General features: G+C 39.7%; 8 protein-coding genes across 16 annotated transcripts; 3 read left to right on the top strand and 5 right to left on the bottom strand.

The window, feature by feature from the left end:
* Positions 1 to 49,236: 49,236 nt before the first annotated feature.
* Positions 49,237 to 53,460, bottom strand: LOC121176190 (zinc finger protein 79-like). 2 transcript variants are annotated; one of them, XM_041030195.1, is made up of 8 exons: positions 53,304 to 53,460; positions 52,385 to 52,587; positions 52,133 to 52,237; positions 51,846 to 51,941; positions 51,584 to 51,694; positions 51,207 to 51,324; positions 50,756 to 51,091; positions 49,237 to 50,658 (listed from the first exon to the last, which is right to left on the bottom strand). In XM_041030195.1, exons 1-8 carry the CDS (start codon positions 53,317 to 53,319, stop codon positions 49,715 to 49,717), a joined length of 1,929 nt encoding a protein of 642 aa, XP_040886129.1. In that variant the 5' UTR covers positions 53,320 to 53,460; the 3' UTR covers positions 49,237 to 49,714. The 2 variants fall into 2 exon arrangements, with proteins under 2 accessions (XP_040886129.1, XP_040886130.1); XM_041030196.1 differs by having other exon boundaries at positions 49,237 to 50,652.
* On the top strand, positions 49,935 to 67,279 carry zgc:113263 (uncharacterized protein LOC503753 homolog). 4 transcript variants are annotated; one of them, XM_041030193.1, is made up of 24 exons: positions 49,935 to 50,044; positions 56,905 to 57,107; positions 57,286 to 57,390; positions 57,695 to 57,820; positions 58,885 to 58,995; positions 60,024 to 60,147; positions 60,314 to 60,779; positions 61,179 to 61,246; positions 61,335 to 61,581; positions 61,735 to 61,907; positions 62,070 to 62,292; positions 62,387 to 62,535; positions 62,728 to 62,819; positions 63,056 to 63,213; positions 63,302 to 63,447; positions 63,994 to 64,246; positions 64,347 to 64,462; positions 64,561 to 64,795; positions 64,891 to 65,030; positions 65,169 to 65,418; positions 65,549 to 65,679; positions 65,760 to 66,012; positions 66,192 to 66,298; positions 66,762 to 67,279. In XM_041030193.1, exons 1-24 carry the CDS (start codon positions 50,032 to 50,034, stop codon positions 66,767 to 66,769), a joined length of 3,897 nt encoding a protein of 1,298 aa, XP_040886127.1. In that variant the 5' UTR covers positions 49,935 to 50,031; the 3' UTR covers positions 66,770 to 67,279. The 4 variants fall into 4 exon arrangements, with proteins under 4 accessions (XP_040886127.1, XP_040886128.1, XP_040886125.1 ...); XM_041030194.1 differs by lacking the exon at positions 49,935 to 50,044 and adding an exon at positions 55,751 to 56,017 and having other exon boundaries at positions 57,695 to 57,790; XM_041030191.1 differs by lacking the exon at positions 49,935 to 50,044 and adding an exon at positions 55,751 to 56,017.
* A 124-nt stretch (positions 67,280 to 67,403) lies between these two features.
* On the bottom strand, positions 67,404 to 71,495 carry LOC121176191. Of its 2 annotated transcripts, XM_041030197.1 has the most exons (10): positions 71,235 to 71,495; positions 70,984 to 71,067; positions 70,496 to 70,612; positions 70,317 to 70,391; positions 69,982 to 70,110; positions 69,781 to 69,873; positions 69,579 to 69,611; positions 69,380 to 69,451; positions 69,100 to 69,174; positions 67,404 to 68,997 (listed from the first exon to the last, which is right to left on the bottom strand). In XM_041030197.1, exons 1-10 carry the CDS (start codon positions 71,325 to 71,327, stop codon positions 68,464 to 68,466), a joined length of 1,305 nt encoding a protein of 434 aa, XP_040886131.1. In that variant the 5' UTR covers positions 71,328 to 71,495; the 3' UTR covers positions 67,404 to 68,463. The 2 variants fall into 2 exon arrangements, with proteins under 2 accessions (XP_040886131.1, XP_040886132.1); XM_041030198.1 differs by lacking the exon at positions 70,496 to 70,612.
* A 6,545-nt stretch (positions 71,496 to 78,040) lies between these two features.
* LOC121176417 lies at positions 78,041 to 153,793 on the top strand. Of its 2 annotated transcripts, XM_041030472.1 has the most exons (25): positions 78,041 to 78,599; positions 93,417 to 93,525; positions 94,220 to 94,296; positions 94,514 to 94,609; positions 95,600 to 95,638; positions 96,211 to 96,282; positions 96,446 to 96,505; positions 96,651 to 96,793; positions 97,966 to 98,032; positions 98,177 to 98,254; positions 99,622 to 99,720; positions 101,969 to 102,054; positions 107,028 to 107,217; positions 107,791 to 108,736; positions 113,291 to 113,362; positions 114,467 to 114,520; positions 115,159 to 115,242; positions 129,478 to 129,630; positions 133,715 to 134,301; positions 134,430 to 134,588; positions 142,253 to 142,390; positions 143,593 to 143,735; positions 148,178 to 148,348; positions 148,462 to 148,570; positions 149,029 to 153,793. In XM_041030472.1, exons 1-25 carry the CDS (start codon positions 78,498 to 78,500, stop codon positions 151,024 to 151,026), a joined length of 5,832 nt encoding a protein of 1,943 aa, XP_040886406.1. In that variant the 5' UTR covers positions 78,041 to 78,497; the 3' UTR covers positions 151,027 to 153,793. The 2 variants fall into 2 exon arrangements, with proteins under 2 accessions (XP_040886406.1, XP_040886407.1); XM_041030473.1 differs by lacking the exon at positions 113,291 to 113,362.
* Positions 153,794 to 156,574: 2,781 nt separating this feature from the next.
* LOC121176228 (transmembrane protein 60-like) lies at positions 156,575 to 157,950 on the bottom strand. Its single transcript, XM_041030252.1, has 3 exons — positions 157,788 to 157,950; positions 157,395 to 157,526; positions 156,575 to 157,268 (listed from the first exon to the last, which is right to left on the bottom strand). The coding sequence occupies exons 2-3, from the start codon at positions 157,476 to 157,478 to the stop codon at positions 156,951 to 156,953; spliced, it is 402 nt and encodes a 133-aa protein (XP_040886186.1). The 5' UTR covers positions 157,479 to 157,526; positions 157,788 to 157,950; the 3' UTR covers positions 156,575 to 156,950.
* A 341-nt stretch (positions 157,951 to 158,291) lies between these two features.
* LOC121176035 (protein PHTF2-like) lies at positions 158,292 to 196,195 on the top strand. 3 transcript variants are annotated; one of them, XM_041029967.1, is made up of 22 exons: positions 158,292 to 158,518; positions 162,580 to 162,639; positions 171,114 to 171,194; positions 179,653 to 179,709; positions 180,040 to 180,051; positions 184,418 to 184,487; positions 185,037 to 185,195; positions 186,635 to 186,800; positions 188,602 to 188,763; positions 189,993 to 190,221; positions 190,357 to 190,503; positions 190,615 to 190,771; positions 190,888 to 190,958; positions 191,214 to 191,342; positions 191,449 to 191,534; positions 191,641 to 191,833; positions 191,988 to 192,119; positions 192,221 to 192,307; positions 192,943 to 193,098; positions 193,187 to 193,282; positions 193,377 to 193,502; positions 194,182 to 196,195. In XM_041029967.1, exons 3-22 carry the CDS (start codon positions 171,150 to 171,152, stop codon positions 194,200 to 194,202), a joined length of 2,301 nt encoding a protein of 766 aa, XP_040885901.1. In that variant the 5' UTR covers positions 158,292 to 158,518; positions 162,580 to 162,639; positions 171,114 to 171,149; the 3' UTR covers positions 194,203 to 196,195. The 3 variants fall into 3 exon arrangements, with proteins under 3 accessions (XP_040885901.1, XP_040885902.1, XP_040885903.1); XM_041029968.1 differs by lacking the exon at positions 180,040 to 180,051; XM_041029969.1 differs by lacking the exon at positions 188,602 to 188,763 and having other exon boundaries at positions 158,295 to 158,518.
* A 46,792-nt stretch (positions 196,196 to 242,987) lies between these two features.
* adipor2 (adiponectin receptor 2) lies at positions 242,988 to 268,591 on the bottom strand. Its single transcript, XM_041030008.1, has 9 exons — positions 268,464 to 268,591; positions 256,186 to 256,241; positions 255,803 to 256,090; positions 248,053 to 248,232; positions 246,846 to 247,017; positions 246,166 to 246,352; positions 245,843 to 246,030; positions 245,548 to 245,741; positions 242,988 to 245,393 (listed from the first exon to the last, which is right to left on the bottom strand). Exons 3-9 carry the CDS (start codon positions 255,887 to 255,889, stop codon positions 245,265 to 245,267), a joined length of 1,137 nt encoding a protein of 378 aa, XP_040885942.1. The 5' UTR covers positions 255,890 to 256,090; positions 256,186 to 256,241; positions 268,464 to 268,591; the 3' UTR covers positions 242,988 to 245,264.
* Positions 268,592 to 274,554: 5,963 nt separating this feature from the next.
* On the bottom strand, positions 274,555 to 288,072 carry wnt5b (wingless-type MMTV integration site family, member 5b). Its single transcript, XM_041029983.1, has 6 exons — positions 287,897 to 288,072; positions 286,541 to 286,628; positions 286,137 to 286,296; positions 282,609 to 282,901; positions 277,812 to 277,970; positions 274,555 to 277,697 (listed from the first exon to the last, which is right to left on the bottom strand). The coding sequence occupies exons 1-6, from the start codon at positions 288,070 to 288,072 to the stop codon at positions 277,398 to 277,400; spliced, it is 1,176 nt and encodes a 391-aa protein (XP_040885917.1). The 3' UTR covers positions 274,555 to 277,397.
* Positions 288,073 to 288,358: the final 286 nt, after the last annotated feature.

Below are 288,358 nucleotides of genomic sequence, written 5' to 3'. Positions count from 1 at the left end.
AGAAGATGGAACAAAATAGGGTTTGATTTCTCAAAATGTCAGCAGCGATTCTGCTGAGATGTAGTTTCTTTGACATTTGAAGACTGATAACATTCCCTGCAATCAGACTCATTGACAGCACAGAGCGTCCTGATGTTACAAAGGACACTGAAAAGAGTTGACTGCATCTTAAAAAAGGCTCGGATGTTGTGTCTGTTCTTTTCATCCTTTCACTCACAGTTATACAATTGGTGTGCAGAACAGAATACATCACTGAGAGCTGTGAAAATGAGCTTCTATTCTATTTCTCACTCGCATGTGCACAGCTAAAGCTTGTTGCAACTCTCGTCTTTTGTCAGGTGTTAAATTCACAGCAGAATTATTGGTTTAAAATTGTCACATTCTTTTGCACAAATGCTGTTTTCTCCACGTTCGCTCAAATGCCATTCTTTAAGTGTTAAGAAATAATGAATCAATACAGTTTTCAACACAACAGTGGTCATTAAAATAAACATTAAAGTGTGACAACGATCTAAAAGCAGATTCTGTGTAAACCAGCTCTGCAGCTAACAGACTGTTTCTCCGACCTAAGTCTCCTAAGTATGTGTCAGCCGCTCTCTTCATTAGTGCCATTAAGAATGGTCTAATGTTATCAGGCACATTGGCGGTATTGATCTGCTAACCTGTTCTCAGGGGGGCAATAGCCCAGACAAGCCCCTGGTCTTAATTTTTAACCATGCTCTTTATACAGCACATACCAGTGGAGAATTATTGAGTGGACTAGCGCAGGGACTGTCTTTGTGCATGCAGGTGTCATGATGTCATACTAGCTGGACCCTCTCCATCGTGGCTGCACAGTGGAAAACATCTTAACATTAGAGAGAGGAAGTGAACTGTATTAACAAAGAACAGGATTAAAGTAAGGTGGTGGCTTGGCGATTTAGTGTGATAATTCCAGTCTTTTCAGAGGCACTTTGGTTTGTGAGTCTGATATGAGTCTGATGTGTGCTTCGTACGGAGCATTTCATGTAAAATTCAAGAAGTGAGGAAAGCCTGTGTTTTTCAGTGGCATCGTGGCGGAGCAGGAGCTGTGCTGTGGCTGCATAACACATGATGTCATGTCGTTTTGGCTGCTTCAACTGATTTAAAAGCAAATTACTCTTGATAATTTTACAAAGAGAAGGTGGATTATACTGTAAAATTACATTTTAAAAAGATTTTAAAAAACAGAATACGCTTGACTCTGCTGACTATTTGTGGGACTGACCAAAATATTCCTGATAGCAGCAAGTATTTCTGTAATTTCCATTATATTTTTTAACAGCCTCGTGGTAGCAAGTGCCTTTTACAAGCTTTTCACCGCTTTGCTCCAACCTGCATAATAATTTGGTGGCTTAGCCGTCCTGTTTTTGTCAGAGAAAGTACCTCATTATTAATTTTCATTACCTTTTCTCTGTGTAATCGCAGCTCAAACAGTGTTAATTTACTTATTTCCTCTGTGAAAAATTCAGGGATGATGTGTTTTGCATAATACCTGTTGATAATACCTGACATATAAGACTATCCTCATGTACTGAGTGAGATGACATAATATTTAGCCTGTCATTTTACAAATTTGACTTATTATATTTTTAATTATTAAGCGCATGATTGCGGATTAACAAGTACCAATGACTCTGCCAATTATTTTCTTGATTAATCGATGAATCTTTGAATCTATAAAATTCAGAAAATAATGAAAAATGTCCATTACAAGTTTCCATTGCTCAAAGTGATGCACTGACCCACTGTCCAGAACCCAAAGACATTCAGTTCACAATCACAGGAGACTAATAGAAAACAGCAATATTGACAACTGAGAGGCTGCAATGGCTGAATTGTGGGCATTTCTGCTTAGAAACCTGAAGGCCTAAATGATTAATTGCTTATCAAAATGGCTGCTGATTAACTAATCAATTAATCAACGTCTTGTTTCAGCTCTATATATTAAATTACATACTATGAGGCAGTTCTAAGCATGGCATGCTTGCAGTTGTGGCAGTGTTGTGGTCAGACTGTGCAAAGTGTAGTCCTACAGTAGATGCATGTATTCATGTGCCTGTGGGCAGCATCTGTGTATCTGTGGACGTGCATGTGGATGGCAAAGAAAGTATATGGAGATCAATGCAAGCAGCTGTTCTCTCTACACTTCAAACGCTGCTCTGTTGTTGGCGCGGCAACGCTCCGACAAGGCTCGCGCAAGGGGATCAAAGGCTAATGAGACAGCCATCGCACAAACGCACCCGGCAGACCCATGAATATTGATACGGCTCAGGAGAGAGATGGAGGCAGGGTGTCTTCACTCGCTCAACAGCAGCCTGCGATGAATTAAAAAGTGGGGGGGTTGTTCTTTGGGGTTTAAAACATCACCAGAATATTTGGTCAAGTGCTGAACAGGCTGATGATAGACCTCACTTAAATTTCTTAAAGGTGGCTATATTTCACTTTTAAGATGCTTTAAGTGCTGTAGCTGCCACTTTGCTGACATCAGCTTACATTATAGTGAGTGTCTCATTACAGCACTGTGTCCAACAACTCCCACACTGCCATCAACCCCGCCCAAAAACTGATAAGTGCATTCAAGTTTCTTAAAGGCCCTGATGGAGCGTTTTAGTCAAGCATAACTAAAACGATTAGTCCATTAATCGATGACTTAACTGACAGAAAACTACTTGGCAACTATTTCGATCATTTCTTATTCACTGCTTTTCTTTCTTTCATGTCATAGGAAATTCAATATCTTTGGGATCTTTGTGGACTAATGGACCACAACTTTTTGACTTTTTATAGTTCAAGCAAATAATCAATTAATCTACAAAAATAATTCGCAGGTTAACTTATAATGAATTTGCAGCCCTAATAGTCAAATAATACATGTGTGAAGTGTGTGAAGGAATGCGCAAGCCTGCAAATCTAAAACTGACACACAAAAACATATTTTATAGCTGGGCCATGCAATATTTCTCCTTTTACCTGACCACATCTGAACAACCTCCTTACACACTCTACAATCACTGCTGCAGCTGATAACCACAGCGTGCAGATTCAATCAGAATGAAGCTGATGCATTATTTGTCTTCTTCCCGGTCTAATGTCTGCTACGACAGATACCACTGAGGGTACAATCGCCTGAAGGTGATATGTCCCCCCAAAGTAATGTGTTGTGTTTCTTACCTCGGGGTGGTTGTATTGTCTAGCAGCACAGTTAACCTCCTGAGTGGCACCAGTTTGTTTCTCCCAGCGGTAGACAGCTACATGCCATGTTAAAATTAGCCCCCTCTCTTGCATTATCTATCTAAACATCGACACGAATCTTCCCCCTCTGGCTAAGTGTGTAAAAAATAACTAAAACAAGCTAAAGGTGACATTTAGCATTTCACCATCTGACACATCCAAGTGAAGGTGAAGAACACAATGAAATGTTTTTTTTTTCTTTTCTGGGTGATATGTCATTTCAGCCCATTCCTGCTGTCAACAGGCAGGCAAATAGACACTGGAGGGAGGACGAGCAAAGCGGCAGGCAGGCAGGCAGGCAGGCACGGAGAGGGAGAATGATGTGGCAGGAAGGCCGCCGTCTACAGTACGTGGGCGACTGTGCCTCCATCTTGACTCAGGCTCGTAAATCAAGCCTCCCCTCCAGGGCCTATCTTCCATTCTCAGACCTTCACAACAGCTTGTTCTCCAGCCTGTGACGAGAAGGGCTGTTGTCACAGCAGCTATCGATCGTGTGGGATGAGTTTGTCGCACCGGGGGATTTCACCCATCTGAGCGTGGTCACTGAAGTGTTCCGTCTTGTCTCCGTGTCTGTCTGTGGGCTACATGTTCTGTCGAGTACCAAGTCACTACTGGCTACTGTCAGCTGCATATCACAGTTTCATAGTTTCATATGGGATTCCAAATAAGTGATTCACACACTTAAAAGAAGTTTTGTGGGCAGTTTGAGTGGTAGCATTTTACAGACCGGATCCTTTAAATTTTTTTTTTTGTTTTTGTTTTTGTTTTTTTTTGTCATGTTTGTCTTGATTAAACAAACAAGATATAATATTTTGATCAGTGAGGTTTATGGGTGTCAGTGGGTGGATAGCTGTTTTCCTCTGTTTTCCAGTCTTTATGCTAAGCTACGCTAACTGCTGCTGACTCCAGCTTCATATTTACAGATGTGAGATTGGTATCAATCTTATGATATAGCTCTTAGCAAGAATGCAAATAAACCTAATTCCTAAAATTTCCAACTATTTATTTAACGTTTATTATTTATATTCCTTTTAATTAGGATCTCTAAGTGGAACACAGAGTTGTCAGAGAAAACATTTCAGCCAATTCAAACACAGTGAAGTTTATTAAACAAACAAAACAAAACCAGCAAAATGACAAAAAAAAAATGACAAAAGAACAAACACACCTACAGTAGGAAATAGACTCATTAATCACATAAAATTGTTCACTGAGAAAACTATTTGTCGTTTAATCTCTGTGGGTTCAGTGTTTACTGTGCTACAGTGCATATGCTAATGCATTTCAGATGATGTTCAGATACAGTGAACATGTTTGTTTATGTGCTAAACCAGTGTGAATCAAAGTAAACTCAATGCAGAGAGGTGAAACCCTGAATAATCTTCATTATTTGCAGATTCTTTGATCCATTTGACCTGTAAAGCAAATAAACAAAGATGAATATGCTTTTTTAAAAAAACAAAAAAAAAAAACCTTAAAGGCAATGATATGGTAAAATTAACTCACAGAGTTCACTGTTTCCAATCAGTTTGTCTTTTGGAGCTGCTAAAATATTATGAAAGCTACAGCTGTATGTACGAATCTCTCTGGTGTTGCTCCTGTTGTTGCTGGGTTCATACATGACTAGACTTACAATAAGTTTTAATGAGCACAAGGATGAGAAAGTAAATGTAAATCCAATCGAATGCAAATTCAATTTCTGGATAGTGGTTCCAAAATAAAAAAAAAAAATTTTTAACCCTGCACTGTAATGGATTTCCAATAGAATTCCCACCCAAGTCAGACTACTTTAAAACCAAGTAGTTAAATTATTCACCAGCTCTCATTCTTCCCTTTAAAAGCCAATTAGGTGAACGTTTCATGGAAATCGGGGACAGTATTTGATCTCCTGATGTCATTTTGAATTCAAGAGGGAATAAATTACACAAATTTGACAGTTCCAAAATTAAAGACCCCATCTGTCTGCTACTCCTGTCAGGTGAATACTTAACAACCTAAAATCCACAATTATGTGATTTTATTTCTTTTATTTATTCTTCACCCCTTTGGGTTATTTGACCCATGCACGCACACACACACACACACACACACACACACACACACACACACACACACACACACACACACACACACACACACACACACACACACACAGAGTCTTTCTTCTGTTTCGATTTCATTCAGTTACACATTCTAAATGCTAATATCTGATTTATGGCACGAAAAGGTGCAATTTAGTTATAAAAGATAACAATTTTAAAGTGAGAGTTAAATGTCAAAAAAAAAAAAAATCTTACATAGCAACCTAAACTCATTTCATCACACGGAGGAATTGAACAAGAATAATTTTTGAGACCAAAATAAATTTCATCTCACCAGTCTCAGAAATGGCATGTAAATGAAAATGTATTGAAAATGATAATAGCGGTAATATTACGCCACCATGTCACCAGTGCCTCCACATTCTTTGTCCTCAGGCAGTTTCAAAGCATTTCTTCATCTTGTTTCCTCATCCTGAAAGCCTAGTTTGTGAAACTCCACCAGCGCAGCACACAAGAGCACTCCCACTCAACCTCCCAGCCTGCTGAGAGCACTTGAAAGCAATTTTCTTTTAATCAAGTTCACTATAAAGGCCCCTCTGATGCCAACCTCAGCAACACTACCATTTTGTTTTTTCAACTCATCTCTCTCTACATTATATTGATTTCTTCATGAGCGCTATGAAATACTGTTTACTGACATAATGAGAATTCTCTTTGAGTTTATTGGACTTTCAGGACAGACACAAATACAGTTGCACTCTTAAGCGAAGGCCTCATTTTTCAAGTATCTGCATCTTCTTTCGAGCAACAGTTTTGTTACTTCACAACAGTATTCTGCTCTTTACTTAAAAAGATAAAATATATATATATATATACTCCTTTATGAGTAAAAGCATTAAAAATCTTCTGTGTGTTTTATAAGCTAATCATTTGTTTTATTAGTATTAGTGCCTCAAAACTGGACTCAATTACAGCGCGAGTAAATGTACTTTGTCACATTCCACCACAGCTTGAACATTGTCCTTCTGAAGACAGATGGGATTTGTAGTTTTTCCAGACTCAGTATGAGTTCGCCCCCTGTGCTGCCATCTCTTCCCGTCTGTCCTCAGGCAGAGAAGTTTCTGCTGTATCATATTAGTGAAGAACATATTTATAGACCAACCACTTAATAGTCAGCGACCTTGAGTGTGTTGCTCCGAAGTGCATATGAATGTTACCCTGCTGCACAGTTAATTCAGAGACTGTTTAACCACACATTGTGACTGCAGTCATAAACTGCCGGACACTTGCTAGTAAATATTTGATTAATTTTTGAGTTAAATCAACAGGATATGTTGATTATCATATGGACCAAACCACATATTATAAAAGCTATAATAACACTTTTAGGTCAGGTGTCACAATCGGCCCCTAAGGCGGCTGTTTGCTGAACTCTTCATGGACTCTGTCAGACTCTTCTTTAGTTTCTTTCTGTTTTAGTATGTTCTTGTTTGAGTTTGAAGTATGTTACTCTCATTTGACTTCTTCAGTGTTGTTGAGTATATCCTGTTTTATTTTGAAGTGTTATCCCTTGTGTATCTGTTCTTAGTCTACTTCCTATCTTTGTGTGGTTTCCCTCCTTTTTTGATTGTTTGCCCCGCCCTCATTGGTTTCACCTGTTGCTCATTACCCCTGTGTATATAAGTCTCCTTGTTCCCCTGTCAGATCGTCTGTGTTCCTACCAGTATTTGCATCTGCTGTTTGTGTTGTGGAGTCTCTGTTTTCCCTGGTTCCCTGCGTTACCTCCTGGATTTGCCTCCTGTTTCCTTATAGTAATAATTATTTTTTATCTATTTTATATCTATGTTTTCCCATTTTTATTGAAATTTAAGTAGCAGTAAGAAGCAGTAAACTGCCAAAGCTAAAAAAGAAATTGGTTAACTCACAGCTTTCCAAAACAATTCCCACAAGTGCCCCAACTTTTGTTGATGACTTACAAACCCTCAGTCTGTGCAAAGGCAGTGTTGGAATGAACTGTTTTACTATGCCTTTTGATGCACTATTGGAACAATACAGTACAGCAGAAAGTGGGATTGTGTATTACTATCACAATGAAGAGAAAAAGACCAGTAACAAAGGACGACAGACTGGTTGGTCCAGGCTTCGTCCTCTACAACAAGATAACCAAGATAATGAACCAGATTGTGGCTTCAAATGATGAAGACCAGCACAGTCTCCAGACCTAAATCCCAAGGAGCTGGTTTGGGATGAACTGAACAAAAGGTGAAAGCACTACAAGTACTACAGAGCCCTGGCACTGCAAACTAGTGTAACACATTTATGGGAATTTCTGCAGCAGTGTAGGGACACTGAACAATGTCTCATTTCTATTGTAGAAAGAACATTGTGAATGAGTCAAAAATTTTGATTAAACGGATTAAATTCCTTGATTTCTTTTTTGTTTTTTTTAATCAGTGCAGTTCAAGTTAAATGAGCTTTTGTTTGGATGCTTCAATGCAGAAGTGATTCTCTAATACACTGGGTGTACTCTATTTTGTATGTATGTATTGTGTGATTTGCCTACAACAGAGGCAAAAAATACCAACTGAAATATTGCATGTAACAGAAGCCTCACTCAAGGTTTGCCCAGATATTTCATTGCATGAGGCACAAATGTTTGTTCAGACTCTGAAGATCATTTTTCTAAAATGACTGAACTGAAACTTCTGTCTCCAGGCTTTACAAAAAACATGGTATTATTTAGTTTTACTGGAATGAGACTTATGTTGTCACAGCTCTGAATTTCATACATCTTGTCTGCAGGTCAAGAGGACATGATGTGCCGCGAAGAGTGTTCTCTGTGACTGAACCTGAAAACCTGTCAGAGGACCGAGTGTGCCAGACACATGGGTGAGCCTGACTGTTTTTGCTGTCTCCTTTCAGAGATTAAAAGCAAAGATCCTTGAAATGATGGATGGTAACCCAAAGTTTAGATCAGACTTTATGAAGTGTGAGCAGTATTTGATGTGTCAGGACAAGACAAGTGATCCCTCAGTGTATTTACAGTGTTTTATAACAGGAGTGCTCTGGTCGTGTATTCATTAGATCATGGTTTCAGCACTCACCTGTACATCTATTGGAGCAAATACTCAATGAAACATCAATATTAATGATGCATTTGCTATTCTAACTTTATCTGTAAATCGGGTAATAGTGTGGAGTCGAGGGCAAAAGTGAATCAACCAAGTGAGAAAGGTTAGAAACTCAGAGCTTGACGATCAATATCCCAGAATTGTAATCCTCACCCAGGATTTAGCTGGACTGTGCTTTCTATGAATTTTAAAGTGGTCCACACGCAACTATCAGAGAAGCTGCACATTTCACTTCCTTCTTTCACTCCCCTGCTGCTGCAGTGATCCCCAAGAGGAAACTCAGTAGTGCCTATACAGGGCTGAGGCCATGTAGAGAGATTACAGCATTCAGAAAAGTAGAAGCATCGTGACTTCAGCCTGCAGAGCCTCACAGACCACAACCATAATGACTATTTCCTACAGTGTGTAGCCTTCACAAACAAAATGAAGTACACACGTCCATGGAATACATAATACTAAATTAGCATTGTTATTTACACAAAATCAATCAAAGAATATTGTGTTTTAAAGTAAACTGTTAAACACAAAAAGTAACTTGATCAAAGGTGCAAAAACACATTCAAGCAAATTACACAACTTCACAACTACCTCACATAAATATTACTTTTTTTAATATATTAAAAGAAATGGAAAGGATTATACAGAAAATGGTTAAAACTGCTGAAGTCATTGCCAAGTAATATATACTTGACTAATCAGGAGGTAATAGTTTAAGCAGAACTACTGTCACGTAGATCGAGTATGGAAATTACACCTTCCCCGGCTGCCTACTTGTATTATAACTCCAAAAAGAACTGTCAGCACAAAAGGTACTTTAATCAATAAAAAGGAGAAATGAATAAGGCCCTAAAATATCTTTATATTGCATATGAAAGTGCATTCCCTGTGCAGCAGAGCTTTGTGCAAATGTGATTATAAGTAAAAACAGACTAAAGCTTAGATGTTAATAGGCACATTTCCTTGACTTTTCCTATTTTCTGCTCCTATCTTCTATTTCAACTTTCTGTGGCCCAGTTTGTTTTCAGGGGAAAAACTGCAGTGCTGCAAAAACCCTAGGTGATTATTTTTGCCATATCTGTTTGTATCTACCTGTTGTAATGATGATGATATCCTGAGTTCAAGTAGTGCAACAGTGATGCAGAATTGTGCACGTTCCCATCTGTGTTAATGAGAAGACTCCTGTGTCCACGTGTTGCCGGCTTAATTTACAGACACCTGCATACCTACTGTGTGAAAGACTATAAATGCAATCACAGTGTGCATTCAGGCAGCATTTTATCTGCAGCTATAGAGGCACAGTATGGAGGTCTAGTAATTGTCCAGCAGTGCACTGGGCTATCCACCCTGAGGTAGTTATACTGGAAAAGATGATGTGAGTGGAATAAGTTATTTGCAGTTCTGAGCATGATCTTAAATCCTACATTTTGTCACAGTTTTAATGATGGTACCCTCAGTAAGCTCAGGTTGCATCCTATCAGTGCTGACCCTCATGGGCTGAGCTCTGGTGACACTTTCCAATCTGTGTTAATGAGATGACTCCACTCTGTCTACGGGTCACGGTGATATTTACAGAAACCGCTGTAGCGGCAGAGATCCACGCCTCCCCGTGGCGCTCCCTCGCCTCATTTGCATAGCTTTCAGACTTCCCTTTCTTGCTCTCTCTCTTTCACCGCTCTCGCTGTGCTCCTCCATGATCGACAGGCTCCTTCGCACTTCTCTTCAGTTTGTGTCGCACATGTTAATTAAAGCCTCTAATTAGCTTTCCCCACTAAAAGGCTGCATTAAATCAGAGTTGGAATGGCAAATGATTCCTGGCATTAGCATAATTGTGTTTTTGAAGTGTAAAGATTCGGGCATTAGGGATGCTAGTACGCGTTTTTGTTTCAGTGATTTGTTGTGTTTGGGGCTCGGAGCCCAAGGGGCCACTGGAGGTTGGCTGGGTGGGTTGTGGGGCCCCAGGACCCTACAGGGGCCAAACACTAATGAGGCCTGCTACTCTCTGATGGAGCAGATACAGGAAAAACAAACCTGTGATGTGGTACCCTCAGGTGGTCCTGAGAGCCTGACAGAGCGGAACAGGACCTGGTGTATGTCTGTGTGTGCCTGTGTGTGTGTGTGTGTGTGATAGACAGAGGACACAAAAAGGAGATAATATTATTATATGTCACTGTATGTTATAATTTTTATTATTACTAGTCATTGGCATGTATCCACCCATTTGCCTAATGCATGATGGGATTGGCAACCCAAACCCAAGGTATGGAATACATAAATGTATGGAAAAGATGACTAATGATCAATCCTTGGACATTCTGAAAAGGATATAATCAACCATGCTATTATTAACTTTAAAAAAGAATACACAGAGGGTTCATAGAAAAAAAAACATGATTAAGAACAATAGAGGAGTTTCCCTATAATTCCAGTCTAATGTGAGATCATATTGTCTTCATTGGTTTCTTATATGTCTCCATCAGGTAGAGTGATGATTTCAGAATTGACTTCCTTGTTAGTGTTGGTGAATACACAGAGGCTGTCATGCCCCGGGTCTTGTCCTCTATTACAGTACGATATACCTGGATTTACTTTCTGATTAGTGCTGTGCACATCCTCAGCTATCAAACATGACTGAGGCTGTCACCATCCCATGAATCGTACCTCCGGGCAGACATGTTGTACTTTTCAGGAACTTCCTCTGGGCGAACTTGCTCACTGACAACTGTGGCTAAATTATTCAGGGTGAACTTGTCTACTCAAAGGCACAGTGGGGGAACAGTGACAGTTTGGGGGTTGTGTGATAGCTGAGAGTCTTGTCATATGAGTTATTATTGAACCAGCCAGATATACCACAATGCAGCAGATTCCCGCTCTGGCCTTGAATCTGCTCCAGGCATGAAAACCCATTAAGATGCATGCAAGGAAAGCAGCGAGAAAGTTGAAGAAATGATGTAAGGAGGAAGAGGCTGCAGACTGAATTATCACATTCTACATGGGGTTGCTTTTAATTTGATTAATTCTAATTAAAAGATTTTTGTGTCAGCAGTCAAATCATTTCCGTTTCTTTAAAAGACCCCAGTTGATTACATAAGGACGTACGCCCATGTTCTTGAGGTGACAGATGAAATTATGTGGAATGATTTTTTGTAATGGCCCGTGCAGTAATCTGATCTGTTTTTAACGTGTGAAATTTAGACAGAAAAAAGGAGCAAGACAGACAAAGAAAATACAGAAAGCAAGAGAGGGCGAGGAAGGAAGGAAGGAGAGAAACGGACGACAGATAGAAAGTGGGAGAAATATGGAGACTGCAAGCAGCGCCAGACACTGTTTGGAAGTCTAACATTCATTATGTCTGTTTCAGTGGTGCTGGTAGTTAGAACGCAGTAGGAGATCTCAGACAGCCATCAGAGAAACCAAGGGCACTGCCAGAGGCTTGATTTACACAACAAAAAGACAGTTAACCCTGTGAGACCTGGACAGGACTTTTTTTTTTTTTTCATTTCACAAAGTTTTGCCAAGTTTACGTAGCTGCAGCTGCCAAAAGAAAGTATTCCTGTAGTATGAGCTGTGATTGTTGGCATCTATGGTTCCTCCTCATCGGTCTGTGCCTTGAGCATCTTTGCCACTCACAGATCCATTTTGTGTTGTCAACAGGTGTAAAGTTATAAGCTTTACTTTAAACTGCAGTAAGAGTAAGTAGTCTACAATATTCTCAAAGCAGGTTGTGAAAGTTTTTTTTCAAATAAAGACAACTAGTATGCACAATACCACAAAGTATAATAATAATATAAAATATTTCCAGTAGGTGAGAACACGTCTGACTCGGACACATCTGACACGGACAGTCTCTGTGTTGTGTGCTACACGTGTGAAAAGGCAACTTCGTCTGAGAAAACAGCTTTACACAGCCACAGGTCTGTGTTTCTATATTAGATCATTAAACTTTAAATGAACCATAATGTGCTTACAGGTGTGCATTTATTAGCCATTTCACAGTCGCTTGGAAAGTGACTCAGCTGAACAGAACCGAGGACCAAAGCAATCTGTTGAGCCACTAGAGAACAAAATAAAGAACAGAAGTCAGAACTTTGAAAATCATAGGTTTGAGCAAATTTTCTTCGTTTTGTGAGAGATTTAATCTGTACAAAAAAACTCATTACCTAAAGTTCACTGTAGGTTGTTTCTGTTTAAAAGTGATCATTTTATTAATCAAAGACTACTGGCCTTTAAAGGTGCTCTCATCTATTTTTTGCTGCTAGTCTTACATTAAAAAAAGAGACGTGTTTTCCATTTAGCCGAAGTATTGATTGTGCATTCATAGATTATGGAAAAATGCAAATGAAACATGCAAATATGTGAAAATGAAGTGTGTGTGTGTGTGTGTGTGTGTGTGTGTGTGTGTGTGTGTGTGTGTGTGTGTGTGTGTGTGTGTGTGTGTGTGTGTGTGTGTGTGTGTGTGTGTGTGTGTGTGTGTTCGTGTGTTCAACTCGGACAAGCTAGATGGAAGCGAACCAATGGCAAGTTGACAGGAGCAAGAATAAACTGATATTTTCATTAAGAAATCCCAAGGCCTCATTTAAAATAGGGAGCAGGGGAAGGGGGCTGCAAATATCATGACACAAATATGACAGGTAAACACTCACACACACACGCTCTGCAGCCCTGATTGAGTGTAAGTGTCTGTGTTGGCGGTCAAGGTCAGCTGATAATGGGAGAGATTGAGGACAGGGTGAGGCGGCGGGGGGGTTCGGCAGCAGTCTCAGGTAATAAGATTTACGACCCTGAGCTCTCACTGCCCCCCCCCAATCCCCCTGCAACCCTTTCTCACCCCCATCCACTGGCTAACATGATTGATAGATCTAATAGACGTCAGTGCTCCTGCCTAAGATAGAGGCTTCACATTATCACTGAGGGAGAGTCATCCAAAAGGGCGAGACTACAGAGACATTTCTACCAAGATGTCCCCGTGTGTATGCGTGTGTGTGTATGGCATACTGATGCATCATTGCATGCCACAAAGGCATCAGAGTGTGTATGTGTTGGCATTAAACACCCTGGTTATTCAGATTCTTTGCACTGTTTTTGTTGGGAAAAGTCAATTTTTCTGGAATAATTAATACCTAAAGAGTCAGATTTTCCCCTAAGGAGTTGGTGGGGACCAAAAGCAGAGCTAAAAGGAGAGGACATATCGGACATGTGCAAAAGATACAACATTTTAAAAGTAATAAGTTGTAGTCTCGTGCTGCTCACTGTGCAGAACCATAACATCTTGCTAAATGTAACTAATGTAAAGAGAGCTCAGGCCATAACTGGCAAGTTAAGTAAAGTCCAGTATTAAAATCTAACTAAAAACAGGTTATAGGAATTAAAAAGCAAACATAGAAGGCAATCAGCTGCCACACACAAGTAATGGGATTACTCCTACATGCCACCCTCCATGCTCTTGTGCTCTAACTCTAAACAAAATGACACTCAACTGAAACAGCACACAAACAATGCTATTGTTCCAGTGCACTGCACAAGCCAGCCGAGGCACAGCGACAGTAAGGATGGAAGCCATTGAACTTACTGCTCATTACCACTGCAACCTCTCCTAGAGCAGCAAAACAACAGAGGCAACATTCAATGTCTGTTCAGCTCTGTTTACTGAAGCTTCTGCACAAAAAAAAAAAATAACAACAATATGGTGACAGCCAGATTGCTTCCCAATAGATGCAGTGCTAATATTTGCACTAGGCCTGCTGTACGTGTTGAAAAAGATGGTAGATTGAATTTCGAGCACACGCTTACACACATAAACACGTACAAACACCCGCTTCAGTTGTTTGTTCTTATGCAGTCTCCCATCTCAGTGTATTTTCAGAATTAAACCAATAAGCCCCCCTGCTAAGCCCAGCCTAGCAGTTATTGATGTGCTGCCTTTGTTTTGTCTGGAGTTTATTCAGTTCATATTCACTGTGTCTGTCTTTTGTGCCAAGAAGCAGTTACTTTAAACAGACTGACACTGAAGGGCTCCGCGACGCACAAGCAGCTGTGATATTTGAGGCAAAAATATGTTGTAGAAATCATATTAACGCTCTGATATCTGTTTAGAGCGCAAGCGTTTTCTTGACTCCTTCAATTGCTTGTAAAGGTCTGCACATTATTTTTTCATTTTGTTTGGAATGATAAACAAAGACACCGGACTAATCGGTATTTAGAGACTGAAAAACTTGCAACCAGTCACCTATGAGAAATTCAACCAAAAGTGATTCAAAACCAGACTAAAGGACATTTATGCAATCATATTTCAACTGTATCCAACCCCAGTACACAACTTGTTTCTCTTCTACAGCTCACAGTAGTTAGATGTGAGCATTTGACACATACATTTTCTTAGCTCATTTGGATTCAAAGAGAAATGCCAAATTGCACCACCAGTGCAGGAAATACAATTTAAAGCTTTCTTCCATTTTATTATCTAATTTTAAATCATTCACTGTATATTGCTTGCAGCCTGAAAATGAGTCATATTTTTAAAAAGACCAGATTATCACTAATGTGATTCTCAAACGCCTCTTCATTTTCAGCAGCCACATGCAGTTTCATTTGTGGTTCATTATAGAAAAAAAGAGTTGAGAACTGACTTTTAGTGGTTCCACAGTGTAACTTATGAACAACGCTGAGGTTTGGTCACTACAAGCAAACATTCTGTGTGAACAATAACTTTAATATTGTATTAGTGTTATATTCAGTGCTGTCTTTCTGTACATGCAGATATTTAGAATTTATTATATAACATTGCAGCCTGCGGTGTATTTATATAGTTAGTGAGGAATCAGAGAAACAAGCAAAAAAATATCCCCTAAAGGAAACACGAAGCCCCAGAAGCGCCTGGTATCTCTGTGAACCAGCCCTTTCAAGGATTATTTTGATGATACATGTACCTTATTACATCGATCACAGTGAAGAGAGACGGGGCTAAAGCCCAGGCAAGTTTGTCACCTTTATAACAAGTGGGATAAGATGTGCAATCGGGCAAAAATGCAAAACTAGTTTTGTTTAAAAAGTTGTAGATGCTGCTAAGCTGCAAAACAAGGGGAAAAAAAGCACTCCTTCATTTCTTCTACGATTTCAATAAAAATGTTATTTAAAACAGGCACACACACAGAGAGGCTTCGGATGCTCTTATTAATTTTGTTTATTTGTCGACTACTCAGCTCTTTTCACCTGAGGTAATGTTCTTGGCTGCGAGGACAATAAATAGCGCTGTTCAAGTGCCTCGACAATTTTCAGCTCAATAGAGAAAATGCACTGTTGATTTCTCTGTGGTGTCTCGCCTGCTTTATTAGCACAGAACTAAAGGAACATTTTTTTCCCCGTGTTTATACCTCTGTTGGTAAAAAAGTCTCTTGAGCTCTAAGAAAAGTATGAATATCTGGAGGTTAGAGAAGTAATCAAAATGCAATCCATGAGGGAGGAAAATAATGAAACTTTAAGGTGATGCTGAGAACAGCTTTCTGTTGTGGTTGGACAATAGAGTATGATACTAAAGCCTGACTTTTCTAATCTAATTTATCATTTCCTTCAATGCTACATCAGCCAATCTCAAAATATACACTTCTTTGAGGCTAAATCTTTTGTAAGTGTGACACTCTTTCCTCTATTAGATGCCAGACTTTCAATTTTGATGCACCAACTAAAAACGCATTAATAGGCACATACTCAATGAAAACCACAGCCGGCCACTTTGAACACATGCATTCAAACAAGTACAGTAGCAGCCCTTCAATGCTGAAACACTACAGCTTTGTTTCAACACAGTGGAGGGCGAGTGTTGCCAGAGAGAGCTTAAAATGGCTGCTGAAAGTCAGAATACTGGAGCTGAACCAAGCCCAGCAGACGGTGGACAGGCTTGTGGTTGGATGGCTGGGTTCGAAGGCAGCAGCTTGTTAGGGTGGAAATGGATTAGCGAGAGGCACAATGGGAGTCTTAGGCGTGTCTGCGGTGTTGTGTTAAAGCCCTGCCTACGTTGCCCGGGCTGCTAGACTCATTTATGCCCAGCGGTGCATGCAGCAGCCAACTCTCACACACAGGGCTTTTCTAATTGCCATGGTTTCTTGTGTGCTTGCAGCGACAGCCTTGATTCAGCATCCATCAAAGCCGTGAATTAACCTGCGGCGCTGCACAATTGTTATGTTTGTCACATGCAGCTGGTAGTGGAATTATTTCTCTAACACTGTTGTGTTACATTGTGGGAGACGCTGTAGAGAGTTTTATGGTGGGATGGTGAATTTCTGAACAATGAGCAGGTTTCCTTTGCCAGCAGATCCAAACATGACACAAAAATACTTAAAGGTTGGTTCAAAAATGCCAAAATTCTCATTCATAACATGTATTTTTCCTTCCTTTGAAATGTTTATTATAATAACATATTTAAAAATTCACTGTCCCTTGCTAGTCATAAAGTAAAGGCGGTTTCTATGCGTTTAGCCATACTAGAAGCAGCAGGGATCTCAGGATGAAACGGTTGCTTGGTCAGTCCACCACATTGGTCCAGACTGACGTATTAGCATGCTAAGATGCTAAACTGAGTTGTGTTTGTGTTTCGGTGTCCTCAGAAATTCTCACAAGGAAAAAAAAAAATAATAATAAAAATTCTTAGAAATCCCACATTTGATGGATTTGTAAATATTATTATGTAACACTGTACTCGTCAGTGATGCTGCAAAAGGCACTTAATGATTCTCAAGTGTCTGAAACCTCTGTTTATAGCTCACTTCTGAGTGAACTATTGAGTGTTTATTATGGTGAAAACAGTGAATGAGTGAACTAGTAAGTGATCTACTATGTCACCGATTGATTTTGCTGTGAAAAAAGCCTTTTCACACTCATATTCACACATACAGGCAATTTAGAGCCTCCAATTAGCCGAACCTGCATGCCTTCGGACTGTGAGAGAAACCACAGCACCTGGAGGGAACTCACGCAGGCAGACTGCACACAGAAATTTTATCAAAGGAAAATCCGAAAAGAAAAACAGCAGATGTGGAGGCACTGTGTGACTGACAGGTGATCCCTGGGAAGTGAAATGTGAAAAGATACCACAATAAAGAAGTTGCAGCAAAGAAAATTCTGGATGTTGCTAACCTAATGGTCTAAAAAAAAAAAAAAAAAAAAAAAAAAAAAGCTGTTTGGTGACAAGTATTTCCTGTGTATGCTAAGCCTAATGTAGATTATTTCTCTTTGCTATCGAGCTTTATTGTTGTCTGCTTTCAAGGCTGAAAGTAGTTCCAGATGCACTGTTTACTCTTATTTGAGTAATATATGGTAAAAAAAATACAGAGCCCAGCTGTTTTTGGAAAGCCTTTTTAAAATGTATATAGTGTTTTTTTGTTTTTTGTTTTTTGTTTTGAGGTTTAAGTCTTCAGTAGGAACCAGTGGGCTTGGGGATGAAATGTATTCAGAGATGGACTGACACATTGTTAGATCTGTACTTTTCATGGGATTTGTTGACCATCAGAAAAATATAGAACATCAGCCTTATCCCTTAAATTTTTCAATCAAATGGTGAAACACGTCACAACGAGGAAAAGGACAGGAAAATCTAAGTAGTTTTAGTTTAAGAAATCACAAACCTATGATTTTTTATTTTTTTAAAGTCTCATTAGTTTTGTGCTAAAAGTAGCCAACGCTAGGTGTGTGTGTGTGTGTGTGGCCACGGCTTTAGTTTTGTGCAAGCGCAGTTTGGGTAAATGAGGATTGACAGGCCACTAATGTCCTCTGCAGCGAATAAATGGATAATCGAGAATCCTGTTGTGACGCCCCCCCATCCTGTGACTGAGATGAGACACATAGCCATCTGAGCACTCGGATGACACAGACAGAGATTGATTTTGTGTGTGTTTATGAAAGAATGACAGAAAGTTGAATTTATTCTCAGACTTTCGTAGTATCAGTAACACTATCCACATATTCATTTCTCATATTATAAAGATGTGACAGTGATGTTTTTCTGTCGCTGCCTCAATAGTGTCAGTTTTTTGCATTTGTGCTTTTGCAGGCAGGGACACACGTCATGTATGAGATTGGAATTCAACTCCCATCCCTCAGATTTTGTAATCTTTATTCTCTTACCCACTCAGAAATAAATGTACATGATGAGAAGAACAGACTTCAATAGAGACACAGCTTATGATTTATCGTTTAATATTTTTTTAAAATTACAGTTGTTTCTAAAGATCCAGACTCAGACTTCTCAGTGCCCGTGAAGTTCAAGTGCAGGTTCCAGATTTTATACACAAAGACATTTGTGTCTAATATATTTGTTTTGCCTATAGATTACAAGAAACGGTTAAATTACCTTAAACACTTTTATGTTAACACCCAGGCACTAAGAACGATGCTCAAAGCCACAACACCCAGAGAACAGATTCAACAATTTGCACTCACTGGTTGAAAAACAGATATTTGCAATAGAAACGTCTTTTTCAAAATCAAGAAAAGGATGTTTACTTTCCTAGGCCTGTGATCGAGGACGACAGAGAAGTGTAATGAAATAAAAGCCAGGCAGAGGAGATAGACTTCGGGGCGAGTCACGTCCGTCTGCAATGCACTTATCAGGTGGGGATTTTCTGGAAGTGTCAGTCGGCATAGGAAGCCTTCAAGGCTCTCGGGGAAAGGGGATGCTGCTGTAGTGACAGGGCTATCTGCCTCTGACAGCCCAAAGACCTAAAACCGGATGGCTGAGAGAGATAAGGCTCTGTCGGCACTGGACACACACAGACAGGACACACACACACACACTCAATGCAGGCGTACTTGCCCGCACACACGCTCAAACACATGAGCACGCAAACACACAGCCAAACACTGGCATTCACTTTGCATTAACAAATTCCCTATTGCCTGACCACTCGCTCATTCATTCACTCATGTGCACTGACACACACTCTGTCTCACACACACACACATGCTGGCTCCCTGTCTGCCAGCCAGCGAGGCTTCCCATTAGCTGTGGTGCAGTGTGCTGGGTGAGGAGCGCTGGGGCGAGAGACATCAATTTGCTTCCTCTAATGCGCTCGCTGCCCCCACAAGACATATTGATTATTTCTTCCCCGCAAAGCGACAAATAGCAATTTCGGGGGCATAATGGAGATAGATGGTTGGTTTATAAGAAGCCCCCAAAGAAAAGTTGTAAGGGGGGTGGAGGGCTGAGGTGGTGAGGAGGCAGGGGGGGTTGGGGGACGCTCTTCCTCCTCCCACTCCTGATTCCCTCGTCTCTTTTTCCCTCCGTCTCTGTCTCCTGAGTTTTGACTTTCTAACACCTCCACGTCTTCCACGTCGCCCCTGCTTTTACACACAGTGTAAAACCAACCGAATAAAAGTGAGGGTTGAAGAAATAAAAGAATCAGGGTGTGGTTACAAAAAAACATTTAAAAAGAAATGTGTTGAGGGATGGGTGTATGTAGGAAACAGTGAAGGTATGGCGGGGCTTTGGGGGTGCGCAGATGTTGAGGAACGCCACCAATGCACATTCATTACGCACCTCCTCCTAGGAGTGTTGCCTCCTCCCGTCTTAATGGTTGTACTGCAGAGAGCAGCTGCTGCCGCAGTGTTTGCTCTGCCTCAGCCTCTGTCTGTTACATCTACTTTATATCCCCCTTGTTAGCATCAGTGCGACTGATCCATAGGTTGCTCTCATGGTGAGATAATGAATATTTGATTCTCAGTGTGTTGCAGGTTGACTCTGCAAAGGTCTGAAGTTCATGTTTTAAGTTTTAAGATTTTTGAGTTTCTTTGTTAAGGAATGATATCTGGATTGTTGTTGATATTTATAGTTAAAGATGTTGCTGTATTATCTTTTTCTGGCCTACAAAGTTACTACATCACTCGAAGTAAAATGAGCTCCTCAGGAGTCACAGACTTTTTGGCAGCAGATCTCAAACCTTAAAGATCTTCAGATTTTGAAAAAGCAGCCATCAGTGTCATCCTGCAGTCTGTTTGATTTGAGAAAAATGGTTAACAAGAGGTTACAAATAAACCATAAGATGAGTTGTGAACATCCAAGCTGAGCTTTGAGTTTGTGCATTCAGATTCGGTTTGTGCTTTCTGCCTTTATCGATTTTCAGAACTGTTCCTAAACTTAATCGGATTTTGTTTGTCTTTACAGACTCCCACAGGAAACTCAAATGTTTCTTCTCCTCCAGACAGCTATAGTGTTCACGTTGTTATATAACGTGCTGGAAGATTTTAGGTAGCTGATAGCTGCCAGCTCTAGAAGTCAGTGTTGTTGCAGACTCCAAGCGGTAAATGAGGTAATACATGTGTGTGGCTCATCACATGATGGACTAATGGGAAATGTTGCTCAATACTTTCAGCTGCAGACAACTTTTTCTCTCTGAAGAGATGATGTCTGCTCGTGATAAAAATCCATGATCCAGTCCTGGCTGTGGAAAACGAACAGACTTTTCAGACTGCTACAAACACATTGCTTATCTGACCTGCAGTAGCTGCTACGGAAACACTTGTACATGGCTTGGCTTGTGATAGTGTCGCCCAAAATTGGCTACAGCACATAGAGACCCAGTGAGTGATATCATGAGCTGCATGCAGTGTGAACAGATGGTTTAAGTTCAGGCACACACAGCCTGAGGGAGTAAGTAAGTAAATATTTGAGTGTTGGCACTCAAAATTCCAACTTCTTCAGCTCTGGGAAACATTCATGTGGGTATAATGATGGTAAACTAAGTGTCACATTATTCCTGATATAAGTTTAATCAGCCAGTCACTTACAGAAGAAAATAGGACTCTGCAGTCCTGCTAGCAGCTCTGTCAGACCGTACAAAGAGCTGTGCCAAACATCACGGCGACAATCTGATTTTTATGCTGTGTTGACGTCATATTGTTCAAACCATAACTGAGAGCAGCTAAGTTGCCCAAAACGCTAACATCAGAGTCCTTGTTGTAATTCAGAGTCAGAATTTCTGGAATTTGAGTGTGTGTGTATGTGCCTTTTTCACACAAGACATTTCTACATGTCACACCCAGGAAAAGCGCAGGTGAAAAAAATAAAATTAATGATGGTTGAATTTCATTTAGCTACTTCAGTTTCAGGGTCCTGGTGTTGTTCATGCTGCCTCACTGTCAGTGTGACAGTCGTGACTTATTGGGACATTTGAATAGAGCGGGGCCATTGTTAATGTTACACCTGTGCTTTTTCTACAGTGACATCTTAAAATGTCTGCTGTGAAACAACAGACATCGAGTGTGTATCGAATAGCAGAACAAAGGAGAGAAATGCGACGAGCACAAAGTGAACAAGTCATTTTCTTCATCTTCAGTCTCACTAAAAAATAATATTTTGCATTGATAAAATATTATGTTCAGTTTCAACACCAACTGGAAAAATAATAACTCATTAATAACTCAAAACTGACATTTAGGTTCCGGTTTTCAGACATTCGCCAACTCTTCACATTTTTCAGTTGGGTGATCTTTTCTCTATTGTGTGTAGCAAGTACACCAAGACCAATTTCTGCCAACGTATCACACTTTGTGAGCAGTGATTCTGATTCAGTCCACAGGAATGTTTTGCATCCTAAATGTGTGAAATATTGCAGGGGAGGTTCGGGGTCTTTGATCTCCGATTTTTCTCTGAGAGCTGTCTTCTTCCTATTTCTTCAGCCCCACTTTATCACAGTTCCTCTGAATATTTCATGCATTTTTTTTTTCCTTTCAAACCACTGTCATTGTTTAGTCAATGGGAAATCTTGCAAATCAGTAATCAAGTCCTTGTTTTCAATATTTCAATCAATATTTCTGAGTACTCAGTTTGACTGACAGGGAAAAGTAAAGCTGTTTCCTGCCTGCTGCAAACTACAGATGTGAGGTACCACTTTTATATTTAGTAATACTTTAAAATGCATAAATAATACTGCTCTAACATAAAAAAACAACCACTTTTTGGGGCTTAATGCTTACAATTTGAGTTTACATGGCCCTTAAAGGTAACACCATTGCACATGGGCCATTTAAACATCTTGCTAAGTTGCAAAATATGTGTACAAATACCAAAACAACTAAACAGAAGTTAAGATAACATTAATTTCTTCCCCACTGAGTACTTACATTTTAGAGATTATAGTCCAACAACAGCGATAAGCGTGTTCAGTTCAAATTTTTCTTGACCTCTTGAAATAAAGCGAGCACGACAGGCCATTTTGTTGTTTTTTAGCAATAATGGATCACAGCTTTAATTGTATGCAACAAGCCTGCAGTGGGCCATTAACCACAATAAATTATTTCCCATCTAGTTTGAAGAACTGCGAAAACTTTGACCGTTCCGGCGGCTTTCATACCCCTCCGCTGGCGGCCATTATCAATTTAGTTTGTTAAATGAAGGTAATGCAGCCATTACAAAGTGTAACAGCAGCAAGTTCTCTGCTTGCATGTAAACCGACACCCTTAACGAAATGGAATTTTTAAACACCCTGGCCAATCCTCAACAGACTAATAACACCTCCTCAGAGATGCAGCAGACCTAAATTATAGGAAGCAGCCCAGACAGACAGAAGTGACACGAAACCGCATGCAAAATGAGCTTATTATCCCTGTTACTGTCATTGCAGCACGGCCAAGCTGTCAGTGATCACAACAGACATGTTATATACGACGGCGGTATTACAGCCCTGCGTCTGATAAGAGGAATGATCCACAGCAGTCATGAAAACAGACAGGCGAGATGGAGAGGAGAGAGGGGTTGTATGAAGGGGTAAGACAGGTAGAACGGTTGTTAGTGCGAGGTGATGTGAGGATATCGGGCTGGACGGAGAGAGCAAAGGTTGGAGAAAGGAGAGAAGAGAAGGGAGTAAAAGAGGAGAATGAGTGGATGTAGAAACAGCAATGGATGGATGGCGGTAAGGCGGGGAGGACAGGGTGGGTGGATGGAGGAGGGGGAGATGGAGTGATGGAGGGGTGAGGGCGCTGGCTATTATCCTGCATCGATTTACTCCAGTCAGGGATGGCTGGACGTGTAATGAAGTGTGGGATCTAGGGGTTGCCACGTGCGCTTGTCTGCGCCTTATAGCTTTCTGGATGTATTGTGGGATGATGTGTCACCTGTGTGTGTGTGTCTGTGTCTGTGTGAGCGTGTGTGTGTGTGTATTACATGCAGATAGTAAGGTCTAATACACTGTGGTTAAACACAAAATTAGGTCTTTGTCTCCAGGATGCTTTGCTTGAGTGAGCTATTGATTGACTATGAGAAACATCCTGATCTCCTGAAATTACAAAACCCACCTAAAGATAGGAAAGAAGAGATGGAAGTAACAGAGGAGAATGAGTGGATGTAGAAGCAGTAAAGGACAGGGTGGATGGATGGAGGGATTGTGGGATGGAATAATGTTCGATGCATGCATAATGTTAAATTTTTTAACTTGGTCTTGTATTTAAACTTCAAAGGACATTTTTAAATTCCATTTGAATGGTGCACATTCAAAAGCAAAAACCCAAAAGTCCGATTTTAAATTTAGAATGAACACTCTAACACTAAGCTCACTAATTTAAATTTAGAGGATCAGGTTCAACATTAAAAGGAAATCCTGAATAACCAGTGAGGGAGTTGAATAAGCTCGGGCTCATGAATTTGCACCATGGCTACAATTAGAAAAGGCTGAAATGATTAATCGATTAGTTGATCAGTTAATTAACTAGGCAACTATTTTGATAATCAAGTCATTCTTTAAGCAAAAATGCCAAAAAATTCATTCGCTTCAACTTCTGTTATGGTTCAGTTTGTGAGTATTTGCTGATTTTCTAATAATTAACTGAATATATTTGTGGTCGGGCAAAAATATGAAAAATAAGAACCAAGCAGATGTTTTACTTGAGACAGGAAGTAAACAGTGGATTTAAAAAGGCAAAAGTTGCCCATATGAGCACATCAGATTGTTTTCCTGCCTTCTTCTCTTGTCATTCTTTCACGCCTCCTTCTGTAGCTCATCTTCTTAGTTTTCCTTTGCATAATGTCAGCCGTCCTCTTGTGGTGCACAAATCAAAACCAGCAGCGCGCACTGCAGACAGCAGAATTAAAAGAAAAATACTACTTTTCCTCATGGGCTTTTGTGTGTGACATGTAAATGTTTAGAAAAGAAAAACAAATGAGATTTTGCAAACGCAAAGCTGCAGTTTCATCAGGTACAAGTGAAGAAAGAAAAGTGGAAGGGGGAAATCAACATCATAGCTGTGAAAGAAAAGTTGTCCCTCTCTCTTCCTCCTTTCTTTCCCTTCAGTCCCCTGTTCAGTTCTTACATCCCTCATGTTTCCTCTCCACATGCTTCCCCTTTTTTTCAGTGATTTCCCTCCCCCAAAGCTCCACACTTCTTCTCCCAGTCTAATCCGCTGCTCGACATGCTCCCTCTTTGTTCTGCGACCCTGACAAGTCGTCTCGTTCCCCTGCTCCGAGGACAGCCCCGGTGTGCTCGGGATAATGGAATGAAATGCTGGAGTGATAAACCCCCGAGGATGCTGGGAGAAAACACAGGAGTGTGTCAACCGGGGTGATAACACTCTATTCTCCTGCACGTCTGTCGAAGGAGTAGGGATTAGGGTTTTACAGGCAGGCTTTGCCAATTTGCAGCCCCTTTCTGCAGGCTGGGATGTTTACACTGGAAGGTATCATGGGTGTCAGGGGGCACCAGAGGAATATTCTCACATCTGCCTCGCACCAAGGTCTTCATTAGTTTTGAGCCGTGCTTCACATTGTGCAATCATGTCTTAGTGGACAGGTAAAGTCACCCTATCAAAGTTTACAGCTTCCGCTCCTAGTGGAAAAGCCGGCGTACTCAAGGATGTAGTTAGAATTTGTTTTGTCCGGTTGCACGGAAGCGTCACACCGCTGCATCACAGCCAAAGTTAGAATCACTATAATCGGCAAATGCAACATTTGGAGCTGTGACATTTTAAGGATAAGACTCTAGTTATTCTATGTTTTTCTTATTAAGCACAAATCCCACGAAAAGACCAAAATCAACAATGAACTGATCCACCGATTCACTGCCTGTGTAGTCAAAGCCTAAAATAACTCTACATAGCTCTGTAGCTGTTTAGATCTCCACTGTTTTTCAAAAAGTATTCAGAACACATCAGTGAGCCATGCTGCTTCTGTAAATACAGATGGAGCACCAAATGTGTATCAGTCCACAGATGAAAATAGTCCCCAACAAATTCTTCACTTACTCCTGTTTAAGAAATGTTTTTTTTTTTTTAACTACAATGCCCAGATGTTTTAGGACATTACGGTACTCAGCTTCTCTTTTTAAAAATGAAAGTAGAGCTCAATTAAAATCCTAAAAAAACTGTGCGAAGCTAAAATGACTAAAGACGACTAGACTTTAGTGGACTTCAGAATCAAAGTAGAGACTACTAGCTCCGGTTGACTTTCAGCTTTTAAGTTGTGGTGTCACACTTTCATAGTTAAACATTTTCGTGCCTGACATCTGTCCAGTGCAGCCACCTCTGTTGGCCTCTGGGCAGCTCCTCTGCCTCTCTCTTGATTTCCTTGACAGTACCTGGGAGCACAGCAGTTGAAATACTTACTCTCCATGCCACAGAATCTGATTGGAATGAAGTACATCTTAGATGTTAGACCTCAGCCACTGCAGAGAGAATATACTAAACTATTTTCTTTGGTCCGATCAACTTGGACATTATCAGACATGAAATAGCATCCTGAGGATTCTGAAGATGTCCAGGCTTTGAGTTAGGATTTTTGGTTCAGTGAGGCAGTGAGGAATCAATAAAAAGCTGATTGGTAAGCCTAGTTTGTTGCTGCAAAACAGTTATCAGAGTTTGAGGTTCTTGGTTCGAGAGACGAAACTTAGCCATTTCTAGCAAACATTCTGTCTTGTGCTATTACACTGCAGTCCACCTACTCTTGACCCCAATCTCCCACATTTCCACACAGGCAGGGGAAGTGGACATGTTTCCCCTCCACAGTCTAACCCGCTACATACCTCTTTGACTTAACCTCAGCTCATCTGACAATCGAACATTCTTTAAACTGACCTTGACCACGAAAGAGAAAAAAATAAATAAATAAATCAAAGGAGTGGGGGAGGGAGCCTCATAAGAAAACCTCCCTCCCTAAAAATAGAAAAGGTGGCAATTAAGTGCCAATCTAATCATCCCTCTGGTAAACGAGCCCTGAAGATTCCGCCCTCATATCCCCAAGGCTTTTTTTCACACCACTTCCTCATCATCGCTGGCTATCGGCTTAATTACGCCCCCGCCATCCCCAGATAAGAGAGTGATAGCCTTATCACCACGGCTCATTTCCAAATCCATGAAATTAATAAAGTCTACCTCCCGTCTCAGTTCTGGGGCCAAACTTATATTAGCTGTCACGTACAAGAACTCGGTGAAGTAGTACTTTGCCTGTTCTTACAGTTGGCAAAGAAAAGCTACAGGAAATCATCCTCAAGGAGATTAACGACAACGAGGGAAAGGCGTTTTTGTGTTTTGGGAAAATTATATGCAGGCTGTAGTTTTTCACCCTGATGAGGGTTATGTCTGTGTTAGTTTTATGATTCCTGTGGTTTCATTTATCACTCACACAGTAGCTGGATTGTCCATTTGGTTCAGTTAACTACTTAATTTTCCTTAATCTCTACCTTGGGAAAACTGCTAAATTGCACAGCTTTGTTTCCTTCTGAAGTGGACTTTGCACACATTACTTTACATGTGTGTGAAATATTATCTTATAATAAGAAAGAATATGTTGGAATACAAGTGCTGCCTGCAGACAGTCCATAAAACTCCCAGCCTTTTATAACTGATAGTGCCTTTATCTCTAGATCATCAATAAACCTCTAATCAAATGAAAGTGGAGCTGCTTTCCAGTCTGATCCACCTCAAGTCTATGAGTCCTCCAGCTCTCCATGTTGGCTGCTGTAATCAGTGGGGAGACAGCTGGTTTCACCACGCTGTTCCACCTGCCCGCTCCCCTGAGTAAGGGGCTGTGCTTCACCGACCAAATCCACTCCAAGTCTCTCTGCGAGGCACTCTCCAGCTTGACTGGCAGGGGTCTCACACATTGATTTCAGGGAAAAGGGAAGGTTGGGCGGACCCGTCACCGCACCGATGCTGGCAGTGGAATGAGACGGGCTCCCACTAGGTTTGGGCCTGTCATTTATTTCTAAACGACGGCAGATGGTGGGTTTGGCGCTTGCACCATCCTCTCAGGCTCCCAAGGTGCACTTCTGTGATGGATGTGGCGAATGGGAGCGCTGCAGAGAAGGCAGAGGCACATCTGCGCGGGCCGATAACGGGGGGCAAAGTATGTCTGGGCTTTCTAGCCGTCGACTCACATCTTTCTGAGTTTATTTGCCTCTCACTTTCATAGCTTTGCCTTTTGCGTTTCTTATCAGCAGGACACCTTTCTGTTTGCCGTTCAGGTGGACTTTCAAGTTTGACACTGCTACCTGGCTGGGAAACCTATATGTACCTTCCTTCCAGTATGAGATATACCCCATTTTAAAAATGATTGTTCGTTTGATAGTTAATCATCATAGAATTATATTAACTGTAGCTATCTTCAGGTCTTAAAGCCATTTACAAAGTATTTACTTATACAGAAACGTTTAGAGGAAGTTATACTAAACTGGCCATAACGTTTTTAAACAAAATGGCATTTGATGCAGGACTGTAATCTTTCTTAATTGACTTTAATTATTTTTGTTATTCTCAAGAGCTGTCTGTCTTAATGGGTGTCAGTCTATGGATAAGTCATCAAAAATATTATACTGTTCTGATTAAGTCAGCCAATATTGGATAATGTGGTTTATAACATCACATCCTCTCGCATCCAGTCCCTGATAAAATTGAGTGGCCAACAGAAAACAGAAAATGCGGAGCAAATTAGCAGTTGCCAAAGTCAGGAAGAAGCACACACTTAGCTAGAACTTCCAAAAAAGTAGGTAAAAAGGAGGTAATTATTTAAATCAAAACTAAATGAATAAATCTGCTTATCTGACAGTGTTTTGAGCCTTGAATGTTTCGAGAGAACTCGGCAATACTTCCTTGTTATTGTTGCTAGGTAACACACATACCCTGATTGTTTCGATTGTTCTCCCAAATTAAAAACTTTGACAAGTTAAACCTTTAACACTGCAGCACTATCATTCACATGAGCTTTACAAATATAAAGGAATGGAATATAATGTCAGTAGAGTCGGGCTCCAGCTAGTGATTACTTTCATCACTAATTAATCTGTTTATCTGTTTCTTCATTGATTGGTTAAAATGTGGGTCTGTAAAATGAAAATAGTAGTAGTATGAAAATAGTAAAAACTCCCAGAACTCACAGTAATGTCTTCTGATTATCTGTTTTGTCCAACAAACAGTTCAAACCTCAAAAATATTCAGTTTCCTATAATTTAGGACAAAGAAAAGCAGAGAATCCTCAGACTGCAGTGGCTTAAACCAGAAAATGTTCAGCATCTATAATATTTGCTGATTTATTTTCTGTCAATGCATAACCATAACAATACTTTTACTTGAGATTTAAAAAAAAAAAAAAAATCATCTTTCTACCGCTGTTTTTTTTTTTTCAAAGATCCACTGAGTCTTGCTTTTGTCGAAGTGGTTCAGAAATACACACCCTCTGCCCACACACCATCTGACACAGTAGATCCAAAGACACATTAAAGTGAGCAATCACTGCCTAACAACACCCTTGCAAAGGTCACGTCAGCTTCATCATCCTCATCATCGAACACCATCACTTTCCATGATTTAGGGTTGTAGTAAAAGCATCATAACCCGCCCAGCCACATCCCTGCCCATAAATGTATCCATGGCAACAGAGACGTTGGGCTGCCCTCCGACGATGCATCTTTGGGATTCTCTGTGCGTCGCTGCAGGGTGACAAGTCAGGCGTAAAGAGTCGATTTAGCTGCGGCATTGGGGAGGCTCGCACATTAGCAGAAAGGAAATAGGAGCCAGCAAATACTTAGTGGGTGATTGGCTCCGCAATAACAGAACACCCCCTTTGGCAGCTCGTCAAGCGGTGCTATACGGATGCCATTACAAACAGGGGGCCATTAGCAGCCATCGAGGCTTTGTGAGGCATGTCGCTGCTTCACGCCTTTGACCCCCAGGGCTGTTTTAAGATGTGTATGATCAGCTGTATACAACTCATCCTGTGTGTTTGTCTTTTTTTTTTTTTTTAGATAGATAGATAGATAGATAGATAGATCAAACTGTATTTTCATCAAACAAACCGAGGAGTGTTGGCATTTGGGAAACATCAGTTTTTATCCAACCATAACAAAATCCGGCACTTTAAGGAAATTTCATGTAACAAGGTAAAACATCTAGCACACATCTCTCCAAAGGCCTAGTTACATCAATCCCCTTTGCAAAAAGAAGCAATTTGGGTCAAAACATGGCACAGTGTGTGTGTATACAACGCCTCAGAGGATCAGACCCAGATCCGAGCCAGAAACAAAATCGTTCTGTTTGCCTTTATGAACTGAGACCTTCAGATTGGTCTTTCAGTTCTAAAGGTAGATTAATGTTGTTCATATTAGGGTTAAATAGCACCTAATAGCTGCCATTTAGTGTATTTTTGCTGCAGGATTAAGTTTTTAAACAGATGCACACACATCTTAAAAGCTTCCCTTTTGCTTTAGGCAGCACCAGAGACTAGAGCTGCATTATAATGGCAAAAATCCTCACTGTAGGAAAATGCGCTTTGTGATTTTTATGCCTCATGCAGCGTTGAGGAACGGTACATGCTGTATGTAAGTAGCACGAGCTGCACAGAAGTACTATTAATATTCAGTAAAAAGGCTAACTTAACCAGTGGTGGGATGAATATTTTATCACCATGGGGTGCACTGATGTTTTCTCTATTTCTTTTTATTATGGGGTGGAAAGGCCTGCCAAATACCATTTAAATGTTAGAATTTTGAAGCTTTGCACAGAAACCATGTGTTTCTAACCCTGTAGTCACAGTACAGGTCACATTGGTCACAAGTGGTCGGAGAAGCCTGTTGATGCTGGACTAGTTTTACATTTCATCCCCACTGTATTTGTATTGAATTGAGAAAACTGTTCTGCACCCCAGGGAGCACAGAAACCCCACAAACCCCCAGGGCTAAGAGGAGGAATTTATTAACTAAATTTCATAAGTTTGACAATTGTGTAAGCCCCTTTGTCAAGTAACCACCACAGAGGACACCCACAGTAGGAATCCCATTCATTTCTTCCTATAGTCAGTGTTACATGACGTCACGGTTGTAGCGCTTCTAACGGCTTGGATTATAGTTAAACTCTGACCCCCTTAAACTATCAAAATAAAAAAATCAATTACTAGGTTTGAAAATATTTGGTTCTTTGAAAAAGAAAATCAAAGGAACAAGCCTGTGTACATAAACATGTAGAAGTTAACCATGAATTATTCGGTTACCAAGCTTAAAAATTCTACTATGTGCACATGCTAACAGAAGTAAATGTTAAACTGCTGGAAACTGATTTCATTATATGCTGATTAAATCAATTAACTTTCCAGTTTGGCGTCAATTGTGGATTCAGTTCCATAGACTCAGTACCTGAAGCACATGGGTATTGTAGCATTCAGAGCTGTCCAGCATGACAAACTGACTGAACACGATTTCTCAGAGATATGAGATAATGAAAACAGATAGCCATAGCATGAACCTATAACACTGTGACATTATCCAGGAGACTCCTGTATCTCCACGTCATGGGAATTCAGAGTGGGGAAAACACTTCTGTAGCCATCAGCTCTGTTTGCTCTTCTCTGTCCTTACAGCTGCTGCATTCACTATATATTTTGACCATTCAGGGAAAGTCTGCTTCCCCCTCTAGTGAGGTGCTGTGTAGCTGAACCTCTGGCAAAGCAAAGCCTAGGGCAACAAAACCTTCTGGGTCTACCCATGCTAAAAATGCATGCATTCATGCTGGAGTACCACGATTTAGATGAAAGCACCCGCCAAATAGTGTGTGTTATGTAAAATTAGTTGCCTGCCCTGCCCGGGCCATCTGTATGCACTTCAGTAGTCTCCTCTGCCACCCATGAGATGGTGCACAAACACCCCAGAAGGTTTTTTTCTTTTTCTTTTTCTTTTTTTTTTACTTTCACAGTCCCGCAGGCACCCTCACTGACTGGCATCTCATTAGGAGAGCAGAGCGGCGAGCTCGTGTGTTCACCGCCAGACAGGCCACGCCACAGGCTGCATGCTAATTGCGGAGGCGTAGCCAGCATGAGACGACCTTGTATGGTAAAAGAGGAAGGGGGCAGAGAAGTGGTTTTGTTTAGCGTCTGGTGGGCAGGGGGCTCTCCTCCTCAAACCGTTTTCGTCCTGACCTTGGGCAGCAAAGTCAGCCAAGTCTGACCACTCACTGGACTAAGATCATAAAGTGGAAGCTTCATTAAAAAAATATGAAGCAACACAGTGTTTCATATACATAGTAAGCACTTTACTTCTCACACTGTTATATAACAGTTTGTAATGAGTAAAGCATCTTAGTGAGTGACATTATTCTGACATTAATTTGCTGCTTATTATAACTTCACTACAGTTTCAAAGTACTGACTTCTTCTTCTTCTTGACAACTCATTAGGTTCAAGGCTTCAAGTGAAAGTCCCAGTCAAAATACATTCTGACAATAATTTAGCACATCTTGGCAGTAGTATACACTGTATACGTTCACCTTTTGTGACATTAATTTACAACATGTCTCAGCTGTATTAGACTGCGGTTTTGAGGTTTGGGTCATCTTTACAAAGGGCGTTTAATTTCCACTGAACATGAAGCGGCAGCTTTATAAACCCTGAATATTGATGCATATGATACAGAAGTCTTTTTTCTCCCTTTTTTTTTTTTTTTTTTTTTTTGGCCAGGACACGTGGACTTCTCATGCCTTGTGTATTTCAAACACTGAACCCTGTCTGGCTCTATCTGTAATTTCATCATAACCTCTCCAGTCCAATAACACGACCTTTTGGTAGCGCACTCAATCTCAGCTCTCACATCTGACAGGATTTCTCAAGCAGCTAAACTGTTAAGTCCTAAGATTAAATTCCAATCGATGACAAATCACGTAAACACTCGGATGGAGAGCGAGATGGAGAAAGGACAGAGAGAAGAGACTCTGGAGTGTGTGTGTGTGTTTGTGGTTGTAACTGTCCGAAAAGGTCAAATATGGTTTCGTATGCATCCCCAATAAAGTAATAAGCAGCCTGCAGGAGGAAACAATGGTTTTGCATCGTTCTAATACTTGAGTCCTGGCAAAATTTAATTTAGTTCCCGCAAATAAAGAATATAAAGTATGTGATGTGTGAGAGAGAGAGACATAGATACAGTGAAAGAGAGAGAGACACTAGGCAGCCTGTCTGTTTTAGTGCTATTAGTTCTTCCCTGCCACTCATTGATAAAGAGGCGCTGCCATCAGCCAAACCAGCCATCTCCTTCAGTCCTCATTAAAATGTCGTCATATTAAAAAATCATTTCAGGCCTTTGCTGATGAGCGTTTTATTGCCTTCATGAAAATGTTCTCACTTTGGAGTCGACGGGAGAGAGAAAACCTTCAATGAGTAATGAAAACAGGGAGGGTGAGGGAGAGAGGAAGAGAAAGGACGGAGCAGATAAGGGTGATTTGTTGCATACTTGGGAGGATGGTTTTGATTTTTAGACTCTTAATAATTTCTTCATTTAGCTGCCCTACATAAACATCCTTTCTGTACTTTAAAGTACAGAGCAATGGCAAGAAAAAAAGTGAGACTATTCTTTGCAGTGACCTGAACATGAGCTTAAACTATACTACCATACTGTTTACAATTATCCAATAAGGATGCTGCTGCTAACAAACGCTGCTAACACTGCTAGTGCAGCAAATGAAAACCAAATATCCAGTGTGGTTAACAACACCTTTCACCTTTGCTGGTCAGTCAGATGTTGCACTTGAACAGGGAGTCAGGAGTTAATCTTCTACTCGCTTACAAAATGCTTCCACAAGCACTTTCTATCGTAGAGACACATGAAATGGAAAAAGCAATCTTCTAAAACCCCTGCAGTGGGAAAACAGCAGCAGCAGGAACTTAGAGGCGTATCAGTCCGACTATAAAGGTTACTGCAGAGGGAATTTCACACATGCTCACTTTAACAATAAGCTAATGAAAATCCTGTGGTTTTTTAATGACATCAGGACCTGTAGCTGCTATATGTTGTACATATAAAGCTCAATACAGCCTTCAAAGCCTGGTTGTTAGTGAAAGTCCTTGAAACATCAAAGGCACAATAAAGGATTAGGTTTAAATGGACACAGTCTTACACCTATTCATCCCCGTGGACTTATTATCAGAGGCAGCACCTGCTCTCATTGTTTGGACTCATTTCCAGTCTTATTCTCAGCTTTTCACCATTCCCATTTTGCTGATTTGTTGCCCAGATAATGAAAAGCCCATGCAGCAGCAGCAGCACACGTACACATCCTGTGAAGGCTGAAGGGAAAAATGATGGGTTAAAGTATAGACGCTCCTGCTGCACATCACTCCCATGATGTAAATTTATTGCTACCATATGCTGGTGCTGAGGCACCAGCGTTGATTAAATGATTTGGTTTTATCTGATGAAGAAGTAAAAGTTTTGCACCATTTGTCATGTTGCAGCCTGCTATCTGTCTCTTCCTGATAATCGAATCTCTATTCAAAGTGGAGCAAAAATAACCACATTAGCAGAGTGTAGATACTGTACTCTTTCCCTGAGCTGTGTGTTTTGTTTATGAGATATTTTAATTGTAAATAGAGGCAAGAGTGCACCAGCATCAATCTATTAATGCAGGAAACCATGAATTATGAGAGGAAATTAAACTACTTTCACACACACACACACAGACATGGAGAACCAACAAACAGTGAGCACACAAACACATGGTTCATAGGAGTACATTAATGTCCCAGCAGAATATACACATAACTACTTGATTGGCCTCAAGGGATGTAATATCTACGCTTTAATTTCAGATAGCAAGTAAGCATATCCTGTTACAAGCCATTACAAGAGTTTAATGCCAGGCGCTGTGTAGGGGATGGTGTTTGTTATGCTCTCATTTCATATCCTCACTTCTTAGGATTGAGCCGTGTTTGAGATGAGATGAAAAGATTTCCGCTATTTGGGTTACAGCTCTTGTCTTGCAAAATGTATTCATGTAATTAAAAATATGCAGTTGAAAATAACTTCACCGCTTATTTCTCTTCTGTTGAGGCTGATTCAGAAGTTAGAGAGACACAGAGTGGATGTAACTAATTGCTTCTCCCCTCTGGGTCTATGGTGTAATACACTGTGGCTGCTGGACAGAAACATTAGTTTCTCGCCCTGGCTCAGGGCTCATGTTCGTTCACTCGCCAGTCAAAAAGTTGCTCGCGGCTTGGGATTTTTTTTTTTTATTTTTTTTTTTGGGAGGGGGGGGCGGGGTAATACAGACAGAAGATGCCAAAAACAATGTTAGGCCATTATTCATCCCACAGCGTGCTGAGTTCTGGGCAGAAATAACAAGTGAGCTGAAATCTGCCAGTCAAGAGAAGCCAGAGGTGGTGGAAGTGCTTAGATCCTTTATTAAAGTAGAGGTACCAATAGCAAACTGTAAAAACACTCAATTATATGTTGAAGTTCTGCATTTAAAACTCTGCTTTTGCACAGAAGTGTTATCAGGTTAAAGATAAAAATGGACCCTTTGACTGATGCATAATTTTTCATGACATTATTAGATTGTCAATACGTAGACAGCATTTTATCATTGTAGATGCTGGAGTTGGAGCTAGTTGTAACTATTTTATATACAGTTATGTAGTGTAGACCAGTGGTTCTCAGCCTTGTGTTTGAGTCCCCTCCTCAGGGTCACAAGATTTTTTTTGTTAAAGTTCTTTAATTAAATGAAAGCTATAAAGGGCAGAGACAAATATCATCCTGCTGATAGAGACATTAGATCAGAAGACACTTCTATGTGTTATTCTAGAGGTCATGGACAGACAGTCTATTTTAAATAAATCACTAAAATCGCGATATTCAAGTAAAGTGCCTCAAAATTGCACTTGAACAAAGTACTTGTGTGAATGTACGTAGTTTCTTTTCTCCAGTGAGAGCTCGACTGCTTCAGATAAATGTGCCTCAAGCCACTGGAAAAACTTTAAAATGTGAAAACGGCCTATAGCCTGCTAAAACCATGTTTTTGGGTGTAGTATAGGCTGATAAATACTGCGTTGGGGAGGGGGTGATGCTCATTTGTGACATCCTCATTTCATATTCTCGCCAGTTGGGCATGCCTCAGTTTTGAGGTGTAATATAGGCCTGCCAAATCAGCAGTAGCCCCATTACTCATCCCCCTCTGTGCTGTCTCCTGGCTTGTGCTCCGGCGCTAATGCAGATTACAGGGATATATGAGGGCTATTTTGTTCGCTGCAGGGTGGAAACGATCACAGGCAACCCCATCCCTCTCTGATGCACGACTCTACATCTGTTCCCCCCACGAAAGCCTATCTGGAGATCCATCAGAGCCAAGCCGTTATCAGATCTGTGGCTGCCACATCTATCGCACATCAATTATAGATGCTATGTGTAAAAAATTGGGTCACTCTATCAACACGCGCTCTCGATCCTCAGAGACATTATTTGGTTAAGTGATTAGTGGGTTGACTTTAGATACAGTTTGTGCACATTATAAGTGTTACATGGTTCATTTGCGATACATGAGTATAGACACAGGGGCCTCCGGTGAAGGAGAAAAATTCCTAACTAATAATGGTTTTGCTGTAATGATAATGTAGCTCAAACTTTCTCTGTGAACGAAAGAGATGAGTTAAAAGGAGACTGAATTAATCACGAATGTTTCTGTGATCTTTCAGGCCCTCTGTTTGTGGGATTTGTGCAGGTGGATATCCACACCGGTGTTAAGCACATTCCTCCTAATCAATAAACCCATTTTTTTTGTCCTGCTACAAGACAATCCAAGGTGATAAATGAGCCAAGCTGCATTATTTGTAGCCGAAAATCACTGGGCAACTTAAATTCATTTCCAACTTGTTCCCTGACAGAGAACACAAACATATTATTAAAATTTCTATCTGTTCTGTGACCAGGACACGTCCAAAACCACACGTTTAATCTTTATGCAAGTCTCTCCTCATCTGTTGAGTAAATAGACCATTCATCATATTACTGGGCTTTTACAGCTTGACTGTTTGAGTGATCTGTCTCTCAAACAGCCTCTCTCCCTGGCAGCCCAATCAATCATTTTTCAATGAAGATGTCACAGCTCATTGTGTGCAGTGTTATCCCAAACAATTTTCAGACCCTTTTAGATGATAAATTAAAAGCTAAACTTTTTTTTTGTGTGTGTGTGTTTGTGTACATGTGGACAGTTGGTTGTCTCTCCAAAATGTGTAGGTACAGTATTCTTAGACACACTATACAGAGTATATTACCCGTATTCATCATGGTTTTAATGCTGAATTTACCTGCTGTCAACAATTTCCACCTCAGTGGAGATATTAGCAGGTGCAGGAATGTCTGAGTGTGCTCACAATTAACTTTTTGTAAACCACACAAGTCATCAAGAAGTAGCTGCTGCTCAACAAGGGTCTGTGGTTAATGGCTGTTTGAAGCCGCAAGTTGTGGGCGTGTCTGTAAAAACCACAGTATGAGCTCTTTAAGAAGGAAAAATCTTTTTTTGAAGATTGACAGCTGAATCTACACACGCCACTCAGAAATTTCTTGCAGGATGAGCTTGTTATTGGACCTCCTCAGCAAACAAAAGATAATGACCCTTAATTCAGTAATAAAGCCAGAAGATTGACTCATTAAATACAGCAAACAGCTGCAGTGGAGTAATAAGGATTCCACTCTTCAGGTTGAACTCTTATTCTTACATCTCACGTCTTCTCTCTGCTCTGTTCTGTGTTTGTCGCAGGATCCTTGAGGAGTTGATGCGGAGACCTGCGACACTGTGAGCCTGAACGCTGGAACGCCGGATGTGTTTAAGATAACACAGAGAAGGCATGAACATGTCTACTCATACATCACACTCATGAACATAAATCCTTGCTCATCAGACTTCCTTCCTTATTTAACTAAAATCTTCTCTGACTTTTTTCTCTTTAACAAGACTCATAGTGTCACCAGGTACACAAAAAATGCTTTGCAGCAGTTTGCAGTTTAGAATACTAATAAAACAAGTATTAACATTATACTGCGGTAATGAAAGAAGTATTCACACCCTTTACTCACGTAGAATTAGCTATACTAAATCATAGAAGTACTCTAGACTGAAAGTCCAGCTTTCAAAATCTTACTCAAGTAAAAATACATTAGTATTATCAGCAAACTTTATTTGAAGTGTCACAAGTTAAAGTAACCTTTATCCAGGGTGGCTCATTTCAGATTGTGATGCATTAACTGCTGGTCAAGGCTAATTTAAACGACTTCATATACTGGGCAGTGAAATCTATAATAAGGCCTCATGATTTATAATATGACAGTGGGGGAGAAAGTTCCTTTACTGAAGTAAAAGTAATATCAACTCCAGAAATACTCCCTTAAAGTCCTTCACTGAGAATGTTTCTCAAGTAAAAGTATACAGTATACGTTCAGCAAAGTGTACTTAAGTATCAAAACTAACAGTACTCGTCTGTGACGTCTGTGGTATATTATTAGATTACTATACATAGAATATAAATCATTTAATTACACAGAATCCTTATTAACAGGTTAATACTTGAACAGCACCAGAATAGACATTCAGCTATTGTTTTCTGTGTCTACCTCTTGTTGAATACATAACATAATGGCCAGCTTTATCAGACTGCAACCTTTGCACTCATGAAACTGAGTGTGTGGAAATCCATCCTTTTTTTCAGCCTAATTAGTGAGATTAAATGTAATCTGTTACCTCACTGCTCATGCCTCATCTTGTGAGACCTAACAGAGGATTTGTGAGGATCTGCAGGTCTGTTCTTCGGTGTGTCAGCCCCCACCCCGCCTTCCTCCTCCTCCTCCTCCTCCTCCTCCTTCTCCTCCTCCTCCACCTCCACCTCCCCACCCTCAGTGCACCACAGTTGCATTATTAAACTTGTATAAGATCATTAGCATACAAAGCAGGAAACCTACCGCGGTGGAGTCATACATATTTATCTGGACGTGCCTGACTTGTGCGTGCATGCACTCGTACTGTAACCCCTTTTACACACAGGCACGACTGGCTTTCTACTGCGGGAGAGCTGCAAACAGAGACTATGAAGTGGATATTAGTAGGAGCACGTCTAGTTTTAAGGGATAGATATTTATTTGTGTAACATCTGAAGAAACACGAGCTTTCATTTGCTTTAAACTACACATTAAAACGTGTAGCTGCCTGTTAGTCTAAGAAAATGTGCGTATTTGGAAACAGAGCAGATGGAGTTTGGTTAGGTTCATCAGAGCAGTTTGCTTCAAGCATAAATATAGTTTCCACACAGAGGAATTTCAGATCTCTGCAATACATATTCATCTACTGCACAGAAGCTCATAATCAAACAGAGAGTTTGTCAAACAGGGAGCATGGTTTTGTAAATACTTGTATCACCTGTGGGTTACCTCTGCCTTTTGAATGACTGTGAAATCAGCTCCTTTTCTCTTCCCTAGCCTTGCTCCTTTTCTCTCTGAAATCCATTTTTTCTCCTCATCTGTGCCATCCCTGTTTCCCCTGCCCTCATAGGGCTCACTCGCTACGCTTTCCTTCTTTTCCTCCTCAACCTTCTGGCCGAGAGCAAAACCCCTCCTTTTTTGGCGACGTGGAGTCCTCTGTTAATATTCCTTCCTCCTTCCTCCTTCTTTTTCCTCCCTCCTGTGAGATTGCTGTTGTGTCTTATGGCTTTTTATTCCTACGTGATGTTAGATGGGTTCATGTAGGAGTAGAAGCCACTAAACACGCGGTGAGTGCTCAACGCGCTGGCCAACACACGCAGTGAGCTTCCTGTGGATATGACAGCTGCCATGTTCACATCAATGTCCTGCCCATTATCAAGAATATGCACACAGTAAAAATAAAATAGTACAGGGTAATCACTGCAGAGTGGTTACCATTCCATGTTATCTTTTTAGAACACATTTTATAATGTGAGAACTCTTTTAAAATGGCTTCATTAATACTATACTTAATTAAACCATTGGTTGTAAGACAACTGAGCAGAATGTACAGGAAGTCTGAACAAATCAATCAGACCAAATTGTTCGGTTGCGAACAGACCTACTTTTCTCACCTGCATGCTGGCTGCATGTGCCCTGAATTTCAAGCTCATTCCTGTATCCCTCTGCCCCGGGGTTGTTGTACAAAACTGGAGCTGGAAAGTTCTCAAAATAGAGATCAGGAGGAAAGGATGCCACAAATGAAGCGAAACAACTTGGAGAGGTAGGTCATCAATGCTGTTTAATAATGTACAGAATCTGTTCTCCTGTGAAGCTAAGGTGAGGACAAACTGTACGTGGAAACCCCTTAAAAGATACTGTACCACATTTGTCTTTTTCATTGATCAGATCTCTTGTAGGGTTGTCAAAATAAAGCCTCTAATACCAAAATGGAAACACAATTCACACATTGGACAGATAATATGGAAAATGTTGTGGTAAAAAAATTATTTATTACCTCCACCAAAGAGGTTATGTTTTCACCTGTGTCTGTTTGTTGGTTTGTTTCTTTATTTATCGGCAGGGTTACGCAAAATTACTTAACCAATTTGCACCAAACTTGGTGGAGGGATGGGGCAGGGGTCAGGGAAGAACCATTACAGTTTGAATCACTTTCCTCAGCACTGCAAGCATTTTTTTTTGCTGTTGTTTGAATTTCATGAGCTAAGAAAAGTTACCCTCTTTTCAGCTTTTGGACAAAGCATTTTTCAAAAAAAAGCAGGGCAATTTTCTCAACCCATGAAGGAATACTCAGTCCTTATTTCAACAACACTTTGAGTCTACAGTCATTCTAGCAGCTCTGTGAGGCTGCAGACCTAGACCTGCCCAGACCTATCGATGCGTCAATTGACAACGAGATAGACCAAGCAGTTTGTGTAAGCCTCGCTTAAACAGTGAGCGGGACTGAGCCTGTAGTGGGAGTGGGAAGGGTTTTTCTCACAAAAGAATGCATCATCTCAGAACCATGAATGTCTGCACCAAATTTCACGGCAACCCATCCAATAGTTGTGATATTTTAGTCTGGACCACAGGTACATGGTTTTCACTGGACAGTGATAAATTGCAATTTTTCCTTCATTCAGTATTTTACATGTGAAAAATTCACATATACGCTTGATTTCTGGACAATTTTGCATATGCTCTTTTAAAGGCTTCTCTTCCTGTTGAGTTACTCTGCCCTTTTTAAATCTTTTAGCACTCGCCTGAAAACTGTATCTCAGCTCAGTGCATACCTCTTAAATTCCTGTCCACTCACAAATGAGATCCAAGACATTTTGGCCAGCTGAAAATGGCTAATAATGGTATTTTTCAGCAGTAACTCTGCCTGAGCTGAACTTAGTGTCAACCAATTAAGCAAGAAATTCAAATTATCCTGTTCCTGTTGGGTCCAGTTGGGTGCTGTGGGGTTTGGGTTTAAATGTCAACCTTCTGTTTGTATTTCCTATAAAGTAAGCCGCTCGCTCTCTCCTCCAGAACAGAATCTGAATACAGCCTAAATAGGTTGTTGTCGGAAACCAAAACCTGAATTAGTAATCCCTGGATATTACAAGAATTTGACACAAGCTTTAAATTGTGTGACATTACTTCTCCGTGCCAAAATTAGGTGGATAATTATTCAAGATGAAATTGCAATAGATATGGTCTGCTGAGGTTTAATGATTTATTCAAGACTGTAAGTTGTTATGATCTAATATTCAGTGGGTGGGATGGAAAGTTTCTTTTGCTTGCATTATCAGTTTAATTTATTTTTCAGGTTCCCACTCCTACATAGGAGGTCTGAGAGAATAGTAGAGCAGTGGAGACACCTTAGCGGAGGCTGAGAGAGGATTCGATCCTGGACCAGCGGGGGTCCATGGGAATTTGAAGGTGGGAATCAACCATCATGACATCTGTGGGAAAGAACATGCATTATTTAAAGCAGCACTAGCATATGAAGGGGAAGTTGTTTTTGAATAGATTGCCCTCCATCCTCTGTTTAGCCTGAGGGTGTGTACGCGTTTCCCTGCGTTCCCCCGTTATGATCCGACTGCGCTGTAAACCTCACATTTCCAAAATGTCAACATGTTCGGAGAAATAAGACGACACAGCCTCATTCTCACTTTGACAGCAATGCATTTTTTTTTAAATATATAATGGCTTTCATGAGTTCTTCACTTATGATTGAGTTATACAAGGTCACACAATCCTCAGGTTCAGGTAGAAACATGAAAATCATCAGAAATGGAGTAATGGGATTTTCATCTGACAGCTGCAATAATGTGGTGTGTTTGTGTACAGTAGGTTTAATGTATGAGTGTCGTGCTACTGTATCCACCCCCCTCAGGCCACACTTTGATTTTCCTGTAATAAATAATGCTCTTTTGTGTTCTGTGCTTCATTTGTTCCCTGTTGTAATGTCAGTGCAGCTCAATAAATTATGAATCATGCCTGTTCAACCTGCTGCATATCTCCTGTTTCATTTGTCTGTCAAACTCTTTTTTTGTTGTTGTTTTTCAAGTGGCACACAAAAGCACAGCCCAAATGTACGCACAAAAACACAAGCATACACACACACAAGGTCTCCAGTTTCCAGTTTTACAAGAGGTCTTTTCTTGTAAGTCGGGTTGTTTAACTCAGATCTCTTACTGGATTTGATACAAGCTCAGGGTGAAGTTGACATAAGAGGCAGGATGGTTTATGTGCACCGAATGTAGCTTAATAAGCAGCACAAACAGTGAGTGAACAGTAAAAACATGTTAAATGATTAGCAACAGTAAATGTTAACTGTAAATAGGCTTCAGTGGATAGTAAATGGTTCATAAATAAGTCAGTGACAGACACAAGGTGCTGAAACAGCTACTAAGAATCCTGTCAGTGCAATTTAAACTGCCTGTCATCGTCATGATTGCTCATACTGTTCAGTGTATAAGCCATTTAAATTGCCATACATAACAACACAATTGCATACTGAGTCATTAAGTATAAAGATGTCGTTCTTGCTGCACCGTGTTATCCCACAAAGTTGTCGAACAGCAGGTGAGCAGAAGGATTGTTTAGGGGTAACTCTGATGCAGAAGATGAATTGCAGAGGCACAGCGTGAGTCTTTCACTTTCTTTTCTCTGAGATTTTGGGCAGCAAAGCTCGCCTACACACACCAGCTGGCTGTTGTCTGGGGGGATCGCCTCAGCCATCTTTTTTTTTTCTGATGAAATCAGAGGAAATCCACAAGCAGCCCAAGGCAGACCACACATCCTTTTTTTTTCTTACTTCTTCTCTATTCAATAATTCTCAGTGATAGGCCTCTCCTTTGAGCACTGGCACCACTCCTCATTCCAATTAGTGAAAGGCAAAGAGGCCCCCTTGTTTGTCGGCACGCAAGCAGTAATTGGATAATCCCTGAAATTTGGGCGAGCGCACAAAAGGGAATCTGTAATTAAACCAGAAAGTCTGTCAAATATTGACACAGATGAGTCCTGCAAAGTATAGATACAGAGGATGAGTCAACGTTACTGAGCAGGTTTTTTAAATTTCACAAAGTTTTATGTACAAGGGCAAAATATGACAAATTTGTCATAAAGTTTAGCCTCCAGAATAAAAGAGATGGAAAATCCAATCCGTCCTAGTATTATTATTAGTAACATGAATATTGTTTTGCATAAATCCTTTGTTTAATTAGCTTTAAATCCACGTTTAACTTGTCTCCTCATGTTCATTTACATCTCCCTCCGTGAGCTCAGCTGGATTTAGCAGGTGACCTCGGTGAGGGAGGCTTAATGTAGCTCTCAGACACCGGGTTGTTGTGTTTCATAAAAAGAGCAAGTGTTGCAGTGTGTCTGCAATATCTGCAGATAAACAGTTTTATTTCAAAATGAAATTGCCACCATGGCGAAATGTGACCGTGGTAGAAAATTGTTTTCTGACTTTGCAGCCATGCTAGCAGCTCCATGAGGCTGTACGTTTCCAACTGGAACAACCGACTGACCGACACTGCGATCTGTGGAGCCGTGCTGCTAACATGGCGAAAAGCTTAAGGTAGCATGCAGCTTGAGTCCTTGTTTTGCAGCCTCTAAATGATGAAAGTTCAGGTGCTTTCCAGAAGCCTACCTGGCATTTTGGAAATGATCTCTGCTCACAGTGTGACCTGTGGACATCCCATTGTGACAACAGTGTGCTGAGTTACACACATTTCTCTCAACATCTCACTAAAACCCATCACAACAAGACGTCTCCTCTCAGAGTCCACTTAATGAGAGTGTAGCGTCAGCGTTCTGGCTGCAATTATAGTGCTTAGGACTCTTTAATGATATGTTAATGGCTTGGCTGTATTACCTCTCAGCTGCCCAAACAACATTAAATACCCTGCGGCTGATTAATCCGGCATCCACAAAAACACCCAATTAGAGAGAAAATGTTTGAATCGAGTTCTGCCAACAACTTTAAAGCAAAATATACGCGTACTAAGAGAAATGCTACAAGACATTTTCTCAAAACTACAGTAAATAGAGATGAGAGCTGGGGCTTTGAGATCATGTTATTTCTGTTCCACACTGAAAACAGATGACTGTTTATTTCAAATATTAGGATGGTGATCTAATGCAGAATGACTTCAGAATAGTTAGGGTTACTTTGCTCAAGGGCACGTAGCCAAAACACACAGCTGTTGTGGAACACTGGGTGTCATGAGGGTCAAACCTGTGACCTCTCAGTTACATAACACTCTGTCTAACCAGCAGGCCGCCCTGCCTACTCACTGCTGCTGCTGCTGTGTCTGCATCAAAGTCAGAGATCCAGAGCGAGGCCGTTAAAACATCTAACATGACTTGCACTAATTAAGCGCGTGTCATTTTTTGTTCTCCTTAAAACCGTGAAAAGGATCTCGGCATAATTGTGAGTTATAGCCAAATTAGCAAGATGACTCCTGACAAGAGGTGCTGAAGAAAGCTTAAAAGAAAAATATCATCAAAGCAAACACATCCTCCTCAGTTTCTAAAAGCTAACGCTCCGAATCTCGAAGAAAGTATTTACTTTAATAACAACACGCTTTTCGCTCCTCAGCATCACCATTGTGTCAAACACGATTAATCTGTGACACGTTTCCAGCAATCCCCAGCACAACTTCCCTCTTGTCAGCACATGATTGCTGCCGGTGTAGAAACTCACAGGGCAGTAGTGATTATTAATGTGCAACATCTGAAGACAAACTCATAAGGGGGGAATTAATTTTCCAGGAGTTCCTTTTGTAACGTACACGGAGCGGTGACAAAGCACCGCAGAGTCCGTAGAGAAGAGGTGATCCCATCCCATCTACAAAACAAGTACACTAAGTGTAGGAGGAGGAGGAACACTAGTCAGGTGGTGTATTGTGTATTTTGTCTTGTACCATGCTTAATCAAAGAGGAATAATCCAAGAGGAATAAAACACAATTCTTCCAAAACATATTGGACATATTGTGGACTGTGGGTCCAAAATCTCCCATAGGTGTTCATTTAGGTTGAGATGTGGTGACTATGAAGGCCATGATTCACATGCAGGGATCACAGTGTATATTCTCAGAGTGCTTCCTTGCCTTTGTGGAGTAGGTTTATTCACACACTACTGATGCACCAGAGGTTAGTAGGTGTGTTTATACTACTACTAGTTAACTAGAATTTTCTTTTTTTTTTTTCCCTCATCAAATCACTGAGTGATCCCTCATGTCCTGTGGATGGCGTCATGATCACCCGAGAGGACAGTCTCTCCATCAGGATTTTTTTTCTGTCATTCGTCATCTGTCTGGTTCCAAAGTACAAACTCCTTAATGTTAGGATGAAATAGTCAAACTGCCTACAGTATTACATTGTAAGTCTAAAGGTAGCAGTAGTATATTATTGGTAGTTGTAGCAGAAGTACCAGTGGTAATAGTAGTAGCACTGATAAAAGTGACAACTTAAAATGTCTTTGACTAATAATTACAACCTTTATGGCTGTTGCTTGTAATAGTGCTAACAATCATCATTTTCTCCACCATGAAAGCCTCTTTCAGAGTGTCAGGAAGGTCTGTGCTTTTAGCTCCATCTCGTCTGTCTCTTATCACCTCTCATCAGTAGGGGAGGTGAAAGAGGTTGGAGGAGGGGGGGCTGGGGTTGAGGGTGGGGTGGGGCGGGCGCTGCTCATCCAAGGCGAAGTGGAGAGCCAAAAAGGAGGCAGCATCCTTATCAAAGGCCTGGGTGCTGAGCCTCAGTTAAAAATAGAAACCGAGGGAGATTGGCATCGATTTCTGCAGGCGTTGACGGCCCGATTGACAGCAGCACCGCCGCGTCGGGCTGTTGAGCCATCGAGGGAATCCACCAGACTGCCTATGATGAGATGAGATGGGAAGATAACTTCTGACAAGCCCTCCACCCGCCACCCATCTCTAATCACCCTGTCTCCACACACACACACACACACAAACACTGAGAGAAAAAGTAATTACCACATGCATGCACCCACACACACACACACACACATAGGCACACACTTGCTGCCCCCTGAGCAAGTAATGGGACTTTGGCTGGCTGAGCATCCACCTGTCCGGTGTCTGCTGCCAAGCCAAAGCTCATGTGCTCACACACATACAAAATACCTCTGGATGTCCCTCCACAGCCACCAGCCACCGTCCTTAAGGGTTATCGCACTAAATTATCCTCCATCAGTAAATAGTGCCTAATATCCATGAGAGATCTCGATTGGGGATGCCAGTGACCTTTGTGTTGCTGCTGTAAATGAACTCCACTAAGTGATTGTTGTTATTACACTGTCTGCTTTACTGCAGTAGAAGTTATTCATCTCCCTGCAGTATTAGCAGCAAATGAGTCAAGCAAATGTATTCAGCAGCCCATTATTGATATTTTTGGGATTTCCACATTAATATTAATAACACGCTTTTACTTCATCACAGTTTATCTTCTGCCTCTCTTCTTTTAAAGCAATGGTTAGACATTTTTGGGAATACGATTTCTGGTTTGATAGTTAAATGAGAAGTCTGAAGCTGGTTAGCTTAGCTTAGCATGAAGTTATCAAAATCAGTCTACACTGTCAAACACATTAGATCTCATTTCTTTATTAACTACAAACAGCTAAGTGTGAAAGCTTGTACAGCTCCATCTACAGCTTAGCATTAACAGGCTCCGAATGGAAAAAAACATTTCAAAGTCCTAAGAAATCTTTCTACACACTGATGTTTATTTCACAAGTGCAAAACACATTCATTTTACTTAATGTATTACTTAACGCTTTTTGGGGCATTGCAGTTTTCCTGCAAATATTCTTGACTTTCATTTTTTCTGAACAAAAAGGCCTGAATATCAACATTCACTTCAAATGAAAATCAAGGGAAAAGATCAAGTGAAGATGAAGATGTAATTTTGGTGTGGGACATTTGCCACACACTCTCTCCGACCCTTCCTGTCTCTGTCAATTGTAAAATGATCCAATAAAGAAAAAAAAAATCATCATTAAAAGCTGAAAGTTTGACTTCTACTTATAATTAGGTGATTTGCAGCAATCTGCCACAAGGACTATGTCAATCTGTCAGCATGATCCTCCTCCTGTTAAAACCACCTCAGAGACAATTACTCTGGGCTCCTCCTAATTAGAAACTCATTGAAATTTATGAGTGCCTGTTATGAATTATTGAGTACTGTTTCCTGGGAGGGATGCCATTAGGGAACTTTAAGCAAGTGAATTTCTTACCAGCCCCTTTGTCAGTATGTTTGGCCATGTTTAGCTGGAATGTAACCAACACGGTATGTGTCTCCCTCTGGTGGTGAATGTTATACATTTGAAGTTGAAATGGTCCCAATAGAGTCACAGCTGACAGCTGACATAAAACTAAAAAAAAATGAGATCAGCTGTTTTATAGTGTGTTGTGAAATGTAGATGCACAATGTAGATGTGCAATATGGACGAGTACCACTTCTTCTTCAGTGCTGTCAGTGTTGTCACAGGCTGCTTCAGGTTTTGAAGTTGAGGAGAATGAACATGGCGATGTCCTTCTAAGAGGTCCAGGGATTTGAAAGTCTTTGCACATTCCCAGCAGGTGTTTTCATTGATGCGCACACACGAGAGGTGCTTTGGTTTCCTGCTGACAGAGACATAGGCTCTGTCCCCTGTAGAGCACTGGATCACATCTTCTTTCAATGGCTTGTTTCTACTCACATCCAGATGTTCCTTCATTTGTGCCACTGTGCTTTCTGAACATCTGGGTTGCTGGGAGGTTGTTTTTCAAGCTGTTTCTGCCAACAGGAAATCAGATATTTAGGGGGGAAATTATTCAGCTGGATCTACACTCAAAATGAAGATTTAGTACCGTACACAATCTGAAGACTGAGGTACGTAATGTAAGGAGACCCAACACCCACTTACTCAAGCTCTCAAACCCAGGATCAGCTGACTCGTCTGTTTGTAGCTCATGAGCTCTGGGACCACCACTGTCACCAGTCTGATGAACTCAGCCAGTTTGTCATACTGGTCTACATTGTGCTCCAGGGCCACCGGCCACATACAGGCTGACATCAGCGTCAGTGGAGGAACCAGGAGGTGTAGGAAGGACAAGGGGGAGATGAAGAGCTGACAATGGATACAAGCAGAGAAAATCTAAAAAAAAACTCATTCAGTGTTTATCTTATGTCCGCTATACACACTCAGTAGCAGCTTTGACAGCTACACCCAACCAACAGGGGACGCTGTTTGGTTGGGAACAGTCTGCTACGATGCGAGCCATGTAAACATCCGGCCCAGAGAGTCTAACTGCAGAGGGGGAGAAATACAAGCTGTTCACCGCTTACAGCAGAGGTGTCCAAACTGTTCCACAAAGGGCCGTGTGGCTGCAGGTGTTTGTTCCAACCAATGAAGAGCACACAGTTTGACCAATCAGCTGTCTGAAGACTGAGATCAGCTGATTAAATGAGTCAAGTCTGGTGTGCTGGTGGTTGGTTGGAAGAAAGACCTGCAGCCACACCGGCCCTTTGTGGAACAGTTTGGACACCTCTGCTATTGCTCTCACAGGTAAAACATACAAAGTAAACTACAGACCACGCTATCTAGCCATGCACGGAGCTCTCGACGCTGTTAGCGTGGCTTTGCTAACTATTGCAGCTATGTTAAACTGTACGCCGCAGAGTTGAGCAGTAACCTGTAGTCATTAAATTTATGTTTTACATGTTTGTCGATGCAAACACCGTTTGGGCGAGCAAAAGTGGTACCTCCACAAAATTTAAATCAGGCACAAAGACTGCCTGCCTTATTCGTTAAAATTCCTCATTCTGGGCTGTACTTGATCTCCTTACTGTATGGTGATTTGTGTTTTCATTTAGTGGGTACAGGCCAAATTATAGTGCGCTAAGAAAAAGTTATTAAAGTGAATGAAATTCTCCGCTTTTAATCTGAAGGCAGATGACGCGTAACGGAAGTGCTGCGGTTGCTGGGGTAACGCAGATGACCGGTTTTCAAAATAAGATTTAGGCTCAAAAATCTCATATGGAAATGTTAAAATTTAATTTTGACTGCCTTTTGAACCGCTGTGATCTGCAAACCCATTCAGTTGATGAGAGTTAATAGAAAGCAGTGTTTATAATCTTTGGCACAGACATTTATTAGTGTCATAGACAAACGTTATGGACAGAAGTAATATAAGGCACAAATTATGGGAGTTACTTTCCATATATTGTCACACACATTTGCACACAAGTCTGTTACTATCTCACACACGTATAACCACTATTGTTGGTAAATTTTGTCAACACATTTTATTGCTTTACATCCTCTACCCAGAGGATTTTCTTAACCTCAGCTATAAGCATAATACTAAAATCAAGTGTCAAACCTATAGGCGAACCCTAAACGTTCTCTTTACTAATGGTTTCCTAAAACATTAAGTGCATTTACATTCACCCCAACATGTAACATTTGAGTATCCCAAGTTCATATTTACATACAGACATTAATGATTCACTGATATGTAGATGCAACAAAACAACATTTCTGGACATAGAAATGAACCAGGCTTTTGACTTAAGATACAACTCACATGATAACAATCTGTCTCCAAAAGCTCCCTCAACAGTATGCTAGATGTTCTTGTGAACTTTGAGGTGTATTTTCATGTTTGATTTTTGGGAAAATGTCTTGTGACATGTTAAACATTGGTGAGGTTTCTCTCCTGTGTGTGTCCTCATGTGTTTCTTCAGGCCTGAACTACTGTGGAAGGATTTGTCGCATTGTGAGCAAGCATACGGCCTCTCTCCTGTGTGGGACCTCCGATGTAGTGTCAGCTGTACAGCTGTGGCGAAACCTTTTCCGCAGGAATCACACTGATAAGGCCGCTCCCCTGTGTGACTGCGTGAATGCACCAGCAAGGCCCCAGAGCTACAGAAAGACATACCACATGTGCTGCACAGGTATGGCTTCTCTTTCATATGCATCCTAAGGTGCACAGTGCGTGGGTACAACTGTGTAAATTTCTTGTCACATAAAGTACAGGCATATGGGCGCTCACCGGTGTGTATGCGCACGTGGGACTTCAGGACTGAATTTGTCAGGAATCTCTTGTCACAGTAAGAACAGGCAAACGGCCTTTCTCCAGTGTGATGTCGCAGGTGAACTGTGAGCAGACCCTGAGAACTAAATCTCTTCTCACAGAAACTGCAAGCGAAGGACAGGACTTTAGGTTTAGAGTGAATAAGGACATGTTGATTCAGGTCTTTGCGGCTTTTATAGGTCTTGTCGCACTGAGTGCACTTGAATGGCCGTGCCGAAGTGTGAACAAAGCGATGGTTTTTCAGGGCAGAACAAGATGAAAAAGTCTTTCCACACTCCAGGCAGCTATTTTTATTGGCTCTTGTGGACTCTTTGCTGAATGGACAGGAGACTGTGGCTCTGCTTCGTGTTAAGGACTGGACCGTGCTCTCTTCTGATGGCTCTGTGTTTCTGCTCAGATCCAGATGTTGCTTCACTCCTTCTGCTGAGTTTTCTGAACATCTGGGTGGCTGGAAGACAGCTTCACCTTCTGCTTCTGCCAACAGGAAACAGAAGAATTAACGATGAATTCTCTAGTAAGAATATTTTGTCAGATTAACCAGAAAATCCTGTACAATGCAAGAGAGGTTCACCTCTGTCATCTGCAGTATCTTGTCCTTCAGAACATGGTGAGGAAGTGAGTGGTGACAGTCCATGCTCCTGCGGCTGAGAGGTCGGATTAGTTTCGATGGAACTGTCGTCAGTCTCTTCGTCATCCTCACACATATCTTCTAAACTACAGCTGTTTGCTTGCAGCTGCGTCTCCTCTTCTAACTTTACTTGATGTCTTCCCTGTGGTTTCTCAGTGTCTTGCTTGCTGTCCTCACCCCCCCAAGGTATCTTTTGATCAATGTGATCCTTGGGTGCCACTGAAGTCTGTTTAGATGCAAGTGTGGAGAGGATTGTGTCTGACTTGAAGGTGAATTCACCTGAGAAACAGAGATAATGTTAGAGGTTAAATTCCATGTAAACAGTACTAGACTGGCGCTAGTTGTCAGGCTTTGACTGCAGGAAACTGAATTTTAAATGTTGACAGATTCTTACTCTTAGTCAATTTTTGCCGCTCCTGTTGATGCTGCAAAATTTTCTTAAGATCTTCATGATCAGAAACAAACTGCTCAAGCTGGTCATCTGTGGAAGAAAGGTCAAACATGGAGAATACCTGGAAAGAAAAAGGCATAGATTTTAAACACAAGTCTCAATTTTTCCACTCCTTCCTCCAACATTGGTCTCTGCACTGTGGATGTACATTTTAAATGTGTGTTGGCATTGATGGTTTGTTGGAGAACTGTCAGTCTTTTCTCACTATCGATTTACACATCCCAACTTTTACTTTAGGATTGCAGCTAAAATTTAACAGAATTTGGTGATTGAGTAGCTAGAAGGTCAGGTGGATGATTTTTTTTCACCCTGCTGTCTACCTGTGAAAAACTTGGTACTGGGAGAAACTCTTCCAGTCGGTAGAAGAACTCCCAGATCAGGATCTGCAGTGCTGTATCAAAACAAACTCCATACTGTAGGGGGAAGACTTCCTTTGAAGGGAAGGAAAAAACACCATAAGCATTATCATGAATCAAATATACATAAGATTTTTGACGTTTTGCAGATAGACACATAATATAGATGGATAAACTAATGCCTTACCACTGAAAAACCAGGAAAAAAAATTAGGGCAAAACTCACCTTGAAAAAACTTTCTTTTTGAGATTGGTCTCTAAGCAATGTCTGAACCAGCTCCACAAATGCTGACTGTGAAATCCCCACCTCTCCATCTTGGTCCTGTCATGATGTTTATTAAAATGCATGAATTATGAATTTCTGTACTGATATCTGATAATAAAAAATGAATATTAGTGTTAGAAATGCAGGTTAGGTGATTGTTTGTATTCCAGTATCAAAAAAGGACTATCAGATAGTCCTGTCTGGCATGTAAAGATACTTAGATATCTGAGACACTGTATCCTGCCCACCTCTTCTTTGATGCAGTTTGTGATCCACTGTTGGAAATGGTTAAGATGGCCCAGGATAACTTTACAGTCAACATTATCCATACTCTTTAACAATTCAAGGATAAGCTGGAAAACACAAAGCAAAACCTTTATGCTTAATTGTCAAAATAAAACTAATGATACATTTTGACAAATTAGAAAAGAGAAGCATTATTCTTGTGTTTGTTTTGTTTTTATTCAAGACAAATAGTCTTAATATCCACACCCACTCACCCGAGCTCTTAGTCCCAGGATCATCTGAGTCCTCTGTTTGTAGTTCAGAAGCTCTGGGACCATCTCTGTTACCAATGTCATGAAATCAGCCAGTTTGTCATACTGGTCTACATTTCTCTCCTGGGCCACCTGCCACATACAGGCTGACATCAACCTCAGTGGAGGAACCAGCAGGTGCAGGGAGGACAGAGGAAGATGAGCATCTGACAATAGATACAGGCAGTGGTCACATTATCAACATGTACAGTCTTGAAGCTTAAATTTTATAGATGTACAATAAATTAATAATATCATGTGTACCACTCAATATTATCTTTTACAGTTACATTAAATCCTTCAATAGACATTCAGATTGCTCTGGATAAAGGAACATCCATTAGAATAGCTACAGTAACTATATGTTGTAGGACTGAACTTAATTATTATTGTCATTATTGATTAGTCTGACCATAATTTTTTAATTATATATAATTGCAGGTTCATTTTTTTGTCCACATACATGAACTTCCATGTAGATGTGCTATTCCTTTAAGCTGTGATTTAAATATGATGGACAGCTGGATTTTAATATAACGACAAAAAATATAATAATATAAAGATAATAAACTTTTCTCATGCACAGAATTCGCTTTGATTTTATTAGACAGATATAATAACAGGTAGCATTATTTTCTGGTCTCGTCTCCGAAGCAGAAGGTGGCGCTAATACACCACAAAGTGGGCAGGCAGCTGTGGAGGGCGCCGTTTGTTTTCAGTTTAGGACAACAACCTGAACTCCTCATTAAAACTTAACGGTGCACTTGGGCTAAATTGAGCTCTACTGCCGCCAAGCATAGCTGCTAAGAACTGTTTATCACCACTAAGTGTATAACCCTCTCTCAAAATAGTACGCACTATCACACATGGTAAAGATACAGACCTGTAGTTTTAGCCATTTTAGGAGCGCGTTACTTAGCTTAGCTTTGCCAGCCGTTGCAGCCAGTGGTTTAGCTAGTTGCAGAGTTGACAGACTGTCAGTCAACTTGTAAGTTATGTTTCAGGAGACTACATCTACATCCCTGTCAACGCATACACAGTGCTTTGATGATAGTGTAGTCTAGGTAATATTTAAGGCAAAATAAATAAATAAATAAATTCGCTAGCTAGTGCTTCCGGTTTCTCCTTTTCAAAATAAGAGGCTGTCTTGATGAGCTCATTAAAAGTTAAGTTCTCACTTTGCTGCCTTGAAGAGAAAGAAGAGCAAAGGATTTTCATAAGTAGATACTATATATAGTATATACTATACTATTATATATAATACTTATATAATTATATATAAACACACTGTAAAAGTTTTATCCTCCAGAAGTAAAGTGAGGATGCTTTCAAAAATGAATGAATATGAATAGCCATTTTCACCCAAGAGAACTTGCCATAGTTCTTGTGTTTTAGTTGTTTCATGTAATAACATACTTCATGATGCTGACATCTCACTGTGAGGACCATACCCTTTTGCAGGGCTCCTTGTCCTTCTTGCTTCAGATCAGAAACCTCCCTGACTGTACTTCGTGATAGATAAGAATCTAAAGATCTGAAAAGCATGAAACTGTTGCCCAGTACTGTGAACATATACACATATACATCTATGAATGCACAAACAAATGGGTGACAAATGTGTGTAAAATGTCAAATTAGGAAAATGACTCCAGCTGTGTCTCTGTTCAAACTCAAAGCCACCCTGGACATATTTTAAATGGAAGGACTGTTTTGGAGATTGTTCCCTCAGTTTTATGACAAAAGTCTGAAGACAGGAATGCTTTGATGGACCTCACTAATGGAAAGGGGATTCTTCTCACAGAGTCCAAGTTGATCCTCCAGATGTGTATTATCAGATTTTGGTCCACTCTCTTACTCCCGCATCCTGCCCCAGATACTCTCAGTGCATTAGTGAGAGGTGAAAAGGGCAGACTTGTGGCTCTGGCATCACAACAAATCAATCATTTTCATGCTTAAAACATACATAAAACTGCATCATTTCTGCAGATTTGTCAGCTGCATATTCAGGGTGCTAGTTTCCTGCTCTACCACATCCCAAAGGTGTTCTACTGGATTCAGATCTGGTGACTGAGGAGGGCACTGAAGTTCACTGAACTCATTGTCATGTTCATGAAATCAATAATTTCTTTGTGACCTGGTGCATTATCATGTTGGAAATGTCCATTAGAATATGGGTAAATAAAGGGCCATAGAGAGATGCACATGGTCAGCACCAATGCTCAGATAGGCTGTGGCTTTCAGATGGTGATTGATTGGTATTAAGCAGCTCAAAGTGTGCCAAAAAAACATCCCCCACACCATTACACCACCACCGCCAGCCTGGACTGTTGACACAAGGCAGTTTGGGTTCATGGATTCATGCTGTTGACGCCAAATTCTGACTCTACCATCTGCGTGCCTCAGCAGAAAACCAGATTTATCAGGCCAGACTAAATTTTTCCAGTCTTCAACTGTCCAGTTTTGGTGAATCTGTTCCCACTGCAGCCTCGGATTTCTGTTCTTGGCTGACAGGAGTGGAACCCAGTGTGGTCTTCTGCTGTTGTGCCCCATCTGCCTCAAAGTTGGATGTGTTGTGCTTTCTGAGATGTTTTTTCTGCTCACCACAGTTAGAAAGAGTGGTTTCCCTGAGTTACTGTAGGCTTTCTGTCAGCACGAACATGTCTGACCATTCTCCTCTGATCTCTCACATCAACAAGGTGTATCCGTCCAAAAAGCTGCTGCTCGCTTGTTGTTTTTTTGCTTGAGATCACGTTTTTCTCCATTCTCATGTTTAGTGTGAACATTAACTGAAGCTCCTGACTTGTACCTGAAAGATATTAAGCATTTCACTGCTTCCACTTGATTGGCTGGTTGGATAATTGCATAAATAAGCAGGTGTACAGGAGATAAATTAACAAAACTGTAAAATATTTAAATAGTATATAAAGTATTTATGGTTCTACCTCAACCAGTTACAACATAAAAATGCTACTTGTGCATGAATGCATCAGTAATAATAATCCAATAATACAACACAAATAACATGGAAATATGTACTTTTACTGATGTTAATAATATTAACTGTTCTTTTAATTTTAATTCTGAATGCAGGACTTTAACTTGCAACAGAGTATTTTTAAATTATCATATTGCTGCTTTTAGTTTAATTGCGCACACAAGCTTGATTTGGTTCAAATAAAACATGTCACCTGGTCGGACCTGAGGTCAGTGAAGAGCCAATAACGCCATCTAGTGCCGCACAGTCTGAATTGCTTGGTTGATCCGGTCTTCGTCAGCCAACCAGGAAAGAGGGCTTGCCGTGATCTGGACTGAGGCGGATGAGACCAGAAACCTTTGTTCTGTCTCTCCTCCCAACGCGAGAATAAAAACAAGAGCTTGTAAATGATTCCGGAAAATCTGCGCTCGCATTTTTTGTTTTGGATCGGCGATCTCTGATGGACGCGTTGTTACACAGAAATTAGCAGAATTTAATTAGGAGGCGTTATAATTTTTTTTTTCCTGATCGCAACAACCGCAGGGGGACATCTGTACGGTTTGTTTTTCCTGTCAGCTGCTAAATGGAAATAAAACGCGGAACTGAATGTGGAAGCAGCCGAGGTGCGTGTACCCTCATGAAAAATCAAATATGAGGCTTATAATGATCCCTGATCTGTGTGTTGGCATCAGTGAGTTTGCAGTGACCTTAATACTGATAACGGGAATGAACAGCCTACATTCACTATTCATCATCTTCCTGCAGTGTTTCTGTAAGGACTAACTAACACTGTTGTGCAGGATGTTTTCTATCACTCCATCAGGCAGTCAGTGATCTGGTGAAATATCTGTATACTATCATTTTATCATTGATCATTGCATTATTCTAGTCATTATTTTTCACCTAGAATACTTGTTAGAAATCCAGCAGCTTGTACAGCCTACAGTGTAAGTCAGCATTGGGCTCATGCTGTGAGTTGTTTGTGAGTTTGATGGATGTTGTTGTTAGCCCGCCTGAGAGCAGCAGCACTGTCATGTCATTATTTCAGCCAGCACCTTGCCACTATAAATGAAGTTCTCTTATTCACCGTGAGCTCATGGCCAGCATGTGAAGTATCAGGTGGATGTTGCTGACACACCGTTCTTGTTCTTGTGTTGAACTGCTGATACTTTATATGTACTGTAGTTTAAATGAACTGCCACTGCTGGTTTGTACTTTTTGAAGTTAGTTTATGTTCATTTTTCTTTGTCAAAACAATAAACAGCAGTTTGTGCAGGTGTTATATGTAGCCTGGTTATTTCAAGGTAAAACAAATACTTGTCTTGATTTGTTTATTCCTGCTCCTGTTTTCTGTCAGGTTGTGGATAATTATGGGACTTTGAAATATCCACTGTTGCCTGTTGATGCACACTAATGCTCTCTTACATAAAAGTCTGGATCAAAGTAGTTTTAATCAGTCATACATTTTTGCTGTTGACCACCTCAGTTTTTCTTCTCTCCTCCATTTCAGGTAATGATCTTCCTGTCCGCTATCTACGCCTCCTTGCCCCGCCCTTGCAGCTTCTGTCAGCTGCAATGTGGCAAGTTGTGCAGCAGGGACTTGTAGATCACTACGGGATGCTGGAGGAGTTTGTTACCATGGTGACGGAGCTTGTCCCAGAGCTGATGAGCTACAGTCAGAGGGCTCAGCTCATCCTGGGACTCAGGGCCAGGGTCTGTAATATTCATTGTTCACTTACACTGAGTTGAAACTTATTTTACCAAGTGGTCTCATATAAACAATACCTGTAGTAATTTTTAAATGAGCAAAATTATTTTTTTTACTGAGCAGAAAGTTTATAAATCAGGGCTATTTAAATGTGATGTATTTGTTTTGTTTGTGTAAAACCAGCTGGTTCTGGAGATGTGTCGAGGTGAGGACCCAGCGGACATGCAGACCATTCAGCCACATCTGGACAGAATTAAAGCTCCTGTCAGCACTGCCAAGGATCACCACGTAAGCAAAACATGGCTGGAAAACACACAACTGTTTCTCTCTGGTTTGAGAGTTTACTGGATCATAAATGATAGATTGATTCTCATGAATAACAGATGATTCAAAGCTGTTTAAAAGAAACGTGTATTTAATGTCAAGGAAACTGAGTTGTTTTGTTGAATTATTTGTATCCTTCTCCAGTGGAAGACATGATAAAAATGCAGACCACATTACTGTGTGGAATGATCAAATGATGTTTGTTCTCCATTCCCTTGATGTGAGTAGTTTTGTGTTCTTATTGTCTGTGTGTCTGTGTGTGGATCAGGTAACCATCAACCAGGTGGAAGAGTCTGAGGTTAACTTTGTGGAGCTGGTGCATTCATTACTGGAGGATCCCTCTGAAAGAAAATATTTTTTCCAGGTGAGAATCAGCACTCACTTCCTTTTCACGGTAAGGAAAATAAATACACTCACCAAACGCTTTATTAGAAACACCTGTACACCTGTTTTTTTCATTCACTTTTTTAATCAGCCAATCATGTGGCAGCAGTGCAATGAATAAAACAATTCAGATACAGATCAGGAGCTTCGGTTAATGTTCACATCAAACATAACAATGGAGAAAAAAATGTGATGTCAGTGTCTTTGACTGTGGCACAATTGTTGATGCCAGATGGTCTGGTTTCAGTTTTTCTGAAACTGCTGATCTCCTGGGATTTTCACACACAACAGTCTCTAGAGTTTAACTCAGAGTGGTGCAGAAAAAAACATCCAGTGAGCAGCAGCTCTGTGGACAGAAACGCCTTGTTGATGAGAGAGGTCGGAGGAGAGCGGTCAGACATGTTCGAGCTGACAGAAAGGCAACGGTAACTCAAACCACTCTTTACAACTGTGGTGGGCAGAAAAACTTCTCAGAATGCACAACACGTCCAACCTTGAGGCAGATGGGCTACAACAGCAGAAGACCACATCGGGTTCCACTCCTGTCAGCCAAGAACAGAAATCTGAGGCTGCAGTGGGCACAGACTCACCAGAACTGGACAGTTGAAGACTGGAAAAACATAGCCTGGTCTGATGAATCTGGTTTTCTGCTGAGGTACGCAGATGGTAGGGTCAGAATTTGGCTGCAACAGCATGAATCCACGGACCCAACCTGTCAGTGGCTCAGTATAATATTTCATAATACAATAAAAATAAGCTGTTCAGGAACTTCCCTCCAAATTTTCCTGTACACATTAATGTTACAAAATAGTCTGAGTGTAAGTGTGACAGAATAACCACTAGACAAAAATCATCAGGCAGTTGCACCATTTCAGAAGTTCGAGGTTTTTAGACATTTGTGCCAAAGACAGTATTCTTATGTTTTGAAACCTGGCAACAGGTTGAGACACACACTGGTACAGCAAAACATCAGAGGAGCTACACCTGCAGTGAGGGAGACTGTGCTGTAAGGAAATCAAACAATCCTAAATGAATCTCTCTCTTAATCTGCCTGTCTCTCCTTTGTATTTGTAGGAAGTCTTTCCTGTATATTTTGGGCCAAAGTATGATGTAGCACTTGAGATGCTGGTGTGGGAGTTTATATCAAGGCTGGACGAGCTGCTGCCAGTTCCAGACTTCACACAGGTATCAAGTTTCTTTTATCTCCAGTTTGGCACACATCAGCCAATTACATTATACTACTACTAATAATAATACGTACCCCATCGTAATAATTTGTATTACACTTTCCTTAAACCAGCTTGTGATAATTTAGATGACTTAATTGGTCTGAACTGTCTATTTATTTGTTTGAATGTCACCAACATATCTAATAAACTAACGGCTGAAATTTGGCGTGTACATTTACACTCGCCTGATCCTGTGATCAAATGAGCGTCTGTCTTTTTATAGCCACACTGCAGCTTTTTGCTACTGACAAAATGTAACAAGTCACATTTTGGCAGCAGTTATATCCCCGTTTTGTTACCTGCCTACTGCAGTGTTGATGTGAAGGGCTACCTGGGGAGTTCATCGGGCCGTGTGGGAGGTCTGCACCGCTTGTTGTGCTTCTGCATTTTATTTCACCATCAAAATAAACCAAATGCAACACAGACAGTTCATCACCAGAAAATAGCTCTGGCATTATTCCAAGCTGAACAGCCCTTTCAGGCCAACTGTGGCACATAGGCTCAGAGCAGAGGCTCGTCTGTGTGCACCACTGACCCAGAGACAGAGAGGAGGGTTAACTGGACGCAGGTGCACCACAGTGTCCCAGTAGACTGCTTCCTCCCTCCCTTTTTTGTACCAAGCAGTTGGAGAAAAACACAACAACAAAGCTGGATCATAAGAAATGTCTATGGACACTATAGTAAAGTATGGGTGAGAAAGAAATACATTAAACAACGAAGAAATAATACCCACAAAGCCACATTTACATTAATTATTTCTCATGTGGACTGCATGAGGTTCTAATGTGGTTCTGATCAAATTTCTAGTACTAACAGAAATTTCTAGAAAAAGCAATGTAGTTTATCCATGTCAAAGAAAACAATGATTGTAGTAAATTAACTATTTCATAATATTGCGTCAGTGCAAGTCATCTGGCAGCAAATTACCAGTATAACAAATGAATGCAGTGTTACTAAAACTAGTAACTTGATCTCTCTTCTCAGTTGGCAGCTTTGGCCGGAGACGCTCCGTCATTCCTAGAGGACTGTTTACAATCCTTTTTCCCACCAGAGGACATGAAGGTTGTACTTGAACACCACAGAAACCTCGGTCACTTTGAAGAGAAAGGTACTGCAGGCTCATGGTGGTGAGAGATATGTGTAGTGCACAAAATGAAGAGTCAACACTGAAACATGCTCAGGCAATTATTGAACCAGCAACAGAACTGTTTGTGATCTGCAGCATTTTACTCATTGGACAGGGCCTGATTAACCATCCATACTCTCAATTATAGATCCAAGATTATTACCAATGGATGACTGCATCCTCTCCTCCCTGTCGCTACCTCCTGGGACCAAATCTGTCATGAACACCACCTCCTGCTCACCTGCTCTCAAAGACTCAGCCTCTCCAGAGCACAAAGGACCTCTCGATGCTCCCATCGACGCAAGCGACCTGGAGAGGGCAGGCAGCTCTGAAACAATCAGACAAAGACTCAAGGAGACAAGGGACTCTGGCAGTTGGCAGCTGCAGGTTAGGGGCGGGAACATTTCTCAGGAGAGGAAAGTGCAAAACTCAAGTAGTACACCATCATGTGATGAAACCATAGACCTCACTACAGCTAATGAGACTGCGGACACAGACTCAGCAGCCAGTGGGGACAGCCAAAGCTTGAGAGGAGTGAGGGTTCTCAGGAAGAGGAAGCTGAGCGGAGGTGTAGACATTCCCACTAAGCAGCCTGCAGAGGCGTCAGCTTTCTTGTAAGATTCCCAGAAATGTTTTGTTCATTTGTTACACACAAAGATATAAAAGCAGGGTTTCCTATTGGTTCATTTGCCAAGAATGACTTTTCTCTCTTTTATTTTTATTAATTTTTTTTTCTTTCTTAATCATCTCAGAACACACATTTGTCTCCCCTGGCTTTAAATCTGTTTAACACCCAATCTTTCCATCTCTCTCACCCTTCATATTTCATATTATTGCTGAATTACATCCAAATTATGTTCCTTTCCAACCATTATACAAATACTACAAACCCAAACACCTCCAAGCTATTTTTTGTGAACCACAAAGGGAGAGAAATTACGTTGATCTGATTAGGAAATGGTGTGTAAGCCAAAACTTCAGATTTATCTTTGGAGTGTTTTCCATCTTTGCAGGGATTCCTCAGTGGATGATGAGAATTCAGGTGAATCTCCTCTAATCTCGATATGGGGAGAATATACAGGTTTGTACTGTTTATCTGTGGATCAGTGGATACTTGTTTCTATTTGTCTGAGCTCAGGCCTTTAACTAATACTTTTGGTTTATCTTAGACTCTCAGGAAAGTTCTTTCCCTGTTGTAACGGACACAAAAGTTCCCTGGTCCGACGAGGAGACACTCAATCTGCTCGACATTTGGGGGAAGGACTCGGTGCAGCGGGCTTTAAAGGGCTGCTTAAAAAACCGTCACATATTCACGCAAATCGCACAGAAGATGGCAGAGAGGGGCTACATGAGGACAGTGGAGCAGTGCCAGACAAGGATCAAACGACTAAAGAAATGCTTCCGCCAGAACAACAAGTGAGTATTAAATGACACAATTCAGTATCTGTCTTCATTTCTTTGTGTCCAATCAATGAAATTTGTCAGAGGACAATATTTCCCTCAAAATTCAGCTGTAATTTGTGAAACAACAGAGAAATAGTGCCAATACTCTCCCTGATCTACCACCAGAGGACACTCCAGGCTTGAGTGTAAATTTTACGAGCAGCTCGAGTGCGTCCTCAGCTCCTCAGCTCCTTCGGCTGTTCCTGAGGTCACCTACGATGTTGAGGAGGTTGTAGATGAAGATGATGAAGGTGATGAGGACTTGCAGTTTCTCGGCCAAACAAGCAATCTGGAAATTGGTACGGTATTATATTTTTGTAATTAGTGAGTTCATAAAACCACTACTGTTTGATAATTAACATTAACTGCAATATATGGTTTTATTAAAATGACACGTTCTAGTACAATTATTATACTTTTATTATTCCACTATACCAAGTAGTGCTACATATGTTTTTAAGGAACTAGAAGCGTTCCATGGACAGACATGGAGACACTGGCCCTCATCAAAACGTGGGGTGAAGACAAGATGCAACAGGAGCTGAGAGGGATGCACAGAACCGGACACATTTTTTCCATCATATCCAAAAAGATGGCCGCCCAGGGCTTCTCCCGAACACCAGAGCAGTGCCAGACGAGGCTGAAAAGGCTGAAAGCAAGCTTCAGGCAGTGCTACCAAAACAAGTATGTGTGTTTGCAATAGAGAGAATAAAATAAAAGGTTTGACCTGTTTTTTTTAAATCTAGATATCTTCTCTCTTTTTATCCCCGAACTGTAGCTTGAAAGGACAAGGGCAAGTTGAGTGCAAGTTTTACAATGAACTGGGAAGAATTTTAGTGAAGGACTTCCCTTCAGTGCCACAGCTGGATGAAATACCTGGAGAGTCTGAAGACAACGACTTTCCTGCCTACTCCCATCATGAGACTGGTAAATATAGATCTTCTTTACTGACTGCAGGGGGCATGGGAGAACAGCCCAGATATCCAGCTGTGGTGCTTGACATCTGACATCTGGTGACAGGTCGTTCATTCAGAGATTTATTCTACAGCTTCTAAAATTAGTTACCGGTACTATTTAGTCAGATTTCTATTTTCTTTTTTTTTCTTTGTTAATCTTCAGAGTCTACTGTGGGCATTCAAGAAGACAGGAAGAAAGTCCCCTGGTCCGACAAAGAGACAATCATCCTTCTGGAGATCTGGGGAAACCCACAGGTAGAGGACAACATCACAGTTACAATTATACCTTTAATTTACATAACCAGGCTTATGTAAACTGTATAACTTCTTTAGATGTGTTTTAAGGCTTTGATCGTGTAGGATGCTTTGTCCTCCTGTTGAGCGTCTCTGTCACCAGAGGGCTCACAGAGCACCAGGTCCATTTAAACCAAGTACATAGTAATAGCTCACAAGAGGATGTTACCTTTAATATGAATTTCACTTACATTTAGGTCCAGCAGAGCCTGAGACGCTACCCACACAACGGTCACATTTTCACTGAAATATCAGAGAAACTCAGCGCCAGTGGCTACTCCCGCACTGCAGATCAATGTCACACCAGGATCAAACGGCTCAAAGCTAACTATCGCCAGTGTCAAGAAAACATGAGGTAAAATCTGCAAAGGAATATCTCTTTTGTATTCTGCGCTGTTGGCTCCACATGAATGTGTTGATACACCTGCCTTTGTTCTCTGCAGCTCATCTGGGACTGATAAAATCGATTTTAAATTCTACGATCTGCTGGAACAAATCCTGGACAAGCAGCCGTCAACATCTTCCACTGTGGTAACTGACTCCATTGAAATATCAGAAGACTCCAATGCTGAATCACTGACTGAAACAGGTAAAATATCCCCTCATCAACTCAGTGCAGCGCATCTGCAGCAGACATCCATACTCAGTATTGCACTCTTTATTGATTGTGGGTACAGTCATACAGTTTTACACCAATATAATGTGCAGTGTTTGAAATGATTTCGTTTATGCAGTATAAATGCAAAATAACAAAAACTAGAAAAGCTGAGGCTTCAGGTGTCATAAATTGTATAACTCTTTTATGGCGTATTCAGTATAGTAACATTTAAATAAAATTTGCACAGTGCAGTAATGAATAAGTTGCAATCTCAATGGGAGTGAAGAGATGTGAACTGCAACTGCTTTCAGGAATTACACAACGCAAATATCAAATACACTTACCTCTATCATAATGAGCTTGTTAGGTTAGTTAGGTGCAAAAAACCTATCACCTATCATTTTAAAATTTGTGTTGTACTGTATGTAATGGCTGAGATATAAATACTGTCAAAGAATACTAGTCTTAAATCATCAAGAAGTCCACTCTTACCAAAACTAGTGAGAGCAGTGACAAGCACTGTGTTTCTGTTGAAAGATGGAGAGATCAGCTTGTCAACAGAAAAACCAGCACCCAGCTCGTGGTCAGATGAAGAGACCCTAGCGCTCATTGATATTTGGGGCGAAGAAGATGTTCAGAGGGCGCTGAGGGGTTTTATCCATAACGGACACGTTTATGCCGACATTTCGGAGAGAATGCAGGACCTCGGCTACTCCAAAACCTCTGAGCAGTGCCGCTGGAAAGTCAAGTCCCTGAGGAACAACTTTCGACAGTGCTACGACAGAAAGAAGTGAGAAGAATCTTTCTATCTGTTTACCTGTTTATATGCTTGCAAATGTAATCCACTGTCTTGGTAATGGTTCATATTAATTTCTTTTCACACCTTTTAGATGCGGAAGAAGAGTAGATTATAAATTCTACGACCAGCTGGAGCAAATACTGGGACAGGAAGCAGTTTCTATTGATGAGTATGATGAAAGAGATGAACAAGCAGACCAGGATGCAGGTAGAGACGTTTTTATCCATTTGCACAACAGCAGAAGAAATGCTCCGTTGGATAAACATTTAATCACAGGTCCAACGTCTTTTTATTTCCACCTGCAGTAGGTATAGATGGTGTGAACACAGTGTGGACGGAGCAGGAGACTGTCGCTCTCATTGAGGTGTGGGCTTCAGATGACGTGCAGCACAGCCTGAAAACCTGCGTCCGCAACGGCCACATATTCGCTGACATATCGGAGAAAATGGCCGCGATGGGATACCTGAGGACAGCGGAGCAGTGCCACTCCCGGATCAAAAGGTTGAAAAAGACTTACAGGCGTTACTGCAACAGCCAGAGGTAAATAAAAATAAACAAATGATTGATTTGTCGAGTGGGTGTTTGGCTTCATAATTTCAGCCGTTTCCAGCTTACCTTTGATCCATGTTCTGTAGAAGTGGAGGACGACCCGCAATGTTTCGATACTTCCATCGCCTGGCTCCAGTGCTTGGTGACAACTCTTTGTTTGCTGATGTGGACAGTACTGCTGCTGACGCCACCTCACAACCCTTTATGGACAAGGATCCTGACTTGTGTAAAGATTAAATATCTTCAAATCCATTTGTGCAATTTTTCTTATCACACATTTGGGGAACTCTGCAGTGTTCTTGTGCAGATATTGTGTGAATTTAAGATTAATAGACATTTATAAGGCTGTTGTTTCATGTGTTAGATGAGCGGCCCTCGACCAGCCACCTCTTAGCCGACCTGAGCAGAAAGATGCCCTGGTCAGACCAGGAGACTCGCACCCTGCTGGAGATCTGGGGTGAAGACAGTGTCCAGCTCACCCTGAAGGGCTGCCTGAAGAACCGACACGTGTTTGAGTACATCTCCGAGAAGATGAACGACCAAGGATTTATAAGGACCTCGGAGCAGTGCTACACCCGCATCAAGCGCCTCAAACATGGCTTCCTCCATGAAAAGTCAGTGAAGACAAAGCAGTAATTTCTTCTAAAAACTTTTATCATTTATATTATTGTGATGGTTGTTAATAGCATTAGTTTTGGTTGATTAAATCTCTTACTAATGTTTTTTTTTTTTTTTTACATTCAGGGAGGACTTTAAGTTCTTCGCTGAGATGGAGAACATCTTCAGGAAGGAGTTGAAAGTAGACGGCTCAGTCGCTGACACACCAGTCACAGATGAGCCGGACGACTGTGTACCTGAACTGAGCCAAAAGAAAGGTGAAACAAAAAGAAAATTCACAATGGCTTTGTTTAATCATTTTATGTGTGTTCTTAATCTGTGAACTCTTCTCTGTTAGCTGCCTCAAGTAACCAGTGGGTGGCTGACAGCACAAAGCTGCCCTGGAGCGACGGGGAGACAGAGGCCCTCCTGGACATTTGGGGGAGCGAGGAGATCCAGGAGAACTTGAAGGGCTGCACCAAAAACAAACACATCTTTATCCAAATCTCTCAGGTCATGTCCAGCCAAGGCTACCTGCGCACTCCGGAACAGTGTCAGACCAGGATAAAGAGGCTGAGGGCCAATTTCAGACACTTCCTAGAAGGCAGAAAGTGAGTCAAGTTGTTCGTTGCCTGCATCATAATGTGGTTCTGTGCTGTAGGTCTAAACGTCCATTCTAAATACAGTTTTATCCTCTTAACATGTTTTAAACTTCATAGCAGAATTTTGTTATTTGAATAATTTTCAGCCTCCGTTAAACAAACTCTAAAATTCTGTCTCATGTTTCCAGAGGGGAGAAGCAGGAGTGCAAGTTCTTTGAACAACTGGTGCACATATTTGGCAGCAAGTACATAATGAACTCTGATCCACTGACTGACGATACACCCGATGTTGTAGGTAAGTAGTCACAATGCTTCACCTGTGAGCTCTTTCATCATTTTGCATTATGCAGCTGCTTTAACACCTGGAAAGTGCCTTTGCTAAGCAGGGAGCTGTGACAGTTTGATTTTGTTATGCTTGATTTCTGCCATTTTTTTGCAATGTAAGGGAACAGGGAAGAGGGAAGTGATCCCTGGTCGACTTCCTGTTTCAAAGCTGTGTTACAGCTGTGAGGATATAACTGTTTTTGTAGGTTTATGAAGTGAAATGCACAAATGTTGTTTCCCGCTACTGGATAAGCCACCTTTATAGGACAACTTCAAAATTTTGGGAAATGCGCTTAGTCACTTTCTTGCAGATAGCTGTAAATATAACCCATAACATGTAAATTAGTGAGTTTTCAGGGCGCTGGCATACAGGTTTTGTTACCTTGGCACAGAGCCAGGTATTGATATTTAAAATCTTTTCCTGTCTGTGCCAGAGTCATGAAACCATCCATCGCCGAGACGACACAGCAGAAGCAGATGGACAAAGAGAAACAATTAGAGGAAAAATAACAAGGACATTAATGCAGAAACTGTGATATTTAATGCTGTGGTGTGCAGCTGTTTACAGAAGAGAGCCTGTCTGGGCTCACTGGAATTTACATCTGCCTCTGTATATACTTCAAATACTTTTACATTCTTCAGACACAAAGACCTACTTTAGGCTGTAATGTACTGTGTGTGTGCGTGTGTGTTTGTTTCCCTCAACTAGAGTGTCTATGTGATTATTAACATTGGAGCCATGCCACTAAAACCAGGATGCTCAGGGCTTGAGGGACAAAAATGACATTTCTGATCTTGACCTGGTGAAAGTCACAGAAAATGCTGTGCTCTCGCAGAAAACATTTTTTCTAATATTTAAATATTTTGTACTTAAACATAAAACAAGTGAATCAAAGCACATGCAAAAAGAGATATACACACAAGGCCTCTGTCGCTGTAACCACAGCCTACATTCGCTTTTTGGTCTTATTTCAGGTATCACTTGTTAAATCTTCTGTCTTTGCACTTATTTGTAATGTTTGGTGAAAGGTTTAAGTTAAATTCTTTAAGTTAAGTCTCATTTTTTTCTCAGTATGTACTGATTTTGTGCACAATTTTATTTATTTAAATAACTGTTTACATATGTATTCCAAAGTTTTACAATTTACTTTGAATGTGTTACACTTCAAACATTATTGAGGTTCATTTTTCCACAATCTTGTAGAGGTTTCATCACATTCATTAAAAGAAACTTGAAACATGTAACTGAGGATGTATTTCCGTAATATGTCTATCTGTGGAGCAGGTAGTGCACAATGGACCCTTAGACCTTTGCCTGCTGTGGCTGTAAACGCCATCACCAAGTGAACCAGAACAGTAAAGTTTTGGCCCAGACAGATAAACAATGAGCTGAAACTCACTACAAAGCTGCATAAATCCAGGACAAGCTGCAGATTCAGGTGATAATTATCTGTCAGTTCATCACTGAAAGCGACCTCTTTCACACTGAGTGTAAAAATTTTGATTAAAGCCGCTTCCACTAAAGGATCAGAGTACGTGAAACTTTTTAAACACAACTAATGTGTAGAAAAATAACCATTAAAAAAAGTCTTTTCTCAGGAAAAATCTTGAGTAGCCCGCAGAGACCACACTCTCACCCGCACATACATAGATGATTTTGTGCTGTTTACAATAACTGCAGTCAGCCAGAAGTTCCTGCTCTGCTTGTATTAGATTAGCTGAAGTGGAATGAGGGGAGACCAGAGGGGAAATGCTAGGCAACAACTTATAAACACGCCACCGTTTCCCGTCACAAGGCCATAACTTTGACATAATGCTATTTTGTTGACCCGCGATCAAAAACAAGAGACTCTTCTGGTGAACAACTATTGGATGGATTGGGAGAAAGAGGAAAAACTCAGAGGATCACCAAAGTCAGTAGGATTCATCCTCTGACTTGGGACCATGAATGTCTGTATAAAATTTCATGGCAGTCTGATCCAATATTTGTTTGGTACTGAGTGAGACACTCATACTGTGCCACAGCTCTGTTTCTAATCCACAGTTCTTTGGATATGACATTTTGCAGTGCGTGAAATGCAGTGTGAAAACACGTAGCACAGTGTTGTATCGACAGCAGCAGCACAAACTCACAGTTTAACACCACGACGGTGGAGTACCTTGTGGTGTTATGTCTTTCGGCCAAACAGTATCCTCAACGAAGAAACTGTGGTGTCCCTCTGCCCAATAACATGTAGAGGGTTTGTCGGGATCAGCCAACACGGCATTACTGGGTAGCAGCGGTGAACCCTCCTCTATCAAGATTAGGTAGAAACTCTTGGGTGTACAAGGAAGTACACACAGACCTTGAATATGATGTTGTATAGGAGGCGGGTCCAGCTCTTCCTGCAGCCTCCTCAGCTCTGACAGAGGGATCATGCTCATTACGTTGTCATCCCATTGCCGTTCCTTTGCTTCTCGTACCTCTCCTTCCACAGTTGTTCCGTGCGCTGTGTCCAGGACTACGCTCTCGTTCACGCCACTTTCTTTTACTTCCCCATCTTTTCCGTTTTCCTCCTGTTTTTGGTTATTATTGTTCTTTCTAATGAATACCACTGGAACCATTACCTCTCGTCCGCTCAATGTGTATATCCAGTCCCTCAGTGCATAGCAGCATGGTTGCCAGTAGAGCTAAGAACAAGGAAATCATATTGTCTTATGTTCATTTTTGGATTGTTTTGATTATAATTGATATTATTTCTGTAAAAAAAATCATCATGTCATCATGCTTACCCAATAACTACACACACAACAAAAGACCGCAACAAGCAACACCAAGGTGAAAATTAAAGCTCCAGTGATGGTCATCTAAACAAACAAGCAAACACAACGTTCAGTGAAAACATAAAAAAAGTCAAGTCTCAAATCACTTTGAGACAATGGGCTGTAGAGAGAAATAATTAGGGCTGTCTCCCACCATTTTTTCTTGTGATGCTAAGACGATTTCACTGTGTCTTTAATGAATATTCAAACAAGTAGAAAGATCAGCTAATTATAGTGTAATAATTCTTACCCAAACTATCATGGCGGGCCAAAACATGGAGCTGCCTTCTTGTTCAAGGGATAAGACTGTAGGGAGACAAGGCTGCACACACACACACACACACAATGAATGTTTGATTGAGATAAAAATGTTTTAAGGGCCTTTAATAAAGCAGAACTCGAGCAAGACTGGGACAAAGCAGTTTGTTAAAACTATAGCTGAATTTTACCTTCTCATAAATGAGGATGTCTCCAACTCCAACCTAAAACAGGAAGGTAAACATTGTCTGTTCCAAACACTGTAAAATATTCAGTACATTGTGTTATGGAAATAACACAATACACAATACATTAAACTCTACACTACAGTTGTTTTAAATCTGTCACCTTAAATTAATGTTTGTAGTGTAGTTTAAAAGGTGAATGACTCACACATCCGGAGCGGTCGTCCTCTCCCTCACATAAGCATGAGTCTGGGATTGCGGACCCCCAGTCTTGGTAGCCTTCAAGTCCACAACACTTAAACTGGACCAAGCACACACACACGCACAAACCAGAGGTGATTTAGAGCTACTTACAAAGAGAAAGTAAGTTTAAGTATGTTTAAATGAGAACACGTGCACAGTGGCATACCTCAGCCTGCCAGCGGTGCACATTGTTGAGTGCAGGACAGTTTGTGTCATTCAAATGAGTTTGTGTGTTTCCTGGTAAATCTCTCAGAGGTTTCAGGGCCAGGTAATGCTTCTTAAACATTTCTTTTTCCTAGAGGCAAAAGAAAAAGAAAGATGAACACCTGCCAATTATTTTCCCACTGCAAAGTCCATCCACTGAACAATCCACAGATGATATGGATGAAAGCCCCCTTTTTTCTGTGTCAATCTGCAGTTTCCAGTGTTATTACTGAACTTTCACTCTGTTAGTTCATGTATACAGCACTGAACTCCAAAAGCAAGCTGGGAGTTTCTCACCTGAGTCTCTTTTTCCCAAGTCTTTGTAAAAGAAATAACCATAATGACAAACAGGATACAGATTGAGCCAAATAACTATGGAGAGGCAACAAGAGACAGGAAAGACAGCTTAATTATCATGTTTTTTTCCCTTGGTGAACAATACACATATATATCGCTTCTCGCACACAGGTACATACCACCAAATAAAAGCTCTTCCTTATCCAAATTTTCACCAGCAGCAAGATACAGATGGGCAGACTGAGGCCTGACCACAAATACACCAGTAAGGCTTTCCTTTTCAGCCTGGAATCACCCTAAAAGAACAAAATCCTATCAACATGGACAACGCTACTGGCTAGGTCTGGGTATTAAATGTCAATCAGTACTACAAGCTGGAATCAAATGTCTTGATCAGATCTGTAGTCTTGTTAATGTATTCATTGATCATTTAGTTTTTGATTATAGCAAAAATATTCAGTTTTTCCAAAAATTTGTACCAAAACTCAGGTATTGTATAATATTAGTAGTAGTAGTAGTAGTAACATTTGCTTTATTCTAAGTACTATTTATTCTGTATAAGTATTTCTGTAATAATGATTAAATATGCACACAACAATGTATTAATTGTTGCTACTGTGATGAAGGAGCAACCCTAACAAATGTAAACGAGCTTGTATAGTTTTACCTCATCACTGTTCCCACATTCAAAGCTCTGGCTGTTCAGAAGGTGTCCCGATGCTGTCAAGATGGGCAGCACTACACACCAGACCTGGAAAGCAACATCAGCTTTACTGTACACAAGAGTAATGTATAACTTTTTGTAAAGGTAAGAAGAGCTACTTTATACTCCACTGCATTCTATCTATCTATCTATCTATCTATCTATCTATCCATCTATCCATCTATCCAATCATAAAGTGAAAGTAAAATACCTACCGCATATGTGAGAACCAACAGTGTCGCAGTCCACAGTTTGGGACTGGGCTTCCTGTAACATGTTTCCCTGTTGTCATCTTTCTCAGCAGCCATAGCTTCACACCTTAACTCCCTAACTCTCCAGCTGCTTCGGGAGAGAAACAACCACAGAATCAACCCAGACAGATGTTTCGCCGGGAGAAGGGAAATGGATGTTCCTGCCCGTAAAGACCCCACCTCTTCATGAGTCCCGAGCTCTGCCAGGAAAAGGCCCAGCGTACGTGTCCACCCTCCTGTCCAGAGGACTGAGTCCTCACTCGCTTCTGACAGGTTTTCGCCGCGAGGGGTCGACAGGAGACCTGAGGTGCTTCAGTGGACGTGAACTGAAGTTTCCCTCTAGTTAAATAAAAGGTATTTTACACTTTTAACACTTCTTAACGATATTAATATTGGAAACTCATGCAGTAGAACACGACATTATATCAACATTAAACCATCGACGGAGGATCCTCACACCATTCATGGATAAAAACCATTATTTTCGCGATTTTATTATTTTATAACGATACTATAACTATTTCTTCAGCCTGTTCACATCCTGTGGCCAAAGTCTCTGTCCCACTTTGTGATAATGCGTTTATTCATAAAAATACAAAAACAAAAAGTAGGTCGACAAGACTCAGATCGCGCTCAGAACTAATATAAGGGACTAGTATTATACAGTATATCCCATGATACTATAATTTTGTACATTGGATAACAGTGAACTAATTGATGTTTTTCTGTGCCCCCACCTTTTCTTCACCAATTCATAAGCTGTAAGTGAAGTTTGCACTGCAGTTTCCAAATGTTGGCCACTTGGTGGCGCCAGTGGATAATAAAAGTGACTGGAATCACATTAAAACCGTAGTTTCCAGCCATGGTGGCCATACATCAAGTCCTGAATTTGAAAAGACACTCAGAAGCTCACCGAAAATGATGTCCCATGTGTTATTTGTCAATTTAATAATCAACACACAGACATATATTTGCCTGTGTGGTCCTCAGTCTTCTCTCACTGGAATTTGTCAAACTGTTTCTTTGAACAGTAGGTTAGGTTGTGTTGTCCATTTACAGTGATGTGTCATAATGCAAGCAGGGAGACTCTATACCAGTGTCACTGCTGTAAACCCCTTCCATGTAAAACACATACAGTGTGCTTAAATAGACTGGTTCACACACACACACACACACACACACATTTACACACACATACACGGCTCTCAAATGCTAGGACAGTAATTACATGTCTAAATCTGACAGAGCGTCCAACCGCCAATGTCTGCCTGTGTGTGTGTGTGTGTGTGTGTGTACACCCATGTGTGTGACATTGGTAAAGACAGAGACAGGCTGGCTGGAATCTGTTGAGGGAAGGGTTATACTGAGGGTGTTGCTGCTCTCAAACACACACACATAAGAAGGGTGCAGTGCCACATCACCCACCCTCACCACTCCGTCCACTTTGCACACTTACTCACCCTCACACACTGTTTTCTTCACTCAGGTCACACCTAGATTCATCGATTCTGAGCAATACAGTTGAGTTATTCCATTTAACTCCAGTTATGGTGACTTTTTGTCAACATTTACATACGCACATTTTTACTTTTTGCAGATTTAAAAAAAACCTTTGAAGTAAAATTACTGAGAAAAAAAATATTGGAGAGAAATCAATTTTAAGTCAACTTGTCAGATGAGCCGGGACACCACAGTGCCCAGAGTAATTTGCCTTTAATTAACATTTACTTTGGTTGAGTCTCCAGCCGATGATGCTAGTGTGTTGCAAAGTACATTTACACAAGTACATTACAGTTTTGAGGTATCTGTGCTTGAGTATTTCAATTTTAGGATACTGTATACTTTATATTTCAGAGGGAATATTGTTCTTTTTTTTATTCAATACATTTCTTACAATTAAAAAGGGATCTCAGTTTTGCTCAATGTGATATTAGAGATGACATCTTCACTTTTCCGGGCCTCCAGACTGGAATATTTCCCAGTTTCCTCTTCTCCCTTCTTTCTGTATGTTTCCATTAGCCACTTCCAGAAACAGAGAAAAGACAAATTGAGAGGAAAAACCAACACAAAGTGTCATAACAAGTCCACCATCACATAAATTCCCCAGGTATTTAGTGCTCTACTGGAGGAATGAACACCATTAATCCAAAATATTCATCATTAGGTGTTTTGGTCATGGTGGTTGAAAGTGTTGTGTAACACATTGCTCTCATAGGTGTTCAACTGGGCTGTTGACAGCAAAGGGCTTAGCACAGGGTTTTCATCAAACCATTTAGAGAACCCTCATGTGGGATGATAGGATGTTAAAGGGGGCAATATGTAGGTATTTTAGTTGAAAACATTCAACTATTAACTAAGATTATCAACAGAATGAGAAGAAATATCCGTTTTGCCTTTCAGTCAAAGATGTCTGTACTGCGTTGCAGAGATTAGAAGTTAGCGTTCTAACCAGCTAGCCCCGGCCTGTCCTGTCTCATTATACCATTTAGTAACTAAAGAGGCAATAGTGAATCACTGTCAGCCCTCAATCCAACATGAGAGCAGCATGTCAACAACTGCTCTACTCTGAGGTTAGATTTATTCAAGCTAACGTGAGCTCAGCGTGAGGGTGAGGGTTGAAACTTAGTTGTTATTGGCCAGTGAGCCCAGTCCTGGAGCATGCACTTTGCATGCTCTCATTCACACCCTGAATGACAGGTACAGAGAGAGGCCCGTTAAAACCGTTAATGTGGTGGCCCACGAGGATTTGTCCTCAAATGCCCAGTGGACAGTCCAACTATGGCACAGGGGAAGGGGAGAAAGGAGGAGGGACCAAAGGGTTCATTTCCTTGTTTCTTCAGATAGGGGCGGACACCCCAACTTTCTGGTGATATGCTGGCCCTTATTTGTTTAGAGTATGAATTCGACAGTTGGACAGTTCTTACATTGCCCCTTTCATGTCACTTATTATTTTTCTTATCTCATATGTTTTTTCTTTTAAACTGTAACCCTCTCTTTATCACTGGTTTTTGAGGCCTATAGCAGACAGGGGCACGGCAGGGTTGTGCAACATGCCACTGAGTCAGTCCTCTACCCTGAGGGCAGACATTTTCACCCAGCTTCATTACTGCAACAGGCAGACTCACGTTCTCTCTTTCTCTCTCTCTCTCTCTCTCTCTCTCTTTTTCTGTGTGTGTGTCCAGACCAGACACAGTAAACTCGTCCTGCTATGTTCTAAACATGCAACTTCATGCTCTGCTCTCTACCACAGGTACACGTGTGTAAAGACAGAACTAGAAGGAGAGGGAAGAGTTTATCCTTTAGCAGCGAGGAAGAAAGTCAAAGAACACAAACATCGCTAAGAAAAGGATAGTGTGTATGCATCCATGTATGTGTGCATGTGTATGTATCTGCATGTGTGTGTGTGTGCGGACATCTGTATGTGCGTCTGTGTGTGTGTGCAGGGAGCCTCCCTCCCTAGGGGTTGTGTATGGGCTTGTTACAGCAACATTCCTCCTCTCAGCTGCTTCTGAACAGCACATTCCAGAAAGAGAGAGAGCTAGAAAGAGAAAAGAGGGTGAGTAAAAGGGGGATAAAAGTAGGGAGAGAAGGAGAGGGGGAGATAAAATGGGGGAGTAAGATAAAAGATTTAAGAAGGGAGAAATGAGACAGGGAAAAGTAAAACATATTGTCTATAAGATGGAGGAGAGTAAAGAAGAAGTGGACAGAGGAAAATGTTTAAGGAAGGAAAAAGTAATAATAATAATGATAATGTTAATAGGATATGTAATTGATCCCTGCTGTGTTATTAATGTTCAGCTGACTCCCCTTTTTCTCCAGAGAGGTCAGAGGTCAGGGTCAGATACAGTACAGAGCAACCAGAGCTAGTGCTGAGAAAAGGAAGTGACACAGAGGAGGCCACAAGGTCTCTCTTAAAATATTATTCCCCATACAACCATAATACACACACACACACACACACACACACACACACACACACACACACACACACACACACACACACACACACACAATATACCAGAGTACTCTTTGGTGTGTTCATCTCTTTAGTCTGCTTGACCTGTTTCCAGTGAACTGTGGAAGGAAGATACGAATCTCACCACAAACACGGACACACATAATGATTCAGCCACACAACTGCACTTCTCCTTATAGACACAGAAGGAAAAAAATGCAAATGACATAAATGCAGGGCTCTTTGTCATAATAATGAAATTTGTTTATGCAGCATTTTTCTCAGCAAAAAAAGACAAAAGACTTTTTGCTGAGAATCGATTTTTAAAAAATGAAAACATTCAGTCCAGGTAGTACTCAATATACCTTTCTGCACATAAATATTATTATTAAACATCAATTTTCAACCTTTTCAGACAACTAGGCAACATGACTAAGAGGTCATTTCCTGTCCCATGCACAGACTTTGTAGAAGTTGCGTATGACTTTGTCTTCCTCTTAGCAACCCGTGGGATGCCCGGCAATTTTCAATACTATGAATGCTACTACTGTGAATGAACAGTTAATTCAAGGTTTGGATCACACTGATACAGACACACAAAAATAATGTGCAGTAGACCTGAAGCGATTAGTCGATAAATCAGTTTAGTGGATCAGTAGAAAATTAATCAGCTGATTAATGGATGTTGAAAGCAATTGTTATTTGCAGCCCTTGTATATACAAAGAATTGTTCATCCTATTCAATACACAGCTCGGGGCTTGTTGACAGATTGTCTATGTATTTGTGTCAGAACAAGGGCTCAAAGGAGAACACACAAACCTGTTTGTGTTAAAGTGAATGGAGTTAGTGGACAGAGTTTTAAATGGACTAGTTCAGAGATTTAAAGACAACAGATCTGTGCTTATTGTGTTTTCTCCTCCCTGTTGTTTGTCTTTATCTTTTTGATTCAAATTTGGCATTGTTTCAGTTAAGAGAGGAGAGGAGAAATAAAATGTCAACAGAGGGAGAAGATTCTGTCATCAGACATGAAAGTCATCTGTGTCCCTCATGTCTGGGTACTGAAGACAGAACAGAAACACAGAAAGATGGTGGAAAAGAACACAAAGAAAACATAAAATATTTACTGGGATAACAAGCAAATACGCTTCAAGACAAGAGCAACAAAAAGCAGTTTGTGTATGTAAAAAAAAAAAGAAGCTCATTGGCTCAGTGACAGCGTCCCCTCTCTTTCTCCCTCTTACTGGGCCTGAATAGATGGGTTTGTTTGTCGTCCTTGGCAGAACTAAAGGAAAATAAAGAAGTGTTTCGATTCCCCTTCTGTCTGTGTGTGAAATCCAACATACCGCTTGATTTCTCTCTTCTTCTTTACATCATTGTCACCCTTTCTTTCTCTTCAGTTTGTCACTTACATTACATTTAAATGAACTGGATGCTTAAAATTAGCATCCTTACACACAATTATGTAACACTTACATAATTTTAATCTGCTTCTGCTACTACTAGCCCACTGGTGTTGCTGTTAGTATAAATGTAGAACTACTTCTTTTTCTGCTACTGAATACTACTGTTACTTTTTATACCACAGAGGCCTCTCTTCTGCTCTTTTTTTCTCTCAATCTCTTCTCTAAGAGTTTAACAGCAAATATTTTATTTGCATTGCCATTGCAAAAGCAAGCACATGGCACAGCATGTTACCTGAACACACACATGCACACACAGGAGAATTGCACACCTTTCCCCAGTGACCACTAGTGGGGATGTTACATGATACATTTGTTTGTTTCTATTTCTGGTAATATCTTAATCCAGATTATATTCATGACCCATAAATCTGGTGGCTGTTAGTTGATTTTTCACTCCAGGCTATCTAATCTTATGTATCTATTCTGTGTATATTGTGTATATTGTGCATATGTGTGTGTGTGTGTGTGTGCGTGTGTGTGTGTGTGTGTGTGTGTGTGTGTGTGTGTGTGTGTGTGTGTGTGTGTGTGTGTGTGTGTGTGTTTGTGTATGAGATCAAGATTAAAAATCTCTTAGATTAAAATCTCTTAACGGCTGTATGGCTGCATGACAGGATTATCAGAGTTAACCTGTTTTCTCCTGCCTGTTGCTTCTGTATGTATGTATGTATGTGTATATATATATACTCATATATACATGTATGTATATATACATATGTATATACATACATATACATATATACTGTGTGTGTGTATACACAAACTCGCATATATACAGAGATATATGTATATGTTCATTGCAACTTTTACTTAAGTAAACAATTTGAATATTGTGTTTGTCCCCCTCTGGTCTTATGTAAGCATCTATTTTGGACAAACTGTTGTGAGGTTAGATATAAGCATAAGAATTTAGCGAGGGATGGGTCTGGATTTAAAGCGATGAAAGGTGGAGTGTATTCACTCCTTCTCGACAACATATCATATCAAGAGGATGGCAAGTTTATTTAAGCAGAGCTCCCACCCAACAATGGACAGGGAAACAAAGACGTTGTCAAAGTTGTGCAGCTTTAATGTTTGTGTACACAGACGTTCAGAATAAGTAGAATCACAGAATATAATTCTAAGTACTGTAATTTATGATAACAATGACCAACACGAACCGCGTCAAAACGACAGACACACATTCTAGCCAATCAGATCTGGCTGTAGTTTAGAGCTACGTCCACGCTAGCCAATGAAATCCTAATTCCAGGTGTCAGCTGTCCAATCACAGACATGGTCTGGAAGGGGAGGGCTGTGTTTTCCGTTGGCTTTGCCCAGTCCGGATGTTCCTCAGTAGCAAATAACGAGCAGTAGTGTGTGAATGTGGCAACCGAGGTAGACAGGGAGGGGTAGATAGCCTGACCAGAGCTGGGGTTTTTTGTCTTTTTGTCTTTATTTTTCTTTAGTTGCAGAACACATTGTTCACAGTGTATGTTACGCCACGGCTGTGAACTTGTTTGCGGAGCAGAAAACCGGGCCGCCGCTGCTTTTCTTTGGGACCAACCGCTGTCGCTGTGAAAACAGCCCAGAAGAAAGAAGGAAAGGGAGAAACAACATGGGGCGATAATAAAACAAGGTGTTGTGTTGTGAACCGACGATGACTCCCTGGGGGGATCCGTGAAGCTTATTTATTTTTATTTATTCCCCCTTTTCCTTTTCCCTTGTCTTTTTTTATTTTTACGTTTACCCTCCCTTGCTACTTTGAGGGGGTTGGGTTTTTTTTTTTTTTAAGAAAAAGGCAACGGGATACGTTACAAGAGGACTGAAGGATGGACCAAGCCGGCATCCTGAGAAAGTTTATCCAGGGGGTGAAGGCCATGAGCGAGGGGGACGAGGAGAGGGGAGAGGACAACTTCGGCAACGACTTTATGGTGGGTCAGAATTTACAGGAGCATGCCTAGCCTCCTTTACTTCATATCTATCTCTGCCAGATCTCTCTCCCTTCATAATTTCCACCATAGTGACCCTCCATATCCTACCTCCCCTCCCCGTCTCCTGGTTCCCTGTATCCCCCAGGAGGTGAGGCAGGGGCGGCCACACTGCCCTCTTCCTTTTCCTCCCATTACCAGGCTTTATATGGCGGCCTAGCATTGTCTCCCAAGCCGCAGACACACCACCCGCTCCTTTTTCTTTAAAATAAAGAGACATACAAGAAATCAAGGCACATTCACGTCCCTTTCCAGCCCTGAGCTATTTTTTTTAACATGGCGTTGTTGGAATAGCATAGCTTGTAGGTAAATGCTGGGTTAAAGTGTAGTGTTATGGTGGCTATTTGCTTACTGTCTGTAAGCCATGCCTGTTAGGACAGTGCAATGATTCATTGTCTTCTCTGATACTTGGCTTAATTGTATGCATCATCTCAGTGTTTTACCTGTATTATTCCTTTACATATTTTTGCTATAGTCTGTTGCTTGGAATCTCTATGAAACATAGAATGACTGTAGTTACTGATTTAGTAAATGTTTTGAGAAGATATGTACTTTGGTGGGGGATAAATCCACATAAAGAAAGTCAAACCATTACCCTTATTTACTAAATATGGTATACCGAGCTTCCATTATTAGACTGCATTTGTTTTTGTTTTTTTTGGTTTACAGAATATAGCACTCTTTATAGTGTCTGGTGGAAAGGGTCTTTTTAGATGTACAAGAGCATTTGTTGTTAAAGAAACATATTCTGATAACATTTTGTGTGCCTTATGATGACCCCTGACCCACAGTCGTAAGTCTGCCTTCACTACATCACTGGATGTTATTGTGTTGCAACTCTGGACTCAAAATAGGACCTCTCCCAGGCTTGTGAAATAGCTGAAATAACCACAACAGGGATGGCACTTCTCTGATATCATTTGTGTCATTATGTGATCATCTTACTTTAATGGTTTTGATTGGGACATGTTAAGAAATGTTGCGCTGAGTGAGAAATACACATTTATAATCTGCATGTGCAATAATGTAAGTTTAAATGAATGTTACTATTAGTAACGCCTGTGAAGCCTTCATATAAAAGAGTCCCCAGTTACAGTTTAACTGGTTGTAACAGCAGGTTTGGATTGGGTTTACTTCACATAAACATACATTATGTTTCAGGGAAGTTTATTGATTTATTTTATTGTATCATGCTGTGATTGTTTGGGCAAGAGGTTAATCAGCTTCAGAACAGTTAACTTTTTCTCCTTCTGCCCACAGTTGCAAACATACACACACACACACACACACACACACACACACACACTCCCTTCCTTACTTCCTACTTCATGCAAGCTGCTTGCTGGAGCTTGCAACATTCTTTCTTGGCCCATTTCATAACATTTTGTCCTGGCTTTAAAAGTGGAGCTTTATCAGCTATTGGGCCCATTTTGAATAAAAGCTGCACAATTTGAGAGGCCATTCGCTCTGAAATGAGGTACATTACAAACTCTGCAATATGCAGAACTTTATGTATGTGTCTAATAGTGTTGCTGATGACCTGGCCTTCAAGCGTGTTTCAGAAAACAGGGAGGTAGCGGATGTTGCGCAAAGACCAGACTACCAGGGGCGTTCGGGTGTGTGAGACGCTCTGAGGAAGTGCTTTATGGATGAGGGAGACACCAAAAGGAGCTGGGACTAGTCTGCCGCTGGCTTATTTAAAGGCCAATGCATGTGATCGGAAATGAACATTTTCTTGAGCTTTTACACTATGGCCATTTACTGAGACTAATTATCTTGTATAACCTTTACTGGCCGCTGCTTCCTTTTAACCTTAAATTCTCCATGTAAAGTTGACTGGGTAAATGTAGCTTCTCGTTTTAGCACCACCGTACTTCTCATTCATAACACACATCCACGCCTTGACAAACTGCCTGCTACAGCCGCAGCCCTCTGCTTCTGGGAGGAACCATATGCGAAGCAGTGTGATCTTAAAACTTGTTGTGAGGTTGAAAAGATTGTTCCTTTATCAGTTTTCCAAACAAAACATCCTCTGAGCCTTTGTAGCAACTGAAAATGGCATCTTTTTAATCAGAAGCACCCTTTTCAAACACTGCTGACTGCTTGATTCTTCATGTGATATCTGTTCAGTTTCCTCTCCAGTGACCTTTATTGGTATGAAGTACAATTTTTTTTTTTACTTGACTATCAAACAGCTCACATAGATTTCATCTTTAGTTCATTTAAGTGCTTTAATTTGAAATATTTCTGTTATCAAGTTATTTTATGGCGTACATGTATATGGGACTTTGAGCTAAATTTTCTCACGGCTGTCAACGTCAGCATGTGGATGTAGAGTTTTGCCTAAATTATTCAGCAGTCACACCAGCTTGTAGGCAAGGAATCTTGTTGGGATTGAGTACAGGTGGGCCGTGTGCCAGTGTAACGAGCACAATTAAGCAGCATCAGCCAACATATAAGTAAGTGCCTTAGCTGGTTGCTGCTGGTCTGTCGTACCAATTTCAAGCTTTGTGTGAAGCTTTCAATTGCTGGAGTCAAACTCACAATACCACAAGCGCATGGGGTGTGCTCCTCTGCGTACTGAGTCACCAGAACACACTGACATAACACCCACTTTAACTGCCTATTGTTGTTTATATATAGAAAGTGTTTTATAGACATAATTATAGTGCTCTGGTGGGGCAACGAGTCAGAGATTATACACTTTGTTCAGTACTTCTGTTTGATAGAACGGGAATGCTCGAGAGAATTTTTCTGCCTGGCAACCAAACGTGATAAGTGTCGTTTCTAGTATTCAGTCGTGATCTTGTCGTGGTTGAATCCATTTTTGTGACCCCTTTTCAGAATTCTGATTGATTATGATTATTTTAACCAAACTGGTCTGATGATGATGATGATGGCGGCTTAATTCAAAGAGAAATGTGGAGTGAACGGCAAAATGTGTACTGTCGAATCCTGGAGTCGGCCTCATGACGCAGGTTCCACAAAACTGGGGCATCTGTGCAGTAGCTGGTTCCACAAAACCAAACAATGGCAATCTTACTTGTTTCACAAGGGTTGTTATCAACTGGCTCTGTCAACCCACGACTTTCCAAACCAGCTATTAGTGCGCTTATGTAAGAGAGCCTGAGTTTTTTTTTTTTTTTTTTAACAAATAGACAGTTACGAAGGCTGAACTATGGACACATCCGGAGACGATTTAAAAGGTGTAACATTTGCCCAACATGTAAAATAAGAAGATTTATAGAAATGTGACCTGATGTAAGCAAATAGATTTAGTCTTCTTTCATGTATTTTCTTTTTTCGAGATGTTAAAACTGTCATAAGGCAGAAATGTGACACGAGTATCACATCAAGTTCATCCTGGTGGCACCAGATTTAAAAGCACTGCATGGGGCATTACTTTACTGAAAGAAACGTGCTGTTACAGAAGACACGAGCAAATTCTCTGATTGTGACACTTCCTTTTAAATGAAATAATTTTTTGGTGAAATGTTGCTATCTCCCTCTGATGTGACCAAGCTCGTCCCGGGTTATAATGCTGACTCACAAATCTGGCTTTGTGAAACAAGCTTCACCGTTGCATGGGCAGAGCTTTCCCTGCCTGCTGTCTTGAAGACATTTATTTTTGATGTGTTACTTCCTGTGGGCAGAGAAAGTGTCTGTATTTGACACAGGCTTTCATTTGGGCAAAGAGAGAGAGGAGTACATGGTTTATCTGGTCTGGCAGTTTAGAGGCACTGTTTTTTTATGCAACCCCCTTTTTTTAAAGGAATATTATATATGTTATAAATATCTAGGTGACAGTCGTGCTTTCAGGATGGTGTGTGAGGTGGAAGGAGTATTGAATTTAGCTCAGGGCCAGGTTGACTGAATGCACAGCTGTTCATAGACATACAAGCTGCAGGGATTGAGCTTGTGACCTCTGTGTTATGGGAAACTTTCTGTAACTAGTAGGCCACCAGGCAGCATGAAAGAAACATGCTATTACAGAAAACATTCATCCAAAATGCCTCACATTGTTGTACACATGCGTTTTTTGTTTTTTTTTTTGCTGGGTTGTCCATAGTGGATCTCCAAACCTTGGCAGTGAGATAGTAGCTTTACTGAAGGCAGGAAGTTTAACTTATTCAGAATGAGGTTCAGACCAAATTTCTTTTAAAAACAGTGCGATATGGTGTCTTTTCAAATGCCAGTTGCCCCCGTGTGGGCCACGAACAGACGTTTGCATATGAGCAGATGTCGGGATATCGCAGGCTTACATATGAGATAGGAGGAGGCATTTAAAGTGTCTTTATGGAGGTATAAAAAGCTTTTCACAGGTTCAGCAAATGCTGCTAAAAAGTGGCTCAAGTTGGAAATGAGAAGATGTTTTAAGGAGCGTGATGTAAAGACAGGAAATAAACCACACGCCCAGGAACAAAAAGAAGCACCTATCTGTGTGATCTTGTACCTCTGATAAGTTTTCTATGTCATTGCATCAGCTTTGATATAGTTTCCAAATACACTGGCATAAATACACATTTACCTGATTTTGGGAACACAGGGCTCAACACTGTGGTCTAGACAGGGTTTACACATAGGAGGTCAACCTGTGTGTGTGTGTGTGTGTGTGTGTGTGTGTGTGTGTGTGTGTGTGCACGTTCCTGCCCCACCTTTGCAAGGTGATCCAGACTCTCAATCAGGACATCAAAGAAAGCCGAAAAGATGCATCATGCGTCCTTTCGGGCAGACGTAAAACTCTCAGAGTGGAGACAGGAAAGGGGGATGTGACAGTACCAGATATGCTACCGTGTATGTGTTCTTGTGGGTTTGTGCTTGTGTAAAAAAAAAAAAAAAAACTGGTTTGAGTGTCACCGGGGGGCTTCCCCTTCTCCTTTCTGAGCTGTGTGTGTGTGCACAATTAATACCTGCACACACATCTGAGCTCTGAGCTAGCACATGATCTGGAAACCTTTTTGCCCTTATATTACACAAGCCCCCCCACCCACTCCCCACACCCCCCTAAACACACACCTCACTGGTTATAGATGCAAAGCTGCTATTTGTGTGTAAAAGCATGGCAGGCTAGTGCAGCACAGTGTGTGCGTTTTCAAGAGAAAGGTGGACTTGTGTGTTTGGGGAGCTTAGTTCAGAAATTGTTGAGAGTGGTCCAGGACTAAGGCTGCATTCAGACAGCGCTAAAACAACATAAGGGACCGCACTGGCGGGGGTGTGATGTTTCATATACCGGTGAGACAGTGAAATACGATCTGGATGGTCCAGTTGGTGGAACTGGCTTACACACTTGCGTTTATGTGAAAAAGTTGAACCAGGTTAAATGTTATTGATGTCATTTTGGACGACCCCCCCCCCCCCCCCCCCGGATGCCTTTGATTTTTATGGATAAAAAAAAAAAACAGGTTATTTCCCTTTGAGATAATCAGTGTGGAAGTGAGCGCACCATGTGACCCGATGGGAAGTAATGCACCACTCCTAGTATGTATGGTATGCTGGGCTCTCATTTTCAAACTCATCAGTCAGTCATTGTGTTGAAAATGAGCTGGAGGCGGCAGAACACAGGCCTTTTTAATGGCTGACTGAAGTTCAGAGCTTTAGGTTTCTGTAAATTTATCTTAACACTGATGAATGACATATAGTGAAAAGAATGCATGCATTCATTTGAGCAACAACTGAAGGGAATGAGTTTGTCCTGTGTTGTGTTCTCATCGGATGAAACTGCTGACATGAACTGGCCATTTGATCAGTCACATGCTGGGATCCTGTGCTGTTGTTTCTGGTGTGTTTGTTGTCCTGTTTGCCTGCTTTTAATCTAAACTACGCAAATTTCATCTTCGTTGACTTGGCAATTAAGTATTGAACGCTAATATTTTTTGGAGGGGGAGGGGGGGTTGTCTTCACTCGTCACCACCCATCAATGCTAAAAAATAAAAGAAAAAGAGAGAGAAGCCTGGTGTGTGTGTTTTTGTATTTCTGCGTACTTTTATCAATTTGTGTGTGTGTGGGTGCACGGGCAGGTACACTACAGGGGTCGGCTGCTGTTTTGCTTGTGTGTGTGTATGTTGCAATCTCTGTAAGCCCGCCTTATGTTACTGTAACAAGACTTCCCAATTTCTTTTGGTGTCACAAGCCTCCTACTTTCTCACCCTCCCCTCCCACGGCTTAACCCAGAAACCAGCCTTTTGCCCCATAAGCCGAGTGTTTCTCAGAAGAGGCGCAACCCAATATTTCTGCTCTAGAGTTAGTGTGTGTGTGAGGTTTTACATGATGAAAACTAGCTGACCCACCAACAAGGCAGAAGTGCTGTATTGATGAACATGAGGAGGAGACCATATACTCATCAGTAACCCCCCGTTTGTGTAATGAGTGACCTGGGTGAGAGGTAATCACGACGTGGAGGTGTTACCTCGGGCATGACAACTCAGACACATTAGCGTACACACACTTGCCATCAGCATCTGCTCTGCTGAGGCGTTTGAGGTGACAGGATACCACACGGGAGAAAAAAAAAATCTCTTTCGGGCACCGGGAGGGTGTCAGGTCCTTGTGATATCAGCAAAGACAAAATATTAGATGAACACACTGAACCACACATGAAACAACAAACAGTTGTTAAGTCAGACCACTATCTAAAGATGTATAAAATCACATAGGCACAGTAAAGGTATAAGATCAGGCTTGTGAGGACAAGGGATGTGATTAATACACACACACACAAACACTCAGCACACACCAAACACACAATGAGCTCCTGTCCCAGATGATTGGGATTATATGCGGTTTGTCCACATCTGCTTCCTGCTACAGGCTGAGATCCAGGGTTGGAAATCACCACCAGTCAGATACCAGTAAATGTGAACTGTGTTTGCTAAGTATGATGGTGAAGTAAAAACAGTTTTAACTAAAACTCCAAACATGTCAAACTTCTTTGGTTGTGTGTTTGTGCTGCAGAAATGCACCTGGTTCTTGGTGCTGTCAGTAATGGTTTCCTTGTTGATAAGTATATATTTCTGAATTTCTGCAGTGGGTCTTAGAGGTTGATTTTGGTTTCAAACTTATTTTAGTGAAACACATAATAGTGACAAGAGAGAGGAGGTCATGCTGTGAAAATTTGCAAAAAAAGTCACATGGCGGTCAGCTGCACAACTGAAACTGTTGGGAGTCAGTGTCTTACCAGAGCAGTTTTCACACCCCGAGTAAAAGTTACATAATACAATTGTGTAATGTATGCATGCAGTGTGACTTATAGTTTTGCTTTCTCTATGTGCAATGGAAAATATTTATTTATTTAGATTTGAATTTTTAGTTATGTGTGCAGTCACCCTAATTTCCCAAAAATCAGCTAAAGCAAATGTGAGTTAACGTGTGTTTCCATTTACAGATGGAGTTGGGTGCATTGAGATAAACAGTTAATTCTCAAGTCTGGTGCTTTTAAAGAAGCCTTTTATTGCCTTTCAAAGTTTTGATGCGCTGAAAGAGAAAGTGCACATGAACAGGTGGATGCAAATTAACTTCATGCCACAGATGAATTTCCACACCTCAACAGATATTTTGATACTTTTGAAATGTGGTTGTCTGGTTATCACTTCTCCTGGTTCTGCTTAGCCGTCACCTGTTTCTCTGACTGCCACTCCATCTATTTCCCCTCTGCATCCTTCCTTCTCATTTTTTTCTCCTCTGTCCACTTTGTCTTGTCTTCTAATGTTATAAAGACACACTCACTCATTAGTCAAAGGAAGCAGTATGTGTAGATTTTTTGTTTTTCTCTCTTTCCAAAGTCTGCTTTAGACTGTAAAGGCATAGCTGACACTTGAGGTCCCAAAGGAAGTGGGCTCAATGAAATGACGGGGGTTTTGAATGGCTGGTTGAACTGGGTGCTTTCAGTTCAGCACAGGTGCTTCCTGCGGTCGGTGTGACAGTAATGCTGACCACATACGCACAAGATGGCATTCGCAGCAGCAGACACAGGTTTGAGATAGTTCTTAACATTACGTTCTGCTTTTTGTGTTGTCATGAGTTGCTTGATCTTTGAATTGCATAACAAAGGAGACATGCAGTGATTCAGTCACATGATTTAAAACTGAAAATGAAAGAGTCACATACGGAGAGAACGGGAGGCCCGATGGCCTGTGCCAGGGAATGATGGGTTGTTATACCCCTAGGTAGGTGTGTGTGTGTGTGTTCATGTCCATTCATGCTGTCAGTGCTCCACTGACCTATATCGGCCAGTAGCCATAAAGTGGAAATGGCTGCACAATACATGCGTGTTTGCATGTGTGTGGACAGCTTGGAAACTGATGCCAGTTGTCCGACATAATCTTTTGTTAGGATCTTTAGCTAATGAGGATGTCTAACTCACACACTTACACAAAGTCCGGACCCCTGACTCACACTCGTGGTCAGGGTGTGGTTTGCTGTTATTTCCTTAGTGATGGAGCTTGATTAGTAATCGCTGCTCTGCTGTTTAACTGACAGTAGGACACCTGGCATGGTGACCTCTTCTCTTTCTTTTCATCGTCAACAAAACATTTGAAGGAATAGTTCAACATTTTGGGATCATCTTATTCACGTTAGATGAGAAGATCCATACTACTGTCTGTAACATAGAATATAGCTAAAGCTGATTAGCTTAGCTTAGCACAAGACTGGAAATAGGGGGAAACGAATTGCTTGACTCTGTCCAACGTAACGAAATCCACCTATCAACACCGCTAAAGCTCACTAATCAGCATTTTATATCTCAGTTTTATATCCTTAAGTGGCCATTTTTGTCAGACTATTTCTGGGCTGGGATTGAACCTTCAGTGTAACCCTGACCCTGGTTTCCAGTCACTATGCTGAGCTGAGCTCACTGGCTGTTTGTGCCACCTGCCTATGAAGCTCACAGATGTGAGAATGGTATCAATCTTCTCATCTAACTCTCAACAAGAAGGCGAATAAGTGGGTTTTTCAAAATGTCAGACTTTGTCTTCAATGCAGCCGCTGTTTGTATCATAACCCCCTCCTTTCACAACGCCACATTTCTTCCTTCCATTGATTAATCTATAATGCGTTCAAAACATTTGATGCAACCACGGTTTTCTTTAGAACTGCATATGACTTTGCACTTATGCCCTTTTTTCCTAATGCGGCATTAATGCCACATAGAGAGGCGGAAGGGCGTAGAGAACGTGAGTGAAGCTTATTGAATTGTCAGAGGGAGAGAAGCAGAGCGACGGACTCATCGAGAGCCACACAGACCCTTTTAGTCTCTGTGCTGTAGCAGTGCATCTTTCCCCCCCACATGCTCGCAGCGCTTGAGATGGATTTTTCTGAGAGCATTGTAAGGGGTGACCTATTTTAACTTGTGTGTGTGTATGTGTGTGTCTGCATGGAAGGTGACCGTCAGTACAGCCTCTCTTCCACTAGCGCTCGACACCCCCACTTCCTGGCCACACACACACATACATGCAAAAACCTTTTTTTCCTACTGCTTCTGCAGGAAAAGCATATTTTCTGCCAATCAGTGCTTACTGCTGAGTTCAGAAAGAGAATGCATTTCTCTCTGTATGTGTGTGTGTGAATTATTCAGTGTGCCGGGGAAGTATAGTGATGCTGACTTATTCAGCCAGGAGACAGAAAGTAGGTTAGACCCACTAACAATTACATCTTTCTCTCTTTACCTTTCTTTACCTCTGTAGCATTTTCTTTCTTTCTCTGTCGCCATTTTTTAAATCTCTTCTAATCTCCCCTTTTCTCTCTGTCTCTCTCTCTCCCTCTTTTTCTCTGCCCGGTAACTGCCCTGGCATCCTTGAGTCATTTTAGAGTCAAGTCATTGTGAAGAAATGTGTCTGTGAGCACACATGACTCAGTCACACCCTGAAGGGGGTCTGTGAAGTGGGCTTTTTGGGGCAACGCCCTGTGTGTGTGTACGTGTGTGTGTGTGTGTGTGTGTGTGTGTGTGTGTGTGTGTGTGGGGCAGTAGAAGTCAAGCGTTCACAGGAAGCTGTCCAACTCAGTCATGCTATTTTACACTTCTGACTGATAGGAAGTAAGAAAGTAATAGAAACAGCGGGGAGCAGAAGCAGAGTGTGGAAGGAACAGGACCAAGGTCAGAAAGATTTTCTATTATTTAGATCTTTTGTGCTTTTAATTATGAGGTAAAAAGAGAGATAAACCACTTTAAAATGCAGAAAATAAATTTCCCCAGCTTGAGGGACCAATAAAGAATTAAACTTAAACTTATACCAAAAACACATAATATTCATGAGACCGATGGAGCACGGCACATAAAAATACTGCAGCCAGCCATTTTGTCAAGGAGGCAGATGAACACCATCTACTATCTGATGTCCATCAGCATTTTAAATTTGGATTATCTGCTTCACACATATTTCGCTGACACAGCCACAACAATGCCGTGTAGGTGTTTTCAGTGCAGTCTTTGAACGTGTGAAAACCAACCATAGAGAACTCTCAGAGTTTCCCTTTCCCGTCAAGATGGGCTCTTCCTGTGATGTTTTGTACATACTGTGCTTATAAAGGTTCAAATGATAGAGGTGAAAAATGTGAACTGCGTTTGTATATATGACGCAGGGAAGCAGAGGACATGTGATTTTAAGAGGGTCCAAAGAATGCCTTGCTCATCATCATTCTTTCCCTCCATCGCCTCTTTCTTTTCTCTCCTTCTTGTTATTTTTTCCTGTCAGAGTTGCCCCATCACTTGTTGTCGTTCTGGAGAAACTGATACGCCACTAACTGTTGTGTAGAACACAAGAATTAAAGAGAGTAAGTGCACTTGAGCAGCGACAGAAGCAGGGATATTTACTTTTCTGGTTTTCTTTGCCCCCCTTCTCCGCACCCAACCCCTACTCCTCCATTCAGAACAGAAGCTAGTGCGAAGCGACATAGTGTGTAAAGGGAGCGTGTGAATGAACGACAGAAACAAGGAATAAAAGAACCTATTAGCTTAGTTACCAAGAGCCTCTTAAAAGGCTTGGCTCTCCCTCTTTCCTATGTTCCCTCTTCTCTTTCCCCTTTTCTCTTTTTTCTTTTCTCCCCAACTCACTCCTCTTCTCCTTCATCTAAAATACCCATGTTCTCCCCTCCTCTGCTTTTTTCCTCTCTTTTTCTCCTCTCATCTGTCGTTGGTTTGTTTAGTAAATGCACAGAGCAGCAGGCGAGGACTCCCCCTCTGCTTTATTTCTTTATCATCCTCCAGGCTTCCCCGTTATTAGGGGCATTTTTCTGTGTGTCTTTCTGTACGCGTGACAGTGCGTGTTTTACGTAACGAGGAAGTAAGAGTAATTAGAAACAGGGTCTGTCTGTAGTACAGTGCAAAGAAGAGAGGAAGAAGGGCGAGACAGACTAGCTGTGTCTCCATCCATGTGTTTTGTGTAAGGTTGAATCACATTGCACAAACTGAACGCGAAATACAGCATAGCTTTTTGTATGTGTCGTGTATATGTAATTAAATTGTGTGACAGTGTATGTGTCAGATTAACAATGTAGATTTGTTTATGTGGGTTATCAGCCTGATGAATTTGAAACTTTTTTTAAACATCATATTGTGTATCTGTCCCTAACTTGACAGTTGTTGGAGGTGACATACTCCAAAAACACACATGCGAAATGCCTCTTCCTCGGTCAGGTGTCAGCACGGGTGAAAAAATTATTTAAACTTGATATCAATCAATAAGCAAACAGTATGCAGTGTGGTACCACTGTCATCTCATACACACAGTTAATACCATAGGGTAGAGATCTTTACAAATTGTCTTTGACAGTTAGATGGAAGAAACTACCTGCTGTCTACCTGAAATCAGTTGAGAAAGTTCACCTGGTCAGAGAAACCGACCTTAACTCTATAGTTTGCTGGTTAGAGCTGAATTGAAAGAAGTAAAGTGTAAAACTGGAACTGCACCTGCTGAAATGGCTTTGAGAAAAGCACTGAAGTTGCTATTTTCTAGGTGTTGTCTGTGACCAATAATCTGTGCCTATCTGACCTCAGGTGACACAGTCTGTGTTCTGTAGAGAGCAAAAGAACTAATGCAGGACCAAACCAAACCACTGATGAGGTGCTGCAAAATGTCCGAATTTATGGGCTTTAATGGGAGAATCAACTAGTTTTTCCCAGTGTGCTGTAAATGAAGTGAAATGGGCTGCAAAGAGAAAATGCTTATCATCATTACAGTGTTAGAGGGCACAGTTCTGTGCATGTTTGTCTCTGCATAATGTGTTTTGTGGGTTGGGGGAATCGCAAACCATCACAAATCACTACTGCCTGCCTTTCCTGCTCATTGTGTGTGTGTGTGTGTGTGTGTGTGTGTGTGTGTGTGTGTGTGTGTGTGTGTGTGTGTGTGTGTGTGTGTGTTGTGTGTGTGTGTATATGTGTGTGTGTGTCTCTTCCCGGGCTCTGGCCCAGCACAGAAGCAGACCTCTGTTGGAAATGTAATTCACATGAGGCCAGAGGAGCTCTAATGCTATTACCACACACACACACAAATGAACACACACATACAGCTGTTGCCGCCCACAGACTGTGTGTGTGTGTGTGTGTGTGTGCATCTCTTTCTCTCAGACTCCTGTTCTCTCCCTTCCTTCCTCTTCCTATCTGGTAGTCTGTCGTTGTGGTTTACAAAGATGAGTGTTGCAAAAAGAAAGGCGAACAACTCGTTTTGTCTCTAGGGTGTCTCTATGCTGATAGGCTAAACTGTTTTTGTGTCCCCGAGCACAGCAGTCAGCTTTTCAGTTTAGGAAGCTGCTGTATCAAAAACACAACTTTTACAAAGAAAAAATAACAGAGATAGGAGCTGAAAGTCGGGGTGGGAGAGAGATTTGCCCGTCAGTTGCAGTTTCCTTTAGTGTTAGATCATATTTAAGATTTGTAGGATTATTTGTCTGTAATATCAAATAGCTGGCGTTTGTGCGTACTGTTGGAAGTGATTTTCTGGCAAGAGTGAAAAATGAAACATGGACTGAAAGAAAAGGCAAAGGTTTGGGACTCTCTGGAAGTCAGGATGTACGTGTCCGTGCTACAGTAACAGGAGGAAAGCCTGCAGCCGCTGCCAGAGAGACGAGAGACACGAGAGGTGGGACCATTTTTCACACGAGGCTCCAGCAGCCTGAACGCCCACGCGGACTTTCTCAGACTCAGAGACGGGGGGGGGGGGGGGTGAGAGAGAAGAGTGATGCCTGATTTCCTCACTGTCTCAGAAAGAGAGAGGAGAGTGATTGAACCATCTGAGAGAATCAAAAAAGGCCCTTGAAAGGATTATCATGTGAATGCCGCCAGAGTCAGCTAGCAGAAGTGTTTATGCTAAAAAAAACTTTTGCTTTTTTTTTTTTTTTACTTTTTAAAGTTTCTTTAAAGTTTCACTGTGATGCCTCGAGGACAAAGAGAAGTTGTGAATGGAAAAATTCAGTGGAAGTTTTAGAAGGTCTCAAAATCTGTGCTTGAACCCCTGCTCTCTTAGCTTTCACAGATCTAATTCCTTTATTAAAAATAAGGAGGAGACAAGAATCTTGGTGCCAAGTCAAAACACATTTACCACTCCAGAGGTCATCAGCAGGTCTTCCTTCTCAAAAATGATGATTGTAAGTTGCACATTAATTTTTAGCGAGTAATATGAATTCAGCTGAAAACAATTGAAGTATGAAGTTGAAGGATTCCCAGAAAATGAAAATTGGTTGAAAGCTTCAGAAGAAACAAGCAAGTGGAAATAAAACAACACATGGCAATGTGCATGGCATTTTTTTAGCAGGGGTTGAAATGATAAAATCATCCTTCCTGTTACAACACCGCTATTATTTTTTCCCCCTCTGGTATTTGTGGTTTTTGTATCACACTGGCGGTTACATTCTTGCACTTCTTCTGTGAATTTGAGAAGACCTTTCTTGATGAAATGCCCTGATAGAAATGTCCTTCTGTAGTTAATGCAGTTTTTAAAAAAAAAAAAAAAAAAACCTTACAAATCAATGTTCTTCATCACATACATGCAAAAATCCTGTTAATCAAACACTGCCATGAAGCAGTTCTGTTCATTTGCATCAGTGCCATAGACACTGGTATTAAATGGAGAGCTACCAACTCAGATGTTTTAACGCTCAGGTTTAATGGCTTTCTCATTTGTGGACACAAGCTGTAAAGAAATTAGATTGAGGGACGCAGTGTCAGAGGACAGCTAGCTAAGCTTTGGCCTGCCGTCAGACAGGAGATGTTGTAATTTCTTCTCTTCCCATTAACCGAATGTGTCTTCATCAGTGTCAGCCCCGGTTAAATTGGTCCACATTTAACTTCATCCTCTGTCGCACAAAGAGGAACAGGAGTGTGTGTGTGTGTCTTAGTAGCAAACTGTGGTGTTTTAGCGGCAGAGTGAATGTGAACGTTGAAGGATGTAGTGTGAGCGTGAGCGTGTGAGAAGAGTTTAACCACTGTAACCTCTTTGTTTGGTAGCTTAAAAACCAAACCGCCTCTTAGTAAATCAAAGATGAAAAATAGAAAACTTGACTGTAACTCAGTCAAATGAATAGTTCTCTGTTTGTAGAGACGCTGCAGAGCTTATATTTCTTATTTCCAACACTGTCATACACTTTAATCACAATCTATGATTAGTAGTTTATCTAATCTAAGTCACACCCTGCTTTTCCTGTGTTTGAACATTCATTTATACCAACAATCAAATGATGTGTATCCTCTGCAGGTGAGAATGAAGGACAGGAATATAATTTGATACCATCTGCTAAATATTTCGTTCTCCATGTTTGTCTTCTTTATTCCAGCGGTTGCGGCGGCTATCTACCAAATACCGGACGGAGAAGATCTACCCCACCGATGTAGGCGAGAGGGAGGAGAATGTCAAGAAGAACAGATATAAAGATATACTGCCATGTAAGTACTGGCACACCCACAAATGCTCACAGCGGAGGTTCTGACTTATCATACACAAATATATCTAATAATATACATAATGGCTGCATTATGTTTAGATGTGTAAGCTTGCTGAGTTGTTTGGTTTGCAGGTAAGCCTAAATTTAATGGAGCCATTAATGATATTACAATAGAATAAAGGAGTTGGAGGAAAGGAGGAGAGTTGGAGATTGGATGTTGTATACCAGTCTGTCTCACATACACTCAGAGCTCTCACTGTACTTAATGACCTCAGGGGAAGCTTCCACGACCCAACATCTGTCCTACTTTTTTTTTTTTTATACCTTTATCCTCTTTTCCTCCTCTGTCCATCCATCCATTTATTCAGTCATTAAGGCTTTTAGTAAATGAGTTGCTGATAAGGCAAAGGAAGAACTGGTTCACCCGTAACAGATGTGTATTCACACACACACACAGAGTACATAAGAATGAGGATGTTGTTGTATGTCCCGTAACCTCTTTACATGATTCCCCTTCTCTCTTGTTTTTATGTGTCCTTGTTTCCCCTCTGTCTCATTCTTTCTAATTTTCTTTCTTACCCTTGTCTCTTCCTCTTCCTCCTTGTCTTATGCTGCCTTATTCTGACCTTCACTTTAGTATTAATAAAGCAAAATAATTGTGGTAATTATCTCACTCTAATTTTTTTTCTTCTCAGTTGATCACAGTAGGGTGAAAGTGACATTAAAAACAACCAATCAGGACACGGATTACATCAATGCTAACTTCATCAAGGTAAAACTCAAGCTGCTTTGCTTTGTTCCTTGACTGGTTTGACATAATGGGGTTTAATTATAGCACCAGGAAGACTTTGTATAAAGTGGTAAATGAATCACACTAACATGCTTTGTGGAGACCTGTAAAGTACCTGTGCACAAAATATTTCTGCATTGTTTCCTGTGCAGATGTGTGATCATGCTTTTTGTCTTTTTCTCTCCATCGCTCCCCTCAGGGTTTTGATGGCCCAGAGGCCTACATTGCAACTCAGGGCCCACTGCCGAACACTGTCATCGACTTCTGGAGGATGAACTGGGAATACAATGTAGCTGTGAGTATGGCTCATTGGACTGAGGAAAAGCAGAAGTGACGTGTAAAAAAGATTCTACTGTAGATAATGTGGGAGGTTGCCGAGATGGCAAAGACCTTCTGTGTCAACTTGCTTGGGCAATGGAAAGTTTTTATGAAAGTGGATGCTGTACAAACTTGATATGGCTGCAGAATTCAATTTTTTTCCTCTTTTTGATGCCTATTTACATCACAGAATTTGGTTTTATTTGTGCAGTTATGCATAGGTATGCTGAAAGTGACATTCACATATCTGTTAAATCATATGTTTTGCCAATAAGGGGGGTTTTAGCAGCACTTCTCCCTGTTTTCCCGCTAGAATGAGGTATTGTGTATGTGAGATAGAAACATATGTCCAGTTGCCTTCGATTCAATTTTCAAAGAGAGAACTATGACCTGGATGAATGAGAACATTCACAGACATAATGTGAGATAGCAACTAATATCACTATAGCGTGGCTGAATAAAGTTTTGGTCCTGCTGTAGCTTTGCACAGTGAATAATTGTAAAAAGAAATACTGTTACAATTAAAGTCATTACAGTAAATATTTAATGTGGTTGTCAGAAATTAAGAGGCGGAAGGGGGAGTCCTTATGCTTGAACCAGATGGACAGATAGTGAGAGGGAGGGAGGGAGGGAGGGAGCTGCGATTAGCACTCTGAAATACTTCAGGTTGCAGCTGTGATAATTAATGCTGTATGATCAAAGGGAACGATGTGAGATATAGATGTGAGAGTGAAACGTATGATCAAAAATGATCTGAAGTCTGTACTAATCCTGTAGGAAGGGAAAAGCCTGAGCCATTCTCAGTTCAAGTTTTTCTTATTCTGAAGGCGACTCCACTGAGTGCCTGGCACTCATTTTGGTAACTGCAGCCTTACGTAAATAGAACATGTAGGATTGAACAGAAGTGTAGAGTGAAAATGCAAAATTTGAATATTGACACTAATCCTTCCTGTTTGTGTCTCTGCAGGTTATTGTAATGGCTTGTCGAGAGTTTGAAATGGGAAGGGTAAGGCATCTATTCTTAATCCCTTCATGTGTGTAAGCATGTCGGTGCATGCATGCAAGTGTATGCCAGTATTTTATTATCTCCACCAAGGTTACAGTGTATGTTTAAGGTCCCATCTTCAACTTCAAACTGTTGAAGAAGTAAAATTATTTTACCCTTGGTTCTTTACTCCAGCTCATAAAATAACAAATGTGGAGGATTATCTAGCCTTGGTGGAGGAATTTCTAGTATTTTATGTTTTGATTTTTTTTTTGTCTGCCTGAGTGTACCAATGTTTTTGTATTTGTTAAAAGAGAAACTGAGAGGTCGCTCAAGGCAGTTACCGAGGCCTTGAGTAAATTTAAATTGATCCTAGCTTCTATTCATTTTAGGTCAAGATGTTCTCTGAAATAAAGTGTGACTGAAAGCTCAAATAACTTGCATATGCTTCTCTAAATGTGTTTTTTGCACATGTAATATACTAAAGTATGTATTTATTTCAAAGTAGAAGTTGTGTTTGTGCACAGGAAGCTGTGGTATCTGTCTGGTATTTTGTTGTCAGCCAAAGCTAACTCTTGTTCTTTTCTGGTTAGAAAAAGTGTGAACGATATTTCCCGCTGCTGGGGGAGGAGCCCATGAGCTTTGGTCCCTTCAGAATCTCCTGTGTAAGTAGACAAATCTCTAATATTACAGCTGTGTGTCTCATGAGTGTCTAAAAAGAAAAGTGTGTGTGTCGGGGGGGTTGGACTTCTGCATTTCTCACATTTTGCTCTAATGACTGTTGAAGTGAAGGATTGTCTAAGTGTGGCCCCCGTCTTTGTTTTCTAGGAATCGGAGCAGGCCAGAACAGACTACTTTATCAGAACTTTGATGGTGGAGTATGAAAATGTATGTTCTCTATCTTATTGCATTTCTTCGATTTTGAGTAAAATTTGCTTGAAAACATCCATTTGGGCAACATCATCACATACACACACTGAAACATCGCCCTCCTTTAAAAATATTCCTCCCCTGCCCGTGTGTGTCCCCGCAGGAAACTCGGAGGATAACACAGTTCCATTATATGAACTGGCCGGATCATGACGTCCCTTCATCGTTTGACTCCATACTGGACATGATCGGACTAATGAGAGAATACCAAGAGAATGATGATGTCCCTATATGTGTGCACTGCAGGTAGCTATTTACTGTACCTCACGCTGGTATCGATGATTCTGGATTAAGACTCTTGAATCTTTTTTTTTTCTTACTTGATAACATGAGATTGTCGGTGTTTTTCTGTGCGGAGGCTTTAAGAATGTGAAACAGGTGGGCAGCACGGGTCTGTGTGTTCTGAAATCAAGTTTCAACACAGCAGCGAGATGTTGGTGGCTAAACTGCATACAAATACAGATCTACTCCTGGCGAAAGCTAGATTTTAATTTTAAAACTCAGCCCGATACATACCGGAAATTTTGAGCGACTTGTTTTGGTTGGCATTTCATGTTTCAGTTGACTAATCTTTTAATTAGATTTGATTAATTAAAGGATAAATAGCTTCTTAGCTGCCTTTTAGGATTCAGCCAGATGAGCCCAGCCTGACTCTTGCATCAATAATTTTCCTCTGATTGCTGCTGTTGAAAATGGCACCATGTACCCTTCTTACTGCAGCTGCAGTGATTGGTTAGAGCATGAGAATTTACATGTCATTGGTTTAGGCAATGATAAACGTATGACAAAGCGGTCTCGTTTGAAGGACTTCAAATGGTGACAGAGTTAACAAGAATGAAAACAAAGCACACTTATTCATAAGGCTGTAGATTCAGGTTTTGTGCTGCACACAGGCGTGGGCATACACACAGCACGCACACTGTCTCCATGTGTGTGTAATCAGCTATAATGAGCAGCCTGAGGACATTTCCTGGTTCCTCTGTTACACAGCAGGACTTAAAGCTGTGTCTCTGCGTCTCTAAAGATGTTTTGTGTGGGTGGAAGCGTACTGTATGTGTGTGCTCGTTATGGAGTAGCAGAGGGGCTCTCTGACAGCATGAGACAAGGTTTTATGATTTTATGTGTCAGACTTGATGTCACATAATCTCAGCTTCTGTGCGGCTCCTGTCTCCATCCTGTCTGGACGAAGTGCTCTTACATACACACAAACAAATGCGACCGAGTGTTTTTCTGAACTCATTCTCATTTTTGTGGCCAGGTGCCCGCTCAGGAACAGAAATCCAGAGTTCATACTTGTGAGGAGTGTGTTTTTAGTGCATTCATGTTTGAGATAAGAAGGCAGACGCTCTAGTGTGTGTGTTTGTCTCTCTGCACATGTGCTTTTGTTAAATCTAATCTGTATGACTGTGACTGTACAGTGCCGGCTGTGGGAGGACGGGTGCAATCTGTGCTATCGACTACACATGGAACCTCCTGAAAGCGGGGGTATGTGAACACACACACAGACACACACTCTTACACATACTAGAAACACACATACCTGTACAAAAACACACTTCCTACACACTAAATGTTTTGTTATGATTGAAGACAAAATTAACACTTTTGTTGTGTTTTGTACTTTTAAAGAAAATACCAGAAGATTTTAATGTTTTTCGGCTGATCCAAGAAATGAGGACGCAGCGACACTCTGCTGTTCAAACCAAGGTTTGTTTTTGTGCATTCAAGCCAACTGATAGTAAGATTTAACACAAAGTGGTTTTGAGTAACATGGAGAAAATACAGAAATGCCGATTAGTGTTTGGGTGCTAACTGCTAACCAAAAGTGTTACTGCACCAAGTTTTTTCACCCCCACACACATGAAACCAGCTATCTGAGGTCAAAATTATACATTCGTCACATTTTAATGCATTTCCACAAGCAGTATCAGTTTCTTTGTAAAAAAAAAAACCACTATCTTCACATCACTATGTTTCTTCCCCCAGAGGTGTGAAAACATTTTTCATAACTATCATAATACCTTTATTTTGATTTGATTTTAAACCTACAACGACACTGATGTGTGAACATATATCAAAGCATTTCACAATCACCCACATTTTAGGAAAAAATGCAGTTCTGAACTTATTCAAATCTGTTGGGTGCCTTATTGTCACATTGCATTCAGTGACAAACTATATTTCTTTATTTGGTACAGTACTCGTGACTAACATGCTGCTCTTTTTAATGTCATCCCCTTATATCAGTCACTATTTGTCTAGGTGACACTGATTCTGTTGTAAAGTTTTGCAGCATGTCCTCCTTCATATAATCTCTTAACTCTTCATTCATTCATGTGCTTCCTGCTGAACACCTGTTTGGAAATGGATCCTCCCAGCTTTCACATTCCCGCCATTATTTGTAACTGGTTTAGGTTGTTTTGCCAGAATTGTGACATGGGTGTGTTTGAATGTGTTTAATGGTGTTTGCCGCAAGGGACAGGTGACATTCAGCAGGCCATAGCTTGCATTTTGCAGGCATATATTTATCTTTAAGTGGCTCACGTCATGAATAATAAAGCACCTCTGCCTCTGTCCTTTTGTACCGTATTTATGGTGTTCCCTCCCACACATAAACCCTAAACACTGAGAGGGAAAATTAGTCCTGTTAGATAAATTGTAGAGCTGCCTTGATAGACATTGACACGGGTTTGAAGTCAATGTCTCGGACCAGATTTCTGCTGCACATCAGTAACTGTAATGTAATTGCTCAAAATGTAGTGCAATACTTCTGCTGTCTTACCAGGGAAAGTAATGAGATTATGTCAGTGTGCATCCATTCCATTGTTTTCACACAGGTTGTATTTCATAGCCTCGTAAATGGATTTTTTTGAGTACTGACATGAAGAATGTTTTGCTTTTGTATTGATTTGCTGAAACTCTCCTCTGCCTCTCCTTCACCTCACCTCTCCTCCATTAAACGCCTCTGTTTGGCTTTTTGCAACCTTTATTTCTCTCTTTCCACCTCTAATGTCTTTGTCTTTCTATGCCTCTTTTTCTTCACCTCTTCTTTTTTTTTGTCTTTCTCTTTCCAGGAGCAGTATGAGTTAGTTCATAGAGCGATCGCTCAGCTCTTTCAGAAACAACTGCAGCTACTTGAGAGTCCCACCAACACGCAGATACACGATGGCATGGTATGACACACACACACACATGTTGTTCTTACTGTCTGGTGTTAAAGAAAGACAGGATGTCACTGAGTAACACACTCAGAGTTGGAAAAAAACACAAATAATTAGTCACAAGGGAAGGAGAGGGTAAGAGGAATAGAGGAGAGGAATAGGGGCCTTCAGAAAACTTTGCTCTTCACACAGACAGAAAAAGAGAAGTTACAGAGTTACTATTTAACAGGGCTAGACAAAAGCTGTGCTCTGTCAGTCACCATGCCCTCATTTTAATTTGCTTCACACCATATCCTTCATTACCCCGCAAACACATTCACAAACACATGCACTGTATATGAAGCATCCTGAATTGTCCCTGTTCCTCCTCCCATTGCCCTACAATTAGAGCCGAAATAAAGATTGTACTCATTTGACAAAAATAAGATATTAATTAAATTAAAAGGAGCAGTAAAACATGGGGTCCTTATCCTAACTTTAAATGCAGTACTCCCCTTAAGTCCACTTGATTGATTCTCTCTTCAAACTTGAAATGGAGCTGGTTTAATTTCTGTTTCTGAGCTTTTTAATCTTAAAGAAAACACAGAACGGTGAACTGTAGCATTTGGTTGCAATTCCCCCTCTCGTTAGTGGAAAGAAAATAGCTACTCTACCAGACTGCTGCTGGAAAACGTAGTTAAACTAGTTGTGTCAAAATTCCCCAGCACTGTTCTGTAGCTGTGTGACGATATACGACAGAAAGCCAGAGGACAGAGAGATCAGTGAGGCACTGCGGAAGACTGACAATTCTAAAGACAGAGGACACATTAGGACTATGAAAGAATGCACTGGCGGCAATCCAGGAGCTGACTTCCTGCTTAGGAAGCTCTGATGACATCACCCCTCTCCCATAATGCACTTTTAAGTCTTAGAATAGACACACATCCATTGGGAAAGGGGGACCCTTGCAAGAGACAGTCACATGAACACACACAATCATGTTTACACTAGAAAAGACCCAGTTGACACACTTTCGAAACTGTTGCTGAAAATCCTAAAATATCTTTCAGTGTTTCTAAAATGGGACAAACTGAATTACACTTCTAGAAACTATAAAACCTGTTTAAAAGCTTATGCTATTAATTATTTGTAAAGACTAGGTGTGGCGTATATTGAGGAAGACAGCAAGTCCAGTACAAGTTTGTTGCTACTGATTACAACCTTGTCATTATCGTACAAAGTTGCAAGTCCAACACACACTCACACACACTTGGTTTGCAAAATATTATCAGTGTGCTGGACTGACTCAGTCTATACACAAATTGACTCATGTCCAGTCAGCCACTGTCAGCGACTAAAACACCCACAAAGGTGCTTTCAATGGCAGCACGAACAATAAGCCTACACACAGACACGTCCCACACATGCTTTGCTCACACGCAGCCGCCATTGTTTGCAGGAAGTGCTCCTACCAAATTGATTCCGACAACGCACACTGCCCTATGTATACATCTAAACCTTTAGTCTTTAGCTGAATGTGCTCGGGTCAGTTCCTTAGCCGATTTTAGGGCTTTTACAGACTGACAGAGCTGCAGTGGTCTGCTTTGCCCCTCGGTCATGAGTTTATGACGACTGTAGTCTTCCTGTCATCCTCTCATTATCAGAGTGGAGAGAGAGTCAAATACATGAGTCACGGGAGGAGGAAGAGTCACATCATTGTTCAGCAGGGGGAGGCCTTCTTTCAGAAAGTACTTCTGATCCTTCAGGCCATTTAATAGCTACTCCTTACTTCTGTTCCACAGCATCTAGGAGAGTGGAAGATGTAGTAGACATGAGTTAGAGGCACTTTACAGGTATTATAAAAACTACAGTGAGCACTGAAATTGACTCATGGGCTCTCTGGAAAGCGTAGAAAAGTCAAGCTGTTTTGAGATTTACAAAACTAATAATGCCTACAGGGAAGTCATATAACTGATTTGGCAGTTATCAACTTAACTTCCGCAGTGCAAAACAAAGCGCCCCATTATATGTCCACACACACACACAAACAAACACAAACAGGCTCTTTGACTGGCAGTACATGCAAAACAACATCACATCTGGAATGCTGTCAGACTGAAAATGTACAGTACACTTACTGCACCTCAGGTGTTTTCCTTTAAGATGTCAAGTACAGCATTAAGTATAGCAATAATATATATATAAAATATATATCAGATTATATTTTAATTTTATTTTTGTGTCTGCATACTTTTGATAATTTTTTCTTTTCACATGTCAGGATGAAAGCAGTCCAGACAAAGCGAGCCACCAGTCAGAAGATGAGAGATGGGACACACCACCTCCTAAACCTCCCCGCATACGCAGGTAAGACGTGTTTTGTGTTTGGACCTGTCATGTCACCTGTCATTTGCAACACGGCTGTAGCTGAAGAATAAACTGACCAGCACTCATCCTCCACACGGATGAATGAACAGGCTTACAGAGAAGTGAGCAGTAGGTGTGAAGCGGCCCGTCACTGAACACAGTGGGTGTTGTGTTTTGTAGGAGGAACACTCACAGAAAAAAAAAAGCCCAAATTACAGCACAGAACAGTTTGTGTGGGGCGCACAATGAAAACATATTACACTGACCAAACAGAAACAGCAGGCATTGTTTCCACCTCAAACGAACCAAAGCTTTCTGACACATTAGTTGCCCATCAGCCCACAGATGCTCCCGGCCTCCACTTCACTGAAGTTAACTTGTGTTTGGCTGCTACCAACTGTTGTGGCCTGAGGATGAGCTGTATTTATAGACCATTTTGCAACACTTTGCAATACTGTGCAACACTACATGGTGCTGAACGCGCCACAACCCTAGGCTAGTTGAAGTAAAACTGCTACATCTTTGATCTCCTCCTCTTTGGGAACAAATACGCTCTTTACCCGCACATAGGCGTATTATTTAGAAAAGATATACACTCTGGATCTGTAATGCATAAACACATATAGATGCCCTCTCTCCTTTCCTCTATAAGCCTTTCTTTCCCAAATGTTCCCCCTCCTCGTTCCTTTCTCAGCCCGTCTTCTTGTTGCTCTTCTTCTCTCTGCCTCCTTTCCTCCCTATCCTCTCATTTTTAATTTTGCTATATGTGCCCAGCAGGGGTTGTGCTCCACTTTCTCTCATCCAGCTCATGTTCAGTCTCCACTTCCCTCCTCTTATGATTTATCCAGAGAAGGTTCAGCCTCTCTCCCCTGTTAATGCAGGAACACATACTCTTTGCAACCTTTTAAATGAGCCTGATGGATGCCATTGCTCAGAGAGTTGTCTCAGTGTTGCTGCTTTAGTGTCACAGAGGACATCTTGTTGCCAGGAGACGCTGTTTCACTTAATTACCTGTTGCTAGAAGCATTGTCTAAAACTTTAGAGTTTGACAGCATTTTGTGTGTTAATGTGTGAATCATGTTCTCTGACTTTATCCATGTGCTTTACTTTATATATTTAATTCCTTGCTCTGAATCAGTCTTCATTTTAACGGGTATATAAATTGGTTACCAGCAGAATCATTTATTTGAGCTAACGTGACCTTTGTTTCATTCTCTTGCCGCACTAAAATTATCATGCTCTTGGTTTCCTGAATTTGTCTACTGTAGCAGCCGGTTGGATGGGAAAGCAAACATTTTCAGAGGTCCTAATTTTGGGATGTAGCTGCAAGCGATCTGCTTACTGAGAAGTTTCTTTCCTGTTCTAAGTAAAACATACAAATTCGAGCTTGGAAATGCTGCCAAAATAGGAAGCATTCCTGGAAGTGGGACAGAGCCTGACGGTCAGGAATATATGGCTGTCTCTCTCTGTTTTTCTCACTCTTTGGTGCAGTATGTGTCTTTTTCTGTCTATATCATCCCTTTGTTTCATAAAGAAAGAGTCATGTCCTCCACTTCTACTATTAGGACTGGGCATCCAGCTTCCATACCACATTGTGTCTGGAGCATATCAAATATTGAAAACTTTAAAGTACAAATAGATGGCATTTAATATTTTGACATATTCTTAGTTACTGTCCCTATGTAGTTGGTGTCCTTCAACCTCTATAATCCTACAGAGTATCTTAGATCTAAACCTAAACCTAAGGTACTATTACTGATGAATGGTTATTAAGGAAAATAAGGCTTGTTATTCAGAAATTAATATATTCTAGAGGTGTTTTTAAGGGCTGCTAATCAGCCCAGTGTGAGTCTGGGCTGTAGAGATGCAGCTCTTTAACTGAGGCACCTGAGGCCTTGCTGTTGCAATTGGTACATGTCTCTTGATGCAGCTTGGCAGTGCTTGTTAGCGTTGCCAAGTTGTTCATTCTTGTCATTTGTAGACAGTTAAACAGATAAGAATCGAATCCAGCAGGCAGAAACACATATTGGTTTAAGCTGTGTGGTGCAGTTTGCTTCGTTTATTGGTTGTTTGTGTGAATGGATCCTCAGCAGAACCTGAAACCAGGACCAAGTCTGACTCCTGACTCCTCCATCCCCTTCTAGCTCACCCTACCTCGTATGAATGCATGCAGGTCCCAGTGTGAACCTGTGCTCTGATTAAAATTGCAGCATCTTCCCTCTGGAGTACATATGTGGAGGGCACAGTGCACTTGTCGTGTGTGTGTGTGTTTGAGTTTGTGCATTTATTTATGAGTGTGGGTGGTTTCATTACATAAATTTCAAGTTCTTGTGAAGGCGTGAATCTGTGTGCACACGTGTGTTTATGTGTAGGAGTTTAGCTTGCATGTGTGTGCATGTGTGCATAATGTGTGTGTGTGTGTGTGTGTGTGTGTGTGTGTGTGTGTGTGTGTGTGTGTGTGTGTTCATGGTTAGCTCTTAAGTGTGTCACCAGCATGCCAGAGCACCATGGCTGGTTGTAGTATTTTTATGCTTTAGGGCAAAAGTAGAAGAGCAGGAGCGTATGGTTAGTTTTGTAGTTTTCAGTTCTTTGAAGTGATTTAAAATAGTCACAGATTCTTAGAGATCTTGTCTTTTACACACGTAATCTTTTTACAGCTTTAAGGGAAAAATTCATGATTCATTAAAAAAAAGAAAAAAGCATAAATCTGTGGCAGAAGTTTGAGAAATCTGAATGTAAATGTTATTTATAAGTTATGGTCACTGATGAATTGATGTTTCAGATTATCTGCACAACATGTATTGCCCATTTTCTGCACAGTGTTTTGAAGGTGTTAGTTAGTAAAAGCTAATCACTTCCCCCTTCAGGGAAAATACTACTACCACTTTATTCACTTCATGTAAACCCTCATAAAAATTCTAATACATATTTCTACATTTCTTCATGCGTGTCTTAATGCTGCAGTTGCCTGATGTGTTTTATGCCTGTAACCTCCATTTCCTGTATGCTAGTTGATACTGCTTATTTGTTTTGCTGTGGCTTATTAGTGTTAGCTCCTGTAACAGCTCAGCTTCCCCTTAGGAATCATTAAAGTTTCATCTTATCTTATCTTAGAGGGATGTAGGGCCTCAATAAACTCTGGGGCATCTGAATGATTCATATTCCCATGGAAACAATCAGTGCACCAGTGGGAATCATCTGTGTTATTTTTAAATATGTCTTTTGCTTACTCAGACGTTGTAGACAATATAGACAAAGTAATTCTCACGAGTAATGTGCGTTTTCATTAAAGAAAACTCTAAAGGAATAATCGTTTTCTCTGTTGAGGCTGTTACTCCAAATCCCTGCATGTTTTCCTTTTGTTAGTTTATTTTCTCTCCCCCACATTTCCTTAAAATTATTGTCAAAAATTAAGAATACAGAAATGTAAATAAGTGAATATACACGTGGCATTTAGTAAGCCCCGTCACAAAAGAGTAGCAGCCAATGGCAGCAGCACTGCAGGGCTGAAGCTCTGTGAGGAAGCCTCATATAGTATAGCTGCAAGAAAAGGAAATCCCCCGTTCTTCTATCTTACAGCTTCTCTCTGTGTCTGACTTTCTGTCTGTCTGTCTTTGATTGGCTCACATACACACGTGTAGCATCATGTGCAGTCAGTCCTATGTTGGCTCTTGCTTCAGTCATGTGCCCTTGATTTAGCACATCACCACATCCTTTCACTGTTTTTCTCAGTGTATATATTTGCATGCATATGTAAATGTAGAACAGTGTCTTAATGTATATTTTTCCATCGCTGTGTGGCTAGCTTTGACACTACCTCAACTTCCTGTATGTAATGCACCCACCTACACTGTGTGTAGCTATAGGTAGATTGTAAGTTACCAAAATGCGCCGTACGGGTTATGTTAAAGGTGTTTGTTGAACAGTGTTAAGTACAATACAGAATACTCTTCATGCATTACTACACACTTTAGTGACTGAAGAGAGAATTAATTGTTTCTTTTTTTTAACACTACCCCTTTGGCATGGACTAGAAATGCCTCAGTAGGTTTCTGCATAGAAAATAATGGAATACAATAGAACAGGAAAAAATACAGTACTTGAATATCCCCTCGGGAAATTTATCTTAGACTCTGCACCACAGTTCCAGATATATCAAAATGAATGTAGAGGGATAAACTTTGTAGAGCTGATTCAGAGTCTGTTTTCAGTTCGCTTCACATCAACACGTCATGTCAACCATGAATTCACAAAATATGGGCAAGAGCGGACTGACACCTAACATCTGAGGACATGGAGTCTGTCTCCAGTATGTCTCCTGTTTTGACATACTATGAGGATGTTGTTACAAATTCTGCCATCTAGTGGTTTAAAACTCAGCTTCACAACATGGACAGACACTGTGTCTTTTAGTTTCATTCATGTGTGAAATGAATTTAATATGAGTTAATTTCATCACCTCAGTTTCATCATTCCTTTTTTTAGATGGAGAATAATTTAAATGTTTTGAAGATGTCTGACCAGCATGATGAAATTCTTGCCTTTTCATCATTTTACTTATTTTATTATTTTTTTTTAATGCTGTTTTCAAACTTTTTGCTTAATGCACCTTCAGGCTTATTTTGTTTTATCAAAAGCAAACAATCTCGCTCTGTACTTCAACATTAAAACAGCTTGTACTATAAGAAAAAGCAAAAGCAGTTGACATAAAAATAAATGCCTGTGTCTTTGTAATGTGCAGCTTCGGCTATGAGTTTAGTGTTTTAATTATAGCACCTCTGCTGCATTGTGGGTTCTGTGGAATTGAGATGTTAGAAAACATGAAAGCCCGTCTCGCTCTCTCTCTGAGTGTGTAATATTCATTCAGTGAAAACCCTGTCTGGGTTTAGCTCTGTTGTTCTGTTAACTGAGCTCGCTTTTTCTTGTGTTTTCTCTCTCTCTCTCTCTCTCTCTCTCTCTCTCTCTCTGTCTAGTTCCCAGGCAGAAGGTGACGTTAAGGAGGAGATTCTCCAGCCCCCGGAGCCTCACCCTGTACCCCCTATTCTGACCCCGTCTCCCCCCTCAGCCTTCCCTACCGTCACCAACGTACGGCAGGACAACGACCGCTACCACCCCAAACCTCTCATACACGTCCTGGCTACTACACAGCACAATGTGACACAGGTGAGGTGGTGAATACAGCAGAAATACACAGCTTGTCTAAATACACAATGGGTATTTTTGTACCTGTTTATACCATGTACCACATCTGTGTTACTTTGGGCTTTTTATGTTTTTTTGTGCATGTAAAGTTTTTCCATGCATGTATGTATGTTTGTATGGTATTTTGACCTGTAAAAGCTGTTGCATGTTTCGCATTTCACAGACGTCCTTATCCAGAGTAACCTACAGTGTTGCTCAGTATTCAAATGAGAGGTTGACAAGTGTCACATCAGGAGTCTTCTCCAAAGACTTTATTGGACATGTCCTGTGGTTAGATCGCAGTTTGTCGACTGATAGTGAAATATTCAATATCTCAACAGGGTGATAAAATATAGTGGGAAAATAACTTCTCCATATCTATGTATGACTATGTGACTGTTTATAGGACATAAATGTAATGTGATTGTACCTTTGGGCTGTTGTAACATTTTATGTTTTTAACTTTGAAATGCCATGTTTTTTGGAGTGGTTTTAGGTGATTTCTGGGTGAAAATGCATTTTCAAAAGGGTCTCTTCGCTTCCTTTTTCTTTCAGAATAAAGACGGGGACCAGCAGCAGAACCAGTCAGAACCCAGTCAGAACCCAGAACAGAGAGACCAAGATCTACAAAGTCAAAAACAGCAGACCAAGGTCTCAAATCTGGATCTCAATGACAACTACAGCAACAAATTGTCTTCAGCATCATCAAAATCAGAATCAGGCCAAAGCCAGACTCAGACTCCCTCCTCGCCCCTCTCCCCTGTCGTTGAATGTTCTGGTGCTCCTCGCATCGAGAGGAAGCTCAGCATTGAGATTAAAAAGGTGCCACTGCAGGAAGGACCTCGTAGCTTTGACACTTCCTCCTCGATGGGAGTAGCAGGTGGGGTCGGTAGTGGTTCAGCCAACAGTGTGAATATGCTGCAAAGAAGCCATGCCTTCAAATCCCGTTCTGGCCAATCCCTGCTGACGTCCAGCTCCTCGCTGTCGGAAGACTCAGGCACGGAGGGAGGAGCAGGTGGGGACAGTCATGCAGACGGAGACGCCCCAGCCAGACCAAACCACCTCCCTGTGAAGAGTGGAGAGAAGGGGGAGGCGCAGGGAGGGGAGAAAGTGGAGGTGAAAGCTGGCCATGCAGCATGGGCTAAGCCCGGCAACAGCCCCGAAAAACAGTTCCCAAAGACCTCCTCTTCTTCTTCCTCCTCAGACCGTGTCGCCCCATCTTCATCCTCCTCCTCTCACCTCTCCTCCTCCTCTTCCTCCTCCTCCTCTACTCCTGTTCGGACTGCCCTGAGTTTCACCAACCCCCTGCACTCCGATAACTCGGATGAGGAGGGGGATGGAGAGCTGTCCGGAGGAAAGGAGGGTTATCGTACTAATCTATCCATGGCAACAGCCACGGTAACTGCATCCCTTCACCATGGAGACCAGCAGCCAGTCAGGAAGGTGCTGCCAATGTCGATCGCAGGGCATAGCTCTCCATCACCCCCTGCAACCACAGCAAGTATGTCAATCAGCTTCTGTAATTGAATGAGTGGATCTAATTCCTTCAGCTAACTGGCTGCTTTCCTAACAGAATCGATTAACAAAGAAGCCAACAAATTAACTATAAAGTTAGTCAGATAAATGGAAGTCTGGACTCCATTGTTTTGTCAGATTGAGACAGCAGTTTGGATAAATGAACACCAGCTTGCTAAATAAGTTGAACTGACTCAGAAATGATCCAAACAACATTTAATTAACTCAGCTGAACACCAAAGTTAGGTTCAGCTCATCTATAAGGAGTATGGTCAAGTTCTTCTCCTTTAAACGCTGAGAGTTAGTCTGACAACCTGTCTTCATTATCCAGGCTCACATATGCTCAGGGAAACCACACCGTAGAGTCATTGTCTGGGTCAGTAAGAAGACAGAGGTCTCAGACAGACCACATGCCAATGACAAGTTATATCTGTCAACACACATGCACACTGTTATACTGTTCTTACTGCTGGGGAAAGTCAGAGTCACGGAGTAAGAAAAAACAGGAGACATGGAAGAAAGGAATAAGCAACAAAAACAGAGTCAGATAGTTTCCAGTGAGTCTCATTAAAGCATGACTGTATAACTAATTGGTTTGGTTTGTGAGGAATGCTGCAAATGTTAACAGGCAAACATCTGTCAAAACAACTCTTCTCTTCTGCTTTCAGCTCGTGTGCGTTTGTCTAAGTGAGCGAATTTGCAAACAGGAGAAAGAATGAAAGGAATCCTGTTTTTGTGTGTTTTCGTTTCAGTGCAGTTGTGAGTGAGAGCTGTGTGTGCATGTTGGATGGTGAAGGATCAACACTGCATGATACTGACAAACACGTTTCAAATACACACTTTGATGCACGTTGGGTTGAGCAGAGCTGTGTCACACTTTGCTGCGTACTCGTCGGTATGGCTGCACTGTCACGACTGCAGTGATGAGGTTTTGATCTTCTGGGGCGCAGGGAACGAAATCCCTTCTCCTCCTCTTGATTTCAAAATCAGGAGATTCTGAAATCTGATTCTTGCTGTGATACTTGCAGCTGATGTGAAATGGAGCGGATTGAACTGGATTTTGCCTGGACTGGAACGGTTTTGATCTTGAATGGGCTCTGGATGAAATAACTTAACTGCATTTTTAGATATTTGGATGAGACTCTGAGGAGGCATGATGTGAAGCAGTCGGCCAGCAGTGCACTTACTTCACATAAAAACTACTGTAAGTTTTACAAAGAGAATCTCTTGGAATAAGGAGAAACGCCACACTTTTAAGTTTAAGTAATCTAGGCTGTATTCAAAGTTAGTTTTTGTTCAAACTGAAATAGTTTTCAGTAAAACAACTAGTTTATGGATGTATTACAGTAAAAATGTTAGTGATTAGTTTTACTTTTTAGTGGTCCTTAACAACAGCGTACTTTACTTTTATGTGAAATGTCTTTTTAACACAGATCTTTTACTCCAGATTAGAATCCAACAAGTATGTTTGAAAGGGAATTAATCTCTTTAAACTCTCCACAAAAAAGTAGCCTGTTTTGAGGCTGTTAAAAATTGGAACAGCAGAGAAAGAAGGAAATAATCACAAACTCTTAGAACTTACATGTGCATGGTGCTGTTATTGTTTTCCTCATTTATACCAAGGAACACCAACAGCCACAATTAAAAACATATGAGTTGTTTTAGGAAACACACTGACAAACTGTCCCAACAAAGTGACCTGTTTCTCTGATACAATAAAAATGAAATTTAAATCTTGTGGTCGGCATTTAAATGTCTGGCATCACACATTATGCTCTCCTCAGGTCGTTCCAGTATTTAAAACCAAATGCAGAATTGTTTGCCTCACAATCCTGAAGTGGTCTGTTTTTGGTTTGCTTGGCTTTCTGGCTCATTATTTGTTCGGGCTGCGGCAGCGCTTTGTAATCGGTCATGAAAAGCTAATGGCTGCTGTTTGATTGGTTGCAAGAATCTAATGACTGCTTGTTGATGAGTTGCATTGAGCAAATTGCTGCTTTGTGGTTGGTCAAGGGAAAGCTGGTGGTTGCTTGTTTTTTTTTCCTGGTTGCACTATCAATCAATCAGTTTAAAATGCGTATTTCATACAGTTGGGTACATTTTACATTGCTTCATTGCTGCAATGAGACAGAAGCATTTTAAACTCAAAAGCATGGAAACACATTATGCAAATTATGAGGCAGCATTTGGAATCAATTATGTAAAACATTATAAATAAACAGAGATATAAGATTAAAATCTAATAAAATGTATGAGAAAGACAATAATTATAGATGCCAAGTAAAAGCTATGATTTGCTATCAATGTAATTGACCTTTTAATAATCAATATTAAATTATTACCAGTTACTGAATATTACCCACTCATTATTTTGCTTGTAATTCACAGCCGTCACATAAAGCAGGTTTATTTTATTTTTACCAAGTCGCCTGTGTCTGTAACAACACTGACCACAAGTGATTAACAGCCTTAATTATTCTGTTAAGTCTCTCTCTGAAGCTGGAGTCTGTAATTGCATCGTTAACAGCACCGGGCTATTTCAGTAACAGCAATATCATGTTGTCTCTGCTGACTCTTCCCCTCGTCACTCATGGTGACATTAACCTGCTGTACAGTCACCTAATGTTTTCCTGTAAACGGTGCAAAGCTAGATTAACTAGCACCGAACTCTGACCATCATGAAGACTGATGTTACACTAATCAAGGCTGGTTTATGTTCTTTCGATGGGCAGTGTGTAAACCCAGTAGGAAAACTCCCAGCTTCAAATGAGTAGCACACAATGCTTAAAACCTCTTCAGACCCAAAATTAACAGGGGAAGCATTGGAGGAAGAAAAGTGTACACAGATTGTTAGGATTTCTAACTATGTGAGTCAGTATGCTTCAGTTAAAATGATGCCAAAGGTAGGAGAAACATAGATTGTGAGGAAATTACGCAGGAAATTACGCTCATCCTTTATAAAGGCGGCATTATACTCCTCTGAGTAAATTTCCCCCTAGATGAATTGGACAAAATATAATTCAGGGGTCAAGAGCAAAAGAGACGATAATTAGGCTATTAATACAAAATGTCTTCTTGGATATTGGCCTTGCATTAAAAGGAGCCATATTTTTTCTTGCTTTCTATCAAAGAGAAACACTAGCAAGTTATTATTGTTAGGCCCTATAAATAAATCAGAGTTGTGTCAAGCTGAGATAATTGAGTTTATACGGTAAACAGAGGTGGAACTGCGTCACAGTAACGGACTGTATTTCACATCGGCACATTTTTCAGTTTGGATGAACCAGTAGCAGAAGTGAACCAGCTGGGACTCAAAACAAAGATCATTTTTTCCTTATTACATGTCCTCTTGCATTGCTTCCCTCTTACGACATGCTGCAGCAGGAGCTAATCATAATGGTAATGACCTGTGGGTAATTTTCCAAAGCAGCATAGAAAGGCAGCATTGCCCTCAGAGATGGAGATTGTCAGACAATACTCAATTTGAAGAGGATAAGATTAGGAGAATGTAATGTAATCATGGCAGTCTGGAGCATGTCAGTGATTTTTAGAGGCAAATCAATCTGTCATACCAGGAACTTAAAAAGACAGACTGTACGTTTATTAACCAGTAAAAAAAAAAAACCCAGTAAAAGAATGACAAATTTATATTAACAGTGTCTGAGCAGTGTGTTAAGCAATGCTTGTGATTTATTATTTATCCTTACATGTCTGCTACAGAGACCATGAGTGACACTTTTAATTGTATGTTTAGTGGTTATAAAAAACAATTGTTAAAATTAATCTGGGTGGAATCTTAGAGAAAAAGATGATTAAAAATATCAAACCATAGCTTATCATAGCGTATGTGTGCGTGTTTTTTTTGTACACACTGTTTATTAGTTTTCCTTTATCAGGGCAAATTATAATGACAAACCCCACTTCCCCAGACCCTTCTGAAAAACACAACAAAATATTACTCTAATAATAATGCAGAGCTAACAAAAGTCAAATGTGTGACAAAAACAAATCGCACAAAAACAGCAACCACACAGCATAACCAAAATAAATATTCAAACAGGAACTAAATGTGGAAATTCACATTCAGAGAGCACAGCCATATTCTGACAACATGATTACTTATTACATTAACTTATGACATATTCATAACATTGTTAATGAATAAAATAAATAAATATAAAATAAAATAAAATAAAAAACAGTACAGGCATGTCATATTCAACAAATCAAAAAACTGAAAAAAGTGCTTTTAAACCTCAGCTACACCAGCATATTTAATATTATTAGAATTGATTTTTGTTTGATTTAATACCATCAAAGCTTCTTTTTGTGATAAAGCAGCTTTGTGTTTGTGTAGTTTTGTGTACCTGAACTCCTGCTAATCCTCACAAGAAGAAATCAAGGGATCAACACTTGTCATGTGTTTCAGCAACTGAGCTTTTCTTTGTCTCTCTCTCTGTCATTTCACTGCCGATCTCTTGTCTTTCCTCTCCGGTCAGTAATTAACGTTGCTTCTCATCTGACCTCTGACCTTTTAACCCAGACTGCTGGGACAGCGACGACTCCCCTCCCCCCCTCCCTGCGAGAACCCCTGAGTCCTTCATACTGGCCACAGGTGCGTTTGCATTGGTCAAGATTCACAGGTGTGTTTCCAGTGCTGTGAATTCACTGGCTCACCTCCTGGGTCCATCCTACAAAAAACAAAAAAGGTGGATTGATCAGTGATTATGAACTTGAAGGAAAAGAAGAGAGTATTTGTATGAAAAACAAAAAGGTAAAGCGCTAAGTAGGCTGTTGCTTTGTTAGGTGGTAGGTGCTGCATTGTATTGCTGTAAGTGCCATGTTTGCAAGGGAAAACCTAGTACTAAAACCATGAGCAGTGGTTGTTTGATTGGTCAGTAGCTTCTGATATTAGCTATAACAGGAGGAAAATTATTTTCTTTTTCTATTTGATCTGGTCCTTTACAATGTGTGAACAGGTAGGGGCTCAGCCGCTCTCATCCTCACTTCAAACGCACAGATGGACGCACACATTGCAGGTTTCAGGCCTGCAACCTCTCTTTCACAGCATAGTCTTTTTTAAATAACTTGGCCACCCTGTTGCCGTTTGCTGTTTTCTTTTTTTTTAATTCCTGTGCGGCGCTCTGATGTTTTTAGGAGGAGAGCCTTAAAATATTCGACCACATTCAAGCACACAGTGGAGAGGAGATCAAACGTTTGTGTTGAAAGTGAACGTCGCTTTTGTGAGAGGCTCTTTCAGTGTTACAACACTGGAGGGCAGCATTAGCTTTTTCAGACCTGCAGCAGAGGTGTTTGTGTGAAGATCTTCTTTGAAATAGACAACACTCAGTCACAGATTACTGCTTTTGGAGTGATTTCTGAAAGATCATAGCTGTCACCTGCCTTTGCCGCCTCATAACGTTTCAGAGAAATATCACTTATTCTAAATATGTTACACTGTTGAACATAAAGCTTTGAGGCACCTTTGAGGCCCAAAGTGGAGGTTGTTCTTTCTGCTCTGTGACTGAAAGATTGGATTAAAGGCTGAGTGGTGAGGAAAAATGGAAAGATGCTGTGAGGCCATTGTGAGTTTGAAAGGAAACGTGTGACTGCATATGTGGGTGTGTGTCTGTTTGTGCTTAATGTGCGTGTGTCTTAACCTTTGGTCATCAGTTGTTCTTTCTTCGTCTGATTCACTCTTTCTCCCGCTCTCTGCCAGACCCTCTGGAAGTGAGAACGTCAGCCTCAGCTGAATGGAGCAGTTCACTCAAAGGTACGAACACGCACATCATTTATCTGTGTGCTGGCGTGTGCAGAGGCGCTCATCCGCTCGCGAGACCCTGTGTGTTTGTCCTTGTTTGTGTTGCGTTTATGTGTTCATAGTAGTTAGTCAACAGAGCAGGGGAGGAGATGGGCCTTCAGTGTTTTACAAATTAGCCTGCGCACGATAAGCCTGACAGCATTTGTCAAAAGGGCAGCTGTAAGAGCGAGAGAGTGAGTAACGGAAGAGAAACAAAGATACAGAGAGAGAGAGAGAGAGAATGGGGGGGAAACAGATAAAACATGTCTGTGGAGAGGTGAAGTGAAAAATGTGTGTATATGCTTATCCGTGGTACGAAGACTATTTTATGACGGTTACTTCCAATTTATTGCTTCAGTAGTTTCAGTGTGTGAGAGACAGAGAGAGAATAATCAAAAGGGACAGGAACTGTTTGACTTGAATTCTGCAGTGATTTTTTTTTGCTATGAATATAACTCAGTAGCAGCATTTATAGATCTTTATAATTTATAGATCTAGGTCTTGCATCACTAAAACTGTTACAGAAAACCTCCTGAGCACATACATCACTGATATTCCCTCAATATTTTCTCTCCATTAATGTGTGTGTGTGTGTTTTTGCCTGTATGTAGATGTGCCAGACTGTGTTAAGAAGACATCTCCAGCTGACCCTGCATCTCCTGGCACCACAGCAACAGACAGCAAAGCAGACTTGGGTGGGTAAGTCTGCTGTCTTACCTCTTTTAGATGTCCTGACATCTGTGATTTTACCTTTTAGTTTTTTTATTTCTGTGACTGCACGCTGCTGTTGGCCAGGTTTCCACTGCTCAACCCTCTGAGGAACTTTTTTTTCAGTCTGTGCAAAAACCTTTGCTGACAAACACAGTTTCTATTAATGTCATCTGTTTTTTTATGTGTGGCATTGCTCTTGCTGATTGGAAGCGTAGCTCTAGGCTGCATGTGCAGAAAATGTTTGATGGTTTTGAGACCAGGCAAGAACTCAAGGCGCGTTTTCCTCCTGGGCGGAAAGTTCTGGCTATATTTTATTTAATTCAACCCCAGCTGAGAGCCTCCTCTCCTTTCAGGGTTCGGTAACCGCTGCATCCAGCCCAAAGGTCCTCGAGAACCCCCCCTGGAGTGGACATGATGGAACGATCCGTCTGCCCGTCCACCAGCAGTGTCCTCGCCTGTCAGGAGACGGACTCTGCCGATCTCACATGGCTGGTCCACAAACCAAGTTGATAGATGCCACACAGACAGACGGCACATTGTTACACAGAGTTACACCTTCTGTGTAACTCTGTGCCAACAGCTTGTTAAGGCTGGGCTCCTCCTCCTCCTCCTCAGTCCTTCCTTCAAAGTGCCACTGTGCAAAGCAGAAGAACACTTACCGGTCAAGTGGCTTGTCCATTTTAGAACAAAGCCCACGTTTTCCTGCTCAGCTTGCTGATGTTAGAGGTTTTGACTTCTCTAGATGCTGACCTGGGATCAGTCTGGTTATTTCCCTGTTAATGGTTAAAGGATAGTTCCTGTCATTTTTGTTTTTTGGTTTTTTTTTTGGTGACTTGAGAGTAGAAATGGTCTTGTTTATATCTCTGAGCTGTAGACAATGAAGATTTGTCCATTTAGGCTAAATGAAGAGGAATGTAGGTGTAACCTATATGTTAAATTAAAAAAGTGTTCTCCTTAAATTAACAGGAAGAACATTTTGTTTCATACCAAATGAGAAAAGTTACTTCTGTTGTCATAAATCAGGAATTATCTTTAATCAGAAAAGCTACTGTGGGAAGCTGATTCCTGAGGTTTAACTGAACTCCCAGACGGTGTCTGCTTCCTCCTACTGAATGAACAACAATCTTCAAAGCGAACCTAGATAATCTGTTACCCATGATGCAACCTTTTCTGTTGGGTATGTACAGGTTGCCAGGGTGCTCTCTCTCTCTCTCTCTCTCTCTCTCTCTCTCTCTCTCTCTCTCTCTCTCTCTCTCTCTCTCTCACTCTCCCTCTCTCTCTCTCTCTGTGTGCTGGTGCTACATTACAAAGGATCAGCATAGAATCAGAAAGACTAGAGCTGACTGTTACCAACATTCACCTGCCTCTGACCTCTGTCCTGTGGGATTTGTTTCCTGTGCTAGCTGCAGTAATGTCAGCTCTAGTCCCATACATTTCTACACTGATCTCCCTGTTTACCAGAGGAATAAGGCTGACAGGGTTTGGCCATTGCAGTCGTCAGTCGTTGGCATATTTGGCTCCAGAATCCTGCTCTGTGGCTGTTGAAGGATTAGCTCAGTATTTTAGGAAATATGAAATATGCTTATTCGCATTTTTGCCAGGAGTTAGATGAGAAGATTGATACCATTTGTGTCTGTATGTTAAATATGGAGCTAGCTTAGTTTAGTATTGATTCTGTGGCTTTGGACATTAATAACCATGCAGACGTGGCGTTAGAATGCAAAAGCTCAAAGCAGAGACAGAAAATTAAAACTGAACAGTTCAGTGAAAGTGGTTGAAACAGTGTTTCCCAGCTTTTTTTTTTTTTTTTGATCCTTTTTATGATCCTTCAAAACAAACCGATCTCGACCTGTTGCCCCTTGTCACAGGTTTTATTTTGTCTTTGAGTTGCTTGCAGCTCAACCAAAGAGTGATGTTTTCTTCTCATGTTGATTCATTTGAATAGTTTTTAGAGACCTGAAGAGGTAAAACGATCCAGTATTTCACAATAAAAAGCAAAGATGAAAGAAAAAAAAAACATCATACGTAGTTTTCTTAATCCCTCTCATTTTTTATTATCACCTTCAGAGCCCTAAGATTGATCCTTTTGTGGAAGCACTGGCTTAAGAAGCTGTGTACCTAGAAAACCCGAGGGCCCCATTTTCCAGTCACAGCAGAGTTTAATAACCTTAAAACACACCGGTAATGGCCAAACTCATCGTCAGCCCTGCGACTCTGGCTTTCACTGCTGGGACCATGAGCCTGCCTTAGTCCGCCCCTCAGAGAAGACAGCCAATGACAGTCCTTCTTAATTTGGCTTTTCTCTTCAGTTCCTTTCTGTCTCTGTGTTTTTGGCTTCCCCTGGCCTGTACTCGGGACTCATGTTTACTGTTTTATTTCATTTTCTTCCCATTTTCTCTTCCGTTCTCCTCCTCCTCCTCCTGTTGGTGAGGTCCTCAGATGAACGACCATGCATGTTTCTATTTTAGCAGCCAGTTTACTCACAACAAACCTCAGTGTTTGGAAGTATGAATGTCACACATCAAGTGAAACTCTTATGGATCTTGACAGATGGATATTAAACTTTAACTTGTTTGGTTTCTCATCTGACGGCTAAAGTCGTACTTCACATGCTGCTGTACATGTCTGAGACAATGATCCAATAAGGCTACAGCAGCTTGGGACCCAGGACTACTGTTTTCTCCTGATTTTTATTGTTCTCTGCTAACTTCTCCTTCATTAGCTACAGTAACTATACAGTATATGCATTTTTTATAAAGATAAAGAAGTGTACAGGGCAGGTTAGGTATATAATATTTCAGATTTTTTTTGCTATCTCTTAAATATTCTTATTAACAGAAGATGTAAGAAAGTCAGTGCATGATGATGATGATGACGATTCCTCCCCCTACACAATGTCTCCCCGTCAAACTGTAAATTATTCTGCTGCCCTTTTGTTTTCGTTTTTTTGCTTCTGGCAAATATTTCAGGGTTGTTTTATTTTTTATTTTTACGTTCGAATTATATGCTTAAAAAGATTGAAAAAAAAATTGTTTTAATTGGTTGGCAGAGGAAACACATAGACTGCGAGCTGGCCCCCTTTCAGATAGTTACAACGGGCTCCTAATAAGATTGTAATAATAATATTAATGATGATGATGATAATAATAATAATAATGGTCGTTTTTTGTAAATGGTATTTTAAAGTTATTTTTGTATACGCGGTTGTTTATTGCGTCACAAGTCCACTGCTCCCCATCCAAACCCCCACTTCTCTCTTCTCTTCTCACATATTCCCCCCGTCTTTTTACTTTTCACACTTTTTGATTTTATTTTTCTTGTCTCTCATCTTGCTCTTTTAAAGTGAAACATGCCACAGAGATGGCTCTCCTGCTCTGGACAAGGAGCATCTCATTATTCTCCTCTCCTCCCGTTCTCACTTCCCCTGCTGTTTTCTCTCTTTCATCTTCCTCCACTTCCACCCTCGTTTATGCCTTTTTCATTTTTGAAAGGCTGTCATTTTCAACACGCTGGCTTACTGTAGTAATAGATCTCTTAACTTATTGGTGGTTCAAAGCAACAAAATACGCCCATAAACGGACTAATAGACGTGTTAAGAAAAGGCATTCTTTTCAACTTTATTCATCATTTCTCATCTGCTTTGTTTTCCTCAGCCTCCATTTCTCTCTGCTGAACCATCTCTCTCTCCCCCCACCCCCCCATCACCCGCACATTAGCCTCGATCTCAGAAAAGAGCCCACCTGTGCCTTTAAGAGAGAGCCCACCCCCCCCCATGTCCCCTTCTGCTCCAATCATCATTAGTGGCGTGAGCGTGAGTGATATGATTCGCTGCTGCTTGCTCATTGCCTCCTGTGGGACTCTCATTCAGCCACGCCCTCGTCCCCCTCCTGTCACACACACACACACACACATAAACACACACTCACACCCAAAATGTTTGTATGTTGCAGAAATCAATCAGTAAAAATGAACGTTAAGTAAAGATGCGCCTCTTTTTTTCTTTATTTGTAAGCTATGACTTAACAAAAAAGTGTGGGGACTAGATATTTGTGAGTATGAGTGTGTGTGTGTGTGTGTGTCTGTGTGTACATACAGAAAGTATGAATTTATATTATAGACCAGTCAAGTGGTTAATAAATCACTTTGACTTGTTTCTGAAGCCACAAGAAATAAAATAATTAAATTGTGTCTCCTACTGGCTAACATCTCTGTACACATAATCAGATAGTGTCAATCACAAATGACTTCGAAATGAACTTCTAGTCAGTATCAGCTTGGTGTGTGTGTGGGGGGTGGGGGGCACAGCAGGAGATCCTCTCTCACACCTGGAAGATCTGCTCACCCAAATGTACGCGCACGCATGCATACTAATATGACAATTAATTAATCATAGCAGGTGGTATAAACACACATTCGCTCACCGTCTTACATAGAGACCTTGAGGGTTTCACATTTGTATTCGCTTTACACACATAGAGAGGCACAGCAGGTGGCCACACATACTGTAATTATTTGCTGGTGATCAAATGTAGCCAGTGCTCATTTCAGATTAATTATACTAACACGCTCCATTCAGTATTTCATGTGCAAATCTGGCAGCAGAGGTATTTTTGGCATTTTTTTTCTTTGGTTTTATATCACAGTTTTGGACCAAAGCACTTCTTAACATATCATGTGACAATTACATGAACATTTATTGCTGGATCACTTTAGACTACCACTACCACAATGTTGGAGAGCTGTATGCTGTATACCTTTCCTGTGAATTTTCTTAGTACACAAAAATATATGCAGTACTACAAAGCTTATACTCTAATACAAGTACAAAGCCGTACTGAGTATTTTAAGAATCAAACACTTAAAACATCTGAAGATCCTAAAGTTTATGTCCATGTCAAGAAAAGTATAAGCGCACCAACGGGTAACTTATACTGCCAACAGTATTCTAGTTAATTGAGGCTTAACTTTGGACTGTGCAGCTTAAAAGTGTGTAGGTTACAGTAGACTAATGTTTCTTCAGATGTATAATGCATTCACAATGAAGCAGGACCCAGTGAGTCTCTCACCACTCCAGTTTCTTTCTCTCCTTCACTTTTTCATGAACATTTTATAACTTTCTCCCCTTTGTTTTACTCACACCTGATAATCTATGCAGTGTTTTTCTCTCAGTAGCACAGTATGAATGCACAGTCCATCCCACACACACACACACTTTCACTCTCTGTGTAGTATAAATTAAGCCAGGTTGCTGTCTTAACTGGGTCACCTCAGTTTTCCCATGGAGCAGTTTAACATGTTATGTAATGGCTTATAAATATAGCCAATCAGTGTTCAGTGTATGTGAGCAGTAATGGCAGGCTGCACTGCCATCTGAAGAAAATGAAAACTCTGTCAGCTCTGAGGTTTTTTTTTTTTCTTTTAACGCCTGGAATATTAAACATTCGATTACAGCTGGAAGACTTTGACTTGCTCAGTACGCACTTACGCACACTTACTTCATGGTGTTCTCCTAAGCTGCCACTGCACACACAGACATCAGACTTCTGTTTGCATCATACAATAATCCTGTCACAATGTTTATGGCCAGCTGTAACTTTACAACCCTCCCCGTGCTGCCGCTAATCATGTTTAGTATTCACGGTTGGCTGTCACACACTGACAGGCCTTGTGCTGAGAGGCCCGCCAATCAGCCTGAGCGGAGAAAATGTTTTCATCTCAATAAATCAAAGTGTAAACAGCGCCGGAGGATTCATGACACTATCTAATGATGTGTTCTGCGTGTGAGAATGATAAGCTCAAGATTAGATGAAAGAGGGCAAGTTTATCTCTTTGATGGGAACGTTTCCATTTCAACAAACACATCCAACCACCACCAAACTTCTCCTCGCAATCTGTCAGTCATTTGAGGACTCATCTGAAGCACTGGACCCATGTGGCCAGTCTGCACGGTGCTGGTATCAAGTCCAAATCCAAAACATAAATAAACTAAGTCAGAGAAAATGTGAGTCCAGAACTAACTTATCAAGGGAAGCTGTGATTTTCAGAGTTTTTCTGAGAATTTATAGACTAAACAACTGATCAATATGAGTTTACATAATAAACATGATCAGATTAGTAAATAAGTTGCACTGTTAAAAATGAGTCTACCCAACATTGTTCAAAGCAATTTTTTTTCTAACATTTTATACATGGAATAATCAATCAATTATTAAATAAAATAAATGACAGGTGTATTAATAACAAAGATAAGTGTAGGACCTATCAGAGTTATTATTAAAATTCATGACAATTTTGCAATAAATAAAATAATTTTGACCCAAATAATGTGGAGTAAACCTGTGGCTTTTGGGGCCCACTTTGCTCCACGCTGTGAGTTTGCTCTTTTATTATCACTTCACAAAATACATTAACAGTAGGCTACAGACATACAGCTGCGAAACTCCGCCTCTAGTTTTTCCCTCTCTACCTGTCAGTCAAGCCTTAATCCCGCCCCCTCCCCGTCCGCCTGTCAATCAAACGTCTGCCCCGCCCCTCCACTGCCTGCCTGCACGTCGCGCAAAAAAACAGCAGCGACGGCCGTTGGGGGAAGAGAGTAAATAGAGAGAGAAGCCTCAAGATGGCTGACTCGCTGGGCTCCGTTCACCTCACCGGAGCTGCGGCTACTGCGGTAACCCCGGCGGTCGCCACCGCCAAAAGCCCGCTCGTCAAGCCGACCGAGGCGAAGGGAGCCCTTGACAACCGCTCTCAGTCTTCCCGGGATTTTAACCCACCGCCGCCCAAGAAGGTCCGAATCGAGGAGAGGAGCGTTAAACCCAAGAAACTCAGCAGGGAAGCAGGAGTGGGAGGCGACGGTAACGGCAAAGAGAAACTCCAGCAGCCCACGAAGCAGCAGAGTTATGGCAGCAGCGCGGGTTTGTGGAGCTTCAGTCCGGCCAAGACGAGCGGCAGCAACCCCCCGGTGCCTGCTACCGGTGGCTCCCAACCACCGACAAACACACACAAAGTCTTCAAACAGAGCGATTTCTTCCTCCACAAAGCGCCTTCCTCCTCCAAACCCAAGAAACCGAGCAAAGATAAACAGCGGGAGAAAGAGAGGGAGAAGGGGAAAGGAGGCGGAGAAGAGAAAAAGAAACATAAACTGATGTTGACCTCCGGGCCCGGGAGTAACGCTAGTAACAACAACAACGATATCAGCAGATTTGATTTCATTTCTGCAGCGAAGAGAGAAAATGGGGAGGTCATGTTGCCACCCAAAGGTAGGCCATCATATTGTATTTTCTTTGGTTAAAATTTACTTTAACGGCGGCGCGAATTCATAAAGTTTGAGCTGTGTTTATTAAAAGTAGGCAAGAGTTCTGTCCTTTTATAGTTACTTGGCTCGTCGTACAGTCAGCCGCTTGGGAAATGAACATGTGGCCCGGAGTGTGCAGTTGTCTGCCTTCTAATTTGTCTCGGACAGTCCTGTTTTCGGACTAGCTACTGTTCCATAAGGCGCTCTCAAACGCTGTGTAAGATCACAGTGGAATACTCGAGAGTTATTGTAATCTACATTTGTTGCCCCCGGTGGAGTGTTTACATCGAGTTCAGTGGCTGTAAAGCCCAGTTTGGTCGATGTTTCTGCGGGCTATGTCTGCCAGCTTTCGCCGCTCGTTCACCCGCTCGTGAACCCTCGAGCTCCATAACAGCGTTCCAGGGCAGTAGTCGCGCGACCTGCTTGTTACATTGCAACCAGCTGCTCTGGTGCTGCTGCGGAATTGTTACGTAGTTACGTCGTATCGACTAAATGTAACGTGTTTTATTCACATGCGTTTAACAGTAGGCTAATGTAATAGATGTTATAAACGGCAAAATAAGCGATAATCACCGTCATGTCAGCGCCACGTTTGAGGTAGACTGTCAGTCATTCTGTGACATAAACACGCATTAAATTATTTTATCACCTTTGGAGTGATGTATGTATTAAAACTACAGGCTACTGTCATAACAATATGACAGCCGCCCGCCATTATAGTGTAAGTGTTGTTTTGGTAGAGCACCACGCCCCCCTCTGTAACCTCAGGCTGTATGGGAAACAGACACAGAGCTCGGTGGCTTGTTGATACCATGTTTTACAGTTGTACATGCAGAGCATGTTGTATTCGTTGAACCGCTTCTTCGCTAATTTGCTTTACTACTGAAACCTTTGTTATGACACTGTAGTAATTAGACCAGAACCTTCCCGACAACAGCAAGTATTAGTGCATCACTGACTCAATTCCTCCGCATTTAGTTTTGTTTTGAGTGGGACTACGGTTGTTGTTTCACGTCTTTTCTTTTTGTGGACCAGAGGGGGGAACATTTAATTTATTAATACATTTAATAAATTATGAACTATTGTGTCAGTTTACTACAATACAACCCCTTAATAACAGAGAGGACAACACGTAATTATTTAAAAGTATTAAACAATAACAATTAATTAATAAACATTTTACAATTTCGCAAATACATTATCTAGCCAAATTACTTAGTCATGTCACTAAAAAGATGTTATATGTAAGTTTATACAATATATACTGAATCTAGACTTTAAATTCTTTATATCATATTCCCTATGTAAGCCAAATATTTATTAATTACATTACAGGCTAAATTAATCTATTTATTTCACATTATAAAGTATAGGAGTGCTGTAAATGATCAAAACACATGTGGATCAGTGTTATTGCATAATTATTAGCAGAGACATAATAGACATCTGGCCATTAATTAAATTGTGTATATTTTCTGGCACATGGCAAATTATTTTATGAGATGAATTAAATTTATTAGTTCCTAAAGAGAAATTAATATATTCAGTTGTCACAGCATTAAAGCCACAAATGTCTGTTGTGTGAATGTCTCATTAGTGGACCTTGTTTTTTTGATTTTCTGTGTTTTTGTCGGTGTGGGCGTTTTGTCATTGTCACATTAAAGCAGTGTCTCAAAATCTCTGCATGTGTGCATTTGTGTTTGCCAGTGTGTGTGTCATTTATGTGTTGGCGTTTCGACTCCAGCACGGGCGCCGAGTGGACACATGTGAGAGCGTGTTGAGTGCATGATGTCACCCTTTTCCAGTTGGGTAGTTTAAGAGGTCATGACATGCTCTGAAGAGCCACTGCAGTCAGCGAGAACACCAGAACGAGACGAGTTGCTGGCCTGTAGACCTGACACACTATCAGAAACACTGTCTTGTAAACAGGATGTGCTAGATGTCATTTTCTTTTATACAAGCAAAAAGGTGGCAGGCAGTGTTTTACAGGGATTTCAGAACAGCAAAAGACTCTCTAAAGGGTTTTTAATAAATTGTGAATAAACTTGATCTTGTAACTCATTAAGGAATACATTTTTATTGATCAACCATAATGCTAAAAATCAGTTAGTTTAATTTTATTACTGGTAAAACAGTTATGTTTTTATTGGCGTATTATGCTAATTTACGAGCTGTTAATGCTGTTTGCCATATTGTTGAGTATAATTATTTATGGCTTCATTTCACACAGCGAATCTAGTCATATCCGCAGACATCAGCTGTCTTGTTGTAAAATTGTCATTTATAAGGTCTGTTGTCTCTGAATTGCAAAACGCTTCAGTCACTCAAAGATTGCACCATTTTCATTCTGGACCCGACTGAGAAAATTTGAAACAGCAAGAATTAACATTTAGTAATAGTAATAAATTTAGTAATACAATTAAAACAATAGCACTCCTTCAGCAGTCCCACTGAGGTGCTCTTGAGCAAAGCACTGAGCCTCTAATTGCCATGGTGAGCTGCTCCGTGGCCGGCAGCTGGAGATTGTAATTATGCAGAGTAGCTTCAAATGTGAGGAAGTATATAAACATGTGTTAATGCACATTAATTCTGTGCAGAAATGTTTTCAAGGATTAAAACACTCAGGCATTGAGTGGCGGGCCAGCCCGGTGGTTAGACAGACTGGTTTAAGGACATGTGTTTGAGTCATGGTGCTGAAAAGTGTCCTTGAGCTACAGAGTCAGTCCTGCCAGCTTCAGGAGTGCTGCTGAGAAGCCAAACTGTGCTCTGACCTTCCTGGAGGGAAAGAATTTTCCTACAGGGATCCGAAGAGTATCACATCATCACAGTAATATTAGTGGGGTGGTTGCTGTTGGAGCGAGGCTGAAGGCAGAGGCCAGGGAGCAGTGACTCCTGGTTACATTTGGTACTGAAATAAGAGACATGAGTCTGACAAAAAGCACTGTGCACAAGTGGGTCAAGACAAGGAAAACAATGAGGAGAAGACAAATTACTAAAGTATTGATTGACAAATAGGGCCCAGCACTGGGCGGGATTGACTGGTGTTCAAGATATTGTTGTTTTATTCAAAAGCCATAAGTTTAATCCTTGCTGAGGCGAAGTGTTTGGCTATTTGACCTGTTGCTGACACCTGGTGTATTTACATGCAGCCTGATATTATATTTGGGTGAAATGCAGGGCTCCCAAGAATTTAAGAAGTGAACACTTTAAATGGATTATCTTACTGACTTAAGATGAATTGAGAGACATCTTAGCTGGAATATTTGCCAATGTTTTAATCACTATTTGTTGTGTAAACAACTTACTCTGGCTGTTTTGGGGGGTTTTGGTTTATCACACATGCCACATAAGTCACAGATTAAGGCTGATGCAAAACAGCTTATTTATAAAACAGCTGTAATATGTCAAAAGGTTTGTTTTTCTATTTGCAGCTTTCAAGCCTTACATGTTACAACTAATATCACAACTAACAGGAGCTTGCACGGACTCATCAAACTGTTATACATGGACATGGAGTCCATTCATTTTCTTCTTCTTATTCAGTATTCCAGCTTCCTATTGCCCTAGAGTGTACCATGCCTTGTTCTGGACATCATTCTGACTATTAAAAAAGTTGTGTAAACCTTATTGTTATTGGAGGAGTTGCGTTACTGTGACTCATGTAAATGTCCGAATTACACTAATTAGGTTATTTGTGCGCATGTAAATGAACTGTGCTGACAGAATCCCTGACTATGTCTGGGACTACTTGTCTGTGGCTGAGTGTGGTCGGGGGGGGTTGAGGGGAAGAAATTGAAGCTTAGCTGCAATCAGCACCCAATTAAGTTACTGTCGGCTGGGTCATTTGTTCAGTCCAAAAAAATTACAAGACGCTTAACTCGGCATGTACAAAAGCAGTTCAGTAGAGTGACAAAGACTTTATCAACCTTTTGCTAAATTGTTTTGAGATCAGCTTGGATGGCGAAGAATGGATTTTCCACACCAGCAGGGGTGATCCAACCATCTTACATTTGAAGGATTTTGCCGGGAGACAGGTCTACCTGTTGTCCCACACTGAGTCCAGCAACACACTGATCCGAAAAGATGTGAGGATATCTGGTGCTTTTTGGTCTTCCTTTGCCTGGCAGGCCAGCTCCATGCAGGAGTGTATCAGAGTGGTCATACAATTAATCACGTCTGAGGAACCCATCTTTCCTTCCCTATCAAACTCAGTGTAATATATGTTTGCTGAGCTGCTGATGACAGGCCGATAATTGAAGTGATTTATGTCTCACCACAGTATGTTTTGAATTTAACATTTTCACCCTATACATCCTTAAAGATGCACATGCACATCGGAGGCCTGACTGGCTTTCACCTGTTTTCTTTCTCCCCAGTTTGCCACAGCATTACAGACTGAGTCAGTTTACTGCTGTGATTATGTGCCTGTCGGTGTCCAGTGTTTTGTTCACATGGGAGTGCCTCACAAGCTGTGATGTTCACAGTGGTGAGCTCACTATGTCTAATTTTTGGAGGCTTTCAGACTCCACCACAAAAACAAAATTTGCATGTTTCCATTTATCTACATGAAGAAAATCTGATGGATAGATGCTCAAAAGCAGTCTGTCATATCAGATCACCAGAGCACAGAAATCAATGTTAAATAGAAGATATGAGAATAATATAAAAGCCATAAAGACTTTCATATGGAAACCTTTGTAAGAACATTGTTAAAGTTCTTACAAAAGAGTTCTTTTATCTATTTTATGAACTGGTCATCCTGTGTAGGGTCACAGGGCTGGAGCTGATCCTAGTGCGTATTTTGGCCAGAGGCAGGGAACACCTTGAACAGGTTTCCAGTCTTATCACATTGCTAACACACATTTAAACCTGGCTGGACTACAGTGTTAAACACAGTGCTGCCCCAGGCAGAACTTTTGCCATTTACCTTAAAAACAAGTAAACATCCTAATGTGGATACCTCATTGATTTTCTGAATTTTTGATTCTCCTCTTCAACTCCAAAAAGTTAGATGCCAATGACTAGTGGTGTAGTTGAAGTTTATGAACGGCCTGCCGCTAGCCTTCTATCTTTCAAAGTGTTTTCTCTCCTGTGATCATCCAAGCAGTGAAAACCACCTGCTGTGTCCCCCTTGAAAACAGGCTGCTGCAAGAAAACAACAACAAAAAAACAGTTTCAGTTTCATGGATCCATTCATTTCTGATTCATTTAGACCCCTAGTTTTGTGCTGCGTTGTCCTGACAAAATTACCGCTTTACCGCTGCTTTACATTTTAGTTCTGCACCAGTTTGAACTTGTGACCCCCAAGCCATGGGATGATCACCTTAACTACTGGAGCACTATGCAGCCCTGTCTTCTTCAGCATGGTTCTCATGAAGTTCAAAAGAATGTTTTCCTTTTATTTTAAGGGGAAGGCGCTTCTCTTAAGCTGTGGTAAATCAGCTTGTTCTCCAGTGTATTTAAGGCCATGTCAGCCACCTGGGCTAATTTATCTCCCCTCTAAATTTTTAGTTTATGAATGTTACCACTGTGACATGGTCTGACATGTTTTTATAAATCTGGCAGTAGATCTGAGTGAGACCTCCTTTGTAGGCAGTTTCCTGTGGAGCTAAATTGATGTTTTGAAACAGGCTGCCCTTTTTTTTCCAGCAGGCAGCTTACAGTGTCTGGTAATTTTACAGCATTTATTTTGCATAGTTCTTAAAAGGGTTTGTTAACATTCTTGGCGTTCCTCCTTTTAACCACAGGGTGTGAGGGGAATGACTACCTGCATGTTAAGTAGCGAAGAAAAGTGATCCACTAAAATTCAAAATGCCAAAGTATTTATTTAAATATTATTGAAAAGAGTGTATCGATGTAACTCTAATTCTCCTACTGCTCCTTTAAGCCTTTTACTTTCAAAGCATTTTCTCCTTTGATCCTGCAAACAGCGAGTCCAACCCCACTGTGTTCACTTTCCCACTCCCCACATCCACAGGAGAGTGAACAGTCTGAAAACACAGCTTCCTTTTAAAGATGGATCTGACCGAGTTCAAAGAAAAAAGTTCTTTGGAAAGGAAAAGAAAAAAACGGCAAAAGAACTAATGTGGAAAAAATAAAGGTGTTTTTTTTTTCCTTTATGGAACAATGAAAGGAAATAAAGAATCAAAGGAGGTGAGGAATAAAAGATTTAATAAAATGAAAGATATTTAAAGAAAGGTGAGGTTTCTCTTAGCTCGGCTGGAGGTGAGAGTTGTTGGTTTACAGAAATAAATGGGTGTTAGTGTGTGCACACACTTAGACGAGCCTTGCCTTTCAGAAAGCACTCCAACAGCTGAAGAGGTGTGTTTGATGGTATGATATTTACATTTTAAACTGATGCTCTCATCCACAGCAATTTGCAACGAGTGTTGCATTAGAGCGCACTCCAGTTCCTCGATCTGTAATATTCTGTCAGACGGAGACGCGCTGGAAGAGGAAATAAAATAAGTCGGAAAGCAAGGAAGGATTTTAGGACTTTTAAGACCAGAACGTATTGAATCTGGAAGAGGCAGAACGAGGCAGAGGGATGAGTTTGCGGGTGGAAATGTGAGGTGTATCTAGATGAGATGTAGCTTTAAGGTTATGAGTGAAGTTTCAGAGTGACTGCTGGAGTCTTAAAGGGAATTTGAAGGTCATTACATTGCCAACGAAACATGAGGGATAAGACTGGATGCTGTGGTCGAGAGATGATGATTTGCTGCAGCAGGGAAGGAAAAGCCAAACATTTTGTAGACCAACACAATTAAGCAAAAGTTAAGGGTGATGGCCAAGGTGAAGCACTTGGCAAGAGCTCAGTGAAGAGGTTAGAGAAGCAAATCAAAGTTGAGTGCGCGTTTGCAAGTGAGTAAATCTGAGTGCTCGTGTTTTGTGCCATCGAGACCTGAAACCTTCCTCTCTGCTTCCACAGAGCACTCCACCAAGGACAAGGCAAAGGAGAGAGACAGAGAGGAGAGGGAGAAGAAGAAGGTCAAAGACAGAGAGAGAGAAAAGGAGAAGAAGAAGCACAAAGCGATGAATGAGATCAAGAGGGAGAACGGAGAAGTCAAGCAGCCAATTAAAGGTTGGTGGAAGCACACACATGCACATACCAAGTGACTTTTGTAGGGATGAAACTGATGATCTTTTTTTTTCCATTATTGATGTCTTCACATTTCTTGCTTTTGTCCGACTAACAGTCCAAAACAAAAACATACTGAATTTACAATCATCTTAAAAATGCGAAAAAGCTCATTGTTAAACATGAAAAGCTGGAGCCAGCAAATGTTTGGCTTTTTTTTTTTTGCTTAATGAAAGACATCAGAATTGGACTTGAGTATTCATTCTGGACCTTAGTAACAGCAGCTTTACAAAAATGCTCAACTCAAAGTCTACTTGGTGTTTCTTAAGCTCTCAGTCACATCTTGTGGCCTTCCTCAGTGGGTCAAGTTACTTGGTTGTTACAGAGATGGCTTAGTTGTTATCACATGACCTACAGAGAGCATGGAATTTCAGGCATGTGATAACAAGTGGTCGTACGCGGGGCTCATGCTGTGTGGATCCCGAGTTGTCAGTTTTCTCATCAAGACATCAAATTTGTTGATTTCATCAACTCGTTTGTTAACTAATGGATTTAGAATTTGATTTATGTCATTCTACAAAATGAAAAGAATTTATTTAGAACTAAATAATTATTGAGGCTTAGCATGACGTAAACATTTAAGAGCTTCAGTATACAATATGAAATATACAACATAAAATATTTTTATTTGCATGAAAATTGATTTGTGCAAGATGTGCTATGATATGATGTTGTTAATGTAATGATCACATTTGACCATGGTCTACAGTAGATTGTGTTTTATGGATCTTTGATTCCCTAATTTGACAGCAGGAAGCAGTTGACATGTAGACATGTTATTGTTTGGGCAGTGTGCGAGTGTGAGAGTGAGGAGGAAATCAAACGTGTCAATGTGTCCTGGTGGCTCAGTGGGCTAAGCTACACACCCCACAGGCTATTTGTTATATCTGTCTCTTCATCTCCCATCTTTTCTGTCACTTTCCTTGGTATGCAGTTAAAAAAAGAGAAATGTCTTGATGAAAATGCTAAAAAATTGAAATGTGTTGTGGAATGAAAGTGGGGCAAATCTCTCAGAAACCAGATATTAGTACAGACCATCAATGGAAGCGTTTATTGCCTTCACTCCAGTTAGAAATACGTGTTTTCACATGTGTAATGGCTCCTTGTTGGACCTCAGCATGAATTTTAGCTTGGTAGAGGTGCACTAGAAACCTGCTGCTAAGGTAACCAAACATGGCCTACTTTCACAGGGTGCTGTACAGTAAATCATCATTATGTTTGTAACGCACAAGCAGCACGCACAAGTGCTCAGCATCCCAGTGGGTGTTGGAAAAAATGCTAATACTGCACAGTAGCCATAAAAGGCCCAATATAGAACAGTATCTTTGTTGTTGGAGAACTCCATAAGTGTGACAGTGGTAGTAAACTCTTTTTTTTTTTCTTTGAGAATTTGATCCCTGGCATTAGGTTGACCTTTGCACTGCGCTTCTTCCCCACATGGAGAAATTTAGCTTAGGGTTTATTTAGTCTGACCTTCTGACACTGAGTGTGTTTCTGTGTGTGCGCTTATTGTGCATCTGGTAGTTAGGATTGTAACATGAGAAGTCGAGAGACAGGCCAGGGCAATGTAGCCTACCCATGTTTATAGTGCCACTTTTTCTACTTGTATTCTCTAAGGTTAGCTAACCAAAATAAATGTGTTAGGATTAGCAAACGAAAACACTAATACAAGAAAAATATTGTAAGTTAGATGTATAAGGGACAAAACATAAAGTTTCATCCTGCAACATAAGTGAATGCCTGTATTTGCTTATCCTACCTATCATCCTTTGTCTGGCTCTGCTGTGTACACATTTCTGTCCTCTGCTGTGTACACATTACGAATGCGGTGGCGAGTTTCATTGCAAACCTTCTGACAGTAGTGAATTATTTGCAGAGCACTGTGACATAATCTCCATGTCTCTCTCTGTTCAGTCTGAGCTCAGCCACCGAACTGCAGCTCCTCATTTGTCAGCGTCGGCTGTTTTCTCTTTAAAACTCGACCTTTTTTAGACAGGCACACCACACGCTGACGTATATACATGAATGCCACATTTATTTTTTGACTGAAATGTCCAGTCAGACTTGCAGTGTCCCTGTGCTGATATGTCACGACCACACTGTGACATTTCAGAGTCTTAGTAAGGCTTTGGCCACATACCATAGCTAGTGGCCACAGATGAAAATTACAGATGGATTATTTGGCGCGCTATTTCAGTCTTCCTACTGTCAGTATGAGCGAAGAGTTAGGAAGAAACTGGGTTTAGAAGAGACACAGAGAAAGAGTCAGCGTTTGTCCAGTCTGCAGTCGTCCTGTGAGAACATCTAGTATTTAATCATGTGTGTTTACGATAATAGAGACGCACTGGGATACATGGTGGGATATTGAATCAGAGTTGGGAGACCAGAGAGTAGGTTTACAGTGATAGAGACTGAGCCATTTAATCATAGAGTGTTAAGTTTGCAAATGTTCGTAGCAACAGGGACACTGAAGGTAAGCTTGAAATTTAATCAGTGAGAGAGTGTTAAGTTTACAACTCGACAGGGCGACAGAGAGAGAGGCAGCTAGAGGAAACATGTATAGGAAATCAATAAGCAGCAAACAGCTTTTCTGACAGTAAGGCTTCTTTACTGCCACTGAGGCTATTTGTTTGTGTGTGTGTCTGTGTGTGTTTGATGTGATTGGGAGCTTAAACTGATCATGACTATCTAATACATAAAATTTTTAGTATCTACATTTGTAATTTGTAGGTGAGAGATATTGAAATTACACACCAGTACTTACAGTCTGCTTCTGCATTTCACATCAGCAGTGCAGTGTCCATAAATTTATCACACATCGCATATTTTCTGTGTATTGTGCTGCTCTTCTGTGGGTTGATGAAGGTTGAGGTTGGGGAATAAATGTGCGCGTGTGTGTTTGCGTGAATGAGTAGAGAGAATTGGGGGAGGGGTGACTTGTGGGTTAAAGAGCTTTTGGATTAGTAGCTGGGGTATTGTACTGCAAATACCTTCTCTCTCTGTGTTGCTCTCTTTATTGCTCTCTCTCACCCTCTCTCTGCTGTTTTTCATTCTGTCTCATTCCTGTCTCATGTTGCGTTGAACGTGTGTGGGGTATAAACTAGAGTGAAGGTGTGTGTCTGTGTGTGTGTGTGAGGGTGATGATAGCTGATGTTGGAATTGTGCTGAGGCAGCAGCGCCTCTATAAAAGTGACGCGCGTATGCACAAACGCACACATATGCGGTAAATACATACATGTATATATACATCTACTTGTTTACACAACCACTGGGCAAGAATGAACCGCCAACACGTTTGCAGATCGACGTGAGCAGCTCTGACACGCATTCTCTCACAGACAAAAACATACAGTAGCTCTGTGCATAAATTTGCATGTTCCACTTTGTCCTGCCCCGGGCGTTTAAGAGATGGACTCCCATGTACAGTATTATCTCTGTTCAGATATGCCACTCGAAAGCTTGTTTCCTGGCTTAGTCATATCTGCTTTTCTCAAGGGATTCCATTTCAGGGCTCTTCAATTTATTTTATGTATGCACCCCAGGAGATGCACACCATCTGGGAAAAGCTATGACTCATCTGTCTACACTTGCTTAAAATAGTTAGGACACATTTTTTTTCTCAGTTTCATTGTTTTTTAAACAGGGAATTTATGAGGTATCGGCTTGTTTTGGTAATTTAAAAAAAATGATGAAAATAAATAATACGACAGTCTGGCTGAAAGTATCTGGTTTTATATTGTTTCTTTTTACAGACTCCGGATCAAAATCAGCACCTCATTTAAGTATCTTCTTACAGTGGGGGGCTGTGGGGGGAGTATTTGTTTTTTTGTTCATCGCACATCAGACAACTGACATGAATAGATCCTTACAAATCTTGTGAGAATAGCGTGTCTCCCTTCAAGCCTTCTCAGAATGACATTTTTTCATATTTAGTGTTGATCTTTTTTAAGAATGCATTCTCTTGTAATAATTCTCTTCCCACTAAGTAATGAGGTCCTTCCTTCTGTCTCTCTGTCACACTGTCCAGATGAAAAAGAGAAAGCCAAGATCAACTCAGAGGAGCTGCAAATCAAAAAAGTGAAGAAGAAAAAGAAGAAGAAACACAAAGAGGGGGAGAAGCACAAACGAGTGAAGATGTACCACCGCTCCTGCCAGACCATTTGTGCTGGCTTGCTTCTCCTCCCTCCTTCCTCTCCATCTCCCACCTCTTCTTCCTCAGCCTCCGATCCCACACACAACTCCTCCGTGTCTCCCTTTAAGTCCCCGCTGCCAGTTTATCCTTCATCTAACAACAAAGCCTCACATGTCCTGCCCTCCTCTCCTCCTCTTGCTTCAAAATCCCTCTTTAACTCCTCTCTTCACAACACTCCCAACTCTCCATCATCCTCCATCAAGACACCACTCCTTTCCCCGACCAAACAACATCCGCAGTGCACCTACCCCGGTGTGGCGGGTCTGGAGTTTGCCCCATACATCCACATAGAGAACCAGCCTAACGGAGGGGCGCTGGTGGCCCACGCCTACACTTCACAGCTCTCCTCTCTTTCAGAGGGCCAGAGGCAGAGATTTGCCCAGGAGTTTGTCACCTTGGCATTTAGCGAGGACTCGTCCCAGGTAAGGTATAGTTATTGAGCAGATAGATTCATGGATGCTGCTGTAGTAAAAATGCAGTTAAATATGATTTCTTCAATATTTAAAACATTGACATTATCTAAATTACTTTACTGACCCATGGTTTACAGGCAGCTCATTATGTCATGGGAATTGTCCATGGAGAAGCCAGCTACCTGCCTGATTTTTTGGACTACTTCTCAACCAAGTTCCCATCAGCTCCAGTCAAAATGGAAATGCTGGGAAAGAAGGACATAGAAACTACCACTATGGCTAATTTCTACTCTCAGGTTAGTCAGACAAACACATCACACACATTGATTAGATGGATAATAGGTGTGTGGAGTATATAAAAAAAAGCTAGAGCCAAGTGTTTCCTGCCTTCTGTCCTCTGTAGCTGGATATCAAAACTGTCCATGGACACAGGACGCAGGTTACTGATGTATAGTCACATGATGTACCAAAGTGTAATTTGAGGTCATGTGATGGAGTGCACATAGTGCAGGTGAAGTTCAACAGGAATAGCTGATGGCATGATATTGTTACAGCTGTCCACACAGCACTTTTTTTTTTGCTGTTCTTTTCAAACTTTCTCATACATGCAGGCACACACACAGGAAGAGGTGGAGGCCCACTGAGAACGTCTCTCACCAAATTAGATGTGCCGTGTGTGTCTGTTGTGCACTTTGGTGGTTTCTACAATTTCAGCTTAGTAACAGTGCAGTTGTGTGTGTGACTTCTGTGTAAATATATTTTTGTGGGAAACTTCCACATTTGGGAACAAAATATATTTTTTGCTGGTTTGTGAATTTGCTGTTATTGCACAACATGTGAACATAAACAGCGTTAAATTTATGAATGGCTTGATCTCTGGGTCAGTATTTTGTATATGTGAGCACAGTTCAAGAAAAGTATTAGATGAGTACAGCGACTTGACATCTTCTGCCTAGCAGTTTTGATTCTTGAAAAGTGAAAGATTAATGAAGGAGGACAGCTGATGGAGAGGCTATAAGGAGGGGATAGGGGACTTAGGAGATGAATGAAGAGGTGGGTGGATGGAGGGAAGGAAAGATGTAGATACAGCATAAGTTGAGGGAGAGGATGAAGGGATGCTGGGGGGAAAGAAAATGACTGATTGAAGGAATAAACCTAATGATGAAAGTTGTTCTGCTGTGGCTTTAGTTATCAGATTGAAGCATCTGTCTCTATCTGTCCAGCATTAAACAGCTTTTGGCATTTAAACTGATTTTGGCATTTAGTCTGATTTCTCAGTCTAAATGCCAGCATTTTAAATGACTGGTGGGTCACTCCTCTCTCTCCAGTGCTGCTTAATCTTAAGAAAGCACAGCTGAAGTGAGGGCATGAAAGGAAGTAGAAAGCAAGAGGATATTTTAGAGAGGGAAAGACATCACATACGCCAAGTGAGAGAAGGGGTGAGAGCAAAAGACTGAAAGATGGCGAGGTTAAAAAAAAAGAGAAAAAGCTGAGAGTAGAGGATGATATAAAGAAAAGACAGTGACAGTACAGTAAGCAAGAGGATGAGAAAGCAAACAGTGAAGTTATAGACTGTAAGAGATGACTGATGTCAGGCAGGTGGCAGGCTCACAGCAAGTCAGGTTAGAGTCAAAACCAACACAAAAGGTGTTTTTCTTCTTTTCTTTTCAAAAGCACAAGTATAAGAGTAGCTGTAGTCGGATACCTCTCACCTACTCCTCAGCATACTACATGGCCTTTTGAGGACAACTGGAAAACAAGATATGTGTGTGTGTGTGTGTGTGTGTGTGTGTGTGTGCTGGTGGTGGTGTCTGTATGGATTGTCTCTTCTGTGCACAGCGACACAGCTAGACCTCTTCATTTGGAGTTGTCCCTTGTCTGTAGTTCACTAATGAAAAGCCTTTTGTTGCCTCAAACCTCCTGAGTGGCTTTGTATTGAGATACTGCCTGCTCTTTTTCAATGTGAGTACAGGCAATACTGGCTAACACACTGTGTGACTGTGTGTGTGTGTCTGTGTCTGTGTGTCTGTGTGTGTCTGTGTGTGTCTGTGTGTGTGGTACTACATGGGGGAGAGCAGTTTATGCTCTCTATCGCTCTCCTTCTGGCCATTTTTTCCTTTTTTTCTCATTATGAAATATTCATAATGTTGTTCTGTGTGTTTCTTTCTGTTTTGCCTCCACAAACACATTCTTGATCTCTGCATGGTTCTGAATAAATTAAATGGGTTGAATTAAACATCTAAATTGTCCGGTTGTCTAAATGGAGTCTTGGCTTCAAACCTGCGTCCTAAGCTGTCCCTTTAAGAGTAGTGTTCCTTGCAGGGCTAACGTCATTGTCCACTGGTCTTGTTAATTTTTTTCTTCCCTCCGAGCTTTCAGCAGTGACCTTGGGAAGTAGACATACAGTCTACACACACACACAGACGTGAGCATGCTCATTGATATATATACACACAGGCACAGGTGTACACACACACACACACAGATTAATGGTTTATCATGCATTTTATGTTTCTGCTCTGTTGTTTGGCTCTCCGCTCCAGTCACAAATGACTGGACAGCCTTTTTTGTAGTGTGTGTTTGTGTGTGTTTGTGTGTGTGTGTGTGTGCATGCGCACGTGCAGAAAGGAGATGAAAAGGAGGAAAGAAATTTGCAGCTGCTCACAGTGTTTTTTTGGGTTTGTGTTGATGTTGAATTTCATGTGTGGACCTCAACACTCCTCCGTGGGTAACTTAACCTACAGTAATTGATAATGAGCAGTGTGTGTGACAGCGTATGTTTGTGATGATCAGAATGTCAGTATTTTGTATGCAGCACCTGTCTGAAGGCATTTTCAATGCCGGCAAGGATTACGGGAGATTACAGCACTCCATTTTCTCGGGGCAAGTCAGCCCAACGCAGTATATGATGTGCTTGGACAGTGAGGTAATTTGGTCTTTCCTGTTTAGTCACCGAGTGTAATAATGTAGTTACGACATCAGAAGATTAACACAAAGCTAAAGAACAGACTGGGGCTTTTTAATGTTGTATTAAACTGTAGTGATGAAGACCATTTTAGTTTCCCTTAGGACAGTGATTCAACGGGTTTTGATTCAACGTAATATTGTTTGAGATCTGAGGCCAGTCTATCAGGGAGGTTAATAGGATAATACTACCAGTGCATTCTGTGAGAAAGATGTTGAGACTGTAAAACTTATTTACTTTGAGTGCAACTTGTTAGTTTCAGTGTTCATGAAACAGAACCACTTTAATTTTGTGGTAAAATATTTTGTTGATAGATGTAAATGCGTAAAGCTCCTAAATGAAGGAATAGAAGAGTGAAATAAATAAAATGCTAGCTACCGTGCTGATTTAATTGAAGATGGCACGTTGGGCTTTTATAGAAATTAAGAAAGACCATAGCTAACTCTTTGTCTCAGGAAAATCCCTTTTGAGCTTTCGGTGCTCTCCATTTGACAACGGTACAAGTTTCGGTTGCATATGTTGATTAGTGAACGGTCTCAGAGTTTCAGATTATAACTGTTTAACTGTCTCCTTCATGTTCACATTCTCCTAACTGTAGGCAGCACTTTTGCACTTGGCCTCCAGATAATCTCTAGCAGTGTTTGCTGTTTAGAAATCAAACCTAGACTTTGACGTTGCCCAATCAGTCTTGCGTTGCGGCTTCAAAGCCATGCTGAAGCTGTGACACAGTCTTGGCGTCAACTTAATTTATCAAGGAACAAAGAAGGTGGAAAGCAAAGCAACCATTGCATTACTGTTAATTCAAAATGTGTTTGTGCATTCACATGCCTCTCTTTGTGGATGAGCTGTGACAAGGGAGAGATTATGTAAGAAAAGTGTGTGCGATTGTGTTTGAGGCACCAGTCAGCAGCCAGAAGCTTTGTTGTGACGCAGGCACAGTAATAGACTCATAGACTTAGCACTCCAGAGACTGACTGGACATAATAATTTAGACACAGAGAGCTGGTGAAGAGAGGAAGAAGCAGACAGACGTGCAGAGGTCACGAGGAGGTCGGAGAGAGTAGCGAGATGATGTGGTGGGATAAACTCAGCAAGAGAGAGTGAAGGATGAGTTGACAGGACAAAGGGAAAACCTATTATAGAATTAACAAGTGGGTGAACCAGAGATGGAAGGGAGAGCAGGAAAGAGAAAGGTTTGATCTAATAGTACTTCCCACCGGGGGACGTGAGTATTATCAGGGAAAGAGGCAGAGGAGGCGATGGAGAGGCTGACAGAGAAGAGAAAAACAGATAATCTGCAAGTGGAGAGTAGAGAGGGAGCGAGATGATCTGTTAAAAATATACTGCTTTTAGCCAGAGAAAGTGACAGCAGGGGAGAGATGACAGTAATGATAATTATATATAATAATGTCGGCTTTTTTGTCTTGTGAATTTGCAGACCTGGAATACCAAATGAGATGCAGTAAATTTAGATAATGTTACAGAGCGAAAGGGGAAGTATTCACCTTTTTTAATGCTTTTGTGTGCAGAATTTTTATTGTTTGACTTGATGGTGTTTATTTACTGTCTTGTATTTTGTCTTATGCGTCCCTTTTAAATAAAGCTTTATTTTCAAGTCTAGCAGTGAAATAAGTGAGTGAATGTGATGTTGGTCATTTGTTTTTGCACAATTACCCGCCGGGTGTGTTTATGTGCACGTACGCAGAAGTGAGGAAGGACTGCAGGATCTTGAAGAGTACCTCTCAGAGGAAGTCTGTCATATTTCCTGTTTCCTTCACTTATTATAGACAAGCTGTGTGTGTGTGTCTGTGTGCGAATCATTGACTGTTAAATTCATCTGTTTATTTCAGGCAGAGGTGGCAATAACTAATACTCTTCCTGTGATAGTGAGAGACTTTTCTCTTTGCAGACAACGTGGGGGTTATTCTGCAGTTAAATTATGCATGTGTAAACACACACACGCTCACACACGGACAGATAAAACATACACTCATGAGCACAAACAATTATAAGTATGCAGAAAGATGAATGTATACACTCACAAACACGCACGCTAGCTGAGAAAAATTCTGGAAATGCACAAATACTTGTAAGCATGAAGGCGTTTGAATCCATGTGTGCACACAAACACATTTTTCTCTCAGTATCTAGGTCATTGACTCAGTGAGACTATTTAAAGTCGTGTTTATATGTGTGGAGTGAGAATTTCAAGCTTCTAGTCATCGTCATCTGATGAGGATATTACACAGTGTCAGGGCACAGATGCAGTGAAATAATGTGAACAAACACACACAGCCGTGTGGCTTGGCCTGACCATGCATGCTAAACTGAAGAGTTATTTGTTGATTTATCATGCAGTAGTTCAGAAGAACAACACGTTACTGCGAACAAGACATCTGCAGTTTAGACCAGTCGCTTTATCCACTGAGTAATAACAGCATATTCTTCATGCTAGAGTTGAAATGATCAGTCGAATTGATTGATCTATTGGTCAATTATTAACCTGTGACAGTTCGGATTTTTTAATCTTTTATCTTTGGCTGGGTCCAGACTCTCACATCTCGGAATTTGCTACTTTTCTTTCTTTTAGATGATTGTAGATTGAATCGTTTGGGGTTTTATAATCTTATTGGGCTCTGGGAGAATGCAATTTCTAATTTTACAAGAAAAAAAATCATATATTAATGGTTGTGATAGGTTAATCTGTAGTAAAATAATCTTTGGTTGCAGCCCAACTAAAAAGTATACAAACAAGTTTGTTCTTTATGTTTGTTCTCAAATGTTGAAATATTTTAATATGTGCTGAAGCTGATCATGACGACCTATAATCAGCTGTGTCATTTAATCCTGTCTGTGGTGATGAGCTGTTCCTCTGATCTCAACTTTTAAAGACCATTTCATTGTCACTGAACCCCATAATCCATTTTTATGGCCAATCTCTTCTAATTACCCAGCCTATATAAATAACCACACTACTGGACTGAGAACATTACCTTTTTCATAGCCACACCCTCTGAAAAATGGAGGAAGCAGCTGCAACACACATACACACACCTGAGAGTAGCCTGGTGCTGTGCGACTGGCCTCTGAGCAGCTGTTTGGGGATGAAGTGCCTTGCTCAAGGACGTACCTGGAAGCTGCAGAGACATGCCCCCTCAGTCTTTTTCCAAATCATTATTTCTGTCTTCATTACTCCTCCCATCCTATCTAACCTGCCCTCATCTGTCTTCATCCCTCCTTGTCATACTCCCTCTCTCCGCCTCCCCACTTCTTGTCTTTTTTAACATCTGCACCTTTTATTTGTTCTTATCTGGTGTCTCCGGTTCCATTGTTCCTTTCTGTAGCTCACCCATTTTCCTGTCATTACTCTCTTTTTTACAATGTTATATTCATTCATCAGCTTATCCTCACCCTTCCTTGCTCCCTTTTGAGATATTTCCGTCATTACCTACAACTCACTATTTCATACTTGTTCCACTGTTTGACAACGGAAACAGAAAAAAAAACATGTAAATGAAAACAGCTTTATTTGAAATGTGGCTGTATTATATTACTGCATATGTGAGCATAGAGAGTAGGAGATAAGAGGCTGAAAATAAAATGCATTGACGACGTGAATATGCTTATTAGTATATTACTTCACCTAGCAACTTTCCGAGCAGGCTTTAGCTGCTTTCCATTGAAAGTTGTTGTTTGCAGCATTTCCACTACAGTTTTGAACTATGTTCAGACATTGACCATACGTGGTCATATATTATGGCCTGACCTGGTCTTGTTTCTATTTCACAGCTTGTCTTCCTAAACTTTCTCTCCCTCTTCCTCTCCCCACTTCTGTCCATCTGTCTCTCTTCCCTTCACTCTTTCTCTCCTGTGTATCCTCGCTCTCTCTGTCTTCCCTCCTCTCTCTCTCTCTCTCTTTTTATCTCTGCCTTGTTGTCAAGTGGTGATTCACTAGAGGCGGCCAGCCAAGGATCTGGCCAACACACACACACACACACTCACACACAAATGGACACACATCCTGATCAGCCAAGAGTACAGCATGCAGGCCACATGCTGCACGTACTGCACATACAAAGACACTGTTGAGGGCCAAGGGTATGGGAGACGCGTTAGGCACACACACACACACTCACACACAAAATGATGCTCTGTCAGCCAAGTGAAGAGCAGCAAACAGTCTGTTGAGTCACACCGGTGGAGCCGAAACATCAAGTGAAACCGCCAGCACTCACACACACAGTGTCTATTTTGACACCCGGTGATGATTAATAGGTTCGTTTATCTTTTTTTGGACAAAATGACAGTGTCTGCTTTTTGTGTTCCCCTGGGTTGTAGAGCAGTCAAACAATGTTAAATGCATATATATTATATAAACATCAGTACTTTCAACTGCAGCCTGTTGTTCAAGGCTATAACGATAGCAAATTCAACCTGTGAAGTGGGGTTACAAGCAAACACAGCTTTGTTTTAAGGCATCAGATCAGATTGGGAACACTGTCATACCACTGACAGAAATATCAAGCAAGTTTTGATAATGGTCGAGATGTCCAAGAGGTTGTCAGGGCTGCAGAAGGGCAATTAAACCGGGACGGGCCTCCCTCCTCACGTCAGTGAGGGCAATGAGGCTTCATAATGACTCTGCTGAAGGTGCTGCAACTGAATAGTAAGACGATATCCGTAATCTCAGATGAGAAGAATAGACAACCATTAAATTGTGGCTGAGTACCACAGATTTCAAATGAAAGCACTGTGTCATGTTTTGTTTTCTCCCGTGGTCCTTGTTAGGGAGGAGAACATAGTTTCTTCACACCATGTCTGAGCTATAGTGAAATACTATATTAGACAGAGGGAGTGCCAAGAATGTCAAGAACTAAACTCCTGCACCTGCTGTCTGACTGAACACAATAATCACTCACCTACTTGCTGCAGTGTTAGAGTAACATTATAATATCAACGTCTAATGTGCTTTTTTCTTCACTTTGGTTGCTGTAGGTGAGGAAAACATACAGTCACGGGACGTACAGAGCCGGGGCAATGAGACAGATCAGCCTGGTGGGAGCTGTGGACGAGGAGGTCGGCAATTATTTCCCAGAATTCCTCGGCATGCTGGAGGAGTCAGCCTTCCTGAAGGTGAGTCAGGACAGTATGAGCAGCAGTAAGCAGCAACAGAACGTGTGGAAGGGTAGTGAACGGAAAAGTGAGGCTTTCGGATAAGCTCACATCTGATTCTTGAAGAACAACGTAATCTGTAAAATGCATTTAGACAGTACCTTTTAGTGGGGTTAATTGTTGGTTTTTGGTTTGTTCATGGGATTTGTTTATGAGAACAAAAATCATAGTTTTGCATCATTGATGTGCCTGTGAGTCTTGTGCCTCATAGTTTTAATTGGATGTGGGACTATTTTTTTTTATTTTGGGAATAATTCATTTTACTTTTTATTATGTCAGCGTCCCCTCATCTGTCTGGAAAGTTTTTCTCACTCTTCCTCAGTACAATGAGGAGGATATACTGACCAGTTTCTGATTTGCTCTGTGGTCTTATATGTAGTCACATATTTCCTCTTTTCTTACTGTGTGACAGTGTTCAAATGGCTCACATAGTGGGGCACAACACCTTGTCACTGAAACATTTAGTTACTCCACTCACAATTTATTTGTTTATACCTCATAAATAGTCTATTTACTCTAAATGTCTGGTAATGCAGCTATAAACTAGAAGTTCACAAATATTTTGACGCATTTACGCCACAGATTATTTGGAAATGGCTCAAACTGAACAGATGGAGGCACAAACATCAACAGCACACCTAATATTCTCAGTGGTGGTTGGCATACAAGAGGTGTTAAGTGGTGTGTCAGAGTGATTTGATGCAGCTTCCAGCTTCAGTTCAGGGAACTTGCTTCTCTTTTAAAATGTCTGTACTGGAACACACCACCAGAATACAGTGTTTACTGCTGTCCCTGAAATGCAGGAGTGACAGGCTTTTCTGCTGTTTGCTATTCTGTGCTGACACTTCAAATCCCCTGCATGCAGTGTGGAGGAGTCGTGTCGTATGCTGAATATCAAAAGACACACATCCTCTGGCGCTTCCTATCTGTCGAGGGTTTTGGCTCTGATTTGGCACCCTCTGAAACGTCTCGGATGCCAGTGACAAGTTTTGCCGCGGGACAGTCTCTGCTCATGAGATTTCTTTTTGGAATAAATAAAACACTTGATGAACTGGTTAACAGCTGAAAGAGTGAATGACGTACCAACATGCTGCTTTGATTATAGTCCCTCATGTCCTCTTTTTCCTCACGTTCGTGCTTTCTTCTCGTCTGTCTGGCTGCAGAGGACTCTTCCATGGGGAACGTTTTCCAGTCTGAGGCTTATGAATCCCACAGAGAGCGACGACGGTCCCATCATGTGGGTCAGACCAGGGGAACAGATGATACCTGTGGCTGATATACCAAAGTCCCCATTTAAAAGAAAACGGTGAGTGCACAACAGTTCACTGCACACTGTATAAATACACTCAGATAAATCCAGCTAATATTTTGAATCCCTGTTAAACACTGCAGAGAGACAGAGACAGAATTAGAAGGGATTTTGGTCTCTCTGAATGTTGTTTGTACGGCCTACACGTCTCAGTGATGTGTGTGTGTGTGTGTGTGTACGTTAATGAGCCAGCTTGCCTCTGGACTTTCTGCGTAGCCCATGAGGACTGATTATGAAAAACAGCAACAAAACACACTAGCACATTTAAAGCAGCAGCCGCGATGGCCGTGTGAAGCTTTGTTGTAGCCCAGCAGCTCCAGATGAGGCAATTACACCCTCTCTGTTTGTCTCTGTCACGGTGTCATTGTTGCTTACACATAGGCTCCGTGTCGCTCACGCACAAACACACATGATTTCCGAGCGAGACCATGAGAGAAACGATGTGTGCGTCTGTGATGTGAGCGGTATGTGTCTCACCGCTCAGATGAGATCATCGTTATGTTAAAAGAGTCGACATCAGACGCTACTTCACATGGCAGCCAGCCAAGCGCAGGACAACACACACCACACACATTCCTTCCATGCTTCATTTAATTCTCTCTAGCCTCTGTTGGTAGTCAGATCAGTAGTTTATCTGTTTCTTTTTGTTTTTTTCTGGTAATCGTTGATTTTAGCTTCAATCAATCAGTAGAAAAATTATGTGTTAAAGTCATTTTTTCAGGCAAGAACACAAACCATTCCCCAATTCCTGCCTCTAAATTGTGTGGATTTACTACTGTTCTCTGTTTTATACCATTGTAAACTGAGAATCTTTGGGTTTTGAACTGTTATTTAGTGGAAAAAGAAGACATCACTTTGAGATTTAGGAAGTGGAGCATGGTCTATTTTTTGATATTTTATGGACAAAACTATTAGCTGATTAAAAAAACAAAAAACAAAACAATGAATAATTAATTAATTAATCCATAATGAAATAGCCCTTGTTGATTTTTTTTCTTTAGATTCACTCAAGAAATCTCGACTCAGTTGGACTTTTCTGGTTGGATAGGAAGTAATAAAGGAAATAAACTTGCTTTTTAATCAGCGACTGCACCTGAATTCAGACTGTGAATACATGCAGTATGTTACACATTTACATGTTATGCTTTGTTTAGTGCAAGGTGTCTAGACAGTGTTTGAAGGGGGTGGCTGTCAAGAGTGTGTGTGTGTGTGTGTGTTAGTGTGAGTGACTGTCAGAAACACTTGTGTAACAGCTGGGGCTGAAAGATTGTGTTTTTATAGAGATGCAGATGGATGTCTAGAGAGAGAGGTGGTTTAGCTGTTCCCTTCTCTTCTTTCTTTTGTGTCCTGCCTCATCCCATCACTTGATTATGAATGACATTAGGTATTTTAACTAAATTACATCTATAAACTGTAGAATTGTAGAAGTGTAGAATTTCCCCCTTTTGTCTCCAACATCTCTCCTCAGCGTTTCACTTCCCTCCTCCTCCTAACTCTCCTCCCACTTCTGCCTCCTCTCTCTGTCCTTGTCCTCATGCTACCTCTAAATATCTGCCCTGTCTCTCCATTTTTCTTATGATCTGTTTTCTGTTTCCTCCTCATGACCTCTCTGCCCTGCATTAAGTTGATTTATTTTAGAGTTACTGTCCTGTTACCTTCAAGAGGACTAAAAGAAAAGTGTGTTTACAGAAAGCACAATTACTGAAAATGTCATAGCAGTGCAAGTGTTTTTTGTTTATGTCTCTGAGTGTAAAGGAAAAGATATAAAAAACCTGTGTGTTAGAAAGAAATGAAGTAGAAGGAAAGGGAGAAGGACGTGATCTTACTTACAGTGAGACCTTGTCTGCAGTTTGACTGTATGCTGCGTTGAAGGCAGGAAGCCTGCTTGTGTATGGGGAACATCTCTTCACAGGGTTGCTTTTTTTTTCCCCGGTGGTTTCAGGGAAAAGGTCAAGTCGTTATGCATTTCTGTCAGCACTGAGACTCGCAGTCTGAGAATTCAGCTTGATTATAGTGGTCAAACGATGAAAATAAACCAAAATATTTCATCTTTTAGTGAAAGAGCGCCACGCTTCCGGAGATTGACAATAATTGCATAGTAACGGCAGCGGCCTTGGCCGGCACCAGTTGCAAACAGGACAGAGGCCTGATGCTGAACACGCTGTTCTTGTTTAGAATCAAGTTGCATGACGAATGATAATCAAGATGAGTCCATTGAGAGCCAGGTGGCTGTCAACAAGCCATTAGACTCCGGCCTGTTCAGTAAGAAAGTTTGATAAGAGGCAGAAGTCGACAGCTAACTGATTAGTTGATGACTCGGTCGACTGAAGATATTTGGAAGCAATTGTGACTGCAGATTGTGTTTCCCTGCTCTTCCTAAAAGCCTATCAGGAGCTTATTCTTAATGGTTACTTTAAACAGGAAAAATGATTACAGCATGCAAAACCTATTTCCGTGTTCTTACGGGTACCTGACTGTTGTTTTAAGAATGCCCATCATGGGGTGCCCCATGATGGGCATTTTCTGTGTTTCCTGATACTGATGCGCTTCAGTTTTTATGTGTGCTGTGGCTTTAAGCTGTACGTTAACAGTATTTGTCGTCAGAGAAGGTGGTTCCCTCTGTCTCCCTTTTTCTCCTTCTCTCCCTCCTCATTACCCTCCTTATCCCTCCTCGCCCCACCTCTCTCCGTTATCCCGTTTCCCCTCCATCAGCTCCTCTCTCTCCCTGCCTCCTCCTGTCCTCCTCCCTTCTTCTTCTTCGTCTTCTCCTTCCCTCTTTATTTGACCATAGATGCACAGGAATCTGTCTTGGTGACTCGGTGCAGACAGATGCCTCCCTGCTGTACACACTGACACAGTGCTGAACAATGGGACCTCACATATAGAGGATAGTTAAAGAGCCACAGTAGATGGTAGACTTTGAATATCACTCTAGATGTGCACGTTCAGCACTCCTCCCTCTACACCCTCTTCTTTTCAGTTTCACTTACCAGCTTTTCTGGTTTTACATTCATTACTGTCAGCCTGCAGTCAGCTCAGACACACTGAGCTGTGTGTGTGTGTGTGTGTGTGTGTGTGTGTGTGTGTATATATGTGTGTTTAATCTCCCCCTCCACTCTCTACTATTTTCCTCAGCTGCTTTCTTCCTCTTCCATCGCCTCCTGCCTCTCTTCTTATCTCTGAATGAATGAATGCACAATTCAGTGTTCAGCACGGGTTGTCTCGCTGCTATTCTGCCTGTGTATGTGTGTGTCTGTGTTACGCTCTTGAAGGAATCTCTCGCAGACTGTGTGCTTGTGTGTTTATACTCTTGTTTGAATCTGACTGCAGCTCCAGTGTGAGTCACTGATCCAGTGGTGAGCTGACTGCAGTACTTCCATTGTTTGGCAACACAGCTCATTTTTATGCTTTTACTCGTTAGCTGCTCAGTCTGTGTGCGCGAAGCTGTGAGTGTACGTATGCGTATGTATTGAAGCATTGATGCTGTGATTATGTTTATTCCATTTTAATTTCCATTATTAATTTTAAATGCGACCAAATTGTTTTACACAAAGCCCTCGTGATTTTCCAAGCAACAATTACTGATTTGAAATTTTTCTGTCTAATTTTCTCGCTACTAGTATTTTTTAATTAATACTTTATTGATCATGCAAGGAAAGTAATTTTTGCCACCAGCCAAACATGAAAAAGTAAAGACATTGTGAATGAACTGAAAGATAAAACTATTTGCTGAAAGTGAGAAAAAGCTGGGGTGTAGTTAACGATATCTGCAGACAATAACTGTGGTTTTACAATGTGCTGTGGTCCTGCTACTAAAGATTCTCATTATAATTTAATATGTTAACTCGTTTTCTAATGATCCTTTAAATGTCAGATAATATTGAAAACATCTCTATCACAGTTGTATCACAATTTACATAAAACAGAGAAAAGAGGTGAATTTGCGCATTGAAGAAATTGGAACCAGAAAACAATTAAAAATTTGGTTAACTAACTAATCATTCGCTTGAGTGATTAGTCATCATGGGCAGTGAAACAAGCTGCAGATTGCTGAAATGCTCAAACCAGGTCCTGAATGCACTGCCAGGGTGTTTTAAAATGTTGGGGATGTTTTCCTGCTCTGCATCACAACGCTCCCACCATCCACCCTGCTGGTGGATGCTCCTCGTGTCGCACTGTGGATGACATTAATGGACACATCAAGCAAGATAACAACAACACTAGCGGTCTGTCTGGTGCTTTTGTTTTGCACAGCAGACAGGAAACAAGGACATAAATAAACTGGCAGAGTGAGCAACCCACTCACCTTTAGTCTTTTTCTTCTTTATTTAGACAGCAGGGAAGCGGAGACAGGGGAGAAATCTTTGTACAACTGTGGGGGTAATCTTTTTTCACTCTTCTGTCTCTGTGAAGAAGTGATCATTTCTGTCCACTCGTAGCTCCACCAATGAGGTAAAGAACCTGCTGCAGTCGCTTCCCAGGACCAGCGAGCCCAGGGAGATGCTGTTCGAGGATCGGACTCGGGCCCACGCTGATCACATCGGTCAGGGTTTTGAGCGGCAGACCACAGCGGCCGTAGGGGTGCTGAAGGCCGTGTGCTCCGGAGAAGGGTAGGCAGCGAAGCATCACATCATCACACTTTGAGTGTCAGACTGTTGGGTACACACATTGATGGCCGTGTCCCATCTCTCTCATCCTCTCTCATCCTTAACCTTGATTTCAGCTCGGAGCCTCCTCGTGTAACCAAAGATGTGGTGTGTTTCCATGCTGGTGATTTCCCTTACGTAGTTCAGAGGCTGCAGTTGGACCTACACGAACCCCCTCTGTCTCAGGTGTCATTACACACACACACGGCAACAAGCACCACTCATATATTAGATACAGTCCAGTACAGTCGTCCTGTTTATGTCCCCTATTAGACACAGAATTATCCCACAGTGTTACCCTAATATAACACTTCACATCCAACACTGGGTGAGGTGCAACATTAATATAAACTGATGTTGGATGCTGACACCTGGTGGAGCTAAAATGAACTGCAGAGATTTGGAGGACTTGTCTGGAGCAAAGCAAGGATGTGAGTTAGTTCAGTAAATTATTATTTACCATTTAACTTACGGCAGATTTCCAGTTTTTTTTTTTACAATGAAACTCTGAACTAAGGTTGGAAAAAATATTTAATAAAGGAGAAAACTTCTCCTTTATGTCAGTGTCAGTGTCGAAAGACAGATGTTTAATTCTCGAACGCATCTCTTCATTTTCTCTGTCTAAACTCTCTGACCTCCAACAGTGTGTGCAGTGGGTGGATGATGCCAAACTAAACCAGCTGCGTCGCGAGGGCATCCGTTACGCTCGCATCCGCCTGTGCCACGATGACATCTACTTCATCCCCCGCAATGTGGTCCACCAGTTCAAGACCGTGTCTGCTGTCTGCAGCCTGGCATGGCACATCCGCTTAAAGCAGTACCACCAAGGAGAGGGAGAAGAGGAGGAGGAGGAGGTGAAGGAAGAGCAGGAGGATGAGTTAGCTGAGCTGAAGGAGACGGAAGCAGCAGAGTTGGAGGTAAAAGAGAAACAGGAAGGGAGGAGAGAAGCGAAAGGTGAGAAAGGAGTGAAGGAGAGGATAAAAGAGGAGGACGAGGAGACAGACGTTTCAGAAAAAAGGACGTTGCCGGCTGTCAAAAAAGAGGAACAGGAGCAGGATCTTCCTCACCCTCACCCTCAGCATCCACCTCTGTTGTCTCAGCCCGCTCGCTCAGCGGACTCCAGCGTGGGCAGTGTGAGAGACAAAGAGGAAGAGGAGGCTGAGAGGGTGAAAGAAGGAGGAAAGCCCAAACAGCAGGATTCACCTCCTGCTAAGGGGAAGACAGAATCTCCAGCTCCTGCTCCCTGCAAAAATAAATCGCCTTCGCCCCTCCCTCTGTCGCCTCCTGCCTCTCTTCATCCTCCGCATCAGGATGCAAAACCCAAAGCATCATCGAAGCCTCACCACCATCATCATCATCACCACCATCACCATCATTCAGACAGCAGAATGACGTCTTCCAGTGCAGCGTCCTCTTCCTCCTCTTCTGCTTCTCATTCAGATCCAAAATCACCCCTGTCTCTGTCTTTTTCTAAGTCTTGCTCCTCCTCTGCGCCTCCAGCAGGATCCACTGATACTCCTTCAGTCTCCTTTTCAGCTGCTCCCAGTCCGTCTTTGTCTTCCTCTGTTTCCGTTTCCACATCTTCCTTCCCGTCAACCTCCGCTACATCTTTCCTGACCAGTCCCAAGTCCACAGTGGACACGAATCTCTCCACTCTCCCTCCTTCCACTGTGTCTTCGTCCTCCCAGCTGCCCTCCTCTCAATCTGACCAGCCGAAGGACAGAGACTCACTTTGTCTAAAACCGGACTCTCATTCAGAAATACGGACACAAGTGCAGTCGGAGGTTCAAGCACCACGGGAATCACCTGCTGAGAATGTACAGACACACACCTCCCAAGCCGACACACGGACACATACAGTAGCGGACACGAGGACTCAAACGCTCCCAGAGAAATGGACTCAAAGTTCGGACTACAGGACGCTGGTGGATCCACAGAGGCGTGTGCCACACGACGCCGGGAGGCAAGGGATTTACATGCAGCAATACGCACCCCAGCATCTCCCACCTCCTCACCTCCCTCAGATGCTTCCCCCGTCCTTCTCCCCTCTTCACCCCCTGCCACACTCCCACCTTCCTCACAGACCTCCACTCCTCCCCCCAAATCCGCTGTCCAATCCCTCCCTCCCGCCGCAGTCGCAAGCTCTTAACTCCTTCCTGAGTCAGAAACCAACACCCCATTCGGTTCACATGAGCCAGCTTCACCTGCACCAACCAGATATCACCACCCAGTCTCAGCCGTACTACCAGCCTCCCCTGATCTCCCCTCCGTCTCAACCAAACACTGCTCTCACCAGCTCCCAGTCTCTTCCACCTCACCTCCCTCACCATCACCAGTTTGCCAAAACCTTCTTCCCTCCTCAGCATCCCCACTTCTCCTCTCACCCCTTCCTCCCCCCTCAGTCTTTCCTCTCTCAGCCCCCCAGCTCTTACTCGCTACAACCGCAATACCAGACCTCAGCACCAGCGCAGGTTCAGCTCTCTCTGCCACAGTCTTTCCCCCATCCACCCCTTCCTCCTTCCTCCTCGCAGTCTCTGCCTCCCCCTCCTCCTCCTCTTCCTCCTCCTCTCCCACCTCAACCTTCCCCTTCTGTCCTCTCCCCTCCCTCAAAGCATGAAGAGGAGCGGAGACCAATTTTATAGTAGTTTTTGTACATAAAGAAGCTGTTTTTAAATGACTGTATATGTACGAGGTTTTATTTTGATTGTGTTAATGTAAAACAATGTAAAAAAGAAATAACAGATTGGGGGTGAGGGGGTGGGGGCAGTGGAGTGAATTGGTATGGACACAGTATCATAGTTTAAAAAGCAGAGTTGGACTTTATGTACCCCACACCTCTTGACTGGACTGGTTTAGACAGTAGTGACGCTTTGGTTGTGCTCTGGTTCAAAAATATTAAGCAGTTATTGCATGTACTGGTAGTTTTGGCCTTTAGTGAAGTATGGGTGCACCAAAATCTGACAGTGAAGAAGAGGTTTTCCAGGTTTAAGTCTACCAAACTGCTGTCTGGCTCTGTGTTTTTCTGAAGTGAGCATAGCCCTTTTGAATATCCGTGAGCCATCAGAGGTAGGAAGAAAATAGGCAAATATCTGCAGAGTTTGTGTCCGATATTTATAAAAAAAAAAAAAAAGGTCAGAGTGATGACCTTTTTGTGAAACTTGCAGCTAATGCTTCCATTTTGTGGCTTTTTTTTCTAGTATATTCTTTGTGCCCAAGACTGTTTCTCTGAATAATGATGGGTCAAAACGATATTGTACAATACACTAATGTATTGATGATAATATCACTACATTTCCTCCACTATATTGTATCGATGCATCTTAATCAGTACAGTAAATTGCAGTACTTTTCCCTGATATTGTATATTGAGCAATAATGCTCCGCAATAAGCTGCTGATAGAAAACTGCATTTCCCAGTTCTTGACATGGTGACAAGCATCAGTATTTTCACCCGAATTTGAAAGCAATTGACACAAAGCCAGTAATGTCAACATCTGAGGAGCAACTAAATGTAATTAACAGGTATCTTAAATGATTTTTCTAATCAGTCGCAGTGTTTTATTGCCCGAGAAGAATATGAATGCAGTTTTTAGTGCTTCTAAATGAAGAGAAAGCCCTGTTTAAATTATAAATCAGTATAGTGAGCTACAGTATACAGCCAGTAGCTCTGTAGTTAATTACACCATAAAAAGAGTCGCGATTTAAAGTATTGAGATCAACTCGTAACTGTAGCCCTCAACACCAGTGGCAGAGCTCTTAGTGTAATTTCGCTGTGTTTTTCAGTGTCTGTTGGATGTGTACCAGCACCTCCTAATTTTGGAAACTGAGCGCTTGCTGGTCAGCCAAGGAAGAATTCGACCCAGCCAAGGCTGTTACACAGACAGAGCCTTCAGAGTCTCAGGAAAAAACTATTCAGGACACATCTGCGAATATATATTGGCCTCCTGAGGGGAAAAAAAAAACAAACTTAAATATGAATCACTTGCAAATACTTTCAGATCCATTGATTTTATTGGACAGTATAGAGTTTTAGGAAATTATTCAGGGCCATTGAAATATTATTCAGTCTGAAACATTATATTAGTACCTATGCAGCTACATCAAGAGCCTGCCATGAGGTAACTTTAGAGGTAGAGCAATATCATAAGACCTCCCTAATGTGACTCAACACAGCACTTTGTTACATGGATATATGCCAAACACTCTTTAAATACAGTTGATATTATTATTGAAAAACACTTTGGGTCGTGAATCCCAGATTATGTCGTAGATTACCAACAGTGCAATTTCAGGTTCTTCCAAGACGATAATTTTAATACCTTCAGGCCTCAGCAGTTCTCTGACACAAATTTTTTTTTTTTAATTCTTTGTGGACACATGCTCGAAGACACTTTGAAAGCAGATGGTACACTGTCGAGAGTTCATTCTCAAAGCACTATTTATCTATTTACCTGAAGTCCAGTTTCTCTACAGTGTGGAGCATCCTTTCTGTAAACATATTTTATTTATCAAGCAGGGACTGAAGTGACCTCCTGTGTTTAAAAGTACAATAAATTATTGAAATTCTGTTTTTAGCAACATTTATGAAGAGTATACTGTATCTTTCTCCAAGTATCTGATTTTAGAATCAAACTCTTCTGTCTCAGTGCTCATCCCACACTTGTGGAGCTTTGTTGTTGAGAGCTCACTTGCTAATGTAGCCCACAGCATTTCCCCAGTGCCTGTCTTTAACTGTGAACTACTAAATGAATGGTCCAGAGCCACGTAGAGAGTTCTGTCCTTTCATGGGAGTTTTTAGGGGTCCGAGTTTTTAAGTTTTCACTGGAAAATGAGAATGAAGCCTTAAATTGGTCTGTAAAGCCGCTGAAAACTCTCCAAATATCTGCGGCCTAAGTTGGGATGGCTCAGTGGAATGATATCCTGAAAGCAGGGCTGTGTTTTTCATGATTAGTCTCACCGCAAGTATGAGCTTCAGCTCTCTTGGTCAGTTTGCCTCTAAGGACTTCATCTCAGAGACAGAACTCTTCACTGTGTCGCTCTGGAGTGAGTGAGGTGATAATTAAGCATTTGATGCCAGTTGCAAGGCGCTCTGCAGCTCTTTTTATGCTTTTGGGTTTCAGATGTTACAAAAAACATGACAGGAACTTATATATTTTTTGTACAAATGTGACAAAACTTATGGTTGAAAACAAAAAAGTCTTTCATGGGCTAGCATTGTTTTCACTGAATTTATTTATCTCAAGGTTTTGGTTTGGTCTTTTTTTCTATTTTTTTCTGTGATTTTTAACTGTCAGCACTGTAGTGTACATAAGAAGTTTTGTAAAGAGAAAAAACTTGTAGTGTGGTTTCTACTTTAAATATGAGCCTAGCTAATAAAAGGTTCAATGTATGAAAATGTTGGGGTAAGAATTGTACAATGCACAAGTCACTTTATGTATTTCATGATATTCGTTTGTGAGCATGCAGTCAGTGTAATTCACATCCTGAGATCTGTTTTCCTGCTAGTCAGTCAATCAACAGTTGGTGATGGTAACGCACAAAGAAACGTAGAAATGTGGAAACATAGCCAGTGAAGAAGAAGCATGAACTTGTTGTTGCCTTGTTTACTCCACAAAGCACCTTTAAGCCTGCAGTAACCTATTTCTAGCCACTTGGGGACAGCACAGACAAATTATCACCTTTTAAAGTTGATATGGCACAACTGTTAGCAAGCAGCTTGTTTTATTGAGTTTTTTTTTTTTTTTTTTTTTGGTCAAACACCTGCTCTGTCGTAGCTGAAAATGGCTCTCAGCAGCTGAGAGTGAACCAAAACAATGAAGCTGCGGGCCTGAAAACCCAAACGATGAGCTGAGCAGAGCAGAGCAGAGCAGAGTCTGTTACTGATGGTGTTGAGATGAAATATAGACAACAGCAGCTTTAAGATGTAAGATTGATGTAATTTTGATATCGACACTTGAAAACCTCCTTGTTTTTTTAGGTGTGGTTCGTTAAAGACCAGAGACACCTGTCTGACTTTTAAAGGGCACCAAAACCAGTTAATTCTAAGTGACTGCGCCTCTGATGTGTACCTGCCTGTGTTTCCTCTCCCTGTATTGCTGTTATGCAAGCCACCCACTCACTGCAGTCTGCAGCAATGAGCTCAGCAGTTTTAGCAGGCGAGATTTGGGCAGACAACACATACACACCACAATGCAGCAGCCCCATAATACAGGGCTGGTGTGTGTCAGGTCAAGTACGACTCAAAACAGCCTTTTTTTTTTCCCCTCATTTCATCCTTTCATGCACACACACAGCAGGAATGCCAGTGGAGCTCAGCTGACCTTTAAAGGGTGGGAGTGAGGCAGGAAGCTGGAGCAGGGACAAAGAAAGGATTTTTGGAGGGAATACTCGGAAAAACCTCACTGAACCGCGTGAATGTGGTGCGCACGCAGACTGTACAGTCTTTGAGCATGCACTACTCTTTGCTCAGGGTTTGATTTCCAGTTTCAATAGTAATGATTATCTAGAACCAGCACTTATTGTCACTTAAATTGTGTAATTAACGTTTTCTACTTTTCCTACCTCTAAAACACTGAGCAGACTCTTGCATCCACCCTGTCTCAGCTTTCCCCAGTTCTGCACATACATTATACTGGCATGAGACATGATTACCCTTGAATCCCTCAGTAAGCATGTTCAGTTGTGTGCTTTTATAAATTATTTCTCTCTATGATTTCAGTTCCTCTTGTGGCTTTTTCCTGCCACGTTTGATGGCAGCGTCAGCCTGGCTCTAAATACAGAGACTGCAAACTGGAAACACTGATCTCATGCAGTTACACGTCTGAACATTATAATTCTGCAAAGACATTTAAAACAAAAATGTTGTAATATTTAAAGAGAGAAAAGACAAAGACTTCAGTGTGCTCTGTCTGCATGTCAGAGGAGCTGAAGTGTCCCTGAAAGGGCAGACCAAGCACAAGCACACACTGCTGTCAGCTCTTTGGTTGCTTCAGTTCACTTCAGGTCACATCCCAGAGGGATTTTCCCAAAACCATAATACTTTGTTTTGCATAGTGACTAATGTAATCCTTCTGTGTATGTGGAAACACTTGCATATGAATTTGCACTGTTATTACGGCTACTAAAATTACTGTTTTAGTATCACTATGAATAACTGAGACAAATGCGCCAGTTTCATGTAAATCATTTATTCTTAAAAGACATGCATGCCATCTCAGACCATGTATTACTCACTTTCTTATCAACACAGTGCAAAAATAATGCAAAGAATGTAGTTGAAATACTAACAGACAATCACATGGCACAAAAACAAGTTTCCGTCGGTACAGCTGACAGTGTGTGTGACACTGTGTGTCAGCTGTACCGTGAGGTTTAAAACAATAATCGATTTGACACAACACTTTAAACTGCTGGTAGAAAGTATTCTGATGAGCTGTGTGGTATTTTGACAGTTCACACTGTAATAATTGAAACTTAACATACAGTAAGAACATGATCGTCATCTCCTAACCCACAGCATGTCATTTGTGATAGATTTTCCATATCTACCTGAACGGTAATCACTTTAATCACCAAGTTTAGGGTTTTGTGATCTTGGATCTAATAACAGCTTATTGATTTTTGTGGACACATGATGATTTAAATGGTACAAATGAGATATTGTGCAAGGCAGAGGGAGCAGCCTGTAGCTAAAACGAATATAACAAGTTGTTCCAAGATGCTTTTATGTCCTAAAGAAATTTCTTATATCATCTAAGTTATTTATTCCTTTGAGTGCTTGCAGCAAAGCCAAGCTGTCGCCACGAGCACTTCTAAAGTTAATTTATAACTTGTATAATAATATTTGGCCAACTACCCTCCACAGGTCAGGAATGAAACAACAAAGTGTCTGTGCGTAAAATACAGCCAAACAATATCTAAAGCACAGGTAACTAAATTTACACTCCATGATTTGGTACCAAAAGTGATAGTTGTGTTATGCAGGTTAAATAAAGGAAGTGGATGCAAAATTCACCAAGTACTATTCACTTCCCTCCCTGTGTGGTTTTCTTTAGAAGAGCAGCTGTGCTAGCTTATGTACAGTAAAAATAAACACAAGAGGACACTAGAGGAAGTTTATTTCTTCCAGTGTAGGCTTCACAGTAGACTTATACATATGCAGTTGATCCCCATATGGCTTTCTTTTTCTTGGTAAAGAAAATTGAGCCATTTTTGAGCTGTTCTGATTTTTTTTTTTTTTTTTTGTAATGAACTGTTTGTGACGGATTTACAAGCAGCTCTTCTTTGACACAAACAGCAGAGTCCCAGCTCTGCTAAAACCCTCACAGCAAACTTCACTTAGATCTGAACACATATGATTTCTATTGTTACACAAAGTCTATTATTCTTAAGATCCAACATATCAGATGATGATTTGATTCCTTCCGGAGTCTCAGTCCTCTCTGGAAACGATCAGGCCAAACAAAAAGGCCCCAGTTTCACAAAGTAATGGTCGTACAAACATTTACATAAGTCTTGTTGGTGTAACGATTCATGTTGAGGTTTTAATACAGCAGTTTGAGCCCCCTCAGGCCTCTCTCCTCTCAGGAAAGATATTGAGCCCCAGCTCAACCAGCGCTCCCAGTAACATGGTCCACAGTGGTATGCACACAAACGTCAGCTTTACATCAGCCAGCTTCTCCAGCTTGGCACACAGTGTCAGGCAGAAGCCCAGCTTAAGCAGCATGGCCGTCAAGTACCATGCACGTAGACGCAGATCTGGGGAGCCGTTGCGAGGGTCGTACCCAGGCTTGCAACGGCCTGCCATCTTAATGGCAAGCATGAGGATGAGGATGCCATCAAAGACCCAGACTGGGAGGAAGATGAGGAACCAGTTCCACTGCACCTGGAAGGAAGAAATGGAGAAGGTGATGTCAGTCACATCTTATTTCAGTTTCATGTAATAATTTCGATTATGAATGATTTAAAAAAAAAAAAAAATCTAAATAATGAACATGTGGTGAACCATTACCTTCCCATCCAGTTTGAGTACTAGCATGATGAGGAAGACCAGGGTGAAGACCCAGGTCAGCAAAACCCTCTGAGCCAGAGACATCTCACTGACTGGGGACACGGATCAGAGGAGGACACAGACAAACAGAAACTGGACATGCATGGGACAGACACAGAAAGACACAAGAGGTAACACAGACAATCTGATTTATGATCAGTGTTTACATAAACATAAAAGAACAAGCTGCTATTGGCTATTTAAACGCGGTATTGTTAAAGAGTCAATTTACATTTATTTTTGTTTCATTCATCGTTAGTAAGCAGGCGTTACAGTAACAGCTAACTGTAGCTTTTATAGCCCAATAGCATTAAGCTAAGGTTGGTGTTTTATTTAAGCCAACGTCTGACTTACTTCAGTGTATTTTTACATCGGTGAGCAGCATATTCGTCTCCCTGTTGGCCACACACTGACGCTCACATAACGTTTCTGATAATGATAAATCACATCGTTATCTAAATTTGTGTCCGTTAACGGTTACAGACGGAGAGATCTTCGGTCCGTTATTTGTGTTGTGTCCCGCCCATCCTGGAAGCCCATTGGTCCCCGTTTCGTTGCGTCACGTTTACGTGACGTCTCATCAATCTTGGGAGGTCGAACCGTAAATTTTGTGCAAAGGCGCAAATTCCTTGCACGTTTATTCTGTAGTGGATTTTAACGTCCACTAGAGGTGAGTAAAGTTCTTTTAAATCCCCCCACTGGTTGCGTTTATCTGCGATTTCCGTGAGGCTACATAGAACGGCAACATTGTGTTGTCATATAGTTTTTCATTTTCGTTTAAGCTGCTCATCTGAGTTGTAATGTAAGTCCGGTATCCTTTCTTCTTCGCTTTGCCAACCTTTGGCGACGTTTATTGGATTAAAAAGCGATGGCGCGTTTATACGGTGATTTACGGCCAAGAGCCGAAGTTGTGTTTGTACAGTGAGAGACAGAAGGGGAAAGCTAATGCTTCTAAGGTGAGCAGACGCTCAGCATCTCTTCCACACAATGGACAAGGCTGGCAAGCTCAGTGCAGCATAAATCACGTTTAGAAAACATTGTTTGGGTCTGTGCAGGGACTCCGAGCAGCCGTCGCATCCGAACAGGTAAGAGTGCATGGTGTGTTTGGACAGCAGTGATCGGTATTAGGGACAGCTGTGCGGGCTCTTTGTGGCTGCCGGTAGCTTAAGCTAACTATGTAGCATGACATGAGCTAGGAGCACAAGGAGGAGGAGGAGGAGATCTGTCTGTGCGTGAACTGAACCATGAAGACTTGTCTGAAAATGCCGTGGCTGCATCTACGTGGAGGCTAGCTTCAAAATTAGCTGCCTTTAAAGAGGTTTATGGTGTTGCTTGGATCGTGTCCTTTTTTGGAGAGAAAACGCACAGCGACAAGCACGAGCAGACCCATCTATTAAATAATTGTTTGTTTAGGCAATCATCTGTTAACCAATGGGTTTGGATGCAGATGACTTTCCACCTCAGCTTAATACTTTCTTGGTTTCTTTGAGGTGATCAGCTGCAGTGGCCACCCATAAACTATGGTAAACATTGCATTAATGCTGGAAGATGTCTGTTACCAATCAGATAGCCTGTCGTCTCACAGATCTGTGTCAGTATCTGGATGGCTTACCACCATGGCTAAACAGTTTCCTGGTGGAAAGCCCTCCTTATCAGTTTGATCCGGTGGCCCATTATATTCTTGATTATTCATTTGATCTGTAAAATATTAGGAAATAACAGAAAATGTCAGTTACAGCTTCCCAGAGCCGAGTGCGATGTTTTCAAGATTCCTTTTTGTGCAATCGACGCTCAAAACGTTTATTATCTTATAACTAAGAAAACCCACAAGTCATGATGTTTTAGAAGATGGAAGCAGTTAATTTTTGCTAAAATAAAAACATTTGTAGGGTTAATTGATTACCAAAGTAGTTGCCGATTAACTTTGTCAGTCAACTGCTTGATATATCGACTTCATATATTCTTCTCCACAAACCTTCATCACTCACGTTAATCTTTTTTCTTATTCCCTTTTCTGCTCAGTTGTATTGTGTCCTGTAACCAATGTCAACTTCCTCTACCTATTACGTGTTGCAGAGGGGAAACTGTTTCACGCTTCAGTCCAACTCGTAGTTTGGCAGGCTGTCTGATTATCCAACCTGATTTAACATCCAGCCAGACTGTCTCTTCCAGTGTCTGACTAATGTTGTCATCACTCACCCAGACTTTCCACTGCAATCATAAATTGACACCTAAATTAACCTTCCTCACTGCACTGGCAGAGTCCTGTATGAGTCCTGAATGCCAGCATACAGCTGGAACAGACAAATTAAGCTGATAATTCAAATATGAAGTATGGATCTCTCTTAAATCAGAATTTGTTTACACAAGCTGAAGAAGTGAAACAGATCAGACGATACCGGAGTTTGAAATCCTGTTCTAAAACATTGACGCCACAGAGCTGACTAACTGCAGTGTCGTCTGCTGTTCCAGCTGTTAGGCTTGACTGTGTTTGGACTGTAGCCAAGAATTTAACATGCTTGTTTCACCTGAAGGCAGTCAGGTATGCAGGTTAGACAGCAGTGTTGTGTAGGGTGGATTTACGTATTTTAATATTTCAAAAAGTACTTAACTTCTACAGGTAGTCACTCGGGTGGTCCAGCTGCAGTCACATTCACAGTTTTACATCTGTGCTAAAAAGCACATAAAGACTAATAAAAATAACTAATAAGACACTTCATTTAAAGACATTTACCAAAAAAAAAAAAAAAATTAATTTAATTAATTTAATTAATTACAATTAATTAGTAAGATGAGAGATGGGTTTGAATCAGTCATAAGATGTAGTAATCTAATGTAGCTTGTCAGTGGCAAAGAGCAGGAAGCTGTGGTGTCAAGAGCACTCAGCAGAAGTTTGCAAAAATGTAGTTTGTTACCAGTTGACAGGCAGGAGATGAAATCACCATTGCTGTGTCTTGCATGTCGACATATGAGCTGGCGGTCCTAACACACACTTGGGCGTACACACACACACACACACACACACACCGTGTGCGGCTTTGAGACGTTGATTGACAGATCCTCAGTTAGGCTAGAAGTCCTTGTCGGTCAGTGTGGCTGTGAGGCAGTTCTGCAGTGTTCAGGGCCTGGAGGTCAGTCAGTCAGTCCGTGTAGTGTCTGGTGTGTTTGTGTTTGTATACACATACATTTGCACAAAGTGAATTGTAGTGGTTGACTGACTGCCTGATTGAGTGTGTCTGAGTGCGTGTGTCTGTGTAATTCTAGCATCCACAGACACAGACTGCTGGCTGTTGTCTGACCAGTGAGCTCCTTTGTATTTCTTTGCCTCTCTTGTTCTCTCTGTCTTCCTCTCTCACCCTGTCTCTCACCCTGTCTCTCTAACACTTAATTTCTTCTCTCTCTCTGACTCTCTGTCTTTCTGTTTGTCTCTCTGAGGAGCTTTCAGGCGATGCTCTTTGTATTGTGCAGCTTGAATTTGCCTGCAGAGCTGGTTACATCATCAGCTGCAATACAGTTACATCACACACTAGACCGCCATACGATCTTACGTTATGGCTGCAGAGTGGCCTGCGGGGCAGTGATATAATTCATAGAAATATACCTGTAGCTGTTACAGTGTTGAATGCGAGCAGCAAGGTCGCGGAGAGAAGACAGGTGGCCTCACAGCCAGAGAAGTGCCACCTAACAGACTCAGCTGAGCTGCAGTGGACTGGCAGGTTGTGTGGACGATAACATGGAAGGTTTTTTGTCAAGATGAGCTGTGACAGGATGGGAAATCCATACCAGGAGCGCTTTGTCACTGGAACCAGTCAGGTTTTCTGTTAAACAGAGAAGTGCATTAAAAAATTTTTTTTTTGTATCCAGTACGGACAGTCTGCATTATCCTGCTGAAATCAGCTAAAATAGGCTTTTTTTTCTCATAGTAGGAAAAGCACAGGTATAAATGATAAAATGAATGGTGGCTGCTTCAGTCTCAGGGTCCTGGTAATGTGCATGCTGACTCACTGTCACACTGTCATAGCTCACTGCGAGAGCTGACTAAAATGGAGCCATTTGTTAATGTTATCAGTAACACCTGTGGTTTTCCTGTCCACGTCTGCTGCGAAGAAAAAAAGCGTATTCGTACACATTTGTGTAGTTGCACTGCCGCTACAGATGCACGTACATTTCAGACTTACCTAACTGTGTGGTTTTTTGGCATTTTACTTCCATCTGAGGGAAGCAGCTCTATTACTGTAGCTTTTGGTAAGGGGAGTGTTGGATTCAGTGAAAACAGCAACAACAGCTTTCAGAAACTCTGGACTCGTCCTCTGCCTTGTTGCAGTTGTGGTTGTGGTTTAAACAGCGTTCGCCCTCTTCCTTACGCTTTAGGAAGTTACTGCATGAATACTTGTGGTTGTGATACCAATCTACCTTTAACTTGTCTCTTGTTTTTTTTCTAGATAGTTTCATAGATTTACGTGCTTCTCTGTCACTGAGCCTTTCAGCTGTAAAGAAATGACCGGCGTCATGAGATGAACGTGCTGCGGTGCCGTTCGTTTAGCTGCAGTAGTGAAACTTTCAAGCGTAACTCATTGTTGTCACTGTAGAGCTGAGTGAGGTTCACGCTGAGTTGTCCTGCTCCGAGGAAAGACTTCAGTGTCACTTACAGATTACCTGCCTTGTTATAGGCTGTCATTGTCATTCTTCCTGAAAGAGGAAGACGATGATGGTGATGGTCGTGGTCGTGACCTCCCAACTGTCCACAAAGAGCTGCATTGTGTGAAAAAGGTTGACTATTGAAATTGTTTGCTGGCTGATGTTATTCATTATTGTTCCTGAGAGCTCATGCTGTGTCTGGAGGCAACCTGTGTGAGTGTGTTTGAGTGTTTGGAGCTCAGCAAGAGAAACGTCTGAGTCTCACTGTGCAGCTTCAACACGTGGATGCAGCCAAAGACCAGTATACTCAGTGTTCAGGATGCACTCACACTCAGAAAGTAGATGTAGCTATTAGTCTGAGTGACCAGTTCAGCTGGGTTTACTAGTATGTGAGAGCCTGAGAAACACACACACCGCTGCTGATGCTTTGAATCTCAAATGCGATCACCTCAGACCAGATGGCCTTGACTGTTTCTCTCTCCCTCTCTTTGTTTCCCCAAATGTCCAGCTCCTGTCCTAATTTGCCCGTGAGGACAAAACATCAGTCTGCTACACGGCCTGACCGGAGGTGAGTCCTGTGTGTGTGTGTGTTTGAATTCATTGTGTGTTTACTAGTTTGTAACTCCCCACCCTAAACTCCACATAGGCTGTTTTTTGTTTGTGCACCACATGCTTCAGCACCCTCTTGTTCTGTTGCTGTGAGGGTGTCAGCTGCCTGCGCACTCGTGCACACACACACACACACACACACACACACACACACGCACACACACACACACACAGCTGCTGCTGACTTTACTGACTACTGGCTTTACTTCACAGTCCAGTCTGCACACATACTAAAAAAAGCCCTGTGTTTGCCTCCCGTGCCCTCCTCAGAGGGGAAGTAAAGTTTTTTCTCTCTCCACATTCTATTTTTCAATCTGTCTGTCTGTCCGTCTTCTGTTGCAGACATAATGAACACTACTCATGAACTGCTGTTGCTGTCTAAGCAGGGCAAGTGTGATCGTGTGCGTGCGTTCTTTCAGTTCATCGTTGGTTACTGGTTTCAGTACCCACCCACACAGTTTGTCCATGCTACTATTTTATATTATCACTGCATACCGAAATGAAATTGTATTGTATTGTCTTACAAATGTGGCAAGATGGTTTGACTAAGGAGAGGAGGGGAAATTTTGGTTGTCTCTCTTCTTGCGGTTTGAGCAGGTCCACAGTCCAGTTTCCCACATGACTGCTGTCAGAAGATTTGTTAGAAAGTGTAGCGAGTTTGAAAATTATTGGAATAACTTTTTACATGTTGTGGCTTTTAGACCGAACTGTGATATAAAACTGAGCGCCGCTGCAGACAGGCTGCATCTTCCATCCATCTGCGGCTTCATTTTTTTTTTCTTTTTTCTTTTTTCTTCTTCTTCTTGCTTTCTCTTCACAGTAGAACTGCACAAAGTTTCTCTGCCTTTTTTTTTTTCGTCGCAAGTCACAGGTTGCAGCTGCACTTTCTGTGCGGTCTGGACGCTTACATGTGCATGACTCTGCAAATACCTAATTAACTAACCAACTGTTGTGTGTGCGTTGCTATATGACGAAGCCCTGTATAGGTCAAGTGTAGGGTTGTTTGGTGTCACTTGATATGGTCAGGGAATCACCCTACATGATGGAAAACATGATCCCCCACCACCCACCATCCCTCCGTTTCACACACACACACACACACACTCACTCCCAGAATCCCCCTGACACCTTGGACCCTTCATTGTCGATTACACAGCGTCATATTTCCTGTAGGCATGCAAACACACACACACACTTACTAAAACACACACACACACGTGCCCCTTCGGCCCATTTCAGAGATGTAACCTGCGCCCATCATGAAATATAGAGCACCCAGAGAGAGAAGGAACAGCTAGTGTTACACATCACGAGTTACCAGACTCATGAAGGAGGTCTCCTCTGGCGCTCATGTTTTCATTAGACATCCCAGAGAAACATTAGACTGTTGTCGGTTTGTATTATAAGCAAAAGGGATTGAAAACCAATCTTTTTTCTAAAATCTTTTCCATTTTGACATCTTCTTCTATTCTGTTGTTTTTGTCTTATAGTTTAAAGTTTGTCTCTTATTTACTTATCTAAAAATCAGCTTTGTGGTCAGCTAATAGCGACTGTTGTCCAAGGAGTTGTCAGCAGTATTTCTTTTCATCTAAACTTGGCTGACTATCACTTTCTGCTTTTTCCAATCCACAGCAGCCTGGTTTTCACTTACAGATAAGAGAATTCCTTTACTACAGCGGACTGTTGTGTTTTCTGTTTTGTTGTGGCCACAGGGATGATTTTTATTGCTAGTTGTGGCTTTTTTGAGCAGCACTGAATGTTATGGTGTGGAGGCTCGCTGCACATAGAGAGACATTTCACTTCTTTCCTTGTGTACATATAGACAATGAATAAAGCCTGACACACGAACCCTCCTCCCCCTTAAATTTAAAACCTAACGCGGCTCATTTCAAAGTTTATCCAGCATATAAAGCCTCCGGTGTTGTTGCAGTGGATGGAGGGATGAGTGAACGGATACAGTTACACATCACAACGTGCCCTGACAGACCTTAATGTGTTTCTCCTCTGCACTGCTAAATGTAATAGACTTCCATAGAAGCGGTCAGGGAGGTCAGGGAAGCTGAGGCTTGAGACACAATGTGTCTAAAACCTGAATACAGTCGTGAATCCTCTCACTCTAAATCCTTCCCAGGCCTTTATGCAATAAGTCTTGCTTAAATAATTTGAAGTGATGTTTTATAAGCGGGTTCCCCCTCAGGAAATATGGTTAGTAGAGGTGGCAAGTCAGGTCTGTGGTCGTGTGTTGAAGTAGCTGAATCTCTGACTCCTTTATCTGCTTTCCGTTGCGTATTGTTTAATCTTTATACCACTACTTTTTTTTTTTTAACTTATCTGATTAAAAACTGTGAAACAAAGGCACAATGTGATCGATCATCAGTCACCCTATTCGGCTGAATAGGACAGGTCCTGATGCGTCTTATCTCGGCGCAGCTTCTAGATGATTGTTTACACAGTTGCTTCAGTCTTGTAAAGAAAAGAGCGGAGATCAAAGATTCGTTAGTCAGAGCTTCACGGATGAGATACTTCAACGACGTGGAATAAAATCAACCGTACTCATTTGCAATAATGTGAGACATTAAGAATAGAAAGTGTGTGTGCATGCGTGCGTGAGGCATAGAATAGTTGTGAGGCCTCAGGTCGCATCAGAAATTACATAAAATGTTATGGCAACCATTATAAAATCGTCAAAAAAAATACACACACACACCTTCCACATACACACCCACTTTCCATTAGACACAGATACATAGTCACCACACCCTCATTCTCAACACTCATTTGGCTGTAGTGATTTTGCTTGTGTGTCTTTGTGTGTGTGGTGCCTGGGCTAAGAGATAACGATGGTTACTTTCACTTAGAACTCATAGAAACAAGCTCAGACACACACAGAAGGTAAAATGTAGAAAACAAATTTCCAAATAATTTTGAATCAGTTCTTACCTGGAGCATGTGGCGGCTATTTTCTGCGATGAAGCAGATGAAGTCTGTGCTGGCATCTCTTCCATTTTCAGAGAGAAAGAGTTTAAAATAAGTGAACCATGGTGGTTGTAATATCTATCAGTATCACAGCAAAACAACATACACATAACACTACAGTTTATTAACTATCTTCCTGTCTTTTATAGACAAAAGGATTAATTGAGAAAATAATTGTCTTTTGGCCTTTATGTGGATCACAGAGGTGATATGCTTTGGTCTCAGGCCAGCAGCAAGCAAAATAAACATCTGTAAGCAGCTGCCTGTCCTCTTGTGTCTACAAGAGGACAGGCAGCTCGTGTAACACTGAGTTACTGGAAATAGTGACTTAATGAATCTTTATAAAATGCAAATCAGCAGAGTCTAGAGAACTGTTTGTGTCGTTAGCAGATTCTGATAAACTCTTCCTCTATTTTAAAACCTAAGAAGCTGGGTTTAATTTTTAAATAACTGGATTCTATTTTTGATGCAGTGCATGAGCTTCTCTGCACTTTGCTTTGGAGGATACATTTTTTTCTACAAAACCCTGAACATAAACAGTGAAAAGGAACTTTGCCTGAAAATAAAATACAGTCCAAAATTGGCAGAATTATGATTTTAAGTGGAAAAGAAAGTCAATAGCACCCACTTTAAAAGTAGTGTGGTTTGATACCCAGCCCTGTTGAATACACTAGCAAGTTTGATTACCTTCCACATGCCATCTCCACAAGATTCAAATATTGAGTGTAGTCATGAGCTTTGCAAGGCAAAAAACAAGCTAGACATGTACACTTAATGTTTAAAAATCATTTTCCTTTGTATCTGAAATAAAGAGTCCATCTGTTTGCACATTATTCAAAACATTTCAGGTCTTAACCTCACTGAAAAACGACAACCATTAATTGGTTCAACTGTGTGTTTTCATCTAAATATCTGGGTTTTTTTGACCCCCTCTTTTTTTGTTACTCTCACTTACCCCCCACGAAGGCAGCATGAAGCCACACTGAGATCACATTCGCGTGCACACACACACACACACACAGAGAAAGCATTCACTCAGCCCTCTGCTGCTGACCCCCATTCACATTAGCATTCATACAGTAGCTGCAACAGACATATGGCTAATTACACTTAATCTTTTCCTGCACACACAAAGAAGTCACACATGCGTGTGCTCTCTCTCTCTCTCACACAGACACACACACACACACATACATACACATACGTCACAGGCACAAAAAAGTCCTCATATAAACTGTGGCCTACATAGTACATGTTGTCTTACGTGACCGCTCGCCCTCTCTCTCTCTCTCTTTCTCTCTCACTCTCTGTAAATGGGTCAGCACACTGGTCAGACAGACTTGGCAAGCCTTAGAGCTGCAGACCCTCTGTGTGTGTGTGTGTGTGTGTGTGTGTGTGTGTGTGGTTGTTATCAACGTTGTTAAATTCTTTGCAAGCTTTGTAATGGGGTAAGTTTGTGAACGAAGCTTTCTTGTGGACACAAGCTTGCTGCTACCAAAGTTGTTGTTAAAAATTAAAGGAAGAACGAGAATTTTTTTCTTCTTCTGAATTCTGCTTCCTGTGACGAGAATATAAGTGTAACGTCTGTGTGTGTCTGTTGTCTGGGCTCCGTTCCCTAAATACCCTTTAGCAAACCGCAGTGTATTTTGGGAACACTGCGAGTGTGTGGTTTTGGAAAAAGTGTGTTAGGAAAGAACTCCCAGCCTATTTCTTCTTGTTATGTTTTCCAGCATAAATAATAACCTAGCAGTTTACAGCTAATCCTGTGTATGTAGCCGTATTAGGCAATAATAGGTGTCTGTGTGTGTGTGTTTGTGTCTGATAATGTGTGTGAATCAGCGTTGGCATGGCTGAGATGTGATGAAGGGTTTTTGAGGCTGTTTTTCTTGTCACCGTCCCTGGATGAGGAGGACTTGAGGTTTCAAATCTTTCAGAAACTCCAGGAACAGAAAAACACTGCTGTTTGTGGTCCGACTCCACTAATGATGGAGTGTCGCACTCTTCGGTTTGTCTGTCTGGATAAATGTCTGGTCATGCTTGCGATTGTTGTTTTGTGGTTGCGCAATTGGACTGCCATTTGTTCACAGCAGGAGTTGTCAGCAGTTGTTGCTCAGCAGTAGTTGGACAACAAGCCATTTTCATTGTGATGCCAGCTCATAAATTCTTATTTATATAACAGCAAATTGCAGAAATCCTACAGAAGTCAGAGTGTAAGGATCGGTTTTGTGTTCCTGATCAGTTTTGTCTGCTCATGTGCGTATAAAGTTGTGCTCTAAGAAAAAAAAAAAAAACAATCAGAATAGTGCCTGAAAGATTACTCAACAGAATAACTGACACGTAATCAAGATATACTGTCCTGATATATGTGATTATATATTGTGACATTGATATATATGTACCTGGATATGGTGATTGGTATTTTAAAGTGCTTTCCCCACTTTGCCAACGTCATTCCTGCGAAATTAATATTTTAAGTCCACGTTCCTAACAGCGCCAAACAGTTTATTAAATCTCTGTTAGAGCTGTAAAAACACTGTGTAAATGGGAGTTTAGGGCGGGGGACGCTCACTCTCGCGTGCGTGAGTGCGAAATAAACTGTCAGTGTTTACGTTAACAGAGGAAGAAGGACAGAGAATCCTCTTCTTGCTTTTTCACCCTCCACATTACGTTTGTGCTTTACATACAACCTCCTCCTTCCCCTCTCTTTCTTGATCTGTCATTTTTCTTTTCTTTCACCGCCTCTGTCTGTAATGTGAAACCTTTTATGGACACTGTAAACCCATTTACTTGTGTAACCACTGGACATGAAAAGGACAAACCAGCAAAATCCCCCCCCCTCTCTCTTTATTCCTTCTCTCAGTCTTTCAGATAGGTTATGTATGTATGTTACCATGTAATAGTAAAATGTAAGTGCACAGTATGGTCTGTGCCAGGAAGAGTGTGGCTCAGCAGTGGAAGATGGAGGAAGGAGTGATGATCGTAATTGTAGACAACAGCAAGCAAGAGACTTTCTTCCTGTTGCTAAAAATGTCTCTTGCCTTCTGGGGCAAAAGTGTACACACACACACACACACACATATACACACACAGACAGAAATGCATATACACCAACTTCTGCAGCTCTGTGAGCAGCATGCATGCAGCATTTGTCTGTGTAAGAACTGGGTACTTTCCAGGTCTGTGCATTAATCTATTGATGGGGTGCTGTGTATGTGTTTGTGTGTATGTGTGTGTGTGTTTGTTCAATAATAAAAGCAGACTGCTGTGCCTGACGTACAAACCGTTCACACAGGTCTCGAGTAGAAACTTTTGTCTCCTTCCTGCTTTTGAACTTCACATTGTTGACACACACAGAGCTTGGACTCGCTCCACCGCGGCTTTGAGCACTAGGACTTTGTCACACACTTTCACACTAATACTGCTCTATTTGAGGCGGTGGCTTTGTCGCACATATAAACACAAAGTGTTGTAGTTTGGTAGTTGGCAGATAACTGTCACGCTGTAGTAAAATCATGTATATGTTTCTGTGAAGGTAGACTGTACCACAGGCTGCAGATGACTCAGGAAATAACCTTCATGGCTTTATATTGGTAATGCATCTCAAAAGTAGCTGCAAATGTTTAGAAGTAGCTGCACTGGAAATGACACACGAAAAAGGCCAAAGGCTCCTCTAGAGAAAAAAAAAAAATTTACAACAAGAAATGTTACTCACCGGAAATAACAGAATCAGAGGACAGTGTAAACAAGACTTCACATGCAGAGGAGGATGTCTTCACTCTGCTATGTGAAATTAAATGTTCACACTTGAGTTCGCACTTGTGAGTGGAAAGCTTAAGAGTAAAAGCAGAAAAAATAAGTAAAAATGTCAATAAATGTCAAGTTAGAAAAGCTTAATGGAAAAAAGTGGATTGAGTCATGTTTCCTGCACTTAAACCAAGGGAGCCAAAAAGAAAAAAGGAACGCTCCCGCTGCCCTCTGAGTCAGCCTGGCCTGCAGCCGCTGTCCTCCCTCACTCTCCATCTATCTGCTCCTCCACCCCTTGCACTCACACAGCAGAACGTCGCTGAACTTACATAACAGAGAAGTAGAAAAGAGATGGAAAGACAGGAGAGGAAGGAAAAGAGGCAGAAGGGTGGAGGGACAGTGGCTAACCGCAGAGCCTCCCACGTTTTTCACTTAACAGCTTATTAACCACATCTCCTTCTCCTTATCTTCCTCTTCCACCTGCACAGACTCGTAGATGCTCCTACTTCTAAATGTTAAATTCTTTAGCGACCCATCACAGTCAAAGTGTTTACAGCCCTTGTGTTAATACTGGTTCAAAGGATTTTTCCCCCCAGACATTATGCTCATTAAACAGATTTTCTAAATGGGGTGATCTATGAACAGAATCTGTTTCTGATATATTAGCTAAACAAGGACAAAATAACTCCCCCTTTGTTATTCTCAGTGTTAAATAACTTTGATGCTCAGGCTTGTACAAGCGGGTCCAGTGCCACTGTTTTTTCTCCTTTTAACCACCAGCAAACAAGCTCATCACCATGAAGAGCCAGAGCTATCACCAGAAGATCCTGTTTCAAAGACAACTTACTGTAATAACACCCTGACTGTAACACTGACACACTGCAGGCCTGATGAATACTGTGGTTGCAGTCATCTTTGTTTGCTGGCTCTCTGTCATGTGAATTTCCCATCAGTGACCCAGATAATGAGAATCAGGTGATAGTAATACAACATATGGTTTATTTACGTCGTTAATATGATCAAAAATCATAAATACATTGACCGTTGCATGTAATTAAACATCAGATACAGATATGAGAGGCAGTTTTTGCTGGAGGAATAATGTAGTGTAGCAATTTTGGTTTCTATGTTTCTTGGAGAGAATTGGTTTTGATCATAGAAATGTTCCTGATAGAAACACGCCTGAGCTAATGATCTGACATGTTTTTGCGAAGCCCAGTTTGCAGTCAAAGATAATGCCAAGATTCCTGCGGTGCCCGGTTACGGATACAAGCGGCGATTAAGTTCTGACGTGTCGGCACTTTAGTCTTTTCTCCTAATAAATAACTGCTACTGAGAAAATGTGCGTGTTCGTTTTCCTCGTAGGCTAAACACCGCTCACACCCAAACAACTGAAAGGGATCCCTTTGTTATCTCCACAGTGTGTGTGTGTGTGTGTGTCACTCAGGTGCAAAATGATGAAAACAGGAGACACAAATAGTGTGTTTGTGTCTGTGTGTTTATGTATAAGAAAAGGTGGAGTGAACTCCTTCATTCAAATCAGCATAAAGGTGTGGGTGTGCGAGTGAGCCGCTCTCCCTCCCTCTCTCCTGTGTTGTCAAGACACACCTGCCTACCAGGTATATAGACCTAAGTCCTCCTCTCTGACGCCTCATTACTCCATCACTGACAGTGCTCTTTCTCTCTCTCTCGCTCTGTGCTTTGTGTTTTCAGTCTAAGATGCCCTAGGCGGGGAGAAGGGAAATGTAAATGGCTTCCAAAGTAAAAGATGCTGTGGTGTGGTACCAGAAAAAGGTAAGGTGCCATTCTTTTTTTGCATTTGTACATTGTGTTTGTTGCATGTATATTTCCTTCTCTCTCTAAACAAAATCATCTACTGATAAGAAATTTACAGGTGATAATATGTAATGTACATGTGTATGCTGAAGAATGTTTCCCTACAATGAGATATCTGGTATTTGAGAAAAAGTAATGCCAAATCTGCCTAAAGTTCATTTCATACTACAAAATGTGTCCTGTTTTACTGCTCTACAAGTATTTAAACCTTGAATGGGCAGAAAGTGTTGCTTACAGAGTGTGTCTTCACTGTTTTAGAGGTGCTTAATGATGACATTTTGATGTTTTTTAAAAGTAGAAGACAAAAACCTTGCAGCCGAGAAAAAAATAAAGTTATATTCATATAAGTATTGTAAAAGTTAACAAGTTCAAAGCAAAACACCCAGCAATGTTTAGTTTTTTTTTACATTCAATTTCTAATGTTTCTGGTTTTGCTCTGTATGGATTTTTGAACCTGATATCAATATTTGAGTGTGTGTCACTGAGACAGAAATTTTACAGTTCAAAAATAAAGAATACGTCAGTCAGTGGTCTCCGGCAGACACGGTAGTGCTTTTCTATATTAACCTGAAACATATCATTAGCATTTTACAGCAGCAATTTCCTGTTAGTTACCTGCCTACATATACACCCTCCTGATATGACTGCAGTAAGCTAATACGGATTTATTGTTGGATTTATTGGTCTAGCTCTGTGGCACACACAGAGCACGGCTTAGCTTTTGTCCATTTTCCTGCCTTAAAAAGGAAACTGAAGATATAGAGTCACAAAAAGCGTTATAATATTGTGAGTGTGCAGACTCTTTTTGATCCACCAGTGTTTTGGCAGTGAACTCCTCAGTGCTGTCAGCAGCAGCAGTTGATTCGGGCCCACTCGGTGCAGTGCGAGACCGTCCCGGTGTTGTGTGTCTTCTTGTTCCATAGTCTCAGATATCAGATCCTCTGCTGGACTCCAGCGCTGCCCCCCTTTGTAGCTCTCAGCTTACACTCCGTCTGCCTGCCCAGCTCCCTGTCCTCACAGACCTGTCTTTCTGTCGTTATGACCCCGTCTGTCTCTTCTCTGCCCTGTCTGTTGGCCTGCTATTATTTCCTCTACAACCTCTTTCTCTCTACGGTTCTGTCTGCCTTCATCTTTGTCTTTCATCAGTCTCTCTGATCTTCTGCTGGCACCTGGCAGATGGAGACGGAAACATAAGCTTTCACTAGAATCAGATGACGCTGACAATGATTCTTGAGAAGTTACTGACTTTAATTAGCGGCCTAAACTCATAAACACTACTCTTCCAGTTTTCCCAGCTTTCTTTCTTTATTTTGGTTCTTAAATTCTTCCCAAATTTAATTGCTGGAAACATTTAAAAGGTTTTATGCCTTCAATTAGCCCTTTTCAAATCTACAGAGCCATAAGATTATTCTAAGAAACTGGATTAAAAGCTTGTCTGGGCAGAGGCATGCCAGTGACGGCAACCACTGAGTCATGACTGAATAAAAACCCTGTAGTGGAGCAGATCACACCTGCCTGACTGTCTGGGAGTTTTTTTTTTCCCTGACTTTTTGAATGTAAATGAGATCTGACACAGAAGCTCCATTAAAAATCATGTTTGTGGATTTTCTGCGTCATAACCAAGGTTTTATTGTCTTAGCAGTGTGAGTCACCAGGACAAGAAGATTTTATTTATCTTTGCCATTTCTACTATCTCTGTTGGTCCTGGGATATGAAAGTGGCCAATAGCACAGCTAAAAGACCAGCCCTGAAGGGCAAAGACAGGTTCATATTATATTCTGTCTTGTTCTGGCTTTGCTAAAAATACAAGAAAGCGAAAGATACTTGGAGGTTTGGCTTTCAGCAAACACCAGAAATCCTGCCAGATAAAGACTCACTGCCCTCATGAGATTATTTAAGGCTCCTGACAGGCCTCATGGGGGGAAGTTGTTGTGTGTGTGTTTGCAGCCTTGGCTTACATGAGTGGTGCAGTACTGTGTTATGTTGTAGATGCTGTCATTGTGATGGAATCAGTGTGAGTGCTATGAACCACCCCCACCCACTCACCTCTGGCATGCAGCTTTGATTTTTATTTGCTGAAGTTTTGAGATAACTGCTTCTGACCTTTCTGCTTCCAGCCCAGTACAATGGAGGTTGAAGAAATGGGTTTTTTTTTAAATGCTGTGAAAACCACAAACAAAATTATATGCATGTCTATGGTATTGGAATGGCAATAGAAATCTCAGACGGTTATCTTAGAAGCTATTTTCGTACGTTTGTATATGTATGTTTTTTATTTCAGTGTACCGGCCCAGTAAAGTGCACTGCTCACGTGCAATTTGCTATTTTCTGTTGATTTTAAATAAGTGAAACTACAGAAATGATGGAAATGCTCCAAACAAATGGGACAGCTTTGGTTTGGAAAGTCCCTGATTTGCATTTTCAGTCAGGCTAGGTCTGAAGACAGGCTGCCTTTTTTTTGTTTGTTTCTGACCACAGTGCCATGCCAAGCCCATGTCACCGTGAAGACACATGTAGTCAATACAGACAGACTTTTTCTTTTTTTTATGTCTGACACTGTTTGCTGCTGTCAAGTAGGAAGCTGTTTTTAAGTCAGATTATTCAGCTTTATTTTTGTCTTTAAACATAACCTGCTTGACTGGTATGTAGGCTATGGTTGCATAACATAGATACCAATTACATATTAAAAGTTACAGTCATAAATCAGCTTATGGCTTATTTGTGTGGTGGGTTTAAGGCCTATTTTTAAGATACCAGTGACACAGTTCATATCCTTGGTATGTGGGCGAGATCTTTGGATGTTAATGACTTTATAGGATCAGTAAATATCCTCTGTTGTGGAATAAACTTCCGGAACACCTGAGGTCAGCCCAAACACTCAGTTTATTTAAGTCAGGCCTGAAAACACTCCTGTTTACTGAAGCATTCTCTTAAATTGTCTTAACTGCACTCTTATTTAATTATTTTACTATTTTAAAATTTTTTTTTGCTCCAATGTTTTAATATATTTCTGTTATTTATGATCTTAATGTTATATGATTTACTTTTATTCTATGATTTTAATGTAATCTGTAAAGCACTATGAATTACCTTGTGTACGAATGGTGCTATATAAATAAACGTTGCCTTGCCTTGCCTTGCCTTGCCTTGTTGATGCACTCAGCAGAATTGTTACAGGACGTGGTCATATTTAGAACTGAGAAGACCACACATAAATTAGCAAGTAGCATCATATGTCATATAATGATATATGTGTAGTTTGTCGAAAGGGTTGAGCTGCAGGACACACAGTGCAGTTCTGTGGATAACAGCCAGTCACAGTTGGATAGTTGTTGCTTTTACTCTTAATTTGATCTCAGCTTTCCAGAATGAAAACAGACACACAGGGCTGTGGTTGATTCACATTTGTTTGCTCTATTAGAGCTGTTGGGGCCTTAACCTGATCATCACTGAACCTCCCTTTAGATATCGTGTTACGTTCATTAGGCAAAGCCAAAAAAAAAAAAAAAAGACTCATCGCATTTTCCTCTTGTTAAATGTTACGTATGTGTTTGTGGCTGCTAAAAGGAGATTTTAACATTTGACACGCACACCTGTCTGAGCTGAAAATAGACCTTACTCACACTCTACAGACAGCAACACCTCTGTGTTTGTTGCCATGGTTGCGTGAAAACACAGCAGAGGGGTTAATCTGCACGCCACAACCAGCTGTCTGACCCCAGTTCCCTGTCATTCATTTAGTCACTGAACCCTTTTTTTAAAAAAAATAATTAATGAATTTATGTATTTATTTATTTGGTGGTCATCCACACCTTTATGGATTTTCCCTTGCAGTCAGTCTCACAATTTAGAGTACAGAGGTTTACAAACTGCTACTCCATGAGAGGGGTGAGAGTGAACCATGATTGTAAAGTTGTGGGTCCAAAACAATGAGCTTAAAGATGCTAAAATGCTCCATCTCTGTGGGTTCACCACTTCAAATGACACCTCTCACATTTACACACAGTCATTAAATATAATTATTAATTATAATGTTATATAAATATGGATTAGGTTTAAAGTCAGCCAGTCAGAGCTGAGCAAATGGAGTGTGTATTTGAAAAGCCAACACACTCCTCCTGTATCTGACACTCAGGTCCCTTTTAGCTTGATGCCACTTGAACCCCAGCTTGTCTATAATAACAGATAACAGATAAATGGCAGCAGTGAACGCCGCTGAACAATGTCCATTGTTCGCAGCTGAAATGTGTGTGTTAATGTGTTAAACCTTATGAATGCCTGTCTGCTGTAGGCTCACACTTAAAACCGCTCCACCATCCATCCCCCTGTAAACGAGCATCTCTCCGTGTGTACGCGTAATACCCCCTCCACTGCAGAGGCAGTTGTTATATAACTCCATTGCTTCGCCAACATAATCCCTCTCTCCCTCTCTCCGCCTGGATCGTCCCTCCATCCGTCGCCATGGTGACCCCCAGCACTGCTGCAGCGGCACACTTGGCCTCACCATCTTCCCTTCTGGTGCTCTCGCAGCTCTCGATTCGCTTGTCAAATCGCTGAGCTCTGACTGTGTGATTTTCCTCAGTGAAATCACCGAGGTTCAGATCGTCATTTGACCAAGACCAAGAATATTTAACCCCTGACAGCTGCTGAAGTCAGGTTTTATTTCATTTTGAGTTTGTGTCGTTTGTAGATGGACATGATGCTAGAGCAAGAGATAAACAGAGGAACTCTAATTTAAGGGAGTTGTTACCTAAGAATGAATTTGTTTGGAGAGAAGATGAACAAACAGATAGTGATGTAAGGATGAGAGTGTGTAAGAGGATTTACAGTGCAGTTAATTCCACCCTGTCAGATCGGTTACCTCACTACTCCATGATGCGATGAGGGGTGTGTTATGTGTGTGTGTGAGAGTGAGAGAGAGAGATAATGTGTGTGTCTGAAATTACTCCTCTTTCCATCCCCACCTTCCTCCTTATCTACACCCTCTCTCCTCCTTTATCTCTCTGCTCCATAGTCTGGTCATGTTTGCCCTCTGGCTGTCCTCCACATGTACTCAATATCCTCTCCAATCTGTGTGTGTGTGTGTATATATATATATTTTTTTTTAATAGGTTGAGTGATGTGGAAAATCAGCTGTCAGCCCAAATGTCACACAGTAAATCAGTCAGTCAGATGTTTAATGTATTCCAGTGCTCCGAACAGGACAGTCGTTCTCCTCTGATGGAGCCACAGGATCCACATTTACCTCTTGTCAATAAGTCACAGCTCAATTATCATGTCAGATTTTGAGAATTAGAATTTATTTTGCTAAATAAATAGAACAGTAATCTGTGGTGCCTTAATGTAGTCAATGAGACAATACAGTTAATTCCTGTTGTCTGTTTCACAGCAGCAGGGAGACGTATTAATTAAGACTATTTTTATTCTTTATTGTACATACTATGATGACTTAGGAGTTCTGACAAAAACAGCCTCACCACAAGGTCCATTTAGCAGCTGTTCTGGATCTTTTGATCGTATCCCCTCATGCTCCTCGGCATGTGGCGTTTGCCCAGTTGTCACTCAACCGTAGATGTTCAAATTTCCTTCTCGTTCACGTTAGTTTTACTTTCATTTGTGTAAAATGTTGCAATTAATTATGGTTTATAAATATCATATACATGTATGTAGTATAATTTAAGAATGTACTATGTTTGTGGTGTCTTTTATGACCATGCGGGCTGCCCATATTTATATCCATAACACAAGACTAAGAATTTCATCATTGTTTTCATCATCTAAACTAATGCTCTTTTGTTAATAAGCAGAACAGTAAGAACCCTCACGTTCTCGAATTGTTCCAGGTTTGTGGAGGTTTTATGTCAAGTCAAAGTCTTTAATAAAACAGCCTCTGTTTAACTTTTAATACTTTTGTTTTCTCAGACAGGGTGATATGAAAAATATGCAACGACTTAAACTCTGGACTTAACCACTTGCAGACTGAACAAGTTACAGTGAAAAAGTTGAATTAGTTTGCACAGGCTGTGCTTGGAAGTTGGATGAGATTTACTTTGATTTCACCTGGAAATGATGGAATAATGTGCCCTGCTGGTTTGTGATGCTGTGACAGCCACATGCTGCAGTTAAAAATAAAAAAAACTGTATTTCAAGATGAAAGCAAAGCATTGAAAGTGCAATAAAAAGTCAAAAGCTGTGTGACGCACAGCCTGACCCACATGTCATGCTGGTATCTGGTTGTTGAGTCATCAGGACTGGTGTGTGCACCGTGTAATGGCACAAATACAGATTATTGGTCTTAGTTCAGGAATCAGTATAGAGATACACTGTTATGTAGACTGATTAGACATTTAGAAAAAAAAAAAACAGTGGCACGCCAAGTATCAATGTCTGCTTTGTTCATGTAACTGTTGTAAGAAAAATGTGGAGAAAAAGAGAGGAAAGAAAAGAAAAAATTCCTCTTTAACCTACATCATCAACACTTTCTCTCCATCCTCAGATCTTCCAGTCGTCTTCTTCTCCTCTTCCTGTTCTTTCCTCATTTTTGACCTCTGTCTTCCTCCCTTTCTATCCATGTTTAATGAAATCCCATTAAAGATGTAGAGTTTCCACTGGCAGGCTCGCAGGGCGACCCAGACTTAACGCCTTGCACACACGCGTGCACGCACGCACACAGGCTTTCTCACATGAATACGCTGATCGGCTGAGCTCAGATCATCAGCTGATCCTCTTATGTCTCTGAAGCACACACACTGTGTGAAGAAGCAACCAAACTGTGCTACTTTAGCATCTCTTTGACTTTCAGCAGTCAGAGCGTAGCTTTATCTGCTAATTGTGACTGTGTGGATTAAAAAGAAGGAGAAATAAGACACTGGCAACACAGGCAGGGTGAAATTAGTACAGTTTGACCTTGGGATTGTGTTTGTTTTGTGCGTTTGTACATGTTTTCCCAGGTCAGATGTCTGTACAAGGTACAAATATATCTTGTTCCCACGGTAACAACACTCCGTATCATTGTCTGTTTTCCTTTCTGCCCGTCATGTGTCTCTAATCATTTCTACAGAGCTCCATAAGCTTGTATTATATTAACCACTCCAGCAGCCTCATAAGCACACTTATACACACACTCTCTGCAGGTCTATTGATCCCAGTGTTCTCTGTGACAGTGACAGGTGGTGCTGCAAGAGTTTCCTCAGAGTGTGTGTGTGACAATGATAAATACTGGCTTTAGGACACGTTCATCTTGTCAGAGAGGCTTCTTGTGAACTGCCCTCCAGCTGAACCTGACCTTTTGGACCAGTTTCACGGGTTGTTAACTCTAATTTAGAAACAAAGAAAAAAGAAAAGAGGTCCAGAGTAAATAAAGGAGAAAAAGAGACGGTGAAAATAGACACACAATGTAGATATAGTGTGGCGCTTGTTGTATCGAAGTGTGATCTACTCAGCAGGTTTGGTTGTTAAACTTAGTTTAAAACCACTTCAAATGACAGTACAAATAATGTGTAATGCTAAATAAAAACAAAAGATGAATAAAAACAAAACATAGAAACTGAATTTTGGGGAAATGTGAATGAAATGATACAGACGACCTCAAGAATATTCCCAAACGGTGAAGCCATAAAAACATGGGGTCTTCACACACTCAGTGTAAACTGATAAAGAAAATATATTATTGTCAAATGACGTTGAATACAATGGTTTTTATGATCTTAAAGCTACATAGAGTGTATATGACACCCATGCTTTACCAACACGTCTGCTGTGAACAAAGCCTCTTGCTGTGTTTGTAAGCATATCTTTGACTCCATCCTGTGCAAACCCAGTTCTCCGTGCGTGTCTGAGGGTGAATTTATGGCGAAACAATTACAAATTTACTGACTCACAATCAGATTTATCCGCACTGTGACTCTAAAAATGTTTTATGCCACCATGACAGCTCCCAATTGTGCCGCAAGAGTTTTAAATCCTGCACTCCCACACAAACAAAACGCTAACCATAATGATGTGTTTTTTGCAGACACTTCACAATCTTGAAAATCCGATGTAATGAGGATATAATTTGGCTTTAAATAATAATGACGCAGCTTAGAAAATGAAGGGGAGATGACAGTTCAGGAGGAAAAGCAATGGAATTACAGTGTTATATTTTAAACAAATATATATTTATTTTTTTAAAAGTATGGGATATGAAAAACATTGTCCTGTTCACTGTGGCTGACATTAAAGTTTTTTAGTGGAACCTCAGCTTCGTTGTGAGTTGAATGATCTTTTATCGTGGTTTAGATCATTAGTCCTCTTCCTAAAATACTGTGTTCACAAGAGGGCAAATAGAAACTAAAACCTTATGCCGAGTTTCTGTTGATGTCTTATCTCTATATTTCATCAGTATATTCATCAGTTTTTGTTTTTGTTTTTTCAGATTGGCGCCTATGACCAACAGATTTGGGAGAAATCGGTGGAACAGAGAGAAATAAAGGTAAGTCTGATCCATTGTTTGTTTACTCCATGTTTCTGTCACTTCACTGTACGTTTTTTTTTTTTCATTTCCCTGTTTGTGTTTTCTTTCAATGCTCTGTTTATTCAAAACATCTCTTCTTTCTTTGGCTTTCACTCCTCCATCTTCTTCTCTCTTCCTCCTTTTATCTTGTTTTGGTTGCCTCTCACCAATGCCGCTAGTTCTTTTCCAGTGTTTCCTTTTTAACTCTTTGCTCTCTGCCCTCCTGGCTGGGGTTTCACCTGCCCATCTCTCCTCTCTTCACTTCCACCTCCGTCTCCATCCCTTCTTCCTTCCTCCTCCTCTCTGCAGTTTATTTCTCTGGTGAGTATTCAGCGGGGAGGGCGTCCCTCCTGTTGTCCCACAGTGCACGTGTGCTCGCCCACGCTGTAGATGACTAGACTTGTGGCTGGTTGATTTGATTGCTCAGTTCAGTTGCTATGTCAAATCCTGGCGTGTGTATTAACCCCACCTCTGCGTTCACACTGTAGCTGTATTAACCAGAAGTCAAACTGCAGCCAATGTTAATTTGTAGAGAACCGAGGGAACCGAGCTGTGAGTTGAAAAAATTGTGACACAAGCCTGTTGAAGGTCAGATCAGATCAAAGATTCACCCAGAACAAGACGCTTGTCCAAACATAAACCAGATCAGGGTCATGGCTGCACTTCTGTGACCGGTCAGTGCTGTGCTGTGGGAACAGACATAAGTTTAGGTAGGACAGTACAATCCTGGCCTCCAGCTGAACATGAACTCAGCATGAATTAACATGCACTCTCACGTCCTTCCTCCTGCAACACTCATTCAGTCACGAAATGTTTTTTGCGATGTGTGATGCAGGAAGTCCCTTGCCGCTGCTGCATCATCACTTTTTAGGTGCAAACTCATGCACTATGATATCTGCCTCTGTTTAATGTCAATATATCAAACCAAAAACCAGCAGTAAGGAAGTGGAGACACTGCAGAGAGGGATTGCTCTGGAGCCAGAAAAACAGGCGTCTCCTTGCGTCACTTTGACTCTAAGTGGTCAGATTTAGGAAGTTGTTGTCCACCAATTTAGCGTCACTGCCCTCTGACATTGTATGAGTCAAGATGAACCGTTAAAAAATGATCTAAACTGATGCAGCAGAATTAGAGATATCCTTTGCCAATTTTAATTCCACCCATTCTTCTTCCATGACAAAACCTGGCACCTACGTTACCCACAGTGCAATTTGACCAAGTTTAGCTGGGTTATACTAGTAGCAGCTAATGTAGCCTCAAGCTGCTAGAATCCACTAGAGATGAGGAGCAGGCTACAGACGTGTGGTAAACTCACTTCTTTCTACGAGGCTCAAGTGATTTTTTTGCAGCCGGTGGAGTTCTGCTTTAAGTCTTCTGTCTTCACTGGCCTGTACACTGATAAGGAGCACACTTTACCTTATGGTTGATACTAATACGATACTTTATAGTCGACCTTTTTTGCACTGCTTCATAATATCACTTTTAGAGGTCAGAGGGATGATATTGTTTGATTTTGTGTGTGTGTGCGTGTGTGTGTGTGTGTGTGCTTGTATGAGGGCATGCATCGAAGCAAAACCCACGCGGTCCAGATTAGTGGTAATTAGAGCGTCTTCACCTTTGACCTTTTTAGGAGGACATCTTCATTCTGCCCTTCTCATATTTTATGAGGGACTCTCTTTTACGTCCGAGTTTCTCAAAGTGGGGTTCGAGGATCTCATAAGGCCCCTTAAAGTGTTTTTAGGGCAGGATTACGTTCAGTTGTAAAGTTACTCACGGTGACAGAAGATATAAAAATGGTGTTTACTTTTTAGTGTGTTGCTTTGGGTTGAAGAGGTTCCCGTCTCTACTTCTGCCACCCTCATTCCCTCATATTGCATCTCTTGTCCTGTAAACAGAGAGGTGAGAGACACTTTCTTTAATGAGCTCAAAGTCCACACGCACACACACACGCACACGCACACGCACACACACACACACACACTCACACTCACACTCACATTCACTCACTCACTCAGCGCTGTGGCCTGTCAAGTAAACATCACAGTTTTTCTTAGCTTGGTATAGATACATAATGTGTCACCTCCTCACACCTATGAGGTGTTAATTATATTGTTTATGGGCTTCTAAAAAACCTTAGATACTAATCGTTCTTAGAAGTCTATGGCATCTCAGACATCTGCAAGATGAGTTGGAGTCCTTTTATTAGAAGCAGGAAGAGGCATTGTCTACTTCTCTTATTATACTGACTATTTTGGCACCTGTGCTTTGTTTAAAAGAAAATACAGCTGCTGTTTTACGCCCCTATCACTCTCTTTGGATTCAAAATTTTAATTTGCAAAAGTATAATTGATGTCTAGTAACAGAAAGGTGTACTGGGCTTATCGGTCTCACACCGATGAGAGAGATCAACAGGATTAGGAGCTCCTCTTTTGTTTCCCTTCTGATCTCTAACTTTGCAAAAATAAATAAGACAAGAAATATTCAAGTCCTGATATTTTTAAAGCATAATAAGGAACCCAAATTGACAAAATGAAGATTTTTCGGGCTACTGTGAATGATAAAGTGGGTTTGCTTTTTAGAAGCACACATTGGAAAGTAATTCTTAAAAACACAAACACAGTCTGACACAGCGGTATATGAGTTTATCAGTGAGCTTTCTGTAGTTAAGAAGGTTTAAAACTCTGCAGAAGAAAACCAGTCACCACCTGCTGGTACGGACAGGACACTACAGTAAATCCTGCTTGGTTTAAATTAGTGTTAAATCACATTTAAATGTGTACCATGTCAGGTGTGTAGCAAATAGTTCAGCTGAGGACGATCATGAATGAAAATCAGCCTTTATAAAAGAATTTAAAAGTTTTAAACACTTTTCTCTTCAGGATTTCCTCAGCTCTGATTGATGAATGAGTGGAATTCATACATGTTGTGACAGTCGCTCTCTGTGGCAGCATCATAACTTGTAACTGGAGGATAAACTAGTTTATAAAGATAAGCGGCTATGAATAGCACAGAGATAAGAGAGCTGTGGCTGGGCGAGATGTTTGTGAAGGACTATACTGCTGCAGTAAATCCACTGCCAAGAGGAAGCTATTGATCGGCTTCTTTTTTAGCCCTGCACTCACTCACTCACTCACTCATACACACACACACTCTCTCACTGTCCTGCTCTTCTCCTCTGTTTCTCACGCTCAACATGCTCAAAGACATCCAGCGTATTAGCTCGTTGGTTGTTATTTAAAGATAAGGCCCTTCATCAGGCCTCTGTATCGGGCCATTTACTGATAACAGAGAACTCCTGTGGCCTGTGTGTAAATATTAGCACGAAGCAGTCAGATTCAAGTGGACAGCTTTGTGTGCTTTAACAGCACTCTGCTCAGTATGTCACACATCCTTAAAATCTGCAGAATTTGGAAGCTTTGAAAGCACTTGTTAAGATTTTCTCCCCTCTCGTACACAGATAATGAAAACCTGTGAACAGCGCTGGGCACTGGTCAATACTTTTTTCTATATTTTGTCTGTTTGGATTTTTTTTCTTTTACCTGAAGAAGCTGGAGTTCTCAAATGTTAAATGATTAAACACAAGATAAGACGAGGCAGAGACATTTGGTAACGTTTTGGTTAAAATGAGGAAATGTCTGATCAAGTAATAGCCGGCATTAAAATAAATATATCAGACATTATATAGCAAATTACTTTATAAATATTTTATGTGCTTTAATGCGTCATCATCTTAACCATCACAACTAAATGCCTAATCCTCTCCCTAACCCTAAACCTTAGTCTTAACCCTCAAAGAGCCCTTTGAAGTTGAGGACTTTGTCCACACAACCGTAGAAAGACATGTGCGTCCACACACACACACACAGTACAGACCATGTTCATTTGTATTTACTGCCTTCTTTGTCACTCACCCAGACAGACTGTCATACACCACAAACGCATGTGAATTTTGTCGTTTATACTCACTGGTAAAGTTTTTGTAGGGTTTGTCATCACTGCTGAGAGAGCTCTCTCTCTCTCTCTCTCTCTCTCTCTCTCTCTCTCTCTCTCTCTCTCTCTCTCTCTCTCTTTCTCTTTCTCTCTCTCTCTTTCTCTCTCTCTCACGAGCTCACACACACACACACACTGTATGCATCATAGGAGGAAGTGACTGGTTGGCACAGGAAGTCAGGGTGCCACAGGGGAGCTATAACAGTAAACCTCACTGGGATGAATGAGCGCTGTAACACACTTCTTTGAAATGACGCAGCTGGTTTCAAGGACTGAAAGGTCTTTGGGGACTTTTTTGCTTTTTTCGTCTGAATTCATCAGCACCTGCAAAGCAGCACATGAAACTCGACATTCAGGCCGAGTCAGTGCATCAGAGTGAAGGAATGTGTTTGTCAGACGTGGCTGAAAATGTAGAGATAAATGTGGTAGATGTGTGTAAATGTACATGCTGTGAAATAGAGAACAGAGCCAGTAGCTGTGTGAGCCTGAATGCACGGTGTGCCTCCTCAAACACTGAGTTTGTTTGTGTGTGTGTTTATGAAGGCATAAAGTGCACGAGAAGCCTCCTGCAGCTGAGTTCCTGTAGAAATGTGTGTGTGAATTTATGTGCAATACTCATCTCACTTTGTTGTTTTTTTTTGTTTTTTTTTTTTTGTGTGTGTGTGGCGCTGACTTTTGTCTCTCTGTCTCCCCCTGCAGGGCTTGAGGAACAAGCCAAAGAAGACAGGACATGTCAAACCAGATCTTATAGACGTGGACTTGGTTAGAGGTGAGAAACCTGTGTGTGTGTGTGTCCACACCCTTTCTTTCTGTCAGGATAATTAGATACTTAACACACTTCCTAAAGTCATGGGACAAACGACATTGTCTGCTCAGTGACATCAACATAACACACACGCACGAACCTGAGATGCCAGCATCTCCGTGCCAACCTCCTGCCACTGTTAATCCTTGCCTGTTCTCTCCTCCCGCTCTCTATCTGTGCATCTGTCTCATATTCATCACACTTTCAATTATTCATCGGATCAGTCAAATTTCTCCTCATTGTTATTTCATTGCACAGGAAGATGGAGAGAAAACGGAGGAAGGTAAAGAGATGAGGATGGATTGAAGTAGAGAAAGATCTAAAAAAAAGAAAGGGGGGTATGGATAAGGAGTCAGAGGAGGAGGAAGCAAAAGATTAAAAGATAAAACTCACGGCTCCACTGTGACTCCAGGATGTACTAAGTGATGGGCTTTCTGCTCACAAGTCATTTACCTTAATTAGCTTTTCTCATTAAGCTAAGAGTGTGTGTTTGTTTATTCTTTTCCTCTTCAGGTTCGGCGTTTGCCAAAGCCAAACCAGAGAGTCCGTGGACGTCACTGACCAGGAAAGGCATCGTCAGAGTCGTCTTCTTCCCGTTCTTTTATCGGTGGTGGATCCAGGTCACATCCAGAGCCATTTTCCTCTTACTGCTGGCTCTTTATTTACTGCAAGGTAAGTGTGTGTGTGTGTGTGTGTGTGTGTGTGTGACAGTGTGTCAAACGACTGCCAAAGTATGTTGTTTGTCTTGGAAACCCAGCCCACAATATTGCATCTGTCATTGCTGTTGAGACAAATGTCACTCCCAAGAAACTGTTGAAGAAATGATTGGCAGCTCTCAGCATGAACTCTCCCCACACCTGTGAGGGAGAGATTATATCACTGCGCTTTGTTTTTATTCTCAGACAGAAAAAAATATGGCAGCTGTAGTGGAAATATGAAATTTCTCCCCAACTACTCACCAAAATTTGTTTGTTAAATATGAGAAATAGGTTGTACTGTCGCAAAATCATATTTCATTTTGCAAAATTGTGCTTTATTTATTTTAGATCTGTAATTTTGAGCTCTAATATTGTCGAATGAGATTCAGTAGGTTATGAGATTGGAGTCACATGGTCAGATTTAAACGCTCACTGATGGATCTTCTGTCTGGGCTGAGCTGATCCTCAGAGGGTGTTTAAATCTTCGACTGAAAATCAAGTTCACAAGATGCTCAGCAGCTGCCTCTGTGCACCCGAGCCACTTTTTTTTTCTTCAAACACACACACACACACACAGTTTACAAGGTCATGCTAGCACGGCGCACTCCCAGGCTACACCTACACATCTGCACAAACACTTTGAAGACCACTGATCTGTGTTTTCCACCACCCACCTCATGTCACCCTTTCCACCAATGATGAGAACAGACTTGTTATTTTTCATGTCTCTCTCCAGCCCTCCGCCCTTCCTGCTCACTTCCCTCACAACCACATAAAAGCACTCACACACACACACCTTCTCTTTGATGTAATGCTACAGTTCAGACAGCGTAAAAAATTTTTCTTCTATCTTGGTTTTTGACCAGCAGAGGCCACAAATACAGCTGTCACAGAAACACAAACATGAGATACTGTCACCTTAATTTGTTCATTTGTCTTACATGTTAGCAAGCAGCTGCTTAGTTACAGATCCAGCAGACACAATTTGTTTTTGCATTTTGAATTTAACTCCGTTTTGGTCTCCACATCTGGATCTTCAGCAGCCAGATGTTTGTCTTTCTTTGTCATAGAAAGATCGCAGTTATTTGCACATCACATGTAGGAGCATGGCTGTAAATGCCTGCACACGGACTCCAAACCACAAATTTATTTTTAATGGGGCACATTTTGAGCCCAGCTGGGTCTTTGTCAGGTCATTTTGTCCTCATGAAGACTGGACCGGGGTGGACACGTTTTCCATTTTAAACAAATTAGTGGTTTCGAGTCATTTGGTTTCATTGGCTCGTTGCCGTTTCATGGCGGTGTCCGTTCTCAGTGCAGGTTTACACAATGACCTGGATGCTGCTGCTTCATTTTCTCTGTTCATAATGTTGTAACAAACGCCATTTGTCCACATTTGTCTCTGTCTCACAGTGGCAGCAGCTTTCCTTTATGTCACCATCCCTCAGCCTCATGGGATACCGGCCACCGAGGTGTTCGGAGCCATCTGGCTCATGTTGCTGCTGGGCACCGTCCACTGTCAGATCGTCTCCACCAGGACCCCGAAGCCCGCCTCCAGCAGCGGGGGGAAGAGACGCAGGTAAGGGGGGACAGAAAAGAATACTTATGAGAAACGATGGAGAAAAGACAGAAACCCTGGATCCTGTCCAGGGAAGACAGGACAGAAAATAAAGGGGAAATGATACAAAGCTGGAGAGAGGGAGGGAAGGAGAGCTCAAGCAGAGGAGGACTAACGGAGGGAAGCTGTTGGACATGAGGACATTGCAGAAGGTGGGAGGGAGAAGAGGAGGCAATAAAGATGAGGTGAAGGTCAGGGAAGCAGGAGAGAGTGAGCAGTGGATAACTCATGCAGGAGACAAAGAACATGTAAACATTAGATATCAGAGGACACTGCACCCAGAAAGTCTTTCTGGAAAGACAGGAGACGCAGGAAGAGATAAAGCGAGGGAAAATGGAGATAACAAGCACAAGATAGACGGAGAGAGAGAGCGGAGGAGGAAAGCTGTGGAAACCAGTGAATATGTCTTTTGTTGCTGGGTGATGTCCTTTTAAATTTGTTTGTCAGGGAGAGATTTTGTCCACAAGTTTCTGTCGAGTGAAAGATTTCAGCTCCTTTTAAAGACCAGTATTTATGAGCCAGCAGCACAGTGAGTCGTTTGACTGATAACAGTAAAATCTGAAGGAAACCTCTCCCTGATAAATGTATTGTCACTGGTTGAGGACAAACAAAGGGGGTTTGTTGATTGTGTGTGAAAGTAGAAAGCAGTTTGCTTTACTCGGTGTGTTTTGTAGTGTTTAGATTTGCAGTTTGTGATTTTCTCTGTGGTGGTTTGAAGCTCGTCAGTGTGTGGCTGCTTTTTTCTCTGGTTCGAAATGATGTAAAGACAATTTTCAGACTTATGGAAAGAAAATTGGACCATGCCACAATTTTGGAAAGGGTTTGGGGAGGTTTTGGGATGGGAAGGTGGAGGGGGGGGGCGGTGTTAACCTTCTCTTCAACCTTCTCTTTCCCTTTAAGGACATTTATTTAATACAAAAATGATTCTCTTCCTCTGAATATTTCTCTGTATCTGTCTTTCTCTTTTCCTCATTCAACTCTTGTAGACATTTCATCTCATGGACAATTCAGTGTCCAGGAAACATTTTTAATCTGCTGGTTCCCAAATTTCAGGACGCTTTTAATGTGTTGCCAGGTTCTTTCTTTCTTTCTTTCTTTTAAAGGAAAGAACATCCCAGAAATATTTGGTTTCCTGTCTACATGCCTTTAAGTTACAAACCAAATTTAGTTTTTACGTCAGCCTCATGAATCAAAACCAGGTATTATTGTAGTTTTTTTTTCCCCACTAGCGATAGTTGAGAGAAATTCTTCCTGAACATTGTGTTTCATCCAGACTTTAAATTTGAAAACCAAAACACGAGTTCTGTCCCCACTCCTCTCCTGTGTCCTTTTTTTTTTTTTTATAATCAAAATTGTTAGGAGCAATTCTGCAAAATCTTTCATGTTAATATCCTGCAAAAGTAGAAACTGAACTAAAATTTCTCTGCAGTTCGATTTAATTTCATTGATCCATGTAGATCAAATGGCATCTGCTGCTAATCACATCTTAAAACCTGACATTTACCTGTAAAGTTTTTGTTTTTTAATAGAAATCATATTTCACGTGTATAAAAAGAGTTTTGTAGAATTTTTTGAAAACATCTACTTTTGCAGAATAACAACGTAAAAGAATGTTTTCGTGGAATTTGCCTTTAACTGTACCAGTCTCTGTGTCCAGCGGGTCCAGCGCTTCAGAGGTTCCCGGTGGACACAGTGCTGTAGTTTCTTAGTCTCCAGGTCCAGTCTAAGTCTCTCTCCACCCTCTACTCTTTCCAAACTGAAGGAAGTTGAGGAAGGCATCTCAGATGGAGGTGCATAGGGAAGGCGACGGGTCTAGCACTACCGATAACACACAGGAGGGGGCGCCACACTCCCACTCAGCCAGCACCACATACAGCCTGGGCACTCTCTTCCAAGATTTCTGGCATGATATCTGTAAAGCTGGGTGTGTATTTTTGTTTCCCGTCTTCCTACAAAGAGATGATGTGCAGAGACGGGGGCTGGGCTTCAGTTTCCAAAACAATCAGCGAAATCTAGATGACTGATTCAGTAAATCAGCTTATTTACACACAAACAAAAACATTACACCAGTTGTCTGTGTCTAATCAGATCATCTTTACGTTAAATCTGGAACTGAAATACCAAGTTTGTATTTTGTGTAAATTTTTGTGTCAGAACTTCAGAATCAAAAACTGAATCCCACCCCGTCTCAGACCTAACCGGGGCTTCTTTAGCTGCAACACCCCCTCCTCTCCTAACACACTGTGAATCTGTATCCTCCTGGAGAAGATTGGAGAAAACTATTTCCCCATTTACTGCTGATGTGTAAATAGTAGTTGATAATTGGATAATCAAGAAAAAAGGTTGGATGATCAGAAAAAAAATCTTAGCAATGAAAGCAGTATGTGCAGGAGAAAGGGGACTTTGCAGCTAATTTTAATGTAAATGACTTGCTGGCAAAGCTATATTCAAAAGAAGCATGAGGCAAACGGCAAAGAAAAATACCAATAAATCATCAGTTTCACATTTTAATCTTTAAAAAAATGCTACTGATGTCTTGTAGCACCTTGGGATTTGTGTCAGATCGTCACTGCCTCTCCTCATGCTTCTATTCCTGCAGCTTTCAGCGAACAGCAGCACTGTGGAACATGTGTAGCCACTAAATGACTCTTGATTTGGTCTCTTCATCCATTGATTATCTGTCACACTCACTTTGTCCTCCATCAGTTGATTTTCCTCACTGATCCATTTATTATTCCACAGATTTACTGACTTGTTTTTAACTTCAGGACGAATGAAATGAAAAAAGTCAAACTGCAACTTAATTGTCATTTACACTCAGTTTTGCACGTTTACACTAGTTACACTAATTTATGCTCAGTGCTTTTATATCTGATCCATTTATTTATTCACTTACTCAGTGTTTACATCTTCTCCAGTGTTGTTGTTCATTTTGTATGAATGTTCCACAGTGTTGTGTTGAGTGCCTCCTTAGTGTGATGTATGTCACTGAACGGCTGCTTCTGAGACTGAACTTGATTACAGGTGAACTCACAGCTCTGCAGCCTCTTTATCTAAAGATGTCTCTTCATCTGTATCTGTCTTTCTGTACATGTCTGTCTTTTTCTGTCGATTTCTCCTGCTCTCCCTTCCTCCCTACATTTCCTCCTAAAGGTCTAAGAAGTCCAAGCTCTCCATCGACAAATCTACAGAGACCGACAACGGCTACGTGTCGCTGGACGGCCGGGTGACCAATCGCAGCAGCGAGGAGGGACTCCAGCTCCACGAGCAGCGGTGTGATTCGTTGAACCGGGCCGACGAGGTGTGCTGGAACTCGCACATCCAGCCCGTGCACACTCACACGGCCCGCAGCACAGGACTGATGCTGGCCAGCGGCAATAAGGTGATCAATCAACTTTTCATTATTTATTTGATTTACTGTTTAACATGTTATCAAAGACCAGAACAGGGGTGGATTTTCTGCTGATATGCCACTCCAGGATTTGGCTGATGGATGTGTGTATTTTGTGTCTCTAAGGAGCCAGCCTCAGATGAGGCATCCAGCGAGGAGGACCCAGACGCGTCCTACAGCGCCCTCCGCCGGGGGGTTGAAAGAATGAACAGTGACTGTACACTCCGAAACCGCAAGAATACACACCACTACAAGAAACACTATGCTGTGGAGGTAAACACACACTGAAGACAACATGTTCACTACTCAGAGCAGTTTTATTTCATTTATGTCAGAAATGGAAAAAAGACACATCTAACAATCCTCTGTCCCATCTCCTGCCAGGACGTCCCCAAGTCTGGGACCAGCTGCAGCTCCAGATGTTCCAGTCTGAGGACTCAGGACTCAGAGAGCACTCGACACGAGTCAGAGACAGAGGACCTGATGTGGGAGGACTTCCTGCACTGTGCCGAATGCAGATCGTCATGCACCTCAGAAACAGGTCAGAGGAAAAGATTAGTGTAGAACCAAATGTAAACAGCCAAAACATTATGTAACTGGTTTGTCTAAATACCTTTTGTAGTTTTTACTTACCTACTAAGGTCTTTTTCTTTACAGAGGGGGAAGGAGGTGGAACACCTGTATGTCCTCCTGCTAAAAAGGAATATAGAGACGACCCTTTCCACCAGGTCTGTAAACTCAGTTATATGACAATTGTAACTGTAGAGTTAATGAGCCTCTCAGATTAAGTAGAGTGTAAATATTTATAGGACTCTAGATAAAACTGGGCTAAATTTGGCTGAAAAGTGAAAGTATTTTATTAGAAGCCTGGTTTACATATGACCAGTATTTCAAAGAGGAGTTGAAACAACATCTAAAGAAACTTTCACTTCTCAGCCAAAGTTAGCCTGGTTTTAAGACTTCTTCTGTGTGTTTTCCCGCAGGGTCACGTCCCCTGGCTTCACAGCTCCAACCCCGGCTTGGAGAGAGTGAGTGCTATAGTGTGGGAGGGAAACGAGTGTAAGAAGGCTGACATGTCCGTCCTGGAGATCAGCGGCATGATCATGAACAGAGTGAGTGAACATTTCTCTGATTCTATACGAGTACACATGTCTGCTAAACAAAAAAATAATGATATTAACCACTATTTTTTTTCTGGGTCTCTGCTTCACTACACAGGTGAATCTCTACACTCCTGGTATTGGTTACCAGGTCTTTGGGAACCTGGTTTCAGTGACACTTGGACTCACACCTTTTGTGTACAGGTACCGCTAACATAACAGAACAGAACAGACTAAAGATACCTGCTGTTAAACATTCTACAGATGTGAATGTCAGCTACTCACATCAGTCTGTGTCCTCCTCCTTCAGGCTGGCTCAGTACCGTGACTTGGATCAGCTGACCACGCTCTCGGCCAATGAGCTGCTGTCCGTGGCACTGGGGGGTGGGTCAGGATCAGATGCTCTGGTCATCACCATGGTAACACTGAGCTTCCTGGTGCGCGTCTGCCTCATATGGCTCTTCTTCTTCCTGCTCAGCGTAGCAGAGAGGACCTACAAACAGGTGAGATGATGAAGTTCAGATTAGTAGCTTTTACTGGTGTAGGGTTAGGGTTAGTTAACCCTAGGGTTAGGGTTAGTTAACCCTAACCCTAACCCTGGTGTAACTTAAGTTAGATGCTAAACCTTAACTATTTACATTCATATTTCTGTTTCAGAGGCTGCTGTTTGCGAAGCTGTTTGGTCACCTGACTTCAGCCCGCAGAGCCAGGAAGTCTGAGGTTCCCCATTTTAGACTGAAGAAAGTTCAGAACATCAAGATGTGGCTGTCGCTACGCTCCTACCTCAAGGTACCAAACACATCTTTTAATCTGGGAGTTGGACACATTCACAGCTGTAGTGAATGAAACACATTGACTGAAACTGAGAGAAACTCTGCTGCATGTTTCAGAGACGGGGTCCTCAGCGTTCAGTGGATGTGATCGTGTCGTCAGCCTTCCTGCTCACCTTGTCCGTCGTCTTCATCTGCTGTGCTCAGGTATGTCTCAGTGTGTCACACCATTGTATTACAGCTCTGAAGATCTATACGGACATCCACATTAAAACGTTTAGCTTAGGAGTGTCTGGTTAACAGCTAACATTTGTAATCCAATCACAATTTGATGTCCGTCACATTATGTGATGACAGAGAAGAAAACAGGTAAAGGAGAAACACTACATTATGACTTTAACTCTATACGTTCAATTCTGTTGCTTGTCTACCTAGAGAGACCAAAGATGAAGAGTTTTAGTGTGGATGTATGATGTTTTCACACAGACATGCCCTTTACAGCTACTACAGCTTAGCTACACATCAAGGCTACAGAGAAACAACAACTGTCAGCTTGGACTGCTGGTGTTCTCTCCAAGTTTCCAACGCCAGTGAAGGTGCAATAGTTGTCTCCTTTTCACTTACACGTGTTGGTTAATTATTTACTGTGAGTTTCACTATTAATCTTCACTAGCATTGGAAACTCGAGCTGATAAAACTTCTTGTGGTGTCTCTGTAGCCCTGATGTGTGTCAGCTGTTCATGTGTGGAAAAAAAAATCCTTATAGTGTTTTCTGATTCTACACATAGTGGCTTTAAGTTAATCAGAAAGACTGAACGACGTGCTCACCTCTCTCCCCACAGTTGCTCCACGTCCATGAAACGTTCCTGGAGTGTCACTATAACTGGGAGCTGGTGATCTGGTGCTCCAGTCTGTCTCTGTTCCTGCTCAGGTTCGTCACTCTGGGCTCCGAGACCAGCAAGAAGTACAGCAACACCTCCATACTGCTCACTGAACAGGTACAAGCACACACACACAGAAAATACATACATTACCACACAGAAAATGTACTGAAACACTCACACTGATCCACTGTGCGTCTGACAGATCAACCTGTATCTGAAGATGGAGAAGAAGCCAAACAAGAAAGAGGAGCTGACACTGGTCAACAATGTGTTAAAACTGGCTACCAAACTACTCAAGGTACAGACTTCACAGCTCTCAAATATGTGTTCAGATGACTGCACCTACAGTCTTTTAAATCTCCTAACTGAAGCGTTTGTCTTTCTCTCTCCAGGAGCTGGATACTCCGTTCAGGTTGTATGGTTTGACCATGAACCCTCTGCTCTACAACATCACCCAGGTGGTCATCCTGTCTGCTGTGTCAGGAGTCATATCTGACCTGTTAGGATTTAACCTGAAGGTGAGTGACACAGGTTAATGGGCTTTATTTGGCTGCACCATTAGTCTGAAAGGCAAATTTTCGTTACTCTGGTGTTTAAGTTTAAGGTCAGACCAGAACATGGTCCAGCAAAATTTAATTGTGTTCTTGGAAACAGGGATGACTCCAAGTTTGGTGACATAGTGACTCTGGATAATCCAAGATCAATTAGTTTATTTACTGTATTCAAGACAATGTATGTTTTCCATCCATTTCTGTCTCATGACTGACTGCAGACAAATCTGCGTCTCCTCTGGAGCAATTTATAGTCCAACAAAGCGAGGTTTTATAAACCTGGATGGTGCAACACAGCTAATGTGATAGCTTCCTCCGTTTCCTCAAAGGTCAGCGCTGTCAAGACGCTTTGCTGTTGGTCAGTTTAACTCCATGTGCATCTTTACTGACACCTGTAAAATTAACTGAGTTTGGACTGAAATTTCTCTGGAATCACTGCAATCATTGGATCTGCTCTCAGGAGCTGAGTAAATAGGCACAAATCTATGACTCAATCTTTGACTAAATACTAAGACATCTTCACAGTGCTGACCTTTGAGGAGAGAGAGCACCACAAAATCCAAAAGTGAGGAACCTTTCATCTGCTGCAAAAAGACATGACATTAAATCAAATTAAAACAGAAGATTTGTTTCTCTCTGTTCACAGCTGTGGAAGATCAAATCATGACAGTGGACAGAGAAACAGTGTCAACTTGTCAATCTCACTGACTGAAAGACTGAACGTCAGTCTGGACATATCAGAGTGCTCTGACCTTCAACGTTCTCACTTTGTGCAATTCACAATTTATTTATTTACCCACTCAGTGTTTTTTCTTAGGGTTTATTTGAATTCTAGTTTGTTTCCATTTTTGTGTTTTATGACACAAAACAATGCTATATTTTACCTGTCTACAAAAAGTATTATTGTTATTATTATTAATATTATAATTAACGTGACAGTTTAGGTTCTAAGCTGCATTTGCAACAGTTTTCATTTCAGCTCATTCGCAAATCTGAAGGCAAAGTATTGAGCTGCAAAAATCTTTTTTTTATTGTAATTTTTGTGTTGTATTTGTTGAACCCGAAAGCTATTTATGTTGAATGAGTTTCAAAACAAAACTTCAAACTCTGTTACGACTTTGAAACCTGTTTTTTTAAAAATACATACGGTAGTCCAGTGGTTTTCTTCTGTCAAAGAAATTTTGTTGAGATGAGATTCTAACGTTTAACTGGAACTAAATTATGTCTTAGATGGTAACCGGTGCAGTTCATGCTTTAAACCACAGAGTATATTGTGATAAAACTACATTTACTGGGACTTTGATTCATCCTGAACCTGGATGGTTTGAAGAAAGTACAAAAAATAATTTAGCTACGGATATTTGTTAAAATAATAGGTATTTGACAAATAAGACTGTAAAGCTTGTTTTCCAAGTTCTACTACCCTTTGTCCTTTATTCAAACCAGCTCCCTGATTTAAACGCTTAAAGCAATTCCACTTAACAGATGTTAACAGTGCTATTCTACTGGTAAAGGTTTTAATTTGCTGACTTACCCGGCTAAATTGTTCCTGGTTTAGTTCTCATTTCGGGAGAGGTGAAAGTCCAGTCATCATCAGCACTGCAAGGAAACAATCATCCAATTAATGGAAGTAACACAACATGGTGAATAGGTGAGATTTATAGAAACCTCTGAGGTTTGGACAGATTAAATAAACATGGCCACAGATACAATGTACACACAACAATGCAGATCACACACAAAATTAAAAAAAAAAAAATCAATACACAGTCAATACAGATTTGGACTTTGGACTTTGAATTGTTAGTGGTTTTAACAGTATTTCCAGCAACATGTGAAGGAACTTTTCCTCACAGAGGAAAGATTGTTTCATCAATTCAGCCAGTTGGAAACTCATTGGATTTTTTTTTTACAGTGATCAAAGTTAAAGTAAGTTATCCTGTGCCTGTCACGGGTTTCTGAACGCTGCAGTTAAAACATGCCTGAACATGAATAAAGATATGCACTTTAAAAACTGATTTTAAATGGAAGAAAAAGCAGTTACATCTTGTTTCAATGTCAAAAGAGATTTTTTTTTGTATCTCACCTGCTTAACATAGTGCGCATTTGCTGCTTTGAACTTAATATTCAGATCACTCTGAAGTAAATTCCACATGGTACGTGAAGTTATTTTGCTCATAGAAAATATCTTAGATGTGATTACAATGCTGACACAAGTTGTTGCCTCAGTTAATGGGTTAGCAATTTGCTAACTTAAAGTAACTTCATTCATAAAAATGCTAGCATAATCATCCTAAGTGTGTGTGAGGAGGAAGACCAAAGTGCTTACTGTTTGTTTTTGTTTGTCTCTGCTGGGAAAAAAAGAATGTATTTGCAGCATTGTGCTTTAAAATCTATCTGTTTCCCTTTGGAAATATTTTAAGTTGTACTTTTTGTTTTCTTTTTGACATTAAGCTTTTTGTTTCCATTTATTTGTAAAAGCTGTTTGTTCCTCATGCTTGTCAGAAAGGAGAGATGTGTTTTACTGTTTTTAAGGAACAAAGAAGTTTGAATTGTATGTTTTCCGAGAGTCTGAATATTTAGATTTAGATTTTTTTGTGAACTGGTCTGTCCACAAGGTCTACATTTTTATAAGAAAAATAAAAAGACATGGACGTTGACTTACTGTGATTTTTTTGTTTTTCAGTATTATATAATTTGCTACAGTCTAGTAAATTACATCCTATCATGCTAAGCAACATGCAAAAATGTTGCCCAAAAAAAGGGCAGAGTTATGCAGTGGCCCTCAAGGACAAAGCACATACAAGAGTGAAAAAGTAATGACGGGCTCGAAAATGTTCATTTCCCTTTTTTGTTTGTATTTTGGTATTTGTTATATTTCTGGATTTGGAATGAGTTTCTGTTCAAGTTTGTGTTTTCTCTGTTGTATGTGCTTTTTTTTTGCTTTACACATAAAATGGAACAACTCAGACCAAAGTGCTGATTGGTTAACGGTAGATATTTTCTCTTACCTCGTCATGGTATCAAGCCCTGAAGACAGTTCTGGTCTCTGTTCAGGCTGTGAGGTGTACAGGTCTGAGGACAAAACAAGTAAAAGGAATTTCATTTGTGGAGCTCACAACACGGAGAAATTAGATAATTTTATAAACATAAAAAAATGTAATCCAATCAGATTCATCTATGTGGCAGATTTATCTGAAAATGGTCAAACTATGTCATCCAATGTCATTAAAACAAAGATTATAATCCACTAAACTTGACAAGAACAAAAAAAGGCTTATCAGTATGAATATGCACCATGTAAGACTAATAGCCACTAAAACATTTTAGCAACATTTTAGCAAAAGCAGATTCTTGTCACCTATGTTAGATGTCTTTTAATGAGCTTTTATTTGTTTTGAGGTCTTTATTATGTATGCAAAAGTCCAAAAATACTCTGTTGTTTTGCCTCTTTTGATATTTCTCAACTGTTTTGCAGACACATTTCCTAATGAGGACTGTTAAAAAATATGAATTTTTTTTTGGCTGATTTTGACGACATACTATACTATGACGTTTTTTTTATGACATTTTGAGGCTAAAAAAAATGTTGACTTTTTTTGGCCGATTTGGACGACATACTATACTATGATGTTTTTTATGACATTTTGAGGCCAAAAAATTTTTTGACTTTTTTTGGCCGATTTTGACGACATATGGCGTTTTTTATGACATTTTGAGGCCAAAAAATTTTTTGACTTTTTTTGGCCGATTTTGACGACATACTATACTATGGCGTTTTTTATGACATTTTGAGGCCAAAAAAAATTTTGACTTTTTTTGGCCGATTTTGACGACATACTATACTATGACGTTTTTTATGACATTTTGAGGTGAAAAGAAATTTTGACTTTTTTGGCCCGAAAAAAATGCCACACTATACTATGACGTTTTTTATGACATTTTGAGGTGAAAAAAATTTTTGACTTTTTGCCGAAAAAAACGCCATACTATACTATGACGTTTTTTATGACATTTTGAGGTGGAAAAAAATTTAGACTTTTTTTGGCCGATTTTTGACACCTTACTATACTATGACGTTTTTTATGACATTTTGAGGTGGAAAAAAATTTTGACTTTTTTTGGCCGAAAAAAACGCCATACTATACTATGACGTTTTTTATGACAATTTGAGGTGGAAAAATTTTTTGACTTTTTTTGGCCGAAAAAAACGCCATACTATACTATGACGTTTTTTATGACATTTTGAGTCCAAAAAAAATGTTGCCTTTTTTTGGCCGAAAAAAACGCCATACTATACTATGACGTTTTTTATGACATTTTGAGGCCAAAAAATTTTTTGACTTTTTTTGGCCGATTTTGACGACATACTATGATGTTTTTTATGACATTTTGAGGCCAAAAAAATTTTTGACTTTTTTTGGCCGATTTTGACGACATACTATACTATGGCGTTTTTTATGACATTTTGAGGCCAAAAAAAAATTTGACTTTTTTTGGCGGAAAAAAACGACATACTATACTATGACGTTTTTTATGACATTTTAAGGCCAAAAAAATTTTTTTGACTTTTTTTGGCCGAAAAAAATGCCATACTATACTATGACGTTTTTTATGACATTTTGAGTCCAAAATTTTTTTTGACTTTTTATGGCCGAAAAAAATGCCATACTATACTATGACGTTTTTTATGACATTTTGAGTCCGAAAATTTTTTTGACTTTTTATGGCCGAAAAAAATGCCATACTATACTATGACGTTTTTTATGACATTTTGAGGTGAAAAAAAATTTTGACTTTTTTTGGCCGAAAAAAATGCCATACTATACTATGACGTTTTTTATGACATTTTGAGGTGGAAAAAAAATGTTGACTTTTTTTGGCCGGAAAAAACGCCATACTATACTATGACGTTTTTTATGACAGTTTGAGGTGGAAAAAAATTTTGACTTTTTTTGGCCGATTTTTGACGCCATACTATACTATGACGTTTTTTATGACATTTTGAGGTCGAAAAAAATGTTGCCTTCTTTTGGCCGAAAAAAACGCCATACTATACTATGACGTTTTTTATGACATTTTGAGTCCAAAAAAAATGTTGCCTTTTTTTGGCCGAAAAAAACGCCATACTATACTATGACGTTTTTTATGACATTTTGAGGCCAAAAAAAATTTTGACTTTTTTTGGCCGATTTTGACGACATACTATGATGTTTTTTATGACATTTTGAGGCCAAAAAATTTTTTGACTTTTTTTGGCCGATTTTAACGACATACTATACTAAGACGTTTTTTATGACATTTTGAGGCCAAAAAATCTTTTGACTTTTTTTGGCCGATTTTGACGACATATGGCGTTTTTTATGACATTTTGAGGCCAAAAAAATTTTTGACTTTTTTTGGCCGATTTTGACGACATACTATACTATGGCGTTTTTTATGACATTTTGAGGCCAAAAAAAATTTTGACTTTTTTTGGCCGATTTTGACGACATACTATACTATGACGTTTTTTATGACATTTTGAGGTTAAAAAAAATTTTGACTTTTTTGGCCCGAAAAAAATGCCACACTATACTATGACGTTTTTTATGACATTTTGAGGTGAAAAAAAATTTTGACTTTTTGCCGAAAAAAACGCCATACTATACTATGACGTTTTTTATGACATTTTGAGGTGGAAAAAAATTTAGACTTTTTTTGGCCGATTTTTGACACCTTACTATACTATGACGTTTTTTATGACATTTTGAGGTGGAAAAAAATTTTGACTTTTTTTGGCCGAAAAAAACGCCATACTATACTATGACGTTTTTTATGACATTTTGAGGTGGAAAATTTTTTTGACTTTTTTTGGCCGAAAAAAACGCCATACTATACTATGACGTTTTTTATGACATTTTGAGTCCAAAAAAAATGTTGCCTTTTTTTGGCCGAAAAAAACGCCATACTATACTATGACGTTTTTTATGACATTTTGAGGCCAAAAAATTTTTTGACTTTTTTTGGCCGATTTTGACGACATACTATGATGTTTTTTATGACATTTTGAGGCCAAAAAAATTTTTGACTTTTTTTGGCCGATTTTGACGACATACTATACTATGGCGTTTTTTATGACATTTTGAGGCCAAAAAAAAATGTTGACTTTTTTTGGCGGAAAAAAACGACATACTATACTATGACGTTTTTTATGACATTTTAAGGCCAAAAAAATTTTTTTGACTTTTTTTGGCCGAAAAAAATGCCATACTATACTATGACGTTTTTTATGACATTTTGAGTCCAAAATTTTTTTTAACTTTTTATGGCCGAAAAAAATGCCATACTATACTATGACGTTTTTTATGACATTTTGAGTCCGAAAATTTTTTTGACTTTTTATGGCCGAAAAAAATGCCATACTATACTATGACGTTTTTAATGACATTTTGAGGTGAAAAAATTTTTTGACTTTTTTTGGCCGAAAAAAATGCCATACTATACTATGACGTTTTTTATGACATTTTGAGGTGGAAAAAAAATGTTGACTTTTTTTGGCCGGAAAAAACGCCATACTATACTATGACGTTTTTTATGACAGTTTGAGGTGGAAAAATATTTTGACTTTTTTTGGCCGATTTTTGACGCCATACTATACTATGACGTTTTTTATGACATTTTGAAGTCGAAAAAAATGTTGCCTTCTTTTGGCCGAAAAAAATGCCATACTATACTATGACGTTTTTTATGACATTTTGAGGTGGAAAAAAATTTGGACTTTTTTTGGCCGAAAAAAACGCCATACTATACTATGACGTTTTTTATGACATTTTGAGGCCAAAAAAAATTTTGACTTTTTTTGGCCGATTTTGACGACATACTATGATGTTTTTTATGACATTTTGAGGCCAAAAAAATTTTTGACTTTTTTTGGCCGATTTTAACGACATACTATACTAAGACGTTTTTTATGACATTTTGAGGCCAAAAAAAATTTTGACTTTTTTTGGCCGATTTTGACGACATACTATACTATGGCGTTTTTTATGACATTTTGAGGCCAAAAAAATTTTTGACTTTTTTTGGCCAAAAAAAACGGCACACTATACTATGACGTTTTTTATGACTTTTTGAGGTGGAAAAAAATTTTGACTTTTTTTGGCCGGAAAAAAACGCCATAAAATACTATGACGTTTTTTATGACAGATTGAGGTGGAAAAAAATTTTGACTTTTTTTGGCCGATTTTTGACGCCATACTATACTATGACGTTTTTTATGACATTCTGAGGTGGAAAAAATGTTTGACTTTTTTTGGCCGAAAAAAATGCCATACTATACTATGACGTTTTTTATGACATTTTGAGGTGGAAAAAAATTTGGACTTTTTTTGGCCGAAAAAAATGCCATACTATACTATGACGTTTTTTATGACATTTTGAGGTGGAAAAAATTTTTGACTTTTTTTGACCGAAAAAAATGCCATACTATACTATGACGTTTTTTATGACATTTTGAGGTGGAAAAGAATGTTGACTTTTTTTGGCCAAAAAAAATGCCATACTATACTATGACGTTTTTTATGACATTTTGAGGTGAAAAAAAATGTTGACTTTTTTTGGCCGAAAAAAATGCCATACTATACTATGACGTTTTTTATGACATTTTGAGTCCGAAAAAAATGTTGACTTTTTTTGGCCGAAAAAAATGCCATACTATACTATGACGTTTTTTATGACATTTTGAGGTGGAAAATTTTTTTGACTTTTTATGGCCGAAAAAAATGCCATACTATACTATGACGTTTTTTATGACATTTTGAGGTGGAAAAATTTTTTGACTTTTTTTGGCCGAAAAAAATGCTATACTATACTATGACGTTTTTTATGACATTTTGAGGTGGAAAAAAATGTTGACTTTTTTTGGCCGAAAAAAATGCCATACTATACTATGACGTTTTTTATGACATTTTGAGTCCGAAAAAAATTTTGACTTTTTTTGGCCGAAAAAAATGCCATACTATACTATGACGTTTTTTATGACATTTTGAGGTGAAAAAAAATGTTAACTTTTTTTGGCCGAAAAAAATGCCATACTATACTATGACGTTTTTTATGACATTTTGAGGTGGAAAAAAAATGTTGACTTTTTTTGGCCGGAAAAAACGCCATACTATACTATGACGTTTTTTATGACAGTTTGAGGTGGAAAAATATTTTGACTTTTTTTGGCCGATTTTTGACGCCATACTATACTATGACGTTTTTTATGACATTTTGAAGTCGAAAAAAATGTTGCCTTCTTTTGGCCGAAAAAAATGCCATACTATACTATGACGTTTTTTATGACATTTTGAGGTGGAAAAAAATTTGGACTTTTTTTGGCCGAAAAAAACGCCATACTATACTATGACGTTTTTTATGACATTTTGAGGCCAAAAAAAATTTTGACTTTTTTTGGCCGATTTTGACGACATACTATGATGTTTTTTATGACATTTTGAGGCCAAAAAAATTTTTGACTTTTTTTGGCCGATTTTAACGACATACTATACTAAGACGTTTTTTATGACATTTTGAGGCCAAAAAAAATTTTGACTTTTTTTGGCCGATTTTGACGACATACTATACTATGGCGTTTTTTATGACATTTTGAGGCCAAAAAAATTTTTGACTTTTTTTGGCCAAAAAAAACGGCACACTATACTATGACGTTTTTTATGACTTTTTGAGGTGGAAAAAAATTTTGACTTTTTTTGGCCGGAAAAAAACGCCATAAAATACTATGACGTTTTTTATGACAGATTGAGGTGGAAAAAAATTTTGACTTTTTTTGGCCGATTTTTGACGCCATACTATACTATGACGTTTTTTATGACATTCTGAGGTGGAAAAAATGTTTGACTTTTTTTGGCCGAAAAAAATGCCATACTATACTATGACGTTTTTTATGACATTTTGAGGTGGAAAAAAATTTGGACTTTTTTTGGCCGAAAAAAATGCCATACTATACTATGACGTTTTTTATGACATTTTGAGGTGGAAAAAATTTTTGACTTTTTTTGACCGAAAAAAATGCCATACTATACTATGACGTTTTTTATGACATTTTGAGGTGGAAAAGAATGTTGACTTTTTTTGGCCAAAAAAAATGCCATACTATACTATGACGTTTTTTATGACATTTTGAGGTGAAAAAAAATGTTGACTTTTTTTGGCCGAAAAAAATGCCATACTATACTATGACGTTTTTTATGACATTTTGAGTCCGAAAAAAATGTTGACTTTTTTTGGCCGAAAAAAATGCCATACTATACTATGACGTTTTTTATGACATTTTGAGGTGGAAAATTTTTTTGACTTTTTATGGCCGAAAAAAATGCCATACTATACTATGACGTTTTTTATGACATTTTGAGGTGGAAAAATTTTTTGACTTTTTTTGGCCGAAAAAAATGCTATACTATACTATGACGTTTTTTATGACATTTTGAGGTGGAAAAAAATGTTGACTTTTTTTGGCCGAAAAAAATGCCATACTATACTATGACGTTTTTTATGACATTTTGAGTCCGAAAAAAATTTTGACTTTTTTTGGCCGAAAAAAATGCCATACTATACTATGACGTTTTTTATGACATTTTGAGGTGAAAAAAAATGTTAACTTTTTTTGGCCGAAAAAAATGCCATACTATACTATGACGTTTTTTATGACATTTTGAGGTGGAAAAAAATTTTGACTTTTTATGGCCGAAAAAAATGCCATACTATACTATGACGTTTTTTATGACATTTTGAGGTGGAAAAAATTTTTGACTTTTTTTGGCCGAAAAAAATGCCATACTATACTATGACGTTTTTTATGACATTTTGAGTCCGAAAAATTTTATGACTTTTTATGGCCGAAAAAAATGCCATACTATACTATGACGTTTTTTATGACATTTTGAGGTGGAAAAAATTTTTGACTTTTTTTGGCCGAAAAAAATGCCATACTATACTATGACGTTTTTTATGACATTTTGAGGTGGAAAAAAATGTTGACTTTTTTTGGCCGAAAAAAATGCCATACTATACTATGACGTTTTTTATGACATTTTGAGGTGGAAAAAAATGTTGACTTTTTTTGGCCGAAAAAAAATGCCATACTATACTATGACGTTTTTTATGACATTTTGAGGTGGAAAAAATTTTTGACTTTTTTTGGCCGAAAAAAATGCCATACTATACTATGACGTTTTTTTATGACATTTTGAGTCCGAAAAAAATGTTGACTTTTTTTGGCCGAAAAAAATGCCATACTATACTATGACGTTTTTTTATGACATTTTGAGGTGGAAAAAAATGTTGACTTTTTTGGCCGAAAAAAATGCCATACTATACTATGACGTTTTTTATGACATTTTAAGGCCAAAAAAATTTTTTTGACTTTTTTTGGTCGAAAAAAATGCCATACTATACTATGACGTTTTTTATGACATTTTGAGTCCAAAATTTTTTTTGACTTTTTATGGCCGAAAAAAATGCCATACTATACTATGACGTTTTTTATGACATTTTGAGGTGGAAAAATTTTTTGACTTTTTATGGCCGAAAAAAATGCCATACTATACTATGACGTTTTTTATGACATTTTGAGGTGAAAAAAAATTTTGACTTTTTTTGGCCAAAAAAAACGCCATACTATACTATGACGTTTTTTATGACATTTTGAGGTGGAAAAAAAATGTTGACTTTTTTTGGCCGGAAAAAACGCCATACTATACTATGACGTTTTTTAATGACATTTTGAGGTGGAAAAAAATGTTGACTTTTTTTGGCCGAAAAAAATGCCATACTATACTATGACGTTTTTTATGACATTTTGAGTCCGAAAAATTTTATGACTTTTTATGGCCGAAAAAAATGCCATACTATACTATGACGTTTTTTATGACATTTTGAGGTGGAAAAAATTTTTGACTTTTTTTGTCCGAAAAAAATGCCATACTATACTATGACGTTTTTTATGACATTTTGAGGTGAAAAAAAATGTTGACTTTTTTTGGCCGAAAAAAATGCCATACTATACTATGACGTTTTTTATGACATTTTGAGGTGAAAAAATTTTTTGACTTTTTTTGGCCGAAAAAAATGCCATACTATACTATGACGTTTTTTATGACATTTTGAGGTGAAAAAAAATGTTGACTTTTTTTGGCCGAAAAAAATGCCATACTATACTATGACGTTTTTTATGACATTTTGAGGTGGAAAAAAATGTTGACTTTTTTTGGCCGAAAAAAATGCCATACTATACTATGACGTTTTTTATGACATTTTGAGGTGGAAAAATTTTTTGACTTTTTTTGGCCGAAAAAAATGCCATACTATACTATGACGTTTTTTTATGACATTTTGAGTCCGAAAAAAATGTTGACTTTTTTTGGCCGAAAAAAATGCCATACTATACTATGACGTTTTTTATGACATTTTGAGTCCGAAAAAAATGTTGACTTTTTTTGGCCGAAAAAAATGCCATACTATACTGTGACGTTTTTTATGACATTTTGAGGTGAAAAAAAATGTTGACTTTTTTTGGCCGAAAAAAATGCCATACTATACTGTGACGTTTTTTATGACATTTTGAGGTGGAAAAAAATGTTGACTTTTTTTGGCCAAAAAAATTCCATACTATACTATGACGTTTTTTATGACATTTTGAGGTGGAAAAAATTTTTGACTTTTTTTGACCGAAAAAAATGCCATACTATACTATGACGTTTTTTATGACATTTTGAGGTGGAAAAAATTTTTGACTTTTTTTGGCCGAAAAAAATGCCATACTATACTATGACGTTTTTTTATGACATTTTGAGGTGGAAAAAAATGTTGACTTTTTTTGGCCGAAAAAAATGCCATACTATACTATGACGTTTTTTATGACATTTTGAGGTGGAAAAAAATGTTGACTTTTTTTGGCCAAAAAAAATGCCATACTATACTATGACGTTTTTTTATGACATTTTGAGGTGGAAAAAAATGTTGACTTTTTTTGGCCGAAAAAAATGCCATACTATACTATGACGTTTTTTATGACATTTTGAGTCCGAAAAAAATTTTGACTTTTTTTGGTCGAAAAAAATGCCATACTATACTATGACGTTTTTTTATGACATTTTGAGTCCAAAATTTTTTTTGACTTTTTATGGCCGAAAAAAATGCCATACTATACTGTGACGTTTTTTATGACATTTTGAGGTGAAAAAAAATGTTGACTTTTTTTGGCCGAAAAAAATGCCATACTATACTGTGACGTTTTTTATGACATTTTGAGGTGGAAAAAAATGTTGACTTTTTTTGGCCAAAAAAATTCCATACTATACTATGACGTTTTTTATGACATTTTGAGGTGGAAAAAATTTTTGACTTTTTTTGGCCGAAAAAAATGCCATACTATACTATGACGTTTTTTATGACATTTTGAGGTGGAAAAAATTTTTGACTTTTTTTGGCCGAAAAAAATGCCATACTATACTATGACGTTTTTTTATGACATTTTGAGGTGGAAAAAAATGTTGACTTTTTTTGGCCGAAAAAAATGCCATACTATACTATGACGTTTTTTATGACATTTTGAGGTGGAAAAAAATGTTGACTTTTTTTGGCCAAAAAAAATGCCATACTATACTATGACGTTTTTTTATGACATTTTGAGGTGGAAAAAAATGTTGACTTTTTTTGGCCGAAAAAAATGCCATACTATACTATGACGTTTTTTATGACATTTTGAGTCCGAAAAAAATTTTGACTTTTTTTGGTCGAAAAAAATGCCATACTATACTATGACGTTTTTTATGACATTTTGAGGTGGAAAAATTTTTTGACTTTTTATGGCCGAAAAAAATGCCATACTATACTATGACGTTTTTTATGACATTTTGAGGTGAAAAAAAAAGTTGACTTTTTTTGGCCAAAAAAAACGCCATACTATACTATGACGTTTTTTATGACATTTTGAGGTGGAAAAAAAATGTTGACTTTTTTTGGCCGGAAAAAACGCCATACTATACTATGACGTTTTTTAATGACATTTTGAGGTGGAAAAAAATTTTATGACTTTTTTTGGCCGAAAAAAATGCCATACTATACTATGACGTTTTTTATGACATTTTGAGGTGGAAAAAATTTTTGACTTTTTTTGTCCGAAAAAAATGCCATACTATACTATGACGTTTTTTATGACATTTTGAGGTGAAAAAAAATGTTGACTTTTTTTGGCCGAAAAAAATGCCATACTATACTATGACGTTTTTTATGACATTTTGAGGTGAAAAAAATTTTTGACTTTTTTTGGCCGAAAAAAATGCCATACTATACTATGACGTTTTTTATGACATTTTGAGGTGGAAAAATTTTTTGACTTTTTTTGACCGAAAAAAATGCCATACTATACTATGACGTTTTTTATGACATTTTGAGGTGGAAAAAAATGTTGACTTTTTTTGGCCGAAAAAAATGCCATACTATACTATGACGTTTTTTATGACATTTTGAGGTGGAAAAAAATGTTGACTTTTTTTGGCCGAAAAAAATGCCATACTATACTATGACGTTTTTTATGACATTTTGAGGTGGAAAAATTTTTTGACTTTTTTTGGCCGAAAAAAATGCCATACTATACTATGACGTTTTTATGACATTTTGAGGTGGAAAAATTTTTGACTTTTTTTGGCCGAAAAAAATGCCATACTATACTATGACGTTTTTTTATGACATTTTGAGTCCGAAAAAAATGTTGACTTTTTTTGGCCGAAAAAAATGCCATACTATACTATGACGTTTTTTATGACATTTTGAGGTGGAAAAAATTTTTGACTTTTTTTGGCCGAAAAAAATGCCATACTATACTATGACGTTTTTTTATGACATTTTGAGTCCGAAAAAAATTTTGACTTTTTTTGGCCGAAAAAAATGCCATACTATACTATGACGTTTTTTATGACATTTTGAGGTGGAAAAAAATGTTGACTTTTTATGGCCGAAAAAAATGCCATACTATACTATGACGTTTTTTATGACATTTTGAGTCCGAAAAAAATTTTGACTTTTTATGGCCGAAAAAAATGCCATACTATACTATGACGTTTTTTATGACATTTTGAGGTGAAAAAAAATGTTGACTTTTTTTGGCCGAAAAAAAATGCCATACTATACTATGACGTTTTTTATGACATTTTGAGGTGAAAAATTTTTTTGACTTTTTTTGGCCGAAAAAAATGCCATACTATACTATGACGTTTTTTATGACATTTTGAGGTGGAAAAAATTTTTGACTTTTTTTGGCCGAAAAAAATGCCATACTATACTATGACGTTTTTTATGACATTTTGAGGTGAAAAAAAATGTTGACTTTTTTTGGCCGAAAAAAATGCCATACTATACTATGACGTTTTTTATGACATTTTGAGGTGGAAAAAAATGTTGACTTTTTTTGGCCGAAAAAAATGCCATACTATACTATGACGTTTTTTATGACATTTTGAGGTGAAAAAAAATGTTGACTTTTTTTGGCCGAAAAAAATGCCATACTATACTATGACGTTTTTTATGACATTTTGAGGTGAAAAAAATTTTTGACTTTTTTTGGCCGAAAAAAATGCCATACTATACTATGACGTTTTTTATGACATTTTGAGTCCGAAAAATTTTATGACTTTTTATGGCCGAAAAAAATGCCATACTATACTATGACGTTTTTTATGACATTTCGAGGTGAAAAAAATGTTGACTTTTTTTGGCCGAAAAAAATGCCATACTATACTATGACGTTTTTTATGACATTTTGAGGTGGAAAAAAATTTTTGACTTTTTTTGGCCGAAAAAAATGCCATACTATACTATGACGTTTTTTATGACATTTTGAGGTGGAAAAATTTTATGACTTTTTATGGCCGAAAAAAATGCCATACTATACTATGACGTTTTTTATGACATTTTGAGGTGGAAAAAATTTTTGACTTTTTTTGACCGAAAAAAATGCCATACTATACTATGACGTTTTTTATGACATTTTGAGGTGAAAAAAATTTTTGACTTTTTTTGGCCGAAAAAAATGCCATACTATACTATGACGTTTTTTAAGACATTTTGAGGTGGAAAAAAATTTGGACTTTTTTTGGCCGAAAAAATTGCCATACTATACTATGACGTTTTTTATGACATTTTGAGGTGGAAAAAAATGTTGACTTTTTTTGGCCGAAAAAAATGCCATACTATACTATGACGTTTTTTATGACATTTCGAGGTGAAAAAATTTTTTGACTTTTTTTGGCCGAAAAAAATGCCATACTATACTATGACGTTTTTTATGACATTTTGAGTCCGAAAAATTTTATGACTTTTTATGGCCGAAAAAAATGCCATACTATACTATGACGTTTTTTATGACATTTTGAGGTGAAAAAAAATGTTGACTTTTTTTGGCCGAAAAAAATGCCATACTATACTATGACGTTTTTTATGACATTTTGAGGTGGAAAAAAATTTTGACTTTTTATGGCCGAAAAAAATGCCATACTATACTATGACGTTTTTTATGACATTTTGAGGTGAAAAAAAATGTTGACTTTTTTTGGCCGAAAAAAATGCCATACTATACTATGACGTTTTTTATGACATTTTGAGGTGAAAAAAAATGTTGACTTTTTTTGGCCGAAAAAAATGCCATACTATACTATGACGTTTTTTATGACATTTTGAGGTGGAAAAAATTTTTGACTTTTTTTGTCTGAAAAAAATGCCATACTATACTATGACGTTTTTTATGACATTTTGAGGTGGAAAAAAATTTGGACTTTTTTTGGCCGAAAAAAATGCCATACTATACTATGACGTTTTTTATGACATTTTGAGGTGGAAAAAATTTTTGACTTTTTTTGACCGAAAAAAATGCCATACTATACTATGACGTTTTTTATGACATTTTGAGGTGGAAAAGAATGTTGACTTTTTTTGGCCGAAAAAAATGCCATACTATACTATGACGTTTTTTATGACATTTTGAGTCCGAAAAATTTTATGACTTTTTATGGCCGAAAAAAATGCCATACTATACTATGACGTTTTTTATGACATTTTGAGGTGGAAAAAATTTTTGACTTTTTATGGCCGAAAAAAATGCCATACTATACTATGACGTTTTTTATGACATTTTGAGGTGGAAAAAATTTTTGACTTTTTTTGGCCGAAAAAAATGCCATACTATACTATGACGTTTTTTATGACATTTTGAGTCCGAAAAAAATTTGGACTTTTTTTGGCCGAAAAAAATGCCATACTATACTATGACGTTTTTTATGACATTTTGAGGTGGAAAAAAATTTTGACTTTTTATGGCCGAAAAAAATGCCATACTATACTATGACGTTTTTTATGACATTTTGAGGTGGAAAAATTTTTTGACTTTTTTTGGCCGAAAAAAATGCCATACTATACTATGACGTTTTTTATGACATTTTGAGGTGAAAAAAAATGTTGACTTTTTTTGGCCGAAAAAAATGCCATACTATACTATGATGTTTTTTATGACATTTTGAGGTGGAAAAAAAATGTTGACTTTTTTTGGCCGAAAAAAATGCCATACTATACTATGACGTTTTTTTATGACATTTTGAGTCCGAAAAAAATGTTGACTTTTTTTGGCTGAAAAAAATGCCATACTATACTATGACGTTTTTTATGACATTTTGAGGTGGAAAAAAATGTTGACTTTTTTTGGCCGAAAAAAATGCCATACTATACTATGACGTTTTTTATGACATTTTGAGGTGGAAAAAAATGTTGACTTTTTTTGGCCGAAAAAAATGCCATACTATACTATGACGTTTTTTATGACATTTTGAGGTGAAAAAAAATTTGGACTTTTTTTGGCCGAAAAAAATGCCATACTATACTATGACGTTTTTTATGACATTTTGAGGTGAAAAAAAATTTGGACTTTTTTTGGCCGAAAAAAATGCCATACTATACTATGACGTTTTTTATGACATTTTGAGGTGAAAAAAAATTTTTGACTTTTTTTGGCCGAAAAAAATGCCATACTATACTATGACGTTTTTTATGACATTTTGAGTCCGAAAAAAATGCCATACTATACTATGACGTTTTTTATGACATTTTGAGGTGAAAAAAAATGTTGACTTTTTTTGGCCGAAAAAAATGCCATACTATACTATGACGTTTTTTATGACATTTTGAGGTGAAAAAAATTTTTGACTTTTTTTGGCCGAAAAAAATGCCATACTATACTATGACGTTTTTTATGACATTTTGAGGTGAAAAAAAATGTTGACTTTTTTTGGCCGAAAAAAAATGCCATACTATACTATGACGTTTTTTATGACATTTTGAGGTGAAAAAAATTTTTGACTTTTTTTGGCCGAAAAAAATGCCATACTATACTATGACGTTTTTTATGACATTTTGAGTCCGAAAAATTTTATGACTTTTTATGGCCGAAAAAAATGCCATACTATACTATGACGTTTTTTATGACATTTTGAGTCCGAAAAATTTTATGACTTTTTATGGCCGAAAAAAATGCCATACTATACTATGACGTTTTTTATGACATTTTGAGGTGGAAAAATTTTTTGACTTTTTTTGTCTGAAAAAATTGCCATACTATACTATGACGTTTTTTATGACATTTTGAGGTGGAAAAAAATGTTGACTTTTTTTGGCCGAAAAAAATGCCATACTATACTATGACGTTTTTTATGACATTTTGAGGTGAAAAAAATTTTTGACTTTTTTTGGCCGAAAAAAATGCCATACTATACTATGACGTTTTTTATGACATTTTGAGGTGGAAAAATTTTATGACTTTTTATGGCCGAAAAAAATGCCATACTATACTATGACGTTTTTTATGACATTTCGAGGTGAAAAAAATGTTGACTTTTTTTGGCCGAAAAAAATGCCATACTATACTATGACGTTTTTTATGACATTTTGAGGTGAAAAAAATTTTTGACTTTTTTTGGCCGAAAAAAATGCCATACTATACTATGACGTTTTTTATGACATTTTGAGGTGGAAAAATTTTATGACTTTTTATGGCCGAAAAAAATGCCATACTATACTATGACGTTTTTTATGACATTTCGAGGTGAAAAATTTTTTTGACTTTTTATGGCCGAAAAAAATGCCATACTATACTATGACGTTTTTTATGACATTTTGAGGTGGAAAAAAATTTGGACTTTTTTTGGCCGAAAAAAATGCCATACTATACTATGACGTTTTTTATGACATTTTGAGGTGAAAAAATTTTTTGACTTTTTTTGGCCGAAAAAAATGCCATACTATACTATGACGTTTTTTATGACATTTTGAGGTGGAAAAAAATTTGGACTTTTTTTGGCCGAAAAAAATGCCATACTATACTATGACGTTTTTTATGACATTTCGAGGTGAAAAAAATTTTTGACTTTTTTTGGCCGAAAAAAATGCCATACTATACTATGACGTTTTTTATGACATTTTGAGTCCGAAAAATTTTATGACTTTTTATGGCCGAAAAAAATGCCATACTATACTATGACGTTTTTTATGACATTTTGAGGTGAAAAAAAATGTTGACTTTTTTTGGCCGAAAAAAATGCCATACTATACTATGACGTTTTTTATGACATTTTGAGGTGGAAAAAAATTTTGACTTTTTATGGCCGAAAAAAATGCCATACTATACTATGACGTTTTTTATGACATTTTGAGGTGAAAAAAAATGTTGACTTTTTTTGGCCGAAAAAAATGCCATACTATACTATGACGTTTTTTATGACATTTTGAGGTGAAAAAAAATGTTGACTTTTTTTGGCCGAAAAAAATGCCATACTATACTATGACGTTTTTTATGACATTTTGAGGTGAAAAAAAATGTTGACTTTTTTTGGCCGAAAAAAATGCCATACTATACTATGACGTTTTTTATGACATTTTGAGGTGAAAAAAATTTTTGACTTTTTTTGGCCGAAAAAAATGCCATACTATACTATGACGTTTTTTATGACATTTTGAGGTGAAAAAAAATGTTGACTTTTTTTGGCCGAAAAAAATGCCATACTATACTATGACGTTTTTTATGACATTTTGAGGTGGAAAAAAATTTGGACTTTTTTTGGCCGAAAAAATTGCCATACTATACTATGACGTTTTTTATGACATTTCGAGGTGAAAAAATTTTTTGACTTTTTTTGGCCGAAAAAAATGCCATACTATACTATGACGTTTTTTATGACATTTTGAGTCCGAAAAATTTTATGACTTTTTATGGCCGAAAAAAATGCCATACTATACTATGACGTTTTTTATGACATTTTGAGGTGAAAAAAAATGTTGACTTTTTTTGGCCGAAAAAAATGCCATACTATACTATGACGTTTTTTATGACATTTTGAGGTGGAAAAATTTTATGACTTTTTATGGCCGAAAAAAATGCCATACTATACTATGACGTTTTTTATGACATTTCGAGGTGAAAAAATTTTTTGACTTTTTTTGGCCGAAAAAAATGCCATACTATACTATGACGTTTTTTATGACATTTTGAGGTGGAAAAAAATTTGGACTTTTTTTGGCCGAAAAAAATGCCATACTATACTATGACGTTTTTTATGACATTTTGAAGTGAAAAAAATTTTTGACTTTTTTTGGCCGAAAAAAATGCCATACTATACTATGACGTTTTTTATGACATTTTGAGGTGGAAAAAATTTTTGACTTTTTTTGACCGAAAAAAATGCCATACTATACTATGACGTTTTTTATGACATTTTGAGGTGAAAAAAATTTTTGACTTTTTTTGGCCGAAAAAAATGCCATACTATACTATGACGTTTTTTATGACATTTTGAGGTGGAAAAAAATTTTGACTTTTTATGGCCGAAAAAAATGCCATACTATACTATGACGTTTTTTATGACATTTTGAGGTGAAAAAAAATGTTGACTTTTTTTGGCCGAAAAAAATGCCATACTATACTATGACGTTTTTTATGACATTTTGAGGTGAAAAAAAATGTTGACTTTTTTTGGCCGAAAAAAATGCCATACTATACTATGACGTTTTTTATGACATTTTGAGGTGAAAAAAATTTTTGACTTTTTTTGGCCGAAAAAAATGCCATACTATACTATGACGTTTTTTATGACATTTTGAGGTGAAAAAAAATGTTGACTTTTTTTGGCCGAAAAAAATGCCATACTATACTATGACGTTTTTTATGACATTTTGAGGTGGAAAAAAATTTGGACTTTTTTTGGCCGAAAAAAATGCCATACTATACTATGACGTTTTTTATGACATTTTGAGGTGAAAAAAAATGTTGACTTTTTTTGGCCGAAAAAAATGCCATACTATACTATGACGTTTTTTATGACATTTTGAGTCCGAAAAAAATGCCATACTATACTATGACGTTTTTTATGACATTTTGAGGTGAAAAAAAATGTTGACTTTTTTTGGCCGAAAAAAATGCCATACTATACTATGACGTTTTTTATGACATTTTGAGGTGAAAAAAATTTTTGACTTTTTTTGGCCAAAAAAAATGCCATACTATACTATGACGTTTTTTATGACATTTTGAGGTGGAAAAATTTTATGACTTTTTATGGCCGAAAAAAATGCCATACTATACTATGACGTTTTTTATGACATTTCGAGGTGAAAAAAATGTTGACTTTTTTTGGCCGAAAAAAATGCCATACTATACTATGACGTTTTTTATGACATTTTGAGGTGAAAAAAATTTTTGACTTTTTTTGGCCGAAAAAAATGCCATACTATACTATGACGTTTTTTATGACATTTTGAGGTGGAAAAATTTTATGACTTTTTATGGCCGAAAAAAATGCCATACTATACTATGACGTTTTTTATGACATTTCGAGGTGAAAAATTTTTTTGACTTTTTATGGCCGAAAAAAATGCCATACTATACTATGACGTTTTTTATGACATTTTGAGGTGGAAAAAAATTTGGACTTTTTTTGGCCGAAAAAAATGCCATACTATACTATGACGTTTTTTATGACATTTTGAGGTGAAAAAATTTTTTGACTTTTTTTGGCCGAAAAAAATGCCATACTATACTATGACGTTTTTTATGACATTTTGAGGTGGAAAAAAATTTGGACTTTTTTTGGCCGAAAAAAATGCCATACTATACTATGACGTTTTTTATGACATTTCGAGGTGAAAAAAATTTTTGACTTTTTTTGGCCGAAAAAAATGCCATACTATACTATGACGTTTTTTATGACATTTTGAGTCCGAAAAATTTTATGACTTTTTATGGCCGAAAAAAATGCCATACTATACTATGACGTTTTTTATGACATTTTGAGGTGAAAAAAAATGTTGACTTTTTTTGGCCGAAAAAAATGCCATACTATACTATGACGTTTTTTATGACATTTTGAGGTGGAAAAAAATTTTGACTTTTTATGGCCGAAAAAAATGCCATACTATACTATGACGTTTTTTATGACATTTTGAGGTGAAAAAAAATGTTGACTTTTTTTGGCCGAAAAAAATGCCATACTATACTATGACGTTTTTTATGACATTTTGAGGTGAAAAAAAATGTTGACTTTTTTTGGCCGAAAAAAATGCCATACTATACTATGACGTTTTTTATGACATTTTGAGGTGAAAAAAAATGTTGACTTTTTTTGGCCGAAAAAAATGCCATACTATACTATGACGTTTTTTATGACATTTTGAGGTGAAAAAAATTTTTGACTTTTTTTGGCCGAAAAAAATGCCATACTATACTATGACGTTTTTTATGACATTTTGAGGTGAAAAAAAATGTTGACTTTTTTTGGCCGAAAAAAATGCCATACTATACTATGACGTTTTTTATGACATTTTGAGGTGGAAAAAAATTTGGACTTTTTTTGGCCGAAAAAATTGCCATACTATACTATGACGTTTTTTATGACATTTCGAGGTGAAAAAATTTTTTGACTTTTTTTGGCCGAAAAAAATGCCATACTATACTATGACGTTTTTTATGACATTTTGAGTCCGAAAAATTTTATGACTTTTTATGGCCGAAAAAAATGCCATACTATACTATGACGTTTTTTATGACATTTTGAGGTGAAAAAAAATGTTGACTTTTTTTGGCCGAAAAAAATGCCATACTATACTATGACGTTTTTTATGACATTTTGAGGTGAAAAAAAATGTTGACTTTTTTTGGCCGAAAAAAATGCCATACTATACTATGACGTTTTTTATGACATTTTGAGGTGAAAAAAAATGTTGACTTTTTTTGGCCGAAAAAAATGCCATACTATACTATGACGTTTTTTATGACATTTTGAGTCCGAAAAATTTTATGACTTTTCATGGCCGAAAAAAATGCCATACTATACTATGACGTTTTTTATGACATTTTGAGGTGGAAAAAATTTTTGACTTTTTTTGTCTGAAAAAAATGCCATACTATACTATGACGTTTTTTATGACATTTTGAGGTGGAAAAAAATTTGGACTTTTTTTGGCCGAAAAAAATGCCATACTATACTATGACGTTTTTTATGACATTTTGAGGTGGAAAAAATTTTTGACTTTTTTTGACCGAAAAAAATGCCATACTATACTATGACGTTTTTTATGACATTTTGAGGTGGAAAAGAATGTTGACTTTTTTTGGCCGAAAAAAATGCCATACTATACTATGACGTTTTTTATGACATTTTGAGTCCGAAAAATTTTATGACTTTTTATGGCCGAAAAAAATGCCATACTATACTATGACGTTTTTTATGACATTTTGAGGTGGAAAAAATTTTTGACTTTTTATGGCCGAAAAAAATGCCATACTATACTATGACGTTTTTTATGACATTTTGAGGTGGAAAAAATTTTTGACTTTTTTTGGCCGAAAAAAATGCCATACTATACTATGACGTTTTTTATGACATTTTGAGGTGAAAAAAAATGTTGACTTTTTTTGGCCGAAAAAAATGCCATACTATACTATGATGTTTTTTATGACATTTTGAGGTGGAAAAAAAATGTTGACTTTTTTTGGCCGAAAAAAATGCCATACTATACTATGACGTTTTTTTATGACATTTTGAGTCCGAAAAAAATGTTGACTTTTTTTGGCCGAAAAAAATGCCATACTATACTATGACGTTTTTTATGACATTTTGAGGTGGAAAAAAATGTTGACTTTTTTTGGCCGAAAAAAATGCCATACTATACTATGACGTTTTTTATGACATTTTGAGGTGGAAAAAAATTTGGACTTTTTTTGGCCGAAAAAAATGCCATACTATACTATGACGTTTTTTATGACATTTTGAGGTGAAAAAAAATTTGGACTTTTTTTGGCCGAAAAAAATGCCATACTATACTATGACGTTTTTTATGACATTTTGAGGTGAAAAAAAATTTGGACTTTTTTTGGCCGAAAAAAATGCCATACTATACTATGACGTTTTTTATGACATTTTGAGGTGAAAAAAAATTTTTGACTTTTTTTGGCCGAAAAAAATGCCATACTATACTATGACGTTTTTTATGACATTTTGAGTCCGAAAAAAATGCCATACTATACTATGACGTTTTTTATGACATTTTGAGGTGAAAAAAAATGTTGACTTTTTTTGGCCGAAAAAAATGCCATACTATACTATGACGTTTTTTATGACATTTTGAGGTGAAAAAAATTTTTGACTTTTTTTTGGCCGAAAAAAATGCCATACTATACTATGACGTTTTTTATGACATTTTGAGGTGAAAAAAAATGTTGACTTTTTTTGGCCGAAAAAAAATGCCATACTATACTATGACGTTTTTTATGACATTTTGAGGTGAAAAAAATTTTTGACTTTTTTTGGCCGAAAAAAATGCCATACTATACTATGACGTTTTTTATGACATTTTGAGTCCGAAAAATTTTATGACTTTTTATGGCCGAAAAAAATGCCATACTATACTATGACGTTTTTTATGACATTTTGAGGTGGGAAAAATTTTATGACTTTTTATGGCCGAAAAAAATGCCATACTATACTATGACGTTTTTTATGACATTTTGAGGTGGAAAAAATTTTTGACTTTTTTTGTCTGAAAAAAATGCCATACTATACTATGACGTTTTTTATGACATTTTGAGGTGGAAAAAAATTTGGACTTTTTTTGGCCGAAAAAAATGCCATACTATACTATGACGTTTTTTATGACATTTTGAGGTGGAAAAAATTTTTGACTTTTTTTGACCGAAAAAAATGCCATACTATACTATGACGTTTTTTATGACATTTTGAGGTGGAAAAGAATGTTGACTTTTTTTGGCCGAAAAAAATGCCATACTATACTATGACGTTTTTTATGACATTTTGAGTCCGAAATATTTTATGACTTTTTATGGCCGAAAAAAATGCCATACTATACTATGACGTTTTTTATGACATTTTGAGGTGGAAAAAATTTTTGACTTTTTATGGCCGAAAAAAATGCCATACTATACTATGACGTTTTTTATGACATTTTGAGTCCGAAAAATTTTATGACTTTTTATGGCCGAAAAAAATGCCATACTATACTATGACGTTTTTTATGACATTTTGAGGTGGAAAAAATTTTTGACTTTTTATGGCCGAAAAAAATGCCATACTATACTATGACGTTTTTTATGACATTTTGAGGTGGAAAAAATTTTTGACTTTTTTTGGCCGAAAAAAATGCCATACTATACTATGACGTTTTTTATGACATTTTGAAGTGAAAAAAATTTTTGACTTTTTTTGGCCGAAAAAAATGCCATACTATACTATGACGTTTTTTATGACATTTTGAGGTGGAAAAAATTTTTGACTTTTTTTGACCGAAAAAAATGCCATACTATACTATGACGGTTTTTATGACATTTTGAGGTGAAAAAAATTTTTGACTTTTTTTGGCCGAAAAAAATGCCATACTATACTATGACGTTTTTTATGACATTTTGAGGTGGAAAAAAATTTGGACTTTTTTTGGCCGAAAAAATTGCCATACTATACTATGACGTTTTTTATGACATTTTGAGGTGGAAAAAAATGTTGACTTTTTTTGGCCGAAAAAAATGCCATACTATACTATGACGTTTTTTATGACATTTCGAGGTGAAAAAAATTTTTGACTTTTTTTGGCCGAAAAAAATGCCATACTATACTATGACGTTTTTTATGACATTTTGAGTCCGAAAAATTTTATGACTTTTTATGGCCGAAAAAAATGCCATACTATACTATGACGTTTTTTATGACATTTTGAGGTGAAAAAAAATGTTGACTTTTTTTGGCCGAAAAAAATGCCATACTATACTATGACGTTTTTTATGACATTTTGAGGTGGAAAAAAATTTTGACTTTTTATGGCCGAAAAAAATGCCATACTATACTATGACGTTTTTTATGACATTTTGAGGTGAAAAAAAATGTTGACTTTTTTTGGCCGAAAAAAATGCCATACTATACTATGACGTTTTTTATGACATTTTGAGGTGAAAAAAAATGTTGACTTTTTTTGGCCGAAAAAAATGCCATACTATACTATGACGTTTTTTATGACATTTTGAGGTGAAAAAAAATGTTGACTTTTTTTGGCCGAAAAAAATGCCATACTATACTATGACGTTTTTTATGACATTTTGAGTCCGAAAAATTTTATGACTTTTTATGGCCGAAAAAAATGCCATACTATACTATGACGTTTTTTATGACATTTTGAGGTGGAAAAAATTTTTGACTTTTTTTGTCTGAAAAAAATGCCATACTATACTATGACGTTTTTTATGACATTTTGAGGTGGAAAAAAATTTGGACTTTTTTTGGCCGAAAAAAATGCCATACTATACTATGACGTTTTTTATGACATTTTGAGGTGGAAAAAATTTTTGACTTTTTTTGACCGAAAAAAATGCCATACTATACTATGACGTTTTTTATGACATTTTGAGGTGGAAAAGAATGTTGACTTTTTTTGGCCGAAAAAAATGCCATACTATACTATGACGTTTTTTATGACATTTTGAGTCCGAAAAATTTTATGACTTTTTATGGCCGAAAAAAATGCCATACTATACTATGACGTTTTTTATGACATTTTGAGGTGGAAAAATTTTTTGACTTTTTATGGCCGAAAAAAATGCCATACTATACTATGACGTTTTTTATGACATTTTGAGGCGGAAAAAATTTTTGACTTTTTTTGACCGAAAAAAATGCCATACTATACTATGACGTTTTTTATGACATTTTGAGTCCGAAAAAAATTTGGACTTTTTTTGGCCGAAAAAAATGCCATACTATACTATGACGTTTTTTATGACATTTTGAGGTGGAAAAAAATTTTGACTTTTTATGGCCGAAAAAAATGCCATACTATACTATGACGTTTTTTATGACATTTTGAGGTGGAAAAAATTTTTGACTTTTTTTGGCCGAAAAAAATGCCATACTATACTATGACGTTTTTTATGACATTTTGAGGTGAAAAAAAATGTTGACTTTTTTTGGCCGAAAAAAATGCCATACTATACTATGATGTTTTTTATGACATTTTGAGGTGGAAAAAAAATGTTGACTTTTTTTGGCCGAAAAAAATGCCATACTATACTATGACGTTTTTTATGTCATTTTGAGGTGGAAAAAAAATTTTGACTTTTTTTGGCCGAAAAAAATGCCATACTATACTATGACGTTTTTTTATGACATTTTGAGTCCGAAAAAAATGTTGACTTTTTTTGGCCGAAAAAAATGCCATACTATACTATGACGTTTTTTATGACATTTTGAGTCCGAAAAAAATGTTGACTTTTTTTGGCCGAAAAAAATGCCATACTATACTATGACGTTTTTTATGACATTTTGAGGTGGAAAAAAATGTTGACTTTTTTTGGCCGAAAAAAATGCCATACTATACTATGACGTTTTTTATGACATTTTGAGGTGAAAAAAAATGTTGACTTTTTTTGGCCGAAAAAAATGCCATACTATACTATGACGTTTTTTATGACATTTTGAGGTGAAAAAAAATTTGGACTTTTTTTGGCCGAAAAAAATGCCATACTATACTATGACGTTTTTTATGACATTTTGAGGTGAAAAAAAATTTTTGACTTTTTTTGGCCGAAAAAAATGCCATACTATACTATGACGTTTTTTATGACATTTTGAGGTGGAAAAAAATGTTGACTTTTTTTGGCCGAAAAAAATGCCATACTATACTATGACGTTTTTTATGACATTTTGAGGTGGAAAAAATTTTTGACTTTTTTTGGCCGAAAAAAATGCCATACTATACTATGACGTTTTTTATGACATTTTGAGGTGAAAAAAAATTTTGACTTTTTTTGGCCGAAAAAAATGCCATACTATACTATGACGTTTTTTATGACATTTTGAGGTGAAAAAAAATGTTGACTTTTTTTGGCCGAAAAAAATGCCATACTATACTATGACGTTTTTTATGACATTTTGAGTCCGAAAAAAATGCCATACTATACTATGACGTTTTTTATGACATTTTGAGGTGAAAAAAAATTTGGACTTTTTTTGGCCGAAAAAAATGCCATACTATACTATGACGTTTTTTATGACATTTTGAGGTGAAAAAAAATTTGGACTTTTTTTGGCCGAAAAAAATGCCATACTATACTATGACGTTTTTTATGACATTTTGAGGTGAAAAAAAATTTTTGATTTTTTTTGGCCGAAAAAAATGCCATACTATACTATGACGTTTTTTATGACATTTTGAGGTGGAAAAAAATGTTGACTTTTTTTGGCCGAAAAAAATGCCATACTATACTATGACGTTTTTTATGACATTTTGAGGTGGAAAAAATTTTTGACTTTTTTTGGCCGAAAAAAATGCCATACTATACTATGACGTTTTTTTATGACATTTTGAGGTGAAAAAAAATTTTGACTTTTTTTGGCCGAAAAAAATGCCATACTATACTATGACGTTTTTTATGACATTTTGAGGTGAAAAAAAATGTTGACTTTTTTTGGCCGAAAAAAATGCCATACTATACTATGACGTTTTTTATGACATTTTGAGTCCGAAAAAAATGCTATACTATACTATGACGTTTTTTATGACATTTTGAGGTGAAAAAAAATGTTGACTTTTTTTGGCCGAAAAAAAATGCCATACTATACTATGACGTTTTTTATGACATTTTGAGGTGAAAAAATTTTTTGACTTTTTTTGGCCGAAAAAAATGCCATACTATACTATGACGTTTTTTATGACATTTTGAGGTGAAAAAAAATTTTTGATTTTTTTTGGCCGAAAAAAATGCCATACTATACTATGACGTTTTTTATGACATTTTGAGGTGGAAAAAAATGTTGACTTTTTTTGGCCGAAAAAAATGCCATACTATACTATGACGTTTTTTATGACATTTTGAGGTGGAAAAAATTTTTGACTTTTTTTGGCCGAAAAAAATGCCATACTATACTATGACGTTTTTTTATGACATTTTGAGGTGAAAAAAAATTTTGACTTTTTTTGGCCGAAAAAAATGCCATACTATACTATGACGTTTTTTATGACATTTTGAGGTGAAAAAAAATGTTGACTTTTTTTGGCCGAAAAAAATGCCATACTATACTATGACGTTTTTTATGACATTTTGAGTCCGAAAAAAATGCTATACTATACTATGACGTTTTTTATGACATTTTGAGGTGAAAAAAAATGTTGACTTTTTTTGGCCGAAAAAAAATGCCATACTATACTATGACGTTTTTTATGACATTTTGAGGTGAAAAAATTTTTTGACTTTTTTTGGCCGAAAAAAATGCCATACTATACTATGACGTTTTTTATGACATTTTGAGGTGGAAAAAAATTTGGACTTTTTTTGGCCGAAAAAAATGCCATACTATACTATGACGTTTTTTATGACATTTTGAGGTGAAAAAAAATGTTGACTTTTTTTGGCCGAAAAAAATGCCATACTATACTATGACGTTTTTTATGACATTTCGAGGTGAAAAATTTTTTTGACCTTTTTTGGCCGAAAAAAATGCCATACTATACTATGACGTTTTTTATGACATTTTGAGGTGGAAAAAAATTTTGACTTTTTATGGCCGAAAAAAATGCCATACTATACTATGACGTTTTTTATGACATTTTGAGGTGAAAAAAAATGTTGACTTTTTTTGGCCGAAAAAAATGCCATACTATACTATGACGTTTTTTATGACATTTTGAGGTGAAAAAAAATGTTGACTTTTTTTGGCCGAAAAAAATGCCATACTATACTATGACGTTTTTTATGACATTTTGAGGTGAAAAAAAATGTTGACTTTTTTTGGCCGAAAAAAATGCCATACTATACTATGACGTTTTTTATGACATTTTGAGGTGAAAAAAATTTTTGACTTTTTTTGGCCGAAAAAAATGCCATACTATACTATGACGTTTTTTATGACATTTTGAGGTGAAAAAAAATGTTGACTTTTTTTGGCCGAAAAAAATGCCATACTATACTATGACGTTTTTTATGACATTTTGAGGTGGAAAAAAATTTGGACTTTTTTTGGCCGAAAAAAATGCCATACTATACTATGACGTTTTTTATGACATTTTGAGGTGAAAAAAAATGTTGACTTTTTTTGGCCGAAAAAAATGCCATACTATACTATGACGTTTTTTATGACATTTTGAGTCCGAAAAAAATGCCATACTATACTATGACGTTTTTTATGACATTTTGAGGTGAAAAAAAATGTTGACTTTTTTTGGCCGAAAAAAATGCCATACTATACTATGACGTTTTTTATGACATTTTGAGGTGAAAAAAATTTTTGACTTTTTTTGGCCAAAAAAAATGCCATACTATACTATGACGTTTTTTATGACATTTTGAGGTGGAAAAATTTTATGACTTTTTATGGCCGAAAAAAATGCCATACTATACTATGACGTTTTTTATGACATTTCGAGGTGAAAAAAATGTTGACTTTTTTTGGCCGAAAAAAATGCCATACTATACTATGACGTTTTTTATGACATTTTGAGGTGAAAAAAATTTTTGACTTTTTTTGGCCGAAAAAAATGCCATACTATACTATGACGTTTTTTATGACATTTTGAGGTGGAAAAATTTTATGACTTTTTATGGCCGAAAAAAATGCCATACTATACTATGACGTTTTTTATGACATTTCGAGGTGAAAAAATTTTTTGACTTTTTTTGGCCGAAAAAAATGCCATACTATACTATGACGTTTTTTATGACATTTTGAGGTGGAAAAAAATTTGGACTTTTTTTGGCCGAAAAAAATGCCATACTATACTATGACGTTTTTTATGACATTTTGAGGTGAAAAAATTTTTTGACTTTTTTTGGCCGAAAAAAATGCCATACTATACTATGACGTTTTTTATGACATTTTGAGGTGGAAAAAAATTTGGACTTTTTTTGGCCGAAAAAAATGCCATACTATACTATGACGTTTTTTATGACATTTCGAGGTGAAAAAATTTTTTGACTTTTTTTGGCCGAAAAAAATGCCATACTATACTATGACGTTTTTTATGACATTTTGAGGTGGGAAAAATTTTATGACTTTTTATGGCCGAAAAAAATGCCATACTATACTATGACGTTTTTTATGACATTTTGAGGTGAAAAAAAATGTTGACTTTTTTTGGCCGAAAAAAATGCCATACTATACTATGACGTTTTTTATGACATTTTGAGGTGGAAAAAAATTTTGACTTTTTATGGCCGAAAAAAATGCCATACTATACTATGACGTTTTTTATGACATTTTGAGGTGAAAAAAAATGTTGACTTTTTTTGGCCGAAAAAAATGCCATACTATACTATGACGTTTTTTATGACATTTTGAGGTGAAAAAAAATGTTGACTTTTTTTGGCCGAAAAAAATGCCATACTATACTATGACGTTTTTTATGACATTTTGAGGTGAAAAAAAATGTTGACTTTTTTTGGCCGAAAAAAATGCCATACTATACTATGACGTTTTTTATGACATTTTGAGGTGAAAAAAATTTTTGACTTTTTTTGGCCGAAAAAAATGCCATACTATACTATGACGTTTTTTATGACATTTTGAGGTGAAAAAAAATGTTGACTTTTTTTGGCCGAAAAAAATGCCATACTATACTATGACGTTTTTTATGACATTTTGAGGTGGAAAAAAATTTGGACTTTTTTTGGCCGAAAAAATTGCCATACTATACTATGACGTTTTTTATGACATTTCGAGGTGAAAAAATTTTTTGACTTTTTTTGGCCGAAAAAAATGCCATACTATACTATGACGTTTTTTATGACATTTTGAGTCCGAAAAATTTTATGACTTTTTATGGCCGAAAAAAATGCCATACTATACTATGACGTTTTTTATGACATTTTGAGGTGAAAAAAAATGTTGACTTTTTTTGGCCGAAAAAAATGCCATACTATACTATGACGTTTTTTATGACATTTTGAGGTGGAAAAATTTTATGACTTTTTATGGCCGAAAAAAATGCCATACTATACTATGACGTTTTTTATGACATTTCGAGGTGAAAAAATTTTTTGACTTTTTTTGGCCGAAAAAAATGCCATACTATACTATGACGTTTTTTATGACATTTTGAGGTGGAAAAAAATTTGGACTTTTTTTGGCCGAAAAAAATGCCATACTATACTATGACGTTTTTTATGACATTTTGAAGTGAAAAAAAATTTTGACTTTTTTTGGCCGAAAAAAATGCCATACTATACTATGACGTTTTTTATGACATTTTGAGGTGGAAAAAATTTTTGACTTTTTTTGACCGAAAAAAATGCCATACTATACTATGACGTTTTTTATGACATTTTGAGGTGAAAAAAATTTTTGACTTTTTTTGGCCGAAAAAAATGCCATACTATACTATGACGTTTTTTAAGACATTTTGAGGTGGAAAAAAATTTGGACTTTTTTTGGCCGAAAAAATTGCCATACTATACTATGACGTTTTTTATGACATTTTGAGGTGGAAAAAAATGTTGACTTTTTTTGGCCGAAAAAAATGCCATACTATACTATGACGTTTTTTATGACATTTCGAGGTGAAAAAAATTTTTGACTTTTTTTGGCCGAAAAAAATGCCATACTATACTATGACGTTTTTTATGACATTTTGAGTCCGAAAAATTTTATGACTTTTTATGGCCGAAAAAAATGCCATACTATACTATGACGTTTTTTATGACATTTTGAGGTGAAAAAAAATGTTGACTTTTTTTGGCCGAAAAAAATGCCATACTATACTATGACGTTTTTTATGACATTTTGAGGTGGAAAAAAATTTTGACTTTTTATGGCCGAAAAAAATGCCATACTATACTATGACGTTTTTTATGACATTTTGAGGTGAAAAAAAATGTTGACTTTTTTTGGCCGAAAAAAATGCCATACTATACTATGACGTTTTTTATGACATTTTGAGGTGAAAAAAAATGTTGACTTTTTTTGGCCGAAAAAAATGCCATACTATACTATGACGTTTTTTATGACATTTTGAGGTGAAAAAAAATGTTGACTTTTTTTGGCCGAAAAAAATGCCATACTATACTATGACGTTTTTTATGACATTTTGAGTCCGAAAAATTTTATGACTTTTCATGGCCGAAAAAAATGCCATACTATACTATGACGTTTTTTATGACATTTTGAGGTGGAAAAAATTTTTGACTTTTTTTGTCTGAAAAAAATGCCATACTATACTATGACGTTTTTTATGACATTTTGAGGTGGAAAAAAATTTGGACTTTTTTTGGCCGAAAAAAATGCCATACTATACTATGACGTTTTTTATGACATTTTGAGGTGGAAAAAATTTTTGACTTTTTTTGACCGAAAAAAATGCCATACTATACTATGACGTTTTTTATGACATTTTGAGGTGGAAAAGAATGTTGACTTTTTTTGGCCGAAAAAAATGCCATACTATACTATGACGTTTTTTATGACATTTTGAGTCCGAAAAATTTTATGACTTTTTATGGCCGAAAAAAATGCCATACTATACTATGACGTTTTTTATGACATTTTGAGGTGGAAAAAATTTTTGACTTTTTATGGCCGAAAAAAATGCCATACTATACTATGACGTTTTTTATGACATTTTGAGGTGGAAAAAATTTTTGACTTTTTTTGGCCGAAAAAAATGCCATACTATACTATGACGTTTTTTATGACATTTTGAGGTGAAAAAAAATGTTGACTTTTTTTGGCCGAAAAAAATGCCATACTATACTATGATGTTTTTTATGACATTTTGAGGTGGAAAAAAAATGTTGACTTTTTTTGGCCGAAAAAAATGCCATACTATACTATGACGTTTTTTTATGACATTTTGAGTCCGAAAAAAATGTTGACTTTTTTTGGCCGAAAAAAATGCCATACTATACTATGACGTTTTTTATGACATTTTGAGGTGGAAAAAAATGTTGACTTTTTTTGGCCGAAAAAAATGCCATACTATACTATGACGTTTTTTATGACATTTTGAGGTGGAAAAAAATTTGGACTTTTTTTGGCCGAAAAAAATGCCATACTATACTATGACGTTTTTTATGACATTTTGAGGTGAAAAAAAATTTGGACTTTTTTTGGCCGAAAAAAATGCCATACTATACTATGACGTTTTTTATGACATTTTGAGGTGAAAAAAAATTTGGACTTTTTTTGGCCGAAAAAAATGCCATACTATACTATGACGTTTTTTATGACATTTTGAGGTGAAAAAAAATTTTTGACTTTTTTTGGCCGAAAAAAATGCCATACTATACTATGACGTTTTTTATGACATTTTGAGTCCGAAAAAAATGCCATACTATACTATGACGTTTTTTATGACATTTTGAGGTGAAAAAAAATGTTGACTTTTTTTGGCCGAAAAAAATGCCATACTATACTATGACGTTTTTTATGACATTTTGAGGTGAAAAAAATTTTTGACTTTTTTTGGCCGAAAAAAATGCCATACTATACTATGACGTTTTTTATGACATTTTGAGGTGAAAAAAAATGTTGACTTTTTTTGGCCGAAAAAAAATGCCATACTATACTATGACGTTTTTTATGACATTTTGAGGTGAAAAAAATTTTTGACTTTTTTTGGCCGAAAAAAATGCCATACTATACTATGACGTTTTTTATGACATTTTGAGTCCGAAAAATTTTATGACTTTTTATGGCCGAAAAAAATGCCATACTATACTATGACGTTTTTTATGACATTTTGAGGTGGGAAAAATTTTATGACTTTTTATGGCCGAAAAAAATGCCATACTATACTATGACGTTTTTTATGACATTTTGAGGTGGAAAAAATTTTTGACTTTTTTTGTCTGAAAAAAATGCCATACTATACTATGACGTTTTTTATGACATTTTGAGGTGGAAAAAAATTTGGACTTTTTTTGGCCGAAAAAAATGCCATACTATACTATGACGTTTTTTATGACATTTTGAGGTGGAAAAAATTTTTGACTTTTTTTGACCGAAAAAAATGCCATACTATACTATGACGTTTTTTATGACATTTTGAGGTGGAAAAGAATGTTGACTTTTTTTGGCCGAAAAAAATGCCATACTATACTATGACGTTTTTTATGACATTTTGAGTCCGAAATATTTTATGACTTTTTATGGCCGAAAAAAATGCCATACTATACTATGACGTTTTTTATGACATTTTGAGGTGGAAAAAATTTTTGACTTTTTATGGCCGAAAAAAATGCCATACTATACTATGACGTTTTTTATGACATTTTGAGTCCGAAAAATTTTATGACTTTTTATGGCCGAAAAAAATGCCATACTATACTATGACGTTTTTTATGACATTTTGAGGTGGAAAAATTTTTTGACTTTTTATGGCCGAAAAAAATGCCATACTATACTATGACGTTTTTTATGACATTTTGAGGTGGAAAAAATTTTTGACTTTTTTTGGCCGAAAAAAATGCCATACTATACTATGACGTTTTTTATGACATTTTGAAGTGAAAAAAATTTTTGACTTTTTTTGGCCGAAAAAAATGCCATACTATACTATGACGTTTTTTATGACATTTTGAGGTGGAAAAAATTTTTGACTTTTTTTGACCGAAAAAAATGCCATACTATACTATGACGGTTTTTATGACATTTTGAGGTGAAAAAAATTTTTGACTTTTTTTGGCCGAAAAAAATGCCATACTATACTATGACGTTTTTTATGACATTTTGAGGTGGAAAAAAATTTGGACTTTTTTTGGCCGAAAAAATTGCCATACTATACTATGACGTTTTTTATGACATTTTGAGGTGGAAAAAAATGTTGACTTTTTTTGGCCGAAAAAAATGCCATACTATACTATGACGTTTTTTATGACATTTCGAGGTGAAAAAAATTTTTGACTTTTTTTGGCCGAAAAAAATGCCATACTATACTATGACGTTTTTTATGACATTTTGAGTCCGAAAAATTTTATGACTTTTTATGGCCGAAAAAAATGCCATACTATACTATGACGTTTTTTATGACATTTTGAGGTGAAAAAAAATGTTGACTTTTTTTGGCCGAAAAAAATGCCATACTATACTATGACGTTTTTTATGACATTTTGAGGTGGAAAAAAATTTTGACTTTTTATGGCCGAAAAAAATGCCATACTATACTATGACGTTTTTTATGACATTTTGAGGTGAAAAAAAATGTTGACTTTTTTTGGCCGAAAAAAATGCCATACTATACTATGACGTTTTTTATGACATTTTGAGGTGAAAAAAAATGTTGACTTTTTTTGGCCGAAAAAAATGCCATACTATACTATGACGTTTTTTATGACATTTTGAGGTGAAAAAAAATGTTGACTTTTTTTGGCCGAAAAAAATGCCATACTATACTATGACGTTTTTTATGACATTTTGAGTCCGAAAAATTTTATGACTTTTTATGGCCGAAAAAAATGCCATACTATACTATGACGTTTTTTATGACATTTTGAGGTGGAAAAAATTTTTGACTTTTTTTGTCTGAAAAAAATGCCATACTATACTATGACGTTTTTTATGACATTTTGAGGTGGAAAAAAATTTGGACTTTTTTTGGCCGAAAAAAATGCCATACTATACTATGACGTTTTTTATGACATTTTGAGGTGGAAAAAATTTTTGACTTTTTTTGACCGAAAAAAATGCCATACTATACTATGACGTTTTTTATGACATTTTGAGGTGGAAAAGAATGTTGACTTTTTTTGGCCGAAAAAAATGCCATACTATACTATGACGTTTTTTATGACATTTTGAGTCCGAAAAATTTTATGACTTTTTATGGCCGAAAAAAATGCCATACTATACTATGACGTTTTTTATGACATTTTGAGGTGGAAAAAATTTTTGACTTTTTATGGCCGAAAAAAATGCCATACTATACTATGACGTTTTTTATGACATTTTGAGGTGGAAAAAATTTTTGACTTTTTTTGGCCGAAAAAAATGCCATACTATACTATGACGTTTTTTATGACATTTTGAGGTGAAAAAAATTTTTGACTCTTTTTGGCCGAAAAAAATGCCATACTATACTATGACGTTTTTTATGACATTTTGAGGTGGAAAAAAATTTGGACTTTTTTTGGCCGAAAAAATTGCCATACTATACTATGACGTTTTTTATGACATTTTGAGGTGGAAAAAAATGTTGACTTTTTTTGGCCGAAAAAAATGCCATACTATACTATGACGTTTTTTATGACATTTCGAGGTGAAAATTTTTTTTGACTTTTTTTGGCCGAAAAAAATGCCATACTATACTATGATGTTTTTTATGACATTTTGAGGTGAAAAATTTTATGACTTTTTATGGCCGAAAAAAATGCCATACTATACTATGACGTTTTTTATGACATTTTGAGGTGGAAAAAAATTTGGACTTTTTTTGGCCGAAAAAATTGCCATACTATACTATGACGTTTTTTATGACATTTTGAGGTGAAAAAAAATGTTGACTTTTTTTGGCCGAAAAAAATGCCATACTATACTATGACGTTTTTTATGACATTGAGGTGGAAAAAAATTTTGACTTTTTATGGCCGAAAAAAATGCCATACTATACTATGACGTTTTTTATGACATTTTGAGGTGAAAAAAAATGTTGACTTTTTTTGGCCGAAAAAAATGCCATACTATACTATGACGTTTTTTATGACATTTTGAGGTGAAAAAAAATGTTGACTTTTTTTGGCCGAAAAAAATGCCATACTATACTATGACGTTTTTTATGACATTTTGAGGTGGAAAAGAATGTTGACTTTTTTTGGCCGAAAAAAATGCCATACTATACTATGACGTTTTTTATGACATTTTGAGGTGAAAAAATTTTTTGACTTTTTTTGGCCGAAAAAAATGCCATACTATACTATGACGTTTTTTATGACATTTTGAGTCCGAAAAATTTTATGACTTTTTATGGCCGAAAAAAATGCCATACTATACTATGACGTTTTTTATGACATTTTGAGTCCGAAAAATTTTATGACTTTTTATGGCCGAAAAAAATGCCATACTATACTATGACGTTTTTTATGACATTTTGAGGTGGAAAAAAATTTGGACTTTTTTTGGCCGAAAAAAATGCCATACTATACTATGACGTTTTTTATGACATTTTGAGGTGAAAAAAAATGTTGACTTTTTTTGGCCGAAAAAAATGCCATACTATACTATGACGTTTTTTATGACATTTTGAGTCCGAAAAATTTTATGACTTTTTATGGCTGAAAAAAATGCCATACTATACTATGACGTTTTTTATGACATTTTGAGGTGAAAAAAAATTTGGACTTTTTTTGGCCGAAAAAAATGCCATACTATACTATGACGTTTTTTATGACATTTTGAGTCCGAAAAAAATTTTGACTTTTTATGGCCGAAAAAAATGCCATACTATACTATGACGTTTTTTATGACATTTTGAGGTGGAAAAGAATGTTGACTTTTTTTGGCCGAAAAAAATGCCATACTATACTATGACGTTTTTTATGACATTTTGAGGTGAAAAAATTTTTTGACTTTTTTTGGCCGAAAAAAATGCCATACTATACTATGACGTTTTTTATGACATTTTGAGTCCGAAAAATTTTATGACTTTTTATGGCCGAAAAAAATGCCATACTATACTATGACGTTTTTTATGACATTTTGAGTCCGAAAAATTTTATGACTTTTTATGGCCGAAAAAAATGCCATACTATACTATGACGTTTTTTATGACATTTTGAGGTGGAAAAAAATTTGGACTTTTTTTGGCCGAAAAAAATGCCATACTATACTATGACGTTTTTTATGACATTTTGAGGTGAAAAAAAATGTTGACTTTTTTTGGCCGAAAAAAATGCCATACTATACTATGACGTTTTTTATGACATTTTGAGTCCGAAAAATTTTATGACTTTTTATGGCTGAAAAAAATGCCATACTATACTATGACGTTTTTTATGACATTTTGAGGTGAAAAAAAATTTGGACTTTTTTTGGCCGAAAAAAATGCCATACTATACTATGACGTTTTTTATGACATTTTGAGTCCGAAAAAAATTTTGACTTTTTATGGCCGAAAAAAATGCCATACTATACTATGACGTTTTTTTATGACATTTTGAGGTGAAAAAAAATGTTGACTTTTTTTGGCCGAAAAAAATGCCATACTATACTATGACGTTTTTTATGACATTTTGAGGTGGAAAAAATTTTTGACTTTTTTTGGCCGAAAAAAATGCCATACTATACTATGACGTTTTTTATGACATTTTGAGGTGGAAAAAATTTTTGACTTTTTTTGGCCGAAAAAAATGCCATACTATACTATGACGTTTTTTATGACATTTTGAGGTGGAAAAATTTTTTGACTTTTTTTGGCCAAAAAAAATGCCATACTATACTATGACGTTTTTTATGACATTTTGAGGTGGAAAAAAATTTGGACTTTTTTTGGCCGAAAAAAATGCCATACTATACTATGACGTTTTTTATGACATTTTGAGGTGGAAAAAAATTTTGACTTTTTTGGGCCGATTTTGACGACATACTATACTATGACGTTTTTTATGACATTTTGAGGCCAAAGAAAAATTTGACTTTTTTTGCCCGAAAAAAACGACATACTATACTATGACGTTTTTTATGACATTTTGAGGTGGAAAAAAATTTGGACTTTTTTTGGCCGAAAAAATTGCCATACTATACTATGACGTTTTTTATGACATTTTGAGGTGGAAAAAAATTTTGACTTTTTTTGGCCGAAAAAAATGCCATACTATACTATGACGTTTTTTATGGCATTTTGAGGCCAAAAAAAATTTTGACTTTTTTTGCCCGAAAAAAACGACATATTATACTATGACGTTTTTTTATGACATTTTGAGGCCAAAAATTTTTTTGACTTTTTTTGGCCGAAAAAAACGACATACTATACTATGACGTTTTTTATGATATTTTGAGGCCAAAAAAAAATTTGCCTTTTTTTGGCCGATTTTGACGACATACTATACTATAACGTTTTTTATGACATTTTGAGGTCAAAAAATTTTTTTACTTTTTTTGGCCGATTTGGCGATATACTATACTATGACGTTTTTTATGACATTTTGAGGCCAAAGAAAAATTTGACTTTTTTTGCCCGAATAAAACGACATACTATACTATGACGTTTTTATGACATTTTGAGGACAAAAAAAAGTTTGATTTTTTTGGCCCATTTTGACACCATACTAAAGTATGACTTTTTTTGGCCCATTTTGAAGCCTCAATATACTATGATGTTTTTTGGTGTAAAGTGGGTATGGAAAGTATTCAGACCCCCTTATATTTTTCACTCTTTGTTATATTACAGCCATTTGCTAAAATCTTTTAAGTTTTTTTTCCTCATTAATGTACACACAGCACCCCATATTGATAGAGAAACATGAAATTGTTGACATTTTTGCAGATTTATTTAAAAAGAACACTGAAATATCACACGGCCATAAGTTTTCAGACCTTTTGCTCAGTATTTTATAGAAGCACCCTTTTGAGCTAATACAGCTATGAGTCAATGATGCAACAAGTTTCACACCTGGATTTGGTGATCCTCTGCCATTCCTCCTTGCAGATCCTCTCCAGTTCTTTCAGGTTGGATGGTGAACATTGGTGGACAGCCATTTTCAGGTCTCTCCAGAGATGCTCAATTGGGTTTAAGTCAAGGCTCTGGCTGGGCCATTCAAGAACAGTCACAGAGTTGTCCTGAAGCCACTCCTTCGTTATTTTAGCTGTGTGCTTAGGGTCATTGTCTTGTTGGAAGGTGAACCTTCGGCCCAGTCTGAGGTCCTGAGCGCTCTGGAGAAGGTTTTTGTCCAGGATATCCCTGTACTTGGCCGCATTCATCTTTCCTTTGATTGCAACCAGTCGTCCTGTCCCTGCAGCTGAAAAACACCCCCACAGCATGATGCTGCCACCACCATGCTTCACTTTTGGGACTGTATTGGACAGGTGATGAGCAGTGCCTGGTTTTCTCCACACATACCGCTTAGAATTAAGGCCAAAAGTTCTATCTTGGTCTCATCAGACCAGAGAATCTTATTTCTCACCATCTTGGAGTCCTTCAGGTGTTTTTTAGCAAACTCCATGTGGGCTTTCATGTGTCTTGCACTGAGGAGAGGCTTCCGTCGGGCCACTCTGCCATAAAGCCCCGACTGGTGGAGAGCTGCAGTGATGGCTGACTTTCTAGAACTGTCTGCCATTTCCCCAATGCATCTCTGGAGCTCAGCCACAGTGATCTTTGGGTTCTTCTATACCTCTCTCACCAAGGCTCTTCTCCCCCTTTGGCTCAGTTTGGCTGGACAGCTAGCTCTAGGAAGGGTTCTGGTCATCCCAAACATCTTCCATTTAAGGATTATGGAGGCCACTGTGCTCTTAGGAACAGTGCAGCAAAATTTTTTTGTAATCTTGGCCAGATCTGTGCCTTGCCACAATTCTGTCTCTGAGCTCTTCAAGCAGTTCCTTTGACCTCATGATTCTCATTTGCTCTGACATGCACTGTGAGCTAAGGTCTTATATAGACAGGTGTGTGGCCTTCCTAATCAAGTCCAATCAGTATAATCAAACACAGCTGGACTCCAATGAAGGTGGTGAACAGGGGTGGGCAAACTGTTCCACAAAGGGCCGGTGTGGCTGCAGATTTTTGTTCCAACCAAGCAGCAGCACACCAGACTTGACTCATTTAATCAACTGATCTCAGTCTTCAGACAGTTGATTGGTCAAACTGTGTGCTCTTCATTAGTTGGAACAAAAACCTGCAGCCACACCGGCCCTTTGGGGAACAGCTTGCCCACCCCTGGCGTAGAATCATCTCAAGGATGACCAAAAGAAATGGACAGCACCTGAGTTAAATATATGAGGGTCACAGCAAAGGGTCTGAAAACTTATGGCTGTGTGATATTTCAGTTTTTCTTTTTTAATAAATCTGCAAAAATTTCAACAATTTCATGTTTCTCTGTCAATATGGGGTGCTGTGTGTACATTAATGAGGAAAAAAAACCAAACAAATGATTTTAGCAAATGGCTCCAATACAACAAAGAGTGAGTTTTAAGGTTGGTCTGAATACTTTCTGTACCCACTGTATTTTGAGGCCATACTAAAGAATGAATGTTGGTACTTATTCGATTTTTTTGTAATTTTAAATGCTGCATTTTCGGTCTTTAGCAGAAACGCAGCAATTCCATTCGCAGAGAAAGCCCCACATAACCTGATTTTATTTCTTCTCTATTGTCCCTGCATAAGTTTCTACACGTCTACAACGGGCCGGTAGGACTGAGTCATGGAGGAGGTCACGGTCAGTGGAGCCCGGGTAGGCGCTTCCCTGCATCTGTGAGTTTGGTAAAGTGTTTAAAGCACAAGCGCTCTGCTACAAGATGAATCAATTCAAAAGACCATATGACTCATTTAAACGGGGGTACGCTTCCGTCAATGAAAGTCCACTACACTGTTGATGTGCAGCTGTGTACATCGAACGCAGTGCCACACAAGACCAAACAAGTGTTATGGAGAGTGACACTTTGACTTTGAGTGTGGTGTCCAGATGCCAGAGTGTAAGAGTTTCAGTTGTAAAGTGTGACACACTTTGTACATGTAGACCTGTATGGCAACTCATCTTTTTTCTATTTTCCTTTTTTTTCTTCCCCCTGATACATGTCAAGCTGTCAAGACAAAAAGGACAATACAAACAAAATCCACTTTATTTCAACAACAAAGACCATCACACTTTGACTATCATCATCACGTCTCTCCTGGCTCTCCACTTATCTCCTCTCCTGTGCACAACAAAAGGTCACACTTAAGTCCCCATCAAAACTCCAACAGACTTTGACTTTAAATATAACTCGACTGCTACTAACATACAGGTTACATATCTTTCAAGTGCTATATCTAATTTGTCACTCTATTACCTCACAGTTGAAACTCAGTCTGGCATTCACACACCAAAGTCAATGTCAAACTCTAACATACATGTGGTCTTTCCAAACATGTCAAACATATCCATGTCAACGGTTACCCGCAAGTATTACTATTGCATCCAACACAGTTTAAACTCTTACACTATGGCACCCAGACACCACAGGCCAACAGCCAAAGCATACTGCTCTCTAACATAGGTTTGGTCTGTTTAAACAAAAAAAGAACAGAACTTTTAAAAGCCTGAGAATCTGGCATCCACACCGCACAGTCTACACCGTTTCATCTGCATATTAACTAGTTGTCTAAAAATTTTCTGTTACCTACAACTCCAAATATTAAACATGACACATTCTCCAAACTCCATGCAGCCTTGAAATCAGTTTGTACATCACAAAATAAGCACAGACAACAGAGAGACAACTGCCATTGGGTACAAATCAAGCTTTTATTTGCAAAAACACCCTCCACAACTCCAACAAGAGACAAAGCTCTTTACAATTCTTCCTCTTCATGGCCCAGGACACACACCAATTGCCTCTGATCAGTCGCTTCCTGAATTGAACACAGAAATGGAGACAGTGAGACACAAATGAACCCTTAAATGTAAAACAAAAAAACAAAAACAACCAACATGCTTGCTCTTACCTTGTTTCTCATGGTCCTCTTGATCAGCTGCTCCACCTGCACAATGCACAAAGAAACTAAACATGAGCCACAGGAAGAAAGAAAGTCTAACCTTGTATTTTCAAACATTTTGCAAAACCTCCAGTCAGGAGGCCTACCTGACTTTGGCATAAAGGAGGTCACAGTCAATCTTCATCAACCTGCTAAACAGACTCACACCTACAGGCCCAAGTGCAGCACCTAAACACCGTCCTAGCCACACAGCTCCAACAATACATAACTATTGACAGTCTCTACATCAAGAGCCAACTATATCTAACACACACACACACTAAACCTACACTGACAATAACCACAATTAAGCCTGACAACACTCAGCTACACACTTCAGCCTGCACTTCCAACACTATCTGTCCATAGGCTTCCACATATACACAATTGTGTCCGGATCACAACTGCATATATGCTTCCACCTACAGACAACACTGACACAACTACAAACACCCCAAAGCTTTACACACGCACTGAATCCATCCACAACTAAGCCTTGACAATACTCAACCAGACCCAAACTCAAATGCACCTGGATACAGAACAAAGCCCATCTAAACTGAGTTGAAGACGAGCCTGCACTTCCAACGCTCGCACGCTCACACACAGAAATTAATGCATGCATATCTGTAGAAACACTGACAAACATACTTGCTCTCACGTTGTTTCTCGTGGTCCTCTGGATCAGCTCCTCCATCCTGCACAGGACAAACACACTCTACATCAGAGACAGGTAAAAAACAGTCAAACCTATTTTAAACATTCTGCTACACTTCCACATACAGCAGGGGGCGTACCTGAGCTCCACCCTGGATATGGCCTCATCCAAGCCAGAGCCCCACTCGGCCACATACAACTGGAAAGAAAGACACATGAATGGATATGTGTAAAAACATTGAACATTTGTCACTCTATCACATCTCGGTTTAAAGCCTGGCGTCCACACACCACAGTCTAAAAGTCACAGTCCCACACTCTAACATACATGTGGTCATAGCAAACAAGTCAGACATATAAAGCCAACTGTTATACACACATCTACTTATTTAATTCATGTCTAAAGTCAAAGTGGTACAGATAACAGTTGCCCATAAATCTTACTATTGCATCCAACAGCTCAGTTTAAACTCTTACACTTACACCCAGACACCACAGGTCAACAGCCAAAGCATTCAGCTCTCTAACGTAGGTTTGGCCTGTTTAAAAAAAAGTTTTTAAAAGCCTGAGAATCTGGCATTCACACAGCACAGCCTGCGCTGTTTCATCTGCATATTAACTAGTTGTCTAAAAATTTTCTGTTACCTACAACTCCAAATATTACAACTACATTTACACTCTGACAGTCCTCACAGATGACTCTTGCCATTTAAACAAAGAATTAACTAAAAGTCCTAAACCTAAGGTTGAAATGTTAAAGTGTGGAGCCAGTCACTAAGTTCAAACATGACACATTCTCCAAACTCCATGCAGCCTTGAAATCAGTTTGTACATCACAAAATAAGCACAGACAAACAGAAAAGTGCCATTGGGTACAAATCAAGCTTTTATTTGCAAACACACCCTCTACAACTCCAACAGGAGACAAAGCTCTTCACAAGTCTTCCTCTTCATGGCCCAGGACACACAGCAACTGCCGCTGATCCGACACTTCCTGAATTGAACACAGAAATGGAGACAGTGAGACACAAATGAACCCTTAAATGTAAAACAAAAAAACTAAAACAAAAGACTGAACATTGACCAACATGTTTACTCTCACCTTGTCTCTCACAGTCCTCTCGATCAGCTGCTCCATCCTGCACAAGGCACAAAAAAACTAAACATGAGCCACAGGAAGAAAAAGTCTAACCTTGTATTTTCAAACATTTTGCAAAACCTCCACATGCAGCAGGGGGCGTACCTGAGCTCCACTTTGGTATGAAGGTCATGGAGGAGGTCACAGTCAATCATCAACCTGCTAAACACAGACTCACACCTACAGGCCCCAGCACAAGACCTAAACACAGTCCTAGCCACAGAGCTCCATCAACAATACACAACTATTGACAGCCTCTACATCAAGAGCCAACTACATCTAACACATACACTAAACCTACACTGAAAAAAAAAAAAAACACAACTAAGCCTGACAACACTCAACTATATAGTTCAGCCCACACTTCAAACACTATCTGTCCATAGGTTTCCACATATACACAGTTGTGTCCGGATCACAACTGCATATATGCTTCCACCTACAGACAACACTGACACAACTACAAACAGTCTAAACCTAAACCGACCCCAATGCTTTTCACTTGCACTGAATCCATCCACAACTAAACCCTGACAATACTCAGCCAGACCCAAACTCCAATGTACCTGGATACAGAACAAAGCCCATCTAAAATGAGTTGAAGACAAGCCTGCAGTGCCAAAGCTCACACTCAGACACACATAGAAATTAATGCATGCATATCTGTAGAAACACTAAACAATGCTAACCAACATAAGGCAACGTCTCACCTGGTCTCTCATGGCCCTCGAAATCAGTTCTGCCATCCTGCAAGAGAAACAAACAGGAAGCATCAGCACACAAACCACCTTTGAAATGAACCTTGATTTTTTTATTTTTATATTTTTAATTCATTTACCACAAAGAGCTCTGACAACACAACTGCCACGGTATGTCCCTCGCTCCCACAGGATGGCGCTCTCTCCTCACCAGCAGCACCTTCACTGGCTCCACCCCACATACACCCACAACACACAAAGTGTAAAATTAGTGCATGCATAAGTGTAGAAAGACTACAATGTGGCTCTTGCTCACCTGCTCTCAAACTGTCCTCTCACTCAGCTCCTCCCTCCTGCTGAAAAACATAAACCCATTGGTTTTAGATACTAATCAAGTCAATGGTTGAACTTGTAATATTTTGCTTCACTTCCAGCTGCAGCAGGGGCCTTACCTGAGCTCCACATTGCCCATGGCCTCAAAGTTGGATCTCCACTCAGCCAGAAGCAGCCACACACAGAAAGAAACAAGGAGACATTAATGCATGCCTAAGTTTGCTTATACATCAAACACCAACTATGACTCACACACACAAAACCCACACTGACCCCAGTGCCATCCATATAGTGACAAATACCCACAACTAAGCCTGACAATACTAAGCTACACAATACAGCATGTGCTTCCAACACTACCTGCTGATAGGCTTCCACACATATACAGTGGTGTCCGGATCACAACTGCATATTGTGCTTCCACATAGTGATGCAACAGCCTGAAAATGGCAAATGCACACTCCAAACCTAGTTAGACCCCAGTGCCCACCCCCCCACCAGAACTGATCTAAGCCCCATGTAAAGTGCATTAAAGACAAAAGCAGGAACTTCCTTCTTTCTGATTTTAATAGACACATTCTCACACTCAGACATGGATGCATGCATGCTGGTAAAAACACTGTAGAATGTGGCCTTCATGCACCTGGTCTCAAAGGGTCCTCTGGATCAGCTCCACCAACCTGCAGCAAAAAAATAAAATAATCTGACTTTAGATACTAATCTGAGCAAAACTTATTTTATTTATTTATTTTTTAAAGATTTTTCAACAGGGTTACCTGTGCTCCACATTGGCCACAGCCTCATCCAAGCTAGCACCCCACTCAGCCAGATGCAGCCACCTGCTGGACACAAAGGAACACAAAAAAACCCAACAAAAATAAACAAGATACAAGTGAAGCCTTCAATGCAAGAGCAACACAGGCTAACCTGCATCTTCTCATGATCCTCTTGATCAGCTCCATTCTGCATGGCTGCTGGGGAGTGTACACAAATGAATCCTTCAGTGTAGAAACACTGAGCAGTGTTGGCCAACATGCATTCTCATGGTTCTCTGGATCAGCAGCTCCTCCATCCTGCACAACACACAAAGAAACACACTCAATATTAGCCATATATACTAGGCAAGTCAAACCCTTGAAGTTAAAACACCTTACCATTCAACATGCAGCAGGGGGGGCTACCTGTACTCCACACTGGCCATGGCCTCATCCAAGCTGGAGTCCCACTCAGCCAGATGCAGCTCCCTGCTAAACACACACAGAAATACATGTTTAAATGTAGAAACTCTGAGCAATGTTGACTTATGTGCTTTCTCTTACCCTCTGATGATCCTCTGGAGCAGCTCATCCTTCCTGCAGAGAAGGTACCCCCCCGCATACACACAGGCTTTGGATATTAAACCTGGAGTTTTAAACATTCTGCAACACTTCAAGGTGCAGCTAATGGCCTACCTCAGGAACACACACTGCTGAACACACACCCTACACCAACAACACAACACGCAACTCAACCCGTACTGCCAACACTATCTGCTTCCACATATACACAGTTGTGTCCGGATCACAACTGCATATATGCTTCCACAGACCGACAACACCGACGAAACGGCCCAGCAAAAGCAAACGCGCGCTCCAAACATAAGCAGGCCCGAGTGCCTTCCACACACTGAATCCATCCACAACTAAGCCCTGCCAACACTTGGCCAGTCCCTAACTCCAAAGCGGCTGTACAGGTTACAAAGTCCATCTCACCCGAGCTAAAGACGCAAGCCTGCACCTCCAACACTCAGATCACACACACACACACGTAAGTGTAGAGCCGATGAGCGAAGCCAAGCGCAGTGCCTCTTTCCCAAATGGTCTCGGCTGCTCCGCTGGATCCCTTAGTCCGTCCTGCGGAAACCCGGCACATAATCAAACATGTTAGCCTCTGATCAATAATCCACTCAAGCTTTGTATTTTAAACGTTCCGCGTGGGCCTTACCTGGCCTCCGCGTCAGCCATTTTTCCTCTGGCGTGCTCCGGACAGGTGAACCGCCTGTCTCTGGCCCACGCCGAAGTTCCAGCTCCACTAGGCCTGAATCGTCTCTCTGCTCTCAGCCACAGCTTTCACTGTGCACCAGAAAGGACAATACCAATACCAATTACCAGAAAAAGAGCTTGGACAAAACACACCTTTACCGACGTATCCCGTATTTCACGGGAGACTCAAGCTAGCGTCACCGTGACGCTTTATAAGTCGCAGACATAAAATTCTGCCCTGCTATTGGCTGAGCCCTCTCCTCCCCGGTCACATGGGTTTGATTAGCGAATGGGCGACAGGTGCGACTGATTTTTGGCGCGGCTCAAACTGGACTCTGATTGGACGGGACTGATAGGTTAAGTGGTAGGAGGGACCTGCGGTGACTGCCCTCATAAAGCAGCAGTAACGTTTGAATCTGGGTCCAACACAGAACAGGTGTTTGAAATGATCACTAATTGCCAGGGGTTCACTTTCAGTCTGACTCCATGGCTTTAAGCATTAAAGACTTCAATCAGAATCAGTTTTATTGGCCGAATTTATGCAAACAAACAAGGAATTTGACTTCGGTTTTCCTTTGCTCTCGGGCACTACAGAGCAACAACACAACCAACAGAACAACTACTTTTTTTCCCCACAAATACCAATAGTGCAATGGGTCAGTCTGAATCTGGATAATGCAAACTATACACATATATATGTCATATAAGGTGTGTTCAAAAGCAAAGTCAACCAGTGAATCTGCTGTCAATTGTCTTCCAACATGGTCATTATAACCATGTCACAATATGAAGTTTACCAAAAGTTCCCTACTTCAAACAGGCCACAATGAATTTCTTTCAAAGGTGTGTGTCACCTGTGGCCTTCCCATCACAATTACTCAGCAAAATCTCCAGTTATGCTTTTATTAGTGTTAAAGGTTCATGAGGCATGTCTTATTGTTTCAGTTCATGCAGAGTAAAACTGTCAAATCCATTCAACAGTCCTCATTGGGAACTGTGTCTGCAAAACAGTTAAGAAATATCAAGTGTGCGTGCGATTCAAGTATAAGGAACAATGTGCAAAAAAATAGTATTTACAATCCAAAGAAAAAAGAGGAATGAAGGCCCCGCGGGACAGTTAAATATTTACGTGCTACAAATAAACTATCACCGATAATTTGAGTAAACTCACCTGGAGCCTGGATGGAGCCGCGACCTCTGATCTGTCAGTCACACTTAAGTAACAGGGTTTATTCGCCACACTCAGAGTTTAAAGGAGAAAAGATGAAATTTTAGTTTACAAACCACTATAAAATGATTAACTTTATTATGACAAACGTAATGTGTCATGTACTTTTATGTCATGATTTAGTGTTGTGCACATACTAACCACCCACTGGACAAAATGACAGATTCAAAAAAACCTTTTTATTAGAACAATACAGCAGATATAAAGGTCTATTGCAATCAAACACTCCCGTGTGCTTCAACAGACAATACGCGCTCCCCAAGAGAAATAAATTAATATAAACTAGAATAAAAACAGAAAATTAGGAAAAGAAAAGAAAAACAGAGGATGAAAATAAGATTTTTTTTCTTCTTCTTCAAAGCAAAGTGTGATGCAAAGAAGAGATGCTGATTATGCAAATAATAACTCAACTTGCTGTTCAGAAATTTGCAAACCTAAATTTCAGTCCCAGAAATACAGTTTATGACAAGCTCAGAATATAAGTGTTTCCATTGTGCAGGTGCAAGATTTTGGTATTGTAAGAAAACATATGTTTAAAAAGTTCACCGTGTAGTAACCTCTAAGTGAAGTCTCAGTATCTGAGACTGTTCATGTGCCCTTATAGTAGTTACGGTAATTATTTGAGAACATCGTCAGATTGTTTTGGGAAACTTTATGATTTTTTTTTGTTTTGCCATTTTTAATGATCTCCAGCTGAGCAACACAAACAGATGAAAGAAAAAAACAAAGAGCAAAGAGAAAATTAAAGCTTGCAATAAAAATAATAATACCAAAAAACAGAATTAAAATACAATCCAGTCAATAAAGAAAAACGTGTTTTTAGACAGAGAATCCTTTTTCTGTATGTAGGTGAATCTTATCAAGTGTCACGGAGGAGGAGGACTACAGTGAACTGCATCTGTACTGTATTAATACTGTAGATTTACAGTACCAAAGTGACATATGTGACTCTGGGGCCTTGTTTATAAAAATGTCTTAAAGTTATCCTTGATGTGCTGTAAGGAGTCATTTAAGGGCATGTCATAAAAAAGAATAAAATTATATTGGTGGCATAAAAATTAGTTTTATCTTTAGATATATAAGAGAATTTACAGTAAGAAGATAAATGAAAATGGCTACATATCAAGATGACACTTTTATATTTCATAGGTTTGACTTTATATTTGGTTTCAAGCACACATGTACACATGAGAACGTTTTATTTATGAGGCCCCAGGTCTGATTTCAAATCAGTGCTCCGACTCTGTGATGCTTGAAAAACACAAGGCCGCAGGTTCAAGTCAAGAATGGGAAAAAAAAAAACAAAAAAAAACACTGAGTAGAGGACAGATGTTCTGTTGTCTCCTTGTTAATATTTCAAGGTTTTTATCTCAGAAAAGTGACTCTGAGTTGTCACTTCGGAGACAAAATACAAGCAAGTCTCTCAGTCGCTGCTTGTTTGATAAGATTCAGGTGTTGTGCCTTATATTTCGTCTTCTCTACTTTCTCATCCTTGCATATACAGACTTAACGAAATTATTTGAAGCGCTTCCCTCCAATCAGTATTATTCGTGCCACTGCACCTCACTGCTAGAACAAGTGTAGATATAACACCTCTTCTCCTCATCCTTAATTGATTTATCATCTAACATATTTATTTATTCTTGCCATCATATTATAACATATTTTTTTGTTCTTTTTTTCATATATATTTCATACAAATCTATAACCCAAAATTTAGAAATCTTATTTACATGGAAAAGGGTTCTTTTTTTTAACGTTTAAAAGTGACTATTAAGCCCCCACCCGCCCACCCCAACATCTCCCCCTGTAACCTTAACAATCATGGAAGAAATCCAAAGAAATTTTCCAGTCACTTCTTTTCCTTTTTTTTCCATATTTGAATGCTCTAAAATGTAACTTGGAAAACAGCATTCTGCAAAAAAAAACACCCCAAAATGTCTTTTTTTTTTTTTTTTGGAAAGCCACAATTACGCTTCCTCTTCAAATCAAACCATTAAATGTCAAAACACAGAAGAAAATGCAGACTTTCTCAAGGGAGGTTTTGAATGGCTCTGCCCTTCCTAAACAAATGGATACACTTTCTGGGAAAAGTAAAGTCTCAAAAACTGTTATAGTGGAAACAACCAGAGCCAAAGGAGGTGGGGATGGACAGACAGACAGAGGGACAGAACAAAACCCCTTCTCAATCAGTTTTAATAGCGCCCCCTGGGAGGCCATCCTGTGTATAACGCATACAGAAACACACCGAACAAGCCACTTCGGTCTTCAGGATGGGGGGAGAGCGTGTGTGTGCATGTCTTAGGTTTTATGTGTGTGTTTGAGTAGAATATGTATGTATGTCTGTGTGTGAAATTCTGTGCATATTTTTAGAACCAGTGCCTCCCCGTAAAATGTGTGTGAGTGAATGGGTGAGTCAGTATGCGTGTGTGTGTGTTAGAGAGTGCCATCCTCGGCGCAGCCGGCTCCCGCCGTGTACCGAAATTCCTGCAGGTTGGAGACGCCGTGGAAATGAACAAAAGCCCCAGCAACTACCAAGATGTGGAACAGCTGGTGGGAGTGGAACTATGAAAGAGAAAGAAAGACAGGCAGCGAGAGAAAAACAGTACGTTAAATATGTGAGAAAGAATCAGAGTGACATGAGGAGAGAAAAATGTGAAGAAGAAACTGCTCCTACATTGATATTGCTTTCAAATTAACACAGGGAAACAACACTCACCCAGATGTCACACTTGCCAGGGAAGAACCTCTCAGGGATGCGAGCGGCGTATAGACAGGCTCCGGTGATGTAGAGCATCGCCATCAGCAGCAGCCAACCCATCTGACCGATGGTGGTCGCTTTGATCAGACCCTCGCTGATGACAAAGTGCAGAGTGGGAACCACGCCGCTCAGACCCAGACCCACAAACACTCCTACACAGAGCAACAGAGACCAGAAAACCCAAGCAATGAGCTGACAGGTACATTACTCACACATCTTTTGATCCACTGATCATGTCACAACCACACTCTACCTGCTCTGACTCCTCGGTACTGCGGTGTGGCGAAGAAGTCGCACTGGGAGACGGTGATGGCGGCAAGGCCCAGTATACACACCACTATCAGGTAGATGAAACAAGGCTGAGGGGAGCAGTAGAAGGAGTAGTACAACCAGGGGACAAATGAGCCCATGATCAGGAAGGCAATCCCACTGTAGTCCAACCTAGAGACAGAAAAACACAGAGAGGATGGTCTACAGACACAGTACGACTCTGTGGTTTTCCTAGTAAAGTGTCATAAGCACAGTAATAAGGAATGAGACTTCATAATCTGTGAGTTTACAGTGTGCGCATCTTACTTGGAGAAGACTCTGGAGACGCCCTCAGAGTGGCAGTAGACTGTGTGGAAGAGCCAGGAGAAGGAGAGGCAGAGGATGGCTCCCAGGAAAAACATCCCGATCACCACCTTCTCCTGGACCGGAGCCACGAAAGACATGTTGGGCCTGAACATGTACATCAGACCCAGACAGAGGAAAAACAAACAGCCTGCAGGGACAGACAGAGGGAGAGACAGAGATGGAAAGAGACAGAGGTTATATATCCCAGCTGCTGATTTTCACCTAAATAGTCTAAAACCAGACAAAGGTAATAGTAATATTCACAAAATCTCACTCAAACCACAGTAGCATTAAGGTGCACTATCTCTTTTACACCACCAGGTGGGAGCAGTGGGAGTCAATATTCACAAAGTTGTTTTCAAGCCAAGAGACAACTACCTCAGCTGATCTGACTTAAAGCAAATAAGAATGGGATGGAAACCAAAACTGAAAAAACAAACAAATCACAAATCTGACTCAAACAAAAAAATACAAAAGTACTATTTCTTGCAACTTTAAAGATCCCAGTCCTGACTTGTCGTTGTGTCTTGTTGCCTTGCTGCTTCTTGAGACTTAAGATTAGGTTTGTTGGGTTTAGTTTAGGAAGGCACTGATGTGCGTTTGGATCAGGTGTATCAGGGCCCGCAGTGTAAGTGTCATACCTAGCAGGTGTGTCCAGATGTTTCCTGTCTCTGTGTGGATTCTGAAGATGCTCTTGAAGCAGGCGCGAAAAGAAGGCATGGGCGGCCTGTGGCCGTGAAGCAGGAAGTCGTTGTCCTTCAGCCAATCGGGGAGCACGTCGTGAGGTATGACGCGCCACCGGCCCTCCCACACCTGATTGGTTAATAAAGAAAACAGACAGAAACATCATAATCAGGCTTGGAATAAGAGGCCAAAAGCTCATGTGTATGGAAAATGTTAATGAAAGAAAGAAATGACTTCTAATTGAATTTCAATGTCCTTTATGAGAAGCAGCTGGTAATTTATTAAATGTCCTTGAAACTGAGTGTCTGTGCATAAGAAAAGAGTACAGCATGTGATCACGAGACTGTGTAGTGTAGGTGTCGGTGTCAAATGAACAGTGCCAGGTCAAGGGATGTAAATAAATAAACTGTAGTCCGATATGGCAAACACCATCAACAAGGGAAAAGAGAGAGGGAGAGATAAACCCTTTGACAGTTTCTCTCCAGGGTGATTAATGTCTTTAATTTACAACCTGCTGGTTACAATTTCAGAAGACTCTCAGTGTGCATGTGAGTGAATATCAGTCCAAGCTGGGGTCCTCTTAGCTCATATGTCAACATTTCAGCAGTGTCCTCTTAGAAGCAGTCGCTATAATTCTTCATGTCTGCCTCCTTGTTCATGTTTATCTCAAAATAATAACACATGGTTTAGTAAGAAACCCCTGCAGGACATAAACTGGCTTCTCAGAATTTGTTGTGAAACTCATTAAAATCGCTACCATGTTCTGAGAGTTCCTGGCAATGTTGATGGTAGAAGGAAAAAACCCCAAAATGTGTTGTTTTTTATTAACTTACTCTCAAACTGCACTGTAAAACATGCTCAACCCTGCCAGAGGCCAAACAGAACTTGAAAAAAATAAAGTAAAAAAAGAAAAGTTGCTAAACTTGAGCGTGCAAGGTTTGCCCTGGTTTTATTGAGTGTTGTTTTAAAACATCCACTGTAAAACAAACATCGCTCTTGGGAAGAGTAAAAAATTAAGTGGGAGTAGGAATTAAAAGTGTGGTGCTCCAAAACATATGTACAGTTAAAGGGAAGGATTAAGAGGGAATATTTGCTACAAAGGGGTGAAACCAGTTTAGCAGAAACTGAATTGTGTAGCTGCATCGCTGTGTACGCGTTCAATACCTTGTGTACAAACTCCTCCATCCTCTCCATGGCATGGTGAGCCTGCAGCAGCGGAGTCATTCCCATGAAACCTTCATCGCTGCTCCTCTCATCCTCTTCCTGTTCTTTCTCCTCTCCATCTGGTCTTCCTCTGTCGTCTTCCTCCTTTATTCTTCTCTCCTCTTCGCACTCTGGGACACTCTGAAAAGAAACAGACATTGTTAGGACAGAGGGATTGTAGAGGAATGGTTATTTAATGACTTGTAGGACATTTTCTCTTGTTTGAACAAAGAGCAAAAAAGCATTTTTTTTTTCAAGCGGTCTGAATTTTAATTCTTTGGGGCATTTCAGCTTTAATAGATGAATGACGTGAAGTGTAACTGGAAGACAGAGGGGGTGACCTTTAAATTTTACCCACTTCAGACATGTGTGAGGCTCTATTGATCCCAGCTTTCAGAATCCTCCTCTCACATGCAAATGAAATTCAACTTGACAACAGAACTTCCTCACAGGTTCATCACTGATCATTCTGCATAACCTGCTAATGACCAGTGATATCCAACAAGTTCAATAAATCCTTAAGATAATAAGGTCACACAGACTATGTAAATTTATTTTAAATTGTTGCTGTATGCTGTCACTGTATGATGGTGTTAACACTGCAGAACATAAAAAAAATAATCACATCAATAATCACAACACTGACTGGTCTGATTTGGGCCTTTTGTCTGTTGTATGCAGGTTATTAGAATTACAGCAAGCAGAAATTAAAACAGTATATTTTAAGAAAACCGGGCTAATTTTTGATGGGACAGATGTGGACGCAGTCTGTCTAACCTTCCATTTATAAAGAGAAGATTAGACAGACAGCGTGAATTCAATCTAACACAATAGCTGTCACAGCTATGGAGCTAGGGACAGAATTAATATGGCTAGTGCTTTGTGATAAATACACAGTCATTCATCATAACTGACACACAGAAACAAACAGTCACACACAGACCCACACACAGAGTCAAACGCACACTGACACACTAAAAACAGCATGTGGATTCAGGTGGGCAGAATTGATAAGGCTTAGGGGCATGTCTGCATTAAAACCTGCAGGAAAACATTATTTTGTTATTTGTTTAATGCCAGAACAGACACACGATCTCCTCCACACATGCCATGTTCTTCTGAAAGGAAATGATTAGAAAAGATGTGCCCTCTGTTCTTTTATATTACTCCAGAAGAGGAGGGTGTCGAATAAAAGACAGACAAGAGTGAGAAAATTATTTAAAAAAAAAAAATTAAAAAGGCGGTGAGACAGAGATAGACAAGAGAACAAGAGAACAAGAAAACTGCAGGGAGAGACAGAGACAGAGAGACGTCCTGTTGTATATATATAATGCATGACTAACCCATTTTTAAAGTCCCACCAGCAAAATACACTCCAACTGCATGGTCCTTGCTCTTGCCTGTGTGTGTGTGTTGACCATGCTGTGTCTTCTGCTGACAGTTACTTACAGGTTACTAAATTCTGAGTTTGCTAGTCTTACACCTGCCTGCATACTCTGTGCGTGTGTGCTTAATCATGCATGAAGTCAAATCTCAGTCTGCTGCTGAGTATTGTAAGGACACACACACACACACACACACACACACATACAGTCTGCATCACCCCTGAAAGTGTGCAACTGTAAAACCACATTCTCATAAATCCACTGTGTTTCAAAACCATGATAAAGGTGACACCTGACATCTGCTGTGTGTATGTGTGTGTGTGAGGGTAAGCGTCAGTGATTGAGGATACTATATGAGCAGAGGGTATCTGGGTGACTGCCAAGTGGTCACGTGTGCTCTGCGGTCTTTGTGTGTGTGTCAGTAATAGCCTCCCATGTGTGTCCATGCGTGCATGTAACGTAGGGGTAGGCTTAAATCCAGATGCTGCACGTCTTGCAGTGGATTGTAAGGTTATTCTTGAAGGGTGTGAATAACTGTGTGTGTGTGTGTGTGTGTGTGGTTGGACAAGAGGGTGTCCTCTAAGTGCACTCAATATGCCATCACTAAAGTGGTGCCTCCTGACAAGCCAGCACATATACATTCACATTCAAACCTGCACAGATGAAACTGGGCCGAATGAAGCATGGCGATACGCTCAGATACACACCGCGCACACAACATACACACCGCTGTTTCACACAAGGAAGTGACAGTCCTATAAGAGTTAATTCTTTCAGGGCAGATAGAAATAAGGGACAGTGTGTCATACACACACCATTCTAGTTAACACTTAAAGGATGAAATAGAAAGGGAGAAAGGTGGAGATGAATGGGAAGCATTTAGCCTATAACCTGCACGTTTAGGTGATGTATGATCAGCCACCCTCTCACATGAACCCATTTTTTTACTGAAGGACTACAGCTGTTAGCCTACTGTATAGTCACAGTGTTTTGTGATGTCAGGTTTGTTAGCACAGACAACACGAGCTGCATGAGGAAGCTGTGGGTATGTTTCTCACATTGAGAGGAAAAAATACTGAAAAGTGACCAGCTGCTATATTGAGAAAAGGAGCAGAAACTGCTTTTTTTCCTCCTGTGAAACAGCTGCTCAGTTGCACTAAACTAAAGCCAGACTGCGAAAGCCGCAGAGCTGTGGTTTAGCAGCAGGTGATGCAGGGTTTTTGGCTGTCAACTGCTCAGCTGAAGTTGCTGTAATCAGATCTAATGACAACTCAAGAGAGAAGGTTCAGATAGGAGCAGTGCCGTAAGAGCGAAGCAAGGTTGGGGTTCTTGGAAATACGGGCTATCCCTAACACACTAATGTGCTTACATTCTGGCACTCACACACTCACACTCACACACACACACACACACACACACACACACACACTCCTTGGATGAACGCAGTATGTGCACCACACGTGACTCAACCTCAGCTGTACGGCCTCCAAAAAGTAATTATGGCAGAGGTTATGGAATCAAATTTCGCTCTGTGTGAAAGTACGTGTGTGTGTGAGTGGTCAAGGATATGATGTCGTCCCTCTGGGAAGTGTCCATCTTCAGCTCTGAAAACTCCCCATGTAACAGCTCACCATGTATGACTATACCAGTCTGGAGGTCAGCACAGGTAGGCTGGCGGTGTGTCTGACACAGAGCCACAGTCACATGTGTAATCATCATCTCACTTGTTGTCATACTCAAGCAGAGCACTGTTCCCATTTTTCTGGGAAAAGTTTTCTTGGGAAACGCCTGAGGGAGGCACTTTTACGAGTCCGGAACTTTATTTAAACTGGATTTGATAACAAGTTCAAAGCATCAAAAGGGCAGCTAGTCTATTATGAAAGTAGACATGTGGCTTTAGGGGGGAAGTTTGAAGCAATTTTACATGGCACTCTTAACCTCACATTGTCTGTTACGAGCGTTAGAGCAGTTATGACTAAGCGACAACAAGGAGCAAACAAACATAAAGCTGTTTGTTCTGTTAACAATGGTTCTAAGACCAGGTGATGGGTAAAAGTACAAAAAACTGTTCAGCGCAGGACAAAAAACAGAGGCTTCTCACACTTTTCATATAAGCATGAGCTAGACTTGAATAATATACAGACATGAGAACAAGAGGAAATCTCCTGAGACACTGCTCTGCTCAAGATTAAATGAGGCAGTTTTTCTTAAAAGCCCCTAAAGACCAATCTCCTCCTCTGTCTCACACACACACACACAAAAAAAACATATATCCAGCTCCCCTCAGACCGATTAACCACTCTGTATGCAGACCTGGCTAATGACTTTCACCGGACTAATGGCTGTTCACATGCACGCACACCTGAGACGCTGTGTTTATGTGTGTGCGTGTGTGTGTGTTGTCTCTGCTTTCATTAGCTCTGCTGAGCTCTACAGTTCTCTACAGATAAGTTTGAGGACAGAGTGAAGGAGGGCAGACATTTGAGGAAAAATCTCATCATGCAGTGAAAACATGGAACTTTGTAAACAAAAAGTCACATGCTTGCGGTATGTTATAGGGTGGGATACAGGAATCAGCTGCCAGCCAACAGGAATACAGCTGAAACTGTTCTGACCAATGGCAAGAGAGCCTGAATCTATAACGGACCAAAGAGGGAAGAGCTTACCCTTGTACACTGTAACCCCTGCACGGCACAGATGAGAGAGATTCAACATGTGACTCACACATGCACAATGTTCTTTTGGGACCATTTGGAAAGGATATGTTCCAAGCACACACACACACACACACACACACACACACACACACACACACACACACACACACACACACACACACACACACACACCACTGACTCTAAAAAACAGACACTGTGCTCAGGCCGCTACAAGACAAACCGCTCCCTCTGTTTTTGCCCATGATCACGAGGAGAGCATGAAAAATCTGCATTAGCGTGGAAACAAAGTAACAGATTTTTATCAAATTGTTCACAGTTTGAAGGCTTAAATCAAGCACTTCAAACGTGTTTTTGTTTCTTGCCTCAGTGGGTAGGACAGCTGACATCAAACTGGGGTTAGCTTTCACCTACAACCTTAGGAGAGGTCTGTCCAAGGGTCTCAATTTTTCTAATCCATACAAAAACTTGCACATAATTCCCCATAACACCACAAACTGTGGTTATAAGACTTCAGTTTTTCTATGGACTAAACAAGGTACATACACATAGGAGAATGGTATAGCTCTTCTCATGGGATTCTCAGCAAGAAAGCAAGAAAATGAATGTCCCTGATTTATGCAAATGTAGATGCAATAACTGGAATATGTCCATGACATGTCGGACATTCAGATATATTAGCCTGCACCATAAACCACTTTTTCTGTGTAATTATCAGAAATAAAGGCAATAACTCTTTTGCATTTTGTTGCTGTGAACATAACAACCTTACATTTGTTCCTTACAGCATTCGAGGGTTTAAAGCATAGTGGCTACAAAAGATGTTAGAATAACTGAAGGACTGTGATTGTGGACAGCAGGTACAGTAAAAGGAAGTGAAACTAGATGTCACATTCCTGTCCACAGACTGGGCGTCAACAGTAACCTTCGGCACAGAGGAAGGATGTGCAGAAAACTCTAATGTCCAAAATATTAGGCATTGTTCACAGCTATTTTTTCATAGTTTATTGGAATTTCCTTTGTGTTGTTGTTCGTGGTCAAAGTGTGTGTAATAAAATTCCACAGGCAGAGTTTAAGGCTGATGTTTAGAAAGAAGTACAGTATCTGTTGTTGCTGTATTCTGTAGAATCACAGGAGTATACTCAGACTCTGGATTTAACTCCTTTAAGGTTCTGAATAACATTATCAGACTTTATTGGGTTGGGTACCTTTAGTTCTCTGCAGGATCTTTACTCCACTCTCCTGAAAATCTAATTTTCATTAGCTGTGTCAACACACACTTTCAAATGAAAATGACTGGCCTAACAACCAATGCTGTCTAAAATTCTTCCAAATCTAATTACGTGAACTGAATTAAACGACCTGTAAAAGATAGTTAATTGAACTTTAATGACACTGGAAGTTTGGCACTTTTGGACCACCAATGTAGGTATAAATTGAACTACACTGTTTCAGAGTGTTAGCTTTAGAGGCATCTTTACGTCACTTTTTAACTGTAACGGTCTGTTAAAAACAATTCTAAACACCACATCTGCATATGAAATACTTCATACAAAAGGTAGTTGGTTGTTGGCAGGTAAACATCTATTGTTTCCAAAATTATTTTCTGACTTGGGCGTGTGATCAGGAAGACAAACAAATACCACAGTCTCATGAGGAGTAGGTCAAAGTTTGAAAAACATCTTGGAATAAAAAGTGTTTTTTGTGTTTGTTTTTTAACAAAAAGTATATTTTTGAAAAACTAAAAAATCAAACTACAAAAACAAGAGACATCTCTGACATCTCTGACAGACAGTCTGAGGGCAAACAGGATGGCAAACAGGATGTTTGAAACCCACAGCTATGCCACACACTCACAAACAGGTTTCGAGACACGCACTAACACTTACCAAAAATGCTGAAAAACTCAATGGGCGGCCTGTGGGGTGTTAAGAAAGCCTGCCTGTGCTGACTGGGGGCCCCTAACATCCTCTCAGGTATCCGTGTTGTATTACAGCATGTAAAAAGGGCACACACAAGCAGACACAATACACACACGCGAACACTATTGTGTTTCAGATCAACGGTTCTAAGCTGATTGCCTTTCACACTGAACAACACAGCGGCAGCTTTGTCTGTATGCACACAGTCTAAAAGTGAACCCAAGCGATACCTCTGAGGGAGAGTATCAGGCACGTTTGTTTGATCAGTTCGATATGTTGCTGTTGTGAGATGCTAATCACACAGATTTTTGGTAATGTGTTTGCTTTCCTTCCAGGAAGATGTCTGTATATAGACATAACAGGCCTATTCTTAGGGGCTGTGAATCTTGAACACGTTCAATATCCACATCAATTTCGACTTTAGGGTTGAACTAAAACTGAACATCAGGCAGAGCTGAGATATCTCTATAATAATGCACTGTTAATTACTAAAGCACAGGATGACTCATCATCGAGTCGGAAAAGCCTTGAAGGTGGTGAGGCTGTCGATAATAAGTGGAGGTGGTGGAGGTTGAAACGCTCGGGAAACAGGCTCATGATCAAACCGTGCAAAATCAAGTTCCAAGAACCTGCTTGAAAAACCAGGGAAACTGATTACATAATGCACTTTTATCCCTCAGCAACTATTTCTGAGGTGCCCCTGAGCAAGGCGATAAACACTCAAGTGCTCTCGTTGTAGAGCTAATGGTAGAAAGCACTTGATCTTTTTAACTCACAGACACACTGTAGGTAACTTCCTCTTTTATAGACATATTTTGTGCTGCATTTGTACTGTACAAACTTTTACATAATAAAGTTCACAAGTTTTCATGCCTGTTTTTGCAGCAGTCATGAATCCATTGTTTCTACTTTGCATTTTACTGCAGCTCGCTGGAAGTGTCATCATGTGTTACGTTATCACTCTTGCATCATGCACTGCATTTCACATACTTGCATGTATTTAAAAGGCTTTAAGGGTAATTGGCCCATCAAGAAAATGAAAGCAGTGCTAAACAACACCATGCAGAACTTCTAAAAAGGGAACGTGGCCAATTTTCCCAAAACCTTCCTAAACCTACTTTAAATCTAAATCTGTTCTTAACTTTAAAACACTCCTTTTAAAGTGAGATTAAAGTATCGACAGTATTTAATTTTCTTTTTTGATCTGTGGAAACATTAGGCCTTCAAAGGCAAACTTGGTCCTAAAACTTGTTGTATACATACATAACAGACTGTGGTTAAGTGATTAAACCACAGCACTAATTACTGTTTCTGATGAACGTGTGTGTGTGTGTGTGTGTGTGTGTGACTTCCCTCCACTCTGTTTTTAGCTACATGAGAGTCCCACGTGTATCACAGGCTGCTTTGCAAATATCCTGATGTAAAAAAGTCTTACTGACACCGGTAAAAGATGTTTACAATGTTGAATTTGTTATTGTGTGTAAAGTACAACTTTCTGAGCAAAAAGGTTCATGTTGTGTTATGTTGTTTTAATTATAAGTTATTACAGTGAGAGACTTTGCCAGTCAGCATCAGTTACTTCCCTGCTAACAACATCTATTTATTTATTAATGTGAGAGTATGTGTTTTGGTGGGATAGTTTTACTGTGTGACCAGTCGACCCATACTGCACCACATGCCTCTGAACCAACCAGATGAAAGCATGTCAATGTGTGTGTTGGATACTCACCCCATTGTGTGAGGGGCACTCTGTGGTACTGAGGTGACTGGTTGAAGAACCTGAGGTGGGTGTGTCTCCTTTCTCCCGGGGACTCATGGGATCTGTAGGCGTGCTATCTGTGGTGAGGTTTGAAGTTCTGTGTCGCAGCACGAAGGCCGGGCCGTCGGCCCCACTCGTCTCTCCTCCGTCCAGCTTGACACGCTGGACTGACCTCCACTGAAAACTGGAACGAACTCAGCCGTGGAACGGACAGAAGACTCAGCTGATGTTGTTGCTTAAATACGGATGAGACCAAACCTAACAGGACCAAACACAATAGACATATGGTGAAGAAGACAAAACTGCAGCAGTTGTAAGCAGAGCAAGATGACAGTATAAACGAGGTGACCAACCTGGACTCCAATGAGGAGGCTGAAGTCTTTGGACGAGACGACACTTTTACTCAGGACTTTGTGGAACAAAGTTGGAGAGAGACAGAAAAAGAGGAAGAAAAGTAGCAAGAAAGGGAAGAAAAGACAGGGACAGGAAGAAAAAGTTAGTATCATTTTGTTTATCCTCAAATCTGAAATCGCAGTAATAAAATCCAATAAAAACAAAAACAAAACAGAAGAAAGAACCAAAACATTATAACTGTTAAACACCATACTTTTACAGCACTGAGGTAATAATATAATACTGCGAAGTTGTTTCCTAAACAATAAAAAATACAAGTCAGGGATATAACCAATAAATGTCAGATGTTGCTTTATACCTGAGAAATGAAACACATGAATGTAGTATCATTTTGGATAAGTACATATATTCCAGCCAGTGTAGTAGGATGGCTTCAAATTCTGTTTGGGCTAAAAATATAATTAGTGGAGATACAGCCTTGAAATTAAAAGGTGACAAAGTTCAATCCTCTTAAAACACAAACTGTGCGGCAGGAAAATCACTGTATGCTCTGCTCAGTTTTAGCTTCTGCATTAGAGATTAGATGTTTTACCTCTGTCACTTCAAAAAGTTACCCATGATGTAAAGGCTTTAAAATACTGCATTAACTAACATCGGCAGCCAATTAGTAGCTGCCAACTTGCTGTCATGGTGAGTTGCTTAGCGACAAGAGGTGTCAAGGACAGGAACAAGAGATTCACACACAGGAAGTAGATGAGTACCATGTTGAGAATGTACAATCTCTTTCTTTCTTCATCTTTCTCTAGCCAATTCACTGTTTCTCTACACAACTATTTGCCTGCTTTACTGGGAAATATCACTTCATTTAAAATTCAGGTTTGAAAAAAAAGTGCTGAGGAACAAGCACAGACATTTCCACCGAAATTAAATCAAAATCTGTCAGCTGCTGCTGGGTTAGTCAAAGCCACTTTAGCACAGAACCTGTCATAACTGAGAGGTGATAGTCATTTCTAAATCCACCTTGGCATGCACATCCGCTAAAGTGTCTCATAAATTCTGGTATAACTAAAAAAAAAAAGAAATGCTACAGACGCTACCACTACAGAGCTTTAAACTCAGACACAAATCTTTTTAAAGTTTGTAAGATATTGTCATGATGGCTACAGGAACAAAAGTGTGCAGGTGGTATTACTGAACATATGACCACCTTAACCATAACCTAAACTTGCATGACCAGTAAAAACAGGCCCTGTGAAAGTCCTTGGTTTGGAGGATCTATTTTTCCATCCTTGAGAAGGCATTTAGCCTTCGTAAGGATAAATGTACTCGTGTGTACCTGACCTAGACCCTATTCATATCTGCATGTTTTTACAGCAGCATGTTTCCAAACAGTCACTCGCTCACGACCAAAGATTTTATGTACCGTAAATGATGAGAGCTGCGGCTGCACGTTCATATCAGCATACTACTACACTATGTTCTCCCTCTGTCTCACCCTCTACCCACTTCTCTCTCAAACTCACACACACAAACACACACACACTCACACAGAGTCCTCCAGAGGGGCCAAGCCAATGTGAACATGCCCCTGAGCACTGGACCACTTCATTTAAACCAACCCCCCTGTGCTACCACACGCATACATTAGGGGATAATATGCTCAAGGGAAAAAAACAGAAACACAAAGGCATGCCCATACACACCTGAGCATGTGCTTGTAAACATACACAGGCGGACTGTTGAAGACATAATTGGTAATAGGGTGATGTAAGCAGGTAGACAGCCTGACAGACCTTAGTAAGACGATGTACAAGAACTAAACCCATGGCAGCCAACAATTATTCTATAATGAGTGAAGTGAAAACATTCCTGTTGAAAGCTGGCCAAGCTTCTGTTCACCAGCCGTTAACACTACTTGCGTATACTACAGCAACAGCAGAAGTGTTTTTCAGAGAAGTGGTGTGTAGAGCATGCGAATACATATATATGTGGTTTTTACAGCGAATGAAAAATGTTATAGAGATTAAACATCGAACCACAGCTGGTGGTGATGAAAGATTTTTGCCACACTAAAAAAACAAGAAGAGACAAAGACGTGAGAACGAAAGGACTATATACACTATAAAGGAGTGGACAGAAAAAAAATCATGAAAGAAGTCATAGGAAAAATATGTTGAAGGCAGAAGTCTGTTGGTCGATGTCATTGTGTTATGAAACACAATGACATCGACCAACAGACAGGAGAAGGTATAAGACTATTTGAGCTGAACAGAGATGACTGGCCTGTGGGCAAGTTCTCTAATCGAAGTCAAACACTTCTACACTCAGAGAATGTCCAATCAATCTCTCTCCTCTTCCTACCCCCTCTTTCTGCTCAATCGACTATTTTTGAAAATTACATTGACGCTGTTCCCGTGTAACTGCACCCTCATCTTCTGTCATGATCAAAAGTGAGATTTCATACCAGTTCCTTATTAGCTAGGGGATAAGAGGAATAAACTACTTGTGATATATATATTTTTTTGCAGCTGTAGTCAATTCCCAAGATAACAGTCTTGTGGCCTGATTGCCACACAAGAACAAACAGCTCTCCTTAGAATTGAAATAGCCGGGAAGTTTTCTCCTGTGTGGGTCTGATAAGAGTCTGATAGCAGTGGAGGAAGGAGAATAACATTACAGAGACTTGTGTGGATGGCTACAAAGGCAATTTTTAATCTTGGCCTGATCCTTGAGTAAAAAGGCTGAAAATCCATAGTTTTTAAGTAAAAGCAGCTTTCAATTCCTTTCAGCCTCGTTTTTATGAAAACAGTATGCTCAAACCTCTTCCATCTCTGAATATTTGTGGATAATCCAAACTAATCTGTTGACTTTATACACATCCAGCCCCTGACTAACTCAATAGATTGTATGTTTGGAAACTGCAAACAACCTCAGACACCACCCTGATGAAAACTAGATAGCCACAAACACCCGGTGAGGTAATTAAAGCATGAAGAACTGAAGAACAGCTGTGTGACATTTTTCTGTATCTTTGCAACAGCAGCTGCTTGATTGTCAGTTCAGTCGTCATATAGCACATTATTCACAAATGTGAGTCAAAAACATAGAGCACACATACACAAGCTCACTGGCACCGCTTGCAAGAACCAACTGGACAACCACAGTAGCATAACAGACAGAAAAGAACAGACTGACCCCATATTGAGATAAAAAGCCTCACAATGATGGAAAATACGATACAGGGAAAAAGAAGAAGAAAACATTTTTTTCACATGCCCAAACCAAATGGGGCTTCCCAGGGTCTGAGCCAAATCCCAGTGTTGAAGTTTCAGTTCTGAAGAACAGCTGACACACAATGTCTGTTGACAACAGGATGCAAGATGACTCATCAAGATGCTTCATGCAGGGTAACTGTATGATCACAATTTTCTTGGCTCATAAATGCCTTGAAAGAATATCATATACGCCCTCATTTTTCTCCCTGTTAAAGTCCCGGCGTGAGGTTCAATTATTTTTCCACACTGAACCTCCATGACACAAACCAATTGTCAGACAGACAATTTTACCATCTGCTCTGTTTTTTTTTTCTGCAAGCTATAACAACTCAGATAATACCATCTAACTGCCCCTGAGTGATACTTTAACCTCAGGGGGACACAGAGGATGAAAACAGCAGCAGCCTGAAGGACACACGTTTGAGACCTTCTGGGTAAACCAGGGTCAAGAAAGGGATTAACCAACACTCTAACAGCATGCCCGTAAGCAACACTTACCTTCTTGACTAATGAAACTACTCAGTCGCCAATGCTTTTCAAAAATATATAAATAGCTAAAAGAGAGTAACAAATCACGAGTGCATGCTGTCAGCAATATTTAGAAACTTATATTCAGTGTGTATATTTTAAAAAGCAATAATCTTTCAGCACACTCACTGAAATGCTCCATTAATATTTAATATTTTATTCTCTTGACATCATGAAAAGGCCCTGAGGCTACTACCACAATGCCATTAATAAACATTACTGTCCTTTAACAATGGATGCTATTGAGCTTTTAATACTGATACTATTGATTTGACCCAAAGATCAATATCTACAATACTGAGTGTGTGTCCACTACAGCTGACAATACAACTTGTGGCTGGCAGGCCATGATAGCACCGATGTGAATAGGCAATTTTAAGGATCTTAGCAATTTTTTTCATTACACAAGAGACTTTATTGATCTTTACATAATAATATCACTGATGTGACCTTTGACCTTAATAAAATAAATTCTTCAGGTGGATGAGCTTGTAAAAGCTCAGAATTACATAAACAAATTCAAAGAAACTAGGTTTGTCTGGGACATTTGTGTTTGTGTTGATGCTGCTATACTGGAAAAATTCCTCATCTCTGACTTAAGGTGTTTATTTTTAGTTTACTGTCATACAGCACATCTTATCTACACTGCATGTCACTGCAAGTTCTCTGTCTGATGTATTGAATCTAAACTTTGAAAAGCTTCAGAGAAGCAAAGTTCATCTACTTCAAACTCCATCTGCGTCACTTTACGGTGTAGGCAATGCTGCGCCTCTCTTTGGTTACTATAAGACTCACGTCACCAGGAGCATTTCTTCTAACTCTAAACTATACTTTGGAAATAATGGTAACTACACACATGTTAACAAGCTAAGATTAGCATGCTAACAGGCTAAACAGAAGGTTATTTATTCATGTGCACTGTTCCACACAGGCATGTGCTCAGCATTCCCTCACACTCATTGTTCCCATCTTCCCCTTTGTCTCTCACTTGTTCCCTCTCTCTCTCTCATGAGCACGCGTGCACACACACACACACACACACACACACACACACACAGGTCACTGTCACTAGAGAAGTGGCTCCAAAAATCAATCCTGGCAACTGATGGACAAAGGCAACAGGAACTCAGATGAAAAGAAGAGAAAGAGACTGAGAAAAGAAAGAAAATAAAAGCGCCTGAAAACCAAAAAGAAATGTCAATGGGAATTGATTTGTTCTCTAGTTTTTTTTTCCTCAAGGGAGAGAGTGGGTGATGAACCTGGGAAGCAGCAAAGTGGAGGTGGAATGAAAAAAAGGCAGAAGTGCCCATTTCTGGTTCTTAAATTGTGGACTGGAGACGCAGCTTAGGTCAAGGGGGCCGTCTGTCATGGTGGTGACCATCTGTACTACAAAACCTCACATTCATCACTTTTTGCATAAATGATGTCAAAGAGATGACCACGGCTTCTGAAAGTGTTGGTGACTGCTGCCTAAATATGAAGAAAATTCATTTTTTGTTGGAAGCCAGGGGAGAAAAATGAGTTTTATGAGGAAGTTCACTGCAGATGAGAACAGTGGATGGAAGTGGGTGAAAGCATGACTTTTGCCAACTAAAGGAGAAACGAAAGGAGAGATGCAAAGAAAAACATATTAAGGAAGGGCAAATAATGTGACTCACAAAACCTGCTTTACAGCATCGACTGCTAGTCAGACATGCAACTGTGCCTGGGGACGGAATGAGTTCATGTGGGAGTTTGTGTAATGACACATCAAGTTGTAGGTCATAGATTATTTGAAGCAAGGCAGTGTTTTTCTTTTACTTTCATTCAGCAGAAAACAAATGTAGGACAAAGGTCAAAGCGCAGTACAACTACTGTGTGTAAGTCACATGTAGACAGACTGTACACCGTTTCAAAACCTACCTAAGCAGAGAGAGAAACGTTGAGACTGAAAAGAAGAGCAGAGATACAGAGGTTATGAGATCAGTTGAGTAAAGACCGTAAGGAAAGGAATGACTGAGGAGTGAAGGAATGAGGATTAGTCATGTTCTACAAATATCTACAATTCACTGAAAGGTTTTTCGACTAAATTTCAGGCCGTGAAAAATGCAACAACAGTGGACCTTTTCTTAATCTGATTCTCATCCAACTGTACCTTATTTGTTTTGTGCAAAGAATCTCCTCTTATGCAAGCTAAAGATCCTCATGAATTTGTTTGACCGACCCACAGAAAAGATTTAAATGTTTAAATGTGGTCATTTAAATGTGAGCACATTTAAATGACACTCCTTAGTGTTTGACACAAAATGAAGGACCTTTATCCACTTTACACTACAGCAGTATTACACCTTCGTCAGTATTGCTACTGGTTGTTCAGCAGTGAATGTCAGTGGCTGTCAAGTGACTTTTCCCTACACTGTGTGTCCAATGTCTGAGTCACTTCACCAGATATGGCCTGTGGTCTGTCACCTGCTAGGTCAATATTCTCTCTCTCACACACAGACACACAAAACAAGGAAGCGGCGGGTGCCTTTCAACCCATTTCCCATCATTTTATATGGTTAAATTTTTAATCAGTCAGTGTGTCTTTCTTAAGTCTGCTTTTTTATATTTGAGACATTTGACTGATGTGTTATATTAGAAATTATGTGTGATAGTGAGTTTATCCAACTGTTCACCGAGTGTTGTTTCAACAATGATGCAAATCCCATGTTAAACAGAAATCTGGCTTGGGCATGACCTTGAGCTTTTCCATTACCATCTACCTGGTTTTTCAGGTTAGACAGAGGCTCGAAACAGTCAACAGGAGACAGTTTGTTAAAACAGGTCACACGGGCCTATCTGTTTATAATCTGTCAGAACAGGTTTAGTCTGATCTGTATCTTTACTCATGAAGGTTTTTTTGTTCAGAATAGTTTCCACAACCTGACAGACTACAATTACCTACTTACTGATCACCTAACCTGTTCAACCACATCTTTGATATGTTAAAGAAATAATGCAAATTAGGTGCATATCCGGGCAGCTAAACAGACTTTCTGTTTATGTAGCTGACCATTTTCACAAGTTGCAGGAGGGCATTTTGATAAAAATTTCCTGTTGGCATTTAGATCTTCTAATTTAATATATCAACTTACCTGACACAGATGTCACTTCTTCTTTTAACTGAGCCAGAATTAAATGACTTAAATGACGAAAAGCCCCACAGCAGCATAAACAAAGTCCAAAAGCCACAAACACATTATACAAGAGAGACACTTCCTCTGACAAACCATTTTGCACATTGCCCTTTAATCTACATGGTTAAAGTTGGACTTAACTCCTGTCCAGCTGTTGTATTTCTGTTTGTCTGTCCGTCTCCTTTCACTATTTGCTAATATCAGTACTAGTCAAACATAAACTTCTCCTGTAGCCTGAAGAGTCAGGGGTAGGAGTGTGTGCGTGGAGGGGAGTATTTTAATCAGCATAGGAATTTTTCAGTGTAGGTGAAGACGTTAAACTGTCAGTATCTTAAGGCCCTGACCTTGCTTACTTGAGCAGACAGAAAAACAGTGCTGACGTCAGTCACTTCGTTTTCTTTTTTTGTATCCCAGACAGTGGCTTTGTCCCTACAAACCAATTAAAACCTGTACATTATCAGCCTCTGCAGCAAAAATGATCTCAAACCTCTTCATCTGGCAGAAAGAGAAAATTAAAATCATCCTTTGAATTCTAAATTTTAAAGTAGACCAGTCAACTTCTGGCTATTACTATTTTCTTGACTAGGGCTTAACTTAAGTCCTCCACTGTAACATTCTTTAATCTGTTCCTTTAACTATTTTGCAAGGGTGGACAATAAGTTTGCAAATATTGGATTTGTCACTCAAAGTCAGTCTCATTTGCAGTTTACTTCTCTGTGCTGTAATGCTGTACAAGTTCCTACGGCAGGTGAATAGGCTTCCCTTTGCAGTTGGAACAGCTTTACAATGATTTAAACCTGCTGTTGGAGACCACATGACTGCTTTTACTGTTCACTGGGACTGTGTGATCGCACTGAGACCTGCACTTAAACAAAACCACACACATACACACCCATCCTACCATGACATTACTGAAAACACACCTTTGATTCTGTGTCTCCACACAGCAACACCTGAAGGCTAGTAAGTGCAAATAATTACTTTGCTTTAGCCTGTTTGCAGCCTCACATGGGTGGGGTTTACTTCATGAGAAACTCAGTGGAATAGATTTTAGTTCAGCATGTTTTTTCTATATTAAAACACTATCCTGCTTGCCTTTTCAACCCATATAGATCAACTGACAGCAAAATTATAAAGCACAGTGTGTGTGTGTGTGTGTTCCCTGGTGACCCCTCAGTCCTGGTACAGCAGTGAGTTTCTGATGAGGCTGCCAGCAGTCTTATGATGAAGAGATAAACAAAGGAAACCAGTGTGAAGTGAACACCACACACACACACACACACACTTGCTCTCTCATTCACAGTATGCACACAGGCACAGAGCCACGTAGTGCATTTACTACTGAGTATTCACACACTTTTTTAACAGATATGGTGGATGGTAGAAATATATTACCATTAAAAAAAACTCTGATGTTATGTACTAACTAAATTTCCCCAGACCACCCTGGTGCTAAGAGAGTCCTAGTTTCATTGTAAGACAAGAAAAAAAAAACAAAAAAACAAAAAAACCCCCCAAAACCCATGATGACAAATTACACACACACACATACATAAGAACAGGTCATATGCTTGATGACATTCAGCTGTCCTTTGCCGGAAGAGATGGGCCAATAGGTCAAAGTCACTGTTTGGTTTGATATTAAATAAACAGGTCACTGGTACAAACACACGATATTTGTAACACACATTTTAAACAGTGCCAGTTCACTCTCCCTAGCTTTAACCAAACATCCGAACAAAAAGCTAAACATGCAATCTATATCTCACAGTCCTTTAGTTTCTTTGGAAGCAGATCCTCTCCTATAACAGCAAGTATTATTGAATAAGTCAGTGGCTTTCATTGAGAGTAGCAGGAGCCCAAACATGCCCACTAACAAATAAAATGACAAGGTTTTGCCTCCAGGAAAGAGACGGGCTCCCAGAGTCACAGCTTTCCACATCGAGACACAATACATAAAACATCCATGTAACAGGTACTGTCTCACTAAAGTAACACTTAACCCCACATAATCAACTGCCCAGGAAAATGAATATACCTGGACCCCCACTGTTCAATGCCTAGACTAACACTAAAAATGGACACATCTTGTCCCAATTTCCACCCAAGGATATTCGAAGAGGCTGCCCTTTGTGTCTAAATGGTACCTAACCACCAACCATATGAACACAGAGCAGACACAGACCAGACGAGAACAAGGCCAGTGCTCTGTTGGCTCTGCTAGTGAACGCAGAGCAACCAAATGTAGTGATTTTCAAGCACTGGGTGGTAATCCAAAGGTGGGTCATATGAAGATAAAAATAGTCCCCCCAAAATGTTCTGATGAAAAGGGAACCTAAAGCTACTGACTATATCAAGTTACCCTCTTTAGTCTGTGAGATGTGAAGTGGACGGAATAAAACACAGGAGTTTATATTTTTTCCAGATAATATAAGTTTCATTCTCAGCTCATCACCAGGGTGGGAAATTAGGTTTGTGCCTATGATATAAGTAAATTACCACAGGTTATGACTTTTTTATTAAAAATCTTTTTAAGTGCCGCAATATGAAGAGGCTCATCTACTATATATTCTTTATACAAGGTTACTGTGAGACTGTGGGATGATATAACTAGCTGCCTTTAATTAACAATTCTTTATATCACTGTTGTGCATCCATCAATTTTCGAAAAGTTTCATTAATGGTCCAGTAAATACCATATAAAACAAAAGAATGCCGATCAGAATTTGTCAAAGTTCAACCAGACATATTTACATTGACTGTTAGTTAAACCAAAACTTACTTAAAACAATTAGTCGATGATCAAAATAGTTGGTAAGCCAACATTAGTACGTACAAATGTTGTAGCTTACACCGTTGGTCTCACAAACTCTCACACACATTCAGACACAAACATATTCCGTTAATGCTGTTTACACTCACAAGTGTTTAAGATGCTTAATGTGTCTATTGACAGAGTAATTATCTAGTATTAATGTGTGTGCATGTTTACTAAGGCAACAAAATGACAAAACGAACGGTTTCAGAGAAAGGAGCATTTAGTTCTTTTTGTTTGGTACACCATAGCCTCATTCTGTGAGTGGAGAAGGAAAGTAAAAAAGCACAGAGACAAGAAGAGAAATATAAAAGAAGGAGAGAGACAGCAACTCTGTCTTACGATCAATCAATTTAGCAATGACAGTTCACTGCTTTTCTCAGAAGCTATGTTTAGCTGCTCTCCTGCCTGGCACACTGTCAAAGACTGACTTCATTATACATTAAATTCTCTAGAGAGTTGTACTTCCAGTAAAAAAATATGACGTATTGCTCAACAGCCATGCCTAGCAGGCTGAGAGTTGGATGCTCTGAATTCATTCTTTGTAAAATTGCAAATCAATATCTTCTAAGAGGAAATTGCTGCAAATGTCCTGGTTAGAAGAATTTGAACGATGTGAGACTCAGATAAATAGAGGCTGTGTGGTAAACTTACTGTGGTACTGTGAGTACGGTGTTTTGTGCACATCCTGATTTTTCTATAGAACATGGTTACAATACATATGCAGGCTTTGACACAGAAATGCACTGACATACACAGGTGCAAACTGAGAATAAAAACAGGGGTGGGTATGTATAATTATATTTACAAATAACAGTCTTAAGTTTCTTTCTGCTACTGTTAAGTTGCACAGGAACAAACAGAAATAATGACACTTCGAAGCCCCAAAGGGTCACACTGCACAAGAGGACCTTGATTAAAAATGTAAAATGTGTTTCAACGCATTTACCAACTAAGACGCTGCTCCATGAAATATCCATGGGCTAATCTCAAGCTAAGGGGAGACTGGGAGTGTTTTTGTACAAATAAAGTTTGCGTTCAAGACAAACTGGCTATCAGCTACCCAGCCCATAAAATATTTATGACATGACCTCAAGCTTTGTGGCAAACCGAACAGTCAAAAGAACAGTGAAATGGGATGGGCATATGTGCAGCTTAAGTACAACTAAAAGGAAATATTAAGGAGCAATAAAGCAGGAATTTAACGCTCCAAAGTCTCCCTCTATATATTTTTTTTATTTTATAGAAAGCAATTCTCAGTGGTCACCAGTTAAGTGCTGGTAATTTCTGTAAAGTTTGACAGTATTGCCTGCTAGTGATGACTGATGGCTAAGTAAACACTTTCAGCAGTCACATCTTTGGTAAGAATTATCATTATTTGATAAAATAGTGAATCACACCTAATGCATACCAAAGCAGACAGATTGGGCTCAGGTCAGGTCTTCAAGTCATGAAATCAATTTATATTATCTGATCTGGGGACATAATTTGTTTATGACATAATCCTGCATGGCACAAAGAGTCTGTTCTACAGAGAGCAGTTTTATCTTGATCTGAAAAGTCATAACAATGTTAGATAAACACTGCCTGTTCCTGACCTTACTCAGGTACAAAATGATTTACAGCACATTTTTGTGATTTCATACGGCATCAAAATACAACAAAGCAAGAAGCTAGATACCTAAACACGCATTTATAAATAAGATGAGCCACAACATATAAATTACCCTTTGCATCAGCTACTTGCAGTGATAGTAAAACAGAGGATCTATCAACCGTTCACATATAAAAACAAATACACTGAAGTGCACTAAATTATCCGCACTAACCAATGATGTACACTCAGACACACGGAGTACACAGGAGTCAACATAACACTGGCGAGCCAGCAAGACAAAGAAACCCAAAACTCCAGCCAGACTACCTTCTTGTTGACAGCGACAAAACGTACACTTTCAAAACAGGAGACACACAAAGGAGCGTTTCCATTTGAACAGCGTTAAGCTGCTGCGATAATATTTCTCCTTTCATTTCACAATAACTGTGTTGTGAAAGGTAAAAATATAAGAAACAGCCTGCAGCCCACCGACTGTGGTGAGGGTTTGTTTACACCGACCTAGCGAGCTGGCTAGTCCGCTAACAAGAGCTGCCACATCCGAAAGAAGCCAGATAACTCTTGAACAGAGCTTGTGTTTATTTTGACAGCTTCCCACATCGACCTATCTGCCTTTAAACATACCAAATACTGGCTCCGTGTGGATAATAATGCCCCGTAAGAGGAAAAGCAAAGCAGTATTTTCTCGCTGGCTAGCAGATTATGCTTCCCTCTGTTGTTTTGACAGCCAGAATTAGCTGGATAGCAAAGCGGCTAGCTGGCAGGTTACATTCACAGAGTCGCTAACGTTACGCTAGGAAACTCCTGGGTGACTGTAACAGACCAAAACAAGACAGAACAACAAAAATAACGATCTACAGAGGCAACTGTGAGTTGTATTATTCACCTGGTCCTGATGTCTGAAGAGAAATCCGTCCCCTTGTTAATGTAACTCAGTTAACAGAGAGTTGTAGTCGCTCTGCTCCTCTGGACTCCGAACATTTACTGACTGCCGTTAGAGTAGACTGGACTCAGAGACGTCGGTGGGAGGTAATCAGTGCGTGACGCTACTCGCATGAGCTAAAGGTAGCCAATCGGATCTCTCAATGACAAAAAACGACCAATTACTGACGATCAGGAACAGGAAGACATTTTTGAGAAAGTCTTTTGTAGTTTTTAGGAACTTTGACAAATCCCACGAGGTAAAAATATGAAAATGAGTGGATGCAGCAATGTTTCAGATCTGAAATGTATAAACGTGGCTAAATAGATACGATGTGAGCCATGCCGTTCTGCATTTAAATGGTGGTTTAATTGCGCAGACAGAAGTCTGTCAGTCTGTCAGTTACAAACTTGTTTGGCAAACAGTTGCCATATGGAAATTGAGCAAGTTTCAACAGTGTTTGGTCAACCTAAGACCTACCGACCAGGAGCATACTTTATGTCACCCCAAGCCAAAAGATTCTGGTTGATACACCACTTTATCAATATAATTTATTATAAAGATTGTTGACTATTTACTCACTTTCTTTCGATTGACTGATTTAATTGTTTTAACATTAGTATGTATGTTACTAATGCAATGTATTCTAAGATAAGAAGTTATTCTGTAGTTGTAATAAAAATGTCATTATTAATGTTCTTTAGTAATTCTTGCACTCAGATTATAAATCCTCACTGCATGTTTTGAGCAACTATACAGTAAAAATCAGTGAGGTGCAGCACCTCCAGAGAAGGGAGCATGCAGTGTGATAAAAATTACTTCATGCTGAGATTCACCCCACTGTTGGATCATCTGCTCTCTGTCCTCTCCTCACTCTTGGCTTGGGCTGTACTTATCCATGGGTGCACACTGACGCAGCACACACACACACGCACACACACAAACACACGCCCTGCTGTGCTACAGTTATGGTTAACTCTGATTGCATGATTGTGCAAATGGATTTATTGTGATGCAAGGCTTTGGCAGCTGGGTGTGTTGCTAAACTCAGCACAGATCAGCAGACTTTCATTGGTCTGGTTAATCAGGTGCACAGTATCACCACTAAACACGTTCAACAACTTGTTGGGGAGCTATCCTTTTGTTTTCTGTACACGAGAGGCCACGTAAATACCATTTGGAAGAGGTAGCTCTAAAAATGTTGGAAAACTTGTTGCCATTGCTTTGCTGATGCAGGTGAATGTATCTCAGTGAAGTGACGTTACCTCAGTACATTGAACTGATTATTCCTTGGGCCATGAGTTTATCTTATCATATCTTACCTGAGAGATAAGAACTGTTAATGATGGGTGCAGTTTTATTGTATTTGAACTACAGGGTAATTTATTGATTTAACTGTGCTCTGTGTATTTTATGGAGAGATGTCTGAATACAATATAGTATGAATCAGTATGATTACATAGGTCAAATTTGAAGGGAGCTTGATGTGACTACCTTACTCACCAACCACATTTACAAGGGGTTTACAGTATTTTCTGACAGCATCTCAAATAACTTTTAATGACTTGAAAATTATTTTTTACATAACTCATTATTTACTCATTACATGGTTTTATTGACTAAGCCTGTGGTTTTTCAGCTAATCAGTTGACCTGGCTGGCTGGCATAGAGTTCATCTCCCTCCACCTGACTTTCTGACAAAGTCCAACATCATGGTTCAAGACATTGATTTTATTTTTTACAGTAAGTGATGTGTCTTAAGAGTCCTGTGCCAAGTACTCAGTGTATGCAGGGACATTATGGGATTTGATTTCAGCCTTGTCTGTCTGGTACTGATAGTGAGGTTCCTCTGATGACACAGGATAAGTACTTAAATATATGGAACAGTTGGTTCTTTTAAAATTGTCTGTTCTAGGAATTTTTTTAGTCATCCATCTTTCTCCATGAAAACCAGATAATACAGAATGACTAACAGTTGGCCAGACATTACAAAAGCCATATATATTAGCATCATCATGTCATTTGTATATATATTTATATGTACTGTGTATTTCCTTCTGGTCATTCCTGATCATGTCTCTAAAGGGAGACCTTCAGCTCCACAGCCCACCAGTGAACTCACAGCAGTGGCGACATGCACTGCAGTTGACAGGGTATCACAGTTTCCTTGCATAACATTGATTTCTGATTGCACCATGTTCACGTTGCTAATCTTGCATTTAAATGTTTCTTTGTTGCCCTGTCTGTGTTTATGCAAGCCTCCCCTTGGGTCATGTGGCCATTTAGATAATCCGTTGCAACCAGCTGGAGCAACTAAATAGCTGCTTTATAACTGTGGTGTTTATTCATTTTGCTGGATTTGGTTAAAGAAATGTTTAAGAGTCAAACAGTGTTTTTCCATGTGTCAATATGTACACACACACTGTGTGTTTATTTCTCTGCTTTTTCTGAGGAAAAAGACTCTCATTAGAATTTGCAAGTAAAATGAATAGAAAGTTCATATCAGGTGTCAGTAAAATATTTAAACATTTAGACACAATACTGAGAATAACATCGAACAAATATGTATAGAAATAAGGTCACTTAATGTTTCTGTAGCTCATTATTACTTAATATAATTTCCTTCCAAGTACAACTAACTTTCTGTTAACTGGCAGTGGTGTGTTTAAGTTGTGTTTATTAAAGAGATTGTATGTGTTGCTGGGATGCTGGTGTTCACACAGCACAAGTCAAAACAGGCAGACCACACCTGACATCAGGTGTGTCTGTTTTGTGTTCTTCTTTGTTAAATGCAAATGCAAATCTAATGTGTATATTCATTGCTGTTGCTGTCACTTTTGGGGGATGTTTTTCAAAATCTCAATGCAACTGGGAGCTAACATGTCATAACATACACACACAAAAAAGAAGAAATATAGTTTGAGACTTTAACAATTTGAAGTTTCACAATCCACCAGCTGTAAACAGCATGGAAACTAAATAGGTACAGTGACAACATCCACGACCAAAACCAGCCTTACTGTAGCATGCATGACTCCTCATATGGTCACTAACACCCTAATCTAATACACACAGACACACTCACATACACGTTCACATAGGGTGTGACAGAAGGGAAGAGCACATGATGTTAACTGTATAACACCACACCTCATTCTCTCATTCAAAGGTCATGGAAATTTTTAATTACCACTGTATGGAGCCCTTGGTTAAGAAGAGCTGTTACATTGAGAAGAACAGTTTTTGAATTGTTAATTTTCTCAATAATCTTGTGTAAGTTGTGAGGTTAATAATGCAGACCATGCACGTTGAATCAATTATAACATACAGCTTGAAAAGTCCTGGACTAATGTGGTACATTATTGTTTCTGTTCAGTATCAAGTCCACATCACACACTGTTTTCGCCATGAAAAGCTGCCATAATACTCACACAGCACATCATGGATTTAGATTTTGTTTAAATAACAGCCACAAACTGCTAAACTTTTGATTAAAATAACTGAATCCATCAATTTACCATCAATATTGACCCCTAAAAATATACTTACATATACATAGTTCCCGTTTGGTCTTGCAGCGGTTCTCTGTGTTGCATTATTGATTTGCATGTATGTTTACCTTTTGTAAATGCTGGGGCTCCTAGTGTTTGTGTGGTTTGTGGATTGTGTGTGTGTGGTTTCTGGTGTGTCTACTTTGCACCAGCTGCAACAGCCAGAGATGCAGATAAATGTTCCCATACAAACACCATGTACAGTAGGCAGCTACCTGCAGCTTTATAAGATAAATAAGAACTATAAGTAGTCTGTTGGATTCCTATGTGCAAGAGACTGAGCTAACAAGACAGCAGCATGGAAAAGAAGTTGTAGTATTGATGAGGGAATAGAACTTAAAACTTGCAGTACATCTGCAGTACCATCCTTAGAGCATTAGATATTCTGGTTTAGGCGGGACTGAGCGGGTCAGTTCTGCTCCAGCCAAAGCTTGTAGAAAGCACATGGATGAGCTGGTGGTAAATCCATACAGTCACTACATACAGGATCCCATGGTAGAGTTTGCTTCATATACAGCCACACTAAAATAATCAAAAGTATCTGTTTTTCTCAGTGATTTAATATTGTAAAATAACAAGTACTGCTGCATCCCAATGACATTCTCTCAGACTTTCACACTAAGAATGACGTCTTCTGGGGCACAATGTGATCTATGCAATGGGTGATCCTGGCTTCATTTTATTTGCGAACATTTGCTATTTAAATATTGTTGTTATGCTGAATGCAACCAGATGCAACCAGAGCTACCAGCTCTTCCACTCCTGCTCCAATGCAGCAAGAGCAGGTTTTAGGGAAAATGATCTCATTGCTCAATGCCAGAGAACAGCACTGAAAAACCTGTTGTTGTTAAGATGAACTGTACGGGCCAATCTTACAGTAATGTAGTCCAACTGCAAGAAGAGCAGAGCATATTGGTAAGCAGGTTCGGCTACATAATCAGCCAGCTGGCAGTGAAATATTAAAAAGGTCCTGTAGAACCAGGGGGTCAGAACAGGACTCCACTGGGTCCCATTAATGCCATCTTTTACCACTGTACTGGTGTTTCATGCCAGTTTGTGTCCAGATGAGCGGAGAGGCCAGCAGTCCGATGTTTAGTCCCACTGCGCTGCTTAACTGTGGCTCCAGAAAGAGCACAGTTAAAGCTGCACTGGGCAAGATAAGGTCAATGTTTATAGCCACGTCAAAGCTGCAGGACAGCTCCACATCACCGCACACCTGATGAGACAGAAGAAAATCATAATAATTATTTCCACAAAGTGCCCCCTTTGGGTCACTGTAGTACACTGGGTTAAATCAGAGAGAAACAAATGTCTCTTAAAAAAACTTTTCTGAAGTAATGATATGACTTTAACTGCATTTTTTTGTCCTCAATAATGGTGCAAAATGCACAGAGGCTGCAGACAGACTGATGTCAAAGCCAACTTCCTGCTACAGCAATCCTGCATCCATACTCTTCCCTGTGCATCAACGGTAAAGTGCTTAAAAGCAAACTTATAAACTAGTGTTGTAATGATAGGAAAACTAAATCCTAACCAGTGATATTCTCATAAAAAGAAAAGGCCTTATAAAAGACAGACAACCTCTCTGATTGTTCCTTGTTTGTTTGTTTGTTTCAGAGATTTCAAATTATCAGCATCACTGCAGCAGATGGCGGTCAGGTGAAAAGGATTAGACCGACCATCAGGTTACACTTTCACTGGTCTAATCTTCAGCAAATACACACACACACACACATATCATGACACGATGTACAACACAGACATAGATAAAGTGTTACAAATATAACAAAAAAATAATAATACCAGTGTTTAAAGAAATAAGCAGTAGCAGTTTTGTCCACTATGAGAAGGAAGATCATGTGCATGTGCACACACACACACACACACACACACACACACCCACACAGAGTCCTCTGTCAGGTGAGGAGGATTACACAGAGACAGTGCTGTAGGTTGGTCATGCTGCTCTGGTCAGTGGTTTAATCCAATTAGCGGTGAGCAGCTAAAAGTAATGGGATTGTTAGTTAGGTCACTGCACAGACCTGCTTAGCCATGACTGTGCGCTTGACATTCAGCGCTACAAGCTGTTAGAAGTTGTTGAGCAAAGCGGCTGGAGCATTTTATAAAGTTATAAAGAAGAGATGAAGTCACATTGCTGTTAGCACAAAGCCATCACAAGAGAATCCAAAATCAAAAGTGATGCTGATGTAAAAATTTGGACAGAAAATATAGTTTGAGACACAAACACATTCTCTGCAGAGAACAGCCTGGCATCCATGGAGCAGACGAGGAGTCAAGGAATGGACAAGCTGTTTGTCCATCTGATGGGATTAGAGGTCTCAAGGAGGCGTGAGAAAATACAGCAGAAATCAGAGAGACTTTTTTAAGCAGGAAAAAAAAAATCATAAAACCTAATAAATCAATTGTAAAACAGAAATTCACATCCTCAAGGGCAAGAAGACTGCATACAACTTTACGAACACACATAATATTTTACTTTTTTGTGTAAGAAAACATTACATACGTATAAACACAATGTGATGTTGCATTAAACAGGAAAACATTCTGATCATCTACTTTTGTCAGTACTGTAATACTGATATGATCAAGACAGATGGACGTGGATGTATGTGGAATGTTTTATTTAGTTTAATGTAAATGTAAAAATTCAATCTGTGGGGACTGTTGCTATCTCTAATGAGAATAACTGAGATCTTTAATCATGCACCTGAGGAACTGTAATACTTGGAAAGTGCACCTATAAATGTATCTGGGTAAACTAAAGACTGAACACATAATCACTGGTTTTTGATTATTTCAGCTATATATCTGTGAGGCTTCATAATAAATATTAAAACATTTAGAAGCAATTATTCGGCATTATTCTTTCTGAATAAGTGAACTTTAACCACCTAAAATGTATACCACTATTAACATTTACTGTGGAGAGTGTTAGCATCAGATGAATATATTGATTCAGAGGCCATGCCGCACCAACCAAAGACTCAAAACTTTTCTCCTAACTTGAGTGGAAAGTTTTAGTCACTTGTCACTTAATGCAGCGAGTCTATGAAAACTGATGAGAAAAGTCGATTCTGCACCACCGTCACGTCTCAATAGAAGTCATTCTGATTACTGATTGACCTACACACGTCACTGTAATCAGTAAAATTACTGTTTTAAAACCTAAAACCAGTGTTAGAACGACCATTGCTATATTAGTCCATTTACTTTACATTACTGGAGACAAAACTCATTCCATTTATTATTTTCAGAATTTCCGTAGCTTCTCAGATTCTGAACTTGGCCCTGTTTTGTGAATGGCAGTACTGTAAGTCTGTGGGTTGCACTACATCAGTTCCTGTCCCCATTTGGCAACTATGGCATCATTTTCCAAAACACCCTCTAAATGACAAAGGCTTGTCTGTAGCTGTCATGTTGGCTGGGATGGGACTTTTCCAAAAGAACTGCAGCAGACTCAAAAACAGAACAAAGCCTCATTGTCGAAGACTAGTTTATCAAAAGAATACATAGTAATGCTCACGTATAAAACATAGAAAACAGAGAATGAAAAAACAATAATAAAATATACTTTCTTTTCTGATCTACTTTTTTTTTGAGTAGCCGTTATAAATTGCAGTCCTTTTCTGTTTCTCCGCACTCACATTCATTTTCCCCACAGCATGTCCAGTCCTCTTCTGTTCACTTTGTCCTCTTCGTGTTTGTTATTCACTGCATCCATCAGTTGTATTGTATTATAAACTTACAATATTCTGAAACCAACTCACACAACTTGTAAAATTCACGGTACAATGGCCTTTCAAAATGTTAAATTGGTGTCAAAAACTGCCAAATTGACACCTCAGGGCTTATTGTTGACTTTATAAGTTGCATAACAACATGAGATGAAGAGGTCCACTCACAGTGAACGTGTCTCTTAGTGCGGGTTCATAATGCAGATACAGCACATTAATCTCACTAATGGAGGTTTCGCTCGCTTCACTGTCTGATGAAGGTCACGGAGCCGGACTGCCGGTGTGAGCTGCTTGTTTAAACAGCCAGTGTGTCAAGATGGCTGCAACCGGGGAGCCTCATTAACCTGCACAGACACACTTGTCAGGTCGCAGACAGTGCTGGAAATCTGCTCTAGTAATACAAGTAACAGCAGTAGTTACACTGAGACAAATGGAGAGTGTGTACTATAAGCCATTAGTCCATTCTGACTTGAAGTGTTGTTGCTGCACAGATCTACAGCCGGATATTCCTGCGCTTGAGTTTTCCAATCAGCTGAGTAGCTTTGTTATTGTGTCTCCTGAATTGTCTCGCAATAATCACCCAAAGTCCTTCTCCATTTGTTGTTATTTCAAATTCCTTTGACTTTTTCCCTTTGCTTTTTTCCCTCCATTCACTCCATTTTTTCATTTGAAGCCCCCAATACATGATTCCTCTTCTGTGTTCTCCTCTGTCCTGGCTGTTTCAGTCTGGACTGCATTCCTGGACGTACTGCAGGTGTTTTTCGCAACGTCAGCAGGGTTAAAGGTCAAAAGGTCTTTGAAACACACATGGTGACGTCACTCAGTCAGCACTCAAATGGTGCAAATTCCATAATGACTGTAAGGATCATAAGGGTGAGGTGGGGGTGTGTGGCATAAAACAGCTTTATGTGTCCAAACTGTGTCTCAGGCTTGCTCCAGTCTCTTTAAATAACAGAGTTGTATGTTTATTTATTATTTAATTATATATTTATTTCATTTCTCATTTCCTCTCACACTAATCATGTGTCCCCTTTTAGGATCCAGTTGTTCCACTTTTGCCACTTATCCTTGATGCCCTTCTTTGTTCATCCGTTTTGTTTGTCCTTCCTTCCCTCCATCCCTCTTTCCTTCAGGGTTGTGATCAGGATATTACACAGAAAAGCAGAAAGTGATCACGGAGTGGAGGGAAAACAAGAGTCTCACAGAGTTGTCTGAAGAAGTGTGGAAGATATCCCACTCCTCCCTGCTTCCTACTTTAGCCTCTCCTCCCATCCATCTGTTGTTCTTCCTTATCTATGCATTCATCATTCTGCTGTTTATACACATAGAAAAAAAAATGGCCGCACAGGTGTTATGCAGCTCTTGCACGCTGGTATGAAAAGGTAGGAGATGTATCATTAGAGGTGAGAATGAAAATGATAAGAGCAGCTCTGTCAGAAAATGGAACCTATTGTCTTAACTCATCCTGAACAAACCCTGAAAAATCACCTTCCTCTCATAAATCCTTCGCCCTGCATCATCCCACTGTCCCACTGCTGTCCCCCTCTGCTCCTTTTTCATCCCCTTCCATCCACCTGTTGTCTGTCAGCGTGCTATTTACACACAAACTGGTCCACGAGCGTTGTGCAGCGTTTGCACTTGACGTAGCAGCACCAGTGGAACTTGCAGTGGCAGCGCTCGTGCTTGTAGGTCTTGAACTGATCGTACCCCCTGCCGCAGCACATCAGCTCGCAGCCGTCCATGCCCTCTGAGGTTTTGTTGCAGAGGCGGCCCTGCGTGCCAAGAGAGCCCGTGGTCTCGTTGCGCAGGCAGTAGTCTGGGCTGGGGTCGATGTACACCAAGTCCTCAGCAGTTGGGGTGTTGAAGCGTTTGTCCACCAGCTCCAGTTTTCCCTGGATGAGATAAAGAAAGAGATAACAGTAAGACTTAAAATGAGTTCTTGTGTCTTTCTGTTCAACTTATGGACACCTTGAAAAGGATAAGTGCATCTGCTATGAATCAAATACCTTGCGTCCAATGCGCATGGCAGCAGCACTGTCGTACTTCTCCTTCAGAAACTCTCCAACACGTCTGAAGTCGGCCAGCTGGAGCCAACATGTCTTCAGACTGCAGGAACCCGAGACTCCGTGACACTTACAGGCTACATTAGCGAGGTTATAGACCGCCTGGTGGAGTGAGAGACAGAGATGTTTTCACTCAGTTGGTTTCTTTAAGCCTCATTTCATCTATATCTTATCCATGCAGGCTGAACAGAATATACTATAAACTTTCTCTTTCCTCTTTGACTAATTTCTCATGCTGCTCTACATTTTTAGTAAGGCTGCTTGAGACTGTAATCCTGGAAAACCAAGTAATTAGTCTAGCATTAAAGACTGTAATAAAAAAAAGAAAGACATAAAAGTACATAATAAATATTTAAACATGTAAAAGGCCCCATGACATTGTCTCACAGACTGGAGCTGAACCTGAGGCCAGTAGTTTAAGACTCCTTCTTTTCAGTCTGAAGCATCTGGGTTGTGGCTCTATATTTCCTGCTACGCTGCCACCATCTAGTGATGAAGATGTGTAACTACTCCCTGCCATTAACTGTTTAGCTAAGTGATGCAGAAAACATGTGCTCAACAAACTGGCCCTTAATAAATCAAAGTAAATCTAGATGATATAAGTCTTAGTTAATACACTCTGGAGCTTTGGGTCATTTCACACAGCCACACTCATCTCAGTACTTTAAAGCTCCTGATGCTACATTAAATGGGAAGAAAAAAAAAGTTGAATAGTGGTAGAAGAAGATACACTACATGTAGATCCACATGTGCCAGCTGAGCACTTGCCCATGCACTGCTGCGCTTCCCAAGAGACGTTTCTCCCCCCCAAAATAATCTTTACACAGCTTTAAATCTAGAAATATCCCCTTCTCTTTTTTTTCCCTGTCACCGCTGTGTACTGGTGCAGAACCCTTTTCAGTGAAAATGTGCAGTGAGACAGATAAACAGAAGGGAAAATGCAAAGCAAAGAAAAACAAAGAAAAGGTTTTTTTTTGCTCCATATGCGCTGTTCTCCGACAGTGCTGTCAATACTGCTCCACCAAACTAAAACAAACAGCTGACTCAGAATAGAAGGTCGACTGGTAACCATAGGAAATGAGGCTCTATTGTAAATTGACTTTCCCACACAATTCCTATATAGAAAGCAGTCATTTTAAAGAATTTATATAAGAGAACCATAGCATGACATATTATTATCTCAGCTATAAAGTCAGTAGCTTTCTTAAACATCTAAGAATACAAATATAAAGACTGGATTCATCAAAATCCTGCTATAATTTTCAAATGAAAAATCCTGTTTTAAGCAGAAACACTGACCTGGTGTCTGCGACACTGAATCTTCAAATAGTTCAGAGCCAAATTTATCCAAACTGTCCCATTAACTTCATGAATTTTTTACTGTTACTTTGTGGTATGGGTTTGCCTTTTTATGAAACGCTTTCTTTTTTTTCTTTTTTTTTGGTTTTGGGTATGTTCTTTAAACAAATACAACCTGAAGCATATGATTTATTATCCTAGCAGCAGTGAACTTTAGGGGGAGCCCTTCACCCCCTACACCTTTACCAGATCAGTTAAACAGTCTTCAGTAAACAAGTCGCATAACATACCCCCTCCTCAACACGCACACACACACACACACACACACACACACACACACACACACACACACACGCACGAATTATATACTATGTATACTATGTCACTAATCTTGCTCTGTTATGTTTTGCCTCTGCAACAACTACATATCCATCAACACACTGTACTCACTAAATCAATTATTTCTGACTCCTCATTTCCCCTCACACAAGCGAAACCCATCACCCTGTCTCCTCACATTGCCTGATCTCAATTACCTTCTCACCTCTGTTAACCCCTGCATCCCAAACACCACCGACCCCCACCTCCCAACTCCCACCCCTGCTCCCTTCTCCTCTACTTTACTACCCAGCAGGCATAGCACTCGGCACCCTCCAATCCTGTGATTTGACCCCATGACCCCCTCAGACAAGACACTGAGAGCAGGGGACAATGACATTTTGTAGAAGAGCCTTTTTTTAAGGGTTTCTGGTTTAGTTTTTGATAGGAAAGTGCTAATGTGCATGTTTTTGTATGAACAGTGAAGCAGAAATGCTTTTCATTATTATTACACATTACAAGCTGCCAAAAACCTCATGCTGTCAAATCAAACCATCCATGTGTGTGTCCAGCATCATACTGAGCTATTTGGTAGGTCATGCCTGCTGGGCGCAGTGACACTGGACCTTATGAACACACTCACACACACACGTTCAGTCATCCGTGGTGGAGACACGGTCTCTGTGTCAGGCACAATAGGTTCTGCTCAGACAGGGTTAGGGGTTAGGAGCCGTGTGTGTGTGTGTGTGTGTAATCAGTGCTTGAATGGGGCAGAAATAGAGAAAATAGCCTGCCCTTTGTGACAGGAAAAGCTGTGAATGTGGAGTAAAGTCGACCAAAAACAGACACATTTTAAGTCTGATCCTCTTGTTGTTAAACTTAAGAACTTTGTTGTTCCACTTAAGCATCTTAATTTATCTCCCTGACTGTTATCATCCCCTACTCGTCTCTGTCCTCATGTGGACGAGATAACGTGATGGCATTTTATAGCCTACCAACCCCCCCGCCCCCCACTGCAGAGAAAGACTAGAATGTTTGTTGGCTCGTGCAGCTTAAAGTCCAATATGATGCTGCACGGGACAGTGAGGCGTCATCTGTCCATATCTGCAAGGATCAGCATCCCTCATCCACAGCAGCCTAAAATTTATGACTGTGCAGACTGAACCATATGTGGACACATATGGATTTTGCTTAGTTCTAACAAAGTCTTGATTGATGTTTACATGAGAGATTTACAATGGAACAAACTCGGAATTAGATCTTAAGCCTTAACATAACATTTTACACATTGTATGGCATATCCATATCTGCTTATGCCAACACCTAATAGTGATACTATTACATCAAACCAAAAAGAATGTGATTCTTGTTCATACATTTGCAGATCCCTTGGTTTCCCAGCATGCAAGGCTGAGGATTCACAGTTGAAGTGTTTTTTTTTTTTTTTTAACTTATTTATTTACCAAATCAAAACTGCTCAGGTGTGTCACTGTTGCAACAAGCAGCCAGGTGATCCTCAGGCAGACAGATAAATCTGAAAGTTTACTTCTGTCTTTGGAGCAGTGGCGGCACAAAAGTAGCCTGTTATTGTCTTTAGACTGAGAATGTACATCTAGTTGTTTTGGTCTCAATGTGACAAGCACTGCCTCATTTGATTTGTGTGAAATGGAGACAGTGGACCTAGGTGTGTGTGTGCATATGTGTGTGTGTGTGTAAGTCTTTGAGAGTCGGGGGAGTGTGACGGAGCTCCATTCCTCACCCTGCGTCTCTGTCTCCAGACGCTTAAACACACACACACACACATTGAAACACACACACATTGAAACGCACACACATAACACAGCGGCACGCCCCTGTCACCTCTACAAAAGCCCTGTGGTTTGCCTTGTGTAACCAAGCAAGACAAATCCCGCTTAAGACAAACCAGCGTGTCCCCGAAAGAAAAAGAGAGAAAGAGGGATGGAGAGAAGGAGGGAAGCTGTCTTCCTCTCTCTTGCTCTCCTCCTTTTCATCTCTCTCTTCTCCTCTCTTCCATACCAATGGACAGACAACAATGAAAGCAAAGAATCAAACAGGAGAGAGGAGGAAAAGTCATCCAAAAAGAGTGTGTGTCACAGAACGGTGTGTGTATGTGTGTGTGTCAATACAAGGCTGCAGCAGTAGATCTTTCTCTCATACACTCTCCTATAGCCCCAATGGGACCCTCAGCAGAAACACAACCTCTCCAGACCCTCACCTTTGACCTCTGACACACACACACGCACGCACAGAAACCAGGCTCACTGTCTCTCACACAAATCAAATGGAGCTGAGCTGTGCACACACAGACGAAGACACACACACACACAAACTGAGCGTCTCTGTCTTGTAAACAGCTTAAACAAAGCATCTCTAACTGAAGATAAACACATTCTACTGATCCACTGTGTACCAGAACAGGCAAATGGACCTTTTACGAGGAAAGTGTGTGTGTGTGTGTGTGTGTGTGTGTGTGTGTGTGAGTGCGCGTGCACGTACATGTCCCAGTCAAAGGTGAAAGGTTTCTTTTAGTGCATTTCTTGTAATTCTTTCTCCACCTGAACGTATTTCCAAACATGCTCATACATCAAGTTTGTAACTTCTGATTGACGCTGTATGGCAACCAACAAGGGACAAAAAGCACAAAAAACTGAGTGTGCTAGTTTGATAAAACATACCTTGTTTCATCTGTGAAATCTCATCATGCAACTATATTATTGTGCATTGTGTTGCTGCATTTTTATGTGTGTAAGAGGTTATATATGTGTGTGTGTGTGTGCTACTCTGGTGGAATGTGCTTTGACCCAGCGACCTAACCAGACTCCAAGGGCGTTAGCAGTTATACCATTTGGACCCTCCCAATAAATAACCTACAGACACACTCACAAAAATACTGGCAGGTCAGGCAATTGGGGGCCACCTTGACTTACACACGCATTCCTTACAGACACACAGATATAGTGTGGGGTTAAGAAATATGCGTAAACACATTTCCCTCACTGACTGACTCACTTCCAGAGCTCTAAAGTTTCATATTGACTTTTATTTTACTTTTTTCCTGAGACAAAAAAATAAAAATAAAAGTGTGTGTTTTGTCCTCCATACCTGTCTCCCTGCTTCGTTATTCTGAATGTTCATTAGTGTTCGGGCGTACTCAGGTGACCCACGTGGGTAATTCTTCTCCCTCTCCCTGGCGTCCACGAACTCACGGGCAAACCGGTAGCCGTAATGCACGTTGTCGCCACAGCCCCCCCACAGCCAATCGCGTGGCAGATCACGGGGTCGAGCGGCACGGCTGCAGCCGCAGGTGGAGAGCTCGCCCTCACGGCACGCCCGGCTGACTGCGTTGACCACGCCGGCGGCGCTGATGGCATAGGTGAAGGCTGTTTCCCTGGAGCCTGAAAGAAAGAAGAAACACAAAAATAACTAAACTGAAGGACAGGTTTTAACATTTAAACTCTCACACACAATAAAGCTGTATTTTGTCACAATGGCTGTCATTTTAATTTATTCAGGGCTTTGGTGAGTGTGTGTGTGCATTCACTAACAGGAAACATGGGTAGCTGCTCAGGTTAAACCACCACCCCCCCCCAAACACACACAGCAAATAGCCCCACACCCCAGTAGACCTAACAATAGACAATAGATGTGATTTCAGGCTCTAACTCTGTACCTGGTTAAACTCAACAGCTTTAAATACCTGCTCAGTCATGTATGTGAAGCACTGGATGAAGTAAACATATCAGTTTCTTCAGAATAATTGGAACGTTGGTAATTTCATTGTAATTGTCCTTTGGGTATATACTTGTCCCAGGCCTGGCTAGTCACCTGGTGTGTTTAAGAATCAGTGCATCCAGAGTACAAGATATATTTTCCTACTCTCCTACTAGAGGTCTCTTGCATTCAGATACTTTTGGTTTCATGTGTCCCTGTTTTGGAATAGTTGTCCTTTACATTTCTGTCACCATCCCCTTACAACTAAGGTAAATGGAATTTAATTTGTGGCGCTCACAGCAAAGAGAAATAGGATTTGAAAAATCCAGCCAAACAATATTCCTCTTACTCTGTGTCAGCTGTTTTCAACAGAACTATTTTCTGCTGAACTATTCCCTATAAAAACTGTTGGCGGCGGGCTCCGTGGATTATAAACAAGACACATTTTCAGGAAAGATATGTTGCTGCTAAATGTCATTTCTCCAGCAATAAAATCCTCTCCATTGCGGGTAAAGGCAGAAGTCTCAGAGATGGCTGTCTCAAAACTGTCTGGAGTTCATCTAGTATTTGAGCCACAAATTAGGATGCTCAACCCTGTTTACCTGCCATCAGCTCATACAGTTGCTAAACTTTCAACAGACTGGCCCATATTAATGATTTCTATTCACTTCCATTCAGACCATTTTTACACTGTGGAATACACAACACGACCTGCATGTCCCACTCTCTGCATTAATACACAAACTGTTCCAACACACAAGGAAGTTCAAAAGGACAAAGACAACGGCCTGACAGGGAGGAGGTTAAGTGCTGTGAAACTCCACAATTTACATGAGAACAGTCAAGAACCTGGCCGCGGCTGCACTTACAGCACAGTGAAATTTTACAAGCTGTGATTCAGTATTTGACGTTTTACACGATAAATACACACGCAATATTAACCTCATTCTATGTGAAAATCTGCAAGACTCAATACTCATTTTAATGGCTTACTTAAAGGTATGTTTTGGTCTCATATGACGTTCCTATAACATTGCTATGGGAGACAACTGTCTGACTGAGACCTTATCATCAGTTACAGGTATGGGTTTAGACATCTGTTATGCTACAGAGAAACCAGGTGAGTTATATATTAAAACTCGCACACTAATCAAAGTAAAATCCATGAACACGTAGAAAACAAAAACAAAAAAATGTATAGGCTATAATGGTACCTGCATCTTCTACAGTGGGTCATTAACATTCCTGTTATAGTCCAGTTGACATATTGTATTATAGAGAAAACATGTTTGTGGTTCATACTATATGACAACTTTTATCCTCTGATTATTATTGTTTTTTACATCTACTGATGTACAGGTAATAAAAGTGCTTTGTTGTGTTATTTGTAGTCTGTGGTATCGCTCTACAGAATATTATAGGATTACTATGGTCTGGAATCAACACCAGCCAGCCAGCCAGACAGGTATGCATGCAAAGCTGAGGCGTGTGAGCTATTTATCCGGGTTTTAAGACAAGTATCTCAGTCAGGATGGCCGCACATATTATGCAGCAGGATAAAGAGACAGAGACAGAGAGGGAGAAAGAGAGAGAGAGAGGGCCGAGTGGTTTATGAGACTGCGGAGCCAAGACTTCAAATAGCAGGTCCGGATCTGCCGGCTCGGTGTCAGCTCATCAGCGCATTTCAAAAGAGGAGCCGCAGGACAATGGACCGACTAACACCTCCATATAAACGTGGAGATAGACTGACTGTCAATAGAGAGACAGGCAGCGAGGGACGGAGACAGAGAAAGAGCCGCAAACACCTCGTCTGACTGCCCGCAGCGGATTTGACACTTACTTGTTGATGAGAGGTTTCCCACATCGCCTGCTGGGAATTAGACGCGCAAGATGCTGATCCAGGATCTGAGCTACCGGTAGATTTTTTATTAAAATTCCTGGAGATACACGGCATGCTTCTTTGCAGTGATGATCTAGTTTTGCGTTTGGACGCATGCCCTTCTCCACCGTTTCCTGTCTTCGTTTCTACTCGATCGAGTTAATCGTTTCACTGCGCTTGCGTAAAGTGGGAACGACAAGTGGACTGAGCAAACTATGGGTCTTCACAAAGCACAGCGACTTTTTTCTGTAATATTTAGAGCTTTTTATTTTGGAAATACACCTGACAGATCAAAAATACCACTAAAAAAAACTCAGTGACTGGGCTGACTGTTGAGTTTCATATCATTAGTCTCTGTGGGATTATAGTGTTTTTTCAGTACTAACCTCATAAGAAAATGTACACACATGGCAGCACCTGACTGAACAGTGTTTACCTGACAGTTGTGCTGACTTTGACTGATTTTTCACTTCTTATCTTATCACGACCCCAGAAGTTTCTTCCAAGACCCAGCCAGGACTCAAACAAACAACAGTCCGTCACAGTCACACAGCAGTCACTCTTGTTTTAGTATTTTAACAGGACGAAGTGACCTAATTGTTCACCAGACCATTTATGTCTCTACCAAACCACTATGCTCTGCTGTGTCCAATTTTAGCCTAAAGATCAACATTTGTTTTATTGCACTGATAATCACAAACACAGCCCTTTCAAAATAAAACTATTAATTGGTGCACTAGTGTTATTATCCAATAAGAATGCCACCCGGGAACTGTTGTCAGACACTGTACATGTCTGGATGCTCTCCTTGGGTTTCAGGGTTTCAGCTGCCAACAAGTTTTTCTCTCATTAATCACGTTATGTTTCAGAATAAAATTTGCATATATTTTTTTGAATGACGGCCATAAAAGCACTGCATGCCGAATAAAGTTAACAGTAGCTTCTGGGCTTTTGCTTCTTAAATCTCCAACATTAATTCAACAACAGCCTTTCCTCATGCTGCTCCTGATTCCTCTGTTACCATCAAACAGTCAACTCACCGATCTGCAGGACCCGTCCAAACACAGATGTGTTATCCACAGTGCTGCAGTTCCACCTCCTCTGCCTGAACTGGTACTGGCACTCCTTGATGCCAGTCTTGGCTCCGTCTCCAATGTAGATCATGTGGTCCTGGTACAGCTGGCAGAGCTTCCTCTGGCCCTACGGTCCGCACAGCAGCAGCGGAGGAGAGATTAGCAGAGATTAGCTGGTTAATGGTTTGATACTTTAGTTGTCCCTGTGGGGAAATTCTCCCTTTATTTGACCAGTTCCTCAGAGTTAGAGTACTGAAGGTGAGAAAGATCGAGTGTGACACTGGTTAGAGATGTGTTCACAATATTTTAAACTGTATTAAAAAACAAACAAAAGCCTATGGCAGCTGTGATTCCCCCAGACAGGAACTTACCTGAGAGAGTCCTGTCAGCTGACTGCAAAGAGGCTGAGCTCCAATGATGTACATCTCTGGCCGCTGGATTGGGGTCAGAGCTAGTGACCTGTGAGACAGAGACCATATTAATTCAAACTAATAAAATGAATCTATCAAGCTCAAAGAGAAGCAGCACATGCTGAGCTTCTGCGATGTACGACTCTCTCTCTCTCTCTCTCAGAGGAGGTCGGTGCTGCAGAGGACAAAGTTCAGACACAGGTTTTATTAGAACGACCAGCCTATAAAATGTAGATAAATAGGCTCCTCTGGGGAAACATCTCTGCAGCTCCTGTCCTCATGGCTCCTTTCCTTTACAGCAAACAAGTACTGTAATTAAACATTTGAAATCATGTTTGCCTTAAGAAAAAAAAAAAAAAAAAAGAAGTGATGAGACAATCTGTCCCCCATGACAGTTCACCCATCTGCCTGTCCAGAAAGCTAGAGGGAGATCAGATCCGTGCTACCAAGTTGTCACATGTTTTACAATAAATATGTCACATTTATGAAATGATGGCACTGTTTGGGCAACAGATGGTTGAGTCTAGTGAAAAGCAATGAACTATCCCATATTGTTTAATGCCTTACAAACTCACATCTATTTCTATTTAAACTTGTAAGAAGATGAACTCTATCAACCAGCACACACCCTCCACTACATTACCACAAAGCGAATTGAATAGCATATCTGCATTTTGTAAGTAAAGAACAAGTGTGGCTAACTGACGACCTTAAAGGCGCAGCAGCAGGCCACCTTACAGTGCCATTTGGGGCTCAGCCAGGGTAAATATTGTGACAGAGCCTTCACATTTGTTCCATTCATTGTTAGTGCTCTACCACAGGACTGGAACATCACGGCACGACGCAAAACTCCCCCCCAGAGCACAAACACAGGCGCAAGAGGCAACACAAAGTGAAGCCTTAGCACAAAATGGGCCCCTTCGCATTTCATCAGTAATCAAGAGGCAAAAAGATTTAGAGTGAAACGATGAGAATCTTAACCTGTCGTGCGTAAAATAAAAATAAAAATAAAAATAAAAATAAAAATAAAAATACAAAACAAAACAAAACAAAACAAAACAAAACAAACAAAACACGCACGGTTTACGGCGTTTAGACGTAAATTAAGAATTTAAACCTTAAATTGCACGAATATTCACTTAGTCGCTTTAACCAATAACAACAACAACAAAAAAACATATTCTGAAAGTCTGTTTTTATCAGTTGCTTTCTTAGTAACCACCACATGGAGGTCATAGTTCATCCACGTTTTATTCGCCATCATACGACAGAACTTTCTAAAATCAGTGCACCGCCAGTGATCATCCAGATACTCACCACCATGAGTTGGCATCCACCACCAGCAGTTGGGAGCTGCAGGCGAGGAAGGCGGCTGCCAGGAGCAGATGTCGGACAGCACCGCTTCGCCTCCTCCGGACAGGCCTGTTGTCCATGGTCCGCCGCGTCACCGCCTCACAGCCGGTGTTTGGAAAAGCGCTCTGCTGTTGAGACATGGGCAGAAAATGAAGAGGCGTCCTTTTCAGCCCTGCTGGGTCTTTGGGTCTGGACGCAAACCCTGAAAGCTGGGGAGTCAGACTCACGTGTGTCCCTTTTTTTGTCCCAGTTTTCTTATAGTCCACTTGTCTCTCGCACTATCCTTCCTTTCTTTTTAGTCTATTTTTAAAATGATAAAAACAAAAGCTCAATTGAAAATGCTGAAGAGGTCAACTAATAAAGACAGTTTGTAATCCCCAGATAGTTTCACTGGGGATGAGAGTCGATAGTAGACCTAAAATTACA

Source organism: Toxotes jaculatrix, chromosome 22, assembly GCF_017976425.1.
Source record: "Toxotes jaculatrix isolate fToxJac2 chromosome 22, fToxJac2.pri, whole genome shotgun sequence".
NCBI lineage: Eukaryota > Metazoa > Chordata > Actinopteri > Toxotidae > Toxotes > Toxotes jaculatrix.
Note: the sequence above shows the minus strand (reverse complement) of the source record. Positions and strands in the feature narration are given on the sequence as shown.

Coding starts and splice junctions, on each gene's coding strand:
- LOC121176190 (XM_041030195.1), bottom strand. Junction 52,238..52,384: donor TCCTGGGACTAAGAGCTCGG/GTGAGTGGGTGT, acceptor TGTGTTTTCCAG/CTTATCCTTGAATTGTTAAA. Junction 51,092..51,206: donor GCGGCAAAAATTGACTAAGA/GTAAGAATCTGT, acceptor TCTGTTTCTCAG/GTGAATTCACCTTCAAGTCA.
- zgc:113263 (XM_041030191.1), top strand. CDS start 55,978: ATGGAAATAAAACGCGGAACTGAATGTGGAAGCAGCCGAG. Junction 60,780..61,178: donor GCAGAGGCGTCAGCTTTCTT/GTAAGATTCCCA, acceptor CCATCTTTGCAG/GGATTCCTCAGTGGATGATG. Junction 65,680..65,759: donor TGAACTGAGCCAAAAGAAAG/GTGAAACAAAAA, acceptor CTTCTCTGTTAG/CTGCCTCAAGTAACCAGTGG.
- LOC121176191 (XM_041030197.1), bottom strand. CDS start 71,327: ATGGCTGCTGAGAAAGATGACAACAGGGAAACATGTTACAGGAAGCCC. Junction 69,612..69,780: donor AGGACGACCGCTCCGGATGT/GTGAGTCATTCA, acceptor TTCCTGTTTTAG/GTTGGAGTTGGAGACATCCT. Junction 68,998..69,099: donor GTTGTGTGTGTAGTTATTGG/GTAAGCATGATG, acceptor CCTTGTTCTTAG/CTCTACTGGCAACCATGCTG.
- LOC121176417 (XM_041030472.1), top strand. CDS start 78,498: ATGGACCAAGCCGGCATCCTGAGAAAGTTTATCCAGGGGGTGAAGGCC. Junction 96,506..96,650: donor TGATGGTGGAGTATGAAAAT/GTATGTTCTCTA, acceptor GTGTCCCCGCAG/GAAACTCGGAGGATAACACA. Junction 142,391..143,592: donor AGGAGTCAGCCTTCCTGAAG/GTGAGTCAGGAC, acceptor GTCTGGCTGCAG/AGGACTCTTCCATGGGGAAC.
- LOC121176228 (XM_041030252.1), bottom strand. CDS start 157,478: ATGTCTCTGGCTCAGAGGGTTTTGCTGACCTGGGTCTTCACCCTGGTC. Junction 157,269..157,394: donor TACTCAAACTGGATGGGAAG/GTAATGGTTCAC, acceptor TCTTCCTTCCAG/GTGCAGTGGAACTGGTTCCT.
- LOC121176035 (XM_041029967.1), top strand. CDS start 171,150: ATGGCTTCCAAAGTAAAAGATGCTGTGGTGTGGTACCAGAAAAAG. Junction 188,764..189,992: donor CATGATATCTGTAAAGCTGG/GTGTGTATTTTT, acceptor TTCCTCCTAAAG/GTCTAAGAAGTCCAAGCTCT. Junction 191,535..191,640: donor CTCACACCTTTTGTGTACAG/GTACCGCTAACA, acceptor CTCCTCCTTCAG/GCTGGCTCAGTACCGTGACT.
- adipor2 (XM_041030008.1), bottom strand. CDS start 255,889: ATGAGTCCCCGGGAGAAAGGAGACACACCCACCTCAGGTTCTTCAACC. Junction 248,233..255,802: donor AGTGCCCCTCACACAATGGG/GTGAGTATCCAA, acceptor GTTTCTTTTCAG/AGTGTCCCAGAGTGCGAAGA. Junction 245,394..245,547: donor CTGGCAAGTGTGACATCTGG/GTGAGTGTTGTT, acceptor TCTCTTTCATAG/TTCCACTCCCACCAGCTGTT.
- wnt5b (XM_041029983.1), bottom strand. CDS start 288,072: ATGTCTCAACAGCAGAGCGCTTTTCCAAACACCGGCTGTGAGGCGGTG. Junction 286,629..287,896: donor GTGGATGCCAACTCATGGTG/GTGAGTATCTGG, acceptor TCTGTCTCACAG/GTCACTAGCTCTGACCCCAA. Junction 282,902..286,136: donor TGGACGGGTCCTGCAGATCG/GTGAGTTGACTG, acceptor TCTTTCTTTCAG/GCTCCAGGGAAACAGCCTTC.